At 43.9% G+C, this 266,670-nt stretch overlaps 5 protein-coding genes across 6 annotated transcripts; 2 read left to right on the top strand and 3 right to left on the bottom strand.

Annotated features, from left to right (window-relative positions):
* Window positions 1-24,567: 24,567 nt before the first annotated feature.
* On the bottom strand, window positions 24,568-66,573 carry LOC143766183 (uncharacterized). Its single transcript, XM_077253658.1, has 7 exons — window positions 66,475-66,573; window positions 48,443-48,584; window positions 48,138-48,317; window positions 47,932-48,055; window positions 47,751-47,848; window positions 47,468-47,558; window positions 24,568-26,902 (listed from the first exon to the last, which is right to left on the bottom strand). The coding sequence occupies exons 2-7, from the start codon at window positions 48,518-48,520 to the stop codon at window positions 25,752-25,754; spliced, it is 1,722 nt and encodes a 573-aa protein (XP_077109773.1). The 5' UTR covers window positions 48,521-48,584; window positions 66,475-66,573; the 3' UTR covers window positions 24,568-25,751.
* An 11,209-nt stretch (window positions 66,574-77,782) lies between these two features.
* On the bottom strand, window positions 77,783-118,018 carry LOC143766185 (oocyte zinc finger protein XlCOF8.4-like). Its single transcript, XM_077253661.1, has 7 exons — window positions 117,895-118,018; window positions 86,650-86,800; window positions 86,343-86,522; window positions 86,137-86,260; window positions 85,960-86,057; window positions 84,109-84,196; window positions 77,783-81,559 (listed from the first exon to the last, which is right to left on the bottom strand). Exons 2-7 carry the CDS (start codon window positions 86,728-86,730, stop codon window positions 80,616-80,618), a joined length of 1,515 nt encoding a protein of 504 aa, XP_077109776.1. The 5' UTR covers window positions 86,731-86,800; window positions 117,895-118,018; the 3' UTR covers window positions 77,783-80,615.
* Window positions 118,019-127,682: 9,664 nt separating this feature from the next.
* On the top strand, window positions 127,683-157,568 carry LOC143766179 (uncharacterized). Its single transcript, XM_077253649.1, has 7 exons — window positions 127,683-127,889; window positions 129,363-129,512; window positions 129,642-129,821; window positions 129,904-130,027; window positions 130,111-130,208; window positions 130,407-130,497; window positions 155,416-157,568. The coding sequence occupies exons 2-7, from the start codon at window positions 129,435-129,437 to the stop codon at window positions 157,359-157,361; spliced, it is 2,517 nt and encodes an 838-aa protein (XP_077109764.1). The 5' UTR covers window positions 127,683-127,889; window positions 129,363-129,434; the 3' UTR covers window positions 157,362-157,568.
* A 1,116-nt stretch (window positions 157,569-158,684) lies between these two features.
* On the bottom strand, window positions 158,685-172,212 carry LOC143768171 (uncharacterized). Its single transcript, XM_077256860.1, has 6 exons — window positions 171,691-172,212; window positions 171,527-171,610; window positions 171,132-171,324; window positions 170,816-170,972; window positions 169,663-170,056; window positions 158,685-158,783 (listed from the first exon to the last, which is right to left on the bottom strand). The coding sequence occupies exons 1-6, from the start codon at window positions 171,748-171,750 to the stop codon at window positions 158,685-158,687; spliced, it is 987 nt and encodes a 328-aa protein (XP_077112975.1). The 5' UTR covers window positions 171,751-172,212.
* Window positions 172,213-192,566: 20,354 nt separating this feature from the next.
* LOC143766181 (uncharacterized) lies at window positions 192,567-249,188 on the top strand. Of its 2 annotated transcripts, XM_077253653.1 has the most exons (8): window positions 192,567-192,606; window positions 196,066-196,215; window positions 197,619-197,798; window positions 197,881-198,004; window positions 198,088-198,185; window positions 198,384-198,474; window positions 244,097-247,491; window positions 248,212-249,188. In XM_077253653.1, the coding sequence occupies exons 1-7, from the start codon at window positions 192,580-192,582 to the stop codon at window positions 245,185-245,187; spliced, it is 1,761 nt and encodes a 586-aa protein (XP_077109768.1). In that variant the 5' UTR covers window positions 192,567-192,579; the 3' UTR covers window positions 245,188-247,491; window positions 248,212-249,188. The 2 variants fall into 2 exon arrangements, with proteins under 2 accessions (XP_077109768.1, XP_077109769.1); XM_077253654.1 differs by lacking the exons at window positions 192,567-192,606; window positions 196,066-196,215; window positions 197,619-197,798; ... (2 more) ...; window positions 198,384-198,474; window positions 248,212-249,188 and adding an exon at window positions 201,416-204,890 and having other exon boundaries at window positions 244,097-244,225.
* The last annotated feature ends 17,482 nt before the right edge of the window (window positions 249,189-266,670 follow it).

Raw genomic sequence — 266,670 nt, 5'->3', positions numbered from 1 at the left:
AATATGGAGCATCTTATGGGGCCCATCATAAACTGTATGGAGCATTATATGGGGCATATTTTGTATGGAGCATTATATGGGGCCCATCATGAACTGTATGGAGCATTATATGAGGCTCCTGATTCAATATGGTTATTCAAAAACACTTAACCTACTGATGTCTCAATTAATTTTACTTTTATTGGTACCTATTTTTATTTTTGACATTTAACGGTAGCTGCTGCATTTTCCACCCTAGGTTTATACTCGAGTCATTAAGTTTTCCCAGTTTTTTTTGTGGCAAAATTAGGAGTCTCGGCTTATACTCGAGTATATACGGTAATTTTCACCAGAATGCCGCACAAGAAACATCTCATGATGGGTAAAACCAGTGAGCGGTCTTGAGACCTTTGCAGCCTTATTGTTGCAAAACATACTGATGGCATTGGTTACAGAAGAATTCTAAACTACTGAAGGTTCCAGTAAGAACTGTTGTGGCAATAATCCAGTAGTTGAAAGAACATAATTTCAACATAATCTGGCCACGACCAGGTTTCAGACAGAGGAGTGAAAAGAATTATCAAAAAAATTGTCCCAGAGACAATGATTACCTGATAATTACCAAAAGACCTAGAATCAGCAGGTACAATTATTTCAAAGAAAACTAAATGTAATGCAGTCAACCTCCATGGCCTGTATGCATGCTCACCATGCAAGACTCCATTGCTGAACAAAAAGCATATTTAAGAGTGTTTAGAGTTTTTTCAACAACATTTAGACAAGAATGTGAAATACTGGGAGAATATAGTCTTGTTAGAGGAGCAAAAAAATTGAACTTTTGGATGCCATAATATACACCATGTTTGGAGACCAAAAGGACTTTAAGTCTAGTGCCACCTATAGGAAGTAGCAGTCCTAGAAGTCAATGTCGACCCTTTAAGAAGCTTAAGTCATGTGACAAGGCTCGTTAAAGAGTTGACATTGACTTCTTGGATTGCTACTTCCTATAGGTGGCACTAGAGTTCTAGTCCTATTCCTCTCTAAAGAGACAGTCTGCATATTTCCCAGAGGAGCATTGCTGCGCAAAAATCTAATCTCTGCATGCTTGGTATGTCACTCTCTGCAAGGAGAAATTATACCCAGACCAAAAGGCACTGTGAAATTTAGAGGTGGGAACATCATGATGTAGTACTGTTTTTCAGCATACGGCACTGGCAAACTTCATATAAGAGAAGGAAGGATGAATGGACAAATGTACCAAGACAATCTTGATAAAAATCTGCAGCCATCGGGGGTGTGGCCTGGCTATGGAGGAGTGAGGACGTGCAGCCATTCAGCTCCTGCCTGGGTGATGACTGCAGACCCAAATTAGAAGTGCTATTTGTTGCCGATAGTGATGAGCGAATATACTCATTACTCAAGATTTCCCGAGCACGCTCGGGTGTCCTCCGAGTATTTGTAAGTGTAAGATTTAGTTTTTATTGCCGCAGCTGAATGATTTACATCTGTTAGCCAGCATGAGTACATGTGGGGGTTGCCTAGCATCCAGGCAACCCCCACATGTACTTATGCTGGTTAACAGATGTAAATCATTCCGCCGCGGCAATAAAAACTAAATCTCCGAGCACTAAAAAATACTCTGATGACACCCGAGCGTGCTCGGGACATCTCGAGTAACGAGTATATTCGCTCATCACTAGTTGCCAAATGTCATCTAGGAAACGTGCAAGTTACGGCCAATCAAGCAGATGTCCTCCGTTGGTATGAATGACAGGAACCTCATGATATTTGAGAAGCTCAGCAGTCTCCACTCAAAAACTTGTGATTCCCAAGATGGCAACGGCCCATGTTGTTCAGAGCGTGTTGGAGGAAAAGATTGTGGAAGAAGCCCCTGGAGATGTACTTCTGTCCTCCTGCCTCTCTGAAAAGAAGATGGCAGATATGGAGCCCTTTTTATCAGCAGAGAGAATGAGTTACATAAATAACGAGGACAGGCTTCACAGGATGCAGGCTTCTAAAGACAACATGCAGGGGCAGAGGGGGATGTCTAGTCTTTCCTATTCATAGGCAGTGAGCAGTTATCTACCCACACTGAGGGACAGGTCTCATGGCATTTCTGTACAGCCAGAGGGCCTGACGTGGTGATTTAACACAGGCACGCAATGTATGGGAAGACCTTAAGTCTCACATAAGCGCTATCCCAAAGGAGGATAGGGAGAATTACATTTCCAGGTTTGAATCCTCTTATAGAGCTGAGACTGCTGCTATTAGAGGGGAACTACAGCAGCTTTCTGAAAAAGTGGCTAATAATGAAGGTCACACAGAAGCAGTCTCTCAGGGATTACATGCACAAGAACAGATAATTGCAGCTCACTCACATCAGCTGAAGTGTTTGGCTGAACTGGTGGATGATATGGAAAACAGTTGGAGACGTAATAATATCAGGATTAGAGGTCTGCCAAAGTCGGTGGAGCAAAACAAGTTAGAGGAGTCCCTGCGTTATATTTTTAATTATATACTGAATGTACCACGTGACTCTGACTTAGAATTTGACAGGACTCATAGGTCCCTAAGACCCAAATCCTCTGATTCAACTAGACCGAGAGATGTAATATGTCGGATACACAGATACAAAAGTAAAGGAGAACATTCTTGCTAAGGCCCGCACAATGGAAACCATCATATATAAAGAGAACGTTATCCAAGTTATGTATGATCTGTCATGGTGCACACTCCAGAAGAGACGTGTTCTGAGACCCTTTCTAGACATACTGAGACAACATAAAATCTTTTATTCTTGGGGCTTTCCCTTTAAACTTCAAGTGAGACTGTCTGGAACTTTGCATGTTTTGCGTACCCTGGGAGACTTGCCGATGTTCACTAATGGTTTGGGAATTCCTTCAGTCCAGATTTCTCCATCAGAATGGCCAGATCTACCCAGAGGCCTAGGAATAGACAATATACCTCATCCTGAGAGAAGGAGAAACCGCAGCTTTGGCATGAAAACCGAGGGCCGTAATACAGAGGAAATGGGCCCTCCAACCCCAGATTGATTAGTTTCACTTAATGTATTTGTTTCATTTATTTGCCTTTCTACTTGTTCTCCTGTCCGCTGTACGAGGTTTACAGGATTAACATAGGAAAGTGGGGTTTACTAAAAAAGGCTTTAGTAGGGAGTCTATGTGATTAATGCTTAACATTCTGGGATTTCTACGTTAGTTGATACAGAGATATATAGATGCGCTCATATACGATCTGGGTGCTCAAGATTTGGTGAAATAATATGCGTTTTACATTTTTTTTATTTTATTAGTTTAATGTTATTTTTTGTCTGCTGTTTGATCCCAGGGGAGAGCTACCCTCTATGGAAAGCGCGCTTCCACTAAGGGGATCTACATTCCGCTAGACGGGTGTGGAATTTTATATTTCCCCCTATCAGTCATTTTCTTTGAGGACTTTCTTTGCGGATGGGAGGGTCTCCCATTCGATTGTTTTTATTTTTATTTTCTTTCTTTCCTGCTTCCCGCCCACTTACCCCATTTTTTTTTAAAGGGAAACATCATTACCTACTCAGAGAATCTGACTTTTTCTGGAGATGTCTTCTTTTTCCTCTTTTCCCGATCTTTTTTCAAACCCTATTCTTGGTCTGCAAAATGAACTCCGTCAAATTCTGTTCACTCAATGTTAGAGGTCTTAATGTCCCTCAAAAGCGCTCTCCGATTCTTTATTCCATGCATAAACAAAATGTCCAAATTCTTATGTTACAAGAGACACATTTTAAATCTGATCATGTTCCTAAGTTAAAAGATAGGTTCTTCAACACCTGGTTCCATAGCACAAATCCTGAATCAAAATCCAAAGGTGTCTCCATTGCAGTCCATAAGTCATTAGCATTTTCTCTCATTGTTACATGTATAGACATACAGGGTAGATACATCTTTCTCAAGATAAAAATTGCAGACTCAATATACACAATTGCTAACTGGTATCTTCCTAATAAGGGCCAGATCCCAGCATGCCATGCATTCCTAACCTCACTCTCTAATTTCACAGAAGGTACACTCATCACAGGTAGCAATGAGAGAGCATGCTCGAGTCTCAGCCTAGTATTGCCGGTGCTCGGATGCGATGCTCAGATCCTTGCCCCGCATATTGAGTGGCTTAAAGAAAAATGCAGGGATTGCCTGTCGTACACGGTAAAGCTGTAGCTATGTTTATTGGCTGTATTACAGCCATGAAATATGCAGGGCAGAGATCTGAGCATCGTCAATACTCGCTCATCACTAATCATAGGTGGAGACTTCAATTTTACAATGAACCCAAAGGTAGACTCCTCCTCTGGGAGGGAAGCTTTTCGGTGAGACAGCTGTGTTCTCTTAAAAGGGTTCTCCATGCCCTCCGACTGACTGATGTTTGGCAGATAATGAATCCTCAGTGGACGGACTACACATATTATTCTCCTCATATACATAATTCTTATAGCCGCATCGACCTCTTTCCCTTGAGCCACCATGCTTTGTCCTGGCAACCAAAGGCCACAATAAGAGACATTCTGTGGTCGGATCATGCTGATTTTTCTGTCCTTATCTCTGCCATCTCTGATCCAACGTTCTTGGATGTGGAGATAAAATCTCTGATAAGGTTATCATTTAATGTGCTTCAGAGCTGAAGGAATCTATTGACTCCTTTATCCAAATACATACCTTTGACCAAACTTCAGCTCCCTTGCAATGGGAGACTTTGAAATGCGTCATGAGAGGGATTCTGATAAAGCATGGTTCTAGGTTAAAGAGGGAGAGAGCTCGGAAAGTGGATGAATTATTACAGCAAATTCATTCTCTTGAAATTTCACATAAACAAACTATCTGCTTCCACGCTTGCTGGCTTGACAAAAAAATAAATGAACTTAGAGAAATTTTAGATAAAAAAAATATCTCCAAAAAAAAATATCTCCATGGAAAAATCTTAATGTTTTTTCTATGAACTATCGGACAAGTGTGGGAGACCATTATCCAGACTGCTCCATCCACGTGTGTCTGCTACGTTTATTCCGTTTGTTAAAAAACCAGAATGGCAGGGATACACACAACCCAAAAGAAATTGTGGATCTTTTTCTTATGAGAATTTATACAATATTAAGAAGCAATTTGCAGATATGGCTCCATTAGACTTCTCCTATAAGATAAAAGAATACATTCAGGAAACATCCCTACCTATGTTGAGTAGCTCAGTTTGGAAAGCTTTAGAGGAGGAGATTTCAATACAGGAGATTAACTTTGCAATACGGCCCTCTCCGTCAGATAAATGACCTGGTCCAGGTGGATTCACGCTGGCGTTTTATAAAAACTTTAGGGAACAACACTCTTCAATAATGGCAAAAACTTTCAATGTTATTAATGAAAATACTGGATTTGTCCCCCAATCTCTAGAGGCACGCATTAGTGTGCTCTCTAATCCAGGTAAAGACCATCGATAATTGCCAACTTTAGGCCGATTTCTCTCTTAAACATAGACCTTAACTTATTTTAAAAAATCTTAGCTGAGAGGCTAGCCCCTTTACTTCCTTCCCTAGTCAATAATGATCAGGTAGGCTTCGTCAAAGGACGAGAGGCCCGAGATAATACAATGAAGATATTACTTATCATTTCCCAGGCAAAAACTATCTCCACGCCACTAGGTCTTTTATCTGACACAGAGAAGGCTTTTGATAGAGTCCATTGGGGGTTTATGGAGGAAGCCTTGAGACAGATAGGTTTAGGTCCTCACTTTCTACTGTAAATTTTAGCCCTATATAATGGTCCAACAGTGTGGGTTAGAGTAAATGGTTCACAATCCAGCCCATTTAAGATCAACAATGGAACCAGACAGGGCTGTCCGCTTTCCCCGTTACTTTATGTAGTGGTAATGGAACAACTAGCCAACGCTATTAGAAGTAATAGCAATATTCATGGATACACGATAGGACCTAAATCTTATAAAACAGCTCTGTATGCAGATGATTTACTCCTTTATATATCACAACCACAAATATCGTTTCCAATGATTTTAAAGGAATGATAGGTTTGGATTACTCAGCAATTTTAAAGTCAATTATTTCAAATCAGAAGCCTTAAATGTATCTCTTTCTCAGAATGAGGTCCTTCAAATCATTAATAAATTTCCTTTTAAATGACAAGGAGAGTCTTTGAAATATCTGAAATATCTAGGGGCCATGGTCCCTTCTGATCCTAATAAATTGTTCGAGTTTAGAAAATTTAAACTATCCTGGTTTGGAAGGACGAACACTATCAAAATGGACATTTTACCCCGTTTCTTAGATATATTCCAAACAGTACCGATTCCCCCCCCCCCTCATAGTTTCTTCTGTAAATTACGATCGGCTGTAACCAAATTCATATGGGGTAAACTCTACCTTGCATAAGCATACAGACGCTTTCTCGACCTAAACCTATAGGTGGTGCCGGTCTTACCAATTTTAGGAGGTACTTCCAGGCTTCTTCATTATTTAGGATTCTAGGCTGGCACTTTCAATCTGATGCTAAACAATGGGTGGGTGTGGAACAGGAGGGTTTAGATGTCCCTTTAAGACACCTGCCGTGGTGTTTTGGGGAATCGGATTGTAATTTAACAAGAGACGCACTTAAAATATGGTACACTCTGAGAAACAAGGGGTTTCCAGATAGAAATATTAGCCCACTTACATCAATGTTTTTCAATCCATCCTTTCTCCCTGGATACTTGCGCGGATCCTTTCTCGGTCGGAGGGCAGTGGAGGATACCCGATTGTTTCAGATGCTAGAAGACGGGGAGTTGCCTTCTTTTGTCTCTATACAGGCTCAGTTTCCAAATGAGAAAATTAGGTGGTTTGAATACTTGCAATTACAATCCTTCCTAGTGGCTCATAATTTTGATAAAATTTCAATTTCAAACTTCACCTTCACTTTTTTGAGAAATTGTTCTTAGAAGTCCCGCAAAAAAATAAGCCCTGACATGGTCATATTGACAGAAAAGTAAAAAAGTTATGACTCTGTAAAGAAGGGGAACGAAAAACAAACGCAAAAACAAAAAAAGGCTGCGGCGTGAAGGGGTTAATTAAACCCACAAATCTACACTTTAATTGCATCTCAGTTGTTTCATGTGAAATCCAAATTAGTGGCATGCAGAGCTCAAATCATGAAGAATCAGTCACTGTCCATATATTTCTGGACCTAACTGTATTCATATATTTACACTATATGGACAAATATTGCATCTGCTGCCCCTACGCCATCATACAAAATGCAAAATGTTCTGCTCCTTTTCCTAACGTTCTGTCCCAAAACAGAGAAGGAAACTCGAAGTTGCCAATCTTCCCTCTTTGTAGACTTTTGGAGGTAAAGGATCTTCAGCCTTGGCTCTTTACGTCTCCTACAAACAAAATGTGGGAAAACAAACCACTTTTTTAATCAGTTATTTGTTATTTTTTATGACCGTTTTTTTTTTAAGGGAAATTAGAATAAAATATCCCCAATGCCTTTTTCCAATTCAAAATGCTGGGGTAACATTATCTGTATAAAGACCCCTGTACAGATATATTGGTGCTGGTCTTTGTGTCGCATGGATTTATGTCTTTTTACATCAATTAAGAATTTGCATCATAACAGAACCAGACCCCACTCAGAGGACAATAAAACATTCCTTATCTATGAACTGTTCCAATATTTATGGACATAACTGTTTATCGCTCACATAATAGTAGTTCTGCTTCACGTCACCTCTGTTATCTATGGCATTATTTCTGAGCTGTATTGTGCATAAATATGTGATTCTTCAGAATTTGTATTAGTCTATGCCTGATGAAGAGACCTGAGTAGTCTTGAAAGCTTGCAATTTGTTACCATCTTTTCAGTTAGCCATTAAAAGGTATCAACCACTGAGGACTCTCAATTCTAAATATTTTTCTATCCACTGGCTAATACGGTACCAAGATATATATCTTTCCTAATGGTCTTTGAATAGAGATTTATTTTCAATAACAGGGCGGTAATCTCTTGAGGTTCCCCTATACAACCATAGGTTATAATCATGGTTATTTGGTTAGGGGCCATAGGCAGACACAGACAGAAAAGGGCCCCTGTACAAGAACAACATATGGGCCCTCTGCAGTCCAAGGGCTCCTAAAAATGCAAAATTGCACCTTCTTTGGAGGTAGAAATGGGCCCCCTTACCTCTTGGGCCCACATGTGGCCACACAAATTGCAGCAATGATATATCCGCCTGTTAGGGGCCCACTCAGATATTTTTCACCTCCCCTGAGCTGAACAATATACTACTCCAGTGTCGGTAAATGAGATGAGAATTAGCGTTATAGAGGACGAGTCTATGAGAAGCGTATTTAGCTGAAGAGTTCAAGGAAGAAACTGCTTGTTGTATGTATGGCGCAGGGCCGGACTGGCCATCGGGCACTTCTGGCAAATGCCAGAAGAGCCGGTGCCAGTCGTTGGCCGCTCGATCCGCCTCCCCCCGCCGCCGACTCACCCCCCTGCCGTCGCATTCACCTATACCGGCGTCGCCGGTACAGTTGAATGCAATGATGGAGGAGAGAGCGTCTACAGACGCTCCCTCTCCCATCATTCCCCGCTCTGCCTCTGACATTGCGGGTGCGCGATGACGTCATATCATCGCGCACCTGCTGTGTCCCGGGCAGACTGCAGCCGCTGAGACAGGAGCAGGAAGCAACGCGGGCAAGAGGAAAGGTGAGGAGAGTGTTTTTTTTTTTTTTACTGGACTGTGGGGACATTCTCGGGGGGGGGGGGGGGGGGAGGAGGAGAGATGCGGGCTGTGCTGGATATACCACTGTGCGGGCTGTGCTGTACATACCACTGTGCGGGCTGTGCTGTATATACCACTGTGCGGGCTGTGCTGTATATACCACTGTGCTCTATATACCACTGTGCGGGCTATGCTGTATATACCACTGTGCGGGTTGTGCTGTATATACCACTGTGCGGGCTGTGCTGTATATACCACTGTGCGGTCTGTGCTGTATATACCACTGTGCTGGATATACCACTGCGGGCTGTGCTGGATATACCACTGTGCGGGCTGTGCTGGATATACCACTGTGCGGGCTGTGCTGGATATACCACTATGCGGGCTGTGCTGGATATACCACTGTGTGGGCTCTGCTGGATATACCACTGTGCGGGCTGTGCTGGATATACCACTGTGCAGGCTATACCACTGTGTGGGCTGTGCTGGATATACCACTGCGGGCTGTGCTGTATATACTACTGTGCGGGCTGTGCTGTATATACTACTGTGTGGGCTGTGCTGTATATACTACTGTGTGGGCTGTGTTATCTACTATGCGGGCTGTGCTATATACTATGCGGGCTTTGCTATATACTATGGGGAGTATATTATCTTCTATGGGGAGGCCATGTTATGTACTATGTGGCTGTGGTATATACTATTGTGGGGGTATATTATATTCTATGGGGAGGTTGGGTAATATACTATGGGGGAGGTTGTGTTATATACTATGGGGGGCTGCATTATATTCTATGGGGGGCTACATTATATATTATGGGGAGGTGGGCTGTATTATATTCTATGGGGTTACATTATACTCTGTGGGGTGGCTGCATTATACTCTGTGGGGTTGCCGCATTATATTCTGTAGGGTGGTGGCTACATTATACTATATGTGGGCTGCATTATACTGTATCGAGGACTATGGGGAATAGGTTATACTATATGAAGAACTATGGGGTGCATTATACTATGGGAAGTGAATTGTACTACATGGATGACTATGGCGGTGCATTATACTATATGGAGGACTATGAGGAGTGTATTATACTATGTGGAGGACTGAGCAGTGTATTTTAATATATGGAGGACTATAGGGAGTGTATTATACTATATGGAGGACTGTGGAGCACATTATAATATATGGAGGAATATGGGGTGTATTTTACTAAACAAGTAAAATGCTGCATATTCAGATTGTTTTTGCCGGAACAAAAATCATTGTTCTCAGCAGCACATCGCCGCTGTAAACTGTAGATGTGCTGCTAATAACATGATACTGTATGGGGATCGGTTTGTGATCTGTTAGTGATCGTTCTGTCCCATCATTCTTTCTCAGACGGTGGAAAGAGGCCGGGAAACAAGTGTTGATCAACTTCAGTATTGTCGATCAAACTCATTTAGCGACCTGAACTCAGCGCTTGTAAATACAACCAAAATGCTTTTGTGTGATGTGCAATATGTTAGCATTTTGGGCCCCATTTTAAACTTTGCCTAGGCGTAGGGCCCCACTTTGCCTTAAACCGGCCCTGCCTACAAGTGTACAAAGATATTATAAAGTCACCATGTGACAAGTGGGCCTGTGTAACTTCAAATGCCAGGGCTGAATTTTAGTCCCAGTCTGTCCCTGGTATGGCGTAAAATATATAGGATTTATTAGTAGATGTAAAAAAGAAAAAACTGCCTGCTGTAAAATAATAAATCTCATGCTTCCAATACTATTTCCAATAATTGTATTATTACATAGGATTTTTATGATGGTACATGGGCTCATCGTCTTCTCATTCAGGTCTCTACAATATCACATCCTCTCAGTGAAGATCTTCTATATGAGAGGATTTTCCTGATTTACCCATCAAAGATGGATATGGACAAGGAGCAGATGGCGGAGAGGATATTACACCTCACCCTAGAGATCCTCTTCCGGCTTACTGGAGAGATTCTGATGACGTCACAATATATCATTCTTATCTATGGGAATAACGGACAGAACTGGAGAGGTGAGGACTCTGGAAATGTCTGTAGTGAGATTTATTAATGTGTCTCTCCATAACCAGGATTACACAGTAGGGAAGAAGACCTCTAGTGGGCGCTGTAAGGCATCTGTCTCTGAGGGATGGGGACGAACTCTGAGCCCAATAATGGGGCCCTCAACTCACCCCCTGATACATGAGGACATCAATGACCAGAAGATCCTAGAACTATCCTACAAAATGATTGAGCTAATATTATATATAATATATAATCCAAATACATTATTCAAGGAAAGCCATCTCGCAATGTCTTAACTATTTATAAAAACGGCCTAAAGCAACTCAAAAAATATATTAGCAAAGGGAGGACACAAGGAGTTAATGCTTATGTTGGAAACTTTATTTTCACAATTCTTTTTATTAGGGGATTTGTACAGTGTAGGGAATAAGAACGAGGTCAAGAGAGGAATTAAAGGAAAGGCAACCAAACAAAGGAAAAGACAAAAGGAGGTAGGGAGGAAGACGAGAGAAGAAAAAAATGGGAAAGGAAATTGAGATCAACTTAGCATATGGTTGAACCACAACAATTAACACATCAAGTGCAAAAACAACATAAAATAAAGCATAGATTAAAAAAATTCTGCATCATATCAAAAGCCTTTTCTTGCTTGGAGGAAATATTGCCTTCCAAGAGGAGTGTGGAGTTATATTTAGGTTAAGAGTTATTCTTAAAGCTAAGGAGATTTCAAAGGAGTTATGGGAGAACACAATATCAATTATTTCAGAATTAGAGTGAATATACATAGATTTCCAGTTTGATGCAATACAAGTTATTATAAAGAGAAAAAAATGTAAAGAAACTACTGTATATACTCGAGTATAAGCCGAGAATTTCAGCCCATTTTTTTTAGGCTGAAATTGCCCCTCTCGGCTTATACTCGAGTCATTCCCAGGGGTCGGCAGGGGAGGGGGAGCGGCAGCTGTGTAATAATACTCACCTGCTCCTGGCGCGGAGCCTGCATATGCTTTTTCCTGGCAGCTTCTTCCTGTAGTGAGCGGTCACATGGTACCGCTCATTACAGTAATGAATATGGACCCGACTCCACTCCAATAGGGGTGGAGCGGCATATTCATTACTATAATGAGTGGTATCATGTGACCGCTCACTACAGGAAGAAGCTGCCGGTGCCGGGGAACAGATGTGCAGGGACCGCGCCATGAGCAGGTGAGTATAACGCAGTGCGCGATATTCACCTGCTCCCCATTCCACAGTTGGCCGCCGCTGCATCTTCCTCGTCCTCTGCAGTGACGCTCAGGTCAGAGGGCGCGATGACGGGGAAGACACAGCGGCGCCCATCGGTGGAACGGGGAGCAGGTGAATATAGCAAGTGCCGGGGGCCTGAGAGGTATGTCATTTTTTTTTTTTTATCACAGCAACAGCATATGGGGCAAATGTCTGTATGGAGCATCTTATATGGCCATAATCAGCATTATATGGGGCAAATATCTGTATGGGGCCATGTGCAGCATTATATGGGGCAAATATCTGTATGGGGCTATGTGCAGCATTATATGGGGCAAATATCTGTATAGAGCATCTTATGGGGCCATGTGCAGCATTATATGGGCAAATATCTCTATGGAGCATCTTATGGGGCCATAATCAGCATTTGTGGAGCATTATATGGGGCAAATGCCTGTATGGAGCATCTTATGGGGCCATAATCAACATTTGTGCAGCATTGTATGGGGCGTATTTTGTATGGAGCATCTTATGGGGCCCATCATGAACTGTATGGAGCATTATATGGGGCTCCTGATTCAATATGGATATTAAAAAATACTTAAACTACTGATGTCTCAATTAATTTTACTTTTATTGGTATCTATTTTTATTTTTGAAATTTACCAGTAGCTGCTGCATTTGCCACCCTAGGCTTATACTCGAGTCATTAAGTTTTCCCAGTTTTTTGTGGCAAAATTAGGGGTCTCGGGTTATACTCGGGTTGGCTTATACTCGAGTATACACAGTAATTCAAAATTGTTTGAGAGAGGTCACCATCTAGAAAAAGGAGAGCCCATTGGGGAGAAATTTTGACTGGAAACTCATTGATTTTTTTTTCAATAGTAAAGCGACATCTCTCGTAAATATCAAAAGTTTTGGACATTCCCAGAATATGTGAAGAAAATTGCCTCATTGACCACAACTCCTCAAGCATAAATCAGATTGATCAGGAAATGCATTTCAAAGTCTAGTGGAAGTGTAAAACCACCTATATAAAATGTTTAAATCATGTTCATGTAGGTTTGCGTTAATACTGTACGCTAGTGCCACCGCTTTTTTTTTTTAATTTATCTAGGAGGAAATTATTATTTAGATCTTTTTCCCAGCTCCACATTTAATTAAATTTTTCAAGAGACATCAGAATTAAAAACAGAGTAGATATTCGTCATTGTCCAAATTAAGATATTCATGGGATTCTCTTTGAAAGTAACAAATTCTCTTGAAAGGGGTAAAAGGTAAAGATCATTTATTTGTAATATACTTCTTAAAGGGAACCTGTCACCCCCAAAATGGAAGGTGAGCTAAGCCCACCGGCATCAGGGGCTTATCTACAGCATTCTGTAATGCTGTAGATAAGCCCCCGATTTAACCTGGAAGATATGAAAAAGAGGTTAGATTATACTCGCCTGGGCAGGCGGTTCGATCCAATGGGTGTCGCGGTCTGGTCCGAGGTCTCTCATCTTCTTACGATGACGTCCTCTTCTTGGCTTCACGCTGCGGCTCCGGCGCAGGCGTACTTTGTTTGCCCTGTTGAGGGCAGAGCAAAGTACTGCAGTGCGCAGGCGCCGGGAAAGGTGAGAGAGGCCCAGCGCCTGCGCACTGCAGTACTGCTATCTCGCCCCCATTTTGAAGAAGCTATTTAGCGAAACGGCGCTCGTCAGGCGCAGGGTCTGGCACAGTCCTCCTCATGCACTGCTTGCCATTCCAGCATTCCATTGCAGGTAATATCTTTTGATCCATCTCACTATCTCCATTTGAATGGAGTTAATTTATGCTAGTGCTTACTCACAGTAACAGCCGCAATAGGAATTTTTTAGTACATCGTAGCCAACCTACTACTAAGGGCCCTCTGGTACATATAATAATTCTATTTCCTTATTTGCAGGCGTTTGTCACAAAGCACTTTAGTTTACTGCATATATTTTGTGTATGTGTTTTTGTTTTTTTTTGGTTGCTGTATGGCCTTTGAAAAAAAGAAAAAAAGCTGCTATAATACGTCTGAGATGATATCCAGGTAGAAGTGCGAGGTATCCTCTTCCTTCTACTCAGCAGGCTTATACATAATTTTTCATATTTGATTTTCTCTTAAAGTGCAGTAGCTGTAAAAACATTCCATTTTAACTGTACCTTTTCCCTGACTTTTTTGGAGGTTTTTTCTTTCCTTTTTCCCCTGTCATTTTAAATCTAGTTTTTAATTATTGTATTCAATAAAAAACATTATTTTATTCCTAAACATCCTCTCAGTCACTTTGTACTAGTATTGGTAGAAAATGTGGTATATTGCATATTGAAGTGCTTATTGCCTAATTAATTAGGATTATGGGTTTAATTTTATTAAACATTCATCGTAGGTATCATTTGCTTACTCTTGTTTACATACATGAATGCAAATATAAATAATAACTATCTGATTACTCATATATTCCGCCAAAATATAGAGAATCACAGAATCCCAGAACCAAAATCTAACACTTTGGGTAGGTGAGTTAGGGATCTGAGAGGAGTTAGATTTTACAGGTTTATGACAAGGAGATGTACAGACGGTCTACCATAGTGTTTCTGAGGAGGCTTGCCGATGCAATTCCCAGAGTAATTAACCATTGTTCCCATGTCTTTATAAATTTTTTGAGGTCCCTTCTTTTAATATATGTTCCCTTTTCATACATAAGACATTATTTAGTTTGGATTTTAATTCTTCTATCGTTGGGGGCATTTTTCTATCCAGTGTAGTGCTAATAGTTTTCTAGCTTGAAATAGCACTCAAGAGATAGCTATAGGGAAATCATAATCCATTGCCCCTCGAACAGACTAGGTAAGCAGATTCTGGGTTCCAACGATATATGGATTCCGAACACAGATTTTATCAAGTCAAGTACCCCTTCCAATGGTTGCCAATGTTCACACACTACCACATCATGTGCACTAGGAGACCATCGATTTTCCCGCATCTTGGACACATGTTGTCCACTCTTATACCAATTTTAAAGAGGACACTTGGGGTCTTATATACTCTATGAATAAGAAAGATTTGGGACAGTCTTTGTGATTCAGACAAGAATAATTTAGGAATTAGATCCAGCACCTCTCCTCTCTGGATGATTCAAAATTCTTCTTGTTCTATCCGAAGTCTGCCTTCTCTCAAAATGCCAATCTGGTCCGGTATAAGTCACAGAAGAACATTTAGCAGTCTCTGGGCATTCATTTTAGCATAGATCTTTATTTAGCAATGAGATAGGCCTATAGCTCACTGCTGATGAGGGCTTGCTGCCTTGTTTGGGAATCACGACTATAGTGGCTTGGAGAGATTCTTTAGGAAAAGAAGTCTCATTGACTGCATGGTTGAACATAGAAGATAATGGAGATGAGATGTTGACTAAATATATTGTAATATTCATTAGGTAAGCCGTTTGGGCCTGATGACTTATTTTCCTTTAATTTTTGGATTGTTGAACTTATTTAATTTGTGGTGAAAGGAGAGTTTAGGTGATTAATTTGTTCTAAATTGGGGAAGACTAATATTAGCGACAAATTGATTAATTTTGTTACAGTTGGGTTGTGGAGTAGAGTGGTCATTAGATTGTATAGAGAGGAGTAGAATAATGTAAATTGCTCTGCTATATCTGGAGACTGAAGATAGGAACTACCTGCGTTTTTGATAGATAAAACTCTAGAAACTTTATTTACTGCTATAAATTGCCAAAGTGATATTTATATAAAAACTATTAAAAACAGAGGAGAGGTAGTACTATAAGGTGGGTCATACATATATCTTAACAATAATTCATGTAGAAATATAAATAGTAAAAAAGGGGGTTAATACAATAGTATAGTATAATGACATGTCTCTAATTAAAATTGTTGCACATGAAAAACACCTATATGATGCCATCACCTCCTCTAGCTGACAAATGTAGCTCTTATAAAGAGTATTAAGGTCTCAAAACTCATAAGTTTCTCAGCTGAGCATGACCAACTTACGGATCATAGGTTCATACCGATAGTGCTATTAGATGTAAGTGCCAATGATAGAGTACACTTAAGTAGGGTCCCCTAAGCGGGGTTCGCAATCTTTCAAGAGCATTGCTTCATCAGAGGGAAATCCAGTACCACCCACCTCAAGTTGAAGATTTAAATGCTGTTCACAATTCCCAGCATTGGTTAATACAGTCGGGCCATCACTCCACCACAACCACCCTCTAAGTGTCATACCCGGCGTCAAGCCCGGGAGCATGGATGCAACAACAAGGCTCCTGCACATGTGCAGACCCCATTTGACACATCGGCAGTTTTGCAAGCATGTGAGATAATCGTGAGTTACTATACAGTTCAAAATCGGTCATCTTCAACTTAAGAAAAATAAGCTCTAGTCCAGATGTAATATTACAGATCATAAAAGAACAGAGAACATTAAGAATGCGTCACGCACAGTGTGGGAAGACTAAGTGCAACATGAGGGGAAGAGAGGAAGGAAATCCAAACACTAGGGAAAGGGGGAGTGGAGACCCCTAGGCAGATCTAATAGCACCCTGCCTCCCCTACCGTCCCTATATTGGTTCCACACACCAATTGCCGAACAGGAACCTAAGCCCTGTATATCCCTAGAGCTAGGCCCTGAATAGGGAAATGGAGGGAATAAGCACTTGTCAGTCCCCACTGTACATTAAAGAGAAGGAGGGAGACAAACAAGGGGGAAGCAACTTGGGCTTGGGCAGACTCAGAGGTAACACCAAACATCCTCCAACAGCACCTGAGAGGAAGTAAGCCGACTGCTATAGTTCCAAGTCTTCACAAGGGACAATGTGTATATCACTGGCAACTCCCTGAATCAGACTGAGACTCTATAAACACCCACGTCCAACTGTGTCAATTAGGGCTGGAGGGAGGTTGCCACTGGGTCCACAAGTCAGAAGGATTAAGAAGGCATCTGCAATGCCAAACGCAGAGACCTTCTGCAGCCAGATGCAGAGCGATTGTCTATAGCATCGGATACACCCGTGACAAAATGAATGAGATCTGTACATTTCTGTTCCATCAAAATATGCATATAATGTTTTCATGCACACAGATGTCTATTCCAAATAAGTCATTTTTTCTTGTTTGAAGAATGTCATCAAGAGGGCTAGGAGTGAATGATTGGTTAACTTTAACAAACTATGGCCATATATATTTCCAACGACTAAAAGTCAGTCTGGAACATATCAAATGGGGGAGAGAATAATTACAAATACAAAGAAATTTTATAGAAATTTGAAATTGACTAAAAAGTATATTGAATATAAATATATAGAGGAAAATACAGGACAAAGAGTGGAATGACTACAAAAAGGATGTCAAGCTAAATAGCTCATTCAACCCATTTGGGGCCATAGTGCCGAAGGAAATTATCCACCTAGCCTCGCATTGAGTCAATAGTTGTTTTTTTTTAACATTGCCACCTCTAAAGCCAACATGGATGACATAAATTCCCCGACTTGTGAGTGACCCTGGTCACATCCATGGTACTTTTTTAAAGTGACATGACAAAGTTTTCAAGTGTGAATTGTCAATCACTGTCCTGTCCTGGCCATACCAAGGTCCCTCATGTGCTCCCTTATTGGAATCCTCAATGAAGTCAGGCCCACATAGATATGGGAGCAATCACATAATAAGCAACATATGCGGTGCCGCAGGAAATATAGTGCCCAATATGAAATTTATACTTTCCATCTGCAGATTCAAAGGAAGCACAGCGGAGAACATTGATGCAGGCAAGACAATTACCACAAGGAAAACAAGCTACTACAGAACCTCTTGAGGAAAAAGGGTTGGTTAACTTTGGCACATAGTGGCTCCATACAAGGGTATGTAAGATTCCCCCCCCCCCATCGAGTTCTCATTAACAGAGACTCAGAAAGTGATTGTGCTAAGACTGGATTGGTCTTTGATACTGATGAGTGTTTATCCTGAATGGATCTCATGGCTATTATGTTGAATCATATTTTTCACAGGGTATCTTAATAAATTGGTGAGTAGAGCTGTCTTTGCTCTACTATATGCCTTCTTACTACACCTTCCACTCTACCCCCTCTCCTGAAATCTTAATTTGGGATCCCTGGCTTGTATTTCAAATCTATCATCAGATGAACAGATCCACTCCATCCTGAGGAATTGTCCAAACGAAACAGCCATGATGGTAAAAGCATTTTGGGCAGATGACACATGCAATAAAGAATTTACCCATATAGACATATAATATATCAGTCTATATCGACTTATCATTGTCCACTTCAAGGCTTGTATCAAGAAAATTAATCTTTCTATTACTGTATTTATAGGTCAACATGATGTTCAATGGATTTGAATTTAATTCACCCATGAACATCTCCAGCTGCTCTGCCTTGCCCTGCCAAAAAGTCAATAAATCATGTATATATTTTTGCCAACACTGCACATGACCAAAGATACCCCTTTCCCAGATTTCCAGGTGTGTATGAGGGCGCACAGGCTATGTCCATGGTAGTGCCATGTTTTTGTAAACAAAAACAATCTTTAAAAACAAAATAATTGTGCATAAGGACAAAGTAGAGCAACTCAAGAACCTATTCATACATATGACTGTCCCGGGTGCTAGTCTTCAGGAAGAATTTGACAGCCTCAAGCCCATCTTCATGCTGAATGTATCTGTATGTTTCAATATCAGCTGTTATGATAATCACATCCTTTTCCATTTAGACGTCGTCAACCCTGTTGAGGACGTTCTTTGTGTCATTGACAAATTAAAGCAGGGTTTCCACCAATGGTTTCAAATAGACGTGTATAAATTTGCATATCGGGTCATTCAAACTCTCTATGCCTGACAGATTCCTCATGGATTTTGGTGAGGAGGTACATAGTAGGCATCTTAAGGAATTTTACTGTTAATTCTTCAAGGATTTTTTTGTCAATAATTCCTCTAGCATAAGCTCTAATTAATATTCTTTGGAGCTGCTCCAAGAAGTCATTGGGCTTTAATGAAGTTTAGGATAGGTGTCTTTGTCCTTCAATGAGCAAAATGTCTCCTTTTCATATTTCTCAATTGGCCAGATCACTTGTTTGCTGCCTTGAAAACTACATTGTTCAAAGACTGTAATTCTTCAAGGGCCTTTCTTTATTTTGAGCTAAGATTATCAAATCTGTGTCTGGTAGACACATTTTTTTTTAAATCCTCCACTACTAGTTTTGTAAAGATCTCCACAGCAGGGCTGAGGGGCAAGGGGGGAAATCTCACAGATCTGGGCATGAGACTCAGCGAATCTACCTTGAGATTCAAATGTTTGTTCTCATAATAGTTCTTTCAACACGAAAAGAACCTCTCTGTCTCTCTCTGCACTGATTCCCAAATCATAGAACGGTGCATTTTTATTGTGCAATTTCTTCAAAATAAAAGTTTCATTGCTGTGAATAAATTGAAGGAATTAGTACGAGAGAAAGTCAACCCCCTAGATAATACATTAAGTTGTTTATTAGTTTGTATATGTGATGACAAATTAATTACCTGAAAGCTACTTAGGACAACTCAATGATTGGCCCTTACATCTATTAGCATTATGGTTAACTTGCTCCAAAAGAGAGGCCTGAGAAGGATGATGAACCCTCCATAGATGAAGACAATATAGGTCGTACCTTAGGGAGTCTTCTGTTAGTCCCACTAATAATAAATTAAGAGTGTGGCATCAACTCACAGAATGAGACTCCACTTGCCAGAAGGTGTAAAATAAGTGAAAACGCCCTGTAGGCACTGGCAGCCTCAAAGAGTTCCACCGTGGAAAACAGCCAGAAGTGAGGTCGAACAGGAGTGCAGTCGCGTCCAATGTCACTTTCTGCGCTCACACACTCAGGGAACATGGAGGGGAGGAGTAAGGTTGGTTAGCTCTTGGAGGACCCCAGCCTACAACCATTCTGCTTTACCTGGAGGCACAGGAGGAATGTAGAAGTTCTACATTAGGTTACGGGCAGCTAACAGAGGAGGAAGGCCAGGTGATCGACCTTAGCTGTCGAAGGTATAGTGAGCAGTGTCTGCTGCCAGTCACAAAGCACCTCAGAATACCTCTTAATGCCCCACAGTGACAGGAAAAACACTAAGGATAGTGTTTTCCTGTCCTATTTAGGGTGGGAGTCAACCTGCTTTGCGGCTGTCATGGAGGGGGACTTGAGAAAATGGGCTGATGCTGCTTCAATCTTCATCTGCTGTTGGATTATGAATAATAATACTTTTTATTTCTATAGCGCAAACATATTCCACAGCACTTTACATTTTAGAGGGGACTGGTAAAGATAATAAAAACATGACAGAATAATAGATAACTCAGATATCAAAATGAGTGAGGGCCCTGTTCATAACCTTACAATCTATGAGGAAATAGGTGAGACATAATAGTTACAGCCATAATATACTAAATAGATTATTCACATAATGCTGCATGAACCAGTCAGCAGTCAGTGTGTGTATAAGTACAGACACAGAGGGCTATTAACTGCATGGAGGGTGTATGAACAGATGGCATGAGGGTCTTGAAGAAGAAGAAAATTTTGTATGAACAAAACGAAGATAGTTAGACAAGTGTGGTGATAGGCCAGTCTCTGTAGCGGATGTGCAATGATTGGCATAGGGTAAAGGCACTGGTGTAGTGGTTGGAAAGGAATATGATCCTGGCTGCGGCATTCAGGACGGATTGGAAAGGGGAGAGTTTAGTAACAGGGAGACCGATTAGTAGAGAGTTGCAATAGTCCAGACGAGAAAGAATAAGAGCAACAGTAAACATTTTAGTAGAGTCACACGTGGGAAAAGGTTGAATTTTAGAGATGTCTTTATAACAGCTTTTCATAAAGGGCTGGATGATTTCCTCAGTACAAATAATATTGTGGATTATAGTTAAATTAGAGACAAAAATGTACAATTGGTGGAAAAAGGTTGAACTTTATAGACCCAGGCCTTTTTCCAACCTACGTAACTTCATAAGGTGGAGGTGACATGAGGGACCACGTGATCGGATGTGGGGAGTGAAGGAAAGATCTCAGTCAAATATGACCCCAAGGCAGCGGGCAAGTTGCTTGGGAGTAATGGTGGAACCACACCCAGAAATGCATTATCAAACATAGGTAGATTAGTGGAGAGAGGAAACAGAAGTTCAGGCTTTGACAGATTCAGTTTTAGATAGAAGGAGGATATAGTGTTACAGACAGCGGAAACACAATCACTGGAATTTTGTAATAATGAAGGGGTGATTTCAGAAGACGATATGTGTAATTGGGTGTCATCAGCATAGAGATGTTACTGAAAACCAAATCCACTGATGGTTTGTCCAATATGGGCAGTGTATAAGGAGAAAACGAGGGGCCTAGGACTGAACCTTGAATAACCCCAACAGTAAGGGGAAAAGGAGCCAGCAAAAAGATAGTGATGGAGCGGTCAGAGATGCAGCAGAAAGTGGAATGTTTGAGGCCAACAGAATGGAGCATATTGAGGAGGAGCTGGCAATTCACAGTGTTGAATGCTGCAGAGAGTTCCAGGAGATTCAGCAGGGAGTAGTGACCATTAGATTTAGCTGTTAGTAGATTGTTATAGACTTTAGTAATAGGGGAAACCAGATTGTAAAGGGTCAACAAAAATGTTGTCTGAGAGATAGCGGATTAGACTGGAGTGGACCAAGCGTTCCAGTTCTTCAGAGTTGAAGGGAAAATTAGAGAGAAGGGAAGATTAGACACAGGTCTGCAGTTAGCAGCGCAATTCTTGTTAAGGGATGTTTTTTAAGTAATGGATGTATGCTGGCATGTTTAAACTAGGAAGGAAAGATGCTAGATAAGAGACAGTAAAAATTTTAGTTAGGCGAGTGGTGACAGTCGGGAAAAGAGACTGGAGATGTGTGGGAATAGTTTCACTAGTGCAAGTAGTAGGGCGGGAAGATGCAAAAAGCCTGATCGCTTCTTCCGTAACTGGTTCAAATACAAAAAGTGAGCTAAATGCAATGCAGGCGGGTGGAGAACGCGTAACGTTATGGGATTGGTAGAAAAACTTCCTGTGTAAATCAAAATCACACTGGCGCTGTCCTATTCCACTGTGGTGTATAAGCCGCTGGCACCCTGGCAGATGGGATGTGCAAATCTGCCCAAGAAAGCTATGTCTCAAGGATAATGGAAAAGGGGCTGCCACGCTAATACCAGTGTGCCAATGCACAAACTTAGTGACTGAATGCCTATAGTCACTACAACTTCCGAAATTAGTAGAGCGGCACTTACTTGTTTGAGCTTGAAGTTTCTGGAAATGCAGTTAGCCGAACTGAGTCCACAGTTGGGGAGCGTCCTCCCTTTGCACAGAAATGGCTCCCGTGTCCCTGTCTGCAAGATCCGGCGGTCAGCCTCGGCCAAAGGCGCCGCAGTGTAGTAGCGTGGTGAGCGGCGGGGCGTGGTTAGCGGTGACGTCACCTGCCCGTGGAAGACAGACATGTACAAGGGCCATCCCGACGCATTTCGAGGGAACTGTACCTCTTTCTCAAGGTCCTGAGTGCAGCCTCTAAAATGGCTGCAGTTTCTCCTTCCCCAGCTACTTCTTCCTGCTCATCGAAGGGGGGCTCACATGCAGCAGTCTCAGAAAGGGGTGAGGAGGCACAGACTGATATCCCCCTTACACAAACAACAATGGAGGCTTTGCTGAAGTCCCTAAGACAAGAGCTACAATCTGATCTGAAAGCAATGATATCGGACTTTAAGGGAGAGCTGCAAGAGCTGGGCACTAGAACAGATCATCTGGAGGAGAAACTGGTAGAGCTTACTTAAGGTACCGTCACACTAGGCGATATCGCCAGCAATCCGTGACGTTGCAGCGACCTGGATGGCGATATCGCTGTATTTGACACGCAGCAGCGATCTGGATCCCGCTGTGAAATTGCTGGTCGCTGCTAGAAGGTCTGCACATTATTTGGTCGCTAGGTCGCCGTGTATCGCCGTGTTTGACAGCAAAAGCGACGATACCAGCGATATTTTACACTGGTAACCAGGGTAAACATCGGGTTACTAAGCGCAGGGCCGCGCTTAGTAACCCGATGTTTACCCTGGTTACCAGCGTAAAAGTTAAAAAAACAAACAGTACATACTCACCTGCGCGTCCCCCAGCCTCTGCTTCCTGACACTAAAGCGCCGGCCCTAAACTGAAAGTGAAAGCAACAGCGGTGACGTCACCGCTCTGCTGTTAGGGCCGGAGCTCAGTCAGCGTCAGGATGCAGAGGCTGGGGGACGCGCAGGTGAGCATGTAGTGTTTGTTTTTTTACTTTTACGCTGGTAACCAGGGTAAACATCGGGTTACTAAGCGCGGCCCTGCGCTTAGCAACCCGATGTTTACCCTGGTTACCCGGGGACCTCGGCATCGCTGGTCGCTGGAGAGCGGTCTGTGTGACAGCTCTCCAGCGACCACACAGCGACGCTGCAGCGATCGGCATTGCTGTCGCTATCGCTGCAGCGTCGCTTAATGTGACGGTACCCTAACTCTCATAATTAACTAATAGATGCTAATGAGGCTTTAGAAAAGGAAGTTTCCCAAATTCACAACAAAACCCTGGACCTTGAGGACAGGTCTAGGAGAAACAATATTCGTATTAGAGGGATTGATGCATCTACTCCTGACAGAGACTTGCCAGGTCTCCTGTAGAGCTTTATACAAACAGTGATCCCTTCTCCAGACAGCAAGGACTTAATGGTGGATAGAATACACAGGATTCCATAATCAAAAGGCCTCAGCCCAGATTTACCTCGAGATGTTATTGCCTGCATTCATTTCTATACAGTGAATGAGACTGTTCTGGCTGGCCTCAGGAAAATGCTGAAACTTCCAGATAATTTGGCCCAGCTGAAGGTATTCCCTGACTTGTCAACAGGTACTTTAGCTCAGAGGAGGGAATATATTCCGTACACTACAGCCCTCAGAGAACAAGGGATAAAGTACCACTGGGGGTTCACCACAAAATTGAAAATCTTGAGGGACAATTCCATATTTGTCTGCACATCCCCAGAAAAAGTGAGAAATTTATTGCTAAAATGGAAGATTCAGGCTATATATCTGAATAACAAAAGAGCTCCTCAGGCACAGAAAAAGAAAAAACTGGACCCAGACTGGTTTAAGGCATGATTGATTACTGGAGAGCCGTTCTCGGTTTCCTGCTTTCTACTCTTTGCCTGGTGCCTTTATGGCGATGTTGAAACCAGGTAAAGTTGCCCAGAGTGTCTCTTTCACTCTCTTTCATGCTATTTTTTCACTTTTTTCCTTTTTCTTTGCTTGATTTTGGAACTATAAGGGTACTTCCTCTTATGTTAAAGCAAAATTTTCAGTTTGATAACCCCTTCATTTGTATATACAAGCAAATTTGTTCCCCTGTCCGTCCTCCCCATGTTTGTCAATCATTGCATATTAAGGTTTTATCTTTAAATGCCAATGGTTTGAACTCGCCAGTTAAAAGATCCATTTTTTGGAAGAATATTTGCAAAGGCTATACTTTGCCTCTTTTGAGATTGTACATTTAGATCAGCAAGGAGCAAATGTATTAATTTTAGATTTTATATACGAAAACAGTACAGTGCTTACAAAAATGACAAAAAAGATTAATTAAAATACATGCATGCAAGGCAAAAAGAGTACAAAATAAAAAAGAGATACATACATAAACATCTTGTAGATTAGATCTGTTAGATATTTTTCCTGGCAGAGGAGACACTGTAAAAATTTGGACAAATCTACGTTACTCCTGAGTCTGTCTCCTGAGTCTGTTGAGAAGAGGATGGCTAATTGTATGCAATTAAAAATGGGTGCCACAGGTTCCGATTTCCCACAGGGCCTTCCTAGTAAAATTATACTTCCAAGCATACTTTCGCTATCCTACACACACCAAACATGACTATGATATATCCATAATTTGGGATGATACATTTCTGTGGTTTTCTAAGGCCAAAAATCCTTGCGTTTGGAACCACAGAAGCGATGATATTCCCTAATCACAGATAGATCAGAATTGTGCTGACGCCAGATGATCATCTATATGGCATGGAAATATTCCATTTCTATTGTGCCATGTGATGTCCCTGGTATAGACGGGAAACGTCCAGTCCACCTTGGTTCAATTATCATCCCTGCATATATAAGAGACTCCTTATTTTTCCAACAGGAGTTTTTTTTATTACTAATTTTAATACTGTACAATCTGCTTATTTCATGCAAGTTTTCTATCTTTTACATAAGGTAAATGCATTCAGCTGCATATTTGTCAACTAGAATAATCATTCATTGATGCTCATGTCTTCCTGATGTGGGGGTGTCATTATTTGGTTTATCTTATCCTTACTCCTATTTGTCGTTTGTACATCTTTAATTGTTTTTCATTGTTGCTTTGCTTTCAAATACAATTGATATATTTTTCATATATTCTTACTATTTGAGAATTTTTTCTTTGCAGCTTTTTTCCTCTTTCTTCCATACAGTTTTTGCAGTTTAATAGCACCTTATTTATTTTGTTGGTGTGCCCATTGCCTTTTTCTTAATTTAATTATATACTCCCAGGTGTCCAGAAATATTGGGTTTTTATTTATCTAATCCATAACACAATCCATAATGATATTGTAATAAACTTTTTATTGGTTCTTGCAAATCGTTTATTGCTCTAAATTGTGTCCCGTTTCTCTTGGCCCTGTTACTTTTACTTTACTATAAAAACTAGAAAATTTTAGGTTTTACTACCTGTCAATAACAAATCTGTAGCAAAAAGAAAATGGTTCTCTCCTGTGTGATTTCTTTGATGTCTAACAAGATGTGATCTCTGGTTAAAACATTTACCACATTCTGAACATGAAAATGGCTTCTCCCCTGTGTGAATTCGCTTATGTGTAACAAGATATGATTTATTTTTGAAACATTTCCCACATTCTGAACATGAAAATGGCTTTTCTCCTGTATGAATTTTATGATGTCTAACAAGATGTGATCTCTGGCTAAAACATTTACCACATTCTGAACATGAAAATGGCTTCTCCCCTGTGTGACTTCTCCGATGTATAACAAGATTTGATTTCCCGCTAAAACAAATCCCACATTCTGAACATGCAAATGGCTTCTTCCCTGTGTGAGTTCTCTGATGTAAAACAAGATGTGATTTATTCTTGAAACATTTCCCACATTCTGAACATGAAAATGGCTTTTCCCCTGTGTGATTTCTCTGATGTATAACAAGTTGTGATTTCTCGCTATAACATATCCCACATTCTGAACATCTAAATGGCTTTTCTCCTGTGTGAATTCTGTAATGTATAACAAGATGTGATTTCTTCTTGAAACATTTTCCACATTCTGAGCAAGAAAATGGCTTTTCATCTGAGTGAATTTTCATATGGGCAGCAAGGTAACATTTCTCTGTAAAACATTTCTCACATTCTAAACATGAAAATGACTTCTCTCCCGTGTGAATTTTCTGATGTCTAACAAGATGTGATTTCTTGGTAAAACATGACCCACATTCCGAACATGAAAATGGCTTCTTGTCTTTGTAAGTTCTTTGATGTTTAACAAAATATGATTTTAGGATAAAACGTTCCTCACCATCTGAGCATGAAAATGGCTTTGCTTCTTTATGATGTTTTCCATATTTATCAAGATTTGATTCATCTGTAAAACATTTGCTACGTTTTATACGTGCCAATGGTTTCTCAACTGTGTGAGCTCTTTGATGGCCAACCTCTTCCCTTTCATTTTTCATAAGAGTCTGTGATGCCTCAAAAGATAAAAGCTGTTGTAAAGGATCAGCTGATAGATCTTCGGTATGTACATCTGCTTTAAAATCTGTAGCCATTGCATGTCCCTCTGAGCTTCTCAAACAGTCATCTGTCAAGAATAAAATAGAGTTGAGCCTAACAATGTTGTAATGATGGTAATAACCTAACAGTTAGATTTTTTTTAGTTTCACTGTGCTTTTCATCAGTCTTTTCAAGTGAACTTCTCAGTGGAGAATCATATAGGGAATAAATAACTTTAATCTATTTAATGCACTGTCTAAAATCTACAATTCCTCTAAATCCACGATCCACAAGTAGCAAGTATCAGGCACTGGTTGCATGATTTCAGCCATAGGTGTTTAACTTTCAAACATTATTTAACTCTAAGCTATGTTTTTCTCTAAAAAAGCAGCATAAAATCACACAGCCAGTATCTGATACATTCGTGATCCGCAGGCAGCATATATTGGCGGTCAGGAGCCCTTTAAGGTCGAGTTCACAAAATCATAAGCAAAATCATGTTTAAAAAGTATTTAAAAAATAACATGTTATCTGGTTTTTTTACGCTCTCATTGACTGATAATGGAGGAGTCTGATGTAGAATAAGGATCAAAGTAGTGAATGCATTGGACAGTGTGTAAAAGCTTTCATGTGAACCAGCATATTGACCTGCATTGTTCCTTGTGCTGACCGTATGCTACCTGTTTTGCCAAAACACAAAACCCCAAAACATCAGGATCAGAAGATAATATGCCAAACCAGTGTGGCCTCCTCATCCCCATCCTGGTATGCGTGGCCTCCTCATCCCCATCAATATTCATGCTGAGAAGTGAATATTCATTCCCTTTAATAGCGGGCACACATGATTGCTCAGCAGCTGCAGGAGCCAGCGGCTGCGGCTAAGGCTACTTTCACACTAGCGTCGGGAACAACCCGTCGCTATGCGTCGGGCCGAGGTTCCCGACGCTAGCGTGGTCTCCGCCGCACAACGGGGGCAGCGGATGCATTTTTCCCACGCATCCGCTGCCCCATTGTGAGGTGCGGGGAAGTGCGGGGAGGTGGGGGCGGAGTTCCGGCCGCGCATGCGCGGTCGGAAAAAGCGGACCGTCGGGAGCAAAAAACGTTACATGTAACGTTTTTTTCTCCCGACGGTCCGCTACCACACGCCCAAGCGTCGCAAAACGGACGCAACGTTTGGCAATGCGTCGCAAATGCGTCGCTAATGTTAGTCTATGACGAAAAAACGTATCCAGCAAGAACTTTTGCTGGATGCGTATTTTCGGCAAAACGACGCATTTGCGACGTATTGCAGTTAACGCTAGTGTGAAAGTAGCCTAACACTGTGCCTGCTATTAAAGGAAACCTGTCACCCCCAAAATCGAAGGTGAGCTAAGCCCACTGGCATCAGGGGCTTATCTACAGCATTCTGTAATGCTGAAGATAAGCCCCCGATGTATCCTGAAAGATGAGAAAAAGAGGTTAGATTATACTCACCTGGGTGGGCGGTCCGATCCGATGGGCGTCGCGGTCCAGGGCCTCCCATCTTCATAGGATGACGTCCACTTCTTGTCTTCACGCTGCGGCTCCGGGGCAGGCGTAGTTTGTCTGCCCTATTGAGGGCAGAGCAAAGTACTGCAGTGCGCAGGCGTCGGGCAATTCTGACCTTTTCCGTCGCCTGCACACTGCAGTACTTGGCTCTGCCCTCAACAGGGCAGACAAAGTACTCCTGCGCTGGAGTTTGAAGACAAGAAGAGGACATCATCGTAAGAAGATGGGAGGTGCCAGACCGAACCGCGATGCCCATCGCACCGGACCGCAGCGGGAATGCCCCTGGGTGAGTTTAATCTAACCTCTTTTTCTCATCTTTCAGGATACATTGGGGGCTTATCTACAGCATTACAGAATGCTGTAGATAAGCCCCTGATGCCGGTGGCCTTAGCTCACCTTCGATTTTGGGGGTGACAGGTTCCCTTTAAAAACCAATGAATATTCATTGCTCTCTGCGCCTTTGGGAGTGGAGAGCAGTGAATATTCATTCCTTTAAGTAGACAGCACTCGTGAAAGGCTGGCAGCTGCAGGAAGTCGGCGGCTGCGGCCAACAGCATGTCTGCTATTAAAGAGCAGTGAATATTAATTTCTCTTTAGCAGTGGGCACAGGCGTTAGCCGCAGCAGTCAGCTCCTGCCTCCCGGGACCCTCTGCTCCCGCACCTCCCCATCCACAGAGCAGGTATATCCAGACTAAAAGATGCACCTCCCATTTTCCTCCACATTTTTGGAGGAAAGAAGTGCATCTTATAGTCCAAAAAATACGGTAAGTTACAACAATCCTATTAAATAGGTCATAAAAGGCTGAGTGTTTTACTGCCTTAAGACGTGGGGTCAGAACTATGTAAGGCTGGGTTCACATTATGTTATAGGCAGTCCGTTAGACAGACTACGTTTTACCGCGGCATAACGCGGTGTAACGCAGTCTGTTAATGCCGCCATTATGTCCTATGTCAGACGCATCACTAGCGCACGCCCACAATCCACGTGCGCTAGCGATGTGCCGTCATTGTGTGACGGACCCTGGGACGCGGGCTGCAGCATTTCGGGGTCTGTCACTGCTAGCGCAGATAGAGCTAGCAGATGCTCTATCTGCTCTAGCGTGATGACATATCAGCGCTTGCGTTAACAGCAGCCCGTTAACACATGTGTTGATCGGGCTGCTGTTAACACAATGTGAACCTAGCCTAAGAGGAGTCCATTATCCACAGACATACGTGTTTTTTCTTCTTCTCAGTTTGCTGAATTAACAATCACTAACAACTACCCAAGCAGCAGACGGACTAACGTGAAAGTATGATATTAGTGCAATGCATGTTGTAGGTTTGCAGCTGGGCAGGTACTGGATGGAGTGTAAATGTCACCGAAGAACCTAGGCACAGTGATGTGAAACCCTGAGATGTAGACTCCATCATGGATAGGTACTGAGAGGTTTGTTAATGGGTCCATATTTTTGGGTCCGGGTTTTAGGAATGACTGAAGGAGCTGGTCGTTCCCATCCTCCATTCCAGAAGGTGAAGCTGGGATAAAAAGGTATCAGAACTTCCCCAGGAATGGTCTGGGAGGGGAGGTGGAAACACTTCTTGGACTTGGCTCTGTGTGTGAAGGTGAAAGTGTAAGAGAATGGTCAGCCATAATATATTGAACAGCCATGTTGGCTCTAGCAGCCATCTTGTGCAAAGTTAGAAACCAACTAATTCTTCTAAAATGCAAATAAGATGTACTTCTGAAAGCCCTAGACAGATTGGAGATACAAGATGAGATCATGGCCATTAGCAGGTATAGTTAGCATACACACAGGTTAACTGGATCAGCTGCAGGGCAATGAGATAATAGAAAAAGGGTAACATATGGTAATAAATAAGTGGTAGTGATATTGGAGGACATATACAGTTGTCCATATGTACAGATTTATGTGACCAGCTTAATAGATGTGATGTGATTGATGACAGTGGCTAAGAGGAACATGGAGATTTACGAGTTCTAATGGAGTTTGGGGTAAGGAGCCTTAAAGTTATTACATTTAATGATTGTATGCTTTGTTCTTGAATACCGTATTTTTCGGACTATAAGACGCACTTTTTTTCCTCCAAATTTGGGAGGAAAGTGTGGGTGCGTCTTATAGTACGGATATAGCATGTGGGGAGGGGGGCAGCAGCGAGTGGGATCGCAATGATATCCCACTTCAGGATTGTCCCCGCTGCCCGGAATCAGCTGCTGTGGAAACCACATGGCCCCGCTGATTAAGTGCAGTGAATATTTATTAGCTGCTCCCCGCCCACCGATCAGCTGAGCGGTGAGCCGGGAGCAGCAAATGAATACTGCACTTAAGCAGCGACACACAGTTTCCCCAGCACTGATTCCGGGGAGAATCTGTGTGTCCGGGGGAGGAGGAGGCAGCAGCAGGGGCCAGGAGATCGCTGTCTACCTGCCTGTGCTGGACGCTGAGCTGTCTGTGGTGCACAGGGAGGACCTGTGTGATGTCAGAAGTGGGCGGGCTGGAGCATCACATGGCAGCTCAGAGCCCTCCCTCTTCTGACATCATCACAGGTCCTTCAGACTCCCACCTATAATCTGCAGCTTCCTCTTATGTCCTGCGCTGTGGAAAGGCAACAGCAACAGGGAGGGCTCTGTGTGTGTGTGCAGCCATGGGATGCTCCAGCTTTTACCTCACTACAGGCTGTCTGGCTGCCACAATTAAGAGGTCAGTCTTTACAAAGCACAATAAAGCACTCTGCCCCTCCTTTGGTGAACTATAACTCCCAGCATGTCATAGGATCTGCAGGACATGCTGGGAGTTATAGTTCTCCCATGGGATTTTAAAGCAGCACTCCAGTGTTATTTTGCAGTGCTGGAGTGGTGCTTTCACTATAAGCCCTGTGCAGCCATTCTTAGGGCTCATTTCCACATGCGAGGCACACGTCCGTATCTCGCATGTGGAAACCATGCTGTGGAGCTGGCACTCCAGAGCGGAGCGTGCGGCCGCATAGGAACACATGGAGCTGCACAGCTCCGCTCCAAAGTGCCGGCGCCACAGCTTGGTTTCCACATGCGAGATACGGACGTGTGCCTCGCATGTGGAAATGAGCCCTTATACTCACCCTCCAGCGTCTTCATATCGTACTTCACAGACACCACACTGGTCCCGCAGATTCCAACATAATAACATACTATTATATATAATAACACCACATATAATAGTATGTTATTTATGTTATTAAATATTTTACCACTTTTTTTTGCTTCAAATATTTTTTTCCCTATTTTCCACCTCTAAAACCTGGGTGCGCCTTATAGTCCGGTGCGTCCTATAGTCCGAAAAATACGGTATATGTTTTTCTCCGCAGTATGATGTTATCATGTATACGCCCTTTTGAAGCAATTTGCTTTCTTTGTCTGTTTGTCTGTATCATTTATAAAAAGTCCCTGTTATTCTTGTTCGGGGCCACAACATCACCAGTCTGCTGACAGGCCAGACCATCACCAGATATCCCAGCATTACTTTGTCTGTCTGGACTTTTGTTCGTGCCTGCATGCTTCGCCTCACTGACTTTTCCATGTGTTGTTCTGCTGCGAAATCTCCGAATAAACTTCAGTCTCAGCTTGATAAGATGATTGTCTACAGATTTTTCCAGGCTCTTCCAGCTCTCAGTAAGGGCTTTTCTTACAAAAGACCTGTTGTATACTGGTGAGCCCCTGCCAGTAGCTAAGTCTGGATGTACTTTTGAATGCTCTGTGAAGCCGTAATTGCTATATGGACTGTTTATTTTCTGTTTCTTCAGTTTACTATTTTTGCTGGGAAAAGGCTGTTTTGTTTTCACTTGGAAAGATTATGAATTCTAATAAGCTTTCAATTAATGAAAACATAAAAATAAAAAAGTTTGCACCGAGAAACTTCCTGCCTGTGTGGACGCAACCAGCAGCCTAAAAATTGAGTGAATCCCGATGTGGAAATACAGTAGGTGACCTACAGCATTTGTTTTGGTCATGCCCAAACCTTCAAGGTTTCCGGTAAATTGTTAAGTCCCTTATTTGTAAAGTTACCGGCCTCCACATCCCACTGGATGCCAAATTTTACCTACCTAATATCAAATCGTTTCAACTAGGTCGTAAAATTAAACAGGTTTTACTGCAGATAACAATAGCAGCTAGATGTCTGATAGGCTGTAAATGGAAGATGGTTCAATCCCCATCAAATAATGAACTTCAAATACAATAAATTACAAAGTTGCTTACTTTCATGTGCACAATTCATTTATCAAAGTATATGAAAAGCTAGCACTCAATCAATATGGTTCACGGTGCCAGTGAAAGGGGCTTTAAGTCCCATAAATCATGTACAAAAGAGATCACTGCACTCGTATATTTCAAGATGCTTATGCCAAAAGTTTATTCGGATAAAAGTTTGTGCAAATAGCGACAGGCGATAATAACGTTTCGGCCAGCCCGTGGCCTTGATCACAAAATCGCCCAAATAGACTTCATTACAGTAAGGACACTGTGTGCTTGCTGAGTCTGGAAAAGGACGCAGTTATGTAACCAAATTGGTATGGTATAGGTGCTTGCCCGTGCAATGTGAACGCAGTCCCAGCTGTTCCCTCTGGGATTTGTAAAACCATACAGGGACTATACAACCTGACCCTATAGTCTACCCTTACTCCCACTGGAGAATATCAAGCCACTTGGGGACCATACAGCCTTATCTGTACCCCAGACCCAGTATATAAAACAGGAGTGATTCCAGCTGGGACTGCGTTCACATTGCACGGGCAAGCACCTATACCGTACCAATTTGGTTACATAACTGCGTCCTTTTCCAGACTCAGCAAGCACACAGTGTCCTTACTGTAATGAAGTCTATTTGGGCGATTTTGTGATCAAGGCCACGGGCTGGCCGAAACGTTATTATCGCCTGTCGCTATTTGCACAAACTTTTATCCGAATAAACTTTTGGCATAAGCATCTTGAAATATACGAGTGCAGTGATCTCTTTTGTACACAATTCATTTATGAAATAACATTTAAAACGATGATTACTATTTTAAAGGGAACCTGTCACCCCGTTTTTTCCGTATGAGACAAAAATACTGTTAAATAGGGCCTGAGCTGAGCATTACAATAGTGTAGTTTGTGTACCCCGATTCCCCAACTATGCTGCCGAAATACGTTACCAAAGTAGTCGTTTTCGCCTGTCAATCAGGCTGGTCTGGTCAAAAGGGCGTGGTGTCTTCCCCCAGATTTTGCTTAGTTTTCCGTTGGTGGCGTAGTGGTGTGCACATGTCCAAGGTCCCGAGCCGAGTTCGCATCTCGGCTTCAGGAAAATGGCCGCCGCGATCTCCATCTGCGCACGCGCGGCATCCCGCGGCCATTTTCCTGAAGCCGCGGCCAGCAGAGCGCCGCTTCTGCGCACGCGCAGCCAAAGGAAGATGGCCGCGCCCACCGATCACCAATGAAATCGTGCACATCGCGCTCTTTCCACTCCCCTGTGCAGTGGATTCGGGACCTTGGACATGCGCACCACCACTTTGGTAACGTATTTCGGCAGCATAGGTGGGGAATCGGGGTGCACAAACTACACTATTGTAATGCTCAGCTCAGGCCCTATTTAACAGTATTTTTATCTCATACGGAAAAAACGGGGTGACAGGTGCCCTTTAACCCCTTAATCCCATATGACGTACTATACCGTCGAGGTGGGGTGGGCCTTAATTCCCGGTGACGGTATAGTACGTCATACGCGATCGGCCGCGCTCACGGGGGGAGCGCGGCCGATCGCGGCCGGGTGTCGGCTGCATATCGCAGCTGACATCCGGCACTATGTGCCAGGAGCAGTCACGGACCGCCCCCGGCACATTAACCCCCGGCACACCGCGATCAAACATGATCGCGGTGTACCGGCGGTACAGGGAAGCATCGCGCAGGGAGGGGGCTCCCTGCGTGCTTCCCTGAGACGATCGGTACAAGGTGATGTACTCACCTCGTACCGAACGTCTTCTCCCTGCAGGCCCCGGATCCAAAATGGCCGAGGAGCTGTATCCGGGTCCTGCAGGGAGCACTTCCGGGTCGGAGCAGGCTGCAGATGAAAGCTGCAGCCTGCTCCGATGAAAGTATGATCACGGATCTGATAGAGTGCTGTGCACACTATCAGATCTGCGATCTGTGATGTCCCCCCCTGGGACAAAGTAAAAAAGTAAAAAAAAAAATTTCCACATGTGTAAAAAAAAAAAAAAAAAATTCCTAAATAAATAATAATAAAAAAAAAAATATTATTCCCATAAATACATTTCTTTATCTAAAAAAAACAAACAAAAACAATAAAAGTACACATATTTAGTATCGCCGCGTCCGTAACGACCCAACCTATAAAACTGGCCCACTAGTTAACCCCTTCAGTAAACACCGTAAGAAAAAAAAAAAAAAAACGAGGCAAAAAACAACGCTTTATTACCATACCGCCGAACAAAAAGTGGAATAACACGCGATCAAAAAGACGGATATAAATAACCATGTTACCGCTGAAAACGTCATCTTGTCCCGCAAAAAACGAGCCGCCATACAGCATCATCAGCAAAAAAATAAAAAAGTTATAGTCCTCAGAATAAAGCGATGCCAAAATAATTATTTTTTCTATAAAATAGTTTTTATCGTATAAAAGCGTCAAAACATAAAAAAATGATATAAATGAGGTATCGCTGTAATCGTACTGACCCGACGAATAAAACTGCTTTATCAATTTTACCAAGCGCAGAACGGTATAAACGCCTCTCCCAAAAGAAATTCATGAATAGCTGGTTTTTGGTTATTCTGCCTCACAAAAATCGGAATAAAAAGTGATAAAAAATGGTCACGTGTCCGAAAATGTTACCAATAAAAACGTCAACTCGTCCCGTAAAAAACAAGACCTCACATGACTCTGTGGACCAAAATGTGGAAAAATTATAGGTCTCAAAATGTGGAGACGCAAAAACTTTTTTGCTATAAAAAGCGTCTTTTAGTCTGGTTTCACACTTGCGTTTTTATCTGCATGCGTTTTTTAAAAAAACCGCATGTGTGAAAAAATGCATGTAAACGCGGTAAAACGCATGCGTTTTTATAGGAAAACACAAGAAAACAAGAAAAAAACAAAAAACCCTAACCCTACCCCTAACCCTACCCCTAACCTGAAATACGTGGCACTGAAATACGTGGCACTGAAATATACGTTTGTATACGTATATACGTATATAAGTGCCACGATATTTCAGTGGCCACGTATATAAGTGCCACGTATTTAAGTGCCACGTATTTAAGTGCCACGTATTTCAGTGCCACGTATTTCAGTGCCACGTATTTCAGTGCCACGTATTTCAGTGCCACGTATTTCAGTGCCACGTATTTACGTGCCACGTATTTACGTGCCACGTATTTACGTGCCACGTATTTTTCAGTGCCTGAAATACGTGGCACTGAAATATACGTTTATATACGTATATACGTATATAAGTGCCACGATATTTCAGTGGCCACGTATTTAAGTGCCACGTATTTAAGTGCCACGTATTTCAGTGCCACGTATTTCAGTGCCACGTATTTCAGTGCCACGTATTTCAGTGCCACGTATTTCAGTGCCACGTATTTACGTGCCACGTATTTACGTGCCACGTATTTACGTGCCACGTATTTTTCAGTGCCTGAAATACGTGGCACTGAAATACGTGGCACTGAAATATCGTGGCACTGAAATATCGTGGCACTGAAATATCGTGGCACTGAAGTATTTACGTGCCACGTATTTTTCAGTGCCTGAAATACGTGGCACTGAAATACGTGGCACTGAAATACGTGGCACTGAAATACGTGGCACTGAAATATACGTTTATATACGTATATAAGTGCCACGATATTTCAGTGGCCACGTATTTAAGTGCCACGTATTTAAGTGCCACGTATTTACGTGCCACGTATTTACGTGCCACGTATTTTTCAGTGCCTGAAATACGTGGCACTGAAATACGTGGCACTGAAATACGTGGCACTGAAATACGTGGCACTGAAATATTGTGGCACTGAAATATTGTGGCACTTAAATACGTGGCACTTAAATACGTGGCACTTAAATACGTGGCACTTAAATACGTGGCACTTAAATACGTGGCACTTAAATACGTGGCACTTAAATACGTGGCACTTAAATACGTGGCACTTAAATACGTGGCACTTAAATACGTGGCACTTAAATACGTGGCACTTAAATACGTGGCACTTAAATACGTGGCACTTAAATACGTGGCACTTAAATACGTGGCACTTATATACGTGGCACTTATATACGTGGCACTTATATACGTGGCACTTATGACTGTCAGAAAATGTTCAGTAAACGGTTAGGGGTAGGGTTTCAGGTAGAATTGGGGAGTTTCCACTGTTCAGGCACATCAGGGGCTCTCCAAACGCGACATGGCGTCCAATCTCAATTCCAGCCAATTCTGCGTTGAAAAAGTAAAACAGTGCTCCTTCCCTTCCGAGCTCTCCCGTGCGTCCAAAAAGGGGTTTACCCCAACATATGGGGTATCAGCGTACTAGGGACAAATTGAACAACAACTTCTGGGGTCCAAGTTCTCTTGTTATCCTTGGGAAAATAAAAATTTGGGGGGCTAAAAATCATTTTTGTGGGAAAAAAAATATGTTTTATTTTCACGGCTCTGCGTTGTAAACTGTAGTGAAACACTTGGGGGTTCAAAGTTCTCACAACACATCTAGATAAGTTCCTTGGGAGGTCTAGTTTCCAATATGGGGTCACTTGTGGGGGGTTTGTACTGTTTGGGTACATCAGGGGCTCTGCAAATGCAACGTGACGCCTGCAGACCAATCCATTTAAGTCTGCATTCCAAATGGCGCTCCTTCCCTTCCGAGCTCTGTCATGCGCCCAAACAGTGGTTCCCCCCCACATAGGGGGTATCAGCGTACTCAGGACAAATTGGACAACAACTTTTAGGGTCCAATTTATCCTGATACCCTTGTGAAAATACAAAACTGGGGGCTAAATTTCATTTTTGTGAAAAAAAAAAAAAATTATTTTCACGGCTCTGCGTTATAAACTGTAGTGAAACACTTGGGGGTTCAAAGTTCTCACAACACATCTAGATAAGTTCCTTGGGGGGTCTAGTTTCCAATATGGGGTCACTTGTGGGGGGTTTGTACTGTTTGGGTACATCAGGGGCTCTGCAAATGCAACGTGACGCCTGCAGACCAATCCATTTAAGTCTGCATTCCAAATGGCGCTCCTTCCCTTCCGAGCTCTGTCATGCGCCCAAACAGTGGTCCCTCCCCACAAATGGGGTATCAGCGTACTCCAGACAAATTGGACAACAACTTTTGGGGTCCAATTTATCCTGATACCCTTGTGAAAATACAAAACTGGGGGCTAAAAAATCATTTTTGTGAAAAAAAAAAATAATTTTTATTTTCACGGCTCTGCGTTATAAACTGTAGTGAAACACTTGGGGGTTCAAAGCTCTCAAAACACATCTAGATAAGTTCCTTAGGGGGTCTACTTTCCAAAATGGTGTCACTTGTGGGGGGGTTTAATGTTTAGGCACATCAGGGGCTCTCCAAACGCAACATGGCATCCCATCTTAATTCCAGTCAATTTTGCATTGAAAAGTAAAATAGCGCTTCTTCCCTTCTGAGCTCTGCTATGCGCCCAAACAATGGTTTACACCCACATATGGGGTATCGTCGTACTCAGGACAAATTGCACAACAACTTTTGTGGTCTAATTTCTTCTCTTACCCTTGGGGAAATAAAAAAATGGGGGTGAAAAGATCATTTTTGTGAAAAAATATGATTTTTTATTTTTACGGCTCTGCATTATAAACTTCTGTGAAGCACTTGTTGGGTCAAAGTGCTCAACACACATCTAGATAAGTTCCTTAAGGGGTCTACTTTCCAAAATGGTGTCACTCGTGGGGGGTTTCAATGTTTAGGCACATTAGGGGCTCTCCAAACGCAACATGGCGTCCCATCTCAATTCCAGTCAATTTTGCATTGAAAAGTCAAATGGCGCTCCTTCCCTTCTGAGTTCTGCCCTGCGCCCAAACAATGGTTTACACCCACATATGGGGTATCAGTGTACTCAGGACAAATTGCACAACAATTTTTGGGGTCCAATTTCTTCTCTTACCCTTGGGAAAATAAAAAATTGGGGGTGAAAAGATCATTTTTGTGAAAAAATATGATTTTTTATTTTTACGGCTCTGCATTATAAACTTCTGTAAAGCACTTGTTGGGTCAAAGTGCTCACCACAAATCTAGATAAGTTCCTTAGGGGGTCTACTTTCCAAAATGGTGTCACTTGTTAGGGGTTTCAATGTTTAGGCACATCAAGGGCTCTCTAAATGCAACATGGCGTCCCATCTCAATTCCAGTCAATTTTGCATTGAAAAGTCAAATGGCGCTCCTTCCCTTCCGAGCTCTGCCCTGCGTCCAAACAATGGTTTACACCCACATATGGGGTATCAGCGTACTCAGGACAAATTGCACAACAATTTTTGGGGTCCAATTTCTTCTCTCACCCTTGGGAAAATAAAAAATTGGGGGTGAAAAGATAATTTTTGTGAAAAAATATGATTTTTTATTTTTACGGCTCTGCATTATAAACTTCTGTAAAGCACTTGTTGGGTCAAAGTGCTCACCACACATCTAGATAAGTTCCTTAGGGGGTCTACTTTCCAAAATGGTGTCACTTGTTAGGGGTTTCAATGTTTAGGCACATCAAGGGCTCTCTAAATGCAACATGGCGTCCCATCTCAATTCCAGTCAATTTTGCATTGAAAAGTCAAATGGCGCTCCTTCCCTTCCGAGCTCTGCCCTGCGTCCAAACAATGGTTTACACCCACATATGGGGTATCAGCGTACTCAGGACAAATTGCACAACAATTTTTGGGTCCAATTTCTTCTCTCACCCTTGGGAAAATAAAAAATTGGGGGTGAAAAGATAATTTTTGTGAAAAAATATGATTTTTTATTTTTACGGCTCTGCATTATAAACTTCTGTAAAGCACTTGTTGGGTCAAAGTGCTCACCACACATCTAGATAAGTTCCTTAGGGGGTCTACTTTCCAAAATGGTGTCACTTGTTAGGGGTTTCAATGTTTAGGCACATCAAGGGCTCTCTAAATGCAACATGGCGTCCCATCTCAATTCCAGTCAATTTTGCATTGAAAAGTAAAATGGCGCACCTTCCCTTCCGAGCTCTGCCCTGCGCCCAAACAATGGTTTACACCCACATATGGGGTATCAGCGTACTCAGGACAAATTGCACAACAATTTTTGGGGTCCAATTTCTTCTCTCACCCTTGGGAAAATAAAAAATTGGGGGTGAAAAGATAATTTTTGTGAAAAAATATGATTTTTTATTTTTACGGCTCTGCATTATAAACTTCTGTAAAGCACTTGTTGGGTCAAAGTGCTCACCACACATCTAGATAAGTTCCTTAGGGGGTCTACTTTCCAAAATGGTGTCACTTGTTAGGGGTTTCAATGTTTAGGCACATCAAGGGCTCTCTAAATGCAACATGGCGTCCCATCTCAATTCCAGTCAATTTTGCATTGAAAAGTCAAATGGCGCTCCTTCCCTTCCGAGCTCTGCCCTGCGCCCAAACAATGGTTTACACCCACATATGGGGTATCAGCGTACTCAGGACAAATTGCACAACAATTTTTGGGGTCCAATTTCTTCTCTCACCCTTGGGAAAATAAAAAATTGGGGGTGAAAAGATAATTTTTGTGAAAAAATATGATTTTTTATTTTTACGGCTCTGCATTATAAACTTCTGTAAAGCACTTGTTGGGTCAAAGTGCTCACCACACATCTAGATAAGTTCCTTAGGGGGTCTACTTTCCAAAATGGTGTCACTTGTGGGGGGTTTCAATGTTTAGGCACATCAGGGGCTCTCCAAATGCAACATGGCGTCCCATCTCAATTCCAGTCAATTTTGCATTGAAAAGTCAAATGGCGCTCCTTTGCTTCCAAGCTCTGCCATGCGCCCACACTGTGGTTTACCCCCACATATGGGGTATCAGCGTACTCAGGACAAATTGTACAACAACTTTTGGGGTCTATTTTCTCCTGTTACCCTTGGTAAAATAAAACAAATTGGAGCTGAAATAAATTTTGTGTGAAAAAAAGTTAAATGTTCATTTTTATTTAAACATTCCAAAAATTCCTGTGAAACACCTGAAGGGTTAATAAACTTCTTGAAAGTGGTTTTGAGTACCTTGAGGGGTGCAGTTTTTAGAATGGTGTCACACTTGGGTATTTTCTATCATATAGACCCGTCAAAATGACTTCAAATGAGATGTGGTCCCTAAAAAAAAATGGTGTTGTAAAAATGAGAAATTGCTGGTCAACTTTTAACCCTTATAACTCCGTCACAAAAAAAAATTTTGGTTCCAAAATTGTGCTGATGTAAAGTAGACATGTGGGAAATGTTATTTATTAAGTATTTTGTGTGACATATGTCTGTGATTTAAGGGCATAAAAATTCAAAGTTGGAAAATTGCGAAATTTTCAAAATTTTCGCCAAATATTCGTTTTTTTCACAAATAAACGCAAGTTATATCGAAGAAATTTTACCACTAACATGAAGTACAATATGTCACGAGAAAACAATGTCAGAATCGCCAAGATCCGTTGAAGCGTTCCAGAGTTATAACCTCATAAAGGGACAGTGGTCAGAATTGTAAAAATTGGCCCGGTCATTAACGTGCAAACCACCCTCGGGGCTTAAGGGGTTAACCCCTTCATGACCCAGCCTATTTTGGCCTTGCCGTTTTTTGCAATTCTGACCAGTGTCCCTTTATGAGGTAATAACTCAGGAACGCTTCAACAGATCCTTGCGGTTCTGAGATTGTTTTTTCGTGACATATTGGGCTTCATGTTAGTGGTAAATTTAGGTCGATAATTTCTGAGTTTATTTGTGAAAAAAACGGAAATTTGGCGAAAATTTTGAAAATTTTGCAATTTTCACATTTTGAATTTTTATTCTGTTAAACCAGAGAGTTATGTGACACAAAATAGTTAATAAATAACATTTCCCACATGTCTACTTTACATCAGCACAATTTTGGAAAGAAATTTTTTTTTTGCTAGGAAGTTATAAGGGTTAAAATTTGACCAGTGATTTCTCATTTTTACAACAAAATTTACAAAACCATTTTTTTTAGGGACCACCTCACATTTGAAGTCAGTTTGAGGGTTCTATATGGCTGAAAATACCCAAAAGTGACACCATTCTAAAAACTGCACCCCTCAAGGTGCTCAAAACCACATTCAAGAAGTTTATTAACCCTTCAGGTGTTTCACAGCAGCAGAAGCAACAAATAGGGGAAAAATTAACATTTAACTTTTTAGTCACAAAAATGATCTTTTCGCAACAATTTTTTTATTTTCCCAAGGGTAAAAGGAGAAACTGGACCACGGATGTTGTTGTCCAATTTGTCCTGAGTACGCTGATGCCCCATATGTGGGGGTAAACCACTGTTTGGGCGCACGGCAGGGCTCGGAAGGGAAGGAGCGCCATTTGACTTTTTGAATGAAAAATTGGCTCCAATCTTTAGCGGACACCATGTCGCGTTTGGAGAGCCCCCGTGTGCCTAAACATTGGAGCTCCCCCACAAGTGACCCCATTTTGGAAACTAGACCCCCCAAGGAACTTATCTAGAAGCATAGTGAGCACTTTAAACCCCCAGGTGCTTCACAAATTAATCCGTTAAAATGAAAAAGTACTTTTTTTTCACACAAATTTTCTTTTAGCCTCAATTTTTTCATTTTCACATGGGCAACAGAATAAAATGGATCCTAAAATTTGTTGGGCAATTTCTCCTGAGTACGCCAATACCTCATATGTGGGGGTAAACTACTGTTTGGGCACATGGTAAGGCTCGGAAGGGAAGGAGCGCCATTTGACTTTTTGAATGAAAAATTATCTCCATCGTTAGCGGACACCATGTCAGGTTTGGAGAGCCCCTGTGTGCCTAAACATTGGAGCTCCCCCACAAGTGACCCCATTTTGGAAACTAGACCCCCCAAGGAACTTATCTAGATGCATAGTGAGCACTTTAAACCCTCAGGTGCTTCACAAATTGATCCGTAAAAATGAAAAAGTACTTTTTTTTCACACAAAAATTTTTTTAGCCTCAATTTTTTCATTTTCACATGGGCAACAGGATAAAATGGATCCTAAAATTTGTTGGACAATTTCTCCTGAGTACACCGATACCTCATATGTGGGGGTAAACCACTGTTTGGGTGCACGGCAAGGCTTGGAAGGGAAGGCGCGCCATTTGACTTTTTCAATGGAAAATTAGCTCCAATCGTTAGTGGACACCATGTTGCGTTCGGAGAGCCCCTGTGTGCCTAAACATTGGAGCTCCCCTACAAGTGACCCCATTTTGGAATCTAGACCCCCCAAGGAACTAATCTAGATGTATAGTGAGCACTTAAAACCCCCAGGTGCTTCACAGAAGTTTATAACGCAGAGCCATGAAAATAAAAAAATATTTTTCTTTCCTCAAAAATGATTTTTAGCCCGGAGTTTTTTATTTTCCCAAGGATAATAGGAGAAATTGGACCCCAAATGTTGTTGTCCAGTTTGTCCTGAGTACGATGATACCCCATATGTGGGGGTAAACCACTGTTTGGGCGCACGGCAGGGCTCGGAAGGGAAGGCACGCCATTTGGCTTTTTGAATGGAAAATTAGCTTCAATCATTAGCGGACACCATGTCGCGTTTGGAGAGCCCCTGTGTGCCTAAACATTGGAGCTCCCGCACAAGTGACCCCATTTTGGAAACTAGACCTCCCAAGGAACTAATCTAGATGTGTGGTGAGCACTTTGAACCCTCAAGTGCTTCACAGAAGTTTATAACGCAGAGCCATGAAAATAAAAAATTATTTTTCTTTCCTCAAAAATGATTTTTTAACCCACAATTTTTTATTTTCCCAAGGGTAACAGGAGAAATTGGACCCCAAAAGTTGTTGTGCAGTTTCTCCTGAGTACGCTGATACCCCATATGTGGGGGTAAACCACTGTTTGGGCACATGGCGGGGCTCGGAAGGGAAGTAGTGACGATTTGGAATGCAGACTTTGATGGAATGGTCTGCGGGAATCATGTTACGTTTGCAGAGCCCCTGATGTGCCTAAACAGTAGAAACCCCCCACAAGTGACCCCATTTTGGAAACTAGACCCCAAAAGGATCTTATCTAGATGTGTGGTGAGCACTTTCAACCCCCAAGTGTTTCACATAAGTTTATAACGTAGAGCCGTGAAAATAAAAAATAATTGTTCTTTCCTCAAAATTATGTTTTAGCAAGTAATTTTTTTTTTGTTGCAAGGGTAACAGGAGAAATTGGACCCCAATAGTTGTTGCCCAGTTTGTCCTGAGTACGCTGGTATCCCATATGTGGGGGTAAACCACTGTTTGGGCGCACGTCGGGGCTTGGAAGGGAGGGCACACCATTTGACTTTTTGAACGCAAGATTGGCTGGAATCAATGGTGGCGCCATGTTGCATTTGGAGACCCCTGATGTGCCTAAACAGTGGAAACCCCTCAATTCTAACTTCAACACTAACCCCAACACACCCCTAACCCTAATCCCAACTGTAGCCATAACCATAATCACAACCCTAACCCCAACACACCCCTAACCACAACCCTAACCCCAACACACCCGTAACCCTAAATCCAACCCTAATCCTAACCCTAATCCCAACCCTACCCACAACTGTAACCCCAACACAACCCTAACCCTATCCTTAACCCTAACCACAAGCCTAATCTTAACCCTATTTCCAACCCTAGCCCTAATTCCAACCCTAAGGGTACCGTCTCACATAACGATTTACCAACGATCACGACCAGCGATACGACCTGGCCGTGATCGTTGGAAAGTCATTGTGTGGTCGCTGGGGAGCTGTCACACAGACCGCTCTCCAGCCACCAACGATGCCAAGGTCCCAGGTAACCAGGGTAAACATCGGGTTACTAAGCGCAGGGCCGCGCTTAGTAACCCGATGTTTACCGTGGTTACCAGCGTAAAAGTAAAAAAAAAAAAAAAAAAACGTACATACTCACATTTCGGTGTCCTTCAGGTCCCTTGCCGTCTGCTTCCCGCTCTGACTGAGTGCCGCCATACAGTGAGAGCAGAGCGCAGCGGTGACGTCACTGCTGTGCTGTGCTCTCACTTTCCGGCCGGCAGACAGTCAGAGCGGGAAGCAGACGGCAAGGGACCTGAAGGACACCGAAATGTGAGTATGTACGGTTTTTTTTTTTTTTTACTTTTACGCTGGTAACCACGGTAAACATCGGGTTACTAAGCGCGGCCCTGCGCTTAGTAACCCGATGTTTACCCTGGTTACAAGTGAACGCATCGCTGGATCGCTGTCACACACAACGATCCAGCGATGACAGCGGGAGATCCAGCGACGAAAGAAAGTTCCAAACGATCTGCTACGACGTACGATTCTCAGCAGGGTCCCTGATCGCTGCTGCGTGTCAGACACAGCGATATCGTATGGATATCGCTGGAACGTCACGGATCGTACCGTCGTAGCGATCAAAGTGCCACTGTGAGACGGTACCCTAACTCTAATTCCAACCCTAACCCTAAGGCTATGTGCCCACTTTGCGGATTCGTGTGAGATTTTTCCGCACCATTTTTGAAAAATCCGCAGGTAAAAGGCACTGCGTTTTACCTACGGATTTACAGCGGATTTCCAGTGTTTTTTTGTGCGGATTTCACCTGCGGATTCCTATTGAGGAACAGGTGTAAAACGCTGCGGAATCCGCACAAAGAATTGACATGCTGCGGAAAATACAACGCAGCGTTTCTGCACGGAATTTTCCGCACCATGGGCACAGCGGATTTGGTTTTCCTTAGGTGTACATGGTACTGTAAACCTGATGGAAAACTGCTTCGAATTCGCAGCGGCCAATCCGCTGCGGATCCGCGGCCAATCCGCTGCGGATCCGCGGCCAATCCGCTGCGTATCCGCTGCCGATCCGCTGCGGATCCGCGGCCGATCCGCTGCGGATCCGCTGCGGATCCGCGGCCGATCCGCGGCCGATCCGCGGCCGATCCGCTGCCGATCTGCTGCCGATCCGCTGCCGATCCGCTGCGGATCCGCGGCCGATCCGCTCTGTGTGCACATGCCATAACCCTACCCCTAACCCTACCCGTAACCCTAACCCTACCCCTAGTTCTAACCCTAGTTCTAACCCTAACCCTAGTGGAAAAAGAAAAAAAAAATTTTCTTTATTTTATTATTGTCCCTACCTATGGGGGTGATAAAGGGGGGGGGGGTATTTATTATTTTTTTTATTTTGATCGCTGTGATAGAACCTACCACAGCGATCAAAATGTACTTGTAAGGAATCTGCCGACTGGCAGATTCGGCGGGCGCACTGAGCATGCGCCCGCCATTTTCCAAGATGGCGGCGCCCAGCGAGGAGACGGCCGGACACCGGGAGGATCGGTAAGTATGAAGGGGTGGTGGGGGGGTGGATCGGAGCACAGGGGGGGGTGATCGGACTACAGGGGGGAGCGGACAGGAGGACGGGGGAGCCGGCAGGCGGACGGAGGGGACCGACCCCATAACGGAGGACTGGGGGGGGCGATCGGTGGGGTGGGGGGGGCTCACATCAGGTTTTCCAGCCATGGCCGATGATATTGCAGCATCGGCCATGGCTGGATTGTAATATTTCACCTGTTTTTTAGGTGAAATATTACAAATCGCTCTGATTGGCAGTTTCACTTTCAACAGCCAATCAGAGCGATCGTAGCCACGGGGGGGTGAAGCCACCCCCCCTGGGCTGAAGCACCACTCCCCCTCTCCCTGCAGATCGGGTAAAATAGGAGTTAACCCCTTCACCCGATCTGCAGGGACGCGATCATTCCATGACGCATACGCTGCGTCATAGGTCGTATTGGCACAGACTTTCATGACGCAGCGTATGCGTCAAAGGTCGCGAAGGGGTTAAGTATGGCAAGTGAATCAGCCAACAATGATGCAAGCAGGACAGTGGAATGGATTCGTTCATGCCCAATAAATAGATATTTGAACAGCTTAGAGTGATTTTTCATGATTACATTTTTGTGAACCTCTGTCTAGGCGTTTTGAATATTTTGAAATTTATAGTACCAGCTGCGAAAAGCGGAAATTGGAAAAGCTGCGGAGACACCATCACGGGTGGTTTTCCTTTATTGGATGCTGCCCTTCCCGTGGTTGTTCCTTTCCGGTGAAAGACCTGGTTATTCATTGCTTGCGTTGAGAAACACGTGATGGTGTCTCCGCGGCTTTTCTACATGCATTTGCATATTTCCCTTTAGGGATGGGGGCAGTGTTCTGGATCACTGCGTTGAGAAACACGTGATGGTGTCTCCGCGGTGTTGGATGTTTTGATCTCCCCGAGGTCATTCACCCTTATGTTCATAGCCTTTTCACTAGGCACTGCTCCTAATAGCCAGTTTCCTACTCCACACTGATAAGAGGCAAATACCCCGAAACAGCTGTCTGTGGATGGATACCATGTTTTGGCATAGGTGGTTTTCCTTTATTGGATGCTGCCCTTCCCGTGGTTGTTCCTTCCCGGTGAAAGACCTGGCTATTCATTGCTTGCATTGAGAAACACGTGATGGTGTCTTCGCATCTTTTCTACATGCACTGGCCTTGAGGTGGGCTCACCGCCAGAGCCCACATCAAAGCAGGGGATACTGCCATCGGCGTAATAGTACGTCAGATGGCAGTAAGGGGTTAATATACATGAGCTGGTGTTTTTAATAAGATCTGATCTGATTAAAAAAATATATATCAGTACAGACATTTCCAGAGTCCCTCACCTCTATACATTCAATATTTCATGTCCACGTCACTGCTGTAGTTCTACTTGTTTTTTTTGTTTTTTTTACTTAAAAGTATCATCACATTTTTATCTATTATTAATTAGCTTTCTGACAGGAGGCAGATTATTCAGAGGTTTTTATATTTCAACAGCCCCCTGGATCCACACATCGGAATTATAGATTAAACACAATGGATTTGCGTCTTTCTACTTTTATCAACTCTGCATTTAGTGGTTACTACTCACCTGGGTAGTCATCTGTAGAAATCTCTTCTTTACACCACTCATCACCAATCACAAATGTCTCAATAGTATAAGTATGGGTCAGATCTTCATCCTGAAACAAATATTGTAAAAGTCATATGGAGAAGTCACATCCGTGATCAATTTTAATAGTGCCATCTCCACCGTTCTCATTCCACAAATATAAAACATATAATACTGGTGGATAAAACAAGACTGAGCACAAGATCTTCACAGCCATCTACACATCATAGGGGAGATCTCATGACACCTTCTCTCCATCTACCTGATGATCTTCAGGAACATTGGGATCTTCTTCTTTACAGTCCTGTGGAATAAGAGGACGGGGACATCTCTCTGGTGTTGTCCTCTTACTGGATACAACTGGAGGAAACACATACAGGGTCTGAATTCATTATTTTCATACAGATAATTATAGGCCATGTGTATTTAGTCCTGTCTATTACCTGGTGATGTGAGGGGCTGGGGGACCTCCATCATGACGTCCTTGTACAGATCCTTGTGTTCTTCTAAATACTCCCACTCCTCCATGGAGAAATAGATGGCGACATCCTGACACCTTATAGGAACCTGACACATACAATGATACCGTCATCCCCCGATCCCTACATAGCGTTACTGTATAATGTCCCATCATTCCCAGCAGTGTCACCTCTCCAGTCAGCAGCTCAATCATCTTGTAGGTGAGTTCTAGGATCTTCTGGTCATTGATGTCCTCATGTACCAGGGGGTGAGGTGGAGGCCCTGTGATTGGGCTCAGTGGTCTTCCCCATCCCTCAGACACAGGGGCCTGACAGCGCTCACTAGAGGTCTTCTTCACTACTGTGTAATCCTGGTTATGGAGAGACACATTAATAAATCTCTCTACAGACATTTCCATAGTCCTCACCTCTCCAGTTCTGTCCGTTATTCCCATAGATAAGAATAATGTAATGTGACATCATCAGAATCTCTCACCTCTCCAGTAAGCCGGAAGAGGATCTCTAGGGTGAGGTGCAATATCTTCTCCACCATCTTTTTCCTTTCCCTATCCATCCTTGATACGTCAAATTCTGTTATATAGAAGATCTCCACTGGGAGAATCTGATATTATAGGGACCTAAATAGAAAAAAGGTGAGCTGATGAAACATCATAAAGATACCATGTAATAACACAATTACTGGAAATAATAAGGGGAAACAAATGAGACAAAATGTGTATCTGTTGTAATTGCTACCTGCAGACCATCACAAGACACAGACCAGAGATTATAGCATCACTAATGAAAGATTTAAAGGCAACCTGTCAGCAATATTATTCTCTGCAAACTACAAGGTCAGGACGGTGCCATTATACTGATTAAAATGATACTTTGGGTGATTAAATCTGTCTTGTGGTTGTTGTTTAATCTTTATTTGTAGTTTTCAGTTAATGACATGCTTGTGCTCCGGGGTCGGCCTGTGGAGCTATGGGGGGGGGGGGTCTTTATGTGATCTGCTTGGCTATTCATACTGATAGCTCAGTGACCTACCCCCCTACCCCCTACTGTACATACTGAATTTTTTATGCATTGAAGAAAATAAAATAAAAAATCACCATTCAGCAGGCGGCGGCACCTGCGCTGCAGCATGATCGCATGTATAATATGCATTTAATTATTTTGTTTGCTGGAATAAATTTATTCAGGAAAAATATGTCTCTAAATGGTGCTGGCCACGCCTGAGCAGTAGCATGTATCGGCGATCCGATAGATGCCACTGCACTGGTGCAGCCGGCACCATCTTGCTAGGGGGTAAAAAAAAATGTTGTTGCCACCAAGATGGATCTGCCGGTGCCTGTGCAGTAGCATCTATTAAATCGCCGATAGATGCTATGGCGCGGGCGCGACTGGCGCCGTTTTGAGACAGAATTTTTTTTTTCTGAATAAATTTATACCAGCAAATAAAATAATTAAATGTATATAATACACGCGAACATGTTGCAGCACAGGTGCCGTCGCCTGTTGAAGGTGTTTTTTTTTTTTCTCCTATTTATCGAATACTCAGTATGTAAAATAGGGGGCAGGTCACTGAGAGAGCAGTGACCTGTCAGAAGCCATACATATGAATACCTAATCAGAGCACCACATAAAGCCCTGCCCACAGGCCGCCCCGAAGCACGACAATCTCATTAACTCAAAACTGAAAATAAAGCTTAAACAACAACCACAAGACGGATTTCATCAACAAAGGTATAATTTTAATCAGTATAACAGCGCCGACCTGACAGTGTCTGTAGGTTACTCAGAACGATGCTGCTGACAGGTTCCCTTTAACAAGTATTTAGATATTTTCTTAAAGAGAAGTACTAACAAGAGGCAGCAATCAATGTTAGGCAAATCAATTTGGCTCCGAATTTCCACCCGAAAATTGGATTCACTAGATTTCAGGGTCTTTTTGCAATTTAGTCCACTTAAATCAGGAAAATTCTCTTATACAGAAGATCTCCACTGAGAGGATCCAATATTGTAGGGAACTGAACGTGAAGAAAATGAGCCGATGTAATATCATAAAGATCCCAAAAATTACTGGCAATAAATGAAAACATATGAGGAGAACATGTAGATGTTGTATTCTCTCCTATTTTTTTCTTTGGACTGGAACATGAATGGAATATATTTTCAAGGCGGCTCCACCATATCATACCTTCACAAGAACTCTACAACCATTCTTGGGTCTCAGAAGTGGAAAAAGTGAAGACTGGCTCACATGAACCCTTCCTTCCCCTCCAATTATTATGCTTTCCTTTTGTTTATTAGGTCTGGAGAGACCGCACAGAACAATACATTTATTTTCATTTCAATCAGGGAACTTTCTATTTTGATCAATTTTATTCAGTTATGATCGAATCTGCAAACTACAGCAAAAAGGACATAAGTCCAAATTAACAGCAGAAAAAAATAGTCGTGTATATCAATACCTGGTCACATTACTAATGTACTGCAGAATACAGCAGACCCCCATGATAAAACGTGGAGACAGGAGCAGAGTACTGATGAGCAACTAGACACATCAACCAATAGTGGAAGGGGTGGTCGCTTAGTATTACAAATGCACACTGTGACGTCACCGCATTTAGTCTGAATTATCCAGTCATACGGTACTATTTCAGCAGGCCCAGGGACATGAGTAAGGCTACTTTCACACTGATCCGTTGGTACGGGCCCGTCGCAATGCGTCGGGCCGACGTACCGACGGATGCTGTGAAAAACTGCAAGACGTGGGCAGCGGATGCAGTTTTACAAGGTATCCACTGCCCATTGTGCAGTCCAGGGAGGAGGGGGCGGAGTTTCGGCCGCGCATGCGCGGTCGAAAATGGCAGACGCAACGCACAAAAAAAGTTACATGGAATGTAACGGTCCACCAAAACACGATGCATCCGTCGCACGATGGATGCGACGTGTGGCAATCCATCGCAATGTGTCGCTAATACAAGTCTATGGAGAAAAAACACATCCTGCGGGCAACTTTGCAGGATGCTTTTTTTCTCCAAAACGATGCATTGCGACGTATGTCACACAACGCTAGTGTGAAAGTAGCCTTAGGGTATGTGCACACGTTGCGGATTCTCTACGGATCCGCAGCATTTTTTAAGGTGCAGAAACGCTGCAGATCTGCAATTGATTTACAATACAATGTTAATCAATGAGAGAAAAAAAAAATGCTGTGCACACTTTGCGGAAAATCCGCTGCGGAAATGCTGCGGTTTAAAAGAAGTAGCATGTCACTTCTTTTTTGTGAATCTGCAGCGTTTTTGTACCCATTCCATTATAGAAAACCGCAGGGGTAAAAAACGCAGCAAATCCGCAAGAAAACCATAGCAAAAACGCACAAAAAACGCAACAAATCCGCAGGTGCATTTCTTGCCAGGAGAGGCAGAATCCGCACCAGAAATTCCTAAGCCTAATCCGCAATGTGTGCACATAGCCTAAGGCTATGTACACACGCTGCGGACTGGTGTGCGGATTTTTCCGCACTGATTTTGATAAATCCGCAGGGCAAAAACACCAAGGTTACTTACCGGTAGCCGGTTTTTCCGGAGCCCATGACAGCACACCTGAGAGAGAGGGATCCGCCCAGTCAGGACAGGAAACCTACTGAATTAAAAGGGCGGTACCTCTCCCTCGCTTCAGTTGGTTTTCAGAGCATGAGAGGCCCCGTTGGTTAGTACATGGTAATCCATCACTACATCATAATTATAACAAAATACACCCAGCTAAAAAGTGCACACCATAGGGTGAAAAAAAGAAGGGAGGGAATATACAGGTGCCGTCATGGGCTCCGGAAAAACCGGCTACCGGTAAGTAACCTTGGTGTTTTCCCGTCTCCCATGACAGCACACCTGAGAGATTTTGGAGAAAGAACCACCTTAGGGAGGGACCACCGCTTGTAGAACCCTTCTACCAAAGGTAAGGTCAGACAAGGAGGATAGATCTAGCCGGTAGTGTCTAAAGAAGGTAGACGGAGAGGACCAGGTAGCGGCCTTACAAATTTGATCTATCGATACCTCTGCTTTTTCAGCCCAGGAAGTAGCCACGGCCCTGGTGGAGTGAGCCTTGATGCCATCAGGGATCGGGGCGCCACAGGAAGCATAGGATAAGGAAATAGCCTCCCTAATCCACCTAGCAATAGTACCCTTGGATACCCCATATCCCTTCCTACTACCCTAAAAACAAGAAAAAGAAGCGCACATAGAGTAATACCTTCAGATATCGCAATCAAGTCGACCCCCACAAAACAGACTCACCTGGTCTGGTTGTGACAGGTCACAACTCCCTTGGATAAGCACGTATGGTCGCAGCAGGCTCCCGGCAGACAGTATGGATCCACATGGAAAAAGATAGAACCGGAGGATAGAAGCCGCGCAGACCACAATAAAGGTAACAGAGTTACCCACACACTCTGTTTATTAGCCTACGCGTTTCGTGGCAGACAGGCCACTTCATCAGGGCATCCAGGATGTCTGCCACGAAACGCGTAGGCTAATAAACAGAGTGTGTGGGTAACTCTGTTACCTTTATTGTGGTCTGCGCGGCTTCTATCCTCCGGTTCTATCTTTTTCCATGTGGTTCCTACTACCCTGGAAGGCTACGAATAGGGATTGATCCTTCCTCCACTGACTAGTCAAGGATATGTACTGCATAATACATCTCCTCACATCCAGTGTATGAAATTTTGCTTCCCCTGAGTTCTTAGGATTACTACAAAAGGAGGGCAATACGATCTCTTGACTTCTATGGAATTTAAGTACAACTTTCGGAAGGTATGCCGGATCTGGTCTGAGTACTACCCTGTCATCAAAAATTTGCGTGTAAGGAGGGGAGACGGACAGGGCCTGTAAGTCACTCACTCTACGGGCAGATGTTAATGCTACCAGGAGCACAGTCTTAAGAGTGAGTATTTTTAACGATGATTCCTGAAGGGGTTTAAATGGACTGTTGGTTAGAGCATCTAACACCAGATTTAAATCCCACGGGGGAATTCTCTGAATTTTTATCGGTCTAGACCTACTACAGGATTTAATAAAGCGGGACACCCATCTATTAGAGGCAAGGTTGCAATTATATAAGGCACCTAATGCCGACACCTGGACCTTAAGCGTATTAGTTGCCAACCCCAGTTGTAAACCCGCTTGTAAAAATTCTAAGATGGTACCCACAGGAGCCTTGTCCCCCAAAGGTTGCCCCGAAAAATCCAGAAACTTTTTCCACGTTCTACCATAAATTCTTGATGTTACCGGTTTCCTACTTTTTAATAAAGTGGAGACTAACCCCGGTGAAAACCCCCCGCCTACTCAGTAATGCCCTCTCAAATTCCAGGCTGCAAGATGGAAGCCCTTCACTTGAGAGTGGCATATTGGGCCCTGAGTTAGCAGGTCCGGAATCTCTGGTAGGATTAAGGGATCGGTTATAGACATTTGTCTCAGGAGGGAGAACCAAGGTCTTTTCGGCCAAAATGGAGCAATCAAGATTACCCTTGCTTGCTCCATTCTGATCTTCCTCACCACTGCTGGAATCATCGCTATTGGTGGAAACACATAAGCGAGACTGAAATTCCATTGTATCTGCAGAGCATCTACCGCGAAAGGATTCTCCCTCGGATCTAACGAACAAAAACTGTTTACTTTCCTGTTCTTTAGAGTGGCAAATAAATCTATTACAGGTATGCCCCAGGCCTGCACTATCTGTTGAAACACCCAGGGATTTAAAGACCACTCTCCCTGCCTCAGTGTCTTGCGACTTAGGTAGTGGAGAGCAAAGAGAGATAGTAGGTGGCGCTCTGCTAGTTGCAGGAGGACAGACGCTGACTTCATTAGAGAAGAGGATCTCGTCCCCCCTTGGTGGTTGATTTATGCCACCACTGCGCGATTGTCCGACATGACTCTGGTATGGTGATTCTGAATGATGGGAAGGAAGTGTTTCACAGCTCTTTCTACGGCCCATAATTCTCTTAAATTTGACGCCTGCTGTGATTCTAGATGGGACCAGGCTCCCTGAATTGAGGGAGTCCCTAAATGCGCCCCCCATCCTGTACTGCTTGCGTTTGTGGTGATGACCTGCTCTACCGGAGTTACCCACTGGACCCCAGATGTTAAATGATCTCTTATGGCCCACCATTTCAGGGAATCTGTCACCACCAACGAAAGACACAGCTTGCCCTCTAAACGCCCTTTTAACCATTTTTGCGCAGACAGGACCTCCCACTGCAATAGTCTTAGATGGAACTGAGCCCATCTTACTGCGGGTATACAGGACGTCAGAGAGCCCAGCAAGGACATTGCCTTTCTCAAGGTCATTACAGGGTGTTGAATTGCTGTCTCCACAAGATTTTGAATTTTGACCAGCTTGTTTTCTGGTAGGAGACAAAGCTGACGCCTGGAGTCCAGAACCAGGCCTAGAAAGGACTGAACTGGCTCCGGCGTCAACCTTGATTTGGCGAGATTTATTTTCCACCCCAACAATTCTAGTGTCGTCATAACCTCTTCTATTTGTGACAGGCAGTGTGCCGCTGAGTTCCCTATTATCAGGAAGTCGTCCAGATACGGAACTATTACCACGTTCTGAGAGCGGAGGAAGGACATGACCTCTGACATCAGCTTGGTAAAAATTCTTGGCGCTATTGACAGGCCGAATGGGAGGGCAGCGTACTGATAGTGCCTGAGACAACCTTTGACATAAACCGCTACTCTTAGGAATTTTTGAAAGTCTCGATGAATTGGGACGTGATAATAGGCGTCCTTTAACCCCTTCCTGACATCCGACGTACTATCCCGTCGAGGTGGGGTGGGCCCGTATGACCGCCGACGGGATAGTACGTCATAGCCGATCGGCCGCGCTCACGGGGGGAGCGCGGCCGATCGCGGCCGGGTGTCGGCTGCATATCGCAGCTGACATCCGGCACTATGTGCCAGGAGCGGTCACGGACCGCCCCCGGCACATTAACCCCCGGCACACCGCGATCAAACATGATCGCGATGTGCCGGCGATGCAGGGAAGCATCGCGCAGGGAGAGGGCTCCCTGCGGGCTTCCCTGAGCCCCCCGCAGCAACGCGATGTGATCGCGTTGCTGCGAGGGTCTTACCTCCCTCCCTGCCTGCTCCAGACCCGGATCCAAGATGGCCGCGGATCCGGGTCCTGCAGGGAGGGAGGTGGCTTCACAGACGCCTGCTCAGAGCAGGCACTGTGAAGCAGCCTGCACTTCTCGCAGATCGGTGATCTGTCAGAGTGCTATGCAAACTGACAGATCACCGATCTGTATTGTCCCCCCCTGGGGCAAAGTAAAAAAGTAAAAAAAAAATTTCCAAATGTGTAAAAAAAAATAAAAAAAAAATATTCCAAAATAATGAAAAAAAAAAAAATATATTATTCCCATAAATACATTTCTTTATCTAAATTAAAAAAAAAAAACAATAAAAGTACACATATTTAGTATCGCCACGTCCGTAACGACCCAACCTATAAAACTGCCACACTAGTTAACCCCTTCAGTAAACACCGTAAGAAAAAAAAAAAAAACACGAGGCAAAAAACAACGCTTTATTACCATACCGCCGAACAAAAAGTGGAATAACACGCGATCAAAAAGACTGATATAAATATCCATGGTACCGCTGAAAACGTCATCTTGTCCCGCAAAAAACAAGCCGCCATACAGCATCATCAGCAAAAAAATAAAAAAGTTATAGTCCTGAGAATAAAGCGATACCAAAATAATTATTTTTTCTATAAAATAGTTTTTATCGTATAAAAGCGCCAAAACATAAAAAAAATGATATAAATGAGATATCGCTGTAATCGTACTGACCCGACGAATAAAACTGCTTTATCAATTTTACCAAACCCGGAACGGTATAAACGCCTCTCCCAAAAGAAATTCATGAATAGCAGGTTTTTGGTCATTCTGCCTCACAAAAATCGGAATAAAAAGCGATCAAAAACGGTCACGTGTCCAAAAATGTTACCAATAAAAACGTCAACTCGTCCCGCAAAAAACAAGACCTCACATGACTCTGTGGAGCAAATGTGGAAAAATTATAGGTCTCAAAATGTGGAGACGCAAAAACTTTTTTGCTATAAAAAGCGTCGCTGGTTTCACACTTCCGTTTTTTTTGTCTGCAGCGTTTTTTGCACAAAAAAAGCATGCGTTTTTTCCCTATATTTAACATTGAAAACGCATGCGGTTTTTTGTACGCGTTTGGTCGCGTTTTCAAACGCATGCGGTTTTTTTCTGCATGCGTTCATTTTCAGAAATACAACCTGCAGTATTTTCTTGCGTTTTTAAGCACATGCGTTTGCGTTAAAAACGCATGCATTTTTATCGAAAAAAAACAGAAAACACACTGAAAAGCCACCCACCACCATCAAGGTGATAAAGGGATCCAAACCCTAACCCTAACTCTACCCCTAACCTCACCCCTAACCGTTTAATGAACATTTTCTGACAGTCATAGTGCCACGTATTTCAGTGCCACGTATTTCAGTGCCACGTATTTCAGTGCCACGTATTTCAGTGCCACGTATTTCAGTGCCATGTATTTCAGTGCCATGTATCACGTATTTCAGTGCCACGTGTTTCAGTGCCACGTATTTCAGTGCCACCTATCACGTATTTCAGTGCCACATATTTTAGTACCACGTATTTCAGTTGCACGTATTTCAGTGCCACGTATTTCAGTGCCACGTATCACGTATTTCAGTGCCACGTGTTTCAGTGCCACGTATTTAAGTGCCACGTATCACATATTTCAGTGCCACGTATTTAAGTGCCACGTATTTAAGTGCCACATATCACATATTTCAGTGCCACTTATTTAAGTGCCACGTATTTCAGTGCCACGTATTTCAGTGCCACGTATTTCAGTGCCACGTATTTCAGTGCCACGTATTTCAGTGCCACGTGTTTCAGTGCCACGTGTTTCAGTGCCACGTATTTAAGTGCCACGTATCACGTATTTCAGTGCCACGTATTTCAGTGCCACGTATTTCAGTGCCACGTATTTCAGTGCCACGTATTTCAGTCACGTTTAGGGTTAGGGTTAGGGTTAGGGCTAGGGTTGGAGGTAAAGTTAGGGTTGGGGCTAAAGTTAGGGTTGGGGCTAAAGTTAGGGTTTGGATTACATTTACGTTTGGATTAGGGTTGGGATTAGAATTATGGGTGTGTCAGGGCTAGGGGTGTGGTTAGGGTTACCGTTGGGATTAGGGTTAGGGGTGTGTTTGGGTTAGGGTTTCAGGTAGAATTGGGGGGTTTCCACTGTCCAGGCACATCAGGGGCTCTCCAAGCGCGACATGGCGTCCAATCTCAATTCCAGCCAATTCTGCGTTGAAAAAGTAAAACAGTGCTCCTTCCCTTCCGAGCTCTCCCGTGCGCCCAAAAAGGGGTTTACCCCAACATATGTGTTATCAGCGTACTCGGGACAAATTGAACAACAACTTCTGGGGTCCAAGTTCTCTTGTTATCCTTAGGAAAATAAAAATTTGGGGGGCTAAAAATCATTTTTGTGGGAAAAAAAAGATGTTTTATTTTCACGGCTCTGCATTATAAACTGTAGTGAAACACTTGGGGGTTCAAAGTTCTCACAACACATCTAGATAAGTTCCTTGGGAGGTCTAGTTTCCAATATGGGGTCACTTGTGGGGGGTTTGTACTGTTTGGGTACATCAGGGGCTCTGCAAATGCAACGTGACGCCTGCAGACCAATCCATTTAAGGCTGCATTCCAAATGGCGCTCCTTCCCTTCCGAGCTCTGTCATGCGCCCAAACAGTGGTTCCCCCCGACATATGGGGTATCAGCGTACTCAGGACAAATTGGACAACAACTTTTGGGGTCTAATTTATCCTGTTACCCTTGTGAAAATACAAAACTGGGGGCTAAAAAATCATTTTTGTGAAAAAAAAAAAGAATTTTTATTTTCACGGCTTTGCGCTATAAACTTTAGTGAAACACTTGGGGGTTCAAAGTTCTCAAAACACATCTAGATAAGTTCCTTGGGAGGTCTAGTTTCCAATATGGGGTCACTTGTGGGGGGTTTGTACTGTTTGGGTACATCAGGGGCTCTGCAAATGCAACGTGACGGCTGCTGACCAATCCATTTAAGTCTGCATTCCAAATGGCGCTCCTTCCCTTCCGAGCTCTGTCATGCGCCCAAACAGTGGTTCCCCCCCACATATGGGGTATCAGCGTACTCAGGACAAATTGGACAACAACTTTTGGGGTCTAATTTATCCTGTTACCCTTGTGAAAATACAAAACTGGGGGCTAAAAAATCATTTTTGTGAAAAAAAAAAAAAAGAATTTTTATTTTCACGGCTTTGCGCTATAAACTTTAGTGAAACACTTGGGGGTTCAAAGTTCTCAAAACACATCTAGATAAGTTCCTTGGGAGGTCTAGTTTCCAATATGGGGTCACTTGTGGGGGGTTTGTACTGTTTGGGTACATCAGGGGCTCTGCAAATGCAACGTGACGGCTGCTGACCAATCCATTTAAGTCTGCATTCCAAATGGCGCTCCTTCCCTTCCGAGCTCTGTCATGCGCCCAAACAGTGGTTCCCCCCCACATATGGGGTATCAGCGTACTCAGGACAAATTGGAAAACAAATTTTGGGGTCCAATTTATTCTGTTACCCTTGTAAAAATACAAAGCTGGGGGCTAAAAAATCATTTTTGAGAAAAAAAAAAAAAATTATTTTCACGGCTCTGCGTTATAATCTGTAGTGAAACACTTGGGGGTTCAAAGCTCTCAAAACACATCTAGATAAGTTCCTTAGGGGGTCTACTTTCCAAAATGGTGTCACTTGTAGGGAGTTTCAATGTTTAGGCACATCAGGGGCTCTCCAAACGCAACATGGCGTCCCATCTCAATTCCAGTCAATTTTGCATTGAAAAGTCAAATGGCGCTCCTTCCCTTCCAAGCTCTGCCATGCGCCCAAACAATGGTTTACACCCACATATGGGGTATCAGCGTACTCAGGACAAATTGCACAACATTTTTTGGGGTCCAATTTCTTCTCTTACCCTTGGGAAAATAAAAAATTGGGGGCAAAAAGATCATTTTTGTGAAAAAATATGATTTTTTATTTTTACGGCTCTGCATTATAAACTTCTGTGAAGCACTTGGTGGGTCAAAGTGCTCACCACACATCTAGATAAGTTCCTTAGGGGGTCTACTTTCCAAAATGGTGTCACTTGTAGGGAGTTTCAATGTTTAGGCACATCAGGGGCTCTCCAAACGCAACATGGCGTCCCATCTCAATTCCAGTCAATTTTGCATTGAAAAGTCAAATGGCGCTCCTTCCCTTCCAAGCTCTGCCATGCGCCCAAACAATGGTTTACACCCACATATGGGGTATCAGCGTACTCAGGACAAATTGCACAACATTTTTTGGGGTCCAATTTCTTCTCTTACCCTTGGGAAAATAAAAAATTGGGGGCGAAAAGATCATTTTTGTGAAAAAATATGATTTTTTATTTTTACGGCTCTGCATTATAAACTTCTGTGAAGCACTTGGTGGGTCAAAGTGCTCACCACACATCTAGATAAGTTCCTTAGGGGGTCTACTTTCCAAAATGGTGTCACTTGTAGGGAGTTTCAATGTTTAGGCACATCAGGGGCTCTCCAAACGCAACATGGCGTCCCATCTCAATTCCAGTCAATTTTGCATTGAAAAGTCAAATGGCGCTCCTTCCCTTCCAAGCTCTGCCATGCGCCCAAACAATGGTTTACACCCACATATGGGGTATCAGCGTACTCAGGACAAATTGCACAACATTTTTTGGGGTCCAATTTCTTCTCTTACCCTTGGGAAAATAAAAAATTGGGGGCGAAAAGATCATTTTTGTGAAAAAATATGATTTTTTATTTTTACGGCTCTGCATTATAAACTTCTGTGAAGCACTTGGTGGGTCAAAGTGCTCACCACACATCTAGATAAGTTCCTTAGGGGGTCTACTTTCCAAAATGGTGTCACTTGTAGGGAGTTTCAATGTTTAGGCACATCAGGGGCTCTCCAAACGCAACATGGCGTCCCATCTCAATTCCAGTCAATTTTGCATTGAAAAGTCAAATGGCGCTCCTTCCCTTCCAAGCTCTGCCATGCGCCTAAACAATGGTTTACACCCACATATGGGGTATCATCGTACTCAGGACAAATTGTACAACAACTTTGGGGGTCCATTTTCTCCTGTTACCCTTGGTAAAATAAAACAAATTGGAGCTGAAATAAATTTTGTGTGAAAAAAAGTTAAATGTTCATTTTTATTTAAACATTCCAAAAATTCCTGTGAAACACCTGAAGGGTTAATAAACTTCTTGAATGTGGTTTTGAGCACCTTGAGGGGTGCAGTTTTTAGAATGGTGTCACACTTGAGTATTTTCTATCATATAGACCCCTCAAAATGACTTCAAATGAGATGTGGTCCCTAAAAAAAAATGGTGTTGTAAAAATGAGAAATTGCTGGTCAACTTTTAACCCTTATAACTCCGTCACAAAAAAAAAATTTTGGTTCCAAAATTGTACTGATGTAAAGTAGACATGTGGGAAATGTTACTTATTAAGTATTTTGCGTGACATATGTCTGTGATTTAAGGGCACAAAAATTCAAAGTTGGAAAATTGCAAAATTTTCAAAATTTTCGCCAAATTTCCATTTTTTTCACAAATAAACGCAAGTTATATCGAATAAATTTTACCTTTAACATGAAGTACAATATGTCACGAGAAAACAATGTCAGAATCGCCAAGATCCGTCAAAGCGTTCCAGAGTTATAGCCTCATAAAGGGACAGTGGTCAGAATTGTAAAAATTGGCCCGGTCATTAACGTGCAAACCACCCTTGGGGGTGAAGGGGTTAAATCGATAGCTGCCATGAAGCACTGTGGGAACAAGAGTTTTATCGCTGTATTCACAGACTCAATTTTGAAGGAACAGTTTACTACCGATTGGTTGAGGTTTTTTAAATTGACGATAGTTCTTAGTGACCCGTCTGATTTTTTTTTATCAAAAAAAGAGGGGAATAAAAACCTTTTCCCTGTTCTTCCCCCGGCACTTCTACCAGAACATGTTTTGATACCAGCTCCAGTACCTCTGTTTCCAAGGCTAGCTGCTCTTCTGGGGTTTTTCTTTGGGGTGTTGAAATATAAGTCTGTCGCGGTGGATAAACAAAATCTATTTTTAGGCCGTCTCTGACCACCTTCAGAGCCCAATGAGTGGGGGAGATGTTTACCCAGGCTGGGAAAAAAGACGAAAGCCTCAACCCTACTGGTCTGGCGTCATTGGGAGGGCTTTTTAGTTGATGTTGAGGGACCTTTAAACATATATTCAGATCCCCTTCTGTCTCTGGAGTCCCAACTCCTATCTCCCGGGGGGCGGCCCCTACTAAATTTGCCCCTCCAAAAATAAGGCCTCCTAAAGTCCACTGGAAAGCGAGGAAAACCCTTTTTCCTGTCACCGGCTTTCTCCAGAATGTCCTCCAACTTTTTACCGAAGAGGAAATGGCCATCACATGGTATAGAACAGAGTCTATTTTTTGAGGGCAAGTCTCCCGGGCACCCCTTCAACCAGAGAGCACGCCTAGCCGCATTGGATAAACTTGCAGCTCTAGCCGCCAGCCTTACAGAGTCTGCTGACGAATCTGCTATAAAGGCAGCCGTTCCTTTAGCCATAACTACATTGGATAAAATTTCGTCTCTTGGAGCTTTAGATTTTAACTGCTCCTCTATTTGCTGTAACCATACAATAAGGGAACGTGAGACACAGGTTCCTGCAATTGCTGGTTTCAGACCGCCTGCGGTTGCTTCCCAGGTGTGTCTTAGGAATCCGTCCGCTTTTTTATCTAAGGGGTCCCTTAATACACCAGAGTCTTCTAAGGGAAGGGATAGCTTTTTAGAAGATCTAGCTACTGCGCCATCAATTTTAGGCACTTTATCCCAAGTCTCTGAATCTTTTTCCTCAAAGGGGTAACGTCTTTTAGAAGCCGAGGGCAGATTACCCGATTTCTCCGGCTTTTTCCATTCTTTTTCAATAAGGGCCTTTATTTTGGAGTTAACAGGAAAAGTACGTTTTCTTTTTTCCTCCAACCCCCCGAACATAATGTCCTCCAGGGATTTGGCTGTTTTCTCATCCTTTAGGCCCATAGAAGCTCTAACGGCTTTAACCAGCTTGTCCATGTTCTCGGTAAGAAAGCACGGACGGCCCTCAACATCACTATCTGAAGAGGAGCCGGGGGACCTAGAGGAGGAGCAGGGAGACAATGGTTCCTCCTGACATTCCTCATCAGAATGAGAAACCTCGGATACGGAAACCGGTTCTGTGTCTCTACTACCCTTTTTCTTAAGGGCTGCTTTAACGGAGCCTTCTACTTCTGCTCTAATTATTGCCCTAAGACTAGAGGCAAAGTCACGTAGATCACTCACTACCCGCTGACCACAAACGGTACCGGATTCTGAGGCGGACTAGGAGCACGGGGAATGTTCCTCCTGGAGGTAGAAGAACCCTGAGACGACTGACCAGGACGATTGCCACTCCTTCCACTCGAGCGGCTATTCTTCTTTGTACGCTGGTGGGCAGGCGTATCACCTGAAAGGGGCTCATGTTGCTGTTGCTGCTGCTGTAATGGCTGCTGCTGCTGCTGAAGCTCCATACCATCCTCCATCTCTGGAATAGCTGTATGGAAATGAGCGTCGTTACAGCGTTATTTTACCCTTAATAAAGGGTCCTGTCCATGCTCTCCACCTCTTCCGGTGACCGTTAAGCTCTTCTTCTCCCCCTGGACACCGCCGGGAAGCCTGTGGCGTTACCGGCGTTCTTTCCATGGGCGCCGCCATCTTGGATCCGGCGCGCCGGTCTGACGTCATGCGGGCACGCCCACTCCCAGCGTACCTTGCGCGCAACGTCAGCCGCGCGCCCGGAAGTGGCCCAGCTGAGGGGGAGAGAGCGGCGTGGCAGACAGAGACCGGCCCCAGGAGTCCGGACTGCACTGGACCGACGCCCGCACGTGCGCAAGAGCCCCACGGGATCTGCGAACGGCGCTACCGTCTCCCGAAGGCCGGCATACAGGCACCCTGCCTGCGCTTCCAGTGCCGGGACAGGAGCGGGTAAGTGGATCATCTATCAAAAATCAAACCGCCGTCTTCAGCACAAGGGTTCCCATCAGGACAGGAAACCCAACTGAAGCGAGGGAGAGGTACTGCCCTTTTATTTCAGTAGGTTTCCTGTCCTGACTGGGCGGATCCCTCTCTCTCAGGTGTGCTGTCATGGGAGACGGGAAAACACTGCATTTTTCCTGCGGATTTATTGCGGATTTTATTTTCCATAGGTTAACATGGTACTGCACACCGCATGGAAATCTGCTGCGGATCCGCAGCATCAAAAACGCTGCGGATCTGCAGTAAAAACCGCAACGTGTGCACACACCCTTAAGGTACCGTCACACTCAGCGACGCTGCAGCAATATAGACAACGAGCCGATCGCTGCAGCGTCGCTGTTTAGGTCGCTGTAGAGATGTCAAACACAGCAGCTCCAGAACGATGCAGGAGCGATCCTGTGACGTAGCGGTGACTCACTTATCGTTCTCACAGGTCGTTAGCTCCATGTTTAACATTGCTGGCATTGTTGCTTTTGCGGTCAAACACGACGATACACGCCGATCTGACGACCAAATAAAGTTCTGGACTTCTAGCTCCGACCAGCGATATCACAGCGGGATCCAGATCGCTGCTGCGTGTCAAACACAACGAGATCGCTAACCAGGACGCTGCAACGTCACGGATCGTTGTCGTTCTTGTTGGAAAGTTGTTTAGTGTGAAGGTACCTTTGGAGTTCATGTGAGAATGACTGTTGACCCTTATTGTCATTGAATTAATGTTCAATGGCTGCCATTTGTTGACTGGCTCCTGATTATATTTTGTATCTGTCCTAGTATTGCAGACTTAGTAATGTTCAACTTTCTTTGGGAAACAAAGGCACAATGTTTTAAATGTTTGTTAATATGTTGACCCATTGGTGCTCTGCAATATGAAGGACAATCTATACATGTTGTTTGAACACTCCAGCAGTGAGGGACCCCCAAGTCTGTGGAAGAATGCCTGAATGAGAAGTTGTGACCTATAAAAAGGATCTGCCTGTGTTTAGAGAGTCTATATTACAGAAGCCATGGCATCATGACTCCAACTGAAGAAATACAAAGCTGCTTCATTGAACATCTATGAAACCTCAAAGACTTTTAGAGAATCCAGATTGGGACAATCAAGTCACCTGGCCTCGTACATCAATGGATTATCATCTTCCTAAGCTTGTCATTACCTACTCACTGTGGGGGCCCGCCAAAGCGGGAAGCCACTGGTGGGGGTACTCCACCCTGGAAATAGCTGTAATCCCGGCGAGTCCGCGGAAGGGTGAGACTCCGTAATTTGCACTATCTTGGGTATTTGCTGGTATTGTTCTATATGCTATTGTGTGTTGGTGGTTCAATAAATTATTGCCACACCGTTTTATCCCCACCCTGTGTTGTCCGAGTAGTATTCTGTCCACGGGGAAAGAGAACAGGTGTTCAGTGGTATGAGTCCTGGTGCATGCAGTCTTTATAAAGATAGCCGGGCCAGCGGATGAGAGCACACACTAATTATGGATCTCTACATACACAGATAAGTCTTGTTTAGTATTCTAATCACAGATACATGCCAGCCTTACAGTCTATTGGTCACGTCCATACTATTGGATCAGAAGGGCTGCCCAATACTCGATAAGTGCACCCCACTGACACTAAAGAACCTGGCTGAATGAGTCCTTAGTAGTGATTAGCGAGTATACTCGTGGCTCGTGGTTTTCCTGAGCATGCTCGGGTGATCTCCAAGTATTTATGACTGCTCGGAGATTTCGTTTTCATCGTGGCACCTGAATGATTTACAGCCACTAGCCTGCGTGATTACATGTGGGGATTCCCTAGCAACCAGGCAACACCCACATGTACTCAGCCTGGCTAGTAGCTGTAAATCATTCAGCTGCAGGGATGAAAACTGAATCAGCATTACAGCATTACAAATACTCGACCACCCGAGCGTGCTCAGGAAAACCCGAGCAACGAGTACACTCGCTCATCACTAGTCCTTAGTTAACATTTTGACCAAAATACGCATGCTTGAAACCCGCCTCGAGGGCTCTCACTGTCTTGCCAATTGCTTTACTAAAATTAAAGACAAATCACTGCAAAAAGGACATAAATCCCCCAAATAATCACAGAAAAACATAAACATACTTTCCAATACCTGGTCACGTTAATACCGCACTGCAGGATGCAGCAGACCCCCATGATAAAGGGCAGCGCAAGAAAAATATTGATGACAACCACTTGCGCATTTTGGCCAAAAGATCAATGAAGACCCCGTACATTTTCATTTCTTCATCTTTTATGAGGCAGCCAAGTTTTTTAACCTTTGTGGCGCTGAGCTACTAATATGTTCCAGTCCCCACATGACTATCGGCTGTTAAGCAGTCCCTGCACATGTTGCGGCTGTCTAACAGCTGCGAGCCATGCAGCCACAGGGACTCAAACATATTTTTTGAGCACGCCAAAGACACTCGGTTAGCACCTGAGCATGCTGAGATAACACTTTATCCGAGCACATTCACTCATCACTACTCGTCACATGATTAATAAGCTGTTCCATCGCTGAGGAAATGAAATCATTATAGGACTTGAAAAATGGAGAATGAAGATACAAACAAATCATTTTTTTTATTTTTTTGCCACTCATATAACAACAACAACAAAAAATAATTCATATACACGTTTGGTATCGAAGTAATTGCACTGACCAGGAGAATTATGTTACATGGTCATTTTTTTTTCTGCTTAAATAGCATGAACTAATTGAAAAACCACCCACACAAAAAAAAAAAATTGAGGAGTCGCTTTTTTTGCAATTTCACAGGACTTGGAATATTTTTTCCCGTTGTTCAGTCAGTTATATAGTAAAATAACAAACGTCATTCAAACCTACAACTCGGCCAAGAAAAAAAATAGGTCCTCGTACAACTATGGGGAGAAGAGCGGGGAAATCAGGAAGGAATCAGAAATCCATCCCGGCATAAAACCCACAATCCTCCTATAATGTGATGAGATCTTATATTCTCCATATTCTGCCCCACAGTCTCCTCCTCCAGGATCAGTGTCCTCAGTACAGGACCGACGCCACAGACATTTCATGGGAAATCCCTTTATTCTAAACTATTACAGCCAAAATGAGGGAAATTACAGTTTCTCCAGATTTCTATGGGGAGAAAAACCCGACATTTCCATTCCCTGTAATCTCCGTCATCTGTCCCCAAACCAGAGCGCCCTCCCCTGTATACATGAGCACAGCCAGCGTCCTATTACTGTACATATACACATGGCAGAGCTGGGGGCACTATCTCCGGGAATGGAGGGGTTACTGCCCCCTGCCCCCGCCCAGTAATGGGGAATCTCCAGCACCTACCTCCACCTGCAGAGCCGCACACCACATATATGGCTGTTCTGTGCGCACAGGACCTGGGATGAGGTCACAGGAGGGGAGGAGTCAGGGGTCACATGATCAGGGGCCTCAGTGTATGCAGGACTCTGCTGTGCTGGTTGTCATGGTGCTGGATGAGGGGGAGTTTATGTGTGGGGTCAGGAGGGGTTTACAGTGTGGATGTAGCAGAGCCATGTATGTGCGAGGTGTACGGAGTGGAGCCACGTGTGTGTACGAGGTGTACGGAGCGGAGCCGTGTGTGTACAAGGTGTACGGAGCGGAGCCGTGTGTGTACGAGGTGTACGGAGCGGAGCCGTGTGTGTACGAGGTGTACGGAGCGGAGCCGTGTGTGTACGAGGTGTATGGAGCGGAGCCGTGTGTGTACGAGGTGTACGGAGCAGAGCCGTGTGTGTACGAGGTGTACGGAGCAGAGCCGTGTGTGTACGAGGTGTATGGAGCGGAGCCGTGTGTGTACGAGGTGTACGGAGCAGAGCCGTGTGTACGAGGTGTACGGAGCGGAGCCGTGTGTGTACGAGGTGTACGGAGCGGAGCCGTGTGTGTACGAGGTGTACGGAGCGGAGCCGTGTGTGTACGAGGTGTACGGAGCGGAGCCGTGTGTGTACGAGGTGTACGGAGCAGAGCCGTGTGTGTACGAGGTGTACGGAGCAGAGCCGTGTGTGTACGAGGTGTATGGAGCGGAGCCGTGTGTGTACGAGGTGTACGGAGCAGAGCCGTGTGTGTACGAGGTGTACGGAGCAGAGCCGTGTGTGTACGAGGTGTACGGAGCGGAGCCGTGTGTGTACGAGGTGTACGGAGCAGAGCCGTGTGTGTACGAGGTGTACGGAGCGGAGCCGTGTGTGTACGAGGTGTACGGAGCGGAGCCGTGTGTGTACGAGGTGTACGGAGCAGAGCCGTGTGTGTACGGAGCGGAGCCGTGTGTGTACGAGGTGTACGGAGCGGAGCCGTGTGTGTACGAGGTGTACGGAGCAGAGCCGTGTGTGTACGAGGTGTACGGAGCGGAGCCGTGTGTGTACGAGGTATACGGAGCAGAGCCGTGTGTGTACGAGGTGTACGGAGCAGAGCCGTGTGTGTACGAGGTGTACGGAGCGGAGCCGTGTGTGTACGAGGTGTACGGAGCAGAGACGAGCGTGTACGAGGTGTACGGAGCAGAGACGAGCGTGTCACACAAGATGTACGGAGCAGAGCCACGCTGAGACGACACAGAGTTAGTGACCACCTGTGGACCCCACTACCTGCAGATTAGGATGCTCAGATTCCTGAATTGGTGGCCCGATCAGGAATCCATCTTGATACTGCAGGCCTCACAATCACTGCCTTTTTCATAGTCTTTCTCTCTGATGATTATATACAGTGGGTATGGAAATTATTCAGACCCCTTTAAATTTTTTTTTTTTAATCTGTGATAGGTAAACTGTTTATGCCATTAATACAGTGAAGGGATCATATTGTTCATTAGTATAGTATGTATTTTACCAATACCAAGTTATTTTTCTGTCTTGTTAACTCTCTGTTATCTCAGTGGATGTGAAGTTTTGCTATGGTATTGGTCAATGAAGTTGATGTTAACACTGTTTTGGATTTACGGACGGGGGTCCAGGGAGTTAGTTTGAGGCCACGTTCGCACGTTCAGTATTTGGTCAGTATTTTACATCATTATTTGTAAGCCAAAACCAGGAGTGGGTGAAAAAAAAATGCAGAAGTGGTGACGTGTTTCTATTAGTTTCTATTATACTTTTCCTCTGATTGTTCCTCTCTTGGTTGATGTAAAATACTGACCAAATACTGAACGTGTGAATGTGACCTTACTGTGTCTATATACTGAATACTTGTTTTATTATTACATTTGACCATATGTTAATGTTAATTATTAAAAGTTATGCTTTAGCACCTCTACTCGGGAAATTGCACAACAAATTTTGGGGTCCATTTTCTCCTGTTACCTTTGTGAAAATGAAAACTTGTAAAAATATTTTACTAAATCACAAAATAGTAAAAAATTGTACCCATAAATAAATATTTTTATGAAAAAAATAAGAGGAGAAAACAATGCTTTATCATCATGACATTAAACAAAAAGTGGAATAACACGCAAAAAAGACAAATATAAATAAAAATGGTATTGCTGAAAACGTCATGGTTCCTCCAAAAAACATGCCGCCATACAGCTCAAAAAAAAAAATGTTATAGCTCTGAGAATAAAGTGACACATTTTTTTTCTATAAAAGTTTTTGAGTTAAAGCATCAAACCATTAAAAAAAATAATATATATGTAACTGGCATTACTGTAATCGTACTGACCCAAAGAATCAATTTGCCTTATCAATTTTACCACATGTGAAATGGCATAAAAAAACCTCCAAAAACACAATTCCTGAATTGCTGTTTTTTGTTCATTCTGCTTCCCAAAAATCGGAATAGAAGCGTCAACTCACCCGGCAAAATAACAAGCCTTCACATGACTGTCGGCAAAAATATAGGAAAAATATAGCTCTGAAAATATGATGATGCAAAAACTAGTTTTTACAAGAAATGGGTCTTTTAGCGTGAGACACAAACCAAACATAAAAGCCCAATGCAAATCTAGTATCGCTGTAGTCTCACCAACCCAAAGAATAAAGTCGTTAAATCACTTATACCACATGAGGAATGTAAAAATTAAATAAAACCAATTCTTTACCTGCTGTTGATGTTTTCATTCTGCCTCTCAAAGTGCACAGTAAGGCTCGGCTCACATTTATCCTGCGCTCTACGCTGAGCGCTTACATGGTAGCACATAGGCTCTGGAAAAGTGAAATGGCTCCTAGTCCCCAAAAGAAATTCAGCAAATTCTGTGCTCCCAAATCCAAATTACCTCACCACTTCTGAGCCCCAGTGTGTCTAAACCATATTAGTATCCACATGTTTGGTATTACTGTAGCGATGACAGCTTGTCTAATTTATGGGTGTGTCTCCAGAAGCACGAGCTGTGCACTATAATGTACTGGGGACAACAGCAGTTTGCAATTTTCACTCAGCAACATCCACTGCTACACATTGAGTCACATTCGTCACTACACCTGTAGAAATGTTCCCAAAGCGGTATAATTTCCAAAATGGGGTCAGTTGGGGGATTCTGCTTTTCATGCATTTAGGGGCTTTGTACAGGAAGTCCGCAAACTATTCTAAGAAAATCTTACCCCCAGAAGGCAAATAGCGCTGTCTCTCCTGAGTCTCACCATTTGGCTAAGCAAAACTGTGCTGCCACATATGGGGTAGTGCCACGTTCAGCAGAAATTGTGGGCCAAATGTTGGTAGAATCTGGGACAAAAACTAGATTTTGTGGTAAAAATGTAATGATTGTCCAATGGTATAAAATTCTGTGACCCACCTGTGGTGTCAATATGATCACTGCAACCCTTGATGAATTCATTGAGAGGCGTAGTTTGTAAAATGGGGTCACCTATGGGGGGGTGGTTCTGCTATTCAGGCACCTCAAGGGCTCTCCCAGTGGGGTCATGGCAACCCCAAACTATAAGGGTGCGTGTCCACGTTCAGGATGGCCGGCGGTATCGCCGCAGCGGCGAAGCCGCTCGGCGCTAAGCCCCGCCCCCTTTCTGGGACGCGATCATGCCGGATGTGTACAGTACACATCCGGGATCATCGCACCCCTCGCCATAGGGCCCTGTGATATTACCTGCGGCGACGCAGCGTCGCCGCAGGTAGCACGGACATGCTGCGATCTGAAAAGACGCGCAGCATGTCCGGAGTCGCAGGCCCGCCGCGTGCGGGTTTCCACGCATAGTGGACATGGGATTTCAAAAAATCCCCTCCACTATGCTGGAACATCTGGACGCTGCGTGTTTGACGCTGCAGCGTCAAACAAGCAGCGTTTACTTACCGTGGACACACGGCCTAAGGGTATGTGCACACGTTGCAGATTTTGCTGTGGATCTGCAGCGGATTGGCAGCAGTTTTCCATGAGTTTACAGTACCATGTAAACCTATGGAAAACAAAATCCGCAGTGCACATGCTGTGGAAAAAAAACACGCGGAAACGTAGTGTTGTTTATTCCGCAGCATGTCCATTCTTTGTGCGGATTCCGCAGCGGCTTACACCTGCTCCATAATAGGAATCCGCAGGTGGTAAACCACAGGTGGAATCCGCACAAAATCCGCAAAAAAATCACGGTAATTCCGCAGTGTGGTTTACCTGCAGATTTACCAAAATCAGTCCGAAAAAATCCGCAGAGTAATCCGCAGAGTGTGCACATACCCTAACAGTTAAATCTGCACTGTATTAAGGGACGCCTTCTTTTCTGAGCTTTGCACTGTGCCTGAAAAGTATTTCCCGATTTACATATAGGGTATTAGCATGTTCAGGAGACATTTTTACTACAAACTGAGAGGTCCATTTTTTTTACTACTAACCTTTAGAAAAATTAAAAACTTGGGGCTAAAATAACATATTAGTGGTAAAAATGTAATTATTCTTTCTTCACCGCCCAATTGTATTAAATTCTGTGAGGCATGTTGTAAAATGAGGTCATATCTTGTAGATTGTGAGCCCTCGCAGGCAGGGTCCTCTCCTGCTGTACCAATTGTGACTTGTATTGTTCAAGATTATTGTACCTGTTTTTATTATGTATACCCCTCCTCACAAGTAAAGCGCCATGGAATAAATGGCGCTATAATAATAATATATTAGGGTTTCAGCTGTTCCGGTACCTCTGGGGCCTTCAATATGACATGTATAGTGATGAGCGAGTGTACTCGTTGATCGGGTGACCTCCGAGTATTTATGACTGCTCGGAGATTTAGCTTTCATTGAGGCAGCTGAATGATTTACAGCTACTAGCGAGCTTGATTACATGTGGGGATTCCCTATCAACCAGGCAACCCCCACATGTACTCAGCCTGGGTAGTAGCTGTAAATCATTCAGCTGCAGCGATGAAAACTAAATCTCCGAGCTGTCATAAATACTCGGAAGTCACCCGAGCAACGAGTACACTCACTCATCACTAGACATGGCACCTTCAAACCATTCCAGCAAAGGTACCTGGGTTCAAGTTGCTCACTACTAGGGTTGAGCGACCTTGATCTTTTTAGGGTCGAGTCATGTTTTGTGAAACCCGACTTTTTGAAAAGTCGAGTCGGGCGAAATCGGCCGATTACTGCGAAAAGTCGAGGATCGGCCGGAACACGAAACCCTATGCACGTCAATGGGGATTTTTTTTTTCTCTCTCTCTCTCCCCCTCCGTCCCAGCCCCGAAAATTTCGTTTTACACATTGCTGCGCACAAGCGCTAAAATGATCATAGGCGTACACGCCCCTAACCACTATGTCATCACTCTGCCCACACTCCTACATTGGCTGAAAAAATGGCGCTAAACGCATCATACGAAACGCGACTTTGGCGCCAAGATCGCGTACCGCATGGCCGACCCCACACAGGGATCGGGTCGGGTTTCATGAGACGCCGACTTTGCCAAAAGTCGGCGACTTATGAAAATGAACGATCCGTTTCGCTCAACCCTACTCACTACACATCTAGATAAGTTAATTGACGGGTCGTTTCCAAAATGGGATCACTCGTGGGGCGTTTCTACTGTTTAGACACATCAGGGGCTCTCCAAACATGACACGCACAGACCATTCCATCAAAGTGCGTTCCAAAATGTTACGCCTTCCTTCCTGAGGCCTGCTGTGCGCCCAAACTGTAGGTTTCCCCCCACATATGGAGTATCTGGGAAATTGTACAACAAATTTTGGAAAACTTTTTAACGGTTACCCTTGTGAAAATAAAACATTTGGTGCTAAAAGAACATTTCATTCCATTAATTCCTGTGAAGCACCTGAAGAGTTAATAAAGCTCTTTATTTTGAGCACCTGTAGAGGTGCAGTTTTTAAAATGGTGCTGTGTCAATTTGGGCTTTTTTCTTTCATATAGAAAAGTCACTCCAAATGTGATGTGGTGACTAAAAAAAAAAAATGGTTTTGTAAATTTTGGTGGAAAAAGTATAAGTAACTCGTCGACTTTTATCCCTTCTAACCTCCTAAAAAAAAACACCATAAAAATTCTAAGCTTGAGAATTACAACATTCAAAGTTCTTGTCAAGGTTTTGATATTTTAAAATATACACGTAAATTGTATCTACATAACTTTACCTGTAACATGAAGTACAATGAGTCACGGAAAAAAATAGTTTTTGGATACGTTCTTGGGATATGTTGAAGCATATTACCACAAAAAAAGTGATCCTGGTCAAAAGTGAAAAATTTGGCCTGATCAGCTAAGGGGTTAAACAATAGCAATCAGGACTATCTCCGATCACTGCAGTTACAGGTGCTGGCTTTGTAGAACAACAGGCATCGTGCAAGTTCATCTTCTGATAGTGATGTACAGTTATGTCAGGAAACTCAAAAATGGTTGTATCACTAACTATTTAACCCTGGAAAATTTTTATAAAGGGACTGTCAGGATAGAATGACTGTTAAAACTAAGTACAGGACAGTTTATCTTTAGTACAAAGATATATCTCTAAGTACAAGCGCTCTGTGCATTATGGCGGGGCCAAACATTCAAATACACCTTCCCACATGCTTTTTTCCCCTCATTCTTCACCTCCCTATTCTTTGATTGACGGCTCTGACTTCATAGAGCCAATGAAGGGCAGGAAGAGGTTTTTGAAAATTTGCCACACCATGATGCACCGAGTGCTGGTACTTGGTCTCAACAGTCATTCTGTGCTGACAGATTCCCTTTAAAATTAAAGGCACAAAACATTATTGCATTAAGTTTGGGTTTTTTTCTATCAAGTTTAAGTGTTTTGCACCTTTGTTTTGTTTGTGCCAAATTCAACTGAGGCTACTTTCACACTAGCGTTAACTGCAATACGTCGCAAATGCGTTGTTTTGCCGAAAATACGCATCCAGCAAAAGTTCTTGCTGGATACGTTTTTTCGTCATAGACTAACATTAGCGACGCATTGCCAAACGTCGCGTCCGTTTTGCGACGCTTGGGCGTGTGTTAGCGGACCGTCGGGAGAAAAAAACCTTACATGTAACGTTTTTTGCTCCCGACGGTCCGCTTTTTCCGACCGCGCATGCGCGGCCGGAACTCCGCCCACACCTCCCCGCACCTCACAATGGGGCAGCGGATGCGTTGGAAAAATACATCCGCTGCCCCCGTTGTGCGGCGGAGACCACGCTAGCGTCGGAAACGTCGGCCCGAAGCACAGCGACGGGTCTTTCCCGACGCTAGTGTGAAAGTAGCCTTACATTATTGCTGTTTTTTTTAAAGTTTTATTTGTTTGCCTGTATTTTTTGTAGACTGCTACTGTGGGCTGGGTTTAGAGACTTCAGATAATTTTTTCCGATTAGTAAGTTGCGCCTTGTCAAAGTCACAAAATTTGTTCAAAATGTACCCTAGATCCCCATCTGAAGAGATTTTATGGACATCAGGAATTTTTGCAACGTGCATTTTCCATGAAAAGGTGACAAAATTGTTAAGAACAGGAATAAAAACAAATTTTTTGTGCACAAAATTTATGGACAACATGGCATTTTATTTCTTTTGCCCAAAATTTGTCAAAAATTCAGCGAATACCCAAAGACAAAGAAATTGAGACAAAAATTGATAAAAAAAAAAAAAGTTTTAACTCTTCCATAATTGTTTTTCTTTTTCTTCCTTGATATGAAAAAAGTTGAACGGACCCAAAAATTGTGCCATTAAAATCAACTTGTACAGCTCCATCTGTAGAAATATAAAGATTTATGGATCTCAGAAAATGTCAACAAAAACAAAATAAATGTTTTTTTTTGTACAAAGTAAAAATAAAACATAAATTTGGTGTCATTGTGATTGTATGGACCCGCAAGATAGAGAACATGTCGATTATACTTAACGATAAATGGTGTTTAAAAGAAATGTAGACACAAAATCCAGAATTGCTGTTTTGTTTTTTTCATGCCACCTTCAAACACAAAAAAAAGTGTAATTAAGTCAAAAAGTCGTACATAATAAACAATGGAGCCAATTAAACTATAGCTTGTCCCAAAATAATACTTTGTCTCAAAATAAGCTTTTAGAACATAACACAAAAATAAAATTATTATTATTTTTCAAACAGAGCATTTATTGTACAGACAAAAAAAAAAAATGACGCTAAATACGTATGGTGGTGCCATAACTGTCTTGGCCCGCAAAATTAAGTTAATACTATTTTTGCAGTACAGTAAATAACGTAAAATTAAAAATGTAGAACAATGGCAGAATTGCATTTTTTTATTTCCATAAACAATTGAAAACATTAGTTAATAATTACATATACAAGTAAAACTAATAGTTATAGCTCACAGTGAAAAAACCCAACATAGAATGTGCTTCTTCCATAAACTCATAGTAGGTCAGTGGTAATGTTAAATATCCAGTTCCATAAGTTGATATATTGTTGTGTTACCTAATGCTTTTTGGAATACAGATACATAATTGCACATAAACCCCCCAATATGGGTAGGACTAAATTATTGGCACATTTCCAAAATTGTGGGTGAACAACTTTGTTTTCAATCATGTGATGCTCAATCAAATTTGGCAAGAAAGAGGTTTGGGTAATACGAACATCACACCTGAAATCAGAGAAAAAGGGGAGAAGTTGACTCAGTTTGCTTTGTGTGTCTGCCACATTAAGCATGGAGAACAGAAAGTGGAGAAGAGAACTGTCTGAGGACTCGAGGTACCAAAATTGTTGAACAATATCAACAATCTCAAGATTACAAGTTGCACTCCACAGATCTTGATGTTCCCTTTTCCACAGTGCGCAGCATAATCAAGATGTTTACAACCCATGGCACTGTAGCTAGTCTCCCTGGATTGCTGAAAGGTTTCAACGCATTAAAGTCTGAAAAGTGGATAAGCAGCCCCGTTTAAGTTCCAAAAAGTGTAAAGCTGTTCTGCAGGCTCAGGGTGTATCAGTGTCAGCCTGAACTATCATTCACATTTGATGAAATGAAACACTATGGCACGACACCCAAGAGGACCTCGCTGCTCACAGAGACATAACAATTTTATTTAATTTATTCATTAAACAAAGTGTCCAGCAGACAGTTCACTATAAAAGGACAATACTTAACTTCTTAACCCCAAGGGTGGTTTGCACGTTAATGACCAGGCCAATTTTTACAATTCTGACCACTGTCCCTTTATGAGGTTATAACTCTGGAACGCTTCAACGGAGCCTGATGATTCTGACATTGTTTTCTCGTGACATATTGTACTTCATGATAGTGGTAAAATTTATTTGATATTACCTGCAATTATTTGTGAAAAAAAACGGAAATTTGGCGAAAATTTTGCAATTTTCCAACTTTGAATTTTTATGACCTTAAATCACAGAGATATGTCACACAAAATACTTAATAAGTAACATTTCCCACATGTCTACTTTACATCAGCACAATTTTGGAAAAAAAAATTTTGTTAGGGAGTTATAAGGGTTAAAAGTTCACCAGCAATTTCTCATTTTTACAACACCATTTTTTGTTTAGGGACCACATCACATTTGAAGTCACTTTGAGGGGTCTATGTGATAGAAAATACCCAAGTGTGTCACCATTCTAAAAACTGCACCCCTCAAGGTGCTCAAAACCACATTCAAGAAGTTCATTAACCCTTCAGGTGTTTTCACAGGAATTTTTGGAATGTTTAAATAAAAATGAACATTTAACTTTTTTTACAAAAAATTTACTTCAGCTCCAATTTGTTTTATTTTACCAAGGTTAACAGGAGAAATTGGACCCTAAAAGTTGTTGTGCAATTTGTCCTGAGTACGCTGATACCCAAAATATGGGGGTAAACCACTGTTTGGGCGCACGGCAGAGCTCGGAAGGGAAGGAGCGCCATTTGACTTTTCAATGCAAAATTGACTGGAATTGAGATAGGACGCCCTGTCGCATTTGGAGAGACCCTGATGTGCCTAAACATTTAAACCCCCCACAAGTGACATTATTTTGGAAAGTAGACCCCCTAAGGAACTTACATAGATGTGTGGTGAGCTCTTTGACCCACCAAGTGCTTCACAAAAGTTTATAATGCAGAGCCGTAAAAATAATAAATCATATTTTTTCACAAAAATGATCTTTTTGCCCCAAATTTTTATTTTCCCAAGGGTAACAGAAGGAATTGGACCCCAAAAGTTGTTGTGCAATTTGTCCTGAGTACGCCGATACCCCATATGTGGGGGTAAACCACTGTTTGGGCACATGGCAGAGCTCGGAAGGGAAGGAGCGCCGCTTGACTTTTCAATGCAAAATTGACTGGAATTGAGATGGGACACCATGTCGCATTTGGAGAGACCCTGAATGTGCCTAAGCATTGAAACCCCCCACAAGTGACACCATTTTGGAAAGTAGACCCCCTAAGGAACCTATCTAGATTTGTGGTGAGCACTTTGACCCACCAAGCGTTTCACTACAGTATATAACGCAGAGCCGTGAAAATAAAATATTTTTTTTTTCTTCCACAAAAATTATTTTTTAGCCCCCAGTTTTGAATGTGCTTAAACAGTGGAAACCCCCCAATTGTAACAGAAACCCTAACCTGAACATGCCCCTAACCCTAATCCCAACCACACCCCTAACCCCAACACACCCCTAAAACTCATCCCAACCCTAACCACACCCCTAACTCCAACACAACCCTAATCCCGACTGCTCCTAACACATTAACCCCTGGAACACCGCGATCAAACATGATCGCAGCGTTCCGGCGGCACAGGGAAGCATCGCTAAAGGGTGAACTTTTGCCCCAACCCTAACCCCAACTTTAGCCCCAACCCTAACTGTAGCCCTAACCCTAACTTTAGCCCCAACCCTAACGGGAAAATGGAAATAAATACATTGTTTAAATTTTATTATTTTTCTCTAACTAAGGGGGTGATGAAGGGGGGTTTGATTTACTATTTATAGCAGGTATTTTAGCGGATTTTTATGATTGGCAGCTGTCACACTAAAAGACGCTTTTTATTGCAAAAATAGTTTTTGTGTCTCCACATTTTGAGAGCTATAATTTTTCCAGATTTTGGTCCACAGTCATGTGAGGTCTTTTCTTTTGCGGGATGAGTTGACTTTTTATTGGAACCATTTTCGGGCACGTGACATTTTTTGATTGCTTTTTATTCCGATTTTTGTGAGGCAGAATGACCAAAAGCCAGCTATTCAAGAATTTCTTTATTTGGGGGGGGCGTTTATACCGTTCCGCGTTTGGTAAAATTGATAAAGCAGTTTTATTCTTCGGGTCAGTACGATTAAAAAAATGATATAAATCATGAGGTATCGCTGTAAAGTTTTGGCGCTTTTATACAATACAAACTATTTTATATAAAAAATAATTATTTTTGCATCGCTTTATTCTGAGGACTATAACTTTTTAATTTTTTGCCGATGATGCTATATGGCGGCTCGTTTTTTGTGGGACAAGATGACGTTTTCAGCGGTACCATGGATATTTATATCCGTCTTTTTGATCGCGTTATTCCACTTTTTGTTCGGCAGTATGATAATAAAGCGTTGTTTTTTGCCTCATTTGTTTTGTGACGGTGTTCACTGAAGGAGTTAACTAGTGGTACAGTTTTATAGGTCGGGTCGTTACGGGCGTGGCGATACTAAATATGTATACTTTTATTGTTTTTTTTATTTAGATAAAGAAATGTATTTATTGGAACAATATATATTTTTTTTTTTTACACATGTAAATATTTTTTACTTTGTCCCAGTGTGGGATATCACACTATAGTGTCAGATCGCTGATCTGACACTTTGCAGTGCACTGCAGTGGACCTGGAAGGCCACCCACGGCCATTTTGGACCGGGGGCCTGCAGTGAGGAGGAGGTAGGAGACCCTCGGAGCAACGCGATCACATCGCGTTGCTCCGAGGATCTCAGGGAAGCACGCAGGGAGCCCCCTCCCTGCGTGATGCTTCCCTGTGCCGCCGGAACGCTGCGATCATGTTTGATCGCGGTGTTCCGGGGGTTAATGTGTTAGGAGCAGTTCATGACCGCTCCTGGCACACAGTGCCAGATGTCAGCTGCGATAGCTGACACCCGGGCGCGCTCCCCCTGTGAGCGTGGCTGATCACTCTGGAAGTTCTATCCCGTCACTGGGAATTAAATCCCAGGTCACCTCAACGGGATAGTATGTCTAATGGGATTAAGGGGTTAAAGAAAACCATTTCATGGTACCATCAATGTCACCACATGGAAGAGAAATGTTACAAGCCCTGAGAAAGAAAATAATTTCTTTACACAAGAAAGGTGAAGGTTACAAGATCAGCAAAGCTTTATGTGAGGCTAGTCAGTACAAACGGACTAGCCATGAGGCAGAGTGGTTAAGAGGGCAAAAGACATGAAGGCACGTCAAAGACTGAGGGACACGACAAATGGACAGTGGGGGAAAAGTCCAGGGTCTGGTAACTAAAGTAAAAAAATGTCAGAGGCAAAAAGGTTATACAAACTGGTAGTCAAAAGGCAAATTCAAGGTCAGGCAACAAAAGATCGGAATATCAAAATACAGAGCACAGAGTAAGCACACCACTGAGATGCAGCTACTATTTGCAATGCTCTGACATTGCCAGCCAGATAAATGACCTGGGAATTATCTGGAAAGGAAAACACCTGAAGGAAACCCAAAACACACCAGTGACAGTCCACCACACCCCTGCTATTCATAGGGCAGCTATGCTGTCACTCACAATGTCCCTAAAACACAGCGAGTGGTGGAATCATGACACTTCTCTTGTCAGATACAGCAGCAAAAGTTATACAAAACTTTAACAAAGATGGTTACCGTTCTATCAGTTAACACCTAAACAGGAGCATCTTCTAATGAGAAAGTTTGAATAAAGTCGACATGTAAGTTCATTGCAATTAGCTAAAGAAATAGAAAGACAAACTAGGATGAGTGCTTACCATGACACAATACGGAGCACTCAGCATTGTTCATGGATGAAGCCTCTCCTAAAGCCGATGTACAAAAAAAGCCTGCCTACAATTTGTCAGAAGTTAACCCATGCTGAAATATATGAAGACTACTGTGACTCTATACTCTGGAGTGATTATTATTGTTTATTTATATAACACCATTGATTCCATAGTGCTGTTCGTGAGGGCTGAGACAAAGACAAAATGTTTTTAAAACTGATGGCTTTAAAACAGCATGGCATCACAAAGGTGAGGAGTACAAAAAAAATGCATGGTGCCTACAGTGAAACATAGGCAGTGTTCTTATGTGGGGCTGCAAGAGCAGTTAGTGTCCGGGAGCTACATTTTATTGATGGTATCATGAATTCACAGATGTACTGCTCTATTTTGAAAAATAAGATTTGATCATCACTCCATTCCTTTGGTAGGCTTGCACCACTTTTCCAACATAACAATGCTCGAAAACACACACATAATGCCATTGTTGCATTTCTATACAAGAGCGGGGTAAAAGTGATTTAGTGGCCAAATAGTGCTCGTGATCTGAACTCAATTGAACACCTTTGGAAAATTTTGGAAGACAAGTTGTCATCAGTCTCCGTTCAACATCGAGGCACTAAAAGAGATAATTCTTGAAGAATGCACAAAGATGTTGCAATATGTCACCAATTTGTTAATTTCATGACAAGAAGATTTGGCGCTGTCCTCAAAAATCATTCAAGTCATACAAAATACTAGTAATTTTTGATATGGGGTGTATTCATTTTTAAACTAATTGAGTAAAACTGAAGATTTAGAAATTAAAGTTATACTATTAACCTTAGTTTCATGTTGGGGGTTAAACAATTTCAAAACTCATTGTTGTCAAAATTTTGGAAATTGTTCTAGTTTTCAGGGAGATACTGATTAAAATGTTACATTTCAAAGGGGATGTATTCATTTATGCTGAGCACTGTATATTTTGACTTATGTGGGATGAGTTGACATTTGCTGTTCATAGAAAACTGTGGAGGGGGAGAAACTACAGAGACAAGACACAGACATGCTTAAAATGACACTACACTGCAGTAACATTTTCCACATTTTGAAAGTAAAAAAGGTTCATATCCTGCATAATTTTGCTCATGTCTAATAAGATTTAACTTTTGGATTAAACAATTTCCACTTTCTGAACATGAATATTACTTCTCCCTTTGTGAGTTTTCTGATGTACAGTAAGAGCTGATTTAATGCTAAAACATTTCTCACATTCTGGACATGAATATGGCTTTTCACCTGTGTGAATTTTCTGATGTCTACAGAGATCTGATTTCCGTCTAAAACAATTCCCACATTCGGAACATGTAAATGGCTTCTCCCCAGTGTGAATTCGTTCATGCACAACAAGAGAAGATTTAATGCTAAAACGTTTCCCACATTCTGAACATGAAAATGGCTTCTCCCGTGTGTGAATTCTCTGGTGTATAACAAGATTGCATTTTACTTTAAAACATTTCCCACATTCTGAACAAGAAAAAGGCTGTTCCCCTGTGTGGATTTTCTGATGAATTACAAGAGCAGATTTAACACCAAAACGTTTTCCACATTCTGAACATGAATATGGCTTCTCGCCTGTGTGAATTCTCCGATGTGCAACAAGATGCGATTTCTCATTAAAACTTTTCCCACATTCTAAACAGGAAAATGGCTTTTCCCCTGTATGACTTTTATGATGTCTAAGAAGACATGACTTACGGGTGAAACATTTCTCACATTCTGAACATGCAAATGTTTTCAGCCCTCCATGTATTCTCTTTTTATGTGTAACAAGATTTGATTCACTGCTATAAGGTTTCGAACATTCTGAATACGAAATTGACTTCTTTGCAATAGGTTTTTGAACTTCATTTTCCGTTCTGTGGCTTTTATTTTGCTTAACCATCTTTGATGATTTATAAGATAGGAACTGTTCAGAGGGATCAGACGATAGATCTTCGCTGTGAAGGGCTGATGGTATATCCGAAAACAAGGCATGCTCTTCATATGCATCTTGTGTGCTATCATAATCCTCTGCTTCACAATCTGAAGATATCACCAACTTCCTGATACAATCATCTGCCAAGAACAAATTGGATTTTAATTATTGTCAATTATTATAAGTATAGGCCAATTTGAGGCTCTTAAATAAGCATTGCTAGACTATATACAAGATGTTCCATGCTCATTTATTGGCCTGTTTACACAATCTGCCAAGCAGTCATGGGACACAACGATCACTAAAACAAATGGTCTGTCCCCACACAGTATCATGTTATCGCAAGGAAATCCCATGTTTAAACAGTGCTATGATATTCCAATAACAATGATTTTTTTTTACCATCATTAACTATCCGATCACCTGACAAGTGTTTTGCTTGTTTGTAAGGTGATCATCAGCTTGTTTACACAGGTGGATAATCAGGTTGAGCATTTCTATGAATTCTAGTCTGATGATTATCTACTTAAATAAAATAGGCTCACAACTGTTCATTTTAGATAACAGCCTTCAGCTTGATCTTGAGCCACAGCGACTTGATGGATGAACGTTCTATAGGAAGATCGATCTTGTGCAAACCTAGATAGATCCACCAGGGTCTTCTGTGCCGTTATCTTGATAATATAAGGCAAATCGGTTTGTGGGTCTTCCTCTTCACCTAGTTTTTTCTGTTCTTCCGATCATGATATCCTTCTCCAGTGATTGCGGTCTTCATACAATGTGTACAAAGAAGGCAAGTCATAGATTGGTGATCCTTGCTTCGAGTGACATATCTGGCTTGATTTGTTCCAAAATTGATTTGTTTTGTTTTTTCTATCCATGGCATTGATAACATCCCTCTCCAGCATCAAGTTTCAAAAGCTTTGATATTTTTGCCCCGTTTCTTTATCATTCAGGTTTCACATCTGTACGTACCACAGAAAGGACCAAACTATATTCAAGCTGTGTCTTCAAAACCAGTGAAATGTTTCGCAGTTTGAAGATCTGGTATAGTGACTTAATTGTTGATTTACCCATAGTTATTCTCCTAGTGACTTCCAATGTCGTCGCTTCATCTTGAGTTATGATAGATCCAAGCAGGTTGAAGTCCTTCACAACTTCCAGTTCGTCATCGCCAATCTCAAATGTGTCCAGGTTGTACCTGGCAGTAGTCAATATCTTTGTGTTGAGCAGCAGTCCCAGGTCCCATTTTGACACTATGTAATAAGTCCTTCATTCCATCTACGCTTGTTGTTATAGCTGTGAAACTAGAGATCACAAAATAAAAGTCAACCTCAGATCAATGCCACCTGAATATTCTGAGGTTTTCCTTGTCTTTGTTAACATAATCATCTTCACAGGTTCATGTTTCAATGTGCTAGCTACCAATGTTTTCTAATAAAAAGCTAGCTGGAGAATTATAAAGGGCCCAGTGATTCAGTACTATTAGGTGGTGTCCATCTTACACCCTGTCTGTGAAGTATAGCTGAAGAAAAGAATTTGCTCCCGTATCACAGGGATAAATATTTTAGGCAAAGAAATATTAGTCTGTAAAGTTTGAAAAATACTATGGCAACGACACATACTGTATATGCCTGTAAGCATTTGTGAACCCCACCACAAGGTGATGATGGATTGTAATGTTCCTACCAATAAATGTTTTTTTGCATAGAACCCCATGGGTCTAGAAAAATATTTTATTCTCATGGTTTACACGCTTGTTGGCTAGAGTAAGGAGCATACAACTGAGGCTGCGTTAACCACAAAATATGTTTTGTCAGCCTCCTTTGCCACTACAATTAGAACAGAATATCTAAGAGACAGATTTTATAACAGTCTTACAGCAGTGATATGGTGTTTATGTATGATCTCAATCAAGAAATGGTGAAATTCTAGATCTGCAAAGTAAAATGTGCTTACAGTAAAGTTACATTCAGCAACGCACAGGTGCCTTGTTTTATGATCGCCTGCTGTGTCTTTTCTTCTCTATCTAGCCCAGACCACTATAAAGACTTCTTAGAACTATAACTCTGTACACAATTGCCTCAGTCTTCTGCTTTCCTAATGCCTCTCAGAACCCCCTAAACAATAATAGTGCCTCCCTTGGTGGGGCACGAGTACTATATTAAGAAGTGACGTTGCTTCAACAATAGAGTTTGTGTGAATCGATTCGCAGGACATGGTCAAGTGGCCAGTTCCATAATCTGTGGCTGTCGGACATGAGTCCTGCAATCATCTAATACCTCCCGGCATCCACGACTCTTATTTAGATTAGCTGGCCTGATTTATAAAAAGAAGAGCCCCAGATGCCATGAGGCAGCTTTCAGTGCTAACATCTGAAGGCCACAGATTACTGATCTGGTTGAAGGACCAGGTCCTGCAAATTAATTCCCATAAACGCTATCTGACAATAATACCTTCTTTAATGCCCAAAAATCATAGTTTCCTTTTTTGTGCACCCAAAATTATAATACTCCCTGCAAAGATAGAGGTATACTGCAAAACCTGCAATCTATAATTTAACTTTGTTATGCCCTTGTTGCCTGACAGTGCAACATGTGGAAGCACACATATCATGAATCCTTCACACTTGTCTGCTTCAAATTAAGATGTTAAAGAGTATGAGACTGGGGATGAGATTACTACTTACCTGGTTCTTCATCTGTAAGAACTTCTTCTTTACACTTCACATCACTCAAGTTTGTCTCTGAAGCATTGATATTTGTTAGATCTTCACCCTGTAACAAATATTGTAAAAGTCACACAGATGGAGAAGTCACATCTGCATACATGGTCAAAATTGTTGGTGCCCCTCGTTTAATGACAGAAAAACCCACAATGGTCAAAGAAATCAATGGTCACAGAAATAACTTGAAATGAAAATCTATGATAATGAACAAATGAAAGTCAGACACTGCTTTTCAACCACGCTTCCACAGAATTTTTAAAAAATATAACTCATGAAATAGGCCTGGACAGAAATGATGGTACCCTTAATATTTTGCTGCACAACCTTTTGATGCAATCACTGCAATCAAACAATTCCTGCAACTGTCAAGGAGACTTCTGCACCTCTCGACAGGTATTTTGGCCCACTCCTCAAGAGCAAACTGCTCCAGTTGTCTCGTGTTTGAAGGTTGCCTTTTCCAGACGGCATGTTTCAGCTCTTTCCAAAGATGCTCAATAGAGTTTAGGTCAGGGCTCATAGAAGGCCACTTCAGAATAATCCAATGTTTTCCTCTTAGCCATTCTTGGGTGTTTTTAGCTGTGTGTTTTGGGTCATTATCCTGTTGCAAGACCCATGACCTGGGACTGAGACCAAGCTTTCTGACACTGAGCAGAACATTTCTCTCTAGAATCCCTTGATAGTCTTGAGATTTCAGTGTACACTGCACAGATTCTAGACTCCCTGTGCCAGATGCAGCCCCAGAACATAACAGAGCCTCCTCCATGTTTCACACTAGGGACAGTGTTCTTTTCTTGATATGCTTCATTTTTCATCTGTGACCATAGAGCTGATTTGCCTTGCCAAAAAGTTCCTTTTTTGTCTCATCTGTCCATAGGCTTGTCAACATGTAGTTTGGCAAATTCCAGTCTGACTTTTTTTATGATATTTTTTTCAACAATGGTGTCCTGCTTGGTCGTCTCCCTTGAAGTCCACTTTGGCTCATACGACGACGACTGGTGCGATCTGACACTGATGTTCCTTGAGCTTTAAGTTCACCTTTGATCTGTTTAGAAGTTTTTCTGGTTTTTTTTTGTTACCAATCGTATTATCTGTCTCTTTGATTTGTCATCAATTTTCCTCCTGCGGCCACGTCCAGGGAGGTTGGCTACAGTCCCTTGGATCTTAAATTTCTGAATAATATGTGCAACTGTAGTCACAGCAACATCAAGCTGCTTAGAGATGGTCTTATAACTTTTATATTTAACATGTTTGTCTATAATTTTTTTTCTCCTGAGACAACTCTTTCCTTCGCTTCCTCTGGTCCATGTGAAGTGTGATACATACCTTATCACCAAACAGCACAGTGAGTATCTGTAGCCCTATATACAGGCCCACTCACTGATTCCAAGATTGTAGACACCTGTGATGCTAATTAGTGGACACAGCATGATATAATATGTCCCTTTTGTCACATTATTTTCTGGGGTACCATCATTTCTGTCCAGGCCTATTTCATGAGTTTTATTTTTTTTTAATTCTATGGAAGCATGGTTGAAGAGCAATGTCTGACTTTCACTTGTTCATTATCATAGATTTTTTAGCTATTATTACCTTGGTCAGATTCAAGTTATTTCTGTGACCATTGTGGGTTTTTCTGTCATTAAACGAGGGGTAGAACAATTTTGACCACGTGTGTATAATGATATTATGACCTTTCCCATAACACAAGCATAAAACATACAATACTGGTGGATAAAACAAGACAAAACACAAGACCTTAATAGCCGTCTACACATCATAGGGGAGATCTCGTGACACTTTCTCTCCATCTACCTGATGATCCTGAGGAACATTGGGATTTTCTTCTGAACAGTCCTGGGGGAAAAGGGGACTGGGAGATCTCTCAGGTGTTGTACTCTTACTGGATAGAACTAGAGGAAACACATACAGGGACTGAATTAATTCTTTACAAACAGATAATTATAGGCCGTGTGTATTTAGTCCTATTACCTGGTGATGTGAGGGGCTGGGGTTCCTCCATCATGACGTCCTTGTACAAATCTTGGTGCCCTTCTAAATACTCCCACTCCTCCATTGAGAAATAGACGGCGACATCCTGAGACCTAATAGGAACCTGACACATACAATGATACCGTCACCCCCCAATTCCTTCATAGCATTACTGTATAATGTCCCAGCATTCCCAGCAGTGTCACCTCTCCAGACAGCAGCTCAATTATTTTGTAGGTGAGTTCTAGGATCTTCTGGTCATTGATGTCCTCATGTATCAGGGGGTGAGGTGGAGGCCCAGTAATTGGGCTCAGGGGTCTTCCCCATCCCTCAGACACAGTAGCCTGACAGCACTCACTTGAGATCTTCTTCACTACTGTGTAATCCTGGTTATGGAGAGACATTAATAATTCTCACTACAAACATTTCGATAATCCTCACCTCCCCAGTTCTGCCCATCTGTTATTCCCATAAAAAAGAATGATGTAATATGACGTCATCAGAATCTCTCACCTCTCCAGTAAGCCGGAAGAGGATCTCTAGGGTGAGGTGTAATATCCTCTCTGCCATCTTCTCCTTGTCGTCCTTATCCATCCTGATGGGCAATCAGGAAAATTCTCTTATATACAAGAGCTCAATTGCGTGGATCAGATATAGTAGGGACCTTAAAGGGTAAAAGATGGAAAATCATGAAGAATCCCATGTAATAATGTAATTATTGGAGATAATAAGGGGGAAACATAGGAGATTTAACGTGTAGGTGATATAGTCTCTTTTAGTATCAAGTGGAATACAAGTTTAATTTCTTCTCATGGCAGCTCCTCCATGATTGAGGACAAAAGTTGTTATAGCTTCACATGAAAGCAACAATTAATCATTGGTCACAGTGGTGTTTATGGCACATATGGAGACCATCATGAGCCAAAACCATTACATCATATATTGTGGCATCACTGCTGCAACCAAAATTGCAGTTGGAGTGATGACCCACATGTAAAATAAAGATAAAAACTACAGGCGCACATGTCTTAATCATTGAATGCGGGCTTTTCGGGTAGTTCCATTGGCACAGGTATATAAAATCCAGCCCCTTACCATTCAGTCTACCTTTACTAATGTTTTGCCATAATGGCTCTTTGTAAAGAGTTCACTGAATTCCAGCATAAACCTTTAACAGGATGCCAGTTGATTACATTTCTTCCATCCTAAATATTTTACCATCACCTATGAGTGATATTATGGAGAAGTGGAAGGAACCGCAGCAACTCAGCCACAAAGTGCCACGTAAAGTTAAAGCAAAGTCATCGATTGCTGAGGAACAGAAACATTGTGCATTTAGCCTAGGGACAGTTGCAGGAACAGGGAGAGTGATAGAATAAAGGCTTAGGCAGGGCTGAGTGTATCACAGTCCGTTTCTAAATATATAGATGCTGCATGTGACCAGATTTTCTGCTTTTGTTGGGGGGGGGGGGGGGGGGAGTGCAAAAATTTTGTTGTCATCAATAGAGTATTACATGCTTTGAGCTACATTTCTGTGATACATAACACCCCCAAAAAGTTAAAAATTTGTTCTGTATTCCATTAGTCATCCATATAGTGTAACATGATTAGTGGGAGACAAACCACAGAACTACTTTGAGACTTTCAAGTGAGTGACAAGAGCAATATTGGACCTAGAGAAAGCTGGCACAACAGCAGAGGTGGCAGGAGCCTGTGGTCTAGATCTGGCCACTTTCCCAGAACCACTAAGTCCCAATCCCAGACCAAGGAGACAAGGAGATGAGCCAGAGTTGGAGAAATCCTATCGGGTCCGCTAGACGAAAGGTACCGACAGTTGGCAAATGGCGTGGTCGTTATGTACGACCGGCAGCTGAGAAGGGGGTCCACTGAAGAGTTTAGGACCTGTCATCACATTTTGTTCAACCATTGGGCAGTAGAGACAGAACACTTGCCCAAAGGCTGCAAGAGCTGGCGACCGGAACCAGGGTCATGTTCCTCAAAATGGAGGGTCAACATCACTGGTATGCGATGGGTGTGATGCCAGAAGGAAGGGAATAGGATGAACCCTTCTTGAGGAATGAATGGGCCTGGGAGGGGCTTCTTGAGAAAAAAAAAAAAGCGCAAAATATATCTGGATTCAATTACTCATCCATATACCATTTGGGTATGTTTCCACGGTCAGGAAACGCTGCTTGTTTGACGCTGCGCAGAGCTGCAGCGTCAAACATGCAGCGTCCAGATGTTCCAGCATAGTGGAGGGGATTTTATGAAATCCCGTCTCCACTATGCGTGGAAACCCGCATCAGTCTTCCCTGCGACTCCGGACATGCTGCGCGTCTTTTCAGATCGCAGCATGTCCGTACACCTTGCGGGGACGCAGCGTCCCCGCAAGGCATAACACAGGGCGCTATGGGAGAGAGCGATGATCCCGGATGTGAAGAGTTAACACATCCGGCATCATCGCGTCCCAGAAAGGGGGCGGGGCTTAGCGCCGAGCGGCGAAGCCGCTGCGGCAATACCGCCGGCCATCCTGACCGTGGAAACATACCCTTACATGCTTTGGGGTAAATTTCGGTGGTATCTAACCCTCAAAACAAGATTTTTTTAGTCTTAAATTGTTCATCCATAGAGTATTATGTGTTCTGGTGTAAATTTCGGTGGTATATAACACTACAAAAAAGCACTGAAACATTTGTCTGGATTTAGTTACTGATCCATACTCTATTTCATGCTCTGTGGTTCATTTTGTTGGTATATAACACTACAAATAGCAGTGAGGAATTTTTCTCGATTCAAGTACTTATCTATACCGTTTTACATGCTTTCTGTTACATTTCAGTGTTATATAAAAGGCAAAAAAAAACTTGAATAAATGTTTATGGATTCAATGATTCATACATGTTGTCACAATCCATTTTTGGATTCGAGGCAGCTCTGGTTCCACTATGATTTAAATGAAGCTTTTTTCCTTTCAGGACCAACAGGGATTAATATCAGTTTCTCTCGCTGGTAATCTGTTGTAACTGCAGAGTTGTTAGGTCAGCTGATTTGGGTCGTGACCACTCCCATCATCCTTTAAATAGTCACCTGATGCATCAGCTGACTGTCTGTGATAAAGCAATCTACAATGACCAAGCCTGGAGTAAGGAGCTCGCTGACTGTTGGTTTTTCAGCTGGTTTCGTGAGTTCGTGATCCTGGTGTCTTTATTCTGCTGTGTGGTGCTTTGCAGCAGAGGAAGTTGTAAAGCTAAGTTGTGTTATTACTCAACAAGTCTCGTGTTTGTCTCTGTCCCCTGTGTTGTACTATCTGCAATGGTGAGGCTAGCGCTCTTGCCGGCCAGTACACTAACCAGAGCAGAGTGAGGCGACAGCGAGAAACGTGGTTCCTGACGGCGGTGGGGGGGAAAGACCCATTTAGGGCATTAGGGGAGTGCAGGGTCAGGCTCAGGTTTGAGCAGGAGGTGCCATTCCTCATTTCCCTCACCCACTTACCATCCCGTTAGGTGTCGTTCTGTCGCCGACTGCACTCTCCCATTGGGTCGAAATACGTATCGTGACACATATACTGTAACTCAGTTCTTGTTACAATTTGGTGGTATATTAAACTCTAACAAAAAATGTCCAAAACTTTTTACGGATTCAGTGATTCATTCATACAGTTTAACCTCTGTCCACCTCTGAATGGCTTAAGAAAAACAAAATGAAGACTTTGGAGTGGCCTAGTCAAAGTCCTGACCTTAATCCGATTTAGATGCTATGGCATCACCTTTAAAAGGCAGTATAATCCTGCAATCTCTGGCTTTCGGAGAGGGTCAATAGAGGTGAAAATCTCTCTATACGCGGATGATATGCTTTTTTGGGGGGACCTAGGCACTTCTATAGGATCAGTAATGGACATAATTAAAACATACGGAAAATGGTCGGGCCTTCTAATTATCTGGAGCAAATCAGTACTTATGTCTGTTGATCCTCCTTCAGAGGAATAGTCATTGGAGCATACACAAATTAAAATAGTAAACTCTTGAAATATTTGGGGGTAATAGTCTCTGCTAACCTTCAGGATTTTCATTCACATAATTTAGCCCCCTACTGTTAAAAATGAGGTCCACTGTAAAGTGGATACATGGTGTCGCCTCCCGATGTCTCCAGTGGGAAGAAGTAACAAATGCCACAACTTCTTTATTTTCTTCAAAATACTCCGATTTGGATTCCTATGTTTTTCTTTCATAAATTACATGGGCTGTTTCGGGAACTCATCTGGAAAAAGCAGCAATCCAGAATTAAACTTGAAACCGTGAAAAGGGGAAAGGATAATGGGGTCTAGCAGTTCCAAACGCTTGGTTATACTTCATAGCCTCGCAGCTACAGCAGTTTCAGAGCTGGGGTACAACTGACCACTGTGGAGCTTCAGGTTATCTAATAAATGAGGGCACTAAATAGGAGATACCACTATTAGCTATTGAGGCTGGTTTTCTCAGGGAAAATGAGTCAACAGTTCACACTCCAAATTTGATCTATAAAATCTGGGATAGGGGAAAGGAAATTCTCCGTATCAAGGGATTCACAAACTATTCCCCTCTGTGGTCCAATTTTAAACCAAGCGAAAAAGCTAAACTAGAGGGCTTTGGTGAATGGGAATGCAGAGGGATTTTGCTATTGACCCAAATAATAAGCGACGGATCAATCCAAAGTTTGGCATTCCACATAGAGGCTTCTATCAGTATTTGCAGCTTAATCATGCCTTCCAGACATAAATTAAGACTACTAAGGTAGATATCACTATGCAGTGAAATATATATATGTATGGACGTATGACCAGCAGCAAATTAACATCTGTCCTTAGACTGCAGCTCTCACAAAAGGTCATGACCTATGTTATCCTGAGAAGGCACTCTCCTGGTCTCCAGTTACCCCAGGGGGGATTTCCTGAGAACACACAAAGTGGAAACATTTCACACCTTCTGACTCTTTTGGAGAGAGACTCCAATTGCAGCCCCACACTATTTACTATGAGAAAGGTGACAAAAATAGGGTTCAAAGAAAAATAATGTATTCATTGGTAAAATAGCCAGGATTCAGTCACAAACCAAGGATTAGAATATTAACCTGAGAGGCTGGCCTAGAAATCTGACCTCCAGGTTAACTCTATAAATTAGGCCTTTACACTTAGAAACCTGTTCACAGACTGAGGGGCAGCCAAGCTGATGTGAACCATTTCATACTCATCCCCCCTCAGGGAGCAGAATGCCGGACTGCAAAGTTGAGACATTTCTGTAAGTTTTCTTCCTTTTATTTTATAACTATTTTGCATATTTGTATGTCACCTTTTATTTCCATACTTTAATACAAAAGGTACAGTGCTTACAATAAAAGGATATAAAGCTTAAAACTTTAAATAAGTTTGAACCTTGTGTGCTGTAAAGAATCCATAGCCTTAGAGTGTGTGATCCTGGTGATTGGCAGACTGTATTAGTAATATTTCCGGGACTCATCGCTCGTGTGTTCGGTGAGTGGTGGCAGAGTGTATGATCTGGTTGCATGGTCTGTGTCAGGGTGTGATCTATGCTCCCATTGCAGCAAAGGACAGAGGCAAAATGCTGGACTGGGTGAGAGGAGATAGATTAACCCTTGCAGGCGCAACCCCCCAGTCACGTGCGCAGGTACGTGACAACTATATCTTAGATTTAATCACTACAGCATCTAATATGAAGGGCCTGATTTCCTCCATTTACAGGATATTATTACCTTTATAACTAGGTAAGCACCCCATGTTGGCCAGATCAAAGTGGGAAGAAGGATGTTGGCTCCATATCTGAAGAACAATGGAATGAAATACTAGAAACAACACCTATACTAATCGCTGAGTCCCAAATTTTCCTTATCCACAGGGTATATAAGACACCTAATATATTGCTTAAAATTAGGGCTTAGATGCGGTACGAATGGGGCCCATCTGATGCATATGCTATGGGAATATGTTGATATAGGCCATTACTGGGTGGGAGTGACCTCTCTGATTAACCCCTTAGTGACAGAGCCAATTTGGTACTTAATGACCGAGCCAATTTTTACAATTCTGACCAGTGTCACTTTATGAGGTTATAACTCTGGAACGCTTTATCGGATCCCGCTGATTCTGAGATTGTTTTTTCGTGACATGTTGTACTTCAAGTTAGTGGTAACATTTCTTCGATATTACTTGCGATTATTTATGAAAAAAATGGAAATATGGCGAAAATTTTTAAAATTTTGCAATTTTCAAACTTTGTATTTTTATGCCCTTAAATCAGAGAGATATGTCACAAAAAATAGTTAATAAATAACATTTCTCACATGTCTACTTTACATCAGCACAATTTTGGAAACAATTTTTTTTTTTGTTAGGGAGTTATAAGGGTTAAAAGTTGACCAGCAATTTCTCATTTTTACAACACCATGTTTTTTTTAGGGACCACATCACCTTTGAAGTGATTTTGAGGGGTCTATATGATAGAAAATAACCAAGTGTGACACCATTCTAAAAACTGCACCCCTCAAGGTGCTCAAAACCACATTCAAGAAGTTTATTAACCCTTTACGTACTTCACAGGAACTAAAACAATGTGGAAGAAAAAAATTAACATTTTACTTTTTTTTGCAAACATTTTACTTCAGAACCATTTTTTTTAATTTTCACAAGTGTAAAAACAGAAATTTAACCACAAATTTTGTTGTGCAATTTTTCCTGAGTACGCCGATACCCCATATGTGGAGGTAAACCACTGTTTGGGCGCACCGCAGAGCTTGGAAGTGAAGGAGCACCGTTTGACTGTTTCAATGCAGAATTGGCTGGAATTGAGATCGGACGCCATGTCGCGTTTGGAGAGCCCCTAATGTGCCTAAACAGTGGAAACCCCCCACAAGTGACACCATTTTGGAAACTAGACCCCCCAAGGAACTTATCTAGATGTGTGGTGAGCACTTTGAACCCCCAAGTGCTTCACAGAAGTTTATAACGTAGAGCCGTGAAAATAAAAAATCTCATTTTTTCTACAAAAATGATCTTTTTGCCCCCAAATTTTTATTTTCACAAGGGTAACAGGAGAAATTAGACCACAAAAGTTGTTGTGCAATTTCTCCTGAGTACGTCGATACCCCATATGTGGAGGTAAACCACTGTTTGGGCGCACCGCAGAGCTTGGAAGTGAAGGAGCACCGTTTGACTTTTTCAATGCAGAATTGGCTGGAATTGAGATCGGATGCCATGTCGCGTTTGGAGAGTCCCTGATGTGCCTAAACAGTGGAAACCCCCCACAAGTGATACCATTTTGGAAACTAGACCCCCCAAGGAACTTATCTAGATGTGTGGTGAGCACTTTGAACCCCCAAGTGCTTCACAGAAGTTTATAACGTAGAGCCGTGAAAATAAAAAATCTCATTTTTTCTACAAAAATGATCTTTTTGCCCCCAAATTTTTATTTTCACAAGGGTAACAGGAGAAATTAGACCACAAAAGTTGTTGTGCAATTTCTCCTGAGTACGTCGATACCCCATATATGGGGGTAAACCACTGTTTGGGCGCACCGCAGAGCTTGGAAGAGAAGGAGTGTCGTTTTACTTTTTCAATGTAGAATTGGCTGGAATTGAGATCGGACGCCATGTCACGTTTGGAGAGCCGCTGATGTGCCTAAACAGTAGAGACCCCCCACATATGACACCATTTTGGAAACTAGACCCCTTAAGGAACTTATCTAGATGTGTGGTGAGCACTTTAAACCCCCAGGTGCTTCACAGAAGTTTATAACGTAGAGCCGTGAAAATAAAAAAATCGCATTTTTTCTACAAAAATGATCTTTTTGCCTCCAAATTTTTATTTTACCAAGGGTAACAGGAGAAAATGGACCCCAGAAGCTGTTGTACAATTTGTCTTGAGTACGCTGACACCCCATATGTGGGGGTAAACCACTGTTTGGGCGCATGGCTGAGCTCGGAAGCAAAGGAGCGCCATTTGACTTTTCAATGCAAAATTGACTGGAATTGAGATCGGACGCCATGTCGCGTTTGGAGAGCCCCTGATGTGCCTAAACAGTGGAAACCCCCCACAAGTGACCCCATTTTGGAAACTAGACCCCCCATGGAACTTATCTAGATGTGTAGTGAGAACTTTGAATGCCCAAGTGCATCACAGAAGTTTATAATGCAGAGTCGTGAAAATAAAAAATATATATTTTTTAACAATAAAGATTTTTTAGCCCCCAAGTTTTTATTTTCACAAGGGTAACAAGAGAAATTGGACCCCAAAAGTTGTTGTCCAATTTGTCCTGAGTATGCTGGTACCCCATATGTGGGGCTAAACCACTGTTTGGGCGCACGGCAGAGCTCGGAAGGGAAGGAGCGCCATTTTGCAATGCAGACTTTGATAGAATTGTCTGCGGGCGTTATGTTGCGTTTGCAGACCCCTAATGTACCTAAACAGTAGAAACCCCCACAAGTGACCAAATTTTGGAAACTAGACCCCCTAAGGAACTTATCTAGATATGTGGTGAGAACTTTGAAAGCTCAAGTGCTTCACAGAAATTTATAATGCAGAGTAGTGAAAATAAAAAAATATATTTTTTTCCAACAAAAAAGATTTTTAGCCCCCAAGTTTTTATTTTCACAAGGGTAACAGGAGAAATTGGACCCCAAAAGTTGTTGTCCAATTTATCCCGAGTACGCTGATGCCCCATATGTGGGGGTAAACCACTGTTTGGGCGCACGGCAGAGCTCAGAAGGGAGGGAGTACCATTTGACTTTTTTAGCGCAAAATTGGCTGTCGTGTTTGGAGACCCCCTGATGTACCTAAACAGTGGAAACCCCCCAATTCTAACTCCAACCCTAACCCCAACACAGCCCTAACCCTAATCTCAACCCGATCCATAATCCTAATCACAACCCTAACGATAATCACAACCCTAACCCCAAAACAGCCCTAATCTCAACCCTAACCATAACCCTAATCAAAACCCTAAATCCAACACACCCCTAACCCTAATCCCAACCCTAACCCTAATCCCAACCCTAATCCCAAACGTAACACTAATCCCAACCCTAATCCAAACCCTAACCCTAATCCCAACTCTAACCCTAACTTTAGCCCCAACCCTAACTTTAGCCCCAACCCTAACCATAACTTTAGCCCCCGTCGTCACAAAAAAAGTTCAATGTAACCTTTTTTTTGTACGTCGCGTCCGCCATTTCCGCGGATGCGTGGCCGTAACTCTGCCCCCTCCTCCCCAGGACATAGACTGGGCAGCGGATGCGTTGAAAAACTGCATCCGCTGCCCACGTTGTGCACAATTTTCACAACGTGCGTCGGTACATCGGGCCGACGCATTGCGACCGCCCCGTACCGACGCAAGTGTGAAAGAAGCCTTAGGCTACTTTCAGACATAGCGCATTTTTGAGCGCTATTTTGCGGGCGCTTTTCAAAAATGTGCAATGTCATTTTCGTCTGCCGGCAAAGTGAATGAGAAATTCACTTTGCCGTTCAGACACACCGCAAAAAAACGCGGCGCTTTTGTCTGCAAACACGCCGGCGTAAAAAGAATTGACATGTCAATTCTTTACGCAGCGGCGTGTCTGCGTATCCCCCTAGGGCCCCATATTACCTTCCACACACAGCGCCTTTGTCCTGGGTGTCGGCGTCTTTGTACGGAGGGGTTGACACCCAGGACCGGACGTGACGTCGGACAGGAAGAGGGAAGCCCCCGCCCCCCAGTGAAGCAGCATGGAGTCCTTCTGTGTGTGTGTGTGTGCGTGTGTGTGCGTGTGTGTGCGTGTGTGTGTCCCCATGCGACGCTAGTGCCACCATTGTGCTAAGTCGCCGTATGGGACTACTACTCCCATCCGGTATTAGGATGGGAGAGTTGTCCCTGTGTCCGGCGACTTAGCACAATTGTAAAGTTACACAAAACACCTACACACAATACACATACATGACACACAGTACATACAACATATAACACAGAGTATATACTCACCAACAGCACACTTGTAGGCGAAGCCCTCGATCCTCCAGGAAAAAATCCAAAAATAATAAACCAAATTCATACTCCCTGTCCGCAGAATCCATAAAACGAGTGTCCCACGCCGATCGGCTGCTCTCCGGCGATACACTGCCAGGAGCGAAGCTCCTAGCAGTGTATCGCGTACTGTTCCGGAGTTCAATGACTCCGGCGTCTCGGTTAGGCCGGAGACACACTGGTGCGAGATACGGCCGAGTCTCGGTGGTTAAAAGCAAGCTGTGGCATCGGCACTCCGGAGCGGAGCGTGCGGCTCCATGTATTGCTATGCAGCTGCACGCTCCGCTCCGGAATGCCGGTGCCACAGCTTGCTTTTAACCAGCGAGACTCGGCCGTATCTCGCACCAGTGTGTCTCCGGCCTTAACGGCAGTACAGCTGCGTTGAACTTTCCCACACAGCACTGCCGTTAAGCGAGAGTGCCGGGGTCAATGACCGCCGGTAAACTCGCTCGCGCATGCGCAGTGACACACCGACAGGAACTATGGCTCCTGTCAGTGTGTTGCTGCAGCCGTGGAGAGCAGACATATCTCTGGATGTGTCTGTTCTCCATGGAAAATCTTGATACGTGGCACTTAAATATGTGGCAATTAAATACGTGACACGTGGCACTTATACGTGATACGTGTCACTTAAATACGTGGCACTGAAATACGTGATACGTGGCACTTTGATACGTGGCACGTGGCACTTTGATACGTGGCACTGAAATATGTGGCACGTGGCACTTTGATACGTGGCACGTGTCACTTAAATACGTGGCACGTGGCACTGAAATATGTGGGACACGTCGCACAAAAAAGTTACATGTAGTTTTTTTTGTGTCGACGGTCCGCCGAAGCACGACGCATCCGTCGCACGACGGATGCGACATGTGGCAATCCGTCGCAATGCGTCGCTAATGCAAGCCAATGGAGAAAAAACGCATCCTGCAAGCACTTTTGCAGGATGCGTTTTTTCTCCAACGACGCATTGCGACGGAAGCCAAAAAACGCTAGTGTGAAAGTAGCCTAACCCTAACCCTAGCCCTAACCCTAAATTTAGCCCCAACCCTAACTCTAACCCTAACCCTAACCCTAACTCTAACCCTAACCCTAACCCTAACTCTAACCCTAACCCTAATTTTAGCCCCAACTTGTCTTCTCCTGCCGGCCGGCAGATGGCAGCAGATGGCGGGCGCACTGCGCATGCGCCCGCCATGATGAAAAAGCCGGCTGGCAGGAGAAGACAGAAGAGGACCCAGGGACCCCGGGTGAGTATGATAGGGTCCCTGAATCCCCCTATTTCTCTGTCCTCTGATGTGCGATCACATCAGAGGACAGAGAAATAACTGATCGCTTTTTTTTTTTTTTTTTTTTTTTTGCGGTCGCCGGTAAACTGTTAATTACCGGCGATCGCAAAGCAGGGGTCGGTGCAAATCGACCCCGATCATGTTCTTTGGGGTCTCGGCTACCCCCGGCAGCCGAGACCCCAAAGAACATCCGGGTGCCCATTTTTCCCGGAAAAAAGATGGCGGCGCCCATGGGGAGACACGAGGAGCACCGGGGGAGGTAGGTAAGTATTGGGGGTCTATTGGGCTATTGGGGGCCATCGGGGACCACATTTCTCTGTCCTCCGATGTGCGATCACATCGGAGGACAGAGAAATTAAACGGCAAATCGCGTTTTTGTTTTTTTTGTTGCGACCGCCGGTAAACGGTTAATTACCGGCGATCGCAACTCGGGGGTCGGTAAAAACCCCCCGAATCATGTTCTCTGGGGTCTCGGCTACCCTCGGCAACTGAGACCCCAGAGAAAATCCGACTCTGGGGGGCGCTATACACTTTTTCCACAGCGCCGTTAATTAACGGCGCTGTGGATTAAGTACCCTTAGCGGCCGCCGTTAAAAGGCGTATCGGCGGTCGTTAAGGGGTTAAACAATTTTTAGGGATACACATACAACTTAATCCTAGGGTGTGCATACTGGGTCTTCTGGGGGTGGGAGTAGATTTAAGATCCCCTGTGACTACCACCTTTCTGAGAATACTGTTTCTGGCCAGGAAATTGTTAACATTGCACTGGTTAGACCGTAACCCCCAACATTGGAGGAATTGAAAGCTAAAATTAATAATATCATATGCCTGGATAGAGGTACTTACATTAAAAGGAAATATATATGGGAACCCCTAGGGTGGCATCTGTGGACCTACTCAGAATAACTGTACTAGACCAATTGGCTATTTCGGATTTTTAAATATTGTATGTTGAGGACATAGATGCCAATTACTTTCTGCTCGTAAACACATTGTTAATGAACATACAACCAATACTAGGTTTGGCTTAATTCCAGTATTCAATAACGTGTCACCATTCTTTGGGAAACTCTTCATTTGGACACTGATAACTTTGTTTGGCATGGACTACCTTGGCAGGTATAGAACTATATAAACATTAAGGGTTAAACTTGTTTATAAAGTTTATTGTGTTTGTACTATAATGTATGTAATTTTTATAAAACCAAATAATAAAAATTATCTCACTTAAAAAAGGGCGGTTCATGCTTGGAAACCCTCCAATGTGGCTGAATTACAACAATTCTGCAAAGATGAGTGGGTCAAAATTCCTCCATAGCATTGTAAAAGACTCATTGCCAGTAATCGCAAACGCTTGATTGCAGCTGTTGCTTCTAAGGGTGGCCCAACCAGTTAGGTTTGGGGGAAATCACTTTTTCACACAGGGCCCTGTAAGTTTGGATTTCTGTTTCCCTTAATAATAATACATTTGTTTGGTCATCTGAAACATTTAAGTGTGACAAACATGCAAAGGAATGAGAACTCGGGAAGGGGGCAAACAATTTTTCACAAAATTGTATGCTGTAGAACCTGCTTTGTGTGAAACTTCATTGGTTTGAAATAAAAAACAAAAAACAAAATTTGCTTCCTATAGGTGTAAGCTTTCTTAATATTTCAATGAGCCTGTCCAGTTGTTGCCTTTAAGGGTGTATAAATTACCCTGTTTGTAATTTGTGTCAGACTATGCACATAGTGCATAACCTTTGTGAATCTAGGACTACCACTACATGAGAATTTGAATAGAACGTGTATGAGGCCCTCCTTTATGTCTAATACAAGATGTATCTGAGTTTTTGGCAATTCTTGCTTCCTTACACTAAAATTTCCAATTTTTTTTTTACAAAATTTTTTTTCACATTTTGGTTTACTTAATTCTTTTTTTTAATCCTTTTTAAATTTGGCCTTAAATACAAGTCATTATACAGGAAGGAATGTTTCTTAACATTTTTTCATATAAACTCCAATTTCTTGTTAATTTTGAATGTTTTATTGTCAGTCCTTAAGTGAAGTAAAAGCGTGACACCATTGTTCTCAGCAGTGATCTTTAGGTCAGATATGCTTCCAGGGATCTTCCCCATGTTGTTCTCCTTCCATTCAGCACTTTTCCACCCATTTCAACATTTTCGCTGCCCCCCAGACCTCCTTGTAGGGTCTGTCGGAAAAATGCTTGGATTTTCCATTGACTCCTTTTATACTCATTGCTCAAAGCGAGCGTTCAAGCATTAGGAATTGCTTGGTTAGAGTAACGAGCATTTTAGTGCCCGTTCATCTCTTGTGGTGACGTCAACTGGATGAGAAAGAAAATAAAGGAGGTAAAATGTTTAAATATTCTCGCCCCAGTGCATCCTCATACTGATGTGTACCAATCAGTGAAGAAGTGTGGTGTATTGCCATAATGATGAAGTCCAATTAGTGCTAGTTGTCACATGCTTTTGATTTAAAGGGAACCGGTCACCCTCAAAATCGAAGGTGAGCCAAGCCCACCAGCATCAGGGGCTTATCTGCAGCATTCTGGAATGCTGTAGATAAGCCCCGATGTATCCTAAAAGATGAGAAAAAGAGGTTAGATTATACTCACCCAGGGGCGGTCCCGGTACTATGGGCATCGCGGTCCGGTCCGGGGCCTCCCATCTTCTTACGATGACATCCTCTTCTTGTCTTCATGCTGCGGCTCCGGCGTACTTTGTCTGCCCTGTTGAGGGCAGAGCAAAGTACTGCAGTGCGCAGGCGCTGGGAAAGGTCAGAGACAGGGCCGGACTGGGACTAAAATTCAGCCCTGGCATTTGAAGTTACACAGGCCCACTTGTCACATGGTGACTGTATAGTATCTTTGTACACTTGTAGGCAGGGCCGGTTTTAGGCAAAGTGGGGCCCTAGGCAAAGTTTAAAATGGGGCCCCAAAAGCTAACATATTCCACATCACACAGAAGCCTTTCTGTTGTATTTACGTGCGCTGAGTTCAGGCCGCTAAATGAGTTTGATCGACAATACGGAAGTTGTTCAACGCTTGTTTCCCGGCCTCTTTCCACCAGCTGAGGAATAATGATGGGACAGAACGATCACTAATAGATCACTAACAGATCACCATACAGTATCATGTTTTCAGCAGCACATCTACAGTTTACACTGGCAATGTGCTGCTGACAACAAGGCTTTTTGTTCCAGCAAAAACAATCTGAATATGCAGCATTTTACTTGTTTAGTAAAATACACCCCATAGTCCTCCATATATTATAATGTGCTCCATAGTCCTCCATATAGTATAATACACTACCTATAGTCCTCCATATATTAAAATACACTGCTCAGTCCTCAACATAGTATAATACACTCCTCATAGTCCTCCATATAGCATAATACACTCCTCATAGTGCTCCATATAGTATAATGCACCGCCACAGTCATCCATGTAGTACAATTCACTTCCCATAGTATAATGCACCCCATAGTTCTTCATATAGTATAACATATTCCCCATAGTCCTCGATACAGTATCATGCAGCCCACATATAGTATAATGCAGCCACCCCAGAGTATAATACACCAACCACAGAGTATAATGCAGCCACCCCAGAGTATAATGCAGCCACCCCAGAGTATGTAACCCCCATAGAATATAATACAGCTCACCTCCCCATAATATATAATGTAGCCCCCCATAGAATATAATGCAGCCCCCCATAGTATAGAATATAATATACTCCCCATAGTGTATAGCAAAGCCCGCATATTATATAGCACAAACCGCATAGTATACAGCACAGCCTGCATACTATAGCACAGCCCGTGTAGTAGATAACACAGCCCACAGAGCAGTATTCAGCACAGACCACACAGTTGTATACAGCACAGCCCACGTAGAAGTATACAGCACAGTCCACACAGTAGTATACAGCACAGCCCACAGAGTAATATATACAGCACAGCCCACAGAGAACTATATACAGCACAGCCCACAGAGAACTATATACAGCACAGCCCACAGAGAACTATATACAGCACAGCCCACAGAGAACTATATACAGCACAGCCCACAGAGTACTATATACAGCACAGCCCACAGAGTACTATATACAGCACAGCCCACAGAGTACTATATACAGCACAGCCCACAGAGTACTATATACAGCACAGCCCACAGAGTACTATATACAGCACAGCCCACAGAGTACTATATACAGCACAGCCCACAGAGTACTATATACAGCACAGCCCACAGAGTACTATATACAGCACAGCCCACAGAGTACTATATACAGCACAGCCCACAGAGTACTATATACAGCACAGCCCACAGAGTACTATATACAGCACAGCCCACAGAGTACTATATACAGCACAGCCCACAGAGTACTATATACAGCACAGCCCACAGAGTACTCTATACAGCACAGCCCACAGAGTACTATATACAGCACAGCCCACAGAGTACTATATACAGCACAGCCCACAGAGTACTATATACAGCACAGCCCACAGAGTACTATATACAGCACAGCCCACAGAGTACTATATATAGCACAGCCCACAGAGCAATATATACAGCACAGCCCACAGAGTACTATATACAGCACAGCCCACAGAGTACTATATATAGCACAGCCCACAGAGTACTATATACAGCACAGCCCACAGAGTACTATATACAGCACAGCCCACAGAGTACTATATACAGCACAGCCCACAGAGTACTATATATAGCACAGCCCACAGAGCAATATATACAGCACAGCCCACAGAGTACTATATACAGCACAGCCCACAGAGTACTATATATAGCACAGCCCACAGAGTACTATATACAGCACAGCCCAGAGAGTACTACATACAGCACAGCCCACAGTGTACTATATATAGCACATAGCACACAGTAGTATACAGCACAGAGCACAGCCCACAGAGAACTATATACAGCCCACAGTAGTATACAGCACAGAGCACAGCCCACAGAGAACTATATACAGCCCACAGTAGTATACAGCACAGAGCACAGCCCACAGAGAACTATATACAGCCCACAGTGGTATACAGCACAGAGCACAGCCCACAGAGAACTATATACAGCCCACAGTGGTATACAGCACAGAGCACAGCCCACAGAGAACTATATACAGCCCACAGTGGTATACAGCACAGAGCACAGCCCACAGAGAACTATATACAGCCCACAGTGGTATACAGCACAGAGCACAGCCCACAGAGAACTATATACAGCCCACAGTGGTATACAGCACAGAGCACAGCCCACAGAGAACTATATACAGCCCACAGTAGTATACAGCACAGCACAGAGAACTATATACAGCCCACAGTAGTATACAGCACAGAGCACAGCCCACAGAGAACTATATACAGCCCACAGTAGTATACAGCACAGAGCACAGCCCACAGAGAACTATATACAGCCCACAGTGGTATACAGCACAGAGCACAGCCCACAGAGAACTATATACAGCCCACAGTAGTATACAGCACAGAGCACAGCCCACAGAGAACTATATACAGCCCACAGTGGTATACAGCACAGAGCACAGCCCACAGAGAACTATATACAGCCCACAGTAGTATACAGCACAGAGCACAGCCACAGAGTACTATATATAGCACAGTAGTATACAGCACAGAGCACAGCCCACAGAGAACTATATACAGCCCACAGTAGTATACAGCACAGAGCACAGCCCACAGAGAACTATATACAGCCCACAGTAGTATACAGCACAGAGCACAGCCACAGAGTACTATATACAGCCCACAGTAGTATACAGCACAGAGCACAGCCACAGAGTACTATATATAGCACAGTAGTATACAGCACAGAGCACAGCCACAGAGTACTATATATAGCACAGTAGTATACAGCACAGAGCACAGCCCACAGAGAACTATATACAGCCCACAGTAATATACAGCACAGAGCACAGCCCACAGAGAACTATATACAGCCCACAGTAGTATACAGCACAGAGCACAGCCCACAGAGAACTATATACAGCCCACAGTGGTATACAGCACAGAGCACAGCCCACAGAGAACTATATACAGCCCACAGTAGTATACAGCACAGAGCACAGCCCACAGAGAACTATATACAGCCCACAGTAGTATACAGCACAGAGCACAGCCCACAGAGAACTATATACAGCCCACAGTGGTATACAGCACAGAGCACAGCCCACAGAGAACTATATACAGCCCACAGTAGTATACAGCACAGAGCACAGCCCACAGAGAACTATATACAGCCCACAGTGGTATACAGCACAGAGCACAGCCCACAGAGAACTATATACAGCCCACAGTAGTATACAGCACAGAGCACAGCCACAGAGTACTATATATAGCACAGTAGTATACAGCACAGAGCACAGCCCACAGAGAACTATATACAGCCCACAGTAGTATACAGCACAGAGCACAGCCCACAGAGAACTATATACAGCCCACAGTAGTATACAGCACAGAGCACAGCCCACAGAGAACTATATACAGCCCACAGTAGTATACAGCACAGAGCACAGCCACAGAGTACTATATACAGCCCACAGTAGTATACAGCACAGAGCACAGCCACAGAGTACTATATATAGCACAGTAGTATACAGCACAGAGCACAGCCCACAGAGAACTATATACAGCCCACAGTAGTATACAGCACAGAGCACAGCCACAGAGTACTATATACAGCCCACAGTAGTATACAGCACAGAGCACAGCCACAGAGTACTATATATAGCACAGTAGTATACAGCACAGAGCACAGCCCACATCTCTTCTCTTCCTCCACCCCCTCCCCTCACCTCCTCCGAGAATGGCCCCACAGTCCAGAAAAAAAAAAAAAACTCTCCTCACCTCTCCTCTTGCCAGCGTTGCTTCCGCCTTCCTGCTCCTGTCTCTGTCTCAGCAGCGTGCAGTCTGCCCGGGACACAGCAGGTGCGCGATGATATGACGTCATCGCGCACCCGCAGTGTCAGAGGCAGAGCGGGGAATGATGGGAGAGGAGCGTCTGTAGACGCTCTCTCCTCCATCATTGAATTCAACTGTACCGGCATCTATACGCCGGTATAGTTGAATGCGACGGCGGGGGCGGGCGGATCGAGCGGCCCACTACTGGCACCGGCCCTTCTGGCATTTGCCAGAAGTGCCCGATGGCCAGTCCGGCCCTGGTCAGAGAGGTCCAGCACCTGCGCACTGCAGTACTTTGCTCTGCTCTCAATAGGGCAGACAAAGTACGAATGCGCCAGAGCCGCAGCGTGAAGACAAGAAGAGGACATCATCTGATGAAGATATGAGGCGCCGGACTGGACCACGACACCATCGGACCAGACAGGGACCGCCCCTGGGTGAGTATAATCTAACCTCTTTTTCTCATCTTTTAGGATACATCGGGGGCTTATCTACAGAATTCCAGACTGTATCAGATAAGCCCCTGATTCCGGTGGGCTTAGCTCACCTTCGATTTTGGGGGTGACAGGTTCCCTTTAAGATGCTAGTGATGTAAGCAGTGTGCCGCTAACCTCTTATAATTACTAGTGTCACCATGTAGAACAAATACAGGCATATGATGTCATGTAGTGACTAAGTAGATGCATACTTCTGCATTCCATACAGAGGAAAAATTACTGAGAAATCCATTCATAGATCAGTACACTAGGTAACATTATACAGCACATATGACAGTGATAGAAGATAAAGAAAGGACAGAATTAAGTCTAAAATGTCAATAAATGCTATTTAAATTAATAAACGGTAAAATAAAGGTCCATCAATGTATGAAAAGGTATAAATATACAGTAGGGGAAAGACTAATTGCTGTATAAAGGATGGCAAGTATAGAAATCACAAATAAAAGATAAAGGGCATAAGACAAGGACAAAGTCCATTTCCCTGGATGAGATAAGCTAGTCACATGACGAAGGTAATGAAGAGAATATGTAAAGTGGAACACAATAGCATATAATAAAAAAAAAAAAAAAAGTGAAAAAGATCTTCGGTCAGAAACAGTCAAAAGGGAAAAAGGACAAAAAAGATCAATGATAAAAGGTGTAAAGAACAGGCTCATTGAGAACATCTACGTGCTCAGTTTTAAGACAGAAATACCAAAATTATTTACCAGTCATCTGTTTTACCAAAACCTATGACCGCTCATTTGAGAGAGGGATTTGCCCACCAAGGATAGGAAACCTACTGAAATAGAAGGGTGGTGCCTCTCACATGCATCAGATGGGTCACAGAGCATGAGCGGACCTCCAAACAATTATATACACAACTGACACCAATTAATCATTTCACCCAACACTAACGTAGATTCTATAATAAACACCAAACACAGTGAAAAAGTGGGGAGGCTAGGGGTGCCGTCATGGGTTCTGGAAAAAACGATTACTGGTAAGTAATTTTGGTATTTTCCTTTCACCCATGACAGCACACCTGAGAGATTTATAAAGAAACCATCTACCAAAGGATAGGTCAGCAGAGGAGGATAGATCTAGCCTACAGTGCCTAAAGAATGTTGAAGGTGAGGACCAAGTTGCGGCCTTACAAATCCAGTTGATAGATACCTCCGCCTTTCCCTCCCAGGTGACTGCGTCAGCTTTGGTGGAATGAACCTTAATGTCCTCTAGAACTGGAACATCACTGGCGGAGTAATCTAACCTAATGGCATATCTAATCCATCTTGCTATGCTACTTTTTGACACCTTACACCCCTTCCTAGCGCCCTGAAAGGCTACGAACAAGGACTGGCTCTTTCTCCACTGACTTGTTACAGACATATTTTATTAACGTTCTCCTGACATCTAAACTGTGAAATTGTCTTTTAGGTTTATAAGATTACTATAAAAGGAAGGTAATATGATCTCCTAACTCCTATGAAATCTTTGGATCTGGTCTCATGTAGAGTTCAGCGAATATCTTCAGTTCCCTGCTTATTTGGCAAGCTCTACCTTCTACAAAAGGTTAAGTCAGCAGAGGAGGATAGATCCATTCTGTAGTGCCTAAAGAAGGTAGAAGGTGAAAACCAGGTAGCGGCCATACAAATTTGATCAAATGATACCTCCGCCTTCTCCGCCCAAAAGGTCACCATAGCTCTGGTGGAGTGAGCCTTGATGCCTTCAGGAACCGGAGTACCACTTGCAGAGTAGGACAAACTAATGGCCTCCCTAATCCATCTGACAATGGTACCTTTGGATACCCCATATCCATTTTTGCTAACCTGAAAGGCTACAAACAGGGACTAGGCTTTCTTCCACTGACTGGTCATAGACATATACTCTAATGGTGTTGTTCTAACATCTAACCTATGGAATCTTTCCTCCCCTGGATTCCTAGGATTATTACAAAAGGAGGGCAGAATAATTTCTTGGAAGTTTACGGCTACCTTAGGAAGGTAGGCCGGGTCAGGTCTTAGTATAACCCTATCTTCATATATCTGTGCATAGGGAGGGCATATGGACAGAGCCTGTATATCACTCACCCTGCGGGTCGATGTCAGTGCCACTAATATAATGGTTTTAAGAGTAAGGAACTTAGCTGACAACTCCTGTAGGGGTTCGAATGGGTCTTTGGTTAATGCCTCTAGTACCAGATTTAGATCCCATAGGGGAACTCTTGGGATTGTGACTTGCCTGGACATACCACAGGATTTTATGAATCGTGACACCAACTTATTGGCCACAAGATTACAATTGTACAACGTGCCTAAGGCTGAAACCTGAACCTTAAGGGTACTATTCGCTAATCCTTGCTCAAATCCTAACTGCAGTAATTCTAGAATGGGACCCACTGGAGCCATATTCCCTAGAGGCTGCCCTGAAAATTTTAGAAAGATTCTCTGCGTCCTGCCATAAATTCTTGTTGTTATCCCTAGTGAGAAACCTTTGTGACTCAGTATTGCCCTCTCAAATGCCAGAATGAGTGAGAGTGGCGAGTTGGAATGTCAGGGGCTTGGTGTCTGGTGTGAAATGGCAAGCCGTGTTTAAGTTTTTGTGTGATACCAAGCCGTCAGTGATTTGCTTGCAGGAAACTCACATGGTAAAAGAGAGAACACATTTTCTAGCCAAAAGATGGATACAGGAGGGATATCAAGCCACATATTCAACATATTCCAGGGGGAGGCAGTATTCCCATTTGTGCTGGGGTACCTTTTGAGTATCACAAAGTGATTACAGACCAGACGGGTAGATTTGTATGCCCACTTTGTAAATTGTATGTATCCTTGATGTGGCTGGTCTCACTATATATTCCACCGCCATATTGTGGGAGACTGCTCTACAGAGTTCTAGAGATAATGGAAGAAACTCCGGGGGTACCATTTCTAATCATGGGCGATTTCAATAACATTCCAGACACACATTGAGATGGGTAGATGAGAGCCGTTGAGACCGGGAGGTAACTGTACACCATTTGGAGCGGTCCTGAAGGAAACTGCTTTGCATGATTTATGGAGGATTTCTCATCCTGTTTCTCTTCCTCCTTTGCATCTTTGTCAAGAATTCACCTGGCCTTGGGCAATACTCAGATGTTGGGCCTTGTTGGGGAAGTAACATACATGGCTAGAACTATATCGGATCATTCCCCCATGAGTGTGATACTTGAGGGAGTGGGCTCTGCACCTGCTAGGGGGTGCATGTGGAGGTTGAATCCGTTCCGTCAGATCCTCCATTTCTCTAGCCTTTCTAAGGATAATATCTCTGTCCCTGTAGTTTAGTATTTTGGCAAGCATGGTACGGGAATTCGCTCCTGGGGCAGGAGGCTGCGGCGAGACCCTATGAGCTCTCTCAACAGCAAAAACTTTGGTCAACACTGTGCCACCAATTTTCTCCATCAGCCAGCTTTCAATAAACTCAGTGGGGTTTCTCCCCTCAGTTTTTTCAGGCAGGCCCACTATATGTATATTATTCCTTCTGGATCTGTTTTCCAGATCCTCATTTTTGGCTGCCAGCTCTGATATTGCGTGAGCAAACTTTTTCTCCACTTTTTGCAGTTTTACTATATGGTCTTTTGCAGTGCTCACCCTCTCCTCCACTGCACCCATGCATCTGTCCACCTTTTGCAGGGCTGCATTTATCTGTGCTGTTTCCCCTTTTACCTCCTGCATCTGAAGGGTCAGAGTATTTAGGGACTGCTTGCATGAGGAGACCAGTGCAAAAACATCCCTGAGATTCGGCTCCTCTTCCTGTGCCATATCTTCTGGTCCCCCTATCACCCCCGCCATGCTGCTTTTCTCCCTCCCCTTCTGTAACTCATGCTTTCCTGCCTGGGTCTCATCCCCCTCCTCCATACCGGCTCCAGCTCCGGTTCCCTTCTCTGTCTCCTCCGCTCCTTCCACTCTGGCATACTGCTGAAGCTTCGCCGCCACCTCCATGTGCCTCTGACATGCGGCGTTCACCTTGTCAGCGTCTTCTCTGACCTCGGCGCCATCTTGGCTGACTCCTGCATCGCCAGCTCCCACGTCTCTCTGCCGCCATCTGGTCATTTCCTCCAACACCGGGACCACCGCTCAAGACCACTTCGCTCCCCCGACCCTCAGCTAGCTGGTATGTGACAGCAAAATCAGGTCTGTAGCGTCTGCACAGGATTTTTATCAGTTTAGCAAGGGGAGCGCTCTTCCGTGCGACCGCTCACATGGCCAGTCAGGACACACCAGAGGCTGAAATTCTTGCCCATTCTTCCTTGGCAAACAGCTCGAGCTCAGTGAGGTTTGATGGATTGTGAACAGCAGTTTTCAGCTCTTTCCAGATTCTCGATTGGATTGAGGTCTGGACTTTGACTTGGCCATTCTAACACCTGGATATATTTAGTTTTGAACCATTCCATTGTAGACTTTGCTTTATGTTTGGGATCATTGTCTTGTTGGAAGACAAATCTCTGTCCCAGTCTCAGGTCTTTTGCAGACTCAAACAGGTTTTCTTCAAGAATGGTCCTGTATTTGGCTCCATCCATCTTTCCATTAATTTTGGCTCCACCCATCTTTCCATTAATTTTAACCATGTTCCCTGTCCCTGCTGAAGAAACGCAGGCCCAAACCATGATGCTGCCACCACCATGTTTGACAGTGGGGATGGTGTGTTCAGGGTGATTAGCTGTGCTGCCTTTATGCCAAACATATCGTTTGGCATTGTTGCCAAAAACTTCGATTCTGGTTTCATCTGACCAGAGCACCTTCTTCCACATGTTTGGTGTGTCTCCCAGGTGGCTTGTTGCAAACTCTAAACAACACATTTTATGGATATCTTTGAGAAATGGCTTTCTTCTTGCCACTCTTCCATAAAGGCCAGATTTGTGCAGTGTATGACTGATTGTTGTCCTATGGACAGACTGTCCCACCTCAGCTGTAGATCTCTGCAGTTCATCCAGAGTGATCTTGGGTCTCTTGGCTGCTTCTCTGATCAGTCTTCTTCTAAACTTTCATCTCAAACAAGGAGGACAGCCGGGTCTTGGTAGACTTGCAGTGGTATGATACTCCTTCCATTTCAATATGATCACTTGCACAGTGCTCCTTGGGATGTTTAAAGTTTTGGACCTGGCTGTTGTGTTCCTTGGTCTTCATGATGCTCTCTGTGCTTCAAACAGAACCCTGAGACTATCAAAGAGCAGGTGCATTTATACGGAGACTTGATTACACTCAGGTGGATTATATTTATCATCATTAGGCATTTAGGACAACATTGGATCATTCAGAGATCCACAATGAACTTCTGGAGTGAGTTTGCTGCACTGAAAGTAAAGGGGCCGAATAATATTGCACTCCCCACTTTTCAGTTTTTGAATTTCCACAAAAATTTACAATAACCAATAAATTTCTTTCAACTTCACAAATATGTTCCACTTGTTGTTGATTCTTCACCAAAAATTTACATTTGGTATCTTTATGTTTGAAGCATGATATGTGGGAAAAGGTTGAAAAGTTCAAGGGGGCCGAATACTTTCACAAGGCACTGTATGTGCATAACCCGCTGACTTGCCTTTTGGGATTTATGGATGATATTGCTACGGATGAATGTGGGAAGCTGGCTATTGCAAGATTGCTATATGCTGCTAGGAAGCTCATTGCGATGCATTGGTTAGATGAAAAACCACCAGTCAAAAAATAGTTTGTGAACAAAATAAATTTTATTGTCTTCATGGAAAGGAATATATATGTTAAGAGAGGTCAACATACAAAATTTGAAAATGTGTGGGGCAGATGGATGGATTATCTGGGTGTGGCTTCTGTTGAGTTATTGCAGAGTAGGTTGGGAGTCGTTTAATTGTTTCTGTAGGAATTTTACTTGTACAGCTGAGCTTCTGTAAAGTTTTGTATAAATTTATCAAGAGGAGATGTATTAGTCTGATAATAAAGGATATTGGGATGGGATTTGGGGGGGAAATGGGGGGTGAGCTACTGGGTAAGGGTGTTAGTTCATGTTAAAGGAAAATGTATTAATCTGCTTTGAACTTTTTGTATCTGTCTGGTGTTTGTGTCAGACATGGTTACATTTTGGATGTATGCCTTAATAAAAAGTACTTGATTAAAAAAAAAAAAAAAATGAAAGCCCTTCAAAAAGAACATTTATAACTGTAAAACTGGTGAACTAAGGGGGTGACCTCATGATACATCAAGAATTATGAAATTACGGAAAGTACCGTATGTGCCTGAAAATGCACACAGACTAAAACAGCTATAAGATCGTACCCCAGGACCACCTACAATGGAGAATCTACCAGAACTTTGGTCCATTTTGGATGAGGCCTTGAATCTATGTAGATTATTTTATCTGGAATGGATAAGAACCATTGTTTAACGAGCTTGTAGACACAATGAAAAAGGATATTGGTCTCCATTACATTGCTAAATCACAAGGTATCCCTTGTGGTTGGTCACGATCATAAAAAATGTTCCATGCTGTAGGAATTCAAAAAGGAAGCATATAGCTTAAGAACTAGATTTGAGGAGCAGAAGGGGGATGTCCTAATAGGGTCCTTGTACAAGCATAACATCATGCTCTCTCCCATGAAAGAAGTGTCCTAATCCAAGCCTGAAATTAAAACCTCCGATAAAAGGGGTGCTGAGACTTATAGGAATTTGACACCACAGTCCCAAAAGATTAATACATTATCATTTTCTATTGACCTATACTGTTGATGGACTTAAAAAAATTCAGAACACATCTCCTCTTCACAAATTATGTACAGAAGCAGATACAACATCTTATTCACATCATTATGTTGTCCCTGCCAAATGAGACACTTGGCCTGATAATAAAAGTTTGGGGATCTTTCGCTGTGGACCCTATAAGGCATGAAATTAAATTAAAGCGTATAATAGTTTTCAAAGTGAAACAACTGGCTTCCAATATGAATCTAGGGATTTTTATCACACTGCAGTGGTGATGTATCTCTGTACATGTAACAAGCAATAGAGGAGGTGGCGACATTCACGTCCTAAACACTAAGCTAACTCCCAGATCCATCACTATTAGGTAAAGTAGATCAGTACATGCAATAGTAACCTCTAAAACATAACCTTAAATAAATATTTTTAAAAACAGAAAAAAAAAAAAAAAAGCAATGCCCAATCCACACTGATGGATAAACATATGACAGATGTCACTAATAGAGATTCAATGGGAGGCCAAACCAAAAGTATACACAACACCTTAAGGGGTGACAAAAAGCTTCATAAACAGTTAAAATTCGGGGCAGACACCATGAAAAGTGGCTTCATTTGATCCACAGTAGAAATTTGGAAATAGCGCAGCAACAGTTAGCCATGGCCATGGATGAGGTATCAGGGTCTGGCCCAACATTTACAGCTTGGAAATGAAGTTTAAATGAGGAACTGGTGGTTAAGGGAGCAGTGTAAGGCTACGTTCACATTTGCGTTGTGCGCCGCAGCGTCGGTGCCGCAACGTACACAAAAACGCAGCAAAACGCATGCACAACGCTGCGTTTTGCGCCGCATGCGTCCTTTTTTTCATTGATTTTGGACGCAGCAAAAATGCAACTTGCTGCGTCCTCTGCGCCCAGACGCGGGCGCCGCAGGGATGCATGCGGCGCAAAACGCAAGTGCGACGCATGTCCATGCGCCCCCATGTTAAATATAGGGGCGCATGACGCATGCGGCGACGCTGCGGCGCCCGACGCTGCGGCGCCGACCGCAAATGTGAACGTAGCCTAAGCCTTCTTAGCTGGGAGACCTCATGCAACACCTCCAATTTTTTTTTTTTATTATTCTAGCCACACTTAGATGGTACAAACTTCAGTTACATATAGTGCTATTGGTAGAAATATTTAACACAGGTAATTAACTGAAAGTAAGTGCAGGACTGCCTTTTTTTTTAGCCCTGCTTACACAGGCAACCCACCAGATGGAGATTCAACTTGGAGCTTCCACATTTCCAAAAATAATTGTCACACACCACTAAAGTACCATCAATTTTCACAGAGTAGAAACAATATAATAGGCCCCTGACACACCTTCCACCACAGGCAACCAACCAGATGGAAACCCAACTTGGAGCCTTCACATTTCAAAAAATTGTTTGCAATATCAGCAGCAGCAGCAACAACAGCAGGCACAGAAGACACCATAAGGATGGCCCAGACTGCAATAAAGCGAGATCAATGCATGACACTAAAAACGACGCCATCGCCTAGTCTGCCTTTTGAAGACTAAAATGCGAAAGGGTCCAAAGGTGGCATTAATATTGAGCTCCAGATACTCCTGTACCATCCACTCCAGTTGTTCACAACGTGTCAGACTTGTACTCTGCTCTGGTGGTGCACGGGCTGGTCTAAAAAAAATGTGTGATATAACAGAAATTGCTTATGCCACTTTTACATACACTGCTGCTGCTAATGTTTTTGTGTTGACGGTCCCGGGGTAGGAAGTCTATAACTGCGATGCACACTGTGTGACTCGTTTCGGTCTTTGAACTTAGAACTTAAATTTTAAACAAGTGAAATAAAGGTATCTTTTAAGGGTTTTTTCTTCTTTTTTGGTTGTCTTGGAACTTACTCTTGTACTGCGGATCTAATAGTGGCAACCCAGTAGTCAGCACTATTTCTAATCCTAACAATATGGGCATCATATTGCAGATAGTGCAACAAGAAGGTGCACATGTGTTGAGTGCTTCCACAAGGTTCAAGTCCGTGGTGTGTTGGTGGCAGGGCAACACTCAAGCTTGCTTCCTCTGTCCCCTCCCGCCAACCATGGACAACAGAGAGGGGATCATTATCCTTTTTAACTTTTGACTGTTGCAAGCCCATCACCTCCTTTTCCTCGTCCTCCTCCATTTGTTCTCCTGTGCCTTCGCTAACAGTTTGTCTGGTACTATGAGCCTCCCTCGCTCGCTGTGATCCACCCTCTCATGGCACCCGCTTGTGCGATGACAGTCTGGAAATTTTAGATATTGAGATATTGTTATCCCCATCCTCCTCTGCTTCCACCTCTTCCACTGGGACCACCTCCTGCTCCCTTAGACAGCCGGTGGTTGGCAAGGCCTGCTAGTTTGCATTTTAGCACAGTGTGATTCCAAGACTTAGGCTACTTTCACACTAGCGTCGGGCACTGCACGTCGCAATGCGTTGTTGTGGATAAAAAACGCATCCTGCAAAGTTGCCCACAGGATGTGGTTTTTCTACATAGACTTTTATTAGCGACGCAGTGTTACACGTCGCAACCGTCGTGCGACGTTGCGTCGTGTTTTGGCGCACGGACGCCACAAAAAAGTTACATGTAACGTTTTTTGTGCGTCTAGTCCGCCATTTTCGACTGCGCATGCGCGGCCGAAACTCCGCCCCCTCCTCCCAAACCTTACAATGAAGCAGCGGAAGCGTCTTAAGACTGCTTCCGCTGCCAACGTCGGGCATTTTTTTCACAGTATGCGTCGGTACGACGGGCCGACGCAGCGCGACGGCCCCGTACCGACGCTAGTGTGAAAGCAGCCTAAGACATGCTGATTCCACATATAGTGGTTCAGATAGCGGCTAGTGATACTGATAGGCTAGTCAAAGCCGCTAGGTTGACAATGGGGCTAAAAGAAGATAAAACATCTACGTCCCTGGAGGACGTGATGTTGGGAGGGTTGGAAGAGGGGGAAGGGCACATTTCTGGTTAATAGTAAAATCCAGACGCTTTTTAATAAAGAGTGGGGAAAAAAGTAAAAGACTGGTATCTTGCCTTCATCCTCATAAAAGGAGATATCTCTGAGGAAAAGGACTCAGAAATATGGGATAAAGTCTGTAGGATTGATGGAGCGGTAGCTAAATCATCAAAAGGGTCATCTCTTCCATATGTGGATTCTTGGGTGCTCAGAGATCCACTAGATAAGTAGATGGATATCTAAAGCACACCTGGGAGGCAGCAGCAGGGGATCTGAAGCCTGTGGTTCCTAGAACTGTACTGCCCACTCTCTTATGATTTGGCTGCAACAAATAGAGGAACAGCTCAAGGACAAAACCCCAAGGGACAAAATCCTAGGCAACATGCCCCTGTTACATGGAGCCGCAGCATTCCTGGTGGACACATCCGCACACTCAATGAGGCTAAGGGTACCGTCACACAGTGCAATTTTGAACGCTACGACGGTACGATTCGTGACGTTCTAGCGATATCGTTACGATATCGCAGTGTCTGACACGCAGCAGCGATCAGGGACCCTGCTGAGAATCGTACGTCGTAGCAGATCGTTTGAAACTTTCTTTCGTCGCTGGATCTCCCGCTGTCATCGCTGGATCGTTGTGTGTGACAGCGATCCAGCGATGCGTTCGCTGGTAACCAGGGTAAACATCGGGTAACTAAGCGCAGGGCCGCGCTTAGTAACCCGATGTTTACCGTGGTTACCAGCGTAAAAGTAAAAAAAAACAAACCGTACATACTCACCATCTGATGTCTGTCAGGTCCCTTGCAGTCTGCTTCCCGCTCTGACTGTGAACGCTGGCCGGAAAGTGAGAGCAGATCACAGCAGTGGCGTCACCGCTGCGCTCTGCTCTCAGTGTACGGCCGGCACTGTCAGAGCAGGAAGCAGACTGCAAGGGACCTGACAGACATCAGATGGTGAGTATGTACGGTTTTTTTTTTTTTTACTTTTACGCTGGTAACCACGGTAAACATCGGGTTACTAAGCGCGGCCCTGCGCTTAGTAACCCGATGTTTACCCTGGTTACCAGCGAACCTCGGCATCGCTCCAGCGCCGTGATTGCAAAGTGTGACCGCAGTCTACGACGCTGGAGCGATAGTCATACGACGCTGCGACGTCACGGATCGTGCCGTCGTAGCGATCGTAATTGCACGGTGTGACGGTACCCTAAGTCTGCGGGGCTATCAAATGCAGCAAGACAAGCCTTGTGGCTTAAAGGCTGTCCGGGAGATTTACAGTCTAAAAATACACTATGTCCTATACCATGTGATGGCGAATTTTTATTCCGAGAGGGCTGGTGACAAAAAGAAAGCCTTTCTCGAATTCTTTAGTGACACGAGAAAGTTTTCATTTCGGAGGAAAACATTTAATAGGGAACGTACTTCGGGAGAAGCAAGAAGCAAGTGGGAGTTTAAAGGCAGAAAGGCCAGATTTATGTTCAGCAGCCCCTCTTCAACTTCCAAAAAGTCCTCTCAATGACGCCAGGCTAGCAGTAGGGGGAATGCTTTCCATCCTTATTCAGGCCCGGGAGAACATCTCCCCCAGTTGCTGGGTTCTGAACATAGTAAAGGAAGGTCTGAAGATATAATTTTACTGCAGCGTCAAACCTTCATAGTGACACCCCACAGGAGATCATCGGAAGAACAACTAGCCCTGAAGGCAGAGATCATGGGTCTGATAAGAAAACATGTTCTGTGAGAGATTTCGGATGAAAAAAAAGGGAAGGGAATTTTATCCCCCCCCCTTTTTGATAGGAAAAATGGATAGTTCCTTCAGATCATCATCAATCTGAAGAACTTTATAGATGTGTTCTAAAATTTTCTGGTAGACGGCTGCGCTGACTTTGGTCTTGATAAAGCACAGTGGACCTAGACCAGCAGATGATATGGCTCCCAAAACCATCATTGATTGTGGATACTTCACACTAGACCTTGGAAATCAAGGTCCCAGAGTCTGGAGGAAGAGTGGAGAGACAGACAATCCAAGCTGCTTGAGGTCTAGTGTGAAGTTTCCACAATCAATGATGGTTTGGGGAGCCATGTCATCTTCTGGTATGGGTACGCTCGGTTTTATCAAGACCAAAGTCAGCGCAGCCGTCTACCAGGAAAGTTTAGAGCACTTAATGCTTCCCTCTGCCGACAAGCTTTTTGGAGATGGAAATTCCATTCTCCAGCAGGACTTGGCCCCTGTCCCCACTGCCAAAAGTGCCAATACCTTGTTTACAAACAACAGTATCACTGAGCTTGATTGTCCAGCAAACTCGTCTGATCTTAATCCCATAGAGACTCTATGGGGTATTGTAAGAAGGAAGATGAGAGACACCAGACCCCACAATGCAAAGGAGCTGAAGGCTGCTATCAAAGCAACCTGGGCTTCCATAACACCTCAGCAGTGCCACAGGCTGATTGCCTCCATGCCACGCTGCATTGACGCAGTATAATTGATGCAAAAGGAGCCCGACCAAGTATTGAGTGCATTTACTGAATATACATTTCAGTAGGCCAACATTTCGGATTTGAAAAATCATTTTTTCAAGCTGGTGTTATAAAGTATTCTTATTTACTGAGATAATGACTTGTGTGTTTTCATTGGCTGTAAGCCATAATCATCAACATTAACAGAAATAAACACTTGAAATAGATCACTCTCTTTGTAATGACTCTATATAATGTACGAGTTTCACTTTTTGTATTGAAGAACTGAAATAAATTAACTTTTTGATGATATTCCAATTTTGTGAGATGCACCTGTGTGTCACAGTCACAGGTCTGCAGAGACCCACAGTGAGAGCCACCATCCACTTGAACAATAACTAGATCACAAAGGAATCTTCAAAACGGCAGCCGCTCATTAGAGTTTCACCCAGAAAATATAGACGACTCATCTGGGACATCACAAAAGAGGGAAGTGGGACATGGAAGGAGCCACAGACCGCACCCGACTCAGCTGTGTCCTCCCAGAGCAGGATAAACACATTTTTGGAAACGCATTGTAAAATGCTGATAATTCCTGGCAAATACGATCTTAGATAAGAAATGGTGATTTTTTAACAGAGAAAATAAAACCAAAATGTACAAAGACCTACGGCTGCTACTATCATCACCCCCCCCCCCCCCCACTAATCAGAGAGCCTTGTGCTCCGGCCTCCTGAGCTCAAAGGTCTTTTCAGCAATCTATCAGCAGGAAGCTCCAGACCCCTGGACTGCAGGCAGCTAAAAGGGCCTAAGAATAGATTAAAAAAACACAAGTAAAAAGTTTACTTACCCTTTTAGATAATGAAGAGGTTAATGTCCCCTGCGCCCAGTAATGGGGAATCTCCAGCACCTACCTCCACCTGCAGAGCCGCACACCACATATATGGCTGCTCTGTGCACACAGGACCTGTGATGAGGTCACAGGAGGGGAGGAGTCAGGGGTCACATGATCAGGGCCTCAGTGTATGCAGGACTCTGCTGTGCTGGTTGTCATGGTGCTGGATGAGGGGAAGTTTCTGTGTGGGGTCAGGAGGGGTTTACAGTGTGGGTGTAGCAGAGCCGTGTGTGTACGAGGTGTACGGAGTGGAGCCGTGTGTGTACGAGGTGTACGGAGCGGAGCCGTGTGTGTACGAGGTGTACGGAGAGGAGCCGTGTGTGTACGAGGTGTACGGAGCGGAGCCGTGTGTGTACGAGGTGTATGGAGCGGAGCCGTGTGTGTACGAGGTGTACGGAGAGGAGCCGTGTGTGTACGAGGTGTACGGAGCGGAGCCGTGTGTGTACGAGGTGTATGGAGCGGAGCCGTGTGTGTACGAGGTGTACGGAGCGGAGCCGTGTGTGTACGAGGTGTACGGAGCTGAGCCGTGTGTGTACGGAGCGGAGCTGTGTGTATGTCATGTATGGAACGGAACTGTGGGTGTACGACGTGTATGGAGCAGAACCATGTGTGTACGTGTACGGAGTGGAGCTGTGGGTGTACAAGGTGTACGGAGTGGAGGCATGTATGTGTATGAGATGTACGGAGCGATGCCGTGGTTGTATGACGTGTACAGAGTGGAGCCATGTGTGTTTGTCACGTGTGGAGTGGAGCGGTACGTGTCTGTACGATGTGTTCAGAGCGGAGCCATGTGTGTACGATGCGTAGAGGTCGGAGCAGTTTGTGTGTACAATGTGTAATTCGGAAAGGAATTTCAAGGCAGAAGAAGTGGACTTTACAGTATCCAAACATTCCATCTGCAATACGCTCATACCACAAACAGAAGAAGTGTGGATTCCAAAAGCACCAGAAACATTTTCAGTCCAGTCAAGAGAGGAAGAAGTAGGCACTTGGAGTCAAGAATCTTCATGATCCAGACTTTCTGTCAGCAACTTCAACCGAATACACATTATATAACAAAGGGAACTGAATTATCTTCGTAGAGAGTTCAATCTGTCCAAGACTAGAGATGAGGGAACATCGTCGGCTCCTACCTTATTCTGCAATCTATAGCACTTAAAGCAGCTGCAGCGGGAACCTGGATACCTGGAGCGCTCTCAATAATCTACTGTTCAGCGCCGCAGCTGCATGTGTCGTGGCTGTGTGATAGCCATGACAAATGGGCTCCCCATGCATGTGTTGTGACTGGGACACAGCCGCGACACATGCAGCTGATTATCGGGAGCGCTCCAGGTATCTAGGTTCCTATCGGGAGCGCTCCAGGTATCTAGGTTCCTATCGGGAGCGCTCCAGGTATCTAGGTTCCTATCGGGAGCGCTCCAGGTATCTAGGTTCCTATCGGGAGCGCTCCAGGTATCTAGGTTCCTATCGGGAGCGCTCCAGGTATCTAGGTTCCTATCGGGAGCGCTCCAGGTATCTAGGTTCCTATCGGGAGCGCTCCAGGTATCTAGGTTCCTATCGGGAGCGCTCCAGGTATCTAGGTTCCTATCGGGAGCGCTCCAGGTATCTAGGTTCCCAATGCAGCTTCTTTGGTAAGCCCTATAGCTTGCCGAATAAGGAGGGAGTGGATGATGTTCACTTATCTCTATCTAAGACTAAGGCTGAGCTCTTAGATTTCAGGCTACAGAGGCGGAATCTCCTAGCGGGTGATGTTCGGATTTCTTTGTTCCCCAACCGTGATAAAGATCTTGTCCAATACTTCTTCATGTAAAGCGATCTTGTGGGATGTAACAACATCAACAATTTAATGGAAGTTCTGAACAGAAGTCATAACCCAGGGGAATGGAGGCTTATCATCGATTCGTCCAAAACAAGCTCAAAAGTCGTCTTGCTGCATAGTAGCAATGCGCTACCTTCAATTCCAGTTGGTTATGCAGTCCACATGAAAGAAACCTATAACAACATGAAACCACTGTTGAGGTGCCTGAACTATGACCAACATTTGTGGCCCCTCTGTGGTGAATTAAAGGTGGTTGCCTTTTTACTTGGTCTCCGGGGTGCATACACAAATTATTGCTGCTCTCTGTGTGAGCAGCATAGTCGTGCAAAAGAATATCACTACAATAAAAGACTGGCCTCTCCAACATTCACTTCAGCTAGGAAGTAAAAATGTCCAGCATCCAGCTCTTGATGACCCACATAATAGTTTGTTACCATCGCTGCATATCTAGTTGGGCCTAATGAAGAACTTTGTAAAGACAATGGCTAAAAATGGAAAAGCATTCAAGTATCTCATTGATACATTTCTAAGGTTGAGTGAACCAATGATAAAGGAATTGTTATTGAACCTCAGATTCATAAGCTTCTTCAAGATGAGGAGTTTGTCATTTTTGTTGCAGAGCAAGAAAAATGCTTCATGAGTAACATTCACATTAGTGGTAACAAATTTTTTAACTGTGGTAACTGCCTTTTGTATATACAGTATATACCCACTTGTATATCGCTATGTCATGCTCTAGCCTTACACCTTTAACATAAAATCCCCTGCTGTTCACCATCATTCTTTTATCACCCCTGTACACTTCACTTTTAGCTATTTCTTTAGCTGCAATATGGTACACGTTTAGGATTCTCCTCACAGCATTTTGCATTATCCCACACATTTTAATACCCTTTCACGCCCATTTATGCAGTTTCAGCATCCCCGGCATTGCACCTTCACGATCCCCCACTCTAATTTGCCTGTTCGGCTTTTTACCTGCCCCGTAGCAGTTCTCCTCCCATTCACTGATTACCTTGCGGTGAGCGCTTCCTCCCGTCTCGCCGCCCACTTCCGCTGCTTGGCGACGCGTCTCCGCTGTTTTCCGCGCCTTCCCTCGCTCTGACACATTGAGCGGGGCGTGGCGCAGTCGTCATGTGACGCCGGCCCTTGGTGACGTCACGCAACCTCCTGGGCGGAGACGGCAGAAGGGTTCATCGACCAGATATGTAAGGCAGCAACATGGTCATCTCCTTCCACCTTCTATAAGAATGACAGGTTTGATCTGTCCTCCTCTGATGATCTATCCTTTGGGAGAAGGGTATTACAAGCCATTATCCCACCCTACGGTGTTTTGTTCTATATAAATCTATCAGGTGGTGGTGTCATGGGAGAAGGGGAAAAATCTTAATTAACTACTTGAATTTTATAGAGCCCATCACAGCACCCTTATATTCCCTCACTTTTATCACTGGTTATGAACTACTTTATTGGGTGTATAGTTAGGAATGTTTTTGGTGATGGTTGTATTAATAGCTGTGTGGAGGTCCTCTCATGCTCTGAAACCCAACTGATGCGAAGGAGACGTATCGCCCTTTTATTCAGTAGGGTTCCTGTCCTTAATGGGCAGATAACCTCTATTAGGTGGTAAAGTCATGGGTTCTGTAAAATCCTGTTACTGGTAAGTAACTAAGATTTTCCCATCTTTCAAATAACATAAATTACATAATTCCATAGTATAAAACATAGACAAAGTATCACAACTTCAGTTCCTTAAACCACCCTAAACCCAAATCCCAACATTCCAGAGAGGGCAATTTTCCTTTTAGAACAGTTCTAGAATAACGGAATATAAGTGTTTTAGTTATTTGTAGCTAAGTTTCCTGTAAATAAATATCAGAAAATTGGCATAATAAAATATTTTGTATCTTTATATTTGCAAAAATAATAATGTTTCAACGTACTGAATGTTTTATGTATTAATTATATGTTGCAGTAAAAGGAAAATGGTTTGATATCATAGAAACAAGAGCCAACTAAAAATGTTCATTGGAAAATTTGAATTCAGGAGATCAAAATCATTAAGAAACGGCTCATTTCATAACTGAATCTGACAACTTTTGAAAATATGTAGAACAGTGTAGACTAGTGTAATTGGTCTCCCTCTTACCAAACTCTCCCCTCTCCAATCAGTTCTGAATCCTGCAGCCAGGATCATATTCTGTTCCAATTGCTACACTGATGCCTCTATCCTGTGCCACACATTGCACCGGTTGCCCATTCGCTACAGAGTCCAACATAAACTTATCACTCTCCACCACACTACATCTCCTCCCTCACCCTACCTGTGCCCTCTGTTCCATGAATGACCTAAGACGAACATTCTCAACAATCTGAACCTCCCACTCCCGTCTCCAAGACTTCTCTTGAGCTGCGCTAATTCTCTAGAATGCACTACCCAGGACAATTCTATTAATTTCTAATACTCACAGTTTTAAGCATGCGATAAAACCGCACTTTTTTAGACTGGCCTATCGCCTCACATATAACTATTCCAGTTTTGCTCTTCCAAAATGTTCTTCCAAATCTGTTCCCTTGCAGAATCTGTTTACCCAGCCTCCATGCACTTATTAGCTCTCTGTGTCTGTACTGTACACACACTGGCTTGTGACCGATTCATGCAGCAGTATTCTAAGTGTGGGCACACTAGTGACTTGTACAGAGGCAAAACTATGGTCTCATAATGAGCATCTATGCCTCTTTTAATATATCCCATTATTTATTGCGCACACAGCCTTAGTAATGTCAAAGCAGCCCCAACATGAGTAAATGGTGGTAACCAACAATCTGTTTATTAATACACTGCAATTTCATACTTTCTATTGTGTTTCAAAATTAAAACGTTCCAAAAATTATCCCACTGTAAAACATCTTGGGGACAGTGTAGACCGCAAAGCAGCAATAGTTTATTTTATATGGCCCATGACATGTATTTTTGGTTTTGACAGATGAAGCAATAAGATGAACAAGCATTGGCAATAAACTTGGAATTTTGGGGGCAACAATTACTTTTTGTTATAAAATTTTTGCTTGCCCATCGCACAAAAACAGTATTGCCTGTGAAGAAGGAATGTGAAGGAGAAGGTGGATAAGCACCACCTGGTGTTGGAACCAAACTTATTGCCTAACCATGCATGCGTCACCACCTGTCCTGGGGCACAGAAATACATGTACTGTCCCTGTCCATATTTACTTCTCTTTGTGTCAATGATGCAAGGCTCTTTCAAGAAAAAATGACAAGTCTAGGGATCAAGCTCCTTTTTGAAGGAAAAGAGAAGGCACCCTTTTATGTAAGAAATAATGGCAACTTGGTACCTTTAAATGAGGTATCACTAACTGGGTATCTTCAATTTTTTTTAAAGGAAGTAAATTCCACCCAGAGGCAAAGCAACAACTGCACAACCAGCAACTTGATCATGTGGGAGTTGAGTTGACACATAAGTGGATATATTGGCAGAACAACCACCATGGCATAACTGCAATAACTGGTGTATGGGACCCGGTAAGCAAAAGCAAAGAGGTGGGCCCAGAACTCGGTTAGACAGGCTGCGCTGAGGCAGCACAGCTGAGCCACTGCAAAAATGGCCTGGCAGACTGTGCTGGGTCCCAGGCCAATTACTTTTCTTTGATTTATTAAGCCCCAGGGCTCCAGTTTCTCACAGCTGCAGGTACTTATATCGTATGGTGGAAGCAAAGGGGGTCGGCCACGTATGACATCTGTGACATCAGATGCTGCCGGGCCGCCCTCTGTTCTTAAGCTGCATGCGCACCCTGGCTATTGCTGCACATTATATGCAGGAGTTGAGGGCCTGGAATTTATAAGGTGTGTGCGCCTGCCCTCCCACTCGCCCATCTGACCTCCCTTTCCTCCATCTGACCTCCCACTCGCCCATCTGACCTCCCTTTCCTCCATCTGACCTCCCGCTCGCCAACCTGCAACTCTTCTTTTACCCCCTCCCTGCTGCTGCAGTGTGAAGTTGGAGGCCATCTCTGTCTGCTGTCTGTCTGCCTGCCTGCAATAAGGTAAAGTTGCCTGTCTTAACCTGTTTATGGCCTATAGGTACTAGTGATGAGCGAATATACTCATTACTCGAGATTTCCCGAGCACGCTCTGGTGTCCTCCGAGTATTTTTTAGTGCTCGGAGATTTAGTTTTCTTCGCCTCAGCTGAATGATTTACTTCTGTTAACCAGCTTGATTACATGTGGGGATTCCCTAGCAACCAGGCAACCCCCACATGTACTTAGTCTGGCTAGTAGCTGTAAATCATTCAGCTGCAGGGATGAAAACTAAATCTCCGAGCACTAAAAATCTCGAGCAACGAGTATATTCACTCATCACTAATTGGTACATCATAGGTAGCCTCCTCGTTTGATGCCCACATCTTTTCCAGCACATGATAGCTGGTTTGATCAGCTGTCATGTGCCCCTAACAGTCGCTAGTGGAATCGCGGCTGTTAACATGTTAAATGCCGCTGTCAATCTCTGGCATCGGCATTTAACATGCCCGCTCAGGAAGTGCGCCATTAGTTCAGCCCAAAGGCACCTCGTCACATGATCGTGAGGCGCCAATGGGTTGGCATGACAACCCAGTGTTTGCAGGAGACCCCAGTGGTTGTCATTACTGACACTTCTGGCCTGCTGGATATAGCAGAGATGATCAGACAACCATATCTTCAAGTCTCCTTTGGAGACTATTGAAGCAAGTAAAAAGTAAAGCAATAATACAATAAAAAAAATACACATATTTGGTAGCAGAAATGGTTTTTTGGTTGCTACAACATTGCAATAAAATGCAATAACATCGTATCTACCTCAATAAGGTATCAATAAAAATGTTAGCTCGGGCCTAAAAAAAAAAAGACCTTACCCAGCCCCAGATCCCGAAAAATGGAGCCTTTATTTTTTTCTAAAAAAAAAAAATTGTTTTTTTTTTTCACCACTTAATGACCTGCAGAATCATAAATGCAGGTCAGTTTTAGCATTTAGTGACCATGGTAAAAAAACAAAAAAGAATTGTGGAATTGCACTTTTTTTTGCAATTTTACCGTACAAGAATTCAAAAACCCCCAAAACAATTGTTGAATTGCACTTTTTTTTTGAAGTTTTACCGTACAAGCACTCACAGCCTTATTGACGGAAAAATAAAAAAGTTATGGCCGTGTGTGCAAAAATTGAAAACGCAAAAACACAAAATCCCAAGGTGGTAAATGGTTAAAGGAGATATCCTAGTAACCAAATATTTATCCCCTATACATTACACATGGGATAACTATGAGGGCTAGTTCACATGGTGGATGTTCAAGTTTGGCGTGGACAGCCACGTTGACATCCTCCTGAATATCCAAGGCGGCCGCTTCCTTCATGCCTCCCATTCATCTCTATGTAAGACAGCTATGAGGATTGCGGAACTTCAACATAGCCTATATTTCTATTTCCCATATTTCATATTTAGTGCCTAAATTGAAGAAAGGCCATATTATTAGGAAGTGTCTTATGATCTTCACAAACACCTTGGTCAACAATAACCAGAAAATAGAAAATGTCCAATCCTTTTAATTTTAGTTTAAAGTTTTGGAAGAATTTACTTTAAAGTTTATGTCACCCCTTATATAATAAATTAAAAAACTAATAGACTGACGCATCCGGAAGTGATCCCTTTTCGGCAGTCACCTCATTTTAATAACAAGCACGATTACAAAGAGAGATAACAGAACCCACCATTCACAATAGGTAGTGTCACAGCTCGCCTTTTCCTCTTCACTAAACATGAGAACTTGTATAGAAAACCCTCCCAAGGAAAGAGTCCCCTATAACATCTTGTGATTAGATTTATTATGTATGTCCAAGGTCCATATCACCAGACAAGAGAGTAGCTCCATGGTTTCAATTAGTTTATAAAAATGTATGTGACTCATTTCCTTAAAGAAAAATACATACAATTATACCTAAAAAGAGTATTCACTATTTTAACCCCTTTCTGACATCGGACGGGATAGTACCTCCGAGGTCAGAAGCCCCGCTTTGAGGTGGGCTCCGGCGGTGAGCCCACCTCAAAGCCGCAACATGTCAGCTGTTTTCAACAGCTGACATGTGCCCGCAATAGGCGCGAGTGGAATCGTGATCCACCCGCACCTATTAACTAGTTAAATGCCACTGTCAAACTCTGACAGCGGCATTTAACGCGCGCTTCCGGCCATCCGGCTGGAAATACGAGCACCACTGACCCCCGTCACATGATCGGGGGTCAGTGGTGCATCAGGATGACAACCAGAGATCTCCTTGAGACACATATGGTTGTTGATGCCAGATTGCTATGAGCGCCACCCTGTGGTCACCGCTCATAGCAATGCAGAAATTCTGCTACATAGGGGCGATCTGATCATCACCTCTATGTAGCAGAAGCGATCGACTTATGGCAGTTTCTAGCCTCCCATGGAGGCTATTCAAGCATGCCAAAAGTAAAAAAAAAAATGTTTAAAAATATGAAAAAAATAAAAAAAACATAAGTTCAAATCACCCCCCTTTCACCCCATTCAAAACAAAATAAAATCAAACCTACACATATTTGGTATCGCAGCTTTCAGAATCACCCGATCTATCACTAAAAAAAAAGGATTAGGGTATGTGCACACGCTGCGGATTTTGCTGCGGATCCGCAGCGGATTTAATGCTGCGGATCTGCAGCAGTTTCCCCAAAGTTCACAGTACCATGTAAACCTATGGGAAAAAAAAACCCTCAAAACTCAACCCTGCACCCTATTACACTAACATGAAGAGCAGACTCACCAAAGCCTTGTCAGATGACAAATGCACTTGCAGGGTGCAGCAGGCCCCCGATAATAAATGCTAAAGCAGCACAGGTGCAAGCTACTGATGAGAGCAACCACCTGATGGGTGTATACAGCGTACACAGACGGGGTCTGCGACCGAAGCTGGGGGTATACGAGTGTATGCACATGAAAAAAGAATGGTATTTCAGCTCACCCTTAGTTCAGACGAGATGGTAGAAGTCAGTCCGAGCACGGATACAGAGTGTTGCTGCCACAACACTGATTGGTATGTAGAAAGAAACGGTGTGGATCCAGCTCCGGGATAAAAATGCAAAATTTTATTTAAACATTTAAAACGCTGCTAGAACATGACCAGCATGAAGGTGACGGAGAGCAACCAGCACCTGGACGCGTTTCGGGCAACAAAGATGCCCTTAGTCCTCAGTACTAAGGGCATCTTTGTTGCCCGAAACGCGTCCAGGTGCTGGTTGCTCTCCGTCACCTTCATGCTGGTCATGTTCTAGCAGCGTTTTAAATGTTTAAATAAAATTTTGCATTTTTATCCCGGAGCTGGATCCACACCGTTTCTTTCTGTATACGAGTGTATACAGTGTACACAGAGGGGTCTGCGACCGAATCTGAGGGTATATGGGTGTATACAGAGAACACAGAGGGGTCTGTGACTGAAGCTGGGGGTATACGGGTGTATGCAGCATACACAGGGGGCCTGTGACCGAAGCTGGGGGTATATGGTTGGTCAGTACACAGGACCCCATTCAAACAGGGCTCCGCTCAGTACACACATGGCTCTGATCCGTACACCTCGTAGACACACGGCTCTGCTCCGTACACCTAGTACACGCACTGCTCCGCTCCGTACACCTTGTACACACACGGCTCCGCTCCGTACACCTCGTACACACGGCTCTGCTCCGTACACCTCGCGCACACACGGCTCCGCTACATCCACACTGTAAGCCCCTCCTGACCCCACACATAAACTTCCCCTCATCCAGCACATGACAACCACCACAGTCCTGCATACACTGAGGCCCCTGATCATGTGACCCCTGACTCCTCCCCCCCTGTGACCTCATCACAGGTCCTGTGCACACAGAGCAGCCGTAGAAATCTCGGCCATTTGTGGTCTCACCCAACTTCTGCTCTTTCTCCTTCTTTTCTTGCAGGGGCCGCAGTGGATTTCATCCTAGATCCATAGAGCCGCGTAGAGGAGCGATGTTCCTTCAGTCTGAGGGTAATTGATGGTGATATTTGTCCATCGTCCACGTTACCAAGTATATCCCGCCAGGACTGTAGCAGGTAAAGACCCCAATATCCACCGGTGTCCATTCTAATGGGGGGAAAGTACAAAAGAAAAAAGATCATATCCCGGGAAAGAAACCCTGTACATGGAGACATCGCCCTCATATATCTCCTTCTTACCAACAATCTACTATATAATTGTCTAAGAGTCACTTCCGTCTTTCTGTCTGTCCTTCTGTCTGTCTGTCACAGAAATCCCAAGTCGCTGATTGGTCGCTGCAAAACAGCCACGACCATTCAGCAACGGGCACAGTCCGGCGTCAAAATGGCCGCTCCATACTCCCCTCCAGTCAGCGCTCACACAGGGTTGATGGCTGCGGTAACGGACCGCGTTATGCCGCGGTGTAATGCACTCCGTTACCGCTGCTATTAACCCTGTGTGATCAACTTTTTACTATTGATGCTGCCTATGCAGCATCAATAGTAAAAAGATCTAATGTTAAAAATAATATAAAAAATCGTTATATACTCACCGTCCGTCGGCCCCTCGGATCAGGAACAGGCCTTTCCCGCTCCTCGCGACGCTACGTGGGCTGCAATTTACTAAGTGGGCTGTGCAATATATTATGTGGCTGTGCAATATACTACGTGGGCTGTGCAATATACTACGTGGGCTGTGCAATATACTACGTGGGCTGTGCAATATACTACGTGGGCTGTGCAATATACTACGTGGGCTGTGCAATATACTACGTGGGCTGTGCAATATACTAAGTGGCTGCGCAATGTACAAGGTGGGCTGTGCAATATACTGCGTGGGCTGTGATATACTACGTGGCCAGCCATGAAAATCAGCGACAGGCGCAGTCCGGCCACGAATTGGCGCGGGATTTGAACCACGCTTCGCTAATTGGTCGCACCCGGCCGGCCGAATCCTGTGTATTCAATGTATTATTCTAAAATCTTCATAAATAAACTACATACATATTCTAGAATACCCGATGCGTTAGAATCAGGCCACCATCTAGTCTCTTATAAAATCCTCAAACTTCTGTGTGTGAATCAGAGCTGAGATCTAACGTGATAGAAGATTCCAGTGCGGGGAAGACGGGAAACCTCCATATAGAGGCCGGTGGGGATGGAGTCAGTGACCGACTCTGGCCTAATCTGTTTCTAGAGCCGTAGTAGAAGATGAAGATGTCGTCCTCATCATGAAGTAGTTATTTCTCATGTCGCGTGTAATGAATATCTCCTGCAGTATTGCTAATGCCGATTCCAGGGTCGGTAAATGAGACGAGAATTAGCGTTATGGAAGATGAGTCTATGAGAAACATATTCAGCTGCCGACTCCGAGGAAGAAACTGCTTGTTGTCTGTGGCCTAAATATATAGGTTTTATTAGTAGATGGAAAGAAGGAAACTAAATACTGTAAAATAATAACTCTCCTCATATGTTTCCCTTATTATCTCCAGTATTTGTATTATTACACAGGATTCTTATGATGTTACATCGGCTCATCTTCTCATTCAGGTCTCTACAATATCGGATCCTCTCAGTGAAGATCTTCTACAAAAGAGAATTGTCCTGATTTACCCATCAAAGATGGATATGGACAGAGACAAGATGGTGGAGAGGATATTACACCTCACCCTAGAGATCCTCTTCCGGCTTACTGGAGAGGTGAGAGATTCTGATGACGTCACATTACATCATTCTTATCTATGGGAATAACAGATGGACAGAACTGGAGAGGTGAGGACTCTGGGAATGTCTGTAGTGAGGTTTATTAATGTGTCTCTCCATAACCAGGATTACACAGTAGTGAAGAAGACCTCTAGTGAGCGCTGTCAGGACCCTGTGTCTGAGGGATGGGGAAGACCCTCGAGTCCAATCACGGTGCCTCCACCTCACCCCCTAATCCATGAGGACATCAATGACCAGAAGATCCTAGAACTCACCTACAAGATGATTGAGCTGCTGACTGGAGAGGTGACACTGCTGGGGATGCTGGGACATTATACAGTAACGCTATGAAGGGACCGGGGGATGACGGTATCATTGTGTGTGTCAGGTTCCTATAAGGTGTCAGGATGTCGCTGTCTATTTCTCCATGGAGGAGTGGGAGTATTTAGAAGGACACAGAGATCTGTACAAGAACGTCATAATGGAGGTTCCCCAGCCCCTCACATCACCAGGTAATAGACAGGACTAAATACACATGGCCCATAATCATCTGTATGTAAAGAATAAATTCACCCCCTGTATGTGTTTCGTCCAGATCTATCCAGTAAGAGGACAACACCAGAGAGATGTCCCCGTCCTCTTCTTCCACAAGACTGCAAGCAAGAAGATCCCAATGTTCCTCAGGATCATCAGGTAGATGGAGAGAAGGTGTCATGAGATCTCCCCTATGATGTGTAGACGGCTGTGAAGGTCTTGTGCTCAGCCTTGTTTTATCCACCAGTATTATATGTTTTATACTTGTGTAATGAGAACGGTGGAGATGGCAGGATTAGAGCTGATCATAGATGTGACTTCTCCATCTGTCGGTGAATTTTATAATATTTGTTTCAGGGTGAAGATCTGACCCATATTAATACTACAGAGACATATGTGAGGGGGGATGAGTGGTGTAAAGAGGAGATTCCCACATATGACTACCCAGGTGAGTAGTAACCACTAAATGCAGAGAGGTCACAGATTCTTCTCATCACCGGCTGTGGCTGCTTTATCGGTGGTGTAGTCCGGCCGTATTACCATGATCACCATTTTACCTCCAGACCACAACATTCTCCTCCACCCAAAACTGTTCTAATGACTTTGGGCATTGAAAGCCCTTTTCTATAGAACTTACTACCTGGTAGATCCACCTCCCCTCTGGGTTTAGGAGACCCTGTTACCTGCCCAGATCGGTGAACTATAAAGCCAAATGACAGCGTACGTAGAATGTGCTGACAAGGTAGAAAAATATTATGATGAGGAAAACGGAGGGTAATGATGCTGTTGGCTTCCGAAATCCCTGATATGGGAAGAAGGAAAAAATCAGGACTTTGGAAAGCGCTGCCAAGTGCTGAGCCATAAAGTTGGCTATCAAAACAAATGAACGTAAAAAAAAACCAACAACTTTTCATTTTCATATTCTACTCATTTCCGATGTGAACCGGCTCCTTCCTCAGGCATATACAAATTATACATTGTGGATGTTTTATATCCTCCAGAACGGCGTTACTGATCCAATTTCTTAATTCATTAATTAAACCGCGCCTATGCTGCAGTTTTTTGTATAGAAACCTTTCTTCGTATACAAAACAATACAAATAGATGTAAAATGCATATTGGCTGCACAATAAAATCCGTATAAAGAACAATATATGTACATGGAAAATCCTCCGGTTTAAGTGCGGATAGTTTAAAAATTCAATAGGATTCTCTATTCACAAGTCTTTAGGACCTATTAGACACACGTTCTGATATGAGTCTTAACCCCTTAGCGACCGCCGATACGCCTTTTAACGCCGGCAGTTAAGGGCACTTAAACCACAGCGCCATTAATTAACGGCGCTGTGGAAAAAGTGAATAGCGCCCACAGAATCGGATTTTCTCTGGGGTCTCGGTTGCCGAGGGTAGCCGAGACCCCAGAGAACATGATTCGGGGGGGGGGTTACCGACCCCCAGGTTGCGACCGCCAGTAATTAACCGTTTACCGGCGGCCGCAAAAAACCCCCAAAAACCTGCGATTTCCCATTTAATTTCTCTGTCCTCCGATGAGATCGTACATCAGAGGACAGAGAAATGGGGTCACCGATAGCCCCCCGATACTCCTCCGTCTCCCCCGATGCTCCTCGTGGTTCCCGATGGGCCCCGCCATCTTTTTCCGGGGGAAAAATGGCAGGCGCATGCGCAGTGCGCCGGCTGGCACCCTGCAGATCTTTGGGGTCTCGGTTGCCAGGGGTAGCTGAGACCCCAAAGAACATGATCTGGGTCGGTTTTTACCGACCCCTGTTTTGTGATTGCCAATAATTAACCGTTTACCGACGAACGCAAGAGAAAAAAAAGCTGCGTGTCATTCTCTGTCCTCTGATGTGATCGCACATCAAAGGACAGAGAAATAGGGGGATTCGGGGACCTTATCATACTTACCGGTGTCCCTGGGTCCTCCTGCGTCCCCTCCTGGCTGCCGGCTTCTTCCTTAGGGAAGAAAATGGGCGCAGTGCGCCCGCCATGATGTGCCGGCCGGCAGAGGAAGATTCTTCCTCTTGTTTTATTTTGGTTACTGTGAGATCCTCTCACAGTGATCAAAATAAAAAAATAGTAAACAACCCCCCCCCCCCTTTATCACCCCCTTAGTTAGGAAAAAATGATCAAATAAATAAAATGTATGTATTTCTATTTATCAATTAGGGCTAGGGTTAAGGTTAGGGCTAGGGTTACGGTTGAAGCTAAAGATAGGGTTGGGGCTAAACTTAGGGTTGGGGCTAAACTTAGGGTTAGGGTTGGGTCTAAAGTTAGAGTTAGAGTTGGGATTAGGGTTTGGATTAGGGTTAGGGTTGATATTAGGGTTAAGGTTGGCATTAGGGTTACGTTTGGAATTAGGGTTAGGTTTGGGATTAGGGTTAACGTTGGGGTTAGGTTTGAGGTTAGGCTTGAGATTATGATTAGGGGTGTGTTGGGCTTAGGCATTTGATTAGGGTTGGGATTTGGGTTAGGGGTGTTTTGGCGTTAGGGTTGTGATTAGGGTTATGCCATAAGGTTAGGGGTGTTTTGGGATTAGGGTTATGGATTGGGTTGGGATTAGCGTTAGGGGTGTGTTGGGGTTATGGTTGGAATTAGAATTGGGGGGTTTCCACTGTTTAGGTACATCAGGGGGTCTCCAAACACGACAGCCAATTTTGCGTTCAAAAAGTCAATTGGTGCTCCCTACCTTCTGAGCCGTGCGCCCAAACAGTGGTTTACCCCCCATATGGGGTATCAGCGTACTCAGGACTGATTGGACAACAACTTTTGGGGTCCAGTTTCTCCTGTTACCCTTGCGAAAATAAAAAATTGGGGGCTAAAAAATCATTTTTGTGGGGAAAAAATGATTTTTTATTTTCATGGCTCTGCGTCAAACTTCTGTGAAGCACTTTTGCGTTCAAAATGCTCACCACACATCTAGATAAGTTCCTTGGGGGGGGTCTAGTTTCCAAAATAGGGTCACTTGTGGGGGTTTCTACTGTTTAGGTACATTAGTGGCTCTGAAAATGCAACATGACACCCGCAGACCATTGCATCAAAGTCTGCATTTTAAAACGTCACTACTTCCCTTCCGAGCCCTGGCGTGCGCCCAAACAGTGGTTTACACCAACATATGAGGTATCAGCGTACTCAGGACAAATTGGACAACAAATTTTGGGGTCCAATTTCTCCAGTTATCCCTGGGAAAATAAAAAATTGGGGGATAAAGAAATCATTTTTGTGGAAAAAAAATAATATATATTTTACTCTGCATTATAAACTTCTGTGAAGCACTTGGGCGTTCAAAGTACTCACCACACATCTAGATAAGTTCCTTGGGGCAGGGCTGCCACTGGAAATTTCGGGGCCGCCCAGGTTGAGAAACACGTGATGGTGTCTCCGTGGCTTTTCTACATGCATTTGCATATTTCCCATAAGGGATGGTGGAAGTGTTCTGGATCACTGCGTTGAGAAACACGTGATGGTGTCTCCGCGGTGTTGGATGTTTTGATCTCCCCGAGGTCATTCATCCTTATGTTTATAGTCTTTTTACTAGGCACTGCTCCTAATAGCCAGTTTCCTACTCCACACTGATGAGGGGCAAATACCCCGAAACAGCTGTCTGTGGATGGATACCATGTTTTTTTTCATAGGTGGTTTTCCTTTATTGGATGCTGCCGTTTCCGTGGTTGTTCCTTCCCGGTGAAAGACCTGGCTATTCATTGCTTGCGTTGAGAAACACGTGATGGTGTCTCCACGGCTTTTCTACATACATTTGCATATTTCCCATAAGGGATGGGGGCAGTGTTCTGGATCACTGCGTTGAGAAACACGTGATGGTGTCTCCGCGGTGTTGGATGTTTTGATCTCCACGAGGTTATTCATCCTTATGTTCATAACCATAACACGATAGACACTTTTGGCCGGGCCCTACTCTACTGTAACCTATTAAATATTTGTTAGAATATGCAATACAATTTAGGTATATTATGATTTATTTTTCAATTTTTAAAATGACCAATAATATCACATACAAGGAACAAATACCACAGCACCGTGACCAGACCACATATTACCACCAGTAACCGAATAATATCTTATACAAAGAACAAATACTACAACACCGCATTAACAATAGTGGAGCACATTTCCTAATGGGGATTGCACCAGACAGAAAACTTAAATAAAAAATAAATACAAAGTAGTAATAAAAAACAGACAGCAATTCCTCCCTTGGAAACTCCCTGATTCCAAAGTCACTGAATCACAAGTCACATTTACCACCGTTCACACTTACGCTCAGGTCACACTCAGCTCGCTCACACTCGCTATGCTGAAGATTTATAGATTTTTTTTTCTCTCTCTATTTCCCCTCAACAGCAATCCACCTTGCTGTTCAAATTCACTTCCAAAAAGGACTTGAGCTAAAAATCACTAAAATTGACAAATCTCCGGGCCCGGATGGGATACACCCCCGAGTACTGCAGGAATTAAGTACAGTCATTGATAGACCATTATTTTTAATCTTTAAAGACTCCATAATAACAGGGTCTGTACCACAGGACTGGCGTATAGCAAATGTGGTGCCAATATTCAAAAAGGGGACAAAAACTGAACTCGGTAATTATAGGCCAGTAAGCTTAACCTCTACTGTGGGTAAAATCCTAGAGGGTTTTCTAAGGCATACTGTATGGGAGTATCTGAAGAGGAATAACTTCATGACCCAGTATCAGCACTGGTTTACTAGGGACCGTTCATGTCAGACTAATTTGATCAGCTTCTATGAAGAGGTAAGTTCCGGACTGGACCAAGGGAGCCCAGTGGATGTAGTGTATATGGACTTTTCAAAAGCTTTTGATACGGTGCCACACAAAAGGTTGTTACATAAAATGAGAATAATGGGGATAGGGGAAAATATGTGTAAGTGGGTTGAGAGCTGGCTCAGGGATAGGAAACAAAGGGTGGTTATTAATGGAGCACACTCGGACTGGGTTGCGGTTAGCAGTGGGGTACCACAGGGGTCAGTATTAGGCCCTCTTCTTTTTAACATATTTATTAATGACCTTGAAGGGGGCATTCAGAGTAGAATTTCAATATTTGCAGATGACACTAAACTCTGCAGGGTAATCAATACAGGGGAGGACAATTTTATATTACAGGATGATTTATGTAAACTAGAAGCTTGGGCTGATAAATGGCAAATGAGCTTTAATAATGGGGATAAATGTAAGGTCATGCACTTGGGTAGAAGTAATAAGATGTATAACTATGTGCTTAAATCTAAAACTCTGGGCAAAACCATCAATGAAAAAGACCTGGGTGTATGGGTGGATGACAAACTCATATTCAGTGGCCAGTGTCAGGCAGCTGCTGCAAAGGCAAATAAAATAATGGGATGCATTAAAAGAGGCATAGATGCTCATGAGGAGAACATAATTTTACCTCTATACAAGTCACTAGTTCGACCACACTTAGAATACTGTGCACAGTTCTGGTCTCCGGTGTATAAGAAAGACATAGCTGAACTGGAGCGGGTGCAGAGAAGAGCGACCAAGGTTATTAGAGGACTGGGGGGTCTGCAATACCAAGATAGGTTATTACACTTGGGGCTGTTTAGTTTGGAAAAACGAAGGCTAAGGGGTGATCTTATGTTAATGTATAAATATATGAGGGGACAGTACAAAGACCTTTCTGATGATCTTTTTAATCGTAGACATGAGACAGGGACCAGGGGGCATCCTATACGTCTGGAGGAAAGAAGGTTTAAGCATAACAACAGACACGGATTCTTTACTGTAAGAGCAGTGAGACTATGGAACTCTCTGCCGTATGATGTTGTAATAAGTGATTCATTACTTAAATTTAAGAGGGGACTGGTGTTGTGAATTCTGCTCTTGGGCTCCCTCCGGTGGTTATAAGTGGTAGCGCTGCAGTCTTCAATCGCAGCATTTCATCAGGTGTGTCCACTTAATGCAATCCACAGGACTATTTAGTTTTGCTTCACCCTTTAGTCAGTGCCAGTCGTCCATGGTTCCTGGAGGATTCACATCTCTGTCTGGTCTCTCCTGCTTGCTGTTCATTGCAACAAAGATAAGTTCTGGCTTGTTTTTTGCAGTCCACATGCTGTGGGCCTTATAGTTCAGTGCATTTCTATGTTTTGTCTTGTCCAGCTTGGTCTGTATAAGGACTTGCTCATCCAAGCTGGTATCTCTGGAGATGCAGATATACCCTCCATACCTTTAGTTAGATGTGGAGTTTTTGTATTTTCTGTGGTGGATATTTTCTAGTATTTTAATACTGACCGCATAGTACTCTGTCCTATCCTTTCTATCTAGCTAGAATGGCCTCCTTTGCTAAATCCTGATTTCAGTCTGTGTATGTTAATTCCCTCTCCTCTCACAGTCAATATTTGTGGGGGGCTGTCTATCCTTTGGGGATTTTCTCTGAGGCAAGATAGTTTTTCCGTTTCTTTCTCTAGGGGTATTTAGTCCTCCGGCTGTGACGAGGTGTCTAGGGAGTGACAGGAACATCCCACGGCTACTTCTAGTTGCGGTGTTAAGTTCGGGGTCCGCTGTCAGTACAGGTACCACCGTCTCCAGAGTACGTCTCATGCTGCTCCTAGGCCACCAGATCATAACAGTACGACTGGCCAACAATGAGTTAATTGCATCTCAAAAGAAGGGAAGGAAAGTGCTGAGCCATTTTTTTTTCTGTAGTCTGTGGTGTCTTTTTTTACCTCTATACCTCTGGGTGGCTCAGGAGTTTGGCGCTGACATGGATGTTCAGGGATTGGCTTCTCGTGTGGATCAGCTTGCTGCTAGAGTACAGGGTATTTCCGATTATATCGTTCAGACTCCGGTTTTAGAACCTAGAATTCCAACTCCTGATTTGTTTTTTGGAGACAGGTCCAAATTTTTGAGCTTTAAAAATAACTGTAAACTGTTTTTTGCTCTGAAACCCCGTTCCTCTGGTGATCCCATTCAGCAGGTTAAAATTGTCATCTCTCTGCTACGCGGTGATCCTCAGTATTGGGCATTTTCCCTGGAATCTGGGAATCCGGCTTTGCTTAATGTAGACACCTTTTTTCAGGCGCTAGGGTTATTGTATGATGAACCTAATTCAGTGGATCATGCTGAGAAGACCTTGTTGGCCCTGTGTCAGGGTCAAGATGCGGCAGAATCGTATTGCCAGAAATTTCAAAAATGGTCTGTGCTGACTAAATGGAATGAGGATGCCTTGGCGGCAATTTTCATAAAAGGGTCTTTCTGAATCCGTTAAAGATGTTATGGTGGGGTTCCCCACGCCTGCTGGTCTGAGTGATTCTATGTCTCTGGCCATTCAGATTGATCGGCGCTTGCACGAGCGCAGAGTTGTGCACAATATGGCGTTGTCTTCCGGGCGGAGTACTGAGCCTATGCAGTGTGATAGGATTTTGTCTAGAGCTGAACGACAAGGATTCAGATGTCAGAATAGGTTGTGTTTTTACTGCGGCGATTCTGCTCATGTTATTTCGGATTGCCCTAAGCGTACAAAGAGAATCGCTAGTTCCGTTACCATCAGTACTGTACAACCTAAATTTCTGTTATCTGTGACCCTGATCTGCTCATTATCGTCATTTTCTGTCATGGCATTTGTGGATTCAGGCGCCGCTTTGAACTTAGTGGACTTAGATTTTGCCAAACGTTGTGGTTTCCCCTTACAGCCTTTGCAGAACCCTATTCCTTTGAGGGGTATTGATGCTACACCATTGGCTAAAAATAAACCTCAGTTTTGGACACAGTTGACCATGTGCATGGCGCCAGCCCATCAGGAAGATTGTCATTTTCTGGTGTTGCATAATTTGCATGATGCTATTGTGCTGGGTTTCCCATGGTTACAGGTACATAATCCAGTGTTAGATTGGAAATCTATGTCTGTGACTAGTTGGGGTTGTCAGGGGGTTCATGGTGACATTCCCTTGATGTCAATTTCCTCTTCCCCCTCTTCTGAAATTCCTGAGTTTTTGTCAGATTTCCAGGATGTATTCGATGAACCCAAGTCCGGTTCCCTTCCACCGCATAGGGACTGTGATTGTGCTATTGACTTGATTCCAGGTTGTAAGTTCCCTAAGGGCCGACTGTTCAACCTGTCTGTGCCAGAACATGCCGCCATGCGGAGTTATGTTAAGGAGTCTTTGGAGAAGGGGCATATTCGGCCATCTTCTTCACCATTGGGAGCAGGTTTTTTTTTTTGTTGCCAAGAAGGATGGCTCCTTGAGACCCTGTATTGATTATCGCCTCTTGAATAAGATCACGGTCAAATTCCAATACCCTTTGCCTTTGCTTTCTGATTTGTTTGCTAGGATTAAGGGGGCTAGTTGGTTTACTAAGATAGACCTTCGAGGAGCATATAATCTTGTTCGTATTAAGCAGGGTGACGAATGGAAAACCGCGTTTAATACGCCCGAAGGCCATTTTGAATACCTTGTGATGCCATTCGGGCTCTCTAATGCTCCATCTGTGTTTCAGTCCTTCATGCATGATATCTTTCGGAGTTATCTTGATAAATTCATGATTGTATATTTGGATGATATTTTGATTTTTTCCGATGATTGGGAGTCTCATGTGAAACAGGTCAGGATGGTATTTCAGATCCTTCGTGATAATGCTTTATTTGTGAAGGGGTCTAAGTGCCTCTTTGGAGTGCAGAAGGTTTCTTTTTTGGGCTTCATTTTTTCTCCCTCATCTATAGAAATGGATCCAGTTAAGGTTCAGGCCATTCATGATTGGATTCAGCCCACATCCGTGAAGAGCCTTCAGAAATTTTTGGGCTTTGCTAATTTTTATCGCCATTTCATTGCCAACTTCTCCAGTGTGGTTAAACCCCTGACCGATTTGACGAAGAAAGGCGCTGATGTGACGAATTGGTCCTCTGCGGCTGTTTCTGCCTTTCAGGAGCTTAAACGCCGATTTACTTCTTCCCCTGTGTTGCGTCAGCCGGATGTTTCTCTTCCATTTCAGGTTGAGGTCGACGCTTCTGAGATTGGGGCAGGGGCCGTTTTGACTCAGAGGAATTCTGATGGTTCCTTGATGAAACCGTGTGCCTTCTTTTCTCGAAAGTTTTCGCCTGCAGAACGCAATTATGATGTCGGCAATCGAGAGTTGTTGGCTATGAAGTGGGCATTTGAGGAGTGGCGACATTGGCTTGAGGGGGCCAAGCACCGTATTGTGGTCTTGACCGATCATAAGAATTTGATTTACCTCGAGTCTGCCAAGCGGCTGAATCCTAGACAGGCTCGATGGTCCCTGTTTTTCTCCCGTTTTGATTTTGTGGTCTCGTATCTTCCGGGTTCTAAGAATGTTAAGGCGGATGCCCTCTCTAGGAGCTTTTTGCCTGATTCTCCTGCGGTCCTTGAGCCGGTCGGCATTTTGAAGGAAGGGGTGATTCTTTCTGCCATCTCCCCTGATTTACGACGGGTTCTTCAGGAGTTTCAGGCTGATAAACCTGACCGCTGTCCAGTGGGGAAACTGTTTGTTCCTGATAGATGTACTAGTAAAGTGATTTCTGAGGTTCATTGTTCTGTGTTGGCTGGCCATCCTGGGATTTTTGGTACCAGAGATTTGGTTGGTAGGTCCTTTTGGTGGCCTTCTTTGTCACGGAATGTGCGTTCTTTTGTGCAGTCTTGTGGGACTTGTGCGCGGGCTAAGCCTTGATGTTCCCGCGCTAGTGGGTTGCTTTTGCCTTTGCCGGTCCCTGAGAGGCCTTGGACGCATATTTCTATGGATTTTATTTCAGATCTTCCGGTTTCCCAGAGGATGTCGGTTATCTGGGTGGTTTGTGACCGGTTTTCTAAGATGGTTCATTTGGTACCTTTGCCTTCCTCTTCTCATTTGGTCCGTTGTTTTTTCAGCATGTGGTTCGTTTGCATGGCATTCCGGAGAATATTGTGTCCGATAGAGGTTCCCAGTTTGTTTTTAGGTTTTGGCGGGCCTTTTGTGCTAGGCTGGGCATTAATTTGTCTTTTTCTTCCGCATTTCATCCTCAGACAAATGGCCAAACCGAGCAAACTAATCAGACTTTGGAAACTTATTTGAGATGCTTTGTGTCTGCTGATCAGGATGATTGGGTGGCTTTCTTGCCATTGGCCGAGTTTGCCCTTAATAATCGGGCTAGTTCTGCTACCTTGGTTTCGCCCTTCTTTTGTAATTTTGGTTTTCATCCTCGTTTTTCTTCAGGGCAGGTTGAGCCTTCTGATTGTCCTGGGGTGGACTCTGTGGTTGACAGGTTGCAACAAATTTGGGCTCATGTTGTGGACAATTTGGTGTTGTCTCAGGAGGAGGCTCAGCGTTTTGCTAACTGTCGTCGGTGTGTTGGTTCCCGGCTTCGGGTTGGGGATTTGGTCTGGTTGTCTTCCCGTCATGTTCCTATGAAGGTTTCTTCCCCTAAGTTCAAGCCTCGGTTTATTGGCCCTTATAAGATTTCTGAGATTATTAATCCAGTGTCTTTTCGTTTGGCCCTTCCAGCCTCTTTTTCCATCCATAATGTTTTTCATAGATCTTTGTTGCGGAAATATGTGGTGCCCGTTGTTCCCTCTGTTGATCCTCCTGCCCCGGTGTTGATTGATGGGGAGTTGGAGTATGTGGTTGAGAAGATTTTGGATTCTCGTTTTTTGAGGCGGAAGCTTCAGTATCTTGTCAAATGGAAGGGTTATGGCCAGGAGGATAATTCTTGGGTTGTTGCCTCCGATGTTCATGCTGATGATTTGGTTCGTGCCTTTCATTTGGCTCGTCCTGATCGGCCTGGGGGCTCTGGTGAGGGTTCGGTGACCCCTCCTCAAGGGGGGGGGGGGTACTGTTGTGAATTCTGCTCTTGGGCTGCCTCCGGTGGTTATAAGTGGTAGCGCTGCTGTCTTCAATCGCAGCATTTCACTTAATGCAATCCACTGGGCTATTTAGTTTTGCTTCACCCTTTAGTCAGTGCTAATTGTCCATTGTTCCTGGAGGATTCACATCTCTGTCTGGTCTCTCCTGCTTGCTGTTCATTGCAACAAAGATAAGTTCTGGCTTGTTTTTTGCAGTCCACATGCTGTGGGCCTTATAGTTCAGTGCATTTCTATGTTTTGTCTTGTCCAGCTTGGTCTGTATAAGGACTTGCTCATCCAAGCTGGTATCTCTGGAGATGCAGATATACCCTCCATACCTTTAGTTAGATGTGGAGTTTTTGTATTTTCTGTGGTGGATATTTTCTAGTATTTTAATACTGACCGCATAGTACTCTGTCCTATCCTTTCTATCTAGCTAGAATGGCCTCCTTTGCAAAATCCTGATTTCAGTCTGTGTATGTTAATTCCCTCTCCTCTCACAGTCAATATTTGTGGGGGGCTGTCTATCCTTTGGGGATTTTCTCTGAGGCAAGATAGTTTTTCCGTTTCTTTCTCTAGGGGTATTTAGTCCTCCGGCTGTGACGAGGTGTCTAGGGAGTGACAGGAACATCCCACGGCTACTTCTAGTTGCGGTGTTAAGTTCAGGGTCCGTGGTCAGTACAGGTACCACCGTCTCCAGAGTACGTCTCATGCTGCTCCTAGGCCACCAGATCATAACAGACTGGATACCTTTCTGGAAAAGTATAATGTTACAGGGTATATACACTAGATTCCTTGATAGGGCGTTGATCCAGGGAACTAGTCTGATTGCCGTATGTGGAGTCGGGAAGGAATTTTTTTCCCGAAGGTGGAGCTTACTCTTTGCCACATGGGTTTTTTTTTGCCTTCCTCTGGATCAACATGTTAGGGCATGTTAGGTTAGGCTATGGGTTGAACTAGATGGACTTAAAGTCTTCCTTCAACCTTAATAACTATGTAACTATGTAACACCATGATCAGACACCATATTACCACCACAGTGATCGAATAATATCAAATACAGGGAACAAATACCACCTCACCATGACCAGACCACATATTACCACCACAAAGTGACCAAATAGCACATACAAGGCACAAATACCGCAACACCATGTCCAGACCACATATTACCACCACATAGTGACTGAATACTACAATACTGATCTGTAATAAAAAAAAACACAATACTATCACCATAAGTGCCATTATACACAGGAGATCTGTACTTAGTATGCAGTGTCTGTGTAGAGGTTATGCAGTGATCACTGGTGACATTGTACACAGGAGCTCTGTATATAATGTATAGGTAATACAGTGATCACCGGTGACATTATACACAGGAGCTCTGTATATAGTATACAGTGTATAGTGTCAGTGTATAGGTTACACACTGACTCACTAGTGACGTCTCTAGGTGAAGTCCTTCATCTGTCATCCCGCACAGACCACCATTACTTCTTCCAGCCAGGACTTGTCTCTGCAGGAAATAACACAGTTATCTCGAGCTCCGCTTGCAGAACACATTACTTAATTTTTTCCAACTTCTACATTACACCACATGAAGAAAAAAAGGCGACATAGTATCACTCTACACGGTAAAAGGACTGCCCCCCCATTTAAAACAGTGTCCTCAAAAAATAAAATAAATACGTCACTGCAGTAATAATATCTCGTAATTCGCCCCTATGGTAATAATAATATCCCCCATCCTGGCCCCGTGTGTCTCATTCCTGGCTTCAGCCATATGTTCTCCCATCCTGCCCTCATGAGTATCCATTCTTCCCCATGTGATCTCCCCATCCTGCCCCATCTGTCTCCATCATATCCATCCTGCCCCATGATCCAATCCTGCCCCCATGTCTTTCATTCTGCCCCGTATCTCCTTTCTTGCCCCACCTGTCTCCAGTCCTGCCCCCAGTGTGTCCAGCATTCTGCCCCCAGTGTGTCCAGCATTCTGCCCCCAGTGTCCAGCATTCTGCCCCCAGTGTGTCCAGCATTCTGCCCCCAGTGTGTCCAGCATTCTGCCCCCAGTGTATCCAGCATTCTGCCCCCAGTGTGTCCAGCATTCTGCCCCCAGTGTGTCCAGCATTCTGCCCCCAGTGTGTCCAGCATTCTGCCCCCAGTGTGTCCAGCATTCTGCCCCCAGTGTGTCCAGCATTCTGCCCCCAGTGCTCCAGCATTCTGCCCCCAGTGTGTCCAGCATTCTGCCCCCAGTGTGTCCAGCATTCTGCCCCCAGTGTGTCCAGCATTCTGCCCCCAGTGTGTCCAGCATTCTGCCCCCAGTGTGTCCAGCATTCTGCCCCCAGTGTGTCCAGCATTCTGCCCCCAGTGTGTCCAGCATTCAGCCCTGGGCCCCCCGGATCGCTGCTCTCAATAATAATAATAAAAAAAAGTTCTTACCTGACCTCGCTCCTGCGGCGAAGGCGAAGCTCCCTCCACTCAGCTGAAGCTCGCACTTGCCGGCAACTGACACTGACGTCAGACGCCGGCAACGTGCGCACTGCGGCTGACGTCAGCTGCCAGCCTCCGATTGGCTGGCGGCTGTTAACTATTGACGTTCGGGCGCGGACCCGCATGTCAATAGTGTTGCCGCAGCGCCGCTAAGGGCCCGGTTTAGCTTGCCAGTAGGGGCCCTTTGAGCAGATGAGACGGGAACCGATGCGCGCCCCCTCTGCCCACCGGGCCCCATACGCTAGTCAGGGCAGTGATGCCCTGATGGCGGCCCTGCCTTGGGGGGGTCTAGTTTCCAAAATGGGGTCACTTGTGGGGGGGTTTCTACTGTTTAGGTGCATCAGGGCCTCTGCAAATGCAATGTGACACCCGCAGACCATTCCATCAAAGTCTGCATTTTGCATGTGCCCAAACAGTGGTCCCCCCACATATGAGGTATCAGCGTACTCAGGATAAATTGCACAATACATTTTGGGGTTCAATTTCACCTGTTACCCTTGAGAAAATAAAAAATTGTGAGCTAAAAAATCATTTTTGAGGAAAAAAAAGGATTTTTTATTTTCACGGCTCTACGTTATAAATTTCTGTGAAGCACTTGGGGGTTTAAAGTGCTCACCACACATCTAGTTAAGTTCCTTAATGGGTTTAGTTTCCAAAATGGTGTCACTTGTGGGGGCTTTCCACTGTTCAGACACATCAGGGGCTCTGCAAACGCAACATGGCGTCCTCCCATCTCAATTCCAGCCAATTCTACATTGAAAAAGTCAAATGGCACTCCTTCACTTCCAAGCTCTGCCATGCGCCCAAACAGTGGTTTACCCCCACATATGGGGTATCGGCGTATTCAGGAGAAATTACACAACACATTTTGTGGTTCATTTTCTCTTTTTACCCTTGTGAAAATTTTAAAAAATGGTTCTGAAGTACGGTAAAATGTTTGCAAAAAAAAGTTAAATGTTCATTTTTTCCTTCCACATTGTTTCAGTTGCTGTGAAGCACGTAAAGGGTTAATAAACTTCTTGAATGTGGTTTTGAGGACCTTGAGGGGTGTAGTTTTTAGAATGGTGTCAAGTTTGGGTATTTTCTGTCACGTACTGCACACCCCTCAAAGTGACTTTAAATGTGATGTGGTCCCTAAAAAAAAAAGGTTTTGTAAATTTTGTTGTAAAAACGAGAAATCACTGGTCAACTTTTAACCCTTTTAACTTCCTAACAACAAAAAAATTGTTTCCAAAATTGTGCTGATGTAAAGTAGACATGTGGGAAATGTTATTTATTAACTATTCTGTGTGACATATCGCTCTGATTTAAGGGCATAAAAATTCAAAGTTTGAAAATTGCAAAATTTTAAAAATTTTCGCCATATTTCCATCTTTTTCATAATTAATCGCAAGTAATATCGAAGCAATGTTACCACTAACATGAAGTACAATATGTCACCAAAAAACAAACTCAGAATCAGCGGGATCCGTTAAAGCGTTCCAGAGTTATAACCTCATAAAGGGACAAGAATTGTAAAAATTGGCTCGGTCATTAAGTACCAAATTGGCTCTGTCACTAAGGGTTAAACTGGTGGGATCTCGTTTATATTCTAAAACGAAATGCCTAGACAGACAGATTACACCTTTCCTAATATTATGTCTCTGGCTGGTCATCCTATTATGGATCGTTTGGGTTGTTTTTAGATTTACAAGACCAGGTCCCGTCTTTCTGGCCAAACTTCACTTTTATGATCGACAACATTAAATGTGCAGTGAGGCCAAGTGTGAATTTCTGGACAATAACAGCAGAGTTTCCCTTTTATCCTGAGTTTTCAGATTCTTATAAAACCAACTAACTTCATACAAGATTGTGGTGAACTACATAATAAACATCACACCGGTGCCATGATGTATCTCTAAGTTGTGCGTGGCTGATGGCTGTAATATACATTGGGTACGGAAAGTATTCAGAAGAAGACTTTACATTCTTCATTGTTTCATTGCAGCCATTTGGAAATTCAAAAAAGTTATTTTTTTTCTCATTAATGTGCACTCTTCACCCCATCTTCACTGAAAAAAAACAAAAATGTAGTAATTTTTGCAAATTTATTAAAAAGAAAAACTGAAATATCACATGGTCATAAGTATTCCGACCCTTTGCTCAGTATTAACCCTTTAGAGCTAGTACAGCCATGAGACTTCTTGGGAATGATGCAACAAGTTTTTCACCCCTGGATTTGGGGATCCTCTGCCAGTTCCGTCAGATTGGATGGTGAATGTTGGTGGACAGCCATTTTCAGGTCTCTCCATAGATGCTCAATTGGGTTTAGGTCAGGGCTCTGGCTGGGCCGGTCAAGAATGGTCACAGAGGTGTTCTGAAGCCACTCCTCTGTTATTTTAGCTGTGTGCTTAGGGTCATTGTCTTGTTGGAAGGTGAACCTTCGGCCAAGTCTGAGGACCAGAGCACTCTGGAAGAGGTTTTCATCCAGGATATCTCTGTACTTGGCCGCATTCATGTTTCCTTCAATGACAACTAGTTGTCCTGTCCCTGCAGCTGAAAAACACCCCCATAGCATGATGCTGCCACCACCATGTTTCACTGTTGGCATTGTATTGGGCAGGTGATCAGCAGTGCCTAGTTTTCTCCACACATACCGCTGAGAATTATCACCAAAAAGGTCTGTCTTCATCTCATCAGAGCAGAGAATCTTATTTCTCATAGTCTGGGAGTCCTTCATGTGTTTTTAGTAAACTCTATGCAGCTTTCATATGTCTTGCACTGAGGAGAGGCTTTCGTCAGGCAACTCTGCCATAAAGGCCCGACTGGTGGAGGGCTGCAGTGATAGTTGACTTTGTGGAACTTTCTCCCATCTCCCTACTTCATCTCTGGAGCTCGGCCACAGTGATCTTGGGGTTCTTCTTTACCTCTCTCACCAAGGCTCTTCTCCCACAATTGCTCAGTTTGGCTGGACGGCCGGGTCTAAGAAGACTTCTGTTGGTCCCAAACTTCTTCCATTTAAGGATTATGGAGGCCACTATGCTCTTAGGAATCTTGAGTACTGCAGAAATTCTGTTGTAACCTTGGCCAGATCTGTACCTTGCCACAATTCTGTTCTGTCTCTGAGCTCCTTGGCCAGTTTCTTTGACCTCATGATTCTCATTTGGTCTGACTTCCACTGTGAGCTGTGAGGTCTTATGTAGACAGGTGTGTCTCTTTCCAAATCAAGTCCTATCAGGTTAACCCCTTACCGACATCGGGAGTAGTAGTACGCTGAAGTCGGACTCCCTCTCTTTGATGTGGACTCAGACGGTGAGCTCACATCTTTCCGGGGACACGTCAGCTGTTTTGAACAGCTGACATGTGCCCGCAATAGCCGCGGGTGGAATAGAGATCCACCCACGGCTATTAATCAGTTAAATGCCACTGTCAAACTCTGAAGCGGCATTTAAATTTCACTTATGGCAATCACGAAGGAAATACGCACACCGGTGACCCCCGTCACATGATCGTGGGTCACCGATGTGTTGGCATGACAACCTGAGGTCTCCTGGAGACCTCTATGGTTCTCAGTGCTGGCTTCCAGTGAGCGCAACCCAGTGGTCGGCGCTCATAGCAAGTGAGTAAATCTGCTATATACAGGCCGCCATCTGAACATCGCCTCTATGTAGCAGAGCCGATCGGGTTGTGGCAGCTTCTAGTCTCTTATGAAGACTATTGATGCATGCCAAAAGTAAAACAAAGTTTTTAAAAATTATAAAATAAAAAATATAAAAATTCAAATAACCCCCCCTTACGCCCCATTAAAAATAAAACAATAAAAATAAAATCAAACAGACACATATTTGATATCGCCGCATTGAGAATCGCCCGATCTATCAATAAAAAAAGAAGGATAAACCTGATTGCTAAACGGAATAGCGAGAAAAAAGTAAAATTGCCAGAATTACTTGTTTTGGTCGCCGCAACATTGCATTAAAATGCAATAATGGGCGATCAAAAGATTGTATCTGCACCAACATGATGTCATTAAAAAACGACAGCTCGGCACACCAAAAATAAGCCCTCACCCGACCCGATATCGCGAAAAATGAGACACTACGGGTATTGGAAAATGGCGCAAATTTTCTTTTCTTTTTTTTTTTAACAAAGTTTTTTTTTTTTTTCACCACATAGATGAAAAAGAACCTAGACATGTTTGGTGCCTATGAACTCATAATGCGGTAAAGTAGATGATAAGCACAGCCCGAGGGTGGAGGTGCTGAAGAAGTAGGTGCCCAGACCTTGAAGTGTAGTATAGGATATACTTGGCACACTCGTATGGGTCTGATGCAAAAAAGTGTTTATTATATACATACAGTATTCAAACGTTTCGGTCTACCAAGGACCTTCATCAGTGTGCTCTACAAATAAACAAAATAAAGTGCATAGACATAATCCGAGAACAGAAATTAAATAAAATAAAGTATATAAAAGGAAATATATCTGGTCGCGTATGGTAGACTGGTAGGAACCAGAAATGACACTCCAAACATTATAACAAAATAAACGTCATATATGCGAAAAATATTTTACACAAATATGAGTGGAATCCATGGGAACCTTATAGGTACTAGGACTAGACTATAGAGTGTGGGGTTGGTGTCTCACGAAATAGATAGGGGGTACATACCTATGGAGAGCTGGAAAGCGAGTATAAAGCATAGACCCTTAGAAGTTATATTGCATCTGTAGTGAAATAGAGAGAATAGATATCTATATATACGAATGGCATGCATAGGAAGGTGTGGCACAGTGACTAGAGGTTGTATGAATGGATGTACCAAGATAGTAGGATAAACAAGGGATCCTGAAAATAGAGGGCTCTAGACCAGCCGATCTATAAGAGATTGCCAAATGTTTGTTAGAATACTATTAAAATAGTAGGGAGTCCATGCAGCATGTAGGCACTCCTATCTGTGGCACTTACCGAGCCTTAGAGGAGGCTGTGGAGAGAGAAGACGGACGCGGTATCCACCGCAGGTCACAGGAACTGAATGTCGGCGGTACAATGTCCGGAAGTGCCAGAACTTATAAAGCCCTGTGCGCCTGCTGTGGCCGGAACAAAAACCGAAAGGAGTGAACCGGAAATGACGCGCGAGTGCACGTAAAGAAAACGGCTGCTGTGCGTTCCACAGAGAAGGAGGTGGTAACCAGTGCGTTCCAGCGCATTGCTGACGAGAAGGGTGGGATCAAGTGAAGGAGTGTCATACACATTTCAATAGGGGCGGCTCTGTGGACAAAACACAAGATTAGTAACATGCATGTATTTAAATGGATGTTAACCCCTTTCTGACATTGGACGTACTATCCCGTCGAGGTGGGGTGGGCCCGTATGACCACCGACGGGATAGTACGTTCAGCTTGATCCCCGGCGCTTATGGGGGGAGCGCGGCCGAGTGTCAGGTGACTATCGCAGCTGACATCCGGCACTATGTGCCAGGAGCGGTCATGGACCGCCCCCGGCACACCACGACCAGTCACAAGCCGCGACGTCATCTAAGGTCTTTCAAGCGCTCATTCTTAGGAACGGAAGCTGCCGGTTACAACCAGGGCGCGTCAGAGGGTGAGTATATCAATATTTTTTATTTTTATTCTTTATTTTACACATTAATATCGATCCCGATACCGCAAAAGTATCGGAACTCGGTATCGGAATGCTCAACACTATCCAAAAGGCTTCCCTGCGTTTGAGTATAGAAATACGGTCTCCCCCGCGACAGGGAGGGGTAACTTGCTCGATTACCTGGAAACGGAGTTGTGACACATTGTGTCCTTTTGAATTGAAGTGATCCGGTATGGGGAGTAATAAATTCTTGCATCTGATGGTGGATTTATGTTTTGATATTCTGTCCTTAATAGCTTGAGTGGTCTCCCCTACGTATAATAGACCGCAAGGACATTTGACCAGATAGACAACTAAGTTTGAATTACAAGTGAAAAAAGTGTTAATATTGTACCGTTTCCCCGTGTATGGATGATAAGTGGTGTCACGTTTTAGGACATTGCTGCATTGATTGCAGTTTAAGCAGGGAAAGGTGCCTTTTTTCGGGTTGCAAAGAAAACGTTGGGAGGAGGGACCAATGTCTGCACGGACCAACGTGTCCCGTATGTGGTGTGCTCGACGGAAACATGGAAGGAAAGGATTTTTTAATTCTGTAAAATATTTTTTGCATATATGACGTACATTTTGTTATGTTTGGAGTGTCATTTCTGGTTTCTACCAGTCTGCCATACGCGACCAGATATATTTCCTTGTATATACTTTATTTTATTTAATTTCTGTTTTCGGATTATGTCTGCATAAGGCTGCAGGGGTTAATTAAACACAGCTGGCCTCCTTCAATACCGGGCCGTGGATTCACCTCAAATGTGGACGGGACCCTGCTCACGCCATACCGCTCACCACGCCACATCATCCCCGCACCTCTGTCGCCGCCACAATGCCGGTAAGCCTGCGTTCCAACTATAAGACGCACCCCCCATTTTCCTCACAATTTTTTTTGGGGAAAAGTGCGTCTTATAGTCGATAAATACGGTAGTTTCTATACTCTTGTGGTCAGGACTCCTAGTAACTCCAATGGTCCACCATAAATGAGTGCAACACCAGTTTAGTGTTGGAGTTCTCCCCTCATACATATGTTGTTGTTGAGGATGTAACTTTTTTTAAAATTTTGTTACATGTTCATTCTGTATGATAGTTTGAATGTGGTGGGATCGGCCTGCCTCACTTAACTGAGTCTGTATCTCCCTGGTAGTGTTTAAAAAAAAGGTTTCAATTACCAAGTGCCTGAGATCTAAATTTAAGATCCCTCAGCTCTGCACTATTATAAAAAGTTCTATTTAAATTTCTAATATTTCTTCTTGACATTTATCTGACAGAAAATATTGGTTCTTACGATAGTTTATATTGCTTAGAGCCACCAAATCCCATACTTCAATTACTCCAGAGAAGTTTCACCACTACTCATTTTTTTTCCTGAGGATGACTGTTCAGCTTGATCATTTCAGTAGATGTGTTATTGTCTATATTCACAGTTTTGCCCATTACCCTTTAACTTCTTTAACCCCTCTACATGGATTTGGACTTACACAGAGACCCCTAGGCTTGAAGCACAGTTACCTACTGTTCTGTGGAGTAAGATGGGAAGAAGAAAAGACAGATAGCCGTGTCAGAACCAAGAGGCCAGAGAAAATACTAACTCAGGAGACATAAGAGTAGTCAGTAAACAGGCTGGGGTCACAGCAGAAAACAAATACACAAGCCAGGAGCTGAGCACAGAGGACTGAACCAGAGGAGATCAAGGCTGTATCTGGCAGCTTCCGGCAATATGTTTCAAGCTTTAGTAAGGTGTGGTGCTTTCAAAGTCCAACTCTGATTGCCCAAGGAGTTAGCAATCTCAGGCGGACATATTGCATATGCTTTAGCATTGTCCTAGATTGTCCTCCTATTGGATTGTAGTGTTGAACTGCATTGGAGTGGTGTATGGGTCCATTATTCCTAGGGATCCGTTGATATGTATATTAGGGTAAATATTAACTGACAATACCACTAAAGTTGTAATTGCAAGATTATAGTTTGCTGCAAGGAAACTGATTGCAAAATATTGGGTTAGAGAGGAGCCTCCGTCCAGACGTGAATTCATTGCTCAAACGAACCACATAACTGAGCTTGAGAAAAGCATTTACGCCAGGAGAGATGAGCTAGATTTCTTCCATAAATTATGGCAGCCGTGGTTGGATAAGATTAATGTTCTACCAGTATATAGTACAAGTTATGGTAAACTGGAACTCTGTTTGATATTGTCAACTATGGACGAATTATTGTTTGCTCCTGATATGGCCTCCATGGGGGGTTAATTTACTGTAAAACATAAAATGAGTAGGAACATGTGATCTGTTGTAAATCTTGTTATCGTTAATACAAATGTATCTGATTAAAAAATGTTTGGTGCTTTCCAATTGGCAGATGGTACTACAGATGCCAGGCGCCCTAATCTTAGTGACTGGGCAGAGCCTGCACCGCCAAGAGCTTCTGGTTCCAACCCCACCTCTGTTACCAGCATCGCCTGCAGATTGAGTAAGCCGCGTCTGGTGTCCAAAACAGACATTGCAGGAGCAGATCCCAGAGGAGATGGGACACACCATTTGCAGAATTCCTAATATGCAGAAAACCAGAGCAGATGAAATCCCTTTAACCCCTTTCTGACCTCGAACGGGATAGTACATCCGAGGTCAGAACCCCCGCTTTGATGTGGCCTCCGGCGGTGAGCCCGCATCAAAGCCTGTTCAAAACAGCTGACATGTGCTCGCAATAGCGGGGGGTGGATTCACGATCCACCCGCCACTATTAACTAGTTAAATGCTACTGTCAAACGCTGACAGCGGCATTTAACTAGCGCTTCCGGCCGTCGGGCCTAAAATGCGTGCATTGCTGACCCTCGTTACATGATCGGGGGTCAGCGATGCATCGGCATGACAACAGGGTGGATTGATTTAAATCACGCCGATTTAAATCATGATTTAAATCACGATTTAAATCAAAAGATTTTTTTCTATTTAAATCGGATCGATTTAAATCATGATTTTAATCATGATTTAAATCACTGATTTAAATCAAAAGGTTTTTTTTAATATAAATCACGATTAAAATGAGAAGTGAGAGCAGTGCGCATGTGCGCCCATAGTTTCACGGACGAAACTAGGGGCAACGATCTAACGCCAGGGTGAGGGGGGGACCCCAAAGTAAGTAAAAATCTTTTTTGTTTTACTATATGGCAATAGGTAGGTGTTTAAAAGCAGCATGTCTTAATTGTATAAACTATTAATAGCCTCCACATTTTGTTCATACTGCCCCTTTAATTCCACACTTCTAGCTTGGTTTCACTTTTGGTTTAGTTTCTTTTTCCATTCAGTTGACATGCCCAAACTTGTTGGATAGTCAGCATCCTACAGAAACCTCTGGAAGAGCATGGCATTGTGAATGTTACACATATACAGCCTTTATTCTACTGAGTTAAACAACTCAGCTTTATCTCATGATGGAAGAACCTTTGGATGGTAAAATATTTTCCTCAAAAAGCAGTTTATTGAAAAAAATCTGATTTAAATCAAAAAAATCCGATTTAAATCAAAAAAATCCGATTTTTTTGATTTTTTTAAAAAAACATTGATTTTTATCCACCCTGCATGACAACCAGAGGTCTATTGAAGACCTCTATGGTTGTTGATGCCTGATTGCTGTGAGCGCCACCCTGTGCTCAGCACTCATAGCAATGCAGTAAATCTACTACATAGGAGCAATCTGAGCATCGCTCCTATGTAGCAGAGCCGATCAGGCTATGCTAGCTTCTAGCCTCCCATGGAGGCTATTGAAGCATGGCAAAAGTAAAAAAAATGTTTTAAAAAAATATGAAAAAAAATATAAAAGTTTTAAATCACCCCCCTTTCGCCCCATTCAAAATAAAACAAAAAAATCAAATATACACATATTTAGAATCGCCCAATCTATCAATAAAAAAATGAACCTGAAAGCTAAACGGCGTAAAAAAATGAAACGTCAGAATTACCGTATATACTCGAGTATAAGCCGACCCCCCTAATTTTGCCACAAAAAACTGGGAAAACTTATTGACTCGAGTATAAGCCTAGGGTGGAAAATGCAGCAGCTACCGGTGAATTTCAAAAATAAAAATAGATGCTCCATACCGTTCATTATGGCCCCATAGCTGTGCCATATAGTGCTTTGCACCATTCATTATTGCCCCATAGCTGTACCATAGAAAGCTGTGCCATATAGTGCTCTGCACCGTTCATTATTGCCCCATAGCTGTGCCATAGAAAGCTGTGCCATATAGTTCTCTGCACCATTCATTATTGCCCCATAGCTGTGCCATATAGTGCTCTGCACCGTTCATTATTGCCCCATAGCTGTGCCATATAGTGCTCTGCACCGTTCATTATTGCCCCATAGCTGTGCCATATAGTGCTCTGCACCGTTCATTATTGCCCCATAGCTGTGCCATATAGTGCTCTGCACCGTTCATTATTGCCCCATAGCTGTGCCATATAGTGCTCTGCACCGTTCATTATTGCCCCATAGCTGTGCCATATAGTGCTCTGCACCGTTCATAATTGCCCCATAGCTGTACCATATAGTGCTCTGCACCGTTCATTATTGCCCCATAGATGTGCCATATAGTGCTCTGCACCGTTCATTATTGCCCCATAGATGTGCCATATAGTGCTCTGCACCGTTCATAATTGCCCCATAGCTGTGCCATATAGTGCTCTGCACCGTTCATTATTGCCCCATAGCTGTGCCATATAGTGCTCTGCACCGTTCATAATTGCCCCATAGCTGTGCCCCATAGCGGTGCTCTGCACCGTTCATTATTGCCCCATAGATGTGCCATAGAAAGCTGTGCCATAGAAAGCTGTGCTGCTGCAATAAAAATAATAAAACACATACTCACCTCTCTTGCTTGCAGCTCCTCAGCATTCCATCCCGGCGTCTCTCTGCACTGACTGATCAGGCAGAGGGCGGCGCGCACACTATATGCATCATCGCGCCCTCTGACCTGCACAGTCAGTGCGGAGAGACGCCGGGAAGATGGAGCGGCGCCTGGCGTGTGGAACGCGGACAGGTGAATATGTAATACTTACCTGCTCCCGGCATCCCGCTCCTTCCCCCAGACAGCTGGTCTTCGGTGCCGCAGCCTCTTCCTCTGTCAGCGGTCACCGTTACCACTGATTAGAGAAATGAATAGGCGGCTCCACCCCTATGGGAGTGGAGTCCATATTCATTTCTCTAATGAGCGGTCCCACGTGACCGCTGAACAGGGGAAGAGCTGCGGCACCCGGAAACCGTGGGACGGGCAGGGGGAGCGCCAGGAGCCCCGGAAGCAGGTAAGTATGCCTCAGCGCCGTCTCCCCCTCACCCGCCGACCGTGACTCGAGTATAAGCCGAGAGGGGCACTTTCAGCCCAAAAATTTGGGCTGAAAATCTTGGCTTATACTCGAGTATATACGGTACGATTTTTTTGGTCACTGCGACATTGCATTAAAATGCAATAATGGGCGATCAAAAGAACGTATCTGCACCAAAATGGTATAATTAAAAACGTCAGCTCAGCACACAAAAAATAAGCCATCACCCAACCCTAGATCACGAATATTGGAGACGCTACAGGTATCGGAAAAGTGCACAATTTTTATTTATTTTTTTTAACAAAATTTGGAATTTTTTTTTACCATTTAGATAAAAAATAACCTAGACATGTTTGGTGTCTATGAACTCATAATGACCTGGAAAATCATAATGGCAGGTCAGTTTTAGCATTTAGTGAACCTAGCAAAAAAAGCCAAACAAAAAACAAGTGTGGGATTGCACTTTTTTGCAATTTCACCACACTTGGAATTTTTTTCCAGTTTTCTAGTACACGACATGCTAAAACCAATAATGTCGTTCAAAAGTGCAACGCGTCCTGCAAAAAAATAAGCCCTCACATGGCCAAATTGACGGAAAAATAAAAAAAAGTATGGCTCTGGGAAGGAGGAGAGTGAAAAACGAAAACGTAAAACAAAAAAAAGCTGGGCTCATGAAGGGGTTAAAATGACTCCATTTTGTAAATTATAACCCTCAATAAATTATAGGAATAGTGACTATTTTGACTCCACTTGCAGTTTCCAGATATTAGCACGCGCAGTGAATTTTGTAAAGTGAAAATTGCAAATATCCCAAGTTATTACCCAACACATAGTGCCCAGATTGTGCTCCAGGAGATACACATGCCATAAAATAAGTGATTTCTTCTCACTATAGTAATGCCAAAAGCATGGATTCTTAATGTGGCTTGAGGACAGTCTAGTAAACTGTAAACTGTCATTGTCTTGGGGAATAATTCAATAATTTTGCATAACTTGCCATTTTTACAGACCGTTTAAGCAGAAATGGTCAAAAATATAGAATTCAAGGATATTTTATTCTAAAATAATAATTGGTTTTATTCTTGGCAGATAACTGTACCAGGAGATTAGCAGGACAGCTGACATCTTCAATGTTTAAATCAGATAATCTTGAGATCCCACAGGATACAATTGAAGTGAATGCCATTACTCCAAATATACCATCATCCCTTCACAGCAAAGATCTGTCATCTGATCCTGTGGAACAGATCCTGTCTTCTGATTCATTACCGACTACTAAGGAAAATCAAAATCACAAAATAAGCATTAAAAAACGAACTGCTCCTAAAGCAATGAAGACATTTTCATTTTCAGAATATGGAAATAGTTTTCCCCTAGAAAAGTCCTTTCTCAAACAACAAAGCCTTCACAAAGCAGACAATAGAATTTCTTGTTCCAAGTGTGGGAGGTGTTTTAACCAGAAATCAGATTTTGTCAGTCACCAGAGAATTCACACAGAGAAGAAGCCATTTTCATGTTCAGAATGTGGAAAATGTTTTATTCGGAAAGCGCAGCTTGTTACCCACCAAAGAACTCACACAGGAGAGAAGCCTTTTTCTTGTTCAGAATGTGGGAAATGTTTTACAGATAAAAAAGTTCTTATCAGACATCATATGTCTCACACAGGGGAGAAGCCTTTTTCCTGTTCAGAATGTGGGAAATGTTTTAACCAGAAAGCGCATCTTGTTAGCCACCAGAGAACCCACACAGGAGAGAAGCCTTTTTCTTGTTCAGAATGTGGTAAATGTTTTAACCAGAAAGTGTATCTTGTTAGCCACCAGAAAACCCACACAGGAGAGAAGCCTTTTTCTTGTTCAGAATGTGGGAAATGTTTTACAGATAAAAATGTTCTTATCAGACATCATAGATCTCACACAGGGGAGAAGCCTTTTTCCTGTTTAGAATGTGGGAAATGTTTTCTAGATAAATCATTTCTTGTCAGACATCACAGATCTCACACAGGAGAGAAGCCTTTTTCCTGTTCAGAATGTGGGAAATGTTTTAACCAAAAAGCGAATCTTGTTAGCCACCAGAAAACCCACACAGGGGAGAAGCCTTTTTCCTGCTCAGAATGTGGGAAATATTTTAACCACAAATCGAATCTTGTTAGCCACCAGAAAACCCACACAGGGGAGAAGCCTTTTTCATGTTCAGAATGTGGGAAATGTTTTAACAGCAAATCAAATCTTGATAGCCACCAGAAAACCCACACAGGGGAGAAGCCTTTTTCCTGTTTAGAATGTGGGAAATGTTTTCTAGATAAATCATTTCTTGTCAGACATCACAGATCTCACACAGGAGAGAAGCCTTTTTCCTGTTCAGAATGTGGGAAATGTTTTAACCACAAAGCGAATCTTGTTAGCCACCAGAAAACCCACACAGGGGAGAAGCCTTTTTCATGTTCAGAATGTGGGAAATGTTTTAACAAAAAAGCGAATCTTGTTAGCCACCAAAAAACCCACACAGGGGAGAAGCCTTTTTCATGTTCAGAATGTGGGAAATGTTTTAACCTAAAAGCGAATCTTGTTATCCACCAGAAAACCCACACAGGGGAGAAGCCTTTTTCCTGCTCAGAATGTGGGAAATGTTTTAACCACAAATCAAATCTTGTTAGCCACCAGAAAACCCACACAGGGGAGAAGCCTTTTTCATGTTCAGAATGTGGGAAATGTTTTAACCACAAATCGAATCTTGTTAGCCACCAGAAAACCCACACAGGGGAGAAGCCTTTTTCATGTTCAGAATGTGGGAAAAGTTTTAACAGGAAAACGAATCTTGTTATCCACCAGAAAACCCACAGAGGGGAGAAGCCTTTTTCATGTTCAGAATGTGGAAAATGTTTTAGCAGGAAGACGAATCTTGATAGCCACCAGAAAACCCACACAGGGGAGATGCGTTTTTCCTGTTCAGAATGTGGGAAATGTTTTAACCAGAAAACACATCTTGTTACCCACCAAAGAACACACACAGGGGTGAAGCCACTTTCATGTTCATAATGTGGAAAATGTTTTGTGAAGAAACCATCTCTTTCTAGCCACCAAAGAATTCACACAGGGGAGAAGCTTTTTTATGTTCTTAATTGTGTTTACATAGTCACATACAAGTGCTTCTCACTAAATTAGAATATTATCAAAAAGTTAATTTATTTCAGTTCTTAAATGCAAAAAGTGAAACTTATATTATATAGGATTATTACAGAGTGATATATCTCAAGTGTTTATTTCTGTTGATGACTAGATCCTACAGCCACTGAAAACCCAAAAGTCATTGTCAGTAAATTAGAATAAAAACACCTGGAATGGCTTCCTAAACGTTTTAAAAAGGTCCCTTGGTCTGATTCAGTAGGCTCCACAATCATGAGGAAGACTGCTGACTGGACATGTCTAGAAGGCAGTCATTGACACACTCCAGAAGGAGGGTAAGCCACTGTAAAATATTAGTATTTCAATAATAATAAAAAAATATAGATTACTTTACATATGCAGGTTCTAACTAGCAAATAGATACTCTGGATAGTGAGGGACTGAGTTATTCTGAGGATTGTGGCCGCTACATCTGTTCTCTGTTTGTCAGACCTATAGGGCTTTTGTCAGAACTGTGGCTATTTGGAGATAAAAAATGGTTCTTAAAGGTCACAGGCTATATGCTTAAGCATTTCAAAATGAGATAATGTACAAAAAACTAATATTCATATTCCGCAAGTTACTAGTGTTCTTCTAATATGGTAGAGGCTATGAACATAGCAGCAGATCACCATATGTGGTTATGAGACAGGAAAAATAGATCCAATGTAAGCCTATGGGTCAATATAGTATATAAGCTGACCTAACTCCTGTTCAGACAGATCTCTCATTCTTTGAGAATCTCCAACCCAGACCACATCATACTTCAAAACCATATGTAAGAACCAATGAATGCTTGTTTTCTCTTCTATAATCTAATACTTACTACGTGCTATGAACTTACTTGTCTTCATTTTTGTCATCACTTTTTGAATGAACATTAAACAAGATTTGTTTTATCCACACAATTCAATATTGCTTTCCTTTCTATCTTCACTGTGCTCTTACTTAAAAAAGTAAGAAACTGTTATTTTCTCTAACATTTTGGCGAGCCCTGCCAAATCTGATTTTTGTGCTATTTTTGTGAAATCCTTTCCCTTGCACACGGAGGTGGAGAGCTCTGCTAAACACCTGTTGTTCAAGGTGCAGGAATTCTGCTATTTCACGTCACAAGGATCAGACAGCCTACAGACAGTGAGGATTTGTGTCTCCAACCATAAAGAGCTGGATGTGTCCCATGATGGAGGTCTGAGGATTTCAGTAAAGGCACAGAGGACCATCCATTGACGGTTGGATCAATCCAGGAGAGGAAAAGATATTCCACAGGTGAGAAAATGGATTTCGTTCACGATTATTCTAAGAAAAGTAATATAGAGTTTAAGTTTGTTCATAGCCATACAGATTCACAATTATGGTCTAGTTTGTATAGTCAATGTGATAGGGATTACTTTGATTGTCCAAATTGTTTTCATATTTGTCAGAACATAATGAAAAATTGGAAGATCAAATCGATGCTTGAACAGAATTATTGTCCAAATTGCACCAAGATATAAAAAAGTTTTCTGTTCTTACAAGAGCAAACAATCATGAGGACAATGCCGCCACATCATTTGTACCAAACACACAAAATCCAGATGTTTCAGTAGAAGATTTACAGGCAGATGAACTACAAGGGAAGAAATTACATGACAGAGCAGCACAAATTGAAAATACACGATCAGTTAATGAAAATTGTAAAAGACATTCCAAACTACAATGACAAGATGGATGCCTTTTATAATGCGGGAAAGATATACCGTATTTTCCGGCGTATAAGATGACTTTTTAACCCCTCAAAATCTTCTTAAAAGTCGCGGGTCGTCTTATACGCCGGGTATGTGCATATGATGGGTGGGGGGGAGCGGTCCCGATGACGAAGGGAGGGGGCGACTCACAGGAAAGTGAGTGGAGTAGCAGCCCCCTATTACCTCATTGCGGCAGCGTGGGGGTCTCTGTGCTGGGGAGCGGCGGCTCCTCATTGCGGCAGCATAGGGTTTCTGTGCTGGGAGCGGCAGCTCCTCTTCGTGCCGTGGGGGCTCTGTGCTGTGGGGCGGTGCATCTTCTTGCAGCGTCGGGGCTCCTCCGGCATCTCCTCAAGGCCCGGAGGCACCGGCAGCTCCATTGCTGTAATGCGGTGGCCTCCGGGAAAATGGCCGCTGGGGGCGGCTCATGCTCAGATTCAGATCTCGTAAAATTTGAGCAGGCCTATAGGATGGTGATGGATCTTAGGCCTCATTGGGAGCCAACATCCATGATCACATTTTTTGTAAAAAAGTTCAAATATTTAGATCCTGCCTCAGAGCAATTGGCTAGTGCTCAGCCATTATTGCCAGAAGCAACAATTTTGATTGACAAAGTAAGGAGATCCATGAAGCAAAATCAGGTCAAGGTTAAAATAGTTGTAGTTCATGAGAAAGAAGACAGCCAGCTGAAACCTAGACACACCGTAACATCCAAGACTAGAGATTACATTCATCATAGAGGTACAAATACACAAAGGAACAATATCCATTGTTATTTTTGTGGTATACCTGGACCCTTAAAATGGCAGTGCAGAAAATTCTTGAGCGCAGAATCAGAGACAGGTACACAAGGAACAGGTAAGCTTGGAAGGGAACTCATGCCAAAATCATCCACCAAACCTTCCGCACCTCCATGACATTCTTCTGCACCCACTCACAACTGACAACAGACAAACACAGTCACCGCATGCACCATTAATCAGACAGATCAGAGAGATGACAGTGAAGGAGACTGAATCCCGGACAGTATTCCAAGAGCTTTTAAAAAGGACATTGGTCTTCTCCCATCTCCCCCATCTTTCTGACAATCACAGACTACTCCTACACCCCATCCATTGGAATTTGTGACTCGTTACATTGGATGACTGTGGAAGACCATTTATCAAAGTAAATCTGGCAGGACAGAATGTTGTATTTCTTATTGACACAGGAGCTCAATTAAGTGTTACAAATCTTGATTTGAAGCTACAACCAGATTCACCAGTTTGTACAATTGTTGGTTTTAGTGGAAGAGGTGGAACTAAAGCTACTTTAGTTACCAATGTGACGTTGGAAACACCTATCAAAACAGGAATTGACATTTGGTATTGTCGTGATTCTGAAAATATAGAAGCAAAAAAAGAAGAGAAGCCAGCACTGCTGAAGGTCAAAACGCAATATCTAAAGTGCACATGCACATAATAAATTCTGACTGTATTTCAAATATGAGATATTTAGCAAATAATTGATCAATTCTTTGAGCTACCCCGCCACTTCACGGCAATCTCATAATGGGGCTGTCCTAACTCTACGTTTTTTATTTACATTGTGCCATTATGGCCTCCTAAATGTATAGAGAGTGAGAAAAAAAAAAAAAAAAAAGGACAGACCACATTACATAACATTACATGACAAACTGTACCTGGAGCATTAACAGAATCACTCCCTTAGTGCCAGGAAGGCGAGCGCGGATAGAGGCCGATCAGGTCCTGTGCGGACATATCAGATCTGGCCTCCACACTGCCAAACCAACACCAAAGTTAAAGGATGAAACTGGCTGAGGCACAGCTGCCTAATTAACTAGAGCCTGAGGCAGGGCAGGGCTGCTGTGTGTGTGTGCACAGCAGCCTATCAATCATAGTGAACCCAGACAGAATGGCGCATATGACCCAGCGTGCGCGGCAACAGTGGTGGTCAGCCACATACCAATACAGAAGCAAAAAAAGAAGAGAAGCCAGCTCTGCTTAAGGTCAAAACGCAATATCTAAAGTGCACATGCACATAATAAATTCTGACTGTATTTCAAATATGAGATATTTAGCAAATAATTGATCAATTCTTTGAGCTACCCCGCCACTTCACGGCAATCTCATAATGGGGCAGTCCTAACTCTACATTTTTTGTTTACATTGTGCCATTATGGCCTCCTAAATGTATAGAGAGTGAGAAAAAAAAAAAAAAGGACAGACCACATTACATAACATTACATGACAAACTGTACCTGGAGCATTAACAGAATCACTCCCTTAGTGCCAGGAAGGCGAGCGCAGATAGATCCTTTGGCTCCATTTGCTTTGCAAGTACACACATCAGAGACTTCTGTGTCTGCTGTGCTGCTTCAGTTGCAAGGAGAAGAGTGGAGAATTTTGGGCTATTTTTCTAAGCTTCTCTCACCTGTTGAAAGAGGGTTTGAGACATGTGCAATATTAACAACTAGCACACTCCAATAGTTGTGATGCAAAGGGGGGTTTGTTTAATATACATACAATAGTCACAAACGTTTCGGCCTGCAATGGACCTTCGTCAGTGTGCCAGAAAAGTAGCGAAAATGGTATAAATGACGGAACCCCAGTAGAGATTAATTAATTTGCATCAAAATTGTAGTGAGTTAAGCGAGGGCTGTATATTATTTATATTATATATATATATATATATATATATATATATATATATATTAGATGGTGGCCCGATTCTAACGCATCGGGTATTCTAGAATATGTATGCGTAGTGTATAGCACAGCCCACGTAGTATATTGCGCAGCCCACGTAGTACATTGCGCAGCCCACGTAGTACATTGCGCAGCCCATGTAGTATATTGCGCAGCCCATGTAGTATATTGCGCAGGCCACGTAGTATATTGCGCAGCCCACGTAGTATATTGCGCAGGCCACATAGTATATCGCGCAGCCCACGTTGTATATCGCGCAGGCCACATTGTATATTGCGCAGCCCACGTTATATATTACGCAGCTCATGTAGTATATTGCGCAGCCCACGTTGTATACTGCGCAGCCCACGTATATCGCGCAGCCCACGTATATAGCAATGTGGGCATGATATCCCCTGTTAAAAAAAAAAATAATAATTAAAATAAAAAATAGTTATATACTCATCTTCTGTTGGCGCCTGGATCCAGGAAGCGGTTACCGAGGCTTGGGATCCACCGAAGCTCCGCCGAGCCGCTGACGCCGGCCGCCTTCTTCCTTTCCCAGGATGCATTGCGAAATTACCCAGATGACATAGCGGTCTCGCGAGAAGGCAGAGAAGAAGAATGGTGAGATCAGTCAAGGACAATCCTCAGACCACCTCCAGAGAGCTGCAGTATCAACTTGCTGCCGATGGTGTCACTGTGCATTTGTCAACTATACAACGAACTTTGCACAAGGAGAAGCTGTATGGGAGAGTGATGCTAAAGAAGCCATTTCTGCAAGCACGCCACAAACAGAGTCAGCTGAGGTATGCAAAAGCACATTTGGAGAAGCCAATTTAGTTTTGGAAGAAGGTCCTGTGGACTGATGAAACCAAGATTGAGTTGTTTGGTCATACAAAAAGGCATTATGCATGGCGGCAAAAAAACACAGCATTCCAAGAAAAACACTTGCTACCCACAGTAAAATTTGGTGGAGGTTCCATCATGCTTTGGGGCTGTGTGGCCAATGCTGGCACCGGGAATCTTGTTAAAGTTGAGGGACGCATGGATTCCTCTCTGTATCAGCAGATTCTTGACAAAAATGTTCATGAATCAGTGACAAAGTTGAAGATACGCAGGGGATGGATCTTTCAGCAAGACAATGATCCAAAACACCGCTCCAAATCTACTCAGGCATTCATGCAGAGGAACAATTACACTGTCCTAGAATGGCCATCCCAGTCCCCAGACCTGAATATCATTGAACATCTGTGGGATCATTTGAAGAGGGCTGTCCATGCTCGGCGAATATCAAACTTAACTGAACTGGAATTGTTTTGTAAAGAGGAATGGTCAAAAATACCTTCATCCAGGAACTCATTAAAAGCTACAGGAAGTAACTAGAGGCTGTTATTTTTGCAAAAGGAGGATCTACTAAATATTAATGTCACTTTTCTGGTGAGGTGCCCATACTTATGCACCTGTCGAATTTTTTTTTAATGCAGATTGCACATTTTCTGTTAGTACAATAAACCTCATTTCAAGGCAGAAACATTACTGTGTCCAACAGTTATTAGATATGTGAAACTGAAATAGCTGATGCAAAAAAAAACAATTTTTATAAAACATTAAGCTTAAGATTAATAGGGGTGCCCAAACTTTTTCATATAACTGTGTATATATGTATATATATATATATATATACACATATAGAGGCCAGTGTTGGATGGCAGGTCAGTCCAGTGAATGGGAGAAAAGGGGACACGAGCACTACGCGGTATCCACCGCAAGTAGAGTCATACCGCATAGTGCTCGTGTCTCCTTTTCTCCCATTCACTGGACTGACCTGCCATCCAACACTGGCCTCTCTCTCTCTATATATATCTATATTATATATATACTGCCCTCACTTAACTCACTACAATTTTTATGCAAATTAATTAATTAATCTCTACTGGGGTTCCGTCATTTATACCATTTTCGCTACTTTTCTAGCACACTGACGAAGGTCCATTGCAGACCGAAACGTTTGTGACTATTGTATGTATATTAAACAAACCCCCCATTTGCATCACAACTATTGGAGTGTGCTAGTTAATGTTTCACGTATTAAGGTTTGGGAACCTATCTCTATGTACCTCCCCCGTGAGGCTGTGCTGAACATTTTCTATGAGACACGTGCAAGACACCTGGTAGGTGTATACTTTGCAGTCAAAGCAACTGAACATATTGTTGGGTTCAACAAAATTACTTTACAAACACCTCATTCTACACTAAAACTTCTCCTTGAGAACAATATCCCAGGTGTGTCACATCAGAGATTTGCTCATTGGTTGTTGTCATTGTCTCCCAAACAAATTGAGGTAGATTATAAAGCCAAATATGTTCTTCCTCAATTGATGCAATATGAAGGACAAACTCATGATTGTTTACAGTATTTTCAGGATCTTAGTCCATCGCTTTTCAGACGGAAAGCAGAGGCAACAGATGAACCAATTTTTGTAGATGGTTCCAGATTTTATGCAGATGGGCACTACTATTCAGGATATGCCATTTTTTATCCTAAAAGAGGACAGGTTGTAAAACACAAATTACCAAGTCATTTTTCAGCTCAAAGGGCAGAGCTAGAAGCAGTAAAAATGGTGCTACAGCTGAACGAAGCTGATGAACAGTGTCCCATTGTAATCTACAGTGATAGCTCCTATGTTGTTAGATCACTGACAGATTATTTGCCAGTTTGGAAAAAAAGAGGCTCTGTAGATTCCTCTAATAAGACTCTTGTACATAGTGACACACTGAAAACAATTTTTAAAATAGCATCAAAAATCCCTAATGGTTTTGCTATTGTCAAAGTCCCTGCCCATAAAAAATCTGATGATGAATTATCTGTTAGAAATGCCTCCGCAGATAGGTTAGCCAAAGAGGCAGCCCTGACAGGAGAAGAAGTGTTTCACCCTGAAACTTTTGAGATTTTAGCAGTTCAAAGAACAGGCATGCATATCCCTTCTTTTGCGGAAGAACAAGAAAAAGACACATCTCTTGTTGCTTCCCGGGTTGATCCAAAACCTCCCTTTGTTTGTGAAAACGGGGTTTTGTGTTGAGTTGCGTCCTGTTGTACCAAAACATCTACAGGCTGAGTTCACAAAATATAATCATGAAAGTTTGGGTCATTTGGGCCAACAGAAATTGTTAGACATTCTCAGAGAGAAAGTTTACTGGGAAAAGATGGAAGAGACAGAACAAAATATTGTCCAATCATGTCTCATTTGTGCCCAAATTAATCCAAGACCAAAAGGACAGAAACCAGCACTACGCCAAATGGCACCTGCAGATGGTCCATGGTCTACACTACAAATCGACTACATTGGTCCGTTACCATCAGGTAAAAATGGCCTCAGGTATGCATTGGTTGTAGTAGAGGTTTTTTCTAAATGGGTTGAAATTTTACCTGTCAGGAAAGATGATGCTTTGTCTACAGCTAGAGCATTGGTTAATCATGTCTTTTGTACTTGGGGGATCCCAAGAATGATCTCCTCTGATCGAGGAAGTCACTTTACAGGAAAAATCATGCAGCAGTTTGTACTATTCTAGGGGTACAACAACAGTCCCATGTTCCTTACCATCCACAATCTGCTGGTATTGTGGAAGGGATGAATAGGACAATAAAATCCAGAATTGCCAAGATGCTATTGGACAAAAGCAATACTTGTGTTGATGCCGTACCTTTTGTACTGTTGAGTGTGAGAGGAACAACTTCTTCTACAACTCAGTTTACTCCTTTTGAACTAATGACAGGAAGAAAATGCCCTTGATTTTTCCACATGAACCATTTTTGTCCACACCTCAAAAAGATGCTGTTGCAAGGTCCAAATGGTTGTAATTGTTGCACGAAAACTTGAAAACGATTCTTCCACATGCTGCATCAAGAATGCAGAGAATGGAGCCACCATATATATCCAAATTCAAAAAAGGGGCTCAGGTGATGATCAAAACTTTCAGGAAGAATGGACCTTGGGAAAGTAACTGGGAAGGTCCCTTTGATATCATCTAAACCATGGGACAAGTTATGATTCTTGTGCAACGAGCATCTAAGGCTACTTTCACATTAGCGTTTTAATCTGCAGCGTTTAATCCGCAAACGCAAGGACACGAAAAACGCATGAAAACGCGTGTAAACGCAGCGTTTTTAAAACGCTTACGGTTACCGCATGCGTCATTAAAACGCTGCGTTTACATGCTTTTGCTTGCGTTTTCCATGCGTTTGCGTTTTTTGTGCGCATGTCGCAAAAATTTACCAGAGAAAAAATCTAGATGCAAGAACCAGCCAATGGGACTACAGAGGGCGTGTATTATGTGAAATCTATATATAGACCCTAGGACAGCTGAAATCTTCAGATTTTGCTCCTGTGTCCTGTGACAAGATGGATCTTCACATGGATAGCTATTACTTCAAACTGGATCTGAGCATCAAGATTTTTCTGGCATGTGCGTTTGCTTGGGAGCAACACCGAAACCGGGAAAGACAGAGAAGGACACGGCGTAGGCGGTTTTGGCAACACCCCATTGTAGAACTGCGTGAGAGCCGTGGTGCATATCACACCCTGTATGGTGAGCTCAATGAGAACCCAGAAAAATTCCCGGAATATACCAGGATGTCACAAGACTCCGGGATTTGCTTGATCGTGTCCAAGGAGCCATCCGGAGACAGGACACACAGCTCCGTAGAGCCATTCCACCAGAGGAACGTCTCCTGGTTACCTTAAGGTACGTAATAATTCTAAACAAAAGCTACCCAAAATTTTTTGCAGGTCTGATGTTTTTTTGCCTATTTTGTAAATTGTTTATTCTTACTACAGATTTCTTGCAACTGGAGAGAGCTTGTCATCCCTTCATTTCCAGTACCGCCTTGGGATTTCCACGCTGTCCGGAATTGTTTTTGAAACCTGCCGGGCTTTATGGACCATTCTCCGTGAGGAATTTATACCCATACCCACGGAGGACATGTGGAAAGAAATTGCTGACAAATTTTGGACTGTTTGTGATTTTCCCAACTGTTTGGGTGCGGTGGATGGGAAGCACATCCGGATTACCAAACCAGCCAGAACGGGATCACAGTTCTTCAACTACAAAAAATATTTTTCAGTAGTTCTTATGGCAATAGCCGATGCGGACTGTCGCTTCATTGCTGTGGACATTGGTGCTTTTGGCCGTGGCAACGATTCACAGACTTTTAAAACCTCTGATATGGGCCGACGTGTTTATGGCAAAAATTTTAATTTCCCACAGCCACGACCACTCCCCTACACTCAAGGCCCACCGCTGCCATTTGTAATGGTTGGGGATGAGGCCTTTCAGATGAGTGAAAATCTCCTGAAGCCCTATTCAAGTCAGGACTTGAACCGCACAAAACGGATCTATAACTACAGAGTAACCAGGGCACGCAGAACAGTAGAGTGTACCTTTGGGATTATGGTGTCCAAATGGCGCATTCTAGCAACTGCAATAAATCTAAAAATGGAGACAGTGGATGAGGTAGTTAAAGCCTGTGTGGTTCTCCACAATTTCATTCTGGCTAAGGAGCGACCCACCATAGAACTTGATGAACCTGTTGCAAACCCTTTGCCTGATTACCGTCATCACCCGCTGCGGTCAACAGTTGAAGTAGGCCACATGCGGGACCAATTTGCAGCCTTTTTTGATTCTGACATTGGACGTGTGCCATGGCAGGACAATATGGTGTAAAATGTACTGCTGGTTTCGGGTCTGCAAATTTATGTTTGGAATGTTAATGTTTTTTCTAATAAAATAATTGTGATTTACTTTCTTCACCATGTCTCCTATCTATTTCCTTAACAAACCACTTTGGGTTTTTGGGCTTAGGTTCTTGACGTCATTGAGTGCTGTCTTGTTTCACCATTAGCTATTTGCCGCAGACTGTATAGACGATGTCTGTTATTGTTGCAGTAGTTGTCCAGTACTTAACAGCATTATTTGTAAGCCAAAACCAGGAGTGGTAGTTAAATGCTTTTAGTGGTGCATATGTGTTTATTGAACTTTTCCTCACATAGCTCCACTCCAGGTTTAGGCTTACAAATAGTGCTGTAAAATACAGAGCGAATACTGAGAGTGTGACGGCAGCCTATACCACAAATCTATAGTAATCAAGTCAGGTGTCTGAAATAATGAATTTATGATGCTAATTGCTCTTGAATTCATTTTTCATGACACTTGTCCGGGTGAGTATAGATATGTCATGTATGACGTACATTGACCCTTCACTTTGTGTGAAATATATGTATATGTACCCATAAGATAAAATGGAGGTAATATAATGCATTTCTAAAATCAGCAGGTCAGGGGTCATAAATAATGTTTCTGATAAGACACGACCTGTTGAGTACACTTGTGCTGTGTATTACCACCATTTTGTCTTCTGTGTGCTACCAAAAGTCACGGAGTAAACAGAAAGAACTGTTTTTGGAGAAAATACAAGTGTTTTTTTGGGGGGCAACCTCATATCTCTTAAGCAAACACACACCAAGCTTCAGTGTTCTGTTAATTAAGTACTGTAGGTTGGAGGTGGCCCCCAAAAAAGTGTTTGACGCATTATTTGTTATTGGCGCACGGTGTGTGGTGACGGCGGCGAAATACACAATTAACCAAACCTCATTGGGGCAAAACACAGGTTTATTAAACACAAAAACAAAAAAATTAACTGCGCCTGCTTGGGGTTGAGTGCCGATATTGTGGGGTGTTGAGTTGTGAGGTCTGGCTTATTGTAGCCGACATAGGGGTGGCAGGAGAAGGCGCAATGAAACTGCTGGGGTCAGGATATTCAGGGATAGGGCTAGACACATGAGAGGGCTGAGACACACTGGAAGGGTGAGACAAACCAGACATTACAGACACATTGGGAGGTGAGGGGGGAGGGATAGCTATGGTTTTTTGGTTTTTTTTGCCTTTCCCCTTCCTTGTTTTGCGCGGGCTCATTGTCGTGGTGGCAGGGAACGCCAGGGCAGGGTCCGGCAATGGCAGTCTGGTGGTGGTGCCAGGAAACGCCAGGGCAGGGTCCGGCAACGGCAGTCTGGTGGTGGTGCCAGGAAACGCCAGGGCAGGGTCCGGCAACGGCAGTCTGGTGGTGGTGCCAGGAAACGCCAGGGCAGGGTCCGGCAACGGCAGTCTGGTGGTGGTGCCAGGAAACGCCAGGGCAGGGTTCGGCAACGGCAGTCTGGTGGTGGTGCCAGGAAACGCCAGGGCAGGGTCCGGCAACGGCAGTCTGGTGGTGGTGCCAGGAAACACCAGGGCAGGGTCCGGCAACGGCAGTCTGGTGGTGGTGCCAGGAAAAGCCAGGGCAGGGTCCGGCAATGGCAGTCTTGTAGTGGTGGCGGGGAACGCCAGGCCAGGGTCCTGCGGCGAAACTCTAGTGGTAGCGGGGAACGCCAGGCCATGGTCCTGCGGCGGCAGCATGCTGGTGGCAGTGGAGGAGGCCCAAGCAGGAGCAGCAGTTGTCATGGTGGTGGCGGTGGGCTGACCCACTGCACTGGGCATGGTGGTGGTGCTATAATACGGTCCGGCAGTGTTTGGAATGGAGGTGGCCGTGCAGTGGTATGCAGCAGATGTCGGCATTGATGTAAAGCGTGACAGTGTGGGCACTGTTGGAAATGCCCCCACTGTCTGCTGAAAATACCGACTCTGCTGCATAGCCTGCACGTAAGCAGCATTGCAGGCCTGCATAACAGTAATCTGGAGCTCAGGACTAAGGTGTTCCGACATGCCCTGTTCTACCTGATTAAAAAAATGATGTGCTGGCCTCTGGAGGTCGGCTTTCACTTGGGCAAGGGCTGTGGTAACCTCCTGGATACGTGTGCTCATATGACTAATGGCAGTATCCAGTCGGTCACCCATCGCCTTGAGTCCCTCATGGAAGACCGAGCTCAAGTGTAAAAACTCGGGCATGAGTGACCTGTCCGCGGCCCTCTGCCGCTGCCGGAAGGAGCCCCTAAAAAATTGGCTAGAGGCAGAGGACTGGGGAAGGGGAACACCTGATGGACCAGCTTCCTGGTCTCCAGGTTGTGTGGCAGGCCCACTTGCTGCAGCGCTGGAGGATGGCTGGGACGGGTCCGTGGCTGACTGATGAAGGACCGCTCCAGAACCTGGGCCAACAGTGGAGCTCCAAGTGCTGCGGAAAAAAAAAAAAAATTATTACAAAACATTTACAAAAAGATAACTCAACAGTTAGATAAACATTCAGATAGGGAAAGGTCACACTAACACTATTTGTAGTGAATTTTACATCAGAATTTGCAAGCCAGGAGTTCAACAGTAGGAATAAAAGTTTCATAAAACAACATGCTATACTTCTGCATGCATCGACCAGTCCTTGGGGATTAAAAAAACTGATGTAAAATATGAAGAGACGATGGAGGCAATACAAGCCATATCTCTATACAAGGTATTGGTAAGCCAAAACCTGGAGAGGAACTATGTGAGGGAAAGTATTCAAAGAACACGTACCCCACTTCTGCATCTATCAACCACTCATGGTTTTGGATTACAAATACTGATGGGAAATACGAATTTACGACAGAGGACATACAAGCCACCTGTATACTCACCAGGACAAGTGTCAGGAAAAATGAATTGAGGAGCCATTGGCATCCTGAATTCATTATTTCTGACACCTAACTTGCTGAGTATAGATCTGTTGTGCAGGCTGCCGTCACACTCTCAGTATTTGCTCAGTATTTCAAATCAGTATTGGTAAGCCAAAACCTGGAGAGGAACTATGTGAGGGAAAGTATTCAAAGAACACGTACCCCACTTCTGCATCTATCAATCACTCAAGGTTTTGGATTAAAAATACTGATTTGAAATAATGACCCCCAAAAAATTGCATTATACACCACTTTTTTTTTTCTTTTTTAACCAATATACTTACGTTCTTCGTGCAAGGACCGGTCTCAAAAACGCAAGGATGCGGTGGTACTTGTATTTGCGTATCCTTGCTGCAGAACCACTTGGAAGCTGGCTCTCTTGGCGCAGGTCCTTGTTGAAGCGGTCCTTCATCGATCTCCAACGTGTTTTCACTTTTGACACTGTTGGCAAAACAAAACATAATAGTTAGGACAATGGTCTTTTGACCATGGTCACACAACTGTATGTGCTGTGAAAAAGTAATGACTTTCTCACATCATACACAGTTGTGTGAGCATGGCCAAGGTATTGACTACATCACACTGCATTGCGATACTTACCAAATGCAGAACGGACCCGAGCCGGGGCATTGGCCCAGCCATCCCACAACGCTGCGGCCACCTCATTCCAAAGCCTCCGGATCGTCACATTGTTGGCGTGCAGTGGATCCCGGGTGTCCCACAATGCGACTCGCTCGTGAACCAGGGAGATGAGGTGTTCATTCTCAATTAGGTCCTCATCCTCCTCTGGAACCTAACAACAAAAAGTACATTAATATAGGAGGCGTTCACATACGGAAGACAGAAAACAGAATCAGAGGAATGGCATGAATATTGAAGTAAAAAAAAAACACTGGTGCTGAAGCAAAAGGGAAAGAAAGAGAGAAGTAGAAAGAAATGAAGATTCAAGAATTATAAAGTGAGGATACAATACACATTCAGCCAGCTATACTTACACGATGCCGCCGTGTTGCCCGGCCGTGACTACGCTGCTCCTGCCCAGTCTCCTGCCCAGTCTCTTCCGCTGTAGAAGAAGTGGTCTGAAAAAGGGAAAATATACATTGTCATATGTGTAGATGTGACAGTGAATACTTACCAATCTGAGGAGGTGAATACTCACTTCGCTGACATGTTCCCCTTGTGCAGGCCCAGGCGTTTCCTCATCAGAAGAAGAAGACATTCTGATGTGTGCAGAAAGAAAGGAATGACAGAAATTAGGGCATATAGACACAGATTATAGAAAAGAAATGCATTGGATAGGATATACTCACATAGTTCTGAGGCTTGTTTGCTGCTCCAAGGGGCTGTGGGGCGTCTCGTCTGCAAGGCAGTCTGATGAGTAGTGACCTGCAACTGTCCACACCCTCCCTTTATCACCTTGTATGTGGGGGGTGGCTTATCAGTGTCTAGACATGTTTTTCTCAATTGAGACGCATGCGTCGGCAAACGCAAGGAAACGCATGTACTGAAAAACGCATGCGTTTACATAGACTACAATGCGTTTTTTTGGCGCAAACCTTGCGCAATCAGCCGCATACGTTTCCAGGCGGCAAAATGACGCCTCTAAAAATTACTACATGTTGCATTTCCGCGCCAAGACGCAGACGGCTAGACGACGCATGCGTCGTCAAACGCGGCAAAACGCGAACATAGAAAAACGCATGCGTCGATAATGTTAAAGATAGGAATACACAACGCATGCAGATATTTGCGGAAGAAACGCAGCGGACACAACCGCAAATGTGAAAGCGGCCTAATGTGGTTAAAAATACCCGCAGACAACAAAGAGTGTGGGTACATGTCGATCAATGCAAATTGTATATTGCAAAATAATGATACTGCATTTCTTTTAGGAAGAAAAGGATTCCAATAAGAGCTGGAATATGAAACACCATGTCCTTGATGGAAGGGATTCAACACCAATCCTTCAGGAGAAGTCGACATTTCCCAGGAAAAGCTACTATCTGATGGGAATCACATTTCTGCTACTATGTACTATTTCAACTGTGATCTACGCAGAAGATATTTTGCATCGTGAAACAGACACTAGTGAAGTGAATGAACATTTCAAAAGAACTCTACATTCGAGGAAACCAAGAGGATCAAGTCTACAAAGCCTAATAAATGAAGACATACCGGACAATTCAGTAGATATTGCAGGAAACATTTGCATGGGTTATGGGGTAAAATGCTGTATTGAGCTACACTTCATACAGGACACTAACATAACATTACATGCTATCACAGGACCTAAGGCTGGGTTTATACAGTTACAAGGAGATTATGTACACAATAATAAGACGGGTACATGGGAATGTAATCCTACAGATGTGTTATACTGGAATATAGAGATAAGAGGAAGAAAAAGCTGTGTGCTCAGGTGATATTACAAATGGTATGATCACAAAAGGGAAAGTTGGAACATCCAAAACAGATATTTGGTTAAAAACACAACTTTTTGGGAAAACTTTAGATCCTTCATTACTTTCTATTACAGAAGGAGATGAAGATTGGGTAAAAACATGGAACTTCCAGATAACTAGAGAACCAGTACAAGTACAGGTATCTGTAGTTTTTACAGTAACAAATAATATAGCTCCAGAAGTAAGGGTTATCCCACAAGCAGTACATAGCCAAGAAAATATGTCTCCTTTGTCATCAAAATCCACAACAAAGAAAAAGTTCGTAACCGGCAGTGAACAGCTGTACATATAAGCAATCGGGCGTGTGATCTTGCTTGGACTGGGCGCTATTGGCCTCCGCTGAAGAACAGGTGGTGCTCTGCATACAAGATTCCAAAAAGAGCTGATATAAGAATAAATTGCGGCACTCACCCTCCGTCTTCGGTTGAAATCTTCTTTATTTAGCGTTTAAAAATTCACAAACATGATGCGGCATAGGCAGGAATACATGAGGGAGCGGGGAAGTGACAAAGGAGGACGACGGCCGTTTCGAGAACGAGCGCTTCTACGGGTCCATGTGCATTACAAAGGTGATGTCATTTCCTTTATAGGAGTAATTTCACCACCTGAATAAAAAAAAAACTTTTCAGTCATATTAAAAAACAAACCTTAATTACAGACTGCTTTCTGCTACACAATTGGATAAAGATCATCATATTAGATGAATATCGCCATATCAAGCTTATCGTTTAGTCCTAAGGGGCCTTGCACATTGGTTTTTAATATCCATTTGGCTTTGCGTTGCAGTAATAACTTTCCGTGATTACCTCCTTGTTCAGGGAAATTAACCATCTCAAGTCCTGCAAACCGCAAGAGATTCGGATTACCACCGTGTTCCTCCTGCATGTGCTTTACGAAGCGTACTCGCCCCTTCCCTGTGGATATGGAATTAAAGTGTTCGCGAAACCGGACCATTAACGGTCTTATGGTTTTTCCGATATAAAATCGGTTGCACGGGCAGAAAATGACATATACGATAAACTTGCTTTTACACGTTATGAAATCCCTTACTGTGTGCTGTATGGCTCCCATTTTAAGGGGGTTGTCGGTACTATGTAGGTGACAATAACTGCACCTGCCACATTTAAAGTTTCCCTGTGGGGATGTTTTTTTAATCCAGTTGTTCTCTGCCAGGTGTAAGCGATTTTTAACTACTAAATCCCCTATGTTTTTTGATCGTTTATAGGAAAATAAGGGAGCTGATATAGATAAATTATTAAAATCTGTATCTCATTGCAGAACATGCCAATTTGTTATTGGCTGCGTGTATTTCTTTATCTATCGGGCTATGTCTAAATGTGAACGTAAAGCGCCAATTAACCGAATTATCCACACTATTTTCTGCAGGATTTTTTATTTTATTTTTATTTGTACCTTTTTTCCCTTTTTCCAATAATTTTTTCTGGGATAAATTCATCGCCCGGCATTCCGCCTGTTGTAAAACACAATCGGGGTATCCTCTATTACTCAGTCGTGTTTTTAATTCTTTAATTTGTTTTTGATAACTGACCTCATCGTTATTGATTTTTCTGAGCCTTACCATCTGGCTATACGGGATACTTTGTTTAGTATGGCTGGGATGCGCACTTTGAAAATGTAGGATGTTATTAGTAGTGGTTATTTTTCTGTGGACACTTGTCTTGATTGAACCATCTTTAATCTCTACTTTAACATCTAAGAATTCTAGTTGATTTTTATCAAATACTGCCGTGAACTTCATATTTTCGTTATTGCTCTCATTTAAATATACCACAAATTCGTTGAAAATTTGCTCTCCTCCATCCCATACTAGGAAAACATCATCGGCAAACCGCAGATATAACCGTATGTATTTAAGATACGGATTCTGGGGTCCGGTGACATGCCTTTCCTCGAACGCTGCCAAAAACAGGTTCGCGAAAACACATGCCACCGGAGTACCCATCGCGGTACCCGTCTTTTGAAGGTACCATTTATCAAGAAACTTGAAGGCATTGTGCGAGAGTACAAACTCTAATCCATCTATTATAAACGAAATGAAGTCCTGATCTTTTTCTGTATTTGCCAGAATTCTTTGAATTGCCTCCAATCCCTTTTTTGTGGGATTCTTGTGTAGAGATTGACTACATCAATGGAGGCTAATGCAAAGGTGGGTTGCCATTGAAAGTCATTAAGAGCCAATAAGAAGTCCCCTGAATCCTTTACGAAAGAAGGAATTTTTGGAAGCAACGGTTTTAGTAACCAATCTAGGAACTGGGACAGGGGTTCGGTTAGCGATTCCTTCCCCGAAATTATCGGGCGTCCGGGCGGTTTTTCCGCGTTCTTGTGGACTTTAGGAATACTGTACCAGTACGGAAAGTGTGGAAATTCTGGTAAAAGCTTCTCTGCTCTATTTATTTCCAATACCTGATAAGTGGCTGAATCGTTTAATTGTGAGAGACCTTCATTTATGTAATAAGACCTATCCAGGATTACGAGGTTGCCCCCTTTGTCTGCTCTTCTTATCACGACATCATTCCATTGCTGTATTTCATTTAAGGCTTTTTCTTCCTTTCCTGATAGATTTTTTAGGGGTTGCTTATATAAAAGTGCCTCAATGTCCTTAATGATCAGATCATGGAAGAGATCTACTACATTACCTGGTGAAATGGGGGGGGGGGGTCCAGTTAGATTTAACCCCTCCTGTGAAAGGTTCTACTACCTGAATATTTTAAGATCATATAAGAAAAAATGCGTATAGAGAACAAGTAGTATAACAATCTTTATTAGAGAGAAAAAAGAAGAAAAAAGGATATAATCCTTATAAAACATACAAAAATCTAAAACTGGTAGCCACAGGTGTGTCCGAATGGTGAGCCAAAGAGATATTGGTGGCACCACTGCTGAGTGGATATTGTGGTAGAAAAGTAATAAAACTAACTAACTAACTATGTTGCTAACACTATAATAGTACTGGGTGGGACTGCAGACACACAGTCATTAAACAATCATAGTATCAACCATTGTATCCAACCACTATGGCGTGCGCCGGTACCCTCTAAACAAGACTACATGTGTGAAATTAGCAGCAACATAAAAAGTATTGCACAATCAAAGGAAAGAATGCATAATGTCTTACCAACAATCAGAAGATGGTGCCACAGCCCCTACACGCGTTTCGGCAGCATGCCTTCGTCAGGGGGAGTGGCATCATATTCCAGGAAGCTCCTTTTAAACTGAGGGAGACCAATGGTGGTAGGGTTATGCCCAGCACATAACACATGATATCGGCATGAATGGGATGCCAGGACTTGTAGTCTCAGTATGAGTGGATCCAAGCCGCAAGCATCACAACAAGCCAGTCTCGTCACGGCGCACGTGACGCTGACACTCCTCAGGGAGACGAGGTGAACAGGCATGTCTCCAGCGGCCAGCGATGCGCCGGATACAAGCAACCAACCATGTGGCCGTACATGGAAGGAGGCTCGGCCCAGCAGACCGCCCACCGCCGGTGACGGACACCAGCGTCAACCCCGCCCCCAGGATGGCAGAGCGCATGCGCACTGGCCGTAATCGCCTCCACACAGGCCGCTCACAGTAAGAGTATATATCGGGATGGAATCATAATAGACTAGTAGGAACACCTCAAAGATAGATATAATGGCGTCCTCTATCAAAAGCTCTTCCTATACCACAAAGAAACTCCTAAGAGGAACATATATAAATTTGATTAATAATATAAATAAAATATGTGCACATGAAGTATACGTCATATAGTGAAAAGAACCCATATAGTGTGAAAAAAGAAGGAATATATTGTAATCAGAATATAAAGGCAAAATGCCCATAGAGAAGTGAAAATAATTAAAGAACTCAACGTGGTAAAGTGCCAAAGTGCAAAGTTTAATAAACAGTAAAATTATACAACTAATCCACCACAGGACCAGTTAATCAGTGAGGAGATTACAAAGAGGTCAAATATGACCGAAATGGAGTGATAAGAATCAATGGAGGTCAAACACGACCGAAGTGCGTAAGCGAAAGACCAGATATAAACCTGGCCGCATCCGTGAAATAGAATCGAATAAAAGTGCAACCGTGCTACAATGAGGATAAAATTGAGATACAATCACAGTTATAATAAAACTACCTTAAAAATGTGGTCACATCAACCCAAGACAGAAAATGGATAAAATACCAGCATGGAAATAGCATCATCCTTCTTTATATGTGCCATTATATCCAAATTCCCTTGGAGCTAAAGAACAAAAACTCCAATGTAAAAGTGCATAAAATAAACTTTGAGCATAACAGTGTCCATACTAGCGATAATCATAGCTATCTCAGTCCAAGTCCGTATTATGTACAGGGTGAATGAAACCCAGATGTAACTTCTCCTTTTTATTGGGAGGCTTTTTTCCCCTTCTGATCTTTCCAGTACGTTCCTCCACTTCAGAGCAACCAGAGAAGGGACGGGAAGCAAGAAAACCGTCAAACGGAGGAAGAAGAGAGGTAATCAACCCATCAGTCTCTGACAGTACACTAAGGAGCATAAAAGTAGCAGATATTAATACCAGAATAAAACACATATAAAAATATATAAAAAAACATCCATTTTATACAAAGATGCCAAAATGATAAAATAAAACATTGCACGGGGTCGAAGTTTAAATAAAGGGAGCAAAGCTCAATGTTTCATTGAGTCCATCTGGTTGAAGTGTACGCAGTGTCCAAATCCATTTGGCCTCTTTCTGTGCCAAACTACGACTTACATTGCCCCCCCGGAGATTAGGTCTAATGTGATCAATACCACTTACTTTCAGGCCAGATGGGTCACACGAATGGTATTTTCTAAAATGTCTCGGAATAGTTTTTAGTTGTTCCAAGTCTTCTTTAACAGCCGCGAGAATGTCGCGGACATGTTCTCTTACTCTGACCTTGAGGGCCCGTGTTGTAAGTCCTACATACACTAATGCACAAGGGCATGTTGCATAGTATACAACTGCCTAAGTCAGACAGTTGATAGTATGTGTAATTGCAAATTTCTTGCCATCAGATGACACGAATTCACTTGCCTCCTCTACATTTGGGCACGCTATGCATCTCCCACAAGGTCTACAACCCCAAATGTAGGTAGGTTTTTTATTTTTCCTACCTGTAAAAATTGACGGTTGGTTTGTAGGTGTGTAGTAGCTCCTCACCAAATGGTCTCTCAGATTATCACATCGTCTTGCAGTTATTGTAGGTATTGAAGGTAAGTATTGTTTCAATGTCTTATCCGCCAATAAAATTGGCCAATGTTTTTTCATTACTTCACACATTCTCTGCCATTGGGAGTGGTATTGTGTTATCATTAGTGTTGAGCGATACCGTCCGATACTTGAAAGTATCGGTATCGGAAAGTATCGGCCGATACCGGCAAAGTATCGGATCTAATCCGATACCGATACCCGATACCAATACAAGTCAATGGGACTCAAGTATCGGACGGTATCACTGATGGTTCCCAGGGTCTGAAGGAGAGGAAACTCTCCTTCAGGCACTGGGATCCATATTAATGTGTAAAATAAAGAATTAAAATAAAAAATATTGCTATACTCACCTCTCCGACGCAGCCTGGACCTTACCGAGGGAACCGGGAGCCTTCTTTGCTTAAAATGCGCGCTTTTACTTCCTTCCGCAATGTCACGGCTTCTGATTGGTCGCGTGCTGCCCATGTGGCCGCGACGCGACCAATCACAGCAAGCCGTGACGTAATTTTCAGGTCCTCAATGCCTAATTCTAGGCATTCAGGATTTTAAAATTACGATCCGGCTTGTGATTGGTCGCGTCGCGGTCACATGAGCGACGCGACCAATCACAAGCCGTGACGTCACGGGAGGCAGGAAACGCGCGCATTTTTAAAATTACGTCACGGCTTGTGATTGGTTGCGTGCCGCCCATGTGACCGCGACGCGACCAATCACAGCAAGCCGTGACGTAATTTCAGGTCCTGAATGCAGAAATAGGCATCAGGACCTGAAATTACGTCACGGCTTGCTGTGATTGGTCGCGTCGCGGCCACATGGGCGGCACGCGACCAATCAGAAGCCGTGACGTCGCGGAAGGAAGTAAAAGCGCGCATTTTAAGCAAAGAAGGCTCCCGGTTCCCTCGGTAAGGTCCAGGCTGCGTTGGAGAGGTGAGTATAGCAATATTTTTTATTTTAATTCTTTGTTTTACACATTAATGTTGTTTCGATACCGATACCCGATACCACAAAAGTATCGGATCTCGGTATCGGAATTCCGATACCCGCAAGTATCGGCCGATACCCGATACTTGCGGTATCGGAATGCTCAACACTAGTTATCATCCTTGGGGACTTGGTTTTCTGTTTCAACTGTTTGGAATACATCAATTCATGACGATCAGCGTTTCTTGCTCGATTATAAGCATACTTTATAGAACGTCTACTATATCCTCTTTCGTAGAACCTTTTCTTCATCTCATTCGCTTGTTTTTCAAAATCACTATTAGTTGAACAGATTCGTCGAATTCTTAGAAACTGGCTGACAGGAATTGATTTCACGACATGTGAAGGATGAGATGAAGTCGCTTGCAAAATAGCATTAACGGCCGTTTCTTTGCGGAAAATATCTGTCTGCAAAAAACCGGAGACATCCTTCTTAACCATAAGATCCAGAAATTCAATCTGAGTAGCATGATATTTAAAAGTCAATTTAATGTTACGGTCATTCTCATTAAGGTCATGAAAAAATTCTCCCAAAGTGCTAGATGTCCCCCGCCAGATCAGGAAAATGTCGTTGATGTACCGGGTCCACAAAATGACCCGGTCCATCGACGGACACTGATCCGCGGAGAACAGGTCCCTCTCCCAGAGCTTTTGATAGAGGACGCCATTATATCTATCTTTGAGGTGTTCCTACTAGTCTATTATGATTCCATCCCGATATATACTCTTACTGTGAGCGGCCTGTGTGGAGGCGATTATGGCCGGTGCGCATGCACTCTGCCATCCTGGGGGCGGGGTTGACGCTGGTGTCCGTCACCGGCGGTGGGCGGTCTGCTGGGCCGAGCCTCCTTCCATGTACGGCCACATGGTTGGTTGCTTGTATCCGGCGCATCGCTGGCCGCTGGAGACACGCCTGTTCACCTCCTCTCCCTGAGGAGTGTCAGCGTCACATGCGCCGTGACGAGACTGGCTTGTTGTGATGCTTGCGGCTTGGATCCACTCATACTGAGACTACAAGTCCTGGCATCCCATTCATGCCTATATCATGTGTTATGTGCTGGGCGTAACCCTACCACCATTGGTCTCCCTCAGTTTAAAAGCTCAAGTCTCAAGGACCTCTATGGTTACCATTCTGAAGCATCGCCGACCTCCGATCATGTGACGGGGGTCGGCGATGCGCTCATTTCCGGCCGGATGCGGTAGTTAAATGCCGCTGTCTGCATTTGACAGCGGCATTTAACTAGTTAATAGCGGCGGGTGAATTGCGATTTCACCCGCCGCTATTGCGCGCACATGTCAGCTGTACAAAACAGCTGACATGTCCCGGCTTTGATGTGGGCTGACCGCGGAGCCCGCATCAAAGCAGGGGAGCTGACCTCGGACGTACTATCCCGTCCGAGGTCAGTAAGGGGTTACATTTTGTCTCTAAGGTAATGTGTCTACCTGGACAGGATAAAGTCATTTATCATTCATGTTTCCATAATCATACCTCATGTCCTGCCAGAGTGGAGAATGTGCACACGATCCAGGACTTGGTGACACCAGTAAGCGCTAATAAGGTTTGTTTCCAAGTTATGTCAGAAAAAGAAGTTGTTTCCGCATTCTCCATCCTGTGTACATGCTGAAAGTCTGACAATAGGTTTATATTGTATTGGGGGAAATGTGAAAACTCTCAAAGAAGGGAGGAAGTGTTAATATAACATTAAAGGGCCACTGTCACCCCCTCCAGCCGTTATAAACTAAAAGAGCCACCTTGTGCAGCAGTAATGCTGCAGTCTAACAAGGTGGCTCTTTTAGTTTTTGATTCAGTTATTCCCTCAATAAAGCGTTTTAAAATTTGCCCTAAAAACCTGTCTGTAGACCTGGAGGCGGTCCGAAGCCTCCTCTGTGAATCTCCCAACGGCCGTCACTCTTCTCTTCTGGGGATGTGGTCGCCGCCCCCTGCGCGCTGTTTCTTCTTAAATCCGGCGCCTGCGCTGTGCGTGCCTGCCTGGGGCAGGCGCAGTCTTCATTGTCCGTCAGGTCAGATGCAGGGTGCCTGACTGCGCCTGTGCCGGCAGTGCGGCCACCCTGTTGCTGAATCCCCGCCCCACACTGTGTTATTCATTATGCACAGTGCAGGGCTGGTATTCCTGGGCATGCGCACTGCGCTATTCAGACGCTCCCCCAGCTCCCCCGCCTTCCAGCGTTGTTATTTGCGGCTGCTTCATTCCAAACGCTGGCAAGGAAACCTGTATATTACGGCAACGCTGGAAGGCGGGGGACCGGGGGAGCGTCTGAACAGCGCAGTGCGCATGCCCAGGAACCCCAGCCCCGCACTGTGCATAATGAATAACACAGTGCGGGGCGGGGATTCAGCAACAGGGTGGCCACACTGCCCGCACAGGCGCAGTCAGGCACCCTGCATCTGACCTATGACGGACAATGAAGACTGCGCCTGCCCCAGGCAGGCACGCACAGCGCAGGCGCCGGATTTAAGAAGAAACAGCGCGCAGGGGGCGGCGACCACATCCCCAGAAGAGAAGAGTGACGGCCATTGGGAGATTCAAAGAGGAGGCTTCGGACCGCCTCCAGGTCTACAGACAGGTTTTTAGGGCAAATTTTAAAACGCTTTATTGAGGGAATAACTGAGTCAAAAACTAAAAGAGCCACCTTGTTAGACTGCAGCATTACTGCTGCACAAGGTCGCTCTTTTAGTTTATAACGGCTGGAGGGGGTGACAGTGGACCTTTAATAGGTTCAAGAAATCTAAAAATCCTTCCAATACAGTTCAATTTGTCCCAAAGAAATAATTTTCCTTGGAATATGTGGACAAATGAGATAAAAGACAAGGGTTTGTTACATTTGTTAACAAAACAACTAAAAGAAGCTGAAATAGTATTCAGACATGAGCAAGGGAATGTAAATGATACTGAACATGAATGGACGAGTATGTCAGGCTCATCTTGGGGGAGAAATTTAGGAAAATCAGTAACTAGTTGGTCACAGTCTTCAGCGAAAATGGCAGCAGGAAATGGATTATCTAATCCGATTGTTATTATATTTATTGTGGTTTTGCTGTGTATTATATATCAAATAGTTATTATGTGTAAAATTAAGAACATTTATAAAAAGATAAAGACAGAAATGAAAAAGGAAGATGATATTTTGAGAGAAATGTTAAAAAGGAAAATATAATTCTCTAATCTAATTTTAGTCTTCAAAATTCAGATGACGTTCAAGACAGATGTTTATACAAGGTTTTCAGAATAAAGAATGAATGTGATACGAATGGTGAGAGAAAGAGTTTAGGGTTAATTATGATATTTCTCAAATGATAATCAGGGGGGAATGTAAAATCTTATAATAATAAAATATTATTATTGATCACTTAACGTATATACAGAGTTCAATTAATGAGCCAGAGCTCTGGGTAGTGTGTGGTAGTGAGTTATTCTGGGATCTTGGCTTACATCTGTTCTCTGTATGTCAAAGCTACAGGACCCTTGTCAAGTTGAGGCTATAAGTGGACGACTAAAGTTACTTGTAACTAACAAACAAAATATATTTAGGGAATATGGAATGAGGTAATGTACAGAACCATTAGGCATATTCTGGAAGCTACTAGGTTCTGCTAATATGGTACGAGCTATGGACATAGCGGTAGATCACCATATGTGGTTAGGAGGTAGGAAAATAGTAACCAATGTAAGTCTATGGGTCAAAATCGTATATAAGGAAGACCCAGCTCCAGTATGGTTCAGATCTCTCATTTCTTGTGAATCTCCACATGGACGACCACATCATACCACAAGACCATATGGAAGATCAATGCTTGCTTTCTCTTTCTTTTTAATCTAATACTTCATTTTGTGTGCTATGAACTTATAATTTACTTTTTCTTCATTTTTGTAATCACTTTTTGAATGGACATTAACCAAGATTTGTTTTATCCACACAATTCAATTTTGCTCTTCTTCTCTATCCTCACTGTATTATACTTGAAAAAGTAAGGAAGAGTTATTTTTTCTAACAGTAAAAAACCCCCGAATCTTGTTCTCTGGGGTCTCGGCTACCCCCGGCAACCGAGACCCCAGAGAAAATCCGACTCTGGGGGGCGCTATTCACTTTTTCCACAGCGCCGTTAATTAACGGCGCTGTGGTTTAAGTACCCTTAGCTGACGCCGTTAAAAGGCGTATCGGCGGTCGTTAAGGGGTTAAATCTTCATAAATAAACTACATTCATATTCTAGAATACCCGATGCGTTAGAAGTGGGCCACCATCTAGTAATATAAATATATATACCTATTCTATGTGTATCTATCTATTCTATTGTAACCTGTCAGTGCGATTTTACTGTACACCGCACTGAATTACCGGCTTTTCAAAGGACATTCTCGTCCGAGAATCGCAGCAATATGCAGCATGTTGTGAGTTTTTTTTCAGTCCGATTTTGGCTGAAAAAAAAACTTGCAAATGAGCCATCACCTATTGAGTAACATTGGTCCCAGCGCAGTCCGATTTTTTTTATCGGATTGCACTCGTCCGTTTCTCGCACAAATGAGTATGACCCTTAGCCGGACACTGGAAGGGGGTAAATAAGCGAGATTTCGGCATTTTAGCTCCTGGTGTGGAGGCGATAGCACAATCATATGCCGCCATATACTAGACGTCCGGTAACTGGTGATAATCCCCTCATGTGTGGGGTCTATTTGTCTCCAGAGAAATCACACGTTACATTCCACACAGAACATTGTGTAGAAAAGACAGCGCGGGGGCGTGGCTTTGGTCTCAGAATATGTGAGACACGTTTCTTGGGAGCTCCTGAGGTATTACCTCCAATCCTACTATCATCTCGACTAATTTTAGCCATCCACTTATTTTAAACCCTTAAAACATCACTATTATCGCATAGGCCTCTTTTGAGACCTTTACTTCACTTTTTTGCCCTTTCTTGTGAGGACTTTGACAGATTGGACTTTCTGGGCCTGCTGCAGCCTGACAGGCTCGGGGCTTGCCCTGTATGCTTGGTTCATCTTCCCTCTAGCCCTTCTTTCCGGCTGAAAAGTGGGTGATTATAAAAGATAAACAACCAGGAGCAGCTTAGGAGTGAGTCATAAAGTGAGTACGCGCTCTCTCACACACCAGCCACTTATTACCTCAGACTAGAAGAAGACGGCAGCCATCTTGCCAACGGACGTGGCGCGCACAGGGAGGAAGCTGAGCGGGAGGACACAGGGCTCGTCGCGTCTCTGGACACAGCGGCTGCCAACCTTCCACGACGCTGCAGTGCTCCCCCTCATCGCCGGATCGCATCTCTAAGCTGTGCCATTCAAGAGGAGTCACCGGAGAGGATCCCCCCTCGTTTCCCGCCAGTCCGCCATTACAGGCGCGATTGCACCATCTCCCTGCCGGACCAAGTTTTTCCTGCCAGAGAAGATCAGCGGCTCAACATTCTCTCTTCATTCCCCGTCTCACCACAGGATCAGGTACTTTGTTGACTCATCTTACCTACCTGGGGCTGTGGGATATTGCCCGTTCTCCCTTCCATGCTACACTACGGCAGCATTTCTGAGGGCTTGCTGTGACCTATGGTACCTCTTCTTTATATAGCCACTAAAAGATCTAGACACTTGCTTTATTGAAATTACCTTGGGCTGTGGGATTTTGGCCGTTCTTTCTTCCATGCTACACTGTGGCAGCATTTCTGAAGGCATGCTGTGACTTATGGTACCTCTTCTTTATATAGCTACTAAAAGGTCCTGGACACTTGTCTTATTGATACTACCTGGGGTTATAGGATATTGCCCATTCTTTCTTCCTGCTGAAGGGGTCAAGCTTCATTACACCCTGAGAAAAACGTTATGCTACACTAAGACAGCATTTCTGTGGGATCGGTGGTACCCTTTTCTTATATAATCACCAGAAGATTTGGACACTTGCATTATTGAAACTACCTGGGGCTATGGGATGTTGCCCGTTGTTTCTACCTACTGAACGGGTTAAGCTGCATAACACCCCGAGATAAAAGCTATGCTACACAGCGACAGCATTTCTAAGGGCATGCTGTGACCAGTGGTACCCTCTCCTTATATAGCCACCAAAGGATCCGGACACTTGATTTATTGAAATCACCTGGGACTATAGGCCTTCATAATTGTCCTATTCGCTTTCAACCCTCTGATATTGCCAAAAAAACTTTCTAAAGATCTCTGGCTGACAACAGAGAAGCTATTAGTCAACAGCTTTTTTGTGCAAACTGTATTTGACTCATCAGAAGTCACCGCTACAATCTTCATTTCTCCACAGACTCTTCTTCAAATCTTGATTTTTTTTATCTTTTATTTTGGTTTATTATGTTTTTTCATTGTTTTCTGCCTTATTGTTAGTTTTTATGCTTGTTTCATTTTTGCTATTCAGCTCCTATACATGTCTCATTTGCATATTTGACCTCTAATTTGGTGAGATAAAGCGGTATTCAGGAGCCTTCACCCATCTGCAGTGCTACATTACTGTGCATTTCCTACAGGTTTCAATCCAGCTTTTGTGCATATACTTCTCTCAAACAGGTGGATAAATTCGTGTCTCATCTGCTTCATAGGTTCCTTATTTACAGGACACACACCGGAGACTATTGAACAAGCTAGAACCTGTCATCATATTTTTTATTTTTTATGTTTATTTAGTTTTATTAATTTATTATTGAGGCAGTTTTTTAGTTACCTTTATATTTAGTTTTTATGATTAGTTGATTATTGGTACCATCTAATTGTCACACTGAGATATAACTACCTCCCATCTTGTTGGTAAATGCAACAAAGCTTAAGATATATAATCCTCTAATTTTCACTAAGATGTCAAAGGGGGCCTTTAATTTTAAAGTCATCACCTCAACCCCAGTCAAACAACAAAAAAGTCAAAGAGTTGAACAAAAGCACTTCTATCACAACCCAGAAGAAGATCAGGTTAATACACTGAGCCCTGAAAGGTCTAGAACGCCACATAAAAAAAGAATTTCAAATATCCCAAGGTTAAGCAGGAAAAATAAAAAACTCACATTTAATTCCTCGGAACCTACTGAGACTTCCAGTTCAGAGATGCAGAACAACACCCTCAATCTCAATAACTCAAATAAACCCCATACAGAAGAAATGGATCAATCCCTTTCCACTAAAAGGAAGGCATCAGGAACTACCACTGAAAAATTTCATACTAATGCACAAGAATACTCAGACGAAGAGGGAACATATTTTAGTGATCCTTCTTCTCAAAGCCCACTAAAAAGCAAACTAAAAAAAGATTCTGATCATACTTCAAATCCTGAAGATTCCTCCTCAGCATCCTCCCCCAGTTCTGAAAAACTTCTAATTGAACTAGCTAAAAAAATTAGCCTAGACATGACAAAAAATTTTGAAAACCATGCAAAAACACTTAAAAAAACACTTGATGAGTTTGGTAACAAGTTTATAGAGCAGGAGAAGAGAATGGAAAAAATAGAGACAAAAACTGAAGAATCGTCTAAAGCTATACATAGTTTATCTCAGGAAATTAAACAGCTTAGGACCAAAATAGCAGACCTTGAAGACAGGAACCGCAGGAACAACCTCAAAATACGGGGTATTCCTGAAAATGTTCCTAATGAAAATCTTGCTGACTACGTCAAAAATGTCTTCAAATCAGCCATTCCATCTCTTTCAAAACTTGAGGTTACTATAGATAGAATCCACAGATTACCTCGGCCACCTAAAATCCCAAATGACACTCCTAGAGATACAATTTTACGTATCCATTTTTACAATACAAAAGAAAAAATCCTGCAATTTCTGAAAAAAGAAAAATCCTTTCCTGAACCCTTCCAAAAGCTTAAAGTTTTCGCAGACTTGTCAAAAGAAACATTGACGTCAAGAAAAGAATTTAACGACACCACCACTTTCCTTAGGGAAAATAACATCTCATACAGATGGGGCTTCCCGCTCAAATTGCTGATATTTCATGAAGGGAAAACAAACTCAATATTCTCGCCTCTAGAGGGCAAAAACTTTATTTCAGCTTTAAAAAAGAATCCCCCACAGGGGAGAAACCGTTGACTTCAGGCATACCTTAGGTCTTAGACCTCAATTGTTGTCATTAGTCAGGCTTTCAGCCTCAAACATGAATCTATGACTTGGCTTCTAAATTACCTACAGAGGTAATTTCTCACTTCCCAGTTCTTAGTCAACCCCTAAGAAAAAAGAATCTAAAGGTTAATTGTTCCAGTTTTAATACCTAAGTGTTTTGGTATATTTTATATACCCCCTCTCTTAACACTTTTTTGGTTTGTTACTCAGTTTAGTGTTGAAATACATCAAGACCCCCTCCCAGTGAGACCATTTCTCCCCTCCACTTACCCTTTAAGAAAACATGAGCATTAGTGTAATGACTTATAATGTCAGAGGACTGAACAGTCCAAAAAAGAGACACTCCATATGGAAAGAACTAGTCAATTCAAACGCAGATCTAATCTGCATCCAAGAAACTAAGTTTAAATTAAATGACCATCCAAAATTCTCACACTTCAAATTTCCACATGTTTATGAATCTTGTAGTCCAAAAAGAAAAGCCGGGGTTGTCACAATAATTAAGAACTCAACATCATTTGAATTCCTAGAAGAATTTAATGATCCTGAGGGCAGATTTCACATTTTAATATGTCGTATTAACAATCATCTTTGTACAATAGCCAACCTTTATGTCCCTAATACGAGACAAATTAACTTCCTCAATAAAGTGACCAAACGACTTAATAAAATTAAAAAAGGAGATACGATTCTGCTAGGAGACTTTAATTCAGTTCCAAACTACCAAATTGACTCATCTTCTAAGAAGAGGCCACCGTCTGCTGATTTGGATGGTTGGCTGTCCCGAAGAGAGCTCTTTGATATTTTTAGATGTATTAACACATCCTCCATCGAGTATACTCATTTCTCTGAGGTACATCAGACGGCCTCGAGAATTGATTTAATACTTTCGGATGTGTTTACACTCCCAAAATTTGAAAAAATATACATAGGAGACAAAACAATCTCTGACCATTCTCCAGTAACCGGGATGCTCGCTTTGGGACCACCGATCAACAATAGAAATACGTGGAAATGCAACCCATACATTATCAATAAGCCTTCCTACAAAAACTTAATTGAAAATTCAATTAAAAATTATTTCAAGGAAAACGACACGGAAAATATGAACCCCATCATCAAGTGGTGTGCCCATAAGGCAGTTATTAGGGGAATAATTATCCAACTCACATCACAAGAAAAGAGAAATAACAAATCTAAGATAGAAAACATTCAAACTCAATTAAAAAGGAAAATCAACTCTCAAATAGCCCTTCCTACGCCATCTTTAAACCTACAACTAGAAATTTCTAAACTGAGACAAGAACTTAGACTCCTGATCTTTTCCTCTTTTGATCAAATGGTAGCCTCCTCCAAATTTAAAATGTATACTTCCATCAACAAGCCCACCAAATTCATGACCAGCAGAATCAAAAATAAAAGAATACGAGAAAGAATCAACAAAATCAGAACTTCTGATGGAAGAATCTTAGTACATCCACAAGACATCGCAAATGAATTTGCAAATTACTATGAAAAAATATACAATATAAACTCCCTTCCCACCCTCTCGCAAAGTCACGAAAAAACCATTACCTCTTATCTCTCCTCCCTCAATCTCCCAAGGATCTCAGCGGAGGACTTGGCCTCTCTCACCTCGCCCTTCACAGCTGAGGAAACAGAGGATTGCATCAAAAACCTTAAAGCGGCAAAGTCCCCAGGCCCTGATGGCTTTGGTAATGACTATTACAAGACATTCTGCGGTCTTCTTTCCCTGCAGCTATCTCAAACCCTTAAAGGGAACCTGTCACCACGTTTTTGGAAGATGGGATAAAAATAGCGTTAAATAGGGGCAGAGGTGGGCGTTACATTAGTGTGTTTGTTATGCGTTTATTACCCACCTAAGTTGCCGAAATACCTTTGCAAAGTCTCCGTTTTCGCCTGTCAATCAGGCTGGTCTGGTCAAAAGGGCGTCTTGTCTTCCCCCAGATTTTGCGTAGTTTTCCGTTGGTGGCGTAGTGGTGTGCGCATGCCCAAGGTCCCGAATCCTCTGCCAGGGGATTTAAAAGAGCGCGCTGTTCGTTATTTCATTGGTGATCGGTGGGCGCGGCCATCTTCCTTTGGCCGCGCGTGCGCAGAAGCGGCGCTCTGCTGGCCGCGGCTTCAGGAAAATGGCCGCGGGATGCCGCGCGTGCGCAGATGGATATCGCGGCGGCCATTTTCCTGAAGCCGCGGCCAGCAGAGCGCCGCTTCTGCGCACGCGCGGCCAAAGGAAGATGGCCGCGCCCACTGATCACCAATGAAATAACGAACAGCGCGCTCTTTTAAATCCCCTGGCAGAGGATTCGGGACCTTGGGCATGCGCACACCACTACGCCACCAACGGAAAACTACGCAAAATCTGGGGGAAGACAACACGCCCTTTTGACCAGACCAGCCTGATTGACAGGCGAAAACGGAGACTTTGCAAAGGTATTTCGGCAACTTAGGTGGGTAATAAACGCATAACAAACACACTAATGTAACGCCCACCTCTGCCCCTATTTAACGCTATTTTTATCCCATCTTCCAAAAACGTGGTGACAGGTTCCCTTTAATTCAGCCTCTCTCTCCGGTGCTTTTCCCAAAGAGATGTTGGAGGCATCCATAGTTCTTATACCTAAACCCAAAGGAGATCCCGAAAACATTACAAATTTTCGTCCTATATCTCTCATAAATTCGGATATTAAAATTTACGCTAAAATCCTTGCCAACAGACTTGGAGAAGTGCTGCCTGAATTGATTAATAAAGATCAAATAGGCTTTGTGAGAAACCGCCATGCTTCAGATGGTACAAGGAGAGCAATTAATGCAATAAAAATTGCTATCTCCACCAAGCAACCTACAATATTTATTTCTCTGGACGCTGAAAAAGCGTTTGACCGCTTAAGCTGGTGCTTCCTCAAACAAACGCTGATTAAATTTGGTTTCAATAACAACTTAATCTCCTCCATATTTGCTTTATATCAAAACCCCACAGCAAAAATCTTTACAAATAATCACTCCTCTGCCCCCTTCTCCATTTCCAATGGAACGAGGCAGGGATGCCCCTTGTCCCCCCTTCTTTTTGATATGGCTATGGAGCCTCTTGCCCAACATATCAGACAGAATGAAAACATTAAAGGTATAAACACCCCTTCTCGCCAACTTAAAATTAGTCTTTTTGCGGATTATATTTTGCTCACCCTCACAGACCCCATAAATTCTATAAAAGAACTTCACAAAATACTCAAAATATTCTCATCACTCTCACAATTTAAAATCAACAAGAGAAAATCCAACATATTACAAATCAATCTCAATGAAAAACAAATTAAAAAAATAAAATAAATATCCCCTATAAATTGGGCACAAAAAGAAATCACTTATCTAGGGACTATCTTATCTAGCAACTTTTCCCATTTAATAAAGGCTAATATAAGCGCCCTACGCAAAACAATCGGCTCCGATTCTACTCTGTTTGGGAATAAGAGTCTTTCACTTTGGGGCAAAGTCCTAGCTATGAGAGTTTACACACTGCCTAAAATACTGTACGTATTAGGTAATATTCCTCTCCCAATTAACGACTCAATGCTTACTTCTCTCCAAAAAGACATAAATGCCTTTATCTGGAGTCACAAAAAGCCAAGAATCCCCTTAAGTCTAGCATACAAAGAAAGAGGTCATGGAGGCTTAGGTGTCCCCAACATATCAGCTCACCATCAAACAATAATCATCAAACAGAGTAGGCATTGGTTGTTGAGTTCTGGCTCCCCGGTTTGGATAGATCTAGAAACACATATAAATAATAACAAAAATCTTAAAAATATAATTACAAAGTCTTTCCTTGGTCAGCACACAAGCATCCCCAACCACCCTGTCTTCCAAGCAACCATAAATGCTTGGAAAAAAATTTCAACTCTAAAAAAAGGGACTCCAAAGATGTCTATTTTAAGACTTCTACACCTCCATACTATAGCTAGCTTCACAGACCAAACCATATCGGCAACATGGAAGGACTACCATATCGAAAGGCTCAAAGACATACACGATGGAAACAATTTTCTAAAATTTAGCGACATTAAAACCAAATTTAAACCTCCGTCGTCGATGTTCATCGAATATTTATCCCTGAAAGAGCTAATTTCTTCCTTTTTCAGGAGGAAACCCAGACTCTCAGAAGCCACTCTGAATCTTATAAGCAACTTGAATCACGGCATATTCTGGAGCCACAAATATATATATGGTTGGCTAAATCATGATGCTGATATGGTAAAAAGCTCTCATACAAATAAATGGGAAAGAGAATTAAATATTTCGCCTTCGCAAGAGGACTGGCAAACAGCATTAACCTCAACATATGACTCTACACTCTCAATGTCTCTACAGGAATCTCATTTCAAGGTCATTTCTCGATGGTACTACACTCCAGTCAGACTGGCCCACTTTGGAAAGGATAATTCACATTTATGCTGGAGAGAATGTGGTCAAAAAGGGGATATACTTCACATGTTTTGGAGTTGCCCAAAATTAAATTTACTTTGGTCTCAAACCTCTGACATCATAAATAAGATTACAAAGAAAACAGAAAGCTTAAGCCCACAAACAGCTCTCTTATCATTAGGTCTCTCAGAACATAGTCCGGACAAGAAACATATCATTCTTCAAATCCTGCTCACAATTAAAAATACTATAGCCACAATGTGGAAAAATAAGCTTCCACCTTCCTTCTCGGATATTACAGAGAAAATCACATTACATAGGTCTTACGAAATGAAATTTGCAATGTTAAATAACCAACTACCCAAATTTTCAAAGAAATGGTCTCACTGGGATAACATCTATCCCCTATCCTCCCCCTCCCTCCCTCCCTCCCTCCCTCCCTCCCTCCTAAAATCAATATATAACTTAATATTCTAAAAAAGACGTATTGTTTTTATATACATGAAATCAAACTTACAATGTTTATACATGTCAAACTATATATGTTATAATATGTTATAATCTATACTTTATACGCAATCTTACCCTGCGTGAATTTACAAAAAGTTTTGCAACATAAAAATTTCAAAATGATTAATAAAAATTATTTGAACAAGAAAAGACGAGGTAATTGTGCCAGTAGTGAGGGCGAATAATGGCGGAAATGTCACTGACTGAGGAGAAGTCTCCATGTAGCGTCTTCACTGCGGATCACGTGACCCCTGACTCCTCCCCCCCTGTGACCTCATCCCAGGTCCTGTGCGCACAGAGCAGCCATATATGTGGAGTGCGGCTCTGCAGGTGGAGGTAGGTGCTGGAGATTCCCCATTACTGAGCGCCGGGGACATTAACCCCTTCTGCACGGAGACTCTTTTGGGGTTGTTGTTGCCACTTTATAAGAACCATAACGATGTTGTTCTGTTTCCTGTAATAGATACATACGACCCAACTATGGAGGACAGGAAGTGAGGGAGCGGATTGTTCTCCAAGTACAGGGCCCCTTTCTTGGCCCCACACAGTGTAATGCCCCCATTATGCCCTGTAAGCAGGGTTCTGCCCCACAACCAGCTGCCTCGGGCACTTTACCATGAGCTGGTACCTCAGATTCTTCCCCGCACCCCTTTCCTTTGCTTGGCGCCAAATCTGTTCTGCCTTTGGGGCTCTGGCCTTTATAATATCAGTAACTGCGCCATCAAGGTCTCCTGACCAGGTGCACCCTCTAGACTCTTCCCTCCGGAAACCCTCCCTCTTCCCATTGGTGTCACATGGTCCCGTCTGGATGGCAGATAGCAGTCTGTACAAATGCAGCACAGCCCTGAGGAGTCTTTTTTATGACTCTCCTTTTTACACCCCTTATGTAATATATATGACGCCGCTCACACAGTATAATGTTTCCACAGTACTGGCATCTCTCGTAAAAAAGGTATTTTCACACTACCGCCATACCCCCACACACAGTATAATGTTCCTACAGTACTTCCATCCCACCACACACAGTGTAATGTTCTCATAGTACCGCTAAACCCCCACACACAGTATAATGTTCTCATAGTACCGCCATACACCCACACACAGTATAATCTTCTCATAGTACCGCCATACCCCCACACAGTATAATGTTCCTACAGTACTGGCATCTCTCGTAAAAAAGGTATTTTCACACTACCGCCATACTCCCACACACAGTATAATGTTCTCTCAGTGCCATCATCCCACCACACACAGTATAATGTTCTCATATTACCAACATACCCCCACACACACAGTATAATGTTCCTACAGTACCTCCATCCCACCGCGCACAGTATAATGTTCTTGTAGCGCCCCCACTGCCGCAGGGCCGAGGGGTACCCGGTACCGGGCCTCTGAGTCTCTGCTCTGGGGTTGTCACGGTGGCTAGACCCGGTCCGTGACCCTGCTGAGGGGCGTACAGTAAATGATAGATGTGGATGGTGGTGGTGGTGCGGTGCAGTAAATAACGAGGACACCAGGTTGCAGTCTCTTTACCTCTTTACTGAAAGTCTCTGGGTCCTCAGTCCGGAATACGGTTCACCAGGCTGCGCAAGTCCGGCCGGTCCAATGGCACCTCCAGAGTTCTCTTTGCAGGTGGAAATCTGTGCCTACCTGCTAGCGCTATGTGTTGTGGTCCTCCCCTGCTGTGCTTACGGGATAGTCCCCACAACTGTTGTGTCTGTTTCTCGTGTTCCCTCACAACAACTCGATTAGATGATGTTCTGGTAATCCTCCGTCCCTCCCGGTGTTATGGTTGGGACGCACCCGTATGACGGGTAGGCTCGGAGCTCTTCCGGGACCCTAGAGTCGGCCCTCTCCACAGGTTGCCCCCCATGTCTGCATAGGTGATTTAGGTGAGACAGCCCGCCTGTGACTGACTGTCCTGCCGTTGGTTTGAAGTATTGCCTGGAGCTAGATATATGAATACTTCCTCGGCGTTCCGGCCGCCGGTTGTGCGCCTCAGTAGGATGTTGCCTCGGTCTTACAGCACGACTCCTACTGGTATTCTCCTTCTTGCTTTGATCTCGTTTCTCACTCAGCACAATATATCTCGCTTCTGATCCTTTCTTAGGGCACCGCCGCTATGCTGAGCAGGCACGGTCCCTTGACGTTCCTTCTTGTAGCCAGGCCTCTGTCAGGGTCCCAAACCTGACAGGGACCCTACCGAATCTTCCCCCACAACACCCTCTGCCACCAGGTGTTGTCTGGTCCAACCCAGTCAGCTTTCTGTCTAACTTCCTGCCTGACCCCCAGTTTTACCCACACGGTGAGGAGTGGCCTAATAAATAGCACCCTTAGCTCCCCCTGGAGGCCCGACTGTGAAATGTATTGGTGTATGTGATACCTGGTCAGATGAACTCCTTCAGTGCCATCAGACGTACCATAGCCCCCCTTAGCGGCGGAGCCACAGTACTGCCATACCATACCCCCACACACAGTATAATGTTCCTACAGTACCTCCATCCCACCGCACACAGTATAATGTTCTCATAGTACCGCTAAACCCCCACACACAGTATAATGTTCTCACAATACCGCTATACCCCCACACACAGTATAAAGTTCCCACAATAGTGGCTTCCCACAGACACAGGATAATGTTTCCACAGGACTGGCATCCCCCTCACACACAGTATAATGTCCCCACAGTACTGCCATCCCCCCACTTTCTAATGTTCCCACAATACTGCCCCCTACATGCACAATATGGTACCATCCACCTCACTGACTACCTCCGACCACCGACAGTTAATTAATCAATACTCACTTAGCCTCATTCTTGGTGCAAATACTAATGAACCCAGGATCTATGAGATATTTACCATACGATAGTTGGATAGGCAGGAGTGTATCATCCAAAACGATAGTGCACTTGGTTGCTATGATGCCTATGAATTGACAGGGCTCAGTGGGGTGTGGTATTGTCACCCTCTCCTTCCCATCATCACAATTTCAGCTAAAGGGCAAGTAGGAAGCGAGAGAGGTTAAGTGCCAGAATTAGTGCATCTTAGAGATGTGCCTTTTTCGGGCGGCTGAGAGCTGATATTTTTAGCCTGGGGGCACAGTATTTATGGCCCCTTCCTAGGCTATTAATATCAACCCGCAACTGTCTGCATAGCTTTGCTGGTTATTAAATATAGGGGCAAACTACGTCACGTTTTTAGAGGAGTCCCCCATTTTTATAGCCACTAAAGGCTAAGTATACAGTTGTGAGCTGATATTACTAGCCAGGGAAGCTCCATGGGTATTACCCCCTTTCCTAGGCTATAAACAAACTTGTGTGTGCGAATCAAAGCTGAGATCTAACGTGATAAAAGATTACAGTGCGGGGAAGACATGAAACCTTCATATAGACGGCCGGTGGTGATGGAGTCAGTGACCGACTCTGGCCAAATATGTTTCTAGAGCCGTAGTAGAAGATGAAGATGTCGTCCTCATCATGAAGTAGTTATTTCTCATGTCACGTGTAATGAATATCTCCTGCAGTATTGCTAATGCCGATTCCAGGGTCGGTAAATGAGACGAGAATTAGCGTTATGGAAGATGAGTCTATGAGAAACATATTCAGCTGCCGACTCCGAGGAGGAAACTGCTTGTTGTCTGTGGCCTAAATATATAGGTTTTATTAGTAGATGTAAAGAAGGAAACTAAATACTGTAAAATAATAAATCTCATATGTTTCCCTTATTATCTCCAGTAATTGTATTATTACAGGATTCTTATGATGTTACATCGGCTCATCTTCTCATTCAGGTCTCTACAATATCGGATCCTCTCAGTGAAGATCTTCTACAAAAGAGAATTTACCTGATTTACCCATCACAGATGGATATGGACAGAGACAAGATGGTGGAGAGGATATTACACCTCACCCTAGAGATCCTCTTCCGGCTTACTGGAGAGGTGAGAGATTCTGATGACGTCACATTACATCATTCTTATCTATGGGAATAACAGATGGACAGAACTGGAGAGGTGAGGACTCTGGAAATGTCTGTAGTGAGGTTTATTAACCCCTTACTGACCTCGGATGTACTATACCGTCCGAGGTCAGCTCCCCTGCTTTGATGCAGGGCTCCGCGGTGAGCCCGCATCAAAGCCGGGACATGTCAGCTGTTTTGAACAGCTGACATGTGCCTGCAATAGGCGCGGGCAGAATCGCGATCTGCCCGCGCCTATTAACTAGTTAAATGCCGCTGTCAAACGCAGACAGCGGCATTTAACTACCGCATCCGGCCGGGCGGCCGGATATGACGTCATCCCCGACCCCCGTCACATGATCAGGGGTCGGCGATGCATCAGGAAGGTAACCATAGAGGTCCTTGAGACCTCTATGGTTACTGATCCTCGGCAGCTGTGAGCGCCACCCTGTGGTCGGCGCTCACAGCACACCTGCAATTCTGCTGTGTAGCAGCGATCTTATGATCGCTGCTACATAGCAGAGCCGATCGCGTTGTGCCTGCTTCTAGCATCCCATGGAGGCTATTGAAGCATGGTAAAAGTGAAAAAAAAAGTTAAAAAAAATGTGAAAAAAATAAAAAAAACATAAAAGTTTAAATCACCCCCCTTTCGCCCCAATCAAAATAAATCAATAAAAAAAAAAATCAAACCTACACATATTTGGTATCACAGCGTTCAGAATCGCCCGATCTATCAATAAAAAAAAAACAACATTAACCTGATCGCTAAACGGCGTAACGAGAAAAAAAATCGAAACGCCAGAATTACGTTTTTTTGGTCGCCGCGACATTGCATTAAAATGCAATAACGGGCGATCAAAAGAACGTATCTGCACCAAAATGGTATCATTAAAAATGCCAGCTCGGCACGCAAAAAATAAGCCCTCAACCGACCCCAGATCATGAAAAATGGAGACGCTACGAGTATCGGAAAATGGCGCAATTTTTTTTTTTTTTTTTTAGCAAAGTTTGGAATTTTTTTTCACCACTTAGGTAAAAAATAACCTAGTCATGTTAGGTGTCTATGAACTCGTACTGACCTGGAGAATCATAATGGTAGGTCAGTTTTAGCATTTAGTGAACCTAGCAAAATAGCCAAGCAAAAAACCAGTGTGGGATTGCACTTTTTTTGCAATTTCACCGCACTTGGAATTTTATTCCCGTTTTCTAGTACACGATGATAAAACCAATGATGTCGTTCAAAAGTACAACTCGTCCCGCAAAAAATAAGCCCTCATATGGCCAAATTGACGGAAAAATAAAAAAGTTATGGCTCTGAGAAGGAGGGGACTGAAAAACGAAAAATCCCAAGGTCATGAAGGGGTTAATGTGTCTCTCCATTACCAGGATTACACAGTGGTGAAGAAGACCTCTAGTGAGCGCTGTCAGGACCCTGTGTCTGAGGGATGGGGAAGACCCCTGAGCCCAATCACGAGGCCTCCACCTCACCTCCTGATCCATGAGGACATCAATGACCAGAAGATCCTAGAACTCACCTACAAGATGATTGAGCTGCTGACTGGAGAGGTGACACTGCTGGGAATGCTGGGACATTATACAGTAACACTATGAAGGGATCGGTGGATGACGGTATCATTGTATGTGTCAGGTTCCTATAAGGTGTCAGGATGTCGCTGTCTATTTCTCCATGGAGGAGTGGGAGTATTTAGAAGGACACAGAAATCTGTACAAGAACGTCATAATGGAGGTTCCCCAGCCCCTCACATCTCCAGGTAATAGACAGGACTAAATACATACGGCCTATAATTATCTGTATGTAAAGAATGAATTCACTCCCTGTATGTGTTTCCTCCAGATCTATCCAGTAAGAGGACAACACCAGAGAGATGTCCCCGTCCTCTTCTTCCACAGGACTGTAACCAAGAAGATCCCAATGCTCCTCAGGATCATCAGGTATATGGAGAGAAGGTGTCAAGAGATCTCCCCTATGATGTGTAGACGCCAGTGAAGGTCTTGTGCTCAGTCTTGTTTTATCCACCAGTATTATATGTTTTATACTTGTGTAATGAGAACGGTGGAGATGGCAGGATTAGAGCTGATCATAGATGTGACTTCTCCATCTGTCGGTGACTTTTATAATATTTGTTTCAGGGTGAAGACCTTACCCATATTAATACTACAGAGACATATGTGAGGGGGGATGAGCGGTGTAAAGAGAAGGTTCCTACATATGGCTACCCAGGTGAGTAGTAACCGCTAAATGCAGAGAGGTCACAGATTCTTCTCAGTCACCGGCTGTGGCTGCTTTATCGGTGGTGTAGTCTGGCTGTATTACCATGATCACCATTTTGCCTCTAGACCACAACATTCTCCTTCTATACACTGACCTGAGAGACTTCCTGATCATCACTGCGCATGACAGGAAGCCTCTCAGGTCTGGAGACCCTGATGTCGTCGTGACGACATCGGGTCTCCATGGCAGCGATCGGAACCAGCGTCTTGCCACGGAGTCTAGGATCCAAAGTCAGAGGGGATGTTGGCCCATGTAGTGAGGGATCAGCGACCTGTCATAAGCCAATACAGATGCATATGTAATCAGAGCCCCACATAAAGCCGCGCCGACAGCCCCGCCCCAGAGCACCACATAAAGCCCCACCAACAGCCCCGCACCAGAGCACGAGAATGTCATTAACTAAAAACTACAAATACAGATTAAACAACAACCATAAGATGGATTTCATCACCAGGTATCAGTGTAATCAGAATAACGGCACCGACCTGACAGTGTCTGTAGGTTACTGAGCACAATCCTGCTGACAGGTTCCCTTTAAGACATCTCTGCTCTGCACTATTATACACAGTTCTCTTTAACCGCTTAATGACAGAGCCAATTTGGTACTTAATGACCGGGCCAATTTTTACAATTCTGACCACTGTCCCTTTATGAGGTTATAACTCTGGAACGCTTTAACGGATCCCGCTGATTCTGAGATTGTTTTTTCGTGACATATTGTACTTCATGTTAGTGGTAACATTTCTTCGATATTACTTGCGATTATTTATGAAAAAAATGGAAATATGGCAAAACAATTTAAAATTTTGCAATTTTCAAACTTTGAATTTTCTATTCGCCACGACAGCACCCACTGAGAGAGGGGATCCGCCCCTGGGAACAGGAAACCTACAGAGAGATAAAAGGGGCGGCCCCCCCTCGCTCCTCAGTTGGTTTCCTGTTCCTAGACGGGAACCCACAGAGAAGACTCTATGGAGTTGCTATCAAGAGGAAGACCCGCCTGGACTGCCGCCTGTACGACTCTGCTGAGCGGCAGGGGCTCCAGAGCGGGTAAACAGAGACGGGGGGATGATCCTGTGGACCCCTCATCTGCTGAAGCCATCAACAGTCTCCCTGCTGGGACACTGTTGTATGAGGCCACCGATGTTGCAGAGCGGCACCTACCTCGTCCAGCCCGGGGTCCGGGGCAGGTAGGAAGATATGCTCCTGGTGGAGCTGCGGTAGGCTGGCGTCTCCCCGGGGGTTTTTTTGTTCCCCTCCTGGTCCCTCCAGAGTGAAGCTAACAGGGCTGCAGGTACAGCGCTAGAGCGTCTTCCAGCGTGTAGCAGAGACGCCGGCGCATGCGCAGTAGCAGCGGCGTCCCGGAAATGCTTGGTTCAACTTCCGGGGTCGCGGGGGCAGCCTGGGCTCGTCTATGGGCGCAGCGGTTGCCGGTAATTACTGCAAGCATCTGCGGCTGGAGAAGGAGACTGCGGGCCACACACCTGGGATAATCGCTGATCTCCTCTGTTGATCAGGTATAAAAAAAAAAAAAAAAAAAGGGGAGTGCTTTCTCAGCTGTGAGGCACAGGCGGTGCTATATAAGGCAGTTTAGAGCTCTCCTGGTTGCGCAACATGTCGTCCCAGGAGGATATCGAGCGCCCACTGGAGGATTTAATCCTGCCTAGTGGTGATGCCAAAGAGAAAGGCAGTGGACACTCAAAGAGGAGTGACTCCACTGAGAAATCGGTGAAAAAGTCAGGCCGCTCTGCACCAAAAGCTGATCGTACAACCCGGCAGACGGTATTTAACCTTACTCCTGGGTAAATGTGTAGCTGGCTTTATGGGGGCTAATGGTAGTTTCTCCTGCTTCTATCTTATAGGGTAAGCGGACGGAGAAATCTAGGCACAAGCAGTGTGCGATGTGTAATGAGCCCCTGCCGGACTCCTATATTAAAAGATTATGTCAGAGTTGCATAGATTACACCTTGCAGCAGGAGAGTTCGGTCAGGATGAAGGAGATTCGTCTCATGATAAGGGAAGAACTTCAGTCCTTGGGTAGTAGTCCGGCGGTGAATGTGGGAAAAAGAACCAGGAAGGCGCCTTCTCCTGCAGCAGACACGTCAGCAGAAAGTGGGGAGGTCAGCTCAGACGTTTCTCAAAGATCGGGCTCCTCGGATGACGAGGATTACGTCTGTTTCCCTACAGACAGCGTAAATAGTCTGATTAAGTCAGTGAGGGGTACTATGGGAGTATCAGAGTCTAAAGAACCTCAGACACCTCAGGACGCTATGTTTGCTGGTCTTTCGCAAAAGAAAGGCCATGTATTTCCAGTGAATCAGGCCATCAAGGACCTGGTTAAACGGGAATGGAATAAAGGACAAAAAGGGTTTGTGCCAGTCTCATGTAAAAGGAGATACCCCTTCGATGATGAGGACTTGACCACTTGGTCCAAAGTACCTAAAGTGGATGCGGCTGTGGCATCCACCTCCCGCCGTTCCTCCCTGCCAGTCGAAGATGCAGGTTCATTATCAGATCCTATGGACAGGAAATCTGACACAATACTTAAAAAGTCATGGGAGGCCTGTGTAACTGCCTTTAAACCTGCAATTGCAGCCACATCTACTAGCAGGTCTATGCTAGTTTGGCTCGACCAGCTGGACCAAAACATTAAGGCCGGAGTTTCCAGGGAAAAATTGCGCTCCGCTATTCCTTTAATTAAGGGGGCTGCGGCATTTATTTCTGATGCCTCTATTGACTCACTCCGTCTAGCGGCCAGAACGGCCAGTCTTACTAACACGGCTCGTAGAGCCTTATGGCTAAAAAACTGGAAAGGAGATGCCCAGTCCAGGTCCAAATTGTGTGCCATGCCCTGTCAGGGTGAGTACCTCTTCGGAACAGTGTTAGACGAAATACTCACTAAGGCGGGTGAAAGGAAGAAGGGGTTCCCTAATCCCTTTATTCCTTCTTACAGAAGGGCGTTCAGGAAGCCACCATTCGGCAAGAAGGGAGGCTTTAAAGACCGATGGAATAATAATAAAGAATTCAAACAAAAAGGAAATCTATTCAATAAACGTCCCTTTAAGCCAGCGGATAAATTCCGTTGACCCGGTTCTGCCAGTGGGAGCTAGACTTCTACACTTTGCAGAGCAATGGAAGGAAATAACGGTCAATCCGTGGGCCATCAATTTAGTTTCTTCAGGCCTCGCTTTAGATTTCATCCAAACACCTCCGGATTCCTTCCTTCTTACATCCTTAAAATCTAGGCCTCAGCAGGAGGCCCTGGAAACGGAAATTAGATTCCTCATATCCAAACACGTATTAATAAAAGTACCACCATCCCAGATAGGGAAGGGCTTCTACTCCCCCTTATTTCTAATTTCTAAGCCGGACGGCTCTTTCAGAACCATAATCAATTTGAGAAAATTAAATTCCTTTATAAAACCCAGAACATTTAAAATGGAATCTATTCGTTCAGCTATTAAAAATTTGTTTCCAAATTGTTACATGGTAGTATTGGATCTTAAGGATGCTTACTACCATCTCCCCATACACCAGTTACACCAAAAATTTCTCCGGGTAGCAGTGGTTATAGAGGGGCAGGTCTGTCACCTACAATACCGGGCTATGCCATTTGGTTTATCCATGGCTCCAAGGGTTTTTACCAAATTACTATCAGAGGTAATGTCCTTCCTACGAGTAAGGGACACACTAGTAATTCCGTATCTAGATGACCTGTTGATTGTAGGTAGAGATTCCCTACAGTGTGAGAGGAGGTTGGGGGAAGTAGTATTTTCTTTGCAAAAACTGGGCTGGATTATAAACTGGGAAAAATCCAGGCTCCAGCCTGTGACATGTCAGAAATTTCTGGGGCTCCTATTGGACTCAGTTGACCAGATATGTAGGCTTCCTGATGAGAAAAAGACCACCATAATACATAAAGTGAGTATAGCCATCAGTAAGCGTAGTATGTCATTGAGGAATGCCATGTCTTTATTAGGTTCCCTGACTTCCTGTCTTCCCGCTGTCCAATGGGCGCAATTCCACACTAGACAGCTACAGAAATTTGTATTACAAGAGGACATTAGGAGGGAAGGAAAGCTGGATAACACAGTCGTTCTAACGTCAGATGTAATACACTCCCTTGCATGGTGGTTAGATTGGGACAATCTATCTAAGGGAGTTTTATGGGTTATCACTTCATCCACTAACGTTACCACGGACGCTAGTCCCGATGGCTGGGGAGCACACTTTCAGGATCAGGTAGCCCAGGGTCTCTGGTCTTATGCAGAGCTTGAAAATTCCTCTAATGTAAAAGAGTTGAAGGCTATATTTTATTCCCTGCTCCACTTTCTCCCTCAGCTGAGAGGCTCTCACACAAGGGTCTTCTCCGACAACACAACCGCAGTGGCCTATCTGAACCGTCAAGGAGGTACTCGGTCAGAAAATCTTATGGGAGTTGCTTCAGACATCATGGAGCTAGCCGAAGGTCACCTACTATCCTTGTCGGCAGTTCATATCAGAGGCATAGACAATCTTCGTGCAGACTTCCTCAGCCGCCACACTCTGCATCAGGGGGAATGGATGCTCAACAGGAAAGTGTTCAAGTTAATAACAGCCAAATGGGGTGTACCCCAGATAGACTTGTTCTCCACACGAGCAAACCGTCAGGTGAGGATGTTCGCCTCTCTATGCAGAGAGGACAATCCAGACATATTCGATGCCCTCCATATAACATGGGCATTCGACCTAGCCTATGCATTCCCTCCATGGAATCTACTGCCAGTGGTCATAAGAAAGATAAGGGAAGAAGGGGCAAGAGTTCTGCTGATAGCCCCATTCTGGCCCAAGAGGCCATGGTTTTCGTGGCTCAGAGCGATGTCAATTTCAGACCCCTGGATTCTGCCTCAGACCAAAGACCTTCTATCTCAGGGGCCGTTCCTACATCCTCAAGTGAAAGGAATGAACTTGACTGTCTGGAATTTGAGAGGCAATTACTAGAGCTTAGAGGGTTCTCTAGGGGGCTAATAAATACCCTCATGAGGAGTAGAAAGCCTTCCACTACCAGAATTTATGTTAGGATTTGGAAGAAATTTCTTGAATTCCATACTGCACAACTCTCTTCGGAAGTTCCTATATTCTCAATATTAGAATTTCTACAGAAGGGTCTGGACTTGGGACTCTCGGTTAGCACATTAAAGGTCCAAATTTCGGCTCTAGGAGCTCTATTTAATTCTGATATTGCAGGCAATAGATGGATATCTAGGTTTATTTCTGCTTGCGAGAGATCAAAACCTATTAGAGTACCACAGATTCCTCAGTGGGATCTGACGTTAGTCCTGGATGCATTGACACAAAGCCCTTTTGAGCCTCTTCAGACAGCCTCTCTGAAGCATATCTCATTAAAAACGATATTACTAGTGGCATTAGTATCTGCCAGAAGGGTGAGTGATCTCCATGCCTTATCAGTAGATCCTCCATTCCTATCAGTGACTTCTGACAGAATAGTTTTAAAAACAGATCCATGTTATCTCCCTAAGGTAGCCACTAGTTTTCATAGGTCTCAGGAGATCTTGTTACCTACCTTTTATGAGAACCACTCGACTCCAGAAGAAGCTAGGCTTCATACCCTAGACGTTAAAAGAGCTATTCTAACCTATATAGAAAGAACTAGGGACTGGAGGGAGAGTAGGTCTCTCTTTGTGTCTTTCCAGGGGAAAAACAAAGGATCCAGAGTCACAAAGTGCACACTGTCGCGCTGGATCCGGGATGCTATAATCTTGGCGTACAAATCTAAGGGAAGAGATCCTCCTCTGCATATCGGAGCACACTCCACTAGGGCCGTGTCGACTTCCTGGGCAGAAAGAGCGAACGTGCCAATACACCTTATATGTAAGGCTGCAACTTGGTCTTCGCCTAATACCTTCTATAAGCACTATAGACTAGACCTATCTGCTGCTTCTGATCTAACCTTTGGGGTTTCGGTTCTTGACTCAGTTAACCCACCCAATCTACAATCTCTGTAAATCTCTCAGTGGGTGCTGTCGTGGCGAATAGAAAATATCGGATTACGTACCGGTAATGCTCTTTTATAGAGCCCACGACAGCACCCATTCGATTCCCTCCCTTTTCTTTATTTAGTTGCACGTGGTGTCTTGTAGGGAGATGTATATAATAGAGTAAGAGGCTATGAAGTTGTAAATATGTATATATAACTGAACCTGTTGAACTAATAAGCCTGGCGGCGGTTCCTCCTTATTCTCTGTAAAACAACTGAGGAGCGAGGGGGGGCCGCCCCTTTTATCTCTCTGTAGGTTTCCTGTTCCCAGGGGCGGATCCCCTCTCTCAGTGGGTGCTGTCGTGGGCTCTATAAAAGAGCATTACCGGTACGTAATCCGATATTTTTATGCCCTTAAATCTGAGAGATATGACACTGAATAGTTAATAAATAACATTTCCCACATGTTTACTTTATATCAGCACAATTTTGGAAACAAAATTTTTTTTTTAGTTAGGAAGTTATAAGGGCTAAAAATTGACCAGCAATTTCTCATTTTTACAACAAAATTTACAAAACCATTTTTTTTTAGGGACCACATCACATTTAAAGTCACTTTGAGGAGTGTACATGACAGGAAATAACCAAGTGTGACACCATTCTAAAAACTGCACCCCTCAAGGTGCTCAAAACCACATTCAATAAGTTTATTAACCCTTTACATGCTTCACAGGAACTGAAACAATTTTGAAGGAAAAAATTAACATTTAACTTTTTTTTTTTTTTTTTACAAACGTTTTAATTCAGAACCAATTTTTTTTATTTTTACAAGCGTAAAAAGAGAAAACGATAAACTATAAAACTATACTGACCGCAAACCCTAAACTGACACCGCAACTAGAAGTAGCCGTGGGGTGTACCTAACACATCCTAGACACCTCGACACAGCCGGAGGACTAAATACCCCTATAGATGGAAATGGGAATTCTATCTTGCCTCAGAGCAGAACCCCAAAGGATAAGCAGCCCCCCACAAATATTGACTGTGAGTAGGAGAGGATAGACACACGCAGGCAGAAAGCAGGATTTAGCAAAAGAGGCCACTCTAGCTAAATAGGAAAGGATAGGACAGAATACTAAGCGGTCAGTATTAAAACCCTAAAAATATCCACAGCAGATAATACAAAAAATTCCACCATCTAACTAAAGACATGGAATGTATATCTGCATCTCCTGAGAATCCAACTTGACTGAAAAAATCCTAACACAGTCTAAGCTGGACAAGAAAAAACTATGAATAGCACTGAATAGTTAAGCACACAGCATGTGTACTGCAGAAACAAAAACCAGACACTTATCTTTGCTGACTTGGCAGTAGGGCAGGAGGAACCAGACAGAGGTGCAAAACCTCGAAGAACAATGGACAACTGGCAAGGACTACTGAATCCTGCACACCTAAATATCCCAGTCAGAGCTGCAATCAGCAGAGACACCTGACCAAGATTGCAACCCAGGGACAACTGCATTACCACCAACAACCACCGGAGGGAACCCAAGAGCAGAATTAACAACACTTATCTAGATGTGTGGTGAGCACTTTGAACCCCCAGGTGCTTCACAGAAGTTTATAACGTAGAGCTGTGAAAATAAAAAAAAATCAAATTTTTTTTTCTACAAAAATGATCTTTTCGCCCCAAAATTTTTATTTTCACAAGGGTAACAGGAGAAATTAGACCACAAAAGTTGTTGTGCAATTTGTCTTGAGTACATCGATACCCCATATGTGGGGGTAAACCACAGTTTGGGTGCACGGCAGAGCTTGGAAGAGAAGGAGTTTTGTTTGACTTTTTCAATGCTGAATTGGCTGGAATTGAGATCGGACGCCATGTCACGTTTGGAGAGTCCCTGATGTGCCTAAACAGTGGAAATCCCCCACAAGTGACCCCATTTTGGAAACTAGACCCATTAAGGAACTTATCTAGATGTTTGGTGAGCACTTTGAACCCCCAAGTGCTTCACAGAAATTTATAACGTAGAGCCGTGAAAGTAAAAAATCCTTTTTTTTCCTCAAAAATGATTTTTTAGTTCGCAATTTTTTATTTTCTCAAGGGTAACATGAGAAATCGGACCCCGAAATTTGTTGTCCGGTTTGTCCTGAGTACGCTGATACCCCATATGTGGGGGGTCCACTGTTTGGGCACACATCGGGGCTCGGAAGGGAAGTAGTGATGTTTTAAAATGCAGACTTTGATAGAATGGTCTGCGGTCGTTATGTTGCATTTGCAGAGCTCCTGATGTACCTAAACAGTAGACACCCCCCCACAAGTGACCCCATTTTGGAAACTAGACCCCCCCAAAGAGCTTATCTAGATGTGTGGTGAGCACTATGAATCCCAACTGCTTCACAGAAGTTTATAATGTAGAGCCATGAAAATAAAAAATCATATTTTTTCCACAAAAATGATCTTTTCACCCCAAAATTTTAACTTTCACAAGTGTAACAGGAGAAATTGGACCCCAAACTTTATTGTGCAATTTATACTGAGTACGCTGATACCCCATATGTTGGGGGGACCACTGTTTGGGTGCATGGCAGAGCTCGGAAGGGAAGGAGCGTCGTTTTGGAATGCAGACTTTGATAGAATAGTCTGCGGGCGTTATGTTGCGTTTGCAGAGCCCCTGATGTACCTAAACAGTAGAAACCCCCCACTAGTGACCCCATTTTGGAAACTGGACCCCCCAAGGAACTTATCTAGATGTGTGGTGAGAACTTTGAACCCCCAAGTGTTTCACTACAGTTTATAACGCAGAGCCGTGAAAATAAAAAATATTTTTTTTCCACAAAAATGATTTTTTTAGCCCCCAATTTTTTATTTTCCCAAGGGTAACAGGAGAAATTGGACCCCAAAAGTTGTTGTACAATTTGTCCTGAGTACGCTGATACCCCATGTGAGGGGGGGACCACTGTTTGGGCACACATCGGGGCTCGGAAGGGAAGGAGCACCGTTTGGAATGCAGAATTAGATTGATTGGCCTGCAGGCGTCATGTTGCATTTGCAGAACCCCTGATGTACCTAAACAGTAGAAACCCCCCACAAGTGACCCCATATTGGAAACTAGACCCCCCAAGGAACTGATCTAGATGTGTTGTGAGAACTTTGAACCCCCAAGTGTTTCACTACAGTTTAAAACGCAGAGCCGTGAAAATAAAGAATCATTTTTTCCACAAAAATGATTTTTTAGCCCCCAATTTTTTTTTATTTTCGCAAGGGTAACAGGAGAAACTGGACCCCAAAAGTTGTCCAACTAGTACTTAGTATGCTGATGCTCCATATGTGGGGTAAACCACTGTTTGGGCACATGGCAGAGCTCAGAAGGGAGGGAGCATAATTTGACTTTTTGAGCGCAAAATTGGCTGTCTCGTTTGGAAACCCCCTGATGTACCTAAGCAGTTGAAACCCCCCAATTCTAACTCCAACCCTAACCCCCAAAACACCCCTAACCCTAATCCCAACCCTAACCATAACCCTAATCAAAACCCTAAACCCAACACAACCCTAATCCTAATCTCAACCCTAGCCTCAAAACCTAACCCTAATCCCAATACACCCCTAACCCTAATCCCAACCCTAACCTTAACCCTAATCCCAAACGTAACCCTAATCCAAACCCTAATCCCAACTCTAACCCCAACTTTAGCCCTAACCCTAACTTTAGCCCCAACCCTAACCCTAACTTTAGCTCCAACCCTAACCACAACCCTAACCTAGCCATAACCCTAGCCCTAACCGTAGCCCTAACCCTAGCCCTAACCCTAACCCTAATTGGAAAATAGAAATACATACTTTTTTTTTATTTTATTATTTTTTCCTAACTAAGGGGGTGATAAAGTGGGGGGTTATTTACTATTTTTTTTATTTTGATCACTGTGATAGAATCTCACAGTGACCAAAATAAAACAAGAGGAAGAATCTTCCTCTGCTGGCCGGCAGATCACGCCATTTTCTTACCAGAGCACGAAGCCGACGGCTAGGAGAGGAAGCAGGAGGACCCAGGGACACCGGTAAGTACAACAGGGTCCCCGATCCCCCTATTGTGTGCGATCACATCAGAGGACAGAGAATGACAGATCACTTTTTTTTTTGCGGCCGCCGGTAAACAGTTAATTACCGGCAATCGCAAAACAGGGGTCGGTAAAAACCCCAGGCAGCCGAGACCCCAAAGATCTGCCAGGTCCTGGGCAGCGGGCACACTGCGCACAGCGGGCACACTGCGCATGCGCCCGCCATGTTTTTCCCGGAACAAGATGGTGGCGCCCATCGGGAGCCACGAGGAGCACTGGGGAGAGACAGGTGAGTATCGGAGGGCGATTGGGGACCCCATTTCTCTGTCCTTTGATGTGCGATCACATTGGAGGACAGAGAAATTAAATGGCAAATCGCGTTTTTTTTTTTGTTGTTGTTGCGACCGCCGGTAAACGTTAATTACCAGCGATCGCAACTCGGGGGTTGATAACCCCCCCCCCCGAATCATGTTCTCTGGGGTCTCGGCTACCCTCGGCAACCGAGACCCCAGAGAAAATCTGACTCTGGGGGGCGCTATTCACTTTTTCCACAGCGCCGTTAATTAACGGCGCTGTGGTTTAAGTACCCTAAACTGCCGCCGTTAAAAGGCGTATCGGCGGTCGTTAAGGGGTTAAATGTGTAATATTTCTTCTTGAAACTCATCTGACAGAAAATATTGGAGCTTCCGATAGTTTAGATTGTGAAGTCACCGAGCCCCATGCCCTAATTACCCCAGAGAGGTTTCACCACTAGCTCCTCATTTATTAGTGATGGAGACTGTTCAGTTTGAGCATTTCAGTAGATGTTATTGTCTATAGTCACAGTTTTTGATTACAGTAGTGTCCAGAATACTCTGATTTATCCTCTTCCCGCAGCCAGTTTTGTGTTCTTAATCAGGCGCCATTTTTACAATCTGACGTGTGTCACTTTATGTGGGGATAACTTTGGAATTATTCACAAAGGATAATAGAAAACAAATGGATCTTACTAATTATTTTCCAACTTCTCACAATACCCTACATACGATTGTGCACTACTCTCTGGGCACACGGTAGTGTTCAGGAGGGAAGGAGCGCCATTTAGCTGTTTGAATGTAAAATATGTTGGAATAATTAGTGGTTGCCATGTCGCGTTTGGAGAGCCCCTGATGTGCCTAAACATTGAAACACCTCACAAGTGATACCATTTTGTAAACTAGACCCCTTAGGGAACTTATCTGGATGTGTATTAAGCACCTTGAACCCACAGATGCTCCACAGAAGTTTATAATGTAGAGCCATGGAAATAAAAAAATACATTTTTCACAAATAAATCTTTTTAGCACCGTATTTTGCATTATCGTAAGGGTAATAGGAGAAATTGCTCCATACAATTTGTTGTGCAATTTCTCCTGAGCACGCCGATATCCCATATGTGGGGGAATACTATTGTTTGGGCGCACGGCAGAGCTTGGAAGGGAAGGCGCGCCATATTGGAGAGCAGATTTTGCTTGAATTGTTTGTGGGTGACATGTCACATTGTCTGAGCCCCTGATGTGTCTAAACAGTGGAAACACCCCAACAAGTGACCCCATTTTGGAAACTAGACCCCCCAAGAAACTTATCTAGATGTCTGTTGGGCACTTTGAATCCCCAAGTGCTTCACAGAAGTTAATTACGTAGAGCCGTGAAAATAAAAAATCCATATTTTTTTTCTAAAAAAAATGATCTTTTTGCCCTCAATTTTTTTCCAAAGGGTAACCGGAGAAATTGGACGCCAAAAGCTATTGTGAAATTTCTCTTGAGCATGCCGATACGCCATATGTGGGGGTAAACCACTGTTTGGGTGCATGGCAGAGCTCAGAAGGGAAGGAGCGCCATTTTGGAGAGCAGATTTTGCTGGAATTGTTTGTGGGTGACATGTGACATTGTCAGAGCCCCTGAGGTGCCAGAACAGCATAAGCCCCCAAAAGTGACTGCATTTTACACAATACTTCCCTGAATGAATTCTTCTAGTGGTTTAGTGAGCATACTGACACCACAGCTGTTCCATAGAAAATTACACCATTGGACAGTGAAGAAAAAATAATTACATTTTTTCCACTAAAATGTTGTTTTAACCCCAGATTTTACATTGGAAAATATGTAGATAGGTAAATGGTCACTACACCAATAGATGAATTCGCAGAGGGGTGTCATTTCCAAAATGGGGTCACTTCAGGGGGGATTCTGCTGTTATGACACTTTGGAGAGCCGCTAAGTGCCAGAACAACAGAATCTCCCCTGAAGTGACCCCATTTTGGAAATGACACCCCTCTGGGAATTCATCTATGGTTATAGTGACCATTTTCACTACACAGATGACTTCCAGGAACATGTAGTGGAAGTTTTAGAGGAAAAATTGCAAAAATGTCATTGTAGTGCCCAATATATTGTGCCCAGCTTGTGTCTCTAGAGACATTCCCCCCACCTACCCCCGGAAATTGTTAAGTCAGCTCTACTCAAATGTGTCTGTCACTAAATAAACCAAATGCTTGACTGTCAAAACAGTCTAAAAACGTGGTTCTGTGTGGAAGATTGTAAATCAGTCATGAAGGCATAAGGCTGGCAATGATGGGCATTGTGGGCAATAATAGCGGGTATCATGCCTCATTCCTCTTTTGGAACATACGCGACATCTTCTCTGGGGTTCTTTCTTGTTTCAGTTGCTGGAATGAGTGCAATAAAATGTCGCTCAGTGAGTCTTCTGACATCTTTAGATTCTAAAGGATTGGTGGCGACAAAATTTTCAAAAACAAGATTTTCAATGACCTTTTCCTGATAATCAAGGAAAGTATCTGCATTTCCAGCTTTTTTGTATGACACAAAAGAATTATATGTGGCCACCTGAAACAAATAAATGACTAACTTTTTATACCAGGTATATAATTTTTTTTTATACCCGGTATGGCTGTAGAACCAGATCCCAAAACTTGTCCAACTTGTCCTGAGTACGCTGATACCCCATATGTTGGGGTAAACCCCTGTTTGGGCACACGGTAGAGCTCGGAAGGTAAGAAGCGCCGTTTCACTTTTTCAATGCAGAATTGTATGGATTGAGATCGGACATCATGTTGCATTGCAGAGCCCCTGATGTGCCTAAACAGTGGAAACCTCCAAATTCTAACTCCAACCCTAACCCCAACACACTCCTAACCACACCCCTAATCCCAACACACCCCTAACCCTAATCCCAACCATAACCCAGCCGTAATCGTAATCCAAACCCTAACTTTAGCCCCAACCCTAACCCTAATGGGAAAATGGAAATAAATACATTTTTTTTATTTTATTATTTTTCCCTAACTAAGGGGGTGATGAAGGGGGGTTTGATTTACTATTTATAGCGGGTTTTTATGATTGGCAGCCGTCACACACTAAAAGACGCGGGGATACTAAATATGTGCACTTTTGTTTTGTTTTTCTTTCATTTACATAAATAAATGTATTTATTGGAACGAATATATACCGTATATACCCGAGTATAAGCCGATCCGATTATAAGCCGACCCCCCTAATTTTGCAAAAAAAAAGTTGGGAAAACGTATTGACTCGAGTATAAGCCTAGGGTGAAAAATACAGCAGCTACTGGCAAATGTCAAAAGTTAAAATAGATACCAATAAAAGTAAAATTAATTGAGACATCAGTAGGTTAAGTGTTTTTGAATATCCATATTGAATCAGGAGCCCCATGTAATGCTCCATACAGTTCATTAAGGCCCCATAGATGCTCCATATAACAATGTGCCCCATATAATGCTCCATACAGTTCATTATGGCCCCATAGATGCTCCACATAACAATGTGCCCCATATAATGCTTCATACAGTTCATTATGGCCCCATAGATGCTCCATATAACAATGTGCCCCATATAATGGTCTATACAGTTCATTATCGCCCCATTGATGCTCCATATAACAATGTGCCCCATATAATGCTCCATACAGCTCATTATGACCCCATAGATGCTCCATATAACAATGTGCCACATATAATGCTCCATACAGTTCATTATGGCCCCATAGATGCTCCATATAACAATGTGCCCCATATAATGGTCTATACAGTTCATTATCGCCCCATTGATGCTCCATATAACAATGTGCCCCATATAATGCTCCATACAGCTCATTATGACCCCATAGATGCTCCATATAACAATGTGCCACATATAATGCTCCATACAGTTCATTATGGCCCCATAGATGCTCCATATAACAATGTGCCACATATAATGCTTCATACAGTTCATTATGGCCCCATAGATGCTCCATATAACAATGTGCCACATATAATGCTTCATACAGTTCATTATGACCCCATAGATGCTCCATATAACAATGTGCCACATATAATGGTCCATACAGTTCATTATGGCCCCATAGTCATATAATGCTCCACACAGTTCATTATGGCCCCATAGATGCTCCATATAACAATGTGCCACATATAATGCTCCATACAGCTCATTATGACCCCATAGATGCTCCATATAACAATGTGCCACATATAATGCTCCATGCAGTTCATTATGGCCCCATAGATGCTCTGTATAATAATGTGCCTCATATAATGCTCCATACAGTTCATTATGGCCCCATAGATGCTCCATATAACAATGTGCACCACATAATGCTCCATACAGATCATTATGGCCCCATAGATGCTCCATATAATAATGTGCCCCATATAATGCTCCATAGTTCATTATGGCCCCATAGATGCTCCATATAATAATGTGCCACATTTAATGCGCCATAGTTCATTATGGCCCCATAGATGCTCCATATAACAATGTGCACCATATAATGCTCCATACAGTTCATTATGGCCCCATAGATGCTCCATATAACAAAGTGCCCCATATAATGCTCCATACAGTTCATTATGGCCCCATAGATGCTCCATATAACAATGTGCCACATATAATGCTCGATAGTTCATTATGGCCCCATAGATGCCCCATATAATGCTCCATGCAGTTCATTATGGTCCCATAGATGCTCCATATAACAATGTGCCACATATAATGCTCCATACAGTTCATTATTGCCCCATAGATGCTCCATATAACAATGTGCCACATATAATGCTCCATACAGTTCATTATGGCCCCATAGATGCTCCATATAACAATGTGCCACATATAATGCTCCATACAGATCATTATGGCCTCATAGATGCTCCATATAACAATGTGCCCCATATAATGCTCCATACAGTTCATTATGGCCCCATAGATGCTCCATATAACAATGTGCCCCATATAATGGTCCATACAGTTCATTATCACCCCATAGATGCTCCATATAACAATGTGCCCCATATAATGCTCCATACAGATCATTATGGCCTCATAGATGCTCCATATAACAATGTGCCACATATAATGCTCCATACAGTTCATTATGGCCCCATAGTCATATAATGCTCCATACAGTTCATTATGGCCCCATAGATGCTCCATATAACAATGTGCCACATATAATGCTCCACACAGTTCATTATAGCCCCATAGATGCTCCATATAATAATGTGCCTCATATAATGCTCCATACAGTTCATTATGGCCCCATAGATGCTCCATATAATGCTCCATGCAGTTCATTATGGTCCCATAGATGCTCCATATAACAATGTGTCCCATATAATGCTCCATACAGTTCATTATGGCCCCATAGATGCTCCATATAACAATGTGCCTCATATAATGCTCCATACAGTTCATTATGGCCCCATAGATGCTCCATATAACAATGTGCCCCATATAATTCTCCATACAGTTCATTATGGCCCCATAGATGCTCTATATAACAATGTGCCACATATAATGCTCCATACAGTTCATTATGGCCCCATAGATGCTCCGTATAACAATGTGCCACATATAATGCTCCATGCAGTTCATTATGGCCCCATAGATGCTCCATATAACAATTTGCCACATATAATGCTCCATACAGTTCAATATGGCCCCATTGATGCTCCATATAACAATGTGCCCCATATAATGCTCCATACAGATCATTATCGCCCCATAGATGCTCCATATAACAATGTGCCTCATATAATGCTCAATACAGTTCATTATGGCCCCATAGATGCTCCATATAACAATGTGCCCCATATAATTCTCCATACAGTTCATTATGGCCCCATAGATGCTCTATATAACAATGTGCCACATATAATGCTCTATACAGTTCATTATGGCCCCATAGATGCTCCATATAACAATGTGCCCCATATAATGCTCCATACAGTTCATTATGGCCCCATAGATGCTCCGTATAACAATGTGCCACATATAATGCTCCATGCAGTTCATTATGGCCCCATAGATGCTCCATATAATAATGTGCCCCATATAGTGCCTCATACAGTTCATTATGGCCCCATAGATGCTCCATATAACAATGTGCCACATATAATGCTCCATACAGTTTATTATGGCCCCATAGATTCTCCATATAACAATGTGCCACATATAATGCTCCATACAGTTCAATATGGCCCCATAGATGCTCCATATAATAATGTGCCTCATATAATGCTCAATAGAGTTCATTATGGCCCCATAGATGCTCCATATAACAATGTGTCTCATATAATGCTCAATACAGTTCATTATGGCCCCATAGATGCTCCATATAACAATGTGCCCCATATAATGCTCCATACAGTTCATTATGGCCCCATAGATGCTCCATATAATGCTCCATACAGTTCATTATGGCCCCATAGATGCTCCATATAATAATGTGCCCCATATAATGCTCCATACAGTTCATTATGGCCCCATAGATGCTCCATATAATAATGTGCGACATATAATGCTGCTGCAATAAAAATAAAATGACATACTCACCTCTCGTCACTGCCTGCTGCTCCACAGCATCCCGTCTCTCAACAGTGACTGTTCAGGCACACTAATACGTCATTGTGCCCTCTGACCTGAACAGTCACAGCCAGAAGACCGAGCGGCGGTGGAACGAGTGAAGGTGAATATGAAATACTCACCTGCTCTCGGCGCGGTCCCTGGTTGTTGACCAAAACTGTCTCTGATGTTATCAATCTTCTGCTTGAAAAATGAGGCAAAGTCTTCAGCTGAGATGAGTGGGGAGGGAGGATGTGTTGGGGGACAGAAGAGAGAATTGAAGGTGTTGAATAACTGTTTAGGGTTGTGAGACAGGGAGGATATGAGAGATGAGAAGTAGGTTTGTTTAGCTGTGCGAGTGTGGTCTTGAAAGTAGTGAGGGACTGTTTGAATGCAATGAAGTGCTCGTTGGAGCGGGATCTTTTCCATCTCCGCTCAACAGCCCTGGAAGCTCGCCTCAGTTCATTAGTCAGGCTGGTGTGCCAGGGCTGTCTGTCGATTTTGCGAGCTTTGGTATGTGTAAGTGGGGCAGCAGATTCCAAAGCTATAGCTATTGTGGTGTTACAGTGCCTACAAGTAGTATTCAACCCCCTGCAGATTTAGCAGGTTTACACATTTGGAATTAACTTGGCATTGTGACATTTGGACTGTAGATCAGCCTGGAAGTGTGAAATGCACTGCAGCAAAAAAGAATGTTATTTCTTTGTTTATTTTTTTTTTTTAAATTGTGGAAAGTTTTTTCAGAGGGTCATTTATTATTCAACCCCTCAACCCACCAGAATTCTGTTTGGTTCCCCTAAAGTATTAAGAAGTAGTTCAGGCACAAAGAACAATGAGCTTCACATGTTTGGATTAATTATCTCTTTTTCCAGCCTTTTCTGACTATTTAAGACCCTCCCCAAACTTGTGAACAGCACTCATACATGGTCAACATGGGAAAGACAAAGGAGCATTCCAAGGCCATCAGAGACAAGATCGTGGAGGGTCACAAGGCTGGCAAGGGGTACAAAACCCTTTCCAAGGAGTTGGGCCTACCTGTCTCCACTGTTGGGAGCATCATCCGGAAGTGGAAGGCTTATGGAACTACTGTTAGCCTTCCACGGCCTGGACAGCCTTTGAAAGTTTCCTCCCGTGCCGAGGCCAGGCTTGTCCGAAGAGTCAAGGCTAACCCAAGGACAAGGAAGGAGCTCCGGGAAGATCTCATGGCAGTGGGGACATTGGTTTCAGTCAATACCATAAGTAACGTACTCCACCGCAATGGTCTCCGTTCCAGACGAGCCCATAAGGTACCTTTACTTTCAAAGCGTCATGTCAAGGCTCGTCTACAGTTTGCTCATGATCACTTGGAGGACTCTGAGACTGACTGGTTCAAGGTTCTCTGGTCTGATGAGACCAAGATCGAGATCTTTGGTGCCAACCACACACGTGACGTTTGGAGACTGGATGGCACTGCATACGACCCCAAGAATACCATCCCTACACTCAAGCATGGTGGTGGCAGCATCATGCTGTGGGGCTGTTTCTCAGCCAAGGGGCCTGGCCATCTGGTCCGCATCCATGGGAAGATGGATAGCATGGCCTACCTGGAGATTTTGGCCATGAACCTCCGCTCCTCCATCAAGGATCTTAAGATGGGTCATCATTTCATCTTCCAACAAGACAACGACCCAAAGCACACAGCCAAGAAAACCAAGGCCTGGTTCAAGAGGCAAAAAATCAAGGTGTTGCAGTGGCCTAGTCAGTCTCCTGACCTTAACCCAATTGAAAACTTGTGGAAGGAGCTCAAGATTAAAGTCCACATGAGACACCCAAAGAACCTAGATAACTTGGAGAAGATCTGCATGGAGGAGTGGGCCAAGATAACTCCAGAGACCTGTGCCGGCCTGATCAGGTCTTATAAAAGACGATTATTAGCTGTAATTGCAAACAAAGGTTATTCCACAAAATATTAAACCTAGGGGTTGAATAATAATTGACCCACACTTTTATGTTTAAAATTTATAAAAATTTAACTGAGCAACAAAACTTTTTGGTTTGTAAGATTTATGCATCTGTTAATAAATCCTGCTCTTGTTTGAAGTTTGAAGGCTCTAACTTATTTGCATCTTATTAAACCTGCTAAATCTGCAGGGGGTTGAATACTACTTGTAGGCATTGTATATAGAGTGGCAGCGTCATCCGCATTGTGTAGGGAACTTATGTCTGTGAGAGGGAGGAGGGATTCAGAGAATGAGTGTAGGTCAAAGTGTTTAAGATTTCTGCGAGGGTGTGAAAGTTTGTGGGGTGGGGATTGTAGACATGGAGTGGAGAGGGAAGAGAATGTGAGAAGGTTGTGGTCAGAAAGAGGAAGAGGTGAGTTAGAGAGGTTAGATATGGAGTAGAGGCGGGGGAAGATGAGGTCCAGTGTGTGACCGTCTTTGTGGTGGCTGCAGAAGACCATTGAGTGAGGCCGAAGGAGGAAGTGAGAGATAGAAGTTTAGTGGCAGCTGAGAGGGAAGTGTCAAATGGGATGTTGAAGTAGCCCATGATGATAGTGGGGATGTCCGTGGAAAGGAAATGAAGTAGCCAGGTGATTAAGTGGTCAAAGAAGGTGGTGGCTGGCCTTGGGGGTGGTAAATGACAGCCAGTTGGAGGGGGAGTAGATGCGCACAAAGTGCACTTCAAAGGAAGGGAGGGTAACAGAGGGTGGCAGTGGCATTGGGGTGAAGGAGCAGTTATCTGACAGGAGAAAACCAACTCCTCGCCCATGTTTGCTGCTGGGGCGGGGTGTGTGAGAAAGGTGGAAGCCACCATATGAAAGTGCAGCAGGGGAGGCTGTGTCAGAGGGTGAGCCAGGTTTCGGTGATGGCGAGGAAGGAAAGTTTGGTAGCAACAAAAGATCATGGATGTAGGAAAGCTTGTTGCAGACAGCAAGCATTCCACAGAGCTCCTGTTAGTGGGACTGGGGAAGCAGGGGCTGTGTGAATGGGTATAAGGTTAGAGAGGTTACGGAAGTTTGTGATAGAGCGTGGATAGGGGGTAGAAATGACTCTGGGGATGTGGTGAGGAGGGCCAGGATTTGGAGAGATATCACCAGCAGTGAGAAGGAGCAGAGAAAGTGTTAGCAGGTGGAAGCAGGAGAGGGCATGAGGTGGCTGTCTGTGTTTGGAGACAGAGGATTGTATGTTGAGGAACAGTTCTGAGGAGGAGGTGAGATGGATGGGGGAGGATTGAGGAAGAGATGAACAGTTCCTTACTTGGTGTAGGGATTAGGGGAGTTAGCAGAAAGTGAAGGATTATAGGGGTGAGAGTGAAAACAAACAGAAACATTGTTTACAGTGACTGGGCAGTTATCTTTAGTTCCCTTCTGGTTCAATTCTGGTTTTAATTCTACTGTAATCTTCACACTTCTAGGACACACTTATAGGAATCACTGTTGTGAATTTGGATTCTGGGCTCCCCCGGTGGCCGCTTGTGGAATTGGACTTGTCATCCTCTTTCCTGTTTCACCTGATTCCATCAGTAGTGGGTGTCGCTATTTAAGCTCATTTCTCTGGTGGTTTCTTGCCGGTCAACAATGTTATCTGATGCCTCTCAGTGCTTGTTCCTGCTTCTAGACAACTACTAGATAAGTTGGACTTTTGTCCATGTTTTGTTTTGCCTATTTGTTCCAGTTCACAGCTGAAGTTTTGTTACTGTGTCTGGAAAGCTCTCGTTGATCAGGGATTGCTACTCTGGCGTTATGAGTTAATGCCAGAGTTTAAGGTAATCTCTGGATGGTGTTTTGTTAGTGTTTTTCTGCTGACCATGAAAGTATACTATCTGTCTTCTGCTATCTAGTAAGCGGACCTCAAATTTGCTAAGACTATTTTCCTGCTGCGTTTGTTGTTTCATCTGAACTCACCGTCATTATATGTGGGGGGCTACTGTCTTCTTTGGAATATTTCTCTAGAGGTGAGCCAGGTCTTATATTTCCCTCTGCTAGCTATTTAGGTCTTAGGCCAGAGCTGGGCATCTAGCGATAAATAGGAAATGCTACCTGGCTATTTCTAGTTGCGCGGCAGGCTTAGTTCATGGTCAGTATAGTTCCATCTTCCGAGAGCTTGTCCCTCTATAGGCTTGCTATGATCTCTGCCTGCAGAGATCATGACAGTTTGACCGGCCCTTAAAGTGTTAAAGACCCAGGTTGAGAAAGGAGAGTTATAAGAAGTCTGCTGGAATTTTTTTTTTTTTTTTTCCTCCAGTCTGCCTTGCTGCAGTCTTTTTTCTCTCTCTCCTCCTAATCTCTGTATGCTCTGTGTGCACCTGACAATAATGGATCTCCAGAGTGTAACTGCGGGTTTGAATAATCTCATCACGAAAGTACAAAATTTACAAGATTTTGTGGTACATGCTCCGGTATCTGAGCCGAGAATTCCTTTGCCGGAGTTCTTCACAGGGAATAGAGCTAGCTTCCAGAATTTCCGAAATAATTGTAAGCTTTATTTGTCCCTGAAGTCTCGTTCAGCTGGAGACCCTGCTCAGCAGGTTAGGATTGTGATTTCCTTGCTCAGGGGTGACCCTCAAGATTGGGCCTTCTCATTGCCAGCAGGGGATCCTGCGTTACGCGATGTGGATGCGTTTTTTCTGGCCTTGGGCTTGCTTTATGAGGAACCTCATTTGGAACTTCAGGCAGAAAAAACTTTGATGGCACTATCTCAGGGGCAAGACGAAGCTGAAGTTTTCTGCCAAAAATTCCGTAAATGGTCTGTGCTTACTCAGTGGAATGAGTGCGCCTTGGCGGCAACTTTCAGAGAAGGTCTCTCTGATGCCGTTAAGGATGTTATGGTGGGGTTCCCTTTGCCTGCAGGTCTGAATGAGTCCATGACAATGGCTATTCAGATTGATAGGCTTCTGCGGGAGCGCAAACCGGTGCACCATCTGGCGGTGTCTATGGAAAAGACGCCAGAAAGTATGCAGTGTGATAGAATTCTGTCCAGGAGCGAGCGACAGAATTTTAGACGGAAGAATGGATTGTGTTTCTATTGTGGGGATTCTACTCATGTTATATCGGCATGCTCTAGGCGTACAAAGAAGCTTGATAAGTCTGTTTCCATTGGCACCATTCAGTCTAAGTTTATTTTGTCTGTAACCCTGATTTGCTCTTTGTCATCCATTGCCACGGACGCCTATGTTGACTCTGGCGCCGCTCTGAGTCTTATGGATTGGTCCTTTGCCAATCGTTGTGGTTTTGATTTAGAGCCTTTGGAGACTCTTATTCCTCTGAAGGGGATTGACTCCACCCCATTGGCTAATAATAAACCACAATACTGGACACAAGTAACCATGCGTATCAATCCGGATCACCAGGAGATTATTCGTTTCCTGGTGCTGTATAATTTACATGACGATTTGGTACTGGGATTGCCATGGTTGCAGTCTCACAACCCAGTCTTGGACTGGAGAGCAATGTCTGTGTTGAGCTGGGGATGTAAGGGTATTCATGGGGACGTACCTTTGGTTTCTATTTCGTCGTCCATTCCCTCTGAAGTCCCTGAGTTCCTCTCTGATTATCAAGACGTCTTTGACGAACCCAAGCTTGGGTCGTTACCTCCGCACCGTGAGTGCGATTGTGCCATAGATTTGATACCGGGTTGTAAATATCCAAAGGGTCGTTTGTTTAATTTGTCTGTGCCGGAACATGCTGCTATGCGGGAATATATAAAGGAGTCTTTGGAAAAGGGACATATTCGTCCATCTTCTTCTCCCTTGGGAGCTGGGTTTTTCTTTGTCTCAAAAAAAGACGGCTCTTTGAGACCATGTATTGATTATCGGCTTCTGAATAAGATCACTGTTAAGTATCAATACCCATTGCCATTGCTTACTGATTTGTTTGCTCGTATAGAGGGTGCTAAGTGGTTCTCTAAAATTGATCTTCGTGGGGCGTATAATTTGGTGCGGATCAGGCAGGGGGATGAGTGGAAGACCGCATTTAATACGCCCGAGGGCCACTTTGAGTATTTGGTCATGCCTTTTGGTCTTTCTAATGCCCCTTCAGTTTTCCAGTCTTTTATGCATGATATTTTCCGCGATTTTCTGGATAAGTTTATGATAATATATCTGGATGATATTCTGATTTTTTCTGATGACTGGGACTCTCATGTCCAGCAGGTCAGGAGAGTTTTTCAGGTTCTGCGGTCTAATTCTTTATGTGTGAAGGGGTCTAAGTGCGTTTTTGGGGTCCAGAAAATTTCCTTTTTGGGGTATATTTTTTCTCCCTCTTCCATTGAGATGGATCCCGTCAAGGTGCAAGCTATTTGTGACTGGACTCAGCCCTCCTCTCTTAAGGGTCTTCAGAGATTTTTGGGCTTTGCCAACTTTTACCGCCGATTTATTGCTGGTTTTTCGGATGTCGTTAAACCACTGACTGATTTGACCAGACAAGGCGCTGATGTTGCTAATTGGTCCCCTCATGCTGTAGAGGCCTTTCAGGAGCTTAAGCGCCGTTTTGCCTCTGCCCCTGTGTTGCGTCAGCCTGATGTGAATCTGCCTTTTCAGGTTGAGGTTGACGCTTCGGAGATCGGAGCTGGGGCAGTGTTGTCGCAGAAAGGTTCCGACTGCTCCGTCATTAGGCCTTGTGCCTTCTTTTCTCGCAAATTTTCGCCCGCAGAGCGGAATTATGATGTTGGGAATCGGGAGCTTTTGGCCATGAAGTGGGCGTTTGAGGAGTGGCGCCATTGGCTCGAGGGGGCTAGGCATCAGGTGGTGGTATTGACTGACCACAAAAATTTGATTTATCTTGAGACTGCCAGACGCCTGAATCCTAGACAGGCGCGCTGGTCTTTATTTTTTTCTCGCTTTAATTTTGTGGTGTCATACCTACCGGGTTCTAAGAATGTTAAGGCAGATGCCCTTTCTAGGAGTTTTGACCCGGACTCTCCTGGTAATTCTGAACCCACAGGTATCCTTAGGGAGGGAGTAATTTTGTCGGCCGTTTCTCCTGATCTGCGGCGGTCCTTGCAAGAGTTTCAGGCGGATAGACCGGATCGTTGTCCGCCTGATAGACTGTTTGTTCCGGATGATTGGACCAGCAGAGTCATCTCTGAGGTACATTCTTCTGCATTGGCAGGTCATCCCGGAATTTTTGGTACCAGGGATTTGGTGGCAAGATCCTTCTGGTGGCCTTCTCTGTCACGAGATGTGCGAGTCTTTGTGCAGTCATGTGACGTTTGTGCTCGGGCCAAGTCTTGTAGTTCTCGGGCTAGCGGACTGCTGTTGCCCTTGCCTATTCCTAAGAGGCCTTGGACACACATCTCGATGGATTTTATTTCAGATCTGCCTGTTTCCCAGAAGATGTCTGTCATCTGGGTGGTCTGTGACCGTTTCTCTAAAATGGTCCATTTGGTTCCTCTGCCCAAGTTGCCTTCTTCTTCTGAGTTGGTTCCTCTGTTTTTTCAGAATGTTGTCCGATTGCACGGTATTCCTGAGAATATTGTTTCTGACAGAGGTACCCAATTTGTGTCTAGATTTTGGCGGGCATTCTGTGCTAGGATGGGCATAGATTTGTCTTTTTCATCTGCTTTTCACCCTCAGACTAATGGCCAGACCGAGCGGACTAATCAGACCCTTGAGACATATCTGAGGTGTTTTGTCTCTGCTGACCAGGATGATTGGGTTGCTTTTTTGCCATTGGCAGAGTTCGCCCTCAATAATCGGGCCAGTTCTTCCACCTTGGTGTCCCCGTTTTTCTGTAATTCGGGGTTTCACCCTCGATTTTCCTCCGGTCAGGTGGAATCCTCGGATTGTCCTGGAGTGGATGCGGTGGTGGAGAGATTGCATCACATCTGGGGGCAGGTTATGGACAATTTGAAGTTGTCCCAGGAGAAGACTCAGCGTTTTGCCAACCGTCATCGTCGTGTTGGTTCTCGGCTTTGTGTTGGAGATTTAGTGTGGTTGTCTTCTCGTTTTGTCCCTATGAGGGTCTCTTCTCCTAAGTTTAAACCTCGGTTCATCGGCCCTTATAGAATATTGGAGATTCTTAATCCTGTTTCTTTCCGTTTGGACCTCCCTGCGTCCTTTTCCATTCATAACGTTTTTCATCGGTCGTTATTGCGCAGGTATGAGGTACCTGTTGTACCTTCAGTTGAGCCTCCTGCTCCGGTGTTGGTTGAGGGTGAGTTGGAGTACGTTGTGGAGAAAATTTTGGACTCTCGTGTTTCCAGACGGAAACTCCAGTATCTGGTCAACTGGAAGGGTTACGGCCAGGAGGATAATTCTTGGGTCAATGCATCTGATGTTCATGCTTCTGATCTTGTTCGTGCCTTCCATAGGGCTCATCCTGGTCGCCCTGGTGGATCTGGTGAGGGTTCGGTGCCCCCTCCTTGAGGGGGGGGTACTGTTGTGAATTTGGATTCTGGGCTCCCCCGGTGGCCGCTTGTGGAATTGGACTTGTCATCCTCTTTCCTGTTTCACCTGATTCCATCAGTAGTGGGTGTCGCTATTTAAGCTCATTTCTCTGGTGGTTTCTTGCCGGTCAACAATGTTATCTGATGCCTCTCAGTGCTTGTTCCTGCTTCTAGACAACTACTAGATAAGTTGGACTTTTGTCCATGTTTTGTTTTGCCTATTTGTTCCAGTTCACAGCTGAAGTTTTGTTACTGTGTCTGGAAAGCTCTCGTTGATCAGGGATTGCTACTCTGGCGTTATGAGTTAATGCCAGAGTTTAAGGTAATCTCTGGATGGTGTTTTGTTAGTGTTTTTCTGCTGACCATGAAAGTATACTATCTGTCTTCTGCTATCTAGTAAGCGGACCTCAAATTTGCTAAGACTATTTTCCTGCTGCGTTTGTTGTTTCATCTGAACTCACCGTCATTATATGTGGGGGGCTACTGTCTTCTTTGGAATATTTCTCTAGAGGTGAGCCAGGTCTTATATTTCCCTCTGCTAGCTATTTAGGTCTTAGGCCAGAGCTGGGCATCTAGCGATAAATAGGAAATGCTACCTGGCTATTTCTAGTTGCGCGGCAGGCTTAGTTCATGGTCAGTATAGTTCCATCTTCCGAGAGCTTGTCCCTCTATAGGCTTGCTATGATCTCTGCCTGCAGAGATCATGACAAATCACACTGCAGATTAAAGTCTTTGCAGACTTGAGCTATGCAATATATCTGCCACAAAGTGCATTCAGGTGTGAACCAGAGAGGAGTGGTCTCTGTTCATCTTGGTCAGAGAATTAAGAGTGGACCAGATGCATATAATCAAGCCAAAGTAAACAAGGTCATAAATAGCACGGGTGGAGGGGGTGTTTGGGTGAAGCTGGGGTTGGTTGAGAGACATACCAAGTGGAAGATAGGAGTAGAGGCAAGTCTGTGTGGAAAGATGGATAACACTACATGCACTTCATAGACAGACAGAGCAGGAGAGCTGGGTGGATCAACATACCATGTGAATGCTAGGTGCAGGGGCGAGTCTGTGTGCAAAGCTGGGTGATGTAGTATATGCACTTCATAGACAGACAGAGCAGGAGTAGGAGAGCTGGGTGGATCAACATACCTGTAGGAAGAATATGCATGCTTGTTATCTATGTATTGATCTATCTATCTATCCATCTCATTCCTTCTATTTATTATTTATCTATCTATATTTGTCTATTATCTATCATCTATCTATCTACCTATCTATCTGTGTGTATAATGGAGTGTGGGTTGGACAAATGTAAAAGAGGAGATTGGACAAGAAATGACATAACAAATCTTTTTTTTTGTTCAATAATACATCTTTATTTAGCTTTCAAAAACGAATTAAAAACGCATCAAAAACGCACCTGCGTTTTCTGCCAAGAGATGCAGATTCAGTGCAGAAAAATCTGCAGGCAAATCTGCAACGTGTGCACATACCCTAACGGTAACCCTAACTTTAGCCTAACAGTAACCCTAAGGCCTCTTTCACATTTCCGTCGGAATGTGAACGTTGCTATGCGTCGTTCTGTGTAAAAAACGCATCCTGCAAAGTTACCCGCAGGATGCGTTTTTGCACATAGACTTGTATTACTGACGCACCGCGACCTATGGACACACATTCCATACGTCGTGCACTGGATGCGTCGGTATATGGCGGACCGTTGTTGCAAAAATAGTTAAAGGGAACGTTTTTTCGCACGTCGGGTCCTGCATTTCCGACCGCGCATGTGCGACCGGAACTCCGCCCCCTCCTCCCCAGGACTTTACAGTGGACAGCGGACGCGTTGAAACACTGTGTCCGCTGCCCACGTTGTGGCGAATTTGCACGTCGTCGGTACGTCCGGCCGACGCTTAGCGACGGCCCTGTACCGACGGAAGTGTGAAAGAGGCCTAACTTTAGCCCCAACACTAACCCTAACTATAGCACTAACCCTATCCTGCCTTATCTGTTTTTTTTTTACTTTTTAACAAGATGGCTGACAGGAACAGTTGTTGCCAGCAGCACTTGTAACACTATTTCTCCTCTAATCTCTCACTGACATCTGAGGAGAAACAGCGTTTTTATGAGGCAGATCGCCTGGGAAAGTTCATTGCTGCAACACACTTTCATAGTGATTTGTCTCATTGGCTGGTGTGATGCTGATGTCACCAGGACCTGAACCAATCGGGTCTCGATAAGGTCGGGGGTCACAGTAAGGGTTGTGCGCCGGAATCCCATCGTTATAGCTAGCGCCGATGTTTATCTATCGTTGGCGGTCACGAAGCAGTTAAGTTAAGGGTACCATCATTTCTGTCCAGGCCTATTTCATGAGTTTTTTTTTTTTTAATTCTGTGGAAGCATGGTTAACCCCTTCCCGACCTTTGACGCCACATAGGTGGAGCGCCCCCACTGTCGCAGGGCCGAGGGGTACCCGGTACCGGGCCTCTCTGTCTCAGTTCTGGGGTTGTCACGGTGGCTAGACCCGGTCCGTGACCCTGCTAAGGGGCGTCCAATGAAAGTTGAGGATGGTGGTGTGTGGTGCAGGTCGCGATAAATAACGAGGACACAGGGTTGCAGTCTCTTTACCTCTTTACTGAAGGCTTCAGGATCCTCAATCCAGAGTACGGTTAACAGGGCTGTCTGAGACCGGCCGGTCCGATGGCACCTCCAGAGTTCCCTTTGCAGGTGGAAATCTGTGCCTTCCTTCTAGCGCCTGTGTGTTGTAGTACTTCCCTGCTGAGCTCACGGGATAGTCCTCACAACTGTTGTCTGCTTCTGATGTTCTTTCCCACAACTTATGTCTATTCTGATGTTCTTCTCCGTCCCCCAGATGATATGGATAGGACGCACCCGTATGACGGGTAGGCCTGGAGTTCTTCCAGGACCCTAGTGACGCCCCTCTCCCACAGTTGCCCCCTATGTCTGCTTAGGCGATTTAGGTGAGACAGACAACCTATAATTAACTGTCCTGCTGTTGGTTTAAAGTAAGGCTTGGAGCCAATACTTCCTCGGTGTTTCCGGCCACCGGCTACGCGCCTCAGTAGGATGTTGCCTCGATCTTACAGCACGACTCCTACTGGTGTTTTCTCCTTGTTGCTATGATCTTGTTTCTCACTCTTCACAATAAACCTCGCTTCTTGTCCTTTCTTGGGGTACCTGTTATGACCCCAATGGCAGAGGGTCTCAGGAATAATGCTAAGTCTGTAAATACAGAAAACCAGCTCATAGGGCAGTGGTAACTGGGCTGACCATATAACTAATCCTAGCACCACAAATACCAGCAGCCGGGGAACGTTCCTACGTTGATCCTAGACGTCTCGCGCCAGCCGGAGAGCTAACTACCCCTAGAAGGGAAAAGAAAGACCTTTCTTGCCTCCAGAGGAAATACCCCAAAAAGTTGGATAGAAGCCCCCCACAAATAATAACGGTGAGGTAAGAGGAAAAGACAAACATAAGAATGAGCTAGGTATTTAGCAAAGAGAGGCCCACTAGCTAATAGCAGAATATAGAAAGATAACTTATATGGTCAGCAAAAAATCCTATCAAAAATATCCACACTGGAAATTCAAGAACCCCCGAACCGTCTAACGGCCCGGGGGGAGAACACCAGCCCCCTAGAGCTTCCAGCAAGGTCAGGAATCACATTTAGTACAAGCTGGACAAAAATGATAGCAAACAAATAACCCAAAAAACAAAGAAGCAAGACTTAGCTTAATTTAACACGAACCAGGACCAGCAAACAGGAGCAAACAGAATGTGTCTGATAACACCGATGCCAGGCACTAGACTAAGGTTCCAGGAGGTTTATATAGCAACACCCATGAAGTAACGACCCAGCTGGGTGCAAACAGAGGGAAGGAAATCCCAGAGTCATATCACTAGTAACCACTAGAGGGAGCCAAAAAAGTCTAATTCACAACAGTACCCCCCCCTTAAGGAGGGGTCACCGAACCCTCACCAAGACCACCAGGGCGATCAGGATGAGCAGCGTGAAAGGCACGAACTAAATCGGCCGCATGCACATCAGAGGCAACCACCCAGGAATTATCCTCCTGACCATAGCCCTTCCACTTGACCAAATACTGAAGCCTCCGTCTGGAGAGACGAGAATCCAAGATCTTCTCCACCACATACTCCAACTCGCCCTCAACCAACACCGGAGCAGGAGGCTCAGCAGAAGGAACCACAGGCACAACGTAGCGTCGTAACAAAGACCTATGGAACACGTTGTGAATGGCAAACGAAACCGGAAGATCCAAGCGAAAGGACACTGGATTAAGGATTTCCAATATCTTGTAAGGACCGATGAAGCGAGGCTTAAATTTAGGAGAGGAGACCTTCATAGGAACAAATCGAGAAGACAGCCACACCAAATCCCCAACACGAAGTCGGGGACCCACACCGCGGCGGCGGTTGGCAAAACGCTGAGCCTTCTCCTGTGACAATTTTAAGTTGTCCACCACATGATTCCAGATCTGCTGCAACCTATCCACCACAGAATCCACCCCAGGACAGTCAGAAGGCTCCACATGTCCCGAGGAAAAACGAGGATGGAAACCAGAGTTGCAGAAAAATGGCGAAACCAAAGTAGCGGAACTAGCCCGATTATTTAGGGCAAACTCAGCCAACGGCAAGAAGGTCACCCAATCATCCTGATCTGCCGAAACAAAACACCTCAAGTAAGCTTCCAGAGTCTGATTAGTTCGCTCAGTTTGTCCATTAGTCTGAGGATGAAAGGCAGACGAGAACGATAAATCAATGCCCATCCTAGCACAAAAGGATCGCCAGAACCTGGAAACAAACTGGGATCCTCTGTCAGACACAATATTCTCAGGAATGCCGTGTAAACGAACCACATTCTGAAGGAACACAGGAACCAGATCGGAAGAGGAAGGCAGCTTAGGCAAAGGCACCAAATGGACCATTTTTGAAAAGCGATCACATACCACCCAGATGACAGACATACCCCGAGACACCGGGAGATCAGAAATGAAATCCATGGAAATATGTGTCCAAGGCCTCTTCGGGACAGGCAAGGGCAAGAGCAACCCGCTGGCACGGGAACAGCAAGGCTTAGCTCGAGCACAAGTCCCACAGGACTGCACAAATGACCGTACATCCCGTGACAAGGAAGGCCACCAAAATGACCTAGCCACCAGATCTCTGGTGCCAAAAATTCCCGGATGACCTGCCAACACCGAGGAATGAACCTCGGAAATGACTCTGCTGGTCCACTTATCAGGAACAAAAAGTCTGTCAGGTAGACAAGAGTCAGGTCTACCAGCTTGAAATCTCTGCAACACACGTCGCAAATCAGGAGAAATGGCTGACAAAATAACTCCTTCTTTAAGAATACCAACAGGTTCTGTGACTCCAGGAGAGTCAGGCACAAAGCTCCTTGAAAGAGCATCAGCTTTCACATTCTTTGAACCTGGTAAATACGAGACCACAAAGTCAAAACGGGAGAAAAACAATGACCAGCGGGCCTGTCTAGGATTCAAGCGTTTAGCAGACTCGAGATACATCAAATTTTTGTGATCAGTCAGGACCACCACACGATGCTTAGCACCCTCGAGCCAATGACGCCACTCCTCAAATGCCCACTTCATGGCCAGTAATTCCCGATTGCCCACATCATAATTCCGCTCAGCAGGCGAAAACTTCCTAGAGAAGAAAGCACATGGTCTCATTACCGAGCAACCAGGGCCTCTCTATGACAAAACGGCCCCTGCCCCAATCTCAGAAGCATCCACCTCGACCTGAAAGGGAAGTGAGACATCAGGCTGACACAAAACAGGCGCCGAAGTAAACCGGCGCTTCAACTCCTGGAACGCCTCCACGGCTGCAGGAGCCCAGTTAGCAACATCAGAACCTTTCTTGGTCATATCCGTCAAAGGTTTAACAACGCTAGAAAAATTAGCGATAAAACGACGGTAGAAGTTCGCAAAACCCAAGAACTTCTGAAGACTCTTAACTGACGTGGGTTGAGTCCACTCATGAATAGCTCGGACCTTGACTGGGTCCATCTCCACAGCAGGAGGGGAAAAAATAAACCCCAAAAAGGGAACTTTCTGTACTCCAAAGAGACACTTTGAGCCTTTAACAAACAAGGCATTCTCACGCAAAACCTGAAACACCATCCTGACCTGCTCCACATGTGAGTCCCAATCTTCAGAGAAAACCAGAATATCGTCCAGATAAACAATCATAAATTTATCCAGATACTTCCGGAAAATATCATGCATAAAGGACTGAAATACTGAGGGAGCATTAGAAAGCCCAAAAGGCATCACCAAGTACTCAAAATGACCTTCGGGCGTATTAAATGCAGTCTTCCATTCATCACCTTGCTTAATGCGCACAAGGTTGTACGCACCACGAAGATCTATCTTGGTGAACCACTTGGCACCCTTAATCCGGGCAAACAAGTCCGACAAGAGAGGCAAAGGATACTGAAATTTTACAGTGATTTTATTCAGTAGCCGATAGTCAATACAAGGTCTCAAAGATCCGTCCTTCTTGGCCACAAAAAAGAATCCCGCACCAAGAGGGGAAGAGGATGGACGGATATGCCCTTTCTCCAGAGACTCCTTGATATATGAACGCATTGCGGCATGCTCAGGTACTGACAGATTAAATAATCTTCCCTTAGGAAATTTACTACCTGGAATCAAATCTATGGCGCAGTCACAGTCCCTATGAGGAGGCAGAGCACTGGATCTGGACTCACTGAATACATCCTGATAATCAGACAAATACTCAGGAACTTCCGAAGGAGTAGAGGAAGCAATAGACACCGGCGGGGAATCAGCATGAATTCCCTGACAGCCCCAACTTGACACAGACATTGCCTTCCAATCCAGGACTGGATTGTGGGTCTGTAACCATGGCAGACCCAAAACGACCAAATCATGCATTTTATGCAGAACAAGAAAACGAATCACCTCCCGATGTTCAGGAGTCATGCACATGGTCACCTGCGTCCAAAACTGCGGTTTATTTTCCGCCAATGGCGTAGCATCAATACCTCTAAGAGGAATAGGATTTACTAACGGTTCAAGAACAAAACCACAGCGCTTGGCAAATGACAGATCCATAAGACTCAGGGCGGCACCTGAATCCACAAACGCCATAACAGGGTAAGAAGACAAAGAGCAAATTAAAGTCACAGACAAAATAAATTTAGGTTGCAGATTACCAATGGCGACAGGACTAACAACCCTTGTTAGGCGTTTAGAGCATGCTGATATATCATGTGTAGAATCACCACAGTAAAAACACAACCCATTCTGACGTCTATGATTTTTCCGTTCATTTCTAGTCTGAATTCTATCACATTGCATTAAATCAGGTGTTTGTTCAGACAGCACCACCAGAGGATTAGCGGTTTTGCGCTCCCGCAAACGCCGGTCAATTTGAATAGCAAGCGCCATAGAATCATTCAGACTTGTAGGAATGGGGAAACCCACCATCACATTCTTAATGGCTTCAGAAAGGCCATTTCTGAAATTTGCGGCCAGAGCATACTCATTCCACTGAGTAAGCACGGACCATTTCCGAAATTTTTGGCAATACACTTCAGCTTCATCCTGACCCTGAGAAATAGCCAGCAAGGCTTTTTCTGCCTGAATTTCAAGATTGGGTTCCTCGTAAAGCAATCCGAGCGCCAGAAAAAACGCATCAATATTCGCCAATGCCGGATCTCCTGGCGCTAGCGAGAAAGTCCAATCCTGAGGGTCGCCCCACAAAAAAGAAATAACAATTTTAACTTGCTGAGCTGAATCTCCAGATGAACGGGGTCTCAGAGAAAGAAACAATTTACAATTAGTCTTGAAATTCCTAAACCTAAATCGGTCTCCAGAAAACAATTCCGGAATAGGTATTTTAGGTTCAGACATAGGACTACTGGTAACAAAATCTTGTATACCCTGCACACGAGCTGCCAGCTGGTTAACACTTGTAATCAAGGTCTGCACATTCATGTCTGCAGCAAGCACACGCCACTCAAAGGTAAAGGGGAGGAAGAGAAGGAAAGAAAAAAAAAAAAAACTCAGAATTTCCTTTCTTATTATCCCACTTCTGCAATGCTTTAAACATTCAATGTTGGCCTGGCATACTGTTATGACCCCAATGGCAGAGGGTCTCAGGAATAATGCTAAGTCTGTAAATACAGAAAACCAGCTCATAGGGCAGTGGTAACTGGGCTGACCATATAACTAATCCTAGCACCACAAATACCAGCAGCCGGGGAACGTTCCTACGTTGATCCTAGACGTCTCGCGCCAGCCGGAGAGCTAACTACCCCTAGAAGGGAAAAGAAAGACCTTTCTTGCCTCCAGAGGAAATACCCAAAAAAGTTGGATAGAAGCCCCCCACAAATAATAACGGTGAGGTAAGAGGAAAAGACAAACATAAGAATGAGCTAGGTATTTAGCAAAGAGAGGCCCACTAGCTAATAGCAGAATATAGAAAGATAACTTATATGGTCAGCAAAAAATCCTATCAAAAATATCCACACTGGAAATTCAAGAACCCCCGAACCGTCTAACGGCCCGGGGGGAGAACACCAGCCCCCTAGAGCTTCCAGCAAGGTCAGGAATCACATTTAGTACAAGCTGGACAAAAATGATAGCAAACAAATAACCCAAAAAACAAAGAAGCAAGACTTAGCTTAATTTAACACGAACCAGGACCAGCAAACAGAATGTGTCTGATAACACCGATGCCAGGCACTAGACTAAGGTTCCAGGAGGTTTATATAGCAACACCCCTGAAGTAACGACCCAGCTGGTTGCTAACAGAGGGAAGGAAATCCCAGAGTCATATCACTAGTAACCACTAGAGGGAGCCAAAAAAGTCTAATTCACAACAGGTACCGCCGCAATGAAGTGCAGGCGCGGTCCCGTCACGTTCTTTCCTGTTCGCTAGGCCTCTGTCAGGATCCCACCCCTGACAGGGACCCCACTGAATCTTCCCCTGCAACACCCTCTGCCACAGGATGTTGCCTGGTTCCAACCCAGTCAGCTTCTCTCTAACTTTCTATCCAACCCCCAGTTTTACCAGATTGTGAGGAGTGGCCTAATACATAGTGCCCTTTGCTCCACCTGGAGGCCAGACTATGAAGTGTATTGGTGTCTGTGATACCTGGTCAGATGAACTTTTTCAGTGCCATCAGACTTACCATCACCCCCCTTAGTGGCGGAGCAACAGTACTGCAACGATCAGGACTCTGGGGCGCTGCATAGGCGTCATGAAAGTCGGTGCCAATTCGACCTGTGACGCCTATGTGGCATCATGGAAAGATCACGTCCCTGCAGATCGGGTGAAAGGGTTAACTCCAATTTCACCCGATCTGCAGGGACAGGGGGAGTGGTACTTTAGCCCAGGGGGGGTGGCTTCACCCTCCCCATGGCTACGATTGCTCTGATTGGCTGTTGAAAGTGAAACTGCCAATCAGAGCGATTTGTGATATTTCACCTAAAAAACTGGTGAAATATTACAATCCAGCCATGGCCGATGCTGCAATATCATCGGCCATGGCTGGAAACACTGATGTACCCCCCCACTGCCACGATCTCCTCCCCGGTCCTCCGTCCGGTGCTCCGCTGCCCTCCGTTGTCCTGTCTGCTCCCCCGTCCTCCTGCCCACTCCCCCTGTGCTCCGAAGCCACCCCCCTGTCCTCCGGTCCACCCCCCATGCTCAGATCCCCCTCCCCTCATACTTACCGGGGCTCCCGGTGTCCGTCTGTCTTCTCCATGGGCGCCGCCATCTTCGAAAATGGCCGGCAGATTCGTTCCAGGTATATTTTGATCACTGTAATATAACCTATCACAGTGATCAAAATAAAAAAAATAGTTAATGAGCCCCCCCTTTATCACCCCCATAGGTAGGGTGTTATGACCCCAATGGCGAGGGTCTCAGAGGAACGTGGAAGTCTGCAGAATACAAAAATCCAGCTCATAGGGCAGTGGTAACTGGGTTGACCATATATCTACTCCTAACGCCAACACTAGAAGTAGCCGGGGATCATTCCTACGTTGATTCTAGATGACACGCGCCAGCCGGAGAATCTAGCTACCCCTAGTAGAGGAAAACCTAGACCTTTCTTGCCTCCAGAGAAGGGGACCCCAAAGCTGGATAGAAGCCCCCCACAAATAATGACGGTGAGGTAAGAGGAAATGACAAACACAGAAATGAACCAGGTTTAGCACAGAGAGGCCCGCTTACTGATAGCAGAATAAAGAAAGGTAACTTATATGGTCAACAAAAACCCTATCAAAATCCACACTGGAAATTCAAGAACCCCCGAACCGTCTAACGGTCCGGGGGGAGAACACCAGCCCCCTTAGAGCTTCCAGCAAAGGTCAGGATATAGATTTGGAACAAGCTGGACAAAAATACAAAACCAAAACAAATAGCAAAAAGCAAAAGGCAGACTTAGCTGATATAACTGGAACCAGGATCAGTAGACAAGAGCACAGCAGACTAGCTCTGATAACTACGTTGCCAGGCATTGAACTGAAGGTCCAGAGAGCTTATATAGCAACACCCCTAACTAACGACCCAGGTGCGGATAAAAGGAATGACAGAAAAACCAGAGTCAAAAAACTAGTAACCACTAGAGGGAGCAAAAAGCAAATTCACAACAGTACCCCCCCCTTAGTGAGGGGTCACCGAACCCTCACCACGACCACCAGGGCGATCAGGACGAGCGGCATGAAAGGCACGAACTAAATCGGCCGCATGAACATCAGAGGCGACCACCCAGGAATTATCCTCCTGACCATAGCCCTTCCACTTGACCAGGTACTGAAGCCTCTGCCTGGAGAGGCGAGAATCCAAGATCTTCTCCACCACGTACTCCAACTCGCCCTCAACCAACACCGGAGCAGGAGGCTCAGCAGAAGGAACTACAGGCACAATGTACCGCCGCAACAAGGACCTATGAAATACATTGTGAATAGCAAACGACACAGGAAGATCCAGACGAAAAGATACAGGATTAAGGATTTCCAATATCTTGTAAGGCCCAATAAAACGAGGTTTAAATTTGGGAGAGGAGACCTTCATAGGAACAAAGCGGGAAGAAAGCCATACCAAATCCCCAACGCGTAGTCGGGGACCCACACCGCGGCGGCGGTTGGCAAAGCGCTGAGCCTTCTCCTGTGACAACTTCAAATTGTCCACCACATGATTCCAGATCTGCTGCAACCTATCCACCACAGAATCCACCCCAGGACAGTCAGAAGGCTCCACATGCCCCGAAGAAAAGCGAGGATGGAAACCAGAGTTGCAGAAAAAAGGCGAAACCAAGGTGGCGGAACTAGCCCGATTATTAAGGGCAAACTCAGCCAACGGCAAGAATGTCACCCAATCGTCCTGATCAGCAGAGACAAAACACCTCAAATAAGCCTCCAAAGTCTGATTGGTTCGCTCCGTCTGTCCATTAGTCTGAGGATGGAAAGCAGACGAAAACGACAAATCAATGCCCATCCTACTACAAAAGGATCGCCAGAACCTGGAAACGAACTGGGATCCTCTGTCTGACACAATATTCTCAGGGATGCCGTGCAAACGAACCACGTTCTGGAAAAACACAGGAACCAGATCGGAAGAGGAAGGCAGCTTAGGCAAAGGAACCAAATGGACCATCTTGGAGAAGCGATCACATATCACCCAGATAACGGACATGCCCTGAGATAGCGGAAGATCAGAAATGAAATCCATGGAGATATGTGTCCAAGGTCTCTTCGGGACAGGCAAGGGCAAGAGCAAACCGCTGGCACGAGAACAGCAAGGCTTAGCTCGAGCACAAGTCCCACAGGACTGCACAAATGACCGCACATCCCTTGACAAGGAAGGCCACCAAAAGGACCTGGCCACCAGATCTCTGGTGCCAAAGATTCCCGGGTGACCTGCCAACACCGAGGAATGAACCTCGGAAATTACTCTGCTGGTCCACTTATCCGGGACAAACAGTCTGTCAGGTGGACAAGACTCAGGCCTATCAGCCTGAAATCTCTGCAACACACGTCGCAGATCCGGAGAAATAGCTGACAAGATAACTCCATCTTTAAGAATACCAACAGGATCCGCGACTCCAGGAGCATCAGGCACAAAGCTCCTAGAAAGAGCATCGGCCTTCACATTCTTTGAACCTGGTAAATACGAGACAACAAAATCAAAGCGGGAGAAAAACAATGACCAGCGGGCCTGTCTCGGATTAAGGCGTTTAGCAGACTCGAGATACATCAGATTTTTGTGATCAGTCAAGACCACCACACGATGCTTAGCACCCTCGAGCCAATGACGCCACTCCTCAAATGCCCATTTCATGGCCAACAACTCCCGATTGCCCACATCATAATTTCGCTCGGCAGGCGAAAACTTCCTAGAGAAAAAGGCACAAGGTTTCATAACAGAGCAACCAGGGCCTCTCTGCGACAAAACGGCCCCTGCCCCAATCTCCGAAGCATCCACCTCAACCTGAAAGGGAAGTGAGACGTCAGGCTGGCACAAAACAGGCGCCGAAGTAAACCGGCGTTTCAACTCCTGGAAAGCCTCCACGGCAGCAGGAGCCCAGTTAGCTACATCGGAGCCCTTCTTGGTCATATCCGTCAAAGGTTTCACAATGCTAGAAAAATTAGCGATAAAACGACGGTAGAAGTTAGCGAAGCCCAAGAACTTCTGAAGACTCTTAACTGACGAGGGCTGAGTCCAATCAAGAATAGCTCGGACATTGACTGGGTCCATCTCCACAGCAGAAGGGGAAAAAATGAACCCCAAAAAGGGAACCTTCTGTACACCAAAGAGACACTTTGAGCCCTTGACAAACAAAGAATTTTCACGCAAAATTTTAAAGACCAACCTGACCTGCTCCACATGCGAATCCCAATTATCAGAAAAAACCAAAATATCATCCAGATAAACAATCAAAAATTTATCCAGATACTTCCGGAAAATGTCATGCATAAAGGACTGAAAAACTGAAGGCGCATTGGAGAGCCCAAAAGGCATCACCAAGTACTCAAAATGACCTTCGGGCGTATTGAATGCGGTTTTCCATTCATCACCTTGCTTAATGCGCACAAGGTTGTACGCACCACGAAGGTCTATCTTGGTGAACCACTTGGCACCCTTAATCCGGGCAAACAAGTCAGACAACAGCGGTAAAGGATACTGAAATTTGACAGTGATCTTATTTAAAAGCCGATAATCAATACAAGGTCTCAAAGATCCGTCCTTTTTTGCCACAAAAAAGAATCCCGCACCAAGAGGGGAAGAAGACGGACGAATATGTCCTTTCTCCAGAGACTCCTTGATATATGAACGCATAGCGGTATGTTCAGGTACCGACAGATTAAACAGTCTTCCCTTAGGAAATTTACTGCCTGGGATCAAATCTATAGCACAGTCACAGTCCCTATGAGGAGGCAGTGCACTGGACTCAGACTCACTGAAGACATCCTGATAATCAGACAAATACTCCGGAACTTCCGAAGGCGTAGAAGAAGCAATAGACACAGGCAGGGAATCCCCATGAATACCACGACAGCCCCAACTTGAGACTGACATAGCCTTCCAGTCCAGGACTGGATTATGGGTCTGTAACCATGGCAGCCCTAAAACAACCAAATCATGCATTTTATGTAAAACCAGGAAACGTATCACCTCGCGGTGTTCAGGAGTCATGCACATGGTAACCTGTGTCCAATACTGCGGTTTATTTGCTGCCAATGGTGTAGCATCAATACCCCTAAGAGGAATAGGATTTTCTAATGGTTCAAGAGTAAAACCACAGCGCTTAGCAAATGAGAGATCCATGAGACTCAGGGCAGCACCTGAATCTACAAACGCCATGACAGGATAAGATGACAGTGAGCAAATCAAAGTTACAGACAGAATAAATTTAGGTTGCAAATTACCAACGGTGACAGGACTAACAACCTTAGCTATACGTTTAGAGCATGCTGAGATAACATGTGTAGAATCACCACAGTAGTAGCACAAGCCATTCCGGCGTCTATGAATTTTCCGCTCATTTCTAGTCAGGATTCTATCACATTGCATTAAATCAGGTGTCTGTTCAGACAACACCATGAGGGAATTTGCGGTTTTTCTATCACATTGCACCGAATTAGGTGTCTGTTCAGACAACACCATGAGGGAATTTGCGGTTTTGCGCTCCCGCAACCGCCGGTCAATTTGAATAGCCAGTGCCATAGTATCATTCAGACCTGTGGGAATGGGAAAACCCACCATAACATTCTTAATGGCTTCAGAAAGGCCATTTCTAAAATTAGCGGCCAGTGCACACTCGTTCCAATGTGTCAGCACGGACCATTTCCGAAATTTTTGGCAATACACTTCAGCCTCGTCCTGCCCCTGAGACATAGCCAGCAAGGCCTTTTGTGCCTGAATCTCAAGATTGGGTTCCTCATAAAGTAAACCGAGCGCCAGAAAAAACGCATCAAGATCAGCCAATGCCGGATCTCCTGGCGCCAGCGAAAAAGCCCAATCCTGAGGGTCGCCCCGTAAGAACGAAATAACAATTTTTACTTGCTGAGCAGAATCTCCAGATGAACAGGGTCTCAGGGACAAAAACAATTTACAATTATTCACGAAATTCCTAAACTTAAACCTGTCTCCGGAAAACAGTTCAGGAATCGGTATTTTAGGTTCTGACCTAGGATTTCTGATAACATAGTCTTGTATGCCCTGCACACGAGTAGCCAGCTGGTCCACACTTGTAATCAAGGTCTGGACATTCATGTCTGCAGCAAGCATAGCCACTCTGAGGTAAAGGGGAAAAAGAAAAAAAAAAAAAAAACTCAGAATCTTCTTTCTTATAATCCCTCTTCTGCAATGCATTAAACATTTAATACTGGCCTGGCAAACTGTTATGACCCCAATGGCGAGGGTCTCAGAGGAACGTGGAAGTCTGCAGAATACAAAAATCCAGCTCATAGGGCAGTGGTAACTGGGTTGACCATATATCTACTCCTAACGCCAACACTAGAAGTAGCCGGGGATCATTCCTACGTTGATTCTAGATGACACGCGCCAGCCGGAGAATCTAGCTACCCCTAGTAGAGGAAAACATAGACCTTTCTTGCCTCCAGAGAAGGGGACCCCAAAGCTGGATAGAAGCCCCCCACAAATAATGACGGTGAGGTAAGAGGAAATGACAAACACAGAAATGAACCAGGTTTAGCACAGAGAGGCCCGCTTACTGATAGCAGAATAAAGAAAGGTAACTTATATGGTCAACAAAAACCCTATCAAAATCCACACTGGAAATTCAAGAACCCCCGAACCGTCTAACGGTCCGGGGGGAGAACACCAGCCCCCTTAGAGCTTCCAGCAAAGGTCAGGATATAGATTTGGAACAAGCTGGACAAAAATACAAAACCAAAGCAAATAGCAAAAAGCAAAAGGCAGACTTAGCTGATATAACTGGAACCAGGATCAGTAGACAAGAGCACAGCAGACTAGCTCTGATAACTACGTTGCCAGGCATTGAACTGAAGGTCCAGAGAGCTTATATAGCAACACCCCTAACTAACGACCCAGGTGCGGATAAAAGGAATGACAGAAAAACCAGAGTCAAAAAAACTAGTAACCACTAGAGGGAGCAAAAAGCAAATTCACAACAGTAGGGACAATAATAAAAAAAAGAAAATACTTTTTTTTTTAATTTTCCACTAGGGTTAGAACTAGGGTTAGGGGTAGGGTTAGGGCATGTGCACACGGTGCGGATTTGGCCACGGATCCGCAGCGGATTCGCCGCGGATCCGCAGCGGATTGGCCGCTGCGAATTCGTAGCAGTTTTCCATCAGGTTTACAGTACCATGTAAACCTATGGAAAACCGAATCCGCTGTGCCCATGGTGCGGAAAATACCGTGCGGAAACGCTGCGTTGTATTTTCCGCAGCATGTCAATTTTGTGCTGATTCCGCTGCGTTTTACATCTGTTCCTCAATAGGAATCTGCAGGTGAAATCCACACAAAAAAACACTGGGAATCCGCTGTAAATCCGCAGGTAAAACGCAGTGCCTTTTACCTGCGGATTTTTCAAAAATCGTGTGGAAAAATCTCACACGAATCCGCAACGTGGATTAGGGTTAGGGTTGGAATTAGAGTTAGGGTTGGAATTAGGGCTAGGGTTGGAAATAAGGTTAAGATTAGGCTTGTGGTTAGGGTTACGGATAGGGTTAGGGGTGTGTTGGGGTTAAAGTTGTGGTTAGGGTTGGGATTAGGGTTACGGTTGGGATTAGGGTTAGGATTAGGGATAGGGTTGGGATTAGGGTTACGGGTGTGTTGGGATTAGGGTTGTGGTTAGGGGTGTGTTGGGGTTAGGGTTGTGATTAGGGTTATGGCTACAGTTGGGATTGGGGTTAGGCATGTGTTGGGGTTAGTGTTGAAGTTAGAATTGAGGGGTTTCCACTGTTTAGGCACATCAGGGGTCTCCAAACGCAACATGGCGCCACCATTGATTCCAGCCAATCTTGCGTTTAAAAAGTCAAATGGTGCTCCCTCCCTTCCGAGACGCGACGTGCGCCCAAACAGTGGTTTAACCCCACATATGGGGTACCAGCGTACTCAGGACAAACTGGGCAACAACTATTGGGGTCCAATTTCTCCTGTTACCCTTGTGAAAATAAAAAATTTCTTGCTAAAACATAATTTTTGAGGAAAGAACAATTATTTTTTATTTTCACGGCTCTGCTTTATAAACTTCTGTGAAGCATTTGGGGGTTGAAAGTGCTCACCACACATCTAGATAAGTTCCTTGGGGGGTCTAGTTTCCAAAATGTGGTCACTTGTGGGGAGTTTCTACTGTTTAGGCACATCAGGGGCTCTGCAAATGCAACGTGACGCCCGCAGACCATTCCATCAGTGTCTGAATTTCAAAACGTCACTACTTCCCTTCCGAGCCCTGACGTGTGCCCAAACAGTGGTTTACCCCCACATATGGGGTATCAGTGTACTCAGGACAAACTGGACAACAACATTTGGGGTCCAATTTCTCCTGTTACTCTTGTGAAAATAAAAAATTGCAGGCTAAAAAATAATTTTTGAGGAAAGAAAAATGATTTTTTATTTTCACGGCTCTGCGTTATAAACTTCTATGAAGCACTTGGGGGTTTAAAGTGGTCACCGCACATCTAGATTAGTTCCATGGGAGGTCTAGTTTCCAAAATGGGGTCACATGTGGGGGAGCTCCAATGTTTAGGCACACAGGGGCTCTCCAAACGCGACATGGTGCCCGCTAACGATTGGAGCTAATTTTTCATTCAAAAAGTCAAATGGCACTCCTTCCTTTCCGAGCCCTGCCGCGTGCCCAAACAGTGGTTTACCCCCACATGTGAGGTATCAGTGTACTCAGGATAAATTGCCTAATAAATTTTAGGATCCATTTTATCCTGTTGCCCATGTGGAAATGAACAAATTGAGGCTAAGTTAAATTTTTTTGTGAAAAAAAAAGTACTTTTTCATTTTTTCGGATCAATTTGTGAAGCACCTGGGGGTTCAAAGTGTTCACTATGCATCTAGATAAGTTCCTTGGGGGGTCTAGTTTCGAAAATGGGGTCACATGTGGGGGAGCTCCAATGTTTAGGCACACAGGGGCTCTCCAAACGCGACATGGAGTCCGCTAACGATTGGAGATAATTTTTAATTCAAAAGTCAAATGGTGCTCCTTCCCTTCCGAGCCTTGCCGTGTGCACAAACAGTGGTTTGTGACCACATATGAGGTATCGGTGTACTCAGGAGAAACTGTCCAACACATTTTAGGATCCATTTTATCCTGTTGCCCATGTGAAAATGAAAAAATTGAGGCTAAATGAAATTTTTTGTGAAAAAAAAGTACTTTTCATTTTTACGGATCAATTTGTGAAGCACCTGGGGGTTCAAAGTGCTCACTATGCATCTAGATAAGCTCCTTGGGGAATCTAGTTTCCAAAATGGGGTCACTTGTGGGGAAGCTCCAATGTTTAGGCACACAGGGGCTCTCCAAACGCGACATGGTGTCCGCTAAAGATTGGAGCCAATTTTTCAGTGAAAAAGTCAAATGGCGCTCCTTCCCTTCAGAGCCCTGTCATGCGCCCAGACAGTGGTTCCCCCCCACATATGAGGTATCGGGGTACTCAGGACAAATTGTACAATAACGTTTGGGGTCCAGTTTCTCTTTTTACCCTTTGGAAAATAAAAAAATTGTTGCTAAAACATCATTTTTGTGACTAAAAAGTTAAATGTTCATTTTTTCCTTCCATGTTGCTTCTGCTGCTGTGAAGTACCTGAAGGGTTAATAAACTTCTTGAATGTGTTTTTGAGTACCTTGAGGGGTACAGTTTTTAGAATGGTGTCACTTTTGGGTATTTTCAGCCATACAGACCGCTCAAACTGACTTCAAATGTGAGGTGGTCCCTAAAAAAAATGGTTTTGTAAATTTTGTTGTAAAAATGAGAAATCGCTGGTCAAATTTTAACCCTTATAACTTCCTAGCAAAAAAAAATTTTGTTTCCAAAATTGTGCTCATGTAAAGTAGACATGTGGGAAATGTTATTTATTAAGTATTTTGTGTCACATAACTCTCTGGTTTAACAGAATAAAAATTCAAAATTTGAAAATTGCGAAATTTTCAAAATTTTAGCCAAATTTCCATTTTTTTCACAAATAAACGCAAAAATGATTGACCTAAATTTACCACTAACATGAAGCCCAATATGTCACAAAAAACAATCTCAGAACCGCTAGGATCCTTTGAAGCGTTCCTGAGTTATTACCTCATAAAGGGACACTGGTCAGAATTGCAAAAAATGGCAAGGTCATTAAGGTCAAAATAGGCTGGGTCATGAAGGGGTTAAAAAGCAATGTCTGACTTTCATTTGTTCATTCTCATAGATTTTTGATTTGTTATTATTTTTGTCAGATTCAAGTTATTTCTGTGACCATTGTGGGTTTTTCTGTCATTAAACCAGGGATACCAACAATTTTGACCACGCGTGTAGGAGGAATTAATATTTTGACTCCACAGCCACTTTCTGGAAATCCGCACGAAGTGGATGTTGGAGAGTGAAAATTACAATTTGCCATTTTATTACCCAGCACATAGTTCCCAGATTGTGCTCCAGGAGACACACACTGCAAATTAAGTGGATTCATCTCACTATATAATATTACTAAATACAGAGATCCTAAATGTTGTTTGAGCACACTGCAAGACTCAGAAGTGAGAGCGGATTTTGCTGGATTGGTTTATAGAAACTCTGTTACTTTTCAACAGCCTTTGAGCCACTAGTAGTGTGGGAACCTCTGTTTCTACATTGACAGATGATGGACCTGAGTGGGGACTTGGCTTTTTGTCAGATGAGAATAGGTATTATTTTCGCCTACATAACATTGATTGGTTTCTTTTTATTCGATAGTTGGGAGGCAGAATGAACAAACAGTTGAACACCACGCACTACTGGCTCATCCAACAAGGTGGACTGTCATTGTCGTGATGAATAATTAAAGGGAACCTATCACCCCCAAAATGGAAGGTGAGCTAAGTCCACTGTCATCAGGAGCTTATCTACAGCATTCTGTAATGCAGTAGATAAGCCCCCGATGTTACCTGAAAGATAATAAAAAGAGGTTAGATTATACTCACCCAGTGGCGGTCCCGCTGCGGTGGGCTTCACTGGTCCGGTCCGGCGCCTCCTATCTTCATTCCATGATGTCCTCTTCTGGTCTTCACACCGCGGCTCTGGCGCAGGCATACTTTCTCTGCCCTGTTAAGGGCAGAGCAAAGTACTGCAGTGTGCAGGCGCCGGGAAAGGTCACTGCGCACTGCAGTACTTTGCTCTGCCCTAAACAGGGCCGACAAAGTATGCCTGCGCAGGAGCAACGCCGTGAAGACCAGAAGAGGACGTCATGGAATGAAGATAGGAGGCACCGGACCGGACCAGCGACGCCCTTCGGACCAGACCGCAACGGGACCGCCCCTGAGTGAGTATAATCTAACCTCTTTTTATCATCTTTCAGGTAACATCGGGAGCTTATCTACAGCATTACAGAATGCTGTAGATAAGCCCTTGATGACTGGGCTTGGCTCACCTTCCATTTTGGGGGTGACAGGTTCCCTTTAAAGTTTTTTACATAGCTTGCCATTTTTATGGACAGTTTAAGTAGAAATGTTCAAAAATATAAAACTCAAGAATATTTTATTAAAAAAAAATGTTTTTTGTTTTGGCAGATGACTGTACCAGGAGATCAGAGGGACAGCTGACATCTTCAATTTTTAAATCTGATAATCTTGAGATCCTACAAGATACAACTAAAGTGATTGCTGTTACTCCAGATATATCGACATCCATTCACAGCAAAGATCTGTCATCCGATCCTATGAAACAGGTCCCATCTTCTGATTCATTACTGACTAGTAAGGAAAATCAAAGTCACACAAGAGGCATTAAAAAACAAACTGCTCCTAAAGCAAAGAAGTCATTTTCATGTTCAGAATGTGGGAAATGTTTTAACTGGAAATCAGATTTGGTTAATCACCGTAAAATTCACACAGGGAAGAAGCCTTTTTCCTGTTCAGAATGTGGGAAATGTTTTAACCAGAAAGGGAATCTAGTTGGTCACCAGAGAACTCATACAGGGGAGAAGCCTTTTTCCTGTTCAGAATGTGGGAAATGTTTTAGCCATAAATGGCATCTTGTTAGTCACCAGAGAACTCACACAGGGGAGAAGCCTTTTTCCTGTTCAGAATGTGGGAGATGTTTTAACCAGAAAGGGAGTCTAGTTAGTCACCAGAGAACTCATACAGGGGAGAAGCCCTTTTCCTGTTCAGAATGTGGGAAATGTTTTACCTACAAAGAGAAACTTGTTACACACCAAATAACTCATACAGGGGAGAAGCCTTTTTCCTGTTCAGAATGTGGGAAATGTTTTAACCAGAAAGCGCTTCTTGTTAGACATCAGAAAAGTCACACAGATGAGAAGCCTTTTTCATGTCCAGAATGTGGGAAATGTTTTAACCAGAAAGGGAATCTAGTTAGTCACCAGAGAGCTCACACAGATGAGAAGCCTTTTTCCTGTTCAGAATGTGGGAAATGTTTTAACCAGAAAGGGAATCTAGTTAATCACCAGAGAACTCATACAGGGGAGAAGCCTTTTTCCTGTTCAGAATGTGGGAAATGTTTTAGCCAGAAAGGGAGTCTAGTTAGCCACCAGAGAAATCACACAGGACAGAAGCCTTTTTCCTGTTCAGAATGTGGGAAATGTTTTAAATGGAAACCGCTTCTTGTTAGACATCAGAGATGTCACATAGATGTCACATAGGGGAGAAGCCTTTTTTATGTTCATAATGTTGGAATAGTTTTAACCAAAACTTAATCTTCTTAAAGGGGTTGTCTCTTGTCATTCCTCATGTTTGCTGACAAAAGGATAAAATTAAACTTTATTAATTCTAAATGTAAAACTATACCCATAATTCACACCCTGAAGGTTAGTCAGTAGGTGACTAATAGAAAAAACATGTACCCCACAGTTCAGTATATAGGGTGAGGTGACGTATATACACTCACTCTCCAAGCCTCTCATTTCTATGGGTTTCATCGTCCTCACCAAAGGCGACTCATCAGGAGACTATTTAATATTGACCTATATTGAAGCGAGACTAGACAAAAAAAACAAAATCAGGTATCATGTTATCCGAAACAGTCAGAAAACCAGCCACATATTGGCAGATCCCAGACCTGAAACTATATACTTCGTAAGTTTATACACCACTCCAGTGTCAGGAATAGATAGTATGTGACAATACAGTATAATTCTTGTGTTTTTCTCCTATAGGGACTGCCCTAGTTTGGTATTGTAACAGCTGTTAATTAGTAGTGCATACAAATTGTCCTAGACTAAACTCCGTTTTCAGACGGCCCAATATGTACCACTCAGGGAAACTTACCTGCTCCAAAGATCAATAGCAGCTTCTAACTAATGGCCATGCTGCGGTCTGTCAAGGAATGAGTGCAATATCGTTATAAAGACTAGGGATGTGTGCAATCATAATGTCTGGAAGATCTGTGCCATTATTTAGTATGAATATGGAGATTATCTCTGAAAGTTAAGTGTTTCCTGAGCGGTATATACTGTATTTTCACACACTGTCTATTCCTGACACTGGAGTGGATTATAAACTTACGAAGTATATAGTTTGAGGTCTGGGGTCTGCCAATATGTGGCTGGTTTACTGACTGTTTCGGATAACATGATACCTGGTTTGTTTTTTTTGTCTAGTCTCGCTTCAATATAGGTCAATATTAAATAGTCTCCTGATGAGTCGACTTTGGTGAGGACGGTGAAACCTGTAGAAATGAGAGGCTTGGAGAGTGAGTGTATATACGTCACCTCACCCTATATACTGAACTGTGGGGTACATGTTTTTTCTATTAGTCACCTACTGACTAACCTTCAGGGGGTGAATTATGGGTATAGTTGTACATTTGGAATTAATAAAGTTTAGTTTTATCCTTTTGTCAGTGAATCTTCTAATCAAGGGATCATTTTATATATAATTAAATATTATAATTTTTTTTCTGGCTGCTGGCGGCCGGCTCCACTTCAGCGGTTTCGAGACTCACTGTCTCGGGGCTTATGTGAGGTTGTTACATCACACGAGCCCTGCACCCGATCAGCGGCAGCTTCACTGTTCCTTCCTTCGGACGTATTGAACGTGAACAGGAAGCCAGGGCCGGGGCTGCTCTCTGACTGCCTCATGATGCTTGATTTGTCAGAAAGTGGGGACAGTGACGTCAGGGCTGATTGGGCACAGGGCTCACATGACGTAAAAAGCCTCAAAAGAGCCCCAAGAACACAAGCGCCAACACCAGTGAAACGGCGCCACCATGGGAGGTTTCTATGAGGATTTTTATTTTAACAGGACCAAACATGAGGAATGAGAAGGGCTTGTCCAAGTAGTTGTCAACCTTTATAAACAGCAAAAATCCCACACAGGGAAAAGCCATTATTATACCTAGAGTGTGAGAAATGAATTACAGGAAAATCGTATTTTCCTCAGACTGGGAGAAACGATATATGTTATTGACAAACTGTACAAAAACATGATGCGTGCATTCAAGAATCGAATATTACCGTATATGGGAGTTTTATAGAATAAACAAAATACCAACAGAAAATAAATGACCCAAAACAAACATTTATCAGTAAAAATAACTCCTCTTTATTAAGTATAAAGAATTGCGCCATTTTCTGATACCCGTCGCGTCTCCACTTTTCATGATCTCGGGTTGGGTGAAGGCTTATTTTTTGTGTGCTGCTGAGCTGATTTTTTTAATGATACCATTCTGGGGGTAATTTTTTTTTGTATTGATAGATCGGGCAATTCTGAACGCGGCGATACCAATTATGTATATGTTTGATTTTTTTTTTGTTTTATTTTGAATGGGGCGAAAGGGGTGATGTGAACTTTTATATCTGTTTTATTTTTTTATATTTTTAAAAACTTTTTTTTTACTTTTGGCATTGTGAAGACATACAGCATTGCATCTTAATTAACTAGACAACTATTTTTAGCAAGCGGAGAATAATAGAATGTTATCTGTATGTTGGCTTTCAAATGTAAAGGTACCTTCACACGAAACGACTTTGTAACGATATCGCTAGCGATCCGTGACGTTGCAGCGTCCTCGCTAGCGATATCGTTTAGTTTGACACGCAGCAGCGATCAGGATCCTGCTGTGATGTTGCTGGTCGCTGAATAAAGTCCAGAACTTTATTTGGTCGTCCGATCGCCGTGTATCGTTGTGTTTGAAAGCAAAAGCAACGATACCAGCGATGTTTTACACTGGTAACCAGGGTAAACATCGGGTTACCAAGCGCAGGGCCGTGCTTAGTAACCCGATGTTTACCCTGGTTACCAGCGTAAAAGTAAAAAAAACAAACAGTACATACTCACCTGCGCGTCCCCCAGCGTCTGCTTCCTGACACTTACTGAGCGCCGGCCCTAAAGTGAAAGTGAAAGCACAGCGGTGACGTCACCGCTGTGCTGTTAGGGCCGGAGCTCAGTCAGTGTCAGGAAGCAGACGCTGGGGGACGCGCAGGTGAGTATGTACTGTTTGTTTTTTTTTACTTTTACGCTGGTAACCAGGGTAAACATCGGGTTACTAAGCGCGGCCCTGCGCTTAGCAACCCGATGTTTACCCTGGTTACCCGGGGACCTCGGCATCGTTGGTCGCTGGAGAGCGGTCTGTGTGACAGCTCCCCAGCGATCAAACAGCGACGCTGCAGCGATCGGCATCGTTGTCGCTATCGCTGCAGCGTCGCTTCGTGTGAAGGTACCTTTAGTGTTGATTTCTGGTTGGTCAAGAAAACAGACTTTTGTTTGTGTAGGCCGGTAATATGGACTTTTATTGTGCGCTTATCCTTAATCACTACTGATGTTTGCTGATATGCTAATTATGCATTGTATTATGGATCCAGTTTATTGACTTCTAAAGCAGAGAGGATAAAACTATGCAAATAGTTTAAATAATCAAGTAATGCTACTTGATCTCATCTTCATTCTTACCTTTTATGTAAATAATGAATGAGGGACACTTGTTAAGTCTAAAAATAAGTTACATGCCTCTGTATAAAGAGACTGAGAGAGAAACAGCCAGAAAGATTCTGCCAAGACATCCATATATCTCAAAAGGACCAGAGACAGGACAGCAGCCATTTTACACCATGGCTCCATTACGAGGGACACGGATCTAGCATTCTATAGGGAACAACCTAGGGGTTTTCAGCCTCGGTTGGAAGAATACAGATCTGCTCCATTGACCATCTCTGAACCATGGATACGTTTGGAGAAGCCAGTTTGTGATCCTCAGATCAACTGGCCTTGTACCTTGTATTGACTTAATAGACTGTCATCTTCCTACACTCGTTAGCTTCTCTCTGTGAGCGTGCCGCTGGTAGAGTAACCGACCCTGGAAGATGAAGCCAGTTTGTGAACTGGCCTTGTATGGACTGAATGGATTGTCATCTTCCTATGCTAGCCGTTGCCTCCTCTCTGTGTGTGTGCCACAGGTGGGTTAGCGACCGTGGAAGATCTGAAGTCACGGCTACTATTATCGTGGAAGAGCGAGACTCTGTAATGTGCCCCATCTTGTGTACTGTGCTGGGACTGTTCTATGTGTTATCTGCCTGTTTTGTGGTACAATAAAGCTTTGCCACACTGCTTTACCCTCATCCTGTGTTGTCTGAGTAACGTTTTGCCCATGTTAAAAGGAGAGCGGGAGTTCGGCGGGACGATCCCTTGTCCATGCTGTTTCGGCTAGCAGGCAGTGCTCCTAGCAATCTGGCAGTGACCACCATAGAGGTCTGCTGGAGATATAGTTAAGACAAGAAAATATAATTTGTATAAACCATGTGTAGCTATAAAAATTCAGGCAAATGTCAAACGTTATAGCTCCATCTAATGGCTATGTGCAAAAATGCCATCATAGAGTAGAATGTATCCTAAGAGAGCGTCACTATCAAGGTTGAAATGAGATTAAGTGGACCGTATAAGATAAATACATACAGGGGTGAACCTAGCCTCTGCTGCCTGAGATGAACTGCGCCCCCCCCCGTAGTAAAATCAGTACCAATAAATCTGGCTTACTATTTACCAGCCTATCCTGACGCACATGTAAAATTCATACACTGTTAAATAGGAATATATTGTGAACATCGATCTTTACACTTGTAGAAAATAAAGGCTGTTTATTACGAGTATATATGCTAGCAGGGTGCGTAATCCAATGAGTAACTCAATGTAGGTAATAGCAATTGGATATTTAAAACTTGACTTTTATTAAATCATGTTAAAAATTCAAAAAAATTGAAAAAGATGCGACATGTGAACACCAATAGACAATGTACATAGGACAGGGGACCCTAGTGAGGAAAATGCCCTATACCCTACACAGAAGGAAGGACTAACAAATACATATAAGTAAAATGACAGTACTGGTTATTCCCTGACTGGTATTAGACCAACCAAAGGGATGATACGAATTTCCACTAATGATATAGTGCGAAAAATAAAGCCTAATTTGTCTTTACTTATGGTCCTTAGGGAAGGAATAATCAATCATTAAGCAAAAGCTACTGTATACCAACCCAATCATGCATATAGGGCACAAAGTAAATGTGAACTGATACCTTCCTGTGAATATTTGTGCAGATAGGTGTCCTGACTTGCAATGCACTTTGTGCACACTATGCAAAACCAATCCTAAGAAAATTAGTGTTGAGTTCCAGCCCGCAGTATTATGTTAGTGGGCTTTTAAAGGAATCATAAGAGTTGCATTTGCCACTATGCAGGTCTTATTCAACTGAAAAATTATATCCACTAAAGGAATTATATCAGGAGGCTTTTTCCACCATTCATGTGAGCATACTTTTTGTCACACAGTATCTGTCAATAGCAGCATAGCAGTGAGGCTTCATGAAACTTATACCAACATCCTAAAGAAACTGAAAACCAACATTTTTTAAATTAACGGAACATTATAGTCTTTTTGCAACAGTTCCTAGACATCCCTTTATAATGGGTTTACAGATACAGGACTTGGTATATATATGTATATAGTTTATTAAGCTGGACAAGCATCTTTAACCAGCATGTATGAAGGAAAAACCCAAATTTATGGGTGGATCTCACCGGAGTTTTTGGAGAGATTCCCCTCTGTCTGGAGTCCCCCAATATGGTGAGCGGAGTGGAAGCCCCAGCTATGGACAGCGTCTCCCGACGCGTTTCATCTTATAGAATCATCAGGCGAGTATAAAAACCTGCATTTGCCGCTATAGGATAGCTTCCACTCCGCTCACTAATCAGGATATCTTCAGCCATTTTTTTTAACCCAAAATACTTTTTAACCCCTTTCTGGCATCTGACGTAATATTCCGTCCATGTGACCTGGGCCTATCTGACCAGGTACGTAATATTACGTCATCACAATTGGCCATGCACACTGGGTGCGTGTGTGCGTGCGATCGCCACAGGTGACAGCTGATTCTGACAGCTGACACCCGGCGATAGGTGGCAGGAGCAGTCACAGACCTCTCCCGGCACTTTAACCCCTGAAATACTGCAATCAAACACGAGCGCAGCATTCCGGAAGCTGACAGCCCTCTGCCTTTGGGTCGGAGGCCCCACGGCGTAACGTGGCTCCAGATCGTTACCATGGTGACTCAATATCATCATGACGACATCTGGGTCACCACAGCTAGGAAACTTGGCGATCATGCGCAGTGCATGTCAGGAAGTCTCCCCGTGTAAGTGCAGCAGCGCTGACAGCTTCTATGGCGTGGTGATGCTGCTTCATCTGCATGCTATAGGAGTGATCAGCCTGCAAAAAATGATTGTCCCATAGTGGAACAAAGTAAAAAGTTAGAATTTTTTTTTTTTTAAATAATTGTAAAAATATTTTTTTTATTCTAAAATAATAATTAAAAATCAGTATACATTCTATTTCTAAATAAATATTTGAATGAAAAACAATCTAAACAATAAAAATACACATATTTGGTTACTACAACACACAAGTGGAGCGCCCCCACTGCCGCAGGGCCGAGGGGTACCCGGTACCGGGCCTCTGAGTCTCTGCTCTGGGGTCTTCACGGTGGCTAGACCTGGTCCGGGACCCTGCTGAGGGGCGTCCAATGAAAAATGTAGATGGTGGTGATGTTGTGGTGCAGCGTAGGTCGCAGTAAATAACAAGGACACCAGGTTGCAGTCTCTGTACCTCTTTACTGAAGGTTTCAGGATCCTCAGTCCGGAATACGGTAAACCGAGCTGCGCAAGCCCGGCCGGTCCGATGGCACCTCCAGAGTTCCCTTTGCAGGTGGAAATCGGTGCCTACCTTCTAGCGCTTGTGTGTTGTGGTCCTCCCCTGCTGTGCTTACGGGATAGTCCCCACAACTGTTGTGTCTGTTTCTTAAGTTCCCTCACAACTCGATTATGATGTTCTTCTTCGTCCCCCAGATGCTATGGCTAGGACGCACCCGTATGACAGGTAGGCTCGGAGTTCTTCCGGGACCCTAGAGTCGCCCCTCTCCAAATGTTGCCCCCTATGTCTTCTTAGGTGATTTGGGTGAGACAGCCCACCTATAACTGACTGTCCTGCCGTTGGTTTGAAGCTAGGCCTAGAGCTCTATACTTCCTCGGCGTTCCGGCCACCGGCTGCGCGCCTCAGTAGGATGTTGCCTCGTCTTACAGCACGACTCCTACTGGTGATTCTCCTTGTTGCGTTGATCTCGTTTCTCACTCAGCACAATAAACCTCGCTTCTTGTCCTTTCTTGGGGTACCGCCGCTATGAAGTGCAGGCGCGGTCCCATAACGTTCTTTCTGTTCGCTAGGTCTCTGCCAGGATCCCACCCCTGACAAGGACCCCCCTGAGTCTCTCCCCGCAACACCCTCTGCCACAGGATGTTGCCTGTTCGATTCCCAGTCAGCTTCTCTCTAACTTCCTATCCAACCCCCAGTTTTACCAGACTGTGAGGAGTGGCCTAATACATAGCGCCCTTAGCTCCCCCTGGAGGCCAGAGTGTGAAGTGTATTGGTGTCTGTGATACCTGGTCAGGTGAACTCCTTCAGTGCCATCAGACGTACCGTAGCCCCCCTTAGTGGCGGAGCAACAGTACTGCAACGACCAGGACTCTGGGGCGCTGCACTCCCCCCCGGTTAAATCCAGTACTCCTGGACTGGGAAGAAAACAACAATACATGTCAGCACAAAGACATACAGTTTTTGAAATGCAATAACTTTTAACAGAGCTTCCCTTTATGGGAGGTGAGGACACTTGAACGTTACAAACATGGTTAAATACTTTTAAATAACATACTATAAATAACTTTTTTTACCCAACCGGGTATTCTACTAAGTGCAAATTTCTGAACAATAATTTAACATTGCCTTTAAGGACGTACACGCTGAATCCACTAAAGACCTTCTTATAAAACGCTATAAGGCTAATCAACTTTTCTTCATTCTCCATCTTTACATCTGCAGGACCGCCTGTCTATCTGCCCCAGGCCTACTGCCTCTCGTTCTGTTGCAGGACCGCCCCTTTCCACCCGGGCCTTCTGCCTTTTTGCTACTATACACAGTATATGACGTATCATCCATCTCTTAGTTCAAGATCACTGAGCCATCTCTGTATGGCCCCTAGGAGGACTCACTGACTAACCCCGTACGGGTTCACTTTCTGTCCTCATTCTTCTAGCAACATCATTAAACATTTCTCACAACTAACTAGTTAGCTACATATAACTTTTACATACTGGCATTATTACTTCTTCTTTCAAGACATCATTACCATTTAACTATCTTAAGGCAACACTATTCGTAAGTGCAACATGTGAACATTCCCTTTAAGAGGGGACCAAGTCTCTATGAGGTAGTGCAACTTCTCAAGCTGCAAGTCTGTTTGCAGTAAGGACTCCGGTGCTGTTTCTAGGAACAGTTTCTTCGCAAAGAGTTCTTTCTTTTGTAAAACCAGTAGAGAGCACCTTTAAGAAGGTGCAAACTATGTACAAGAAGTTTGTAATCATGCATTGTTCATGTTTCAGCAGTTCTTTTCAATAGTGATAAACAGGAAACAAAAGCACAAAGGCAAAAATAGGGATCCCGGGTAAACGAAGGGATCCCTTTAAAAGTTAACCCTAGGCGGGTATTAGCAGCGAAAAGCAGGGAAACAAGCAGTTAACTATTTACATATTATGAAGCATTCTTGCTTACTCATTTTCGGGCGGCCTCCACTGGGGCTTTACCTGACAAATGGCTCTCTGTGATCCAGGTAGGCTTGACTCCAAGTCCGCTCCCGGTGCCAGGTATACCCCATGGGTTTGGGTCTTTTGCACGACCAGATCGTGCGCCGCGATGGGTGTCTGCGTAGGGCGATGGATAGTGCTGGCGGCGGCAGAGGCTGCAGCAGCTGCTTCAGCGGCAAGCTCCTCCCCCTCGGTTCTGGATACTGCCAGGACGGCCGTACAGCGCTGCATATCCCGGGCCCACCAACTGCTCCCCTTCAGGCGCCGGCGATATGTCACTACATCTCCCGATTTCAGGAGGGACTTCGCACCATCCTCACTCAGGCAGGGCTCCACCTCGTCCCGGGTGATGCGAACTCTCAGGGCCGTTCCAATTTCCTGGACGAAGCCTTTCCCCTCCTGGGGCAGGTAGACGATCACAACGCCCCACTTCGGCAGGGAGCCCTCCAGCAGCTCGCCTCGCGCCTCCCGCTCCACTTCTCGTTGGAACTCCGCAATCAGATGGTTCCGATATTCTCCCCAGGGGAAGGGCCCGAGGTCATGCCTCCCCGGTGCTCCGGTGCCAGACGTCGGGGGCACCTGGGCGCCAGGGGTCGCAGCAGCGGACGGGTTGGGCGCCGAGGTGAGGCGACCTCCCCGTGGGTTGCGGCACTGGGTACCTTCACTCGAGGGAGCTCCCCTGGCGCCACTCCCCTCTCCTGAGGGAGGCGTACGAACTGGGGACCGTTCAGGCACGGGATGCCCCATCGGCAGCTCCCAAGGATCCAAACCCTCCAACAGGGGCATGTCGGAGTAGTCTGCCGGTGACCGGGGTCGGTGCGGGGCCATCCTCTTCCATAGGCCTTCACTGGTCTCCAGTTCCACCTCATCCGAGTCATAGTTTCGTTTCTTCGGTCTCCGCCCGCCATAGAAAATCAGAAATTTGAAATATATGGAATAGGAATAGCATAATGGCTTATGAACTTTATGAACAAACATGAGATTTTAGCACAAGATTTGGCCAAATATTGTGAGCCCATTCACCAACGACAAGGTAATCTCAGATCGAATGGGTAACTACACTGACTGCCTGGTGTGAACACTTACCTATGGTATCTGAGCTACTGCCCAATGTGAACACTTGCTTATGGCTAATGACGTGGTAAAGCCTACTTATATAGGAGGCTCAGAACCAATAGTGTTGAGATGTAATTAAAATCACAGGTATGGTGAAGGGCGGGACGTTCAAGTCAGAAAATAGTATGTAGTAAAAATAAGTAAACTGACTGAACAATATATATAATAATAAATGCTGGTGCATAGCCAAAAAAGATACATACATAACAGATTATGGCCGCACACATCTGTGCTAAAATAAGGAAATTTGAAATATATGGAATAGGAATAGCATAATGGCTTATGAACTTTATGAACAAACATGAGATTTTAGCACAAGATTTGGCCAAATATTGTGAGCCCATTCACCAACGACAAGGTAATCTCAGATCGAATGGGTAACTACACTGACTGCCTGGTGTGAACACTTACCTATGGTATCTGAGCTACTGCCCAATGTGAACACTTGCTTATGGCAAATGACATGGTAAAGCCTACTTACAGGTCCTTCTCAAAAAATTAGCATATAGTGTTAAATTTCATTATTTACCATAATGTAATGATTGCAATTAAACTTTCATATATTATAGATTCATTATCCACCAACTGAAATTTGTCAGGTCATTTATTGTTTTAATACTGATGATTTTGGCCTACAACTCCTGATAACCCAAAAAACCTGTCTCAATAAATTAGCATATCAAGAAAAGGTTCTCTAAACGACCTATTACCCTAATCTTCTGAATCAACTAATTAACTCTAAACACATGCAAAAGATACCTGAGGCTTTTAAAAACTCCCTGCCTGGTTCATTACTCAAAACCCCCATCATGGGTAAGACTAGCGACCTGACAGATGTCAAGGCCATCATTGACACCCTCAAGCAAGAGGGTAAGACCCAGAAAGAAATTTCTCAACAAATAGGCTGTTCCCAGAGTGCTGTATCAAGGCACCTCAATGGTAAGTCTGTTGGAAGGAAACAATGTGGCAGAAAACGCTGTACAACGAGAAGAGGTGACCGGACCCTGAGGAAGATTGTGGAGAAGGACCGATTCCAGACCTTGGGGAACCTGAGGAAGCAGTGGACTGAGTCTGGTGTGGAAACATCCAGAGCCACCGTGCACAGGTGTGTGCAGGAAATGGGCTACAGGTGCCGCATTCCCCAGGTAAAGCCACTTTTGAACCATAAACAGCGGCAGAAGCGCCTGACCTGGGCTACAGAGAAGCAGCACTGGACTGTTGCTAAGTGGTCCCAAGTACTTTTTTCTGATGAAAGCAAATTTTGCATGTCATTCGGAAATCAAGGTGCCAGAGTCTGGAGGAAGACTGGGGAGAAGGAAATGCCAAAATGCCTGAAGTCCAGTGTCAAGTACCCAGTCAGTGATGGTGTGGGGTGCCATGTCAGCTGCTGGTGTTGGTCCACTGTGTTTCATCAAGGGCAGGGTCAATGCAGCTAGCTATCAGGAGATTTTGGAGCACTTCATGCTTCCTGGCACCTGCTCACAGTGCCAAAACCACTGGTAAATGGTTTACTGACCATGGTATTACTGTGCTCAATTGGCCTGCCAACTCTCCTGACCTGAACCCCATAGAGAATCTGTGGGATATTGTGAAGAGAAAGTTGAGAGACGCAAGACCCAACACTCTGGATGAGCTTAAGGCCGCTATTGAAGCATCCTGGGCCTCCATAACATCTCAGCAGTGTCACAGGCTGATTGCCTCCATGCCACGCCGCATTGAAGCAGTCATTTCTGCCAAAGGATTCCCGACCAAGTATTGAGTGCATAACTGAACATTATTATTTGATGGTTTTTTTGTTTGTTATTAAAAAACACTTTTATTTGATTGGACGGTTGAAATATGCTAATTTATTGAGACAGGTTTTTTGGGTTATCAGGAGTTGTAGGCCAAAATCATCAGTATTAAAACAATAAAAGACCTGACAAATTTCAGTTGGTGGATAATGAATCTATAATATATGAAAGTTTAATTGTAATCATTACATTATGGTAAATAATGAAATTTAACACTATATGCTAATTTTTTGAGAAGGACCTGTATATAGGAGGCTCAGAACCAATAGTGTTGAGATGTAATTAAAATCACAGGTATGGTGAAGGGCGGGACGTTCAAGTCAGAAAATAGTATATAGTAAAAATAAGTAAACTGACTGAACAATATATATAATAATAAATGCTGGTGCATAGCCAAAAAAGATACATACATAACAGATTATGGCCGCACACATCTGTGCTAAAATAAGGCAGTAGCTCAGATACCATAGGTAAGTGTTCACACCAGGCAGTCAGTGTAGTTACCCATTCGATCTGAGATTACCTTGTCGTTGGTGAATGGGCTCACAATATTTGGCCAAATCTTGTGCTAAAATCTCATGTTTGTTCATAAAGTTCATAAGCCATTATGCTATTCCTATTCCATATATTTCAAATTTCCTTATTTTAGCACAGATGTGTGCGGCCATAATCTGTTATGTATGTATCTTTTTTGGCTATGCACCAGCATTTATTATTATATATATTGTTCAGTCAGTTTACTTATTTTTACTATATACTATTTTCTGACTTGAACGTCCCGCCCTTCACCATACCTGTGATTTTAATTACATCTCAACACTATTGGTTCTGAGCCTCCTATATAAGTAGGCTTTACCATGTCATTAGCCATAAGCAAGTGTTCACATTGGGCAGTAGCTCAGATACCATAGGTAAGTGTTCACACCAGGCAGTCAGTGTAGTTACCCATTCGATCTGAGATTACCTTGTCGTTGGTGAATGGGCTCACAATATTTGGCCAAATCTTGTGCTAAAATCTCATGTTTGTTCATAAAGTTCATAAGCCATTATGCTATTCCTATTCCATATATTTCAAATTTCCTTATTTTAGCACAGATGTGTGCGGCCATAATCTGTTATGTATGTATCTTTTTTGGCTATGCACCAGCATTTATTATTATATATATTGTTCAGTCAGTTTACTTATTTTTACTATAGAAAATCAGAAGGCGGGTCTCGACTGCTGACGGACACGTCCTCAGGATGCAGAAATATTTAGACTGGGCGGCCATTGTCTTTCGCGCTCTCCAGCTCGTTTACGCCCACTTCACGCCCCTCTTCTCCTCTTGCGCTCTCCTTAGCGCTGTAATGGCGGCGATTTTTGGCGGGAACTTTCGGCGGCAAGTGGCAATACACAGTCTTTTCAATAAAGCACAGTCTAAGCACAATTCAATCACAGTTCCAAGGCACACATGACCCGATCCTCGGGCTTAAGTAGATCCTGTTCGTGACGCCAAGTTGGAGCGCCCCCACTGCCGCAGGGCCGAGGGGTACCCAGTACCGGGCCTCTGAGTCTCTGCTCTGGGGTCGTCACGGTGGCTAGACCCGGTCCGGGACCCTGCTGAGGGGCGTCCAATGAAAAATGTAGATGGTGGTGATGTTGTGGTGCAGCGTAGGTCGCAGTAAATAACAAGGACACCAGGTTGCAGTCTCTGTACCTCTTTACTGAAGGTTTCAGGATCCTCAGTCCGGAATACGGTTAACCGAGCTGCGCAAGCCCGGCCGGTCCGATGGCACCTCCAGAGTTCCCTTTGCAGGTGGAAATCGGTGCCTACCTTCTAGCGCTTGTGTGTTGTGGTCCTCCCCTGCTGTGCTTACGGGATAGTCCCCACAACTGTTGTGTCTGTTTCTTAAGTTCCCTCACAACTCGATTATGATGTTCTTCTTTGTCCCCCAGACGCTATGGCTAGGACGCACCCGTATGTCGGGTAGGCTCGGAGTTCTTCCGGGACCCTAGAGTCGCCCCTCTCCAAATGTTGCCCCCTATGTCTTCTTAGGTGATTTGGGTGAGACAGCCCGCCTATAACTGACTGTCCTGCCGTTGGTTTGAAGCTAGGCCTAGAGCTCTATACTTCCTCGGCGTTCCGGCCACCGGCTGTGCGCCTCAGTTGGATGTTGCCTCGTCTTACAGCACGACTCCTACTGGTGATTCTCCTTGTTGCGTTGATCTCGTTTCTCACTCAGCACAATAAACCTCGCTTCTTGTCCTTTCTTGGGGTACCGCCGCTATGAAGTGCAGGCACGGTCCCATAACGTTCTTTCTGTTCGCTAGGTCTCTGCCAGGATCCCACCCCTGACAAGGACCCCCCTGAGTCTCTCCCCACAACACCCTCTGCCACAGGATGTTGCCTGTTCGATTCCCAGTCAGCTTCTCTCTAACTTCCTATCCAACCCCCAGGTTTACCAGACTGTGAGGAGTGGCCTAATACATAGCGCCCTTAGCTCCCCCTGGAGGCCAGAGTGTGAAGTGTATTGGTGTCTGTGATACCTGGTCAGGTGAACTCCTTCAGTGCCATCAGACGTACCGTAGCCCCCCTTAGTGGCGGAGCAACAGTACTGCAACGACCAGGACTCTGGGGCGCTGCACAAGCGCTAGAAGGTAGGCACAGATTTCCACCTGCAAAGGGAACTCTGGATGTGCCTTCGGACCGGCCGGTCTCAGCCAGCCCTGTTAGCAGTGCTCTGGATTGCGGATGCTGAAGCCTTCAGTAAAAAGGTAAAGAGACTGCAACCCTGTGTCCTCGTCATTTACTGCGACCTACACCGTCACCTACACCTTTAATTGTGGTATAGAAAATGTAAAGCACAGCCTAAGAGGGGAGGTGCACAGTCATAGGTTCCCAAACCTTGCCGTATATATGCCGGCTTCACAGAGCGCATATCACGCTCAGCCCTCTCCCTATATATAGAGGGTCTAGGCGCATTACCTCCTCACCATACTTGCGGTGGATACCGCGTATGCCCACATCCTGTCTCTGTGAGTCTTTGGTAAGTTTCTCTTGCGGCACACCCCCCACTGGCGCTGGGCTACTACTACCCTTATTACAGCCTCTTAACATATTACCTATTACATTTTCCTTGCAGACGGCCTTTGCCGCCTCACTGACCTAAGTCTTCCAGGTCTTTTATATTGGTATGTACGCCTACAATTAATCTTGTCAAGCACATTTCTTTTGGCATTAATACCATCTATGGCATGCAAATTCCTGCAGCCCCTATGATAGCCCCATAATATTTTTATACCCACAGACATTTCTTTCCTCCACTAGACGGCCAAATTTGCCTTAACTGGTGTATACTGCCAGGCCTATTATACGGGTATGTACTATTATTATTATGCTTCACTAATCGGAGCACACTCCAGCCAGATCACTATTGCATATTTATATTTTCTCTTCCACCATAGATGCAAATTAACTATTTTTTGGGGGCATAATCAAGCATACAAGTGTATCTAGGTATGTCCGCAATCAGAAATCTCCTTTTTCTTTTTTCATTCATTTTTCTTCTCCTTTTCCATTTTCTTATTTTCCTTTGCCGTATCATTCCACTCTCCCAATAACCACCATAGTGGTCCTCTCCCCCTCCGTCCCTGGCACCCATAGTGCATGTATCCATCTTGTAACGTGAATACAGAAATGTTGACTGTACTCCTTGGTTGTTTTTTCCATGTTTTTTCCATTTATTTATCATGACTCTGCTGCTTTCTGTGATGTATATACTTTAGTTTTTTTCTTGTATTTTATTTTCACTTTTTGTTTTTGTTTACACATTGGTGGTGATTTTCCTTTGTTAATTTATTTCCTGTATAGCACACTGATGAAGGTCCAGTATTGACCGAAATGTTTGTGATCATTGTATGTAAATAAACCCTCTTCTTTTGCATCACAACTCTCCGGAGTGTGCTAGTCACTTGCATATCTACATCTATAATTGGGCGCCCCTTAGCAGGGCCACGGACCGGGTCAGGCCACCGTGACATCCCCAGAACCGAGAGAGACCCGGTACCGAGTACCCAGCTGCCCTGCGTCTGGGGGCCGCTCCACTAACAAGGGGAAAACAATAACTCACCGACTGTGCTATGTGGAGGTAACAACCAGATGGGCTGAAAATCAGGGAGACATAATCAGACTGTCAGCATCCATGAGGCCAAAATGGCTGCTGGAGAAGAAGGGGGCAAGACTAATGCAGGCTGATGGGAAAACTACGGATGCCTTGATGAGCCGTAAAGATTGAATTGTACAGTAAGCAATGAAACAGAAAGTAAACTACAAGAACATTGCTGGATAAGTTATCACAATACACCACACTTCAATAATACAAAGCATTGTAAACTGATTATATGCATTTGTATAAAGGCTTGACACTCCCCGTCTGGTGTCCAGTGGAAACAGTTTTCCGTTTTTCCGTTTTGCTTGGGGACCTTGATCTCCACCTTCCGGACCTGTCCATCTTGACTTGGGAAGAGTTTGGTTACCAGTCCTAGAGGCCACTTGATCCTTTAAGACTGAGTGTTTCCAGGTTCCATATTGGGCTTACTAGCTTGCCATTTGTCTCTTGTCTGTAACGTAGAAACTGCACTCATGAAAGTGACCAATGACCTTCTGACAGCAAAATCTAACGGTGACCACTCTCTGCTCATTCTTCTCGACATCTCTGCAGCCGCTCCTACTCTCTAGGCTCCAGGCAGAAGGCATTAAGGACACTGCTCTCTCCTGGTTCTCCTCCTATCTTTCTGACCGCTCCTTCAGTGTTCTGTTCACTGGCTCCACTTCATCTCCTCTTCCTCTCACTGTTGGGTTACCTCAAGGCTCAGTCCTTGGCCCCCTTTTCTTCTCCCTCTACACAGCCCCAATGAGACAGACCATCAGCAGATTTGGCTTTCAGTACCATCTTTACGCTGATGACACACAACTATACAACCTCTGGCAAAAATTATGGAATCACCGGCCTTGGAGGATGTTCCTCAGAATTGAGTGATTCCATAATTTTCCGCCTATGCTTGGTATAAAAAATTAACCATTACTGACTACCACATTTTTTTGTTCTTGATTTCTTTTAGTGTTTCTTAAAGCCAGAAAGTTGCCGTTTGAAATGACTTTAGTGTTGTGCCATTTCTGTGATCTGCTTTTTTTCTACAAAATTAAACAACTGATTGAACATCCTCCAAGGCCGGTGATTCCATAATTTTTTCCAGGGGTTGTACATGTCATCCTTGACCTTACCCCCGCTGTACTACAGAATGCCAGTGACTGTCTGTCTGCAGTCTCCAACATCATGTCCGCTCTCTATCTGAAACTCAACCTCTCCAAAACCGAACTTCTTCTGATCCTGCCATCTACTAACCTCTCTAAATCTGACGTTTCCCTCTCCATGGGTGGCACCATAATAACACCCCGGCAGCAGGCGCGCTGTCTGGGTGTTATGTTTGACTCCGATCTCTCCTTCACATCTTATGTACAATCTCTTGCCCACTCGTGCTGCTTACACCTAAAGAACACCTCTGGAATCCGCCCTTTTCTCACCATGGTAACAACAAAAACCCTCACTGTCGCCCTGATCTACTCCTGCCTGGACTACTGCAACGACCTATTAATTGGCCTCCCCCTTATTCGACTCTCCCCTCTCCAGTCTATCCTTAATGCGGCAGCCAGGGTTGTCCATCTGGCTAATCGTTACTCGGACGCGTCCGCTCTTCGCCAGTCGTTACACTGGCTGCCCATTCATTACAGGATATAATTGAAAGTACTTGTTCTCACCCACAAAGCTCTCCGCAGTGCTGCAGCCCCTTACATCTCCTCCCTCATTTCTATCGGCCTTGCCGACCGCTGCGCTCTGCAAATGACTTTCGACTAACCTCTGCACTAATCCGTACCTCCCACTCCCGACTCCAAGACTTCTCCCATGCTGCGCCAATCCTCTGGAATGCTCTACCCCAAGATATTAGGACCATCCACAATTTGCATAGTTTTAGGCACTCACTGAAAACACATTTGTTCAGAGCGGCCTATCATGTTCCCTAATCAAAGTCATTTTATGTTTGTGTGTGTGTAGCCCATTCACTATCCCCATCTACCCCCCACCCCCTAAAGATGGCTGGACCATCATTGTAAATACATCATTGTAAATACACACCTGTACTTTGTATCTCCCCCACCTCATTGTAGCGTGTAAGCTCTCATGAGCAGGGGCGGCTTATTGTGCTCTAATTATTAGATTTCTGTTATGCTGTAATGTCTATTGTATGTACAAGTCCCCTCTATAATGTAAAGCGCTGCGGAATATGTCAGCGCTATATAAATAAAGATTATTATTATTAATTGTAAGAATCTAGGGCAATAAATATGAGCCTCTGTGTTAATATAAATGAGGTTTTCTGGTATTTTAAAAAAATTTAGGGAACATAAAGTGTTTCAGATATAGTGTTTAATTTTTTGTATTTGATTGACAGTTGACATCTTGCTGCACTTTTTTTGCAGTGTTTTCATTTCTCAGTGACCTCTTACAGCAGACCTGGGCAAGATGCGGCCCACCTGATGATTTTAAACTGTCACTTCTGACAGCCGCCCCCGGCACCGCTCGGCCAGCCGCCAGACACTTCTGAGGAGGACCACTGGCGGCTGGAGTGAAGGCCCCAAGCTCATCCACACGCTGTCGGAACTGTATGTGCTTGTAGCGCATACTGTTCCTCCAGGGTCAGGATGTGACTGACACAGCATCAGGAGCCATTGGCTCCCGGCTGTGTCAATCATTCTTGTGACCGGAGGCAGCATTATGTCACCGGTCACAAGAGGCTGAGCTCCGCATCGGCCCTGTACGTCACATGTGTATGTCACTCCAGCGCCGCGCGGGATGTGCTGCAGTGAAGTAAGTTGCTGGCTGGCGGTCTCCTTCGGGTGAGGGTGAGTATCCGTGCGGTCGGGGGAGAGGGGGTCCCTGTGTTGCTGGGGAGTGTGAGGGAGGGGGGCTACTACATGGGGCTGCCGCGGCTATCACATACTGGGGGCAGGGCAGGGGGGATTGCTGTCAGTGGGGATCACCTACAAGGGCTGGCTACATTAAGAGATATTACATATTGGGGCTACATGGAGAATACTACCTAAAATGGTGATATCACATACTGGGGAGGGGGGGATGGGGGGGATTGCTACCAATAGGGATTACTTACAAGGGATGGCTACATTAAGGGATATTACATATTGGGGGCTACATGGGGAATACTACCTAAAGTGGGGGATATCACATACTGGGGAGGGGGGGCAGGGGGGATTGCTATCAGTAGGGATTACTTACAAGGGATGGCTACATTAAGGGATACTGCATATTGGGGGCTACATGGAGAATACTACCTAAAATGGGGGGATATCACATACTGGGGGAGGGGGATGGGGGGGATTGCTAGAGGCACAGAGGGGTCTGATCCCTATATGCAGGGACATAGGGGTTCTATTTTCTATATGGAGGCACAGTGGGGTATGAGGGCACAGATGGGGCACTTTTACTATGTGATAGAGGGGTCCTAAATACTAATTTTTTCCTGCATCCACACCCCCAACCGGCCCATAGTTTACAATTTCATATACAGCGATACCAGATATGTTTATTTTTTTCCATAGCTATACATGGCTGTATGCTTGTTTTCCTGGCTCTAGGGCTGCATCCATTTTTTCCAGGCAGTGGAATCCAGTGGAAAATTTGCATTTGCAAGAACCCGTACTTTCTGTAAGTTCACTCATCTCTAATCATTGCGTAAAAATCAAACCCTATGCATAAAACCACACCTTTGCTACATTTTGTTATTTTTGTGGCTGATAATGTGTTTTCTACACCTCTAGCTATTATTCCTGAATTAGACTCTGATCAACGTGTCTCAGCAGAGAGCATCCAGCCAGGAGTGGAAAAGAAAGTGTTAAAAAGTGTATCATCAGCTACTAGTGCTCTGTTCTTCTGACACTCGGGCAGAGAATCGTGACTCCCATCAGAAGAATTAGCCCTTAAATATGTCTGCTAAAGAAAGAAAGATTGATGTTAACAAGGAATGGACTTCTAAATCTTTACTAAAGGTACCTTCACACTCAGCAACTTTACAACGAGAACGACAACGATCCGTGACGTTGCAGCGTCCTGGATAGCGATCTCGTTGTGTTTGACACGCAGCAGCGATCTGGATCCCGCTGTGATATCGCTGGTCGGAGCTAGAAGTCCAGAACTTTATTTCGTCGTCAGGTCGGCGTGTATCGTCGTGTTTGACAGCAAAAGCAACGATGCCAGCAATAATTTACATGGAGCTAACGACCTGTGAAGACCTGTGAGAACGATAAGTGAGTAGCCCTTCCGTCACAGGATCGCTCCTGCATCGTTGTGGAGCTGCTGTGTTTGACGTCTCTACAGCGATCTAAACAGCGACGCTGCAGCGATCGGCTCGTTGTCTATATCGCTGCAGCGTCGCTGAGTGTGACGGTACCTTTACTGAAACCAAAGGCAAAGCTGTGTGCTTAGTTTGTGGAGAGCAAATAGCTGTGTGTAAAGATTATAATGTAAATCGCCATTACGAAACAAAACATGCACAGAAATACAAGAACTTGGCAGAGGCAGAGTGGGCACGGGCATCTGAAGATCTGCTATCAAAACTGCAAAGGCAGAAAGGATTTTTTACAAAGCTCCACGCATCCAGTGATACAGCCATCAGGACAAGCTTTGGAATATCCCACAAAATAGCGAGAAACTGTAAGCCATTCTCTGATGGAGAGTTTGTGAAAGAATGTTTGGTGGACTCTGTAGCAATAATTTGTCCTGAGAAAAAAGAAGCGTTTTCAAATGTGCCCCTCTCCAGGCGAACCGTAACAAGACGGGTAGAAGACATTGCGGGGAATTTGGAGTTTCAGCTTAAAAACAAAGTTGATCATTTTATTTTTTTTCCCCTGGCTCTGGACGAGAGCTGTGATGTCCGTGATACCGCACAGTTACTTATCTTTGTACGCGGAATAACAAATAACTTTGAGATGACTGAAGAGCTGGTAGCTTTGCGATCATTGAAAGGTACCACGACAGGGAGTGATTTGTTCACCGAAGTAAAAGCATCCATGGACAAACTGGGCCTAAAATGGAACAAATTAGTAAGTGTTATAACCGATGGATGTCCAAATATGATAGGGAAAAATTGTTGGTGTTGTAACTAAGATAGTTAATTTCATCAGGGCAAGAGCACTGAATCACAGACAATTTGTTTCACTGTTGGAGGAGCAAGAAAGTGAACATGGTGACAGAGGCTACCACACAGCTGTGAGATGGCTCAGCCTTGGGAAGGTGCAGAGTGTGGGACCTGAGAGCTGAGATTCAGACATTTTGTCAAATGAAAGGCAAAGACATCCCAGAGTCCTCAGATAAGCACTGGATAGCAGATCTGGGCTTTGCCATTGATGTGACTACACTAATGAATGAGCTAAATACAAAGCTGCAAGGCAAAGGCCTCTCTGCACATGAAATGTTCTCCTTGGTGACAGCTTTCATGAGAAAATTGAAGTTTCTTTCGAGCCAATTGAAGATCAATATTCTCACTCACGTGCCAACACTGAAAGAAGTCACACCATCAGCTGATCACCTCGACAAGTATTCATCCATGTTTGTGGCTTTGCATGATGAATTTTCCAGAAGATTTGAAGACTTCAAAGCAGTTGAGAGTGAAATGCCAATGATTGCTTCTCCTGTTACATGCTGCCCCCAGTGATATCCAGTTAGAACTCATTGATCTGCAGTCTGACAATCTACTGGCCGAGCTTTTTAGATCAGTATCACTGCTGGAGTTTTATTCTTCTCTCAAAGAGGAAACTTTCCACACATAAGGAGGCATGCTCCGAGGATGTTCGTTCTCCTTGGATCTACCTACGTATGTGAACAAACATTCTCACTGATGAAGTTCCACAAATCCAGACACAGATCCTCTCTCAGTGATGTTCACTTGTGTGCTGTTCTTCGCATATCCACCTCAGATATTGGACCTAACTTCACTGAACTTGTTCGGGCCCAAAACAGGCTAGATTACTCTCATGGAAG

The sequence above is a fragment of the Ranitomeya variabilis genome, chromosome 4 (genome assembly GCF_051348905.1).
Source record: "Ranitomeya variabilis isolate aRanVar5 chromosome 4, aRanVar5.hap1, whole genome shotgun sequence".
NCBI lineage: Eukaryota > Metazoa > Chordata > Amphibia > Anura > Dendrobatidae > Ranitomeya > Ranitomeya variabilis.
Note: the sequence above shows the minus strand (reverse complement) of the source record. Positions and strands in the feature narration are given on the sequence as shown.

Bases quoted from the DNA above. Each gene is read 5' to 3' on its own strand.
- LOC143766181 (XM_077253653.1), top strand. From the start codon at position 192,580: ATGTGGAGTGCGGCTCTGCAGGTGGAG. The intron at 192,607-196,065 runs GTAGGTGCTGGA...CTTCTCATTCAG, and splicing joins GTGCGGCTCTGCAGGTGGAG to GTCTCTACAATATCGGATCC. The intron at 198,475-244,096 runs GTGAGTAGTAAC...TTGTTTTGGCAG, and splicing joins TCCTACATATGGCTACCCAG to ATGACTGTACCAGGAGATCA.
- LOC143766183 (XM_077253658.1), bottom strand. From the start codon at position 48,520: ATGGATAGGGAAAGGAAAAAGATGGTGGAGAAGATATTGCACCTCACC. The intron at 48,318-48,442 runs GTGAGAGATTCT...CTCCATAACCAG, and splicing joins TCTTCCGGCTTACTGGAGAG to GATTACACAGTAGTGAAGAA. The intron at 47,559-47,750 runs GTAGATGGAGAG...TATTTGTTTCAG, and splicing joins ATGTTCCTGAAGATCATCAG to GATGAAGATCTGACCCATAC.
- LOC143766185 (XM_077253661.1), bottom strand. From the start codon at position 86,730: ATGGATAAGGACGACAAGGAGAAGATGGCAGAGAGGATATTACACCTC. The intron at 86,523-86,649 runs GTGAGAGATTCT...CTCCATAACCAG, and splicing joins TCTTCCGGCTTACTGGAGAG to GATTACACAGTAGTGAAGAA. The intron at 81,560-84,108 runs GTAAGTAGTAAT...TGTTCTTGGCAG, and splicing joins TCTTACAGATGAAGAACCAG to ATGATTGTATCAGGAAGTTG.
- LOC143768171 (XM_077256860.1), bottom strand. From the start codon at position 171,750: ATGTCTTCTTCTTCTGATGAGGAAACGCCTGGGCCTGCACAAGGGGAA. The intron at 171,611-171,690 runs GTGAGTATTCAC...TCCCTTTTTCAG, and splicing joins AAGGGGAACATGTCAGCGAA to ACCACTTCTTCTACAGCGGA. The intron at 170,057-170,815 runs GTAAGTATATTG...TTTTTTCCGCAG, and splicing joins CCGGTCCTTGCACGAAGAAC to CACTTGGAGCTCCACTGTTG.
- LOC143766179 (XM_077253649.1), top strand. From the start codon at position 129,435: ATGGATATGGACAGAGACAAGATGGTGGAGAGGATATTACACCTCACC. The intron at 129,513-129,641 runs GTGAGAGATTCT...CTCCATAACCAG, and splicing joins TCTTCCGGCTTACTGGAGAG to GATTACACAGTAGTGAAGAA. The intron at 130,028-130,110 runs GTAATAGACAGG...TGTTTCGTCCAG, and splicing joins CCAGCCCCTCACATCACCAG to ATCTATCCAGTAAGAGGACA.